Source organism: Anas platyrhynchos, chromosome 32 (assembly GCF_047663525.1).
Source record: "Anas platyrhynchos isolate ZD024472 breed Pekin duck chromosome 32, IASCAAS_PekinDuck_T2T, whole genome shotgun sequence".
Lineage (NCBI taxonomy): Eukaryota > Metazoa > Chordata > Aves > Anseriformes > Anatidae > Anas > Anas platyrhynchos.
In genome coordinates, this window is record NC_092619.1 from 3,082,417 (window position 1) to 3,362,771 (window position 280,355).

Genomic DNA, 280,355 nt, shown 5'->3' on the forward strand with positions numbered 1-280,355 from the left:
TCACTTGAAACATCACTCAAATGTCACCCTGGCACCTCCAATGTCACCCGGTGTCTGCATCTGAACAGCTCCCTTCTGCTCTCTGTCGCCATTCAATATGCTGGGAGCTGAGACAGGCAGCTGACATGCATCTGCCTGGTTTGTGCCCACCTGAACCAGGTCAAGAGGAATCCCAACTCGTGTGGGTTGTGTGTGGAATGGGAGAGGAAGCTGAGCCCCCTTGTAGCCTCTGGACAGCAAATAAAGAAGTAGATGCCTTGTTTTACTCAGCTGAAACACTTCCATCAACAGGGGGAAGGCAGGTCCCTCCCTGTCCTTGCCTGGGTGTTCTGCCTAAAACGAGGACATGGAAAAGTGATTCTTGGACCTCATAGTTTTTCTGTATGAAGAATAAAAGTGCTGGAAAAGTTTCCTTCCGAAGCAGCAGGAGGGAATATGAGTGATTACTTCTCTGTTTCAAAGTTGATTCCTCTGGAGGCCCGGGGACTTGTCAAGAGCTCCCTGTGCTGATGAGCTGGGCCGGGCTCCTGGGCCCAAGGGGAGCTCCTGGCAAGCGGGTAGCACTGCAGAAAGACAGCTCTGCCCAGGAGCAGCTCCTCTGCACAGCACAGCAGCAGGGCTGGGGGCACTGCCTGCAGGGGACAAGGGCAGTGAGAGAAGGGAGGGGGATGTTAAAGGCAGTGTGGAGGGGGGATGCTGAGAGCTCACTGTGGGAGAAATCTTCACAGCCATGAACAGGGTAAGTCTGTGGCTGCAGGGCAGCACAGCTGTTGTTCCTGGTGCCATCCCCAGATTTGCTGGCAAATCCCTCAACCTATGGGAGCTTTCAGGAGGACGCTTAATGTTTGGATAAGAGGAGAACGTCAGGCTCCGGAACAGTGATTAACTGAAATCCATAAACTGAAAGCCATAAATAACTGAAGGACAGGACATGATGTTTCTTTCTCACAGGGCTGGCTGCAGCCAGGTTGCAGTCTGGGGTGCCCGGGGCTGTGGTGCAGAGTAGGGTCCCTGCTGTGCCCCAGGGGCTGTGTGCTGGGGCAGGGCCTCTGCTGCCTGCCAGGCTCAGCACTCAGCCTGCCGGGGGAGCTGCCCAGGGTGCTTCAGGGAGAAGCTGTGGGTGGAAGAAATACCCCCTCCCCTGGCAGGGCAGGGCAGGGTCCTGCTGTTGCCCAGAGGCTGCTTCCAGGGGTAGGCAGCTCTCAGCTCTACAGCACCCCCAGGGCATCTCTGGGGGTGATTCTTGACAAGATGGACCAACTCGTGCACTACCTGCATGGAAGGCACTCTCTAGAGTCTCTGCTTTCATTTTCCTGCCCTAAAGAGCAGTCAGGAAAACACTAATGGAGTTGTCTGGTTGTGTCAGTCACTGAGGCTGTTAGATTATTCCACTGAAAGAGATCTGTAGGTCTGTGAGGAATCTCACAGTTTTCCTCCACACTCTATAACCTATATACTTCATTGTTTTCTGACAGATTTTTTGATGTTGTACTCAGCACCTAAAATACTGAGACACCTGTGGCCAGTGGGCACCTGAAATCCATCCCCACTGGTTTTCAGCAGACGCTGTAGGGCAGTACTGACTCTGGCTGAGCCCACACAGGATCTGTCTGGTTTCTCTACACACTTAGGAAGTAAAACTGAGTGCTAGAGGCAAGAGAACATCTTCCTCAAAGGGAAGTAGTAGTCTGTCTTGCTGAGGAGGTTTTGATGAAACATAATCTATAGCTATAGGTATTGCAGAGAGCAATTTCTCTAACTTGTTCTGTGTCTTTTCCACCAATGACAGCCATCCATGCTCTGAGGCAGCAAATGTCCAACAGCAGCTTCCCCACAGAGTTCCTCCTGTTGGCATTTGCAGACACACGCCAGCTGCAGCTCCTGCACTTCGCGCTCTTCCTGGGCATCTACCTGGCTGCCCTCCTGGGCAACGGCTTCATCCTCACCGCCGTAGTCTGCGACCACCACCTCCACACCCCCATGTACTTCTTCCTCCTCAACCTCGCCCTCATTGACCTGGGCACTATTACCACCACTGTTCCCAAAGCCATAGCCAACTCCCTATGGGATACCACAGCCATTTCCTACACAGGTTGTGCTGCTCAAGTTTTTTTCTTTTTCTTTTTTCTTTCAGCAGAGTTTTATCTTCTCACCATCATGGCCTATGACCGCTACATCGCCATCTGCAAACCTCTGCACTATGGGACAGTAATGGCCAGCAGAACTTGTGCCAACATTGCAGCAGCTGCCTGGGGCTGTACTTTTCTCTATGCAGTACTGCACACTGCCAATACCTTTTCCTTCCCCCTCTGCCAAGGCAATGCCCTGGACCAGTTCTTCTGTGAAATACCCCAGATCCTCAGGCTTTCCTGCTCAGAAGCCTACCTCAGAGAATTTGGGCCTATTGTAGTTAGTGCTGTTTTAGCATCTGGCTCTTTTATTTTCCTTGTGCTGTCCTATGTGCAGATCTTCAGGGTTGTGCTGGGGATCCCCTCGCAACAGGGCCAGCACAAAGCCTTTTCCACATGCCTCCCTCACCTGGCCGTGGTCTCCCTGTTCATCAGCAGTGGCACATTTGCCTACCTGAAGCCTCCCTCTATGTCCTCCTCCTCCCTGAATCTTTTGCTGGCAGTTCTGTACTCGGTGGTGCCTCCAGCAGTGAACCCCCTCATCTACAGCATGAGGAACCAGGAGCTGAAGGATGCAGTGTGGAAAGTGATGACTGGAGTTTTTCAGAAGCAATAAATGGCCTGTTTTCTTCTGCATATCACTCATAATGTAACTCATTATATTCCCAAATGTTTGTTTTCTGTGAGTGCGCTTTGCTGTTTGTTGTTGTTGTTGTTGTTGTTGTTGTTTTTTGCCTTGCTTATGATTGTGTCTGCAAAGGTACAAAGACATAGCATTTTTCCTCCCCTTCATTTCAGTATCTACCTGCCTTGGGTGACTCCAAGACTTAGTGGAAACAATGAGCCAGGCTCTCTGTGTATTTAAATAAAAGAAAGGACCCTGCAGTGACTTTCTTGCCTGAGATCCTTCCTCAGACACCTGTGGTGAAACTGCAGGGGCACTTGGCTGTGTGCAGAGGTGGAGGAGAGAAGAGTCCTGGCACAGCAGCATTGCCAGGGAGCCTGACGGTTTGGTCTGTCCTGAGGTGCTCTCTTTAATGTCCCACACTCTTCTTCAGAGCCCTTCTGTTGCTGTGAGTTCTGATTGCTCTTGTTGCTTGCAACCTGAGCAGCTGTGGGGAAGTCCTTTGTCCACAGGCCAGGGTCTCTAACACAGCAGGCTCCATACCAGCACCTCCAGCATGAAAGGGGATCTGGCACTGAGGGCAGTGCTTGAAGGCTCAGCTCTTCTCCCACATCTCATCTCATGGATATTGCAAAGGAACGGACTCAAAGGAGGCTCCTTGCTTTGCTTGTTTCTCTGTGGGCTCAGGGCAACGAGATCAGCTGATCACCAAGGATCAGCTTTTAGGCAGGAAGGGCTGATTTTGGAATTGCCAGCTGGTGTCTGGCACCCATAGAGATGGTGACTTCACTTGCCTGTATCCACAGCATGCAATAGGTGTGAAAGTGGGCAGGTGTCTTTCTGGAGGGAAGTGCAAGTCACCAGGAGAGCCCAGGGGATTGGCAGGGACGTGTGTGCCAGGGAGTCAGCAGGGCACGGAGCCCACAGAGCATGAACATGTCCAAGGTGGAGCCACCCAGAGGTAAGGTGCTAAATCTGGGCTGGAACAGGCAAAGGAGAGCTCTGCAACTGCAGGGAACACAGCAAGCACAGAGAAAGCAGTCTGCTGAATTAGTTGTTAAACCTCTGGTGAAATTTCAAAGACTAGATTGAATGAATCACCCCAAAATGTCTCTGCCATTGAAAATGAGTTGGACTCAATGAGCTTTGTGTGTCTCTTCTACAAGGGGAAGGCGAGGAGGTGAGGTAATTTGCAGATGTCAGCAGCAGGGACAGTGCCACTGCCCTCCACTTTTCCACTTGCTGCTTTGGGGCCATTCCAGCCTGGGCTGCTCTGCTGGGCTGGGCTGGGGAGAGGACAGGGAGGTGTGGAGAGCTGGGGAGGGTCTGGGCTGTGCTGGTCTCCTGGCAAAGACAAGGAGGAACAGCAGAGCAGGGGCTGGGCTGGGCCCTTGTTCTCTGGACACCCTGGCAGATGCTGCCCCAGGACAACGGTCCCAGAGCAGCCCCTCACAACCACCTTTCCCAGCACTGGGCTCTTGACCCAGCTCACACAGGTGGTTTGTTTCTACATGGAAGGACACCAAATGACTACATCAGGAATCCACGCTTGCCCTGTCTATATGAGACGGCCCATAGTATTGGTGCAGTGAGATGAACCTGAGTGAACACAAGTGCCAGAAACTATTCCCTAAGGCTGCTATCATGTGGACAGACAGAGTCTCAAGGTCCCTTCTCTTTAGAGGTATGGTCTCCTGGGAAACCAGCTAAATAAAGCAAAATTAGACATCATGACTTTCACACCAACTCCTTCTCTGTAGAGTTCTCACCATTTTCCTAAAATTCATTTCTTAATTCACTTTTCCACACAGAGATGGGCATTTCCTTCAGGATGTACTGGTGTTGCTGAATGCTACATGGCGAAACATGAGGGACTGTGCAGGGCATCCCCTGCACCCACTGCTCCTGGGGGGGGAGGATGTAGGCTGGGAAGAGACCTCCTGAGCACAACAGCTCCTTGTAGCCCTGTGGATGCTGGCTGTGAGGTCACTTCTGTCCCAGCCCCTGGCTGGCCAACAGCAGGGAGGCAGAGCCTCCGGGGTCATAAAGGCCATTAGAAAGCTGCCCCCGGCAGGATGACACATATGAGAGGCCAGGGGAAGGCCAGGAAAATAAAGTGGCAGATTGGTGGAGAGAAGACTGAAGTGGCTAAGAGAAAGGCAAGATTTGGAAGAGAGAAAAGGGTTTCAGGTAAGGGTGCTGATGCTGGAAAATATTCAAGTTTGGCAATATTTCTAACTTGCAACCTTAGGACATACATGTAGTCCTCCCCGAAATGCCATCCCTCACCCTGAACAAATCCACTGCTCTAATCCCCAACATCAAATCCTACCTTGAACTCAAACTCCAAACACATCTCCTGTTACCATTAGTCTTAACCTATTGATCACCCTAATCTCAGGGCTTTAATTTCTATTATTAAATTCACAGTTTTAATAGCAGCCCTCATCCCCAAACAAAGCAGATAATAAAACCGTAACCAAAAATCTAGCCCATACCTTAAACAGTGACTGGCTATCCAAAGCAGAACACCAAAGCCTCCGTCTAAGACTCTGCCAAATCCCTAAACCTGGAAAGCAAGATCTAATCCCTAGACCCTAACCTGAAGACCTAACTCCCAAATCCCTGCACTCTGATCATGTAATCAAATCAGGTTGGCCCCAAGAGGCTGATATAGATCTGGCCAGGTCATAGGGCTCAAGGAGATGGGTGGGGATGTTCTTCTGAGGTAGGTCACCTGTGCCTCAGGATCTCAAGAGGAGGCCCATGGCTGTGCAGGTGGGTGTTGGAGTATTGTGCCTAAGGGCCTGATAGGCCGCCTTCAGGCACATGGCTGGTGTATCATAGAATCATAGAATATCCCGAGTTGGAAGGGACCCATAAGGATCATCGAGCTCAACTACTGGCACCACACAAGTCTACCCAAAAATTCAGACCATATGACTGAGAGCACTGTCCAAACCCTTCTTAAACTTCAGCAGGCTTGGTGCCGTGACTATGTCCGTGGGGAGCCTGTTCCAGTGGGCGACCACTGAAAATAATAAAATAGTAAACAAAGAAAATAATTCGGCGCCTGCCCCTCCACTCTCCCTCGTAAGGAAGCTGTAGACCACGATGAGGTCTCCCCTCAGCCTCCTCTTTTCCAGGCTGAACAGGCCAAGTGACCTCAGCCGCTCCTCATACGTCTACCCCTTAGGCCCTTCATCATCTCTGTAGTCCTTCTCTGGACGCTCTCCAATAGTTCCACAAAGAAACCCATGTGAGCCTCACCCATAACCTAAATCTCCCCTCTTTTAGTTTAGAACCATTCCCCTTTCTCCTGTCATTAAGTGATTGAGAAAAAAAAAAAAAAAAAAAAAAAGGCCCTCCATCTTTTTAATAAGCTCTCTTTAAGTACTGAAAATTTGCAATGAGGTCACCCTGGAGCCTTCTCATCTCCAGGCTGAACATCCCCAGCTGTCCCCCAGGGGTCAGTACTGGGTCCAGTCTTGTTCAACTTATTCATCCTAGACAATGCAACAGAGTGCAACCTTAGCAAATGTGCTGAAGATACAAAACTGGGAGGAGGGGCTGATACTCCAGAAGTCTGTGACGCCATTTGGAGGGACCTCGGTAGACTGTGGAGCAAGGCAGTGAGGAACCTCATTAAGTTCAAGAAAGGCAAGTGCAAGGTCCTTCTCCTAGGAAGAATAACCCCATGCACCAGTAGAGGTTGGGCGGTGACCTGTTAGAAAGCAGCTCTGCAGAGAAGGACAAGGCAGTCCTGGTAGACAGCATGTTAGCCATGAGTCAGCAATGTTCCCTTGCACCAGCAATGTTCCCTTGGCCAAGAAGGCCAACAGTATCCTGGGGTGCATTTCCAAGAGTGTTGCCAGCAGGTCAAGAGAGGTGATCGTCCCCCTCTACTCAGCCCTGGTGAGGCCTCAACTGGAGTATTGTGTCCAGTTCTGGGCCTCCCAGTACATGGAACATGGAACTGTCCCAGTACAGGGACATGGAACTACTGAAGAGAGTCCAGAGGAGGGCTACAAAGACGATGAGGAAACTGCAGTACCTCTTATCCAAGGATAGGCTGAGAGAGCGGGGCTTGTTTAGCTTGGAGAGGAGAAGTCAGAGAGGGGATGTCCCTTAGAGGGGGATGAGAGAGTTATGTTATCGGGGAGTTTTATATATTTTTTTAGCTAAAGGTAAAGATCCCATGTCAGGGAAAAGGCAAAAAGGAAGGCAATATTTTTAGGAGGCATACCCCGACAAAATGCTAATACTTACATTTCCAGTCTCTGAAGTTCTCATGGATTCTATCTTATACAACGTCTGGCACCTCAGAGGTGCTGTACTTGAGAAGAAGTTAAGAGAAATCCCAACTTTTTGTATTGAAAGTTCTGGGCCCCATTTGAGCCTTAAGACAACAAACTCAGGATGAGATGTCTCAACTGAGTCCTTGTGATCTCTTGCCTCAGCTTGGGAAAATGGGATTCCTGCCAGTCACAGTCTGGGTGTTCTGCCTAAAAGTGGAAGAGGACAAGGTGATTCTTTGATGCAACTCCTCCTGATAGGAGAAATGACACTGCTGAAAGTAAGTGTCACTCCTCATCTGACGGAGGGATCATAGGGGATTGCGTCAGCCTGTTTCAAAGTTGGTTCCCTGAAGGCCCAGTGACAGACATCTCAAGGGACACAAGAGAGGGCAGGGACAGTGAGGCCTTGGGATGGAGCTCTGCAGCTGAGCTGGGCTGGGCTCCTGGACCCAAGGGGAGCTCCTGGCAAGCGGGTAGCGCTGCAGAGAGACAGCTCTGCCCAGGAGCAGCTCCTCTGCACAGCACAGCAGCAGGGCTGGGGGCACTGCCTGCAGGGGACAAGGGCAGCTGAGAAGGGAAGGAGATGTTAAAGGCAGTGTGGAGGGGGGATGCTGAGAGCTCACTGCGGGAGAAATCTTCACAGCCCTGAACAGGGTAAGTCTCTGTCTGCAGGGCAATGCAGATGCAAGTATCCTAGGGGTCTCTTCTACAGTTGTCAGTTCCATGGCTGGTAGTCCCGAGGGATCTGTGGCTCTAAACTACAGTAATATAGGTTTCCTGGTGTATATACTGGCTTCTCCAGTGCAGAGGATGGGGCTGTTTCCTGGATCAATGATTTCCTGCCTAAGCTGTCAGAGGGGCAGGACATGAGGTTTCCTTCTCACAGGGCTGGTGGCAGGCTGTGAAGCCAGGTTGCAGGCAGGGTACCCAGGGCTGTGGTGCCGAGCAGGGTCCATGCTGTGCCCCAGGGCAGTGTGCTGGGCCAGGGCCTCTGCTGCCTGCCAGGCTCAGCACTCAGCCTGCAGAGGAGCTGCCCAGGGAGCAGTGGGCTGAAGCTGTGGCTGGTAGGAGCAGGGCAGGGTCCTGCTGGTGTCCAGAGGCTGCTGCCTTGTTCAGACTGCTCACAGATCCACAGCACCCCAGGGGCAACCTTAGGCGAGAACAATAGGAAAGACCAGCACATGCACTAACGGAAGGGAAGGAAATCTCTGGTGTTTCTCATTTCTTTTACCTGCCCTGAAGGAGAGTCATGGGGCATGATAACGGAGTTGTCAGGCTGTGTCCTTCACTGAGGCTTTCAGAGCATGACACTGAAAGAGAACTGTAGGTCGATGAAGAGCCCCAGAATTTTCTGGGGCTCTTTCAGAATTCACTGGAACAGGCTGCCCAGGGAAGTGGTGGAGTCACCATCCCTGGAAGTCTTTAAAAGACGTTTAGATGTAGAGCTTAGGGATATGGTTTAGTGGGGACTGTTAGTGTTAGGTTAGAGGTTGGACTCGATGATCTTGAGGTCTCTTCCAACCTAGAAATTCTGTGATTCTGTGAATTTCTCTTCACACCCCTCTCCTTACAGAGAACACCAACACCACCTTTAGTGTTCCTCATGGGATTGTTGGATGTCCTGCATGGAACCTGAAAATAGGGGTGCCTCTGGCCACTGGATACCACAGATTCATCCCAGTGCTCTTCACCGGATCTAGTAGGGCAATAGTGACTTCTACTGAGCCCACAGAAGATCTTCCTGGACATTGAGTCACCTCAGAGAGAATAAAACAGAGCTCATAAGGAAGACACAGTATATCTTGTTGAGGAGGAATCTCTGAAACACAGTAGCAGTTTTGCTCAGACAAGTCTCACAGCTGTGACTCTATTTCTCCTCCATGGAAAGGAATCCATGACCGGAGGCAGCAAATGTCCAACAACAGCTTCCCCACTGAGTTCCTCCTCCTGCCATTCGCAGACACACGCGAGATGCAGCTCCTGCACTTCGGGCTTTTCCTGGGCATCTATCTGGCTGCCCTCCTGGGCAACGGCCTCATCCTCACAGCCATAGCCTGCGACCACCACCTCCACACCCCCATGTACATCTTCCTCCTCAACCTCTCCCTCCTTGACCTGGGCACTATTACCACCACTGTTCCCAAAGCCATGGCCAACTCCCTATGGAATACCACAGCCATTTCCTATGCAGGCTGTGCTACCCAGGTCTTTTTCTTTGTTGTCTTTGTCACAGCAGAATTTTACCTACTCACGATCACGGCCTATGACTGCTACATTGCCATTTGCAAACCCCTGCGCTATGGGACAATAATGACCAGCAGAACTTGTGTCAACATTGCAGCAGCTGCCTGGGGCTGTACTTTTGTCTATGCTGTGCTGCACACTGCCAATACCTTTTCCCTCCCCCTCTGCCAAGGCAATGCCCTGGACCAGTTCTTCTGTGAAATTCCCCAGATCCTCAAGCTCTCCTGCTCAGTTGCATACCTCAGACAAGTTGGGCTTCTTGTGATTAGTGTCTGTTTATTATTTGGTTGTTTTGTTTTCCTTGTGCTGTCCTATGTGCAGATCTTCAGAGTTGTGCTGAGGATCCCCTCCCATCAAGGACGGCACAAAGCCTTTTCCACATGCCTCCCTCACCTGGCTGTGGTCTCTCTGTTCATAAGCACTGCCACATTTGCCTACCTGAAACCCCCCTCCGTGTCCTCCTCCTCCCTGAATCTTTTGCTGGCAGTTCTGTACTCGGTGGTGCCTCCAGCAGTGAACCCCCTCATCTACAGCATGAGGAACCAGGAGCTGAAGGATGCAGTGTGGAAAGTGATGACTGGAGGTTTTTGAGAAGCAAATAACTGCATGTCCATTGCATATCACTCATAATGTAACTCATTAAAGGCCAAGGAAGATCTTTTTTTTTTTTTTTTTTTTTTTGTTTTGTTTTGTTTGTTTTTGTTTTGTTTTGTTTTGTTTTGCTTTATTTATGTAGTGATATATTTTAACAAAATAAAAAAATCCTTTTACTTCCCCTTCCAGTTCACTTCTGAATGTCTCATGTAACTCTGAGACTTAGTATAAAAGAGGTGTATTTAATGGGCAATTAAATATTTAATGTCTATTTAAATAAAAAGATGGTTCCTGCAATGTCGTGCTTGCCTGAGATGCTTCCTCAGAGAAAAGTGGTGGCACTTGGCTGTGTGCAGAGGTTGAGGGGAAAAGAGTCCTGGCACAGCAGCACTGCCAGGGAGCCCCAGGGCTTGGTCTGTCCAAATCAGCTCTCCATTTCACCTCCCACACTCTCCTATGGAGCCCTTGTGTTGCTGTAAGGACTGATTGCTCTTGTCGCTTGCTCACTGTGCTGCTGTGGGGCAGTCCTGTGTCCACTGGCAGGGACTGGCCAGGGGCTCTTCTCTAACACAGCTGGCTCCATACCAGCATCTCCAGTATAAAAGGGGATCTGCTCAGGGCAGTGCCTGAAAGCCCAGCTTTTCTCACAAAGATGCTGTCATGGATATTTCAAAGGAACGGACTTGAAAGAGGTTCCTGGCTTTGCTTGTTTCTCTGTGGACTCAGGCAGATAAGATAGGAGTCCCAGGATCATATTTTAGGCAGGGAGGGATGATTCCATTCCTGTCTGTTGGTGAAGTCTGTTGACTTCACCGGCCTGTATCCACAGCAAGAAAGGCTGTCTTCCTGGGAGAGTCAGGGAGGACCAGCAGAGCAGGGGCTGGGTTTGGACCTTGTTCTCTGGACACCCTGGCAGATGCTGCCTCAGGCCAATGGTCCAAGAGCAGCCCCTTGCAACCACTGTTCCCAGTGCTGGGCTCTCGCCCCCGCTCACACAGATGGTTTCTTCCTTTGGATATGGACACTAAATGACTACATCAGGAGTCCATGTTTCCCTTGTCCATATGAGACTGCATCCGGTGTGGGTGTGGTGAGATGAACCTGAATGAGCCCAAGTGCCATAAGCTGTTCCCTAAGGGAGCTAGCCATGAATTCCAGTGGGACAGAGAGAGTCTAAAGTTCACTTCCCATTGGAGGTACGGTACCCTAGAATACCGTCTGAATAAAGCAATCCTAGTCATCATAACTGTCGCATCAACTCCTTCTCTGCAGAATTTGCCTAAAATATATGTTTTCCCAAAGTACATATAAAGTTCTTGAATCACTTTTCCACACATGGGTGGGCATTTCCTTTAGGATGCCATGGAGTTGCTAAAGGCTGCATGAGGAAATGTGAGTCTGGACATGCAGAAGACCTTCTGAAGCATGAGCTGGTTGGAAGACAAAGTACCCGAGGGACTGTGAAGGGCATGCACCTGGTGCTCCTAGGTGGGCTGGAAAGAGGCTTCCTGAGCACAACAGCTCCTTGTAGCCCTGTGGATGCTGGCTGTGAGGTCACTTCTGTCCCAGCCCCTGGCTGGACAACAGCAGGGAGGCAGAGCCTCTGAGGTCACAAAGGCTTTCAGGAAGCTACCCCCAACAGGGTGACACATTTGGGGAGACCAGGGGAAAGCTGGGTGAATAAAGGTGGGAAATTTGGGAGAGAGAAGAGGGACTTGGCTAACAGAAAGAAAAGATCTGGAAGAGGTGAGAGGGGTTCAGGCAAGGCTGTGCTGCTGCAACACTTACTAGGAAAACATCCATGTCAAGCCCTGGCAATATTTCTAAGCAGTAACTGTAAGCCTTACCGCTACATCTAAATGCTATCCCTCTCTCTGCAAGGAATCCACTACTCTTACTCCTAACCCCAAATCTCACCTGGCATGGGTTAGCCAAGTCCCAAATCCCATAAGGCCTTACCGTACACTCTTAGCTCAATTCTTACCCTATTCCTCAGCCTTTAATCCCTAGCATTGAATTCCAGCCTTAACATGATTCCTCAACAGAGCCCTGAAGAAAAGCCCAACAAATCACATCGTCTTCACACTAGACACAGACTAGAAGCCAACGCAGTAAACACAGGCCTCCCTCTAATACTCTGCCCAACCACTAACCCTGGAAGGCAAAATCTAATCCCTAAACCCTAACCTGAACACCTAAGCCCCAAATCCTGCATTCCCGTGGTCTAGTCACCTAACTGAAGCAGTTTGGCCTCATGAAGCTGAGCAGGGCATGAAAGGTCCTACAGCAATCCCTTGGTCTTGGAGGAGGCAGGTGAGGTGACATGGATGTGGTCAGGTCACAGGACTCAAAGAGGAGATGGGTGGGGATGTTCTGCTGAGGTCAGCTGTGTCTCAGGGTCTCAGGAGGCAGCAGGAGGCCCATGACTGTGCAGGTGTGTGTTGGGGCACATTCTCAAAGCTTGTTTGACTATTACTTGAACTCCACAGGCTGGAAATACTGCAGTGAGCACTTTGGGGATCTTTCCAGCTCAGAGTAGGGTAAGCACATGCCCTGAGCCAAGCTGGAATACCTCTGAGGAGTCCCCTTGGTCCTGGAATCACCAGCGTGTGTGTCACCCAATGTGTCCTGTCAGGAAATGCATGGGTGTGCAGAGCTGGGCCATGATAGTGTGGTCCCTGTTGCTCTGGGATGTGTGTGTGTTTTGGGTTTGGTGAAAATACCTGGGCTGGTTTCTAACCTCCCACCTAAGCACAAGTGTGGAATAGCTCACCCCCTGCCAAAACCCTCCTTGTTTTATCTCATCCATGGAAGACAGAGACAAAAAAAATAAAAAGCTCTGAGCAGTTCTGTCAGGGTTTTCATCTGCTAGCAGCCCCAAAGCAGCAGCAGCAGTGCCTTGCCATTGTCAGCTCATGGGTCTGCTGCTGCTTGTGTGGGCTCTGTTTTTACTTTGCAGGTGGGAGGTTGTGCTGGGCCTACATGGAAAGGCTTTTATAGCGGAGGGGTTGCAAGGGTGGTCTCTGTAAGGTGTCCGTAAGTTGCCCCTTGTTAGGGAAGTGCCAGTTCCAGATGGATCCAAAATAGACATGCTGCTGGCCAATGCTCAGCCAATGAGTGATGCTGGTTGCACTTCTGTGAGAGCATTTTCAAGGAAGGGGAAAAAATGACATGAAGAAATAGCTGGGAGAGAAGAGTGAGAGAATGTGAGAGATACAACCCGGCAGACACCAAGGTCAGTAAAGAAAGAGGGTGAGGTGGTGCTCCAGGTGCTGGAGAAGAAGTTCCCCTGTGGTGCACCATGTTGGAGCAGATCTCCACACTGCAGCTGATGGAAGACCCCATGTGGGAGCAGGTGGATGTGGCCTGAAGGAGGCTGCAGCCCTTGGAGAGCCCCTGCAAGAGAAGACTCTGTGTCAGAACTGTGCAGAGGAGCCCAGCTCTAGACAGTCCCTCATGATAGGGACTTTCTTCTTAGGAGAAACTTATATCAGCCATTTGACAGATGCTGCACAGGCAAGGACACGACTCAGGATGGCATCTCCCTTCAAGAAGGTGTTACCTTTGGGATTCCCTCAAAGGATAGAATTCCTGTCTGTGTCAAAGTTGAGTCACTGCACTGTGAATGCTGACCGAGGTCCCGCCATGACAGATGCAACCTCATGCTTCCCTGCAGCCACCCCTCCAGTATTCCTGAACTACCATTGACAATGCAGACTCAAGCAGAGACACAAGGGAATGCAAGAATGCCAGTGCTGTACAAACTCAACAACAATGATACATGCTAGCAAGTAACTGGAACATGAGCTGAGAACCAGCTCATCACTAGCACCAAATTCATGCTTACATGGTTTGAAAGGACTGAGCACAGGGCATCCCAGAAAGCCTAATAGAAGGAGCTACATCTTCTCAGTGTGGACTCAGTAGCAGCAGCCCTGCAGAATGACAACCCATCCATCTGCTCATGGCTTGGACAGGTGTACAGTTTGCTGGCTGAAGAATTGTCTGGATGGCCATGCTGAAAGAGTCTGAGTGAAGAGAGATCGATCCAGTTGGTGGATGGTCATGGGTGGCATTCCCCAGGCCTCTGTACTGGGTCCAGCTTTGTTTACTATTTTGATGGATGATCTGACTGAGAGGATCAAGTACACCCTTAGTACATTTGCAGATGATAACAAGTTAGTTGGGACAGTTGGTCTTCTTGAGGAAGGAAAGCTTTTCAGAGGCATCTGGAAAGGCTAGATTGATGGACTGAGTGCAATCACATGACATTCAACAATGATTAAGTGCCGGCTCCTGCACTTGGACCATAACAATCCCATGCAGCATAGGCTTGGAGAAGAGTGTCTGGACAGATGCCAACAGAAAAGCACCTGGGGATGTTGGTCAACAGCCAGCTGAGCATGAGCACCCACCCCCTGTCATGGGCAGGGACTCTGACATCTTCCAATAGATCATCTGTGCTTATGAGGTCACTGTCAGCTGAAGATCGGATAGGCCATGAGCAGGCCCATGGCAGGTGATTGTTCCTGTGATAACAGTGGTGCCTGAGTAGCTGACAGGCTGAGAGCAATCACGGCCTGTGTTAGATGCTGTGAGGACCCTGGTGCCTGAGAAGCCAGTAGGCCAGGAATAAGCACATGGCTTGTGTGGGTCTGTGGGTAGGTCATCGGTGATCAAGTAACTGACAGGTCAGGGAGAGGCCCATGCATTGTACCTGTGAGGCAACTGGTGCCCGAGGAGCTGGCAGACCAAGAATTGTGTAGGTGTTTGTGAGGTCATTGCTGTCTGAATGCAGGCCAGGAACAGGGCCGTGACAAGTGAAGATGCTATGGCATCACCTGGAGCTGGGTTGAACTGAATTTTGAAATATCCTGCTCTGGAAATAACTGAAGAACAGTGAGACCAACTTCAGCCATCAGAATAAAATTAAATTATATGTATCTAAAAAACTATAAAAGATTTATATCACAAATATAAAAAATATATGTATATATTTATAAATATACATATATTGAACACTATATGTATGATATTTATAAAAACTCATAACATAATATTTAATACAATATAATATATATTATTTAAATAAAATAAAAAATAAAAACAAAAAATAATTATATATATTATATATTATATAATAAAATAATATATAATTTATATAATTATTTTAATTATATATAATTATATATTATATAATTATATATATAATATATATATATAATATAATATAACATATTATATTATATATTATATATTGCATTATACATCATACTACATGTAATAATAGTATATATGATATTATATTATAATATATAATAATGTGTGTATATAATATATAATGTAATGTAAAGTAATGTAATGTAATGTAATATAATATATCATATTATATATTATTATATATTTTATTACATTATATATATATATAATATAGTATATATATAATATATATATACTATATATATTATATTATAGCATATATATAATATAGTATATATATACTATATACTATATACTATACATATATATTATATATTATATATTATATTCTATATAATATAAATTATATAGTATATAATATATAATAACATAGCACAACATAACAATAAATATAATGTATAATACAATATGATATGATATGATATGATATTGATATAATATATTAGTAAAATATATATTTTTACATGTATTTATTATATATTTTTATTTATTTAAAATTATATATATATATATATATATATATACATATATATGAAACTGTACATCTGAAAGTATTGTCCTAACACTTCTTGGACTCTGCCAGGCTTGGAGCTGTGAGGAAGCTGGGAGGCACCGCAGGGCCATGCCTGGGCACGGGGCCAGGGGGAAACCACCGTCTTCCTGCCCGGGCACCATGTCACGTGGGCTGCGGTTTGTGCACCTGCAGGGGCAGGCAGGCTCCAGCTCCCGACCCGCCGCGGGGAATAACGGCCCCTGGGTGACACGCTGAGAGCCAGGGAGACGCCTGAGGCTCTGGGCTGCAGCTCTGCTGCCAGGGCAGGCCCTGGACCAGCTTTGGCTGCTGCCGGGACCCCACAGGAGGCTCCCTGGGGAGGGACGGGACAGCCAGCACCCCCATCATGGGGCTCTGGCCCTGCCCAAGGGCCTTTCCCAGCTGCTGCTGCCAGCACAGAGGGGGCTGTAGCAGGGGCAGGGGCTGGTCCCTTCCCAGCCTGACACAGCCCTGCTGCAGGACCAGTCCCCTGGATCCCATGGCGCAGGGACGGCCGGACAATCGCACCTTGGGCTCTTGGATGCTACAGCTTAGGAGATGCTCCGTGCTCCCACAGCAGGCTGCAAGGGATGTCAGAGCCAGCTGCCCCCACAGCCAGCCCTACCCCATGATGATGTCCCACCGCAGTGACGTGAGACCCGCAGTGAAGCCGTCCATCATATATGGTCATGAAGAGCGCTGGAGAAGTTCATTGGAGAGCTGGGCTGCGTCGGAGGGGAGATAAGTGCCGATAACGTCTAAAAAGGTGCCTGCTGCTTCGATTGGCTCCTCCTGCAGCTGGGACAGCATCTGCACAGATATATTGCCCTCCCATCATATCACTACCATTTCACCGTGGGTCCCCAGGAGCTCCAGCAGCAGGGCCGTGCTGTCAGGACAGGAGCCTCAGGATGGGGACAGAGGGACTCCTGTCCCCTTGGGTGCTGTGGCTGTTCCTCTGGGTGCAGCCATGCAGAGGTAAGTGCCAGCTTCTCTGTTCCACAGCCTTGGGACAGTGGGCAGCAGTGGGGCCATTGGGATCTCTCTGGGAGTGGGGTTGTTTTCAGGCACCACTGAAATGAGAGGCAGAAGGTGCTCAGTCTCTCAGCTCTGTTCTTTAATCTGTGCCTGTCTGGGTGGGAGGGGGTAATCCATTTTCATATCTCTTATGTTTTTGGCAGCCCAAGCCTGACTTCATTTCTAGACACCTTGTCCTTGGGTACCTTTCTGGGACCCCTTGTTCCCCAGCACTGTGCCTCTGGATCTAGAGGAGTCCCAGACAGTGAGAGTGGCCCTCAGTGATCTCCAGGGCACAGCCAATGTCTGGGGTGCCCCAGAGGGGTTGTGTGCTGTTCCCTGCCCCTGGGATCTGGGGAAGCACTGACTCCAGGAGGGCAGGTTGTGTCCCATTAACAGAAGGGGACTGGGGCATCTGCACTGAGAGGTGTTATTCTTGGTGGCCCTGGTCAAGCACAGGGGCCAGTCTGACAGCAGGGATGGGGAAGGGACGTGGGCTGTTGGTATCCTTGTGGTCAACCCAGACAGTGGGTTTGGGAGGTGCCTGTGGCAGACAATGGGCAATGGAAGCTGCTCAAGGGGCATGGGTCTGTTTGGGGCACACTGGGAAGGGGAGGAGTGGGAGCCCTGTGCAGGGCTGGGGGTTTTGTGGGGGTGGGCATGAGTGGGGGCAGGGGTCCGCTGGGGTGGGAGGAGGTGGTGAGGGCTGTGGGGCAGCAAATGGCCCAGGAGGGCTAGAGCTGGGTACCCGCAGCCCAGTGTAGCCCATGGGGAGAGGAGGAACCCCCCACTGCCCCTGAGACAGCCTATGGGGACAGGGATCCCACCCTGGGAACTGGGAGTCTGCCTGGGGAGGGGGTCCTCACGGACACACAATGTGGGGCTCAAAACTCTCCTGACCCTTCCTGTGTTGGTGTTTGAAGGGGCTGCGGAGGTGAGGCTGGCGGATGGCGGCAGTCGCTGTGCTGGGAGAGTGGAGGTGAAACATCAGGGCCAGTGGGGGACCGTGTGTGATATCTCCTGGGACATGTCCGATGCTGCAGTGGTTTGTAGGCAGCTGGGCTGTGGGGGTGCTCTCAAAGCTCCTGGATATGCACACTTTGGGCCGGGATCTGGGCCCATTTGGATGGATAATGTTCAGTGTAATGGCAAGGAGTCTGCCCTGTCTGACTGCACACACAAAGGCTGGGGTCAAGCAAACTGCTATCACATCTGGGATGCTGGAGTGACATGCTCAGGTAAGGACTGAACTTGTTCCCTACCTCTGGGATGAGGACACTCCTAAGGGACCTGGCTGTGACCTCAGGAAGCAACAAGTGGACACCAGAACATGGCTCTGTGTGTCAAGTTGCACTCTGAGCTGGGTCTGTCACTGATGGTGTCCCTTGTCCCTGGGGAAAGCCCAGTGGGAGCACACTGAGCCTGGCCCTGAAGCTGGAGCAGCCAAGCCTGGGGAGGTGCCTGGGTCTGGGAGAGGAAAGCCCCCACCCTTCCCCATTGTGTTGCCTGGTTCCCATCTTTCTACTCCATTCACCCAGGCCCTGTCTGGCAGGCTGGTCCCTATGCCAGGGGAATCTAGAGCAGCTCCCCCAGCCACCAGCAGCCTCAGGGAAGGGCGTGCAATGGCCCAGGACTTTTGGGTTGTACCCCCAGCAGCCAAGAGAACCTCGGCCAAAGCAGAGGGGCTGCTCAGAGGGCAGGAGCACTGGGCTTGTGCAGAGGAACATGGTGGAAAGTGGCACCTTGTTCCTGTCCTGGGGTCACCCCATGAGAGCCAGTCCCTGGAGACATGGCCCCTCCAGGCCTTGCTGACCCACTGCTCAGCCTCTCCTGCCTGCCCTGTGCTCCAGGGGCTGTGCCAGCACCTCCTGGCTCTCCTCTCTGCCTGCCCTCACACCGGGAGCTCGTGTCAGCCCAGGGTTGCTCTCTGCCTGCTCTCCTGACCCATGCATGGTAGGTGGCTGGGGACGTGCATGCCCAGCACCACACTGTCCCTGCCGGAGGACCCCCCTTTGCAGAGGATTCCCCGAAGTGCCCCATGTAACAGCAGCTCCCCAAGAGCCCCAGCATTCCCTGGAAACAGGGGGGCTTTTTGGCAGATCCAAGGATTTCTTCTAACTGGCCTGAGCCTTGTGGGGCAGAGCAGGCTTAAGTAGCCCCGAGTTCCTGGGCCTGTTTCCCCAGGCCCACGTGCTGCGGGTGCTGCAGTGCTGGGTCTGGGGCCGGGCAACCCAGGGACTCCGGGCAGCAGCAGTTTGTCTGAGCGGTGTCTGCTGCTGGGGGCTTGCAAAAGAGGACATGGGTGCTGGGCTGGTTTCTGAGGAGCAGTAGGGGTGCCCTGACATCTTTGTGCCACCAGCACCTTCTCAGAGCTGCTGGGCTGGCTGGGGGACTCTGCATGTGACTGCCTTAGGGATGAGGTGGGCATGGAAGTGCCAGAGGGCTCTGGGAACTCACAGGTCTCCTTGGTTGCTCCAGGATTTGTGCGGCTGGTCGGAGGGGACAGCCCCTGCTCAGGAAGTCTGGAGGTCTACGACAGGGACCAGTGGAAAGCTGTCTGTCACTCCCACTTTGGTGCCAAAGCTGCCGAGGTGGTGTGCAGGGATCTGCAGTGTGGCACAGCCCTGTCTGTCCATGGGGCAGCTCAGCTGGGAGAAGGGGCCGGTCCTGTCTGGGACAGAGAGCTGCAGTGTGTGGGGAATGAATCTGTCCTCTCCTTCTGCCCCACGGGGGCCCCCAAGGACAAGGCCTGCACCCACAGCAATGGCACTCATGTCACCTGCACACGTAAGGACTTGGGGTGGGATGGTGCCCACGGGGGCTATGGTGGGGGCAGGAGAGCAGGGTGGGCACTGGGCTGTGCTGGGTCAGGGACAGGTGGGGTGAGGTGGTGGTCTGCAGCCCTAAAATTAGAGTGCTGCAGGAGGAGAAAGGCACGCTGTCCCTTTGGCCTCTCCTGCAGCTCCTGTGGGAGCAAGAGCACAAATGTGGCCTCTCTCATCCTCCTTTGTCCCCAGAGTACACAGGGTTCAGGCTGGTGAATGGCAGCACAGCGTGTGAGGGCAGGGTGGAGGTCGAGGTGCTGGGGACATGGGGGACCCTCTGTGCCTCCCGCTGGGACCTCTCGGACGCCCAAGTTCTCTGTCGGCACCTCGGCTGTGGCTTTGCTGAGTCCATTCCTGGAGGAGGGCATTTTGGGAGAGGAACCGGCCCCGTCTGGAGAGACTCGTTCCACTGTGACGGGACTGAAGCCCACCTGGGGCAGTGCCCGGTGACTGCCCTGGGGGCCTCGCCGTGCTCCCAGGAGAACGCTGCTGCTGTCATTTGCTCAGGTGAGTGCTGGGCAGTGCTGCAAAGTCCATTTGCCCCTGGTGTGTGACACGGCCACCCACAGCTGGGGACCCCACGGCAGTGCCTTGCTGAATTTCTCCTCTCACCAGGCCCGGCTCGCCACATGTCTGTACGGCTGGTGGGTGGAGGTAGCCGGTGCGACGGGCGCGTGGAGGTCTTCCAGCACGGGACGTGGGGCAGAGTCCTGGATGAGCAGTGGGACATGCAGGAGGCCAGCGTGGTGTGCCGGCAGCTGCAGTGCGGAGAGGCAGAGGCAGCCTACACCCCCGTGAGGGCCGAGCGAGGACGAGGACCTGTGGGGCTGCGTGGGGTGTGGTGTGCAGGGCACGAGGCTGACCTGAGTCTCTGCAACACCTCCCTGCCTGAGAGCACACAGGCAGCAGGGATCATGGAGGACGTGGGGGTCGTGTGCCGGGGTGAGTGGTGCTGCACGTCCCCCAGGTGTGGGTCCCGGAGGGCAGCCAGCCCCTGAGCATCGGGGTTCTTCCCGCTGCAGGGAGCCGGCAGGTCCGGCTGGTGGACGGGGCCGGGCGCTGTGCCGGGAGAGTGGAGATCTACTACCAGGGGCGCTGGGGCACCGTCTGCGACGACGCCTGGGACCTGGCCGACGCCGTCGTCTTTTGCCGCCAGCTGGGCTGCGGAGGGGCCCTGGAGGCAGCCGGCTCTGCTCGGTTTGGGGAGGGCTCCGGGCAGATCTGGCTGGATGGCGTCAACTGCTCCGGGGCCGAAGCTGCTCTCTGGGACTGCCCTGCCGAGGCCTGGGGGCAGCACGACTGCAGGCACAAGGAGGACGCAGGAGTCATCTGCTCAGGTCTGTGCTGGGAGTGGGGCTGGGAGCTGGGGACAGTGAGGCTGGGGTGAGGGCAGAGCCAGGTAGGGCCAAGGCCCTCAGTGGCTGACATCCAAGGACGTCCCTGGGGCCTTTCCTCCTTCCAGAGTTCACGGCCCTGAGACTGGAGAACAGCGACGGCTGCTCTGGGCGCCTGCAGGTTTTCTACAACGGGACATGGGGCAGCGTTTGCTCCAACTCCATGACCACCGAGACGGTGTCACTGGTGTGCAAGGAGCTTGGTTGCGGGAATGAGGGGGAACAGGAAACAGATTCTAACTATGCCAAGCTGTCTGGCACTGCATGGCTGGATCGCGTGGAGTGTGGGAAGAGCAACAGCTCCTTCTGGCAGTGTCCCTCCGCTCCCTGGGATCCACAGTCATGTACTGACCGCCGAGATGAGGCCAATATCACCTGCAATGGTAAATCTGAGCCATCAAGGCACCAGGTCCTGTTCCCCACTGGGTATGGTGAAATGCAGAGAAGGAACCCAGAGGGGCTTTGACTTCCTGCATTAGACCCTGTTGCTGCTGGTGGCACAAAGGTGACTTCAGCTCTCAGAGCCGCCCATGTCCACCAGCAGCAGTCAACAGCCGGGCTCCCAGCAGCTCCCTGGGGGATGCAGAGGCAACTCCAGGCAAGGTCTGAGAGGAGACCATGCAGGGCTTTCAGGAGTCCCCCCTCCTGGGACAGCCTCCTGCTGCTCTGTGAACCAGGGACCCTGTGGGGCCGAGCACTTGGGTCCCCTCTGCAGTGCCGTGTGTGTCCCCTGAGTGAACAGGGTTCTGCTGCTGCCCTGACCCAGGCAGCATGGGGACGTGTGAGCAGAGGTCAGCTCTGCTCTCTTCTGCACGACCCCCAGAACAACCCTTTTCAGCCCAACTTCTCTTTCCTTTGGGACATGGACAGAAAGGCCGCAGGTGGCTGCATGCCCCAACTCCACCAGCTGCACAGGTAGGGAGCTGCCCCTGCACGTGCCCCCCTCACCTGGCAGGGCTGTCCCAGCTGTCCCGGTGCCATGGGACATTGCTGCCTCCCCAGACAGGGAGAAGATCCGCACCGTGGGAGGCAAGGACGGCTGCTCGGGCAGAGTGGAGATCTGGCACTGCAGCACCTGGGGGACGCTGTGTGACAATGCCTGGGACATGCGGGATGCCGAGGTGGCGTGCAGGCAGCTGGGCTGTGGCCCCGCGCTCTATGCCCTGGGCCAGGCTGCTGCTGGAGAGGGGACGGGCCCCATGTGGCTGATGGAGTGCAGGGGGACGGAGCTGTCTCTGCAGGACTGCTGGGCCCAGCCAGGGGACAGCGGTGCCTGCCAGCATAAGGCAGATGCGGCTGTGCATTGCTCAGGTGAGCAGTGGGGCTGGGAGACATGGCTGGGGGCTTGGCAAGGAGCTGGCTTGGGCATCTGCCCTGCTGGATCCAGGCATGGCCCCGCTGCTGGCCTGAGCAAGGGTGTCCCTGCAGAGTGGGAGGCTGGTGGTGGGTGGGGAGCAGCCTCTGTGGGGCTGGATGTGCCAGCACTTTCCCTGGGCTGCCTGCACTGTCCTGTGAGCAGCCCAGAGCAGTGGTGCTGGGCCCTGTCCCTGGCACCCTGCCCAGCCCCACAGGAGGGACAATTCAGGTGGCACATGCTGGGGTCATTTGCCAGGGAGGCTGCCTGGTGCCACAGCCCCAGCCTCTCAGCCCAGCTCTCCTTCTGCTCCCCTGCAGCTGCACCCAGGACAGCAACATTACCCCCACAAGCAGGTAAGCTGTCCTTCTCCTGGGGCTGGGTCTGAACATGGCCGAGCTGTGACCCACAGCCAGGGGAAGGGGCTCCTTGCTGGGCTGTGAAATTGAGGGAGTTGGGAGAAGTCTGTGATGAGGGGAGTTGGGGTTGGAGCAGGGTGGGAGCTGCCCCATCACCCAGCCCTGTCCCCCCCAGCCCCTCCTGCCTTGTGTGGTAAGCAGTGGCATGTCCTGCCCCCGACCTCTCCCTTGCTGCCCCTGCCATGTTCCTGCCCATGCAGATCCCCCACGGGGCTGTCCAACCACCAGCAGTGAGAGACTCCCGGTGCCTGTCGTCATCTGCATCATCCTGGGGGCCCTCCTCTGCCTGCTCCTGGCCCTCCTGGCTGGGCAAGTGCGAAGCGCCAGGGCTCGGCACAGAGGTGGGTCCTTCCCCAGTGGTCCTCCTGGCAGGGCTGAAGGTGTTGGTGTCCTGGGGCACAGAAACAGAGCCGTGTGCTGCCTCCTGCCCCATGTGCTGCCCCACTGACTGACAGACCATGGGGCACCAGCAGAAAGAGATGGAGAGAGCCCAGAGCCTGAGGCATCCGTTCTGGGGTGAGAAGAGAAATGTGAGAGCTGGGCTGGGTGAGAAGGGGAGGATGCACTGCTGGCAGTGCTCTGGGCAGCTGTGGCAGGAGGAGCATGGGGCAGTGGAGTCCATCACCGTTGTATCAGCCACCCCCCAACAGGGCACGGGCTGTGCTATTGCTCTGTGGGGCAGAGATGGAGCAGCTCCATGAGAAGGGGAAATGAGGGAATTGGTGCAGGGTCTGCACTGGGACATGACCCAGGGACCAAAGGGGCACAAGGGCTGTCTCCAGATACGAGGCTGATGCTGCCCCAAACCATCCCATGGGGATGCTGCCCTCCCTGGGGATGTGGCCTCAGTGCCAACACAACACAGTGGGGCTGTGCTGTGGGGACAGCCCTGTGCTGGCCTAGGGAATGGGGCTGGGGGAGCCCAGTGGGGTCCTGTCCCTCTCTGCCCATTCCCAGACCAGCCCTGCCTCTGTCCCCAGGCTCCGGGAGAGCTGGGGAGCCCTTCCCTGAGGCCGTGTACGAGGAGATCGCTTACAGCCTGGCGTGGGAGAAGCAGCCGAGGTTCAGTCTCTCAGGTGGGTGCAGGTAACCTGCGGGGGCACATCTGCTGTGTCCATTCTCCCTGTCTCAGACCAGGGCTGTGCCCTGCAGCTCCTGCCCATGGTCCCTGAAATGGTTGGACCATGGGGTCTGTGGGAGAGCATCCAGGTGTTGGCCCCCACAGAGGAGCTTCCTCCACACCAGCTCTGCCCATCCCAGAGGGGACAGCCCCTCTCTGCTTCTCCCTGAACCAAGGAATATGTGAAGGGCTTTCCCAGGGCAGCTGTTGGAGTCCCTCTGAGAATTGTCTCTTTGCAAGGAACTGGTCTCCTCCCCATGCACTCCCAGCTCTGTGGGTGCCCATCCCCAGCAGTGCTGACCACCAGTCAGGGCAGCAGGGCTCATCCCACAGCACCCACTGCAGCTCTCTGCAGGCTCCTTTTCAGAGGGGTCCGTGACCCAGCTTCAGCCCTACCCCAGGCACATGAGCAGGAGGATGGTCTGGGGCCACACCCAGGGATAAGAGGTCGGGGAGGGGGGAGAAGAAAGGTCTCCATTTCTCCTCCCTGCAGACAGACCAGACAGACAGCAGTGGCCACCGAGTCTTATCAACAGAGCTGGAAGCATGAATGCTCTGCTGTGACCCTGACACCAGCAGCATGTCAGCCCTGTGTCCCCACACACCCTCCCATCCTCTGCTCTGCAGGACATCTCTTCTCATTGCCACCACCTTCCCTCTCCTTTCAGATGTCCCTGTCCTGCCCGGAGGTTATCCAGCAGATGGCTATGATGATGCTGGGGAGGTTTCTGACCCTGGGGAGGATCCTGTCCCTGGGCAGAGGGACTGGGAAGTGCCCAGGACACCAGAGGAAGGAGATGGGCTGAGGCATGCAGCCACAGGTGAGAGGGCAATGCAACACTGCCACTTCCTAGATGCCAACCCCAGGCCTAGGAGAATCCATGCCATATTGAAAGCCTGACCTTCTCCACATGGAGAACCTGTCCTGGGGTATTTTGTGGGGGCTGGGAGAATGGGCCGAGTGTCTCAGGCTGGTGAGAATGAGGAAGGTGATATACAGCCCGAAGGGGCACCCCACAGGCCCAACCACAGCAGCCTGCCTTGATGCTTACAGGGGGAAGCCTGCACTCCTGGAGACGTGCTGGGGACCCTGGAGCTGATGGAGACACCTCGTCACCTTTCCTGGGGACCACAGGCTATGACGATGTTGAAGAGGTGTCTCTGGCATATCCCCATGAGGACACCCAGGATGTGACACCAGAGTCCCATGCACAAGAGTTCCAGAGCCCCAGGCCAGCAGAGCCCAGCCCTGCTGAGCAGCTGGGTGCAGCTGGGAGGGAGGAGAGCTCAGTGCCACTGGGAGAGCCGTGAGTGCCAGGGAATGGTCTCCCTTTTCCAGCAGTCAGCAGACGCACATGGGTATTTCCCCTCTTGCTATTCCCCTGTTTTTATGCTGTGTGTTGGTATTTCCTCATATTAAAACCCTCTGGGGGCTTTGCCCCAGGTCCAGTGCTTCCCTGCCCAGGTGTCATGGTGTCTCCCTGAGGCTGATGGAGGGGAGAAGAGCTCAAAAATCCAGCAGTTGGGAAGGGGCACATCTTAGAGCCAGCAGGATCGTGGTCTTGCTGTGGTGTTGACAGAGCCCCTGGTCCCTGGACACTATTCCTACTGACAGAAACATTTCTGTCCTGCCAGCCACAGGCAGTTTCCAGACAAAGTGGATCTTTGGGAAGTTCCATGAGACACTCACTGGCATTTCCCACCCTCTGCTGCCTTGGGCCCCCATGGAGGCCAAGGATGCCTGCCCAGCACCCATGGGCAGAGATACCTCAGCTGCAAGACTTGAACAGGGAGATGTCTTGGACCCTTGGGCAGGACTTGGCACCAGCTCCTGCTAGTGGGTCCCCACAGCCCTCAAGCTCTTCCCCAACAGGCTCTTCTGCTGCAGGCTGGGAAGTGCTTTTGGTAGTGGGATGGTGGGCTGGAACACTTATTGGAGCATCTATTTAATCCCTTTGGGTCATCTCTCCTGGCTGTGTATAGTCTCCTTTGGGTGAAGAACTGTCTGGAGGGCCATGGAAGCCCAGCGGGTTGTGGTTAATGGAGTTAAGTCCAGTTGGCGTCCCGTTACTAGTGGCATCACCCAGGGGTTGGTACTGGGGCCTATCTTGTTTAATACCATTATTAATGACCTAGATGAGGGGATTGAGTGTACCCTCAGTATGTTTGCAGACGATGGCCTGAGCAGCCATTCCTGCAGCCTCTGCCCATGCTGCCCACAGCCCCCCAGCTGGTGGTGCTGCTCTGTAGAGCAAGGGGGCTGTGGTGAGTGGAGCCGTGGGGGCACTCTGAAGGGCCGTGTTGGTCAGGCTGGGGAGGCAGAGCCAGCTGGTGGGGGGCACTGCCACTGACTGCCTCCCACACAAGTGGTTCCTTGGCCATGGATAGCCGGCACAGATAGGCGGCCTTCTTCAGAGTCAGAGACTCATGGAATACTCTGAGCTGGAAGGGACCCACAAGGGTGACCCACTTCCCATATCAGGTGATGCACAAGTGACCCACTTCCAACGTCAGGATATGTTTTGGGGTGATTCACTGTATTAAATCCATGAAATTTCACCAGAGGTGTAACAAATAACTCAACAGAGAGCTTTCCCCATGCCTGCTGTGTTCCCTGGAGTTGCAGAGCTCTCCTTTGCCTGTTCCCACCCAGATTCAGCACCTCAGGGTGGTTCCACCTGGGACGTGTCCATGCTCTATGGGCTTCATGTGCTACTGACTCCCTGGCACACACTGTTCCTGCCAAGCGCTTGGGCTCTCCTGACAGCTTCCCCTTTCCTCCAGAAAGACGCCTGCCTGCCATCTTCCCTCTTGCCTCTTGCGTACAGAGGCAGGTGAATTCACTGTCTCTGTAGTGCTGTCCAAGAACAAGGAACAATCACAGGTGCAGCCTGGCAATGCTGCACCCTGGCAGTGCTGATGTGGCAGGACCCTTCTCCCCTCCACCTCTGCAATTTGCCATGTGCCCCTGAAGCTCCACCACAGGTCTACAAGGAAGGGTATCAGTCTGTGAGTCAATGCATGGTCCTTTCTTTTATTAAAATACACAGAAAGCCTGACCCACCATTTATACAAAGCCTTGGAGTCACGTGAGACAGGTACATACTGTGTAGGAAGGTATGAACAATGATATTTCTTTGTGGGAAACACTATGAGAAGTAAAGCAAAGTAAAAAAGAAAAAAATAGAAACAAATAGAAAGATTTCTGGGTCTGTATACAGTTAACATTAAGAACACAGACAGTTTATTCCTTCCGGAAAACCTCCAGTCATCAGTTTCGAAACTGCATCCTTGAGTTCCTTGTTCCTCAAGCTGTAGATGAGGGGGTTCACTGCTGGAGGCACCACCTAGTACAGAACTGCCAGCAAAAGATTAAGGGAGGAAGAGGACATAGAGGGGGGCTTCAGGTAGGCAAAGAAGGCAGTGCTGAGAAACAGGGAGACCACAGCCAGGTGAGGGAGGCATGTGGAAAAGGCTTTGTTTCATCCTTTGTGTCATTCCCCTAGAAGGGGGCTTAGCTGCCTCCCCGTGCCTCACAGAATCCCACAGGAGTTGGGATTCCTCTTGCCTCGGTTCAGGTGGGTACAAACCAGGCAGCATGTAAGCTGCTTGTCTCAGCTTTCAGCACTTTGAATAGAGACAGAGGCCAAAAGGGAGCTGTTCAGAGGCAGACACCAGGTGATATTGGAGATGGCAGAGTGACATCTGAGTGACATTTGAAGTGCCTAATTCCTCTGGGCCATAAACAGAGATTTTATTATTGCATGTACAATATAATATAACTGTAGCCATTGCTCAATAGCAAAGAAATAAAAGAAATAAAAGGCATGCTGTGACCTGGTTGCCATCACTGGAACGTGGTGGGACCACTCCCATGACTGGAGTGCTGCAATGAATGGTTATGGGCTCTTCAGAAGAGACAGACAGAACAGAAGGGATGGTGGTGTGGCTCTCTATATTAGGGAGTGTTTTGAAGTTTCAGAACTCGAATGTGGGAATGATAATGTTAAGTACCTATGGGTTAGGGTCAGCGGGAAGGCCAACAAGGCAGGCATCCTGGTGGGGATATCTTATTGACTGCCAAACCCGGATGAGGAGACAGATGAGGTGTTCTACAAGCAGACTTCGAGCTGGTCAGGACACTGGTTGGCAGAGTGCCTTGGGAGGCAGTTCTGAAGGGCAGAGGAGTCCAGAAAGGCTGAGCACTCCTCCAGAAGGAAATCTTCAAGGCTCAGGAGCAGACTGTCCATCCCCATGTACCCAAAGATGAGCCAGCATGGAAGAAGACTGGCCTGGCTGAACAGAAAGTTGTGGCTAGAGCTTAGGAAGAAAAAGAGGGTTTAGGACCTTTGGAAAAGAGGGCAGGCCACTCAGGAGGACTATAAGGATGTCATGAGGCTGTGTAGGGACAAAATTAGAAAGGCCAAAGCTCATCAGGAGCTCAGTCTCACTACTGCTGTTAAAGATAACAGAAAAAGTTTTTATAATTACAGAAACACAGAAAGGAGGACTAAGGACAATATTCATCCTTTACTGGATACAGGAGGAAACTAAGTGACAAGAGATGAAGAAAAGGCTGAGGTGCTTAATACCTTCTTTGCCTCAGTCTTTAGCAACAAGACCAGTTGTTCTCTGGGTACCCATCCCCCTGATTGGTGGAAGGGATGGGGAGCTGAATGTGGCCCTCATAATCCATGAGGACATGGTTGGAGACCTGCTACAGCACTTAGATGTACACAAGTCAGTAGGGCTGGATGGGATCCACCTGAGGGATCCCATTCCTCATCCTTCTGTAGAGAGGTGGGCATTGGTCTATTCTCCCACGTGCCCTTTTATAGGACAAGGGGGAATAGGCTAATGTTGTGCCAGAGGAGGTTCAGGTTGGATATTGGGAAAAACTTCTTTACAAGGAAGGCAAGAGGAGCCTGGCCAGGAGAGATGTGAGATTTGGGGGAAGAAAGAGGAGCTTGGACAGCAGAAGCTAACTATTTTGAAGAGGTAAGAATATTCAGGTAATGTTAAACCCACCATAAAGCTGACTTACAGCAGTCATGTGATGCCCTTACCCTATTTTAACCTGATACATTAATACCTAAATCTAAATGCCACTCCACACCCTGACAGGAGTCCACTGCTCTAATTTTTGACCACAATATCCCTTGAAGCCAAAATTAGTCCATCACCCCTTTCCATTACCTTTCTTCTCTTGCTCAACCTCATCCCTGCCCTTAACACTAGCATTAAAATGCTCTATTCAACCCTAGTCTTCTTGCAGACCTAAACAAAACCCTCAAACAAACAGCTTGCCCATACCGTAACCACAGACCTGACACACAAAGCAGAACACCAAACCCTCCCACTAAACAGCTGCTTAATCTCTCACCCAGAAGGGTTCATCATAGTCCCCAATGCCATACATGAACAACTATTATCCAAAGCCTGTCTTCCTGTGCATTAACCTTCTCACCTTTAACCCTTATCCTAACCCTTAAGTTTAGGTTCTTGTTCCCTTTGGGCAGGGCAGGAACTGTGAGATTGCTGTGCAGTCACATGGCATTCAAAATGAATGTGAGGGCCATGGATTTGATCAGCTTCTAGGCCACAAGGAGAAGATGTGTGAGAATGCTCTGATGAGCTCAGCTCTCCCTCAGGATCTCCCGAACCAGCAGGAGGAATTGGCCTATGAAAGGGAATGTGAGGTCTCTTCTGTCTCTGCAGTTGATAGGGCAGGAGCAGGAAAGTGTCACAGAAAGGGACTGTGAGGTCACTTTTGTCTGAAGTAGCTGACAGGTCACACTTCTACCTGGGATCTGTACTTTTCAGCTGATAACTACCAGTGGTCCTGGTAGGCCAGCAGAAGGCACCTGGTTGGCATGCTGACTGTGGGATCCCCTCTGCCTACATACCCAGGAGGACCCAGACAGAAAGAAGGCCCACATATGGGTTGTCCTGTCGCTTCTGTTTGAATACACAACTGGACAGCAGGAGGCACAAGGCTTGAGTTTGTCTACACAAGAAGCTGCAAGGCCAGTAGCAGGCCCATGGTTTGGAAGATCATGGTGAGGTGACTTGGGTCTGGTTGGCTGACAGGCTGCAAGAAGGCCAATGGGTTGGGATGCCTACTTTAGGAGTGGTTTCCACCCATGTGGAACTTTCTTTGGTGGTAGGAAAGAGCAGGAGAGAAAAACCTGCCAGAAATTGCACCTTGGAAGGTTGGCATTGGCCATGAAGAGGAAGAAATGTCCCTCAAAGAGTTGTGCTGTGGTGCTAGAGGTCACCCAAAGAGTGTCTTTGATCAGACCATGGCTTTGTGTTTGAAGGAACAGCTGGTGAGGGTTGACGAGACATCAGTGAAACCAGAGAAATGCCAGGATGTGAGCAAGGTGGTGAACAGAGATGGGTGTCTGCAGCCTTCAGGGAAATAGGACAAAGTGTGGGGCAGCACAGGGAAGTCTGGAGGTGACAAGGAGGTGGGTGCTGGCAAGAAGAGAAGGCCCCAGCAGCCCTGACATTTTTGTCCCCTTGAACAGAGCTTATGAGGAGATGAGATACAGTCATTGCAAGGGGGGACATTGCTTTCTTGAGACCCTGTGCAGAGGCAGGGTGGTGTAATACCATTGTTCTTCTTGAGGCATCACACTGCCCACCATATCCCACAGACTGCCAGCAAGAGCCCAGAGACAGACATGGGAGTGCAGGACATTCCCTTCCAGTGGCTGGAGTCAGGACCTGGCCCTTTTACTTCAGCACAATAAACCCAGACTTTTCTCAGCACAGTGCTTTGCCTATCTGTAATTATGGCCTCCAATTCTCTGCCCTAACAAGTCCCTGAGGAGAATCTCTTGGTAACGGCCCTCAGTGGGGCCCATTAATACTCCAAGTCACTTCAACCTTTCCTTCTGACTTTACTTTCTCAAGCAATTGCATCATTCTCCTCTCAGTATCTGACATTCACAGACTGAGCACCAAAATCCACCATGGAACTCATTACAATGCAGAAACTTCTAAGCAAACATATGTCTTCCATAGTTTAATTCATGTCTTCAAGACTAGGACAACTAATTGGAGAGCTTTCATGCTGTAGTTAAAGAGGAAGATTTCAAAAAGCACCTAATAAACATCTCTTCTAATTTTAAAGGATGAATTTTGTTGCATTTCAGTTTTGAGCATCTTTCTTCAATTGATATTAATCCTGGGCTTCTCCTGTGAAAAAAGGAGGAAAAGCAGACACTTGAGTTTTGACAGTGCATAGACAACCTTGCTCCTCACCACCCCAACCCTGACACTTCTCTCGTTGGCCACCTGGTGCTTGCATCACTTTCCCTTACACCACACTTCTGCACTGAAGTCTGCAGCTGGATGTTACAGCCCCCTTGCACCAGCCCCCACCTGCTTTCCTTAGTGACCTGGCTGCACACAGGCACAGAAGGGTTTTTCCTTATTTTAAAACAATCAACAAGAAAGCATGCAGCAATTTTCCAAACAGCAAAGCAAGCTCCTCATCTTGTATGTCTCCAGTCAGGCTTACCTCACTGGTTTTAATATTAAGTAAATTTAGTGTTTTATACTGATTAATAGGAAAGTATAGGTATTAAGATTACTATTATTCCATATGATTTTAATTCAATGATAAATGATGAGGAGCTTGCTACAGAAACAATTAGGCAGACTGCTAATCGATGGGCAAGCTTGAACTCAATGAATCTCAAAGCAGAAACTGGGTCAGTGAGAACACTCTGAACGATCAAAGAGTAATGGGAGGGCAAAGCAGGAGAACCGTGGGAAGTGCATAGGTCCAAACAGGCAGGTGGAAAGGGGACATTCAATATGGATGGTTTATTCAAGATGGGTGGAAGTGCCTGGAAGATGAGGGAGTACACCATGATGGAGAAAGCAATGAAATCCATGTGCTCGTGACCATCAGTATTTCTTCTCCTGTGATGAATAGAGATCCTGAAAATTTACCTGAAGAAGGATGTAGATCACTGCTGAAGGAAGTGTCTTTTTGTGCCATCACCAATGCAGATTACAAAAATACTTCCTCACATCATGGTAATATGTCCCACCCCATCTTTACCATCCTGTGGGTCAAGGTAGAGGGAGCTGTCAGCCAAGGGACACATTTGGGTGACAAAGAGGGGCCCAGCAGAGACAAGGAGTCAAGGCAGTGGGGTGTGGGAGGCCAGGAGAAACAGCCCAAGGGGTGCTGCTGCTTGTGAGGACACATTTGTGCCAGCAGCCTGAGTGGGCAGCAGCTCTGTGGAGGCGAGGGTAGGCCAAGGGAGCACATGCCAAGAGCCCTCCTGCCAGCAGAGACAAGGCCGGGGCAGAGGCCAAGTGGAGAGGCAGGCCCAGGGCAGGGGGCTGCAAGGGCCATGCTGAGTTCCCCGCCCCTGCAGCAGCCTCCCTGGCCCTCAGCAGATGTGCTGGCCAGCACACAATGGGAGGTCCTGTTGTGCATCAGACAGCAGCAAGGAGGGCGCTTGAGAGGGCTGGGGTGACGTGGTTGTCACTGTCCCATGAAAGGGCTGTCTGGGGTTCCCCTCTGCTGCAGCCACCACATGGAGCATGGCAGGAGGAGGGCACGTAGGGCTTATGACCACAGTGCAGAGCCTGAGCCTGGACTCTCCATGACTGCCTTACAGGTTCTGTCAGGCTGCGGGAAGGGGACGAATGCCCTGGGCCCTCTTCCTGCTCTTCCCAGGCCAGCAAGAGCCCAGAGCGGCCTCCTCACCCCTGCCCCTGCAGCTCTGGGCTCCCTTTGCGCAGCCCTGGCTCTGCAGCACCAAGCCCTGCTGATAGCCCACCCCTAAATGCTGCCACCACACCCTGATGCTGCTGTTGCCCTGTACCAGGAACTGCCCAGCCCAGCCCCTGCCCACCTCTCCCCACTTCGATGCCCTCTCCCCAGTCCAGCCCATCCCAGCCCAACAGCCCAACAGCCCAGTCTGGGCTGGCCCCAGGGCAGTGCCCACCACAGGCTGCTGCAGGGCTCTGGGCATGGCCACCACAGCTGCAGCCTCTCGCAAGGCACCACAGCTGCTGGGACAAAGGTGGCTCTGGGCCTCCCCAGCAACCCCGGGGCTGGGGGCAGCCATGGCTCGGGAAATGGAGGTCCGTGAAGCTGTAGGAGTCCTGGTCTCTTGCCAGGGAGATCCCCAGCACAGAGTGCCTGTGTCCCACAGGTCCAGTCGCACTCCCCAGGCCAGCACAAGAGGCCTGCCCCAGGCACAAGGTAGCTCCAGATTCCCCTCCAGGATGACATTTGCCATTTGTCCCAGCACCTTTGGGACACTCCCAGGCCAGTAAAAGGACAGCTACTATTTGCTGGCACCACAGCTGCTGGGACAAATGCAACTCTGGGCTTCCTCAGCAGCCCCCACGCTGGGGCCAGCCATGGCTCAGGAAATGGACGTACATTAGGCTGCATTCTTCTTCACCAATGTTATAAGTTGCCCCCTTAATTAATTTTCAGAGAGCATTGTATTAAGCATAGAAAGGAATTTATTGAGTAAGCCAACAGCAAGCAAAACAGTGCTGGGCAGCAGGGGAGTCTCTGCTCCACCAACGGCTCGTACCTCACCCCCGCCAGGGTACCATTTTAAATCTTAGTAATTCCGGGATTACGCAGCACATCCTGGTATGTTCTGTGACTGTGCACACTGTTGTTAGGGGGTCATCTCTGTCTCTCTGGTGGTCGTGAAGATGAAGGCCGTAGTCTTCCTCGGCGTTGTGGTTCAACTTCTTTTTTTTTTTTTTATTTGGTCATGTTGGCCCAGCATGAGACAGGAAGGCAGGATGTTGATACATGAGTTTAACAACTTATCAGGAGGTGGTTACATGAGCTTTGCAACAGTGTCTTTGAACAAAAGAGGCAACTGAGATGCAGAAGGAGAGAAGGGGAGGGGGTTCTCTTTTTTTGTTACATTAAGCAAAAGAATTTTCATAGTGTCAAGCCAAGCATTATACTGCTCCTTACTTCAGCAGGGAGCTTTCGCAACTCCCACTCCTCAAACCGAACTCCTTGTTTTTTATAATACAAAAGACAATGAACAAACATTTATGGTTTGTTCAAAAACTCTCTTCCTCTCTGCTCAAGTGTATCTAGCGACTCACAGAGGCTGTCCGTGTCCCGTCGTCCTCATGGAGCGCTCTCTCCCATCCTAGCCTCATCGTGTCACCTTCCTGCTTACTGTGGACACTGGTAGGTATGGGTTGGGGCAATCTTACCTGTCCTGGAGAGCATTGGCAGCTCTTATTCCAGCTGACTTCTCAATGGGAGAGCAGCCAGGATTGTGCTGTGTTCTGGTCCAATCGCCGTGTGATTCTGGCTGAAAGAGAAGAAGCAACAAACGGAGCAGCATCCCTCTGTCAACATGGGCAGCCCCTGCCTCTGTGCCCGAGGGTCTCCAGCGACTCACTGAGGCTGTCCTTGTCCCATCGTCCTCATGGAGCGGTCACTGCCCTCCTGGCCCAAGCGTGTCACCATCCTGCTTGCTGTTAGAGGCTGGTGGGTGTGAGTTGGAGCGATCTTACTTGTCCTGGAGAGCGTTGGCAGCTCTTCCTTACAGCTGACTTCTCAAGGGAGAGTGGCAAGGATGTGCCATTCTCTGGTTCCATCGCTTTGCGTTTCTGGCTAAAAGACAGTCACCACAATACAGAGTAGCATCCCTCTGTGAACACGAGCATCCCCTGCCTCTGTGCCTGAGGGTCTCTAGCGACACACCAAAGCTCTCCCTTCCCATTGTCCACATGGAGCGGTCACTGCCCTCCTGGTCTAAGCGTGACACCATGGTGGGGAATGGCTTGGGGCTGTCTTAACTGCTGTAGAGTGTTGGCATATTTTCTGGCTAAGTTCACTAAGCGAGAGAGGCTATCAGTGTGCCATGGTCCGGTCTCATCACTAGGGATGTTTCTGTCTGAAAGAGGAAAAGCACCAAACGGAGCAGCATCCCCCTCTAACCATGGGCAGCGCTTGCCTGAGTGCCCAAGGGTCTCCAGCGACTCACCGAGGCCATCCCTGTCCCCTCATCCTCATGCAGTGGTCACTCGTGTCCTGACCTGATCATGTCACCATCCTGCTTGCAGTTAGAGAGGAAAAAGAAGCTGACTCTCTCTGGTTGAGGTTGTGTCTAGAGCAGACACTTGAGCGGGAGGAGCCTGCGGCCGAGCAGCCTCCCCATCAGCACAGGCAGCCGTTACAGGCCTGCCCAACCGCCCAATGTTCATTCATGTGTTCATTCACGTGTCAAACACGAACATCTAGATTCCAAGATCTGTGTCCACGCTGATGGCTTCACACGGCACTCTCAGACTGCTCCATGAATCCTTAGAGCTCTTTGAAGTATGAGGCCCTCACCCTCAGACTTTGAAGTATATTACAATCTGGATAAACACATATTGCCTAAATCAATCTCCCTGCACTGTGTAGTTTTACTGTAATATAATATGGTGGATTTTTTTCATTATTATTTTTCTTAATGGAAGGCTTAGAAGCAGGTGTTTTACTGACAGGAAGAATGAAAAGACGTCCCAGTTTTTCATTCCCTCTACAGCAGGTCAATCAGCTGGCAGAATCATAAGAGCTCATGCAGCTCACAGAACTGCAGTGAAATATGTCTCCGGTTAGCTAGACAAGAGAAGGTTGGTATGCAGATGTAGACATGGGTTATAGGTAAATACATGTATATCAAAAGAAGTGGGAAGCAATAGCTGTAAAATAAGGCAACTGGAGAGGAACAGCTGACAATAGGACATAGTGAAAGTGAGAAAGGAGGAAAGGAAGAGAGAAGCTATAAATCTGAGTTACGGAAGAATCACCTTTTCTTCAGGCTTTATTCAACTAAGAAACACATATTTTTGAACTGCGCTTTTCTCAGATTAGGAAAAGTGGTAAATCTATCATTTAATCAGCCATTTGGATAGTTAAGGTGCTGCCCTGTGTTTAGGCAGAAGCAGCTGGAGTGAAGATTAGACTGGTTCAAAACAGAACAGGGTGTAATTATTTCAGCCCTCTGAGCCCAGATTTGTACTTTCCATGGACAGCTGCAAGATAGCTAGAGAGCAGCTCTCTGCCATTTTCAGGTAGATAAGTGATTGTTTTCCATTTCCAAAATTAGATTTATTTTTGATTAATAAGCATCCAAACTCTTCTGTATCACCCTATCTCTGTCAGAAAAGGAGAACAATGAAGAAAAAAAAAAGGGGGGGGAACGACGACATAAGCAACCCAAACAACTAAATCAATATTCCAATTCTCAACCAGACAAAAGTTCAAAATACTGAAAGGGTGTCAGAAAGCTTCCAGGAATTTTAGCCCACACTGAAGGTATTGGCACCCAGAGAGGACTGACAGCATGAGTGTCTGCTTGACAAAGAAAGAACTAATCACGTGGGTCTACCATTTAAGTAACTTTCAAAGGAATAAAGGAGGCAAAGGATTGATCTTATAGGCTAACTACTGGTATACTGGTTCAAAATCCTCTGTGAAGAGAAGTTTGAGGTCTCTTCCCTAAAGAGAAAGGTTAAAAACCTTTCAAAATCAAAAGAGATTGACTTTGAAGAAACACTTTCAGAATGAGATGAGAAGAGCAATTTAAAGAGTCTTAATTTTCTTTTATTGCTCAGAAACCAGAGTTCATACAGACAAAAAAGATAAGGACTTTAACGCTTAGAGAAAGGGGCACTGAATTTGTAAATTAAGTCAATGTGGAAACCCTTTCTTTCTACACATTCAAAAAAAAAAAAAAAGTGATCATAAAGGACAAAGAACAGGATGAATGTGTTTTACAAATGCTAGAAACATACATGTATGTAACAAGATTTCTGTGTTAGAAACATGTGTTGAGGGAAAATTATGATTACATTGGAATGACAGAGACTTGGTTAAATCAAGCTATCAACTGGGAGATAAAATTACCAAGGTATAAAGTTTGCGGGTGGGTGAGGTAAAACAAAAGTAATGAGGGAGGGAGTAATTTACGTACAGGGCAAATACTGAATAAACAGAAATAAATGACACTAGGATTTTGGCTGACACAACAGGGACTATTGGAAGTAAACTGAAGAATGAGATATGGAAAAAGTTAGTCCTTGGACCTTGCCAGAGACTTTCAGGAGAGGATGAGAAAGCATATCAGGAAATGTTTTTACAGATGAAGGAAGTCTGTATCGAATCCAGCGTAATGATCCAGTGGAGGAGTTCAATTACCTAGACATTTCCTAGGAAAATGTTAGTGGGAAAAACTATTAAGCAAGCATGATTATAAGAGTAATACTGGATTGCTTCCTTACGGAATATGCTCAAAAGCCACTCAGGCCACAGGAAAAGGGTAATGTGGATATAGTGACTAGAAATAAACTAGACACAACAAATACAGTGAAAGCTGGGAGGAGTATTACAATAAATATGTAGTGCAGTGCATGTGGTTGCAATGCCATTAAGACTGGGGGGGTAAGTTGCACTTGCATGTTAAATAAAATCAGACCCTCACTGAACATTAAATAAATTAAAGGTAGCCCAAAAGAATCAAGCTTCACCAAAGGAAATGCAGGGAAAAATCCGAGATATATTTAAGAACATATTTTCAAAATACAAGACATTCATCAGGGATGAAGCCAGAAAAAAAAAAAAAAACAAAAAACTGCAGTTGTATCAGGGAAGTGTAGTGCTTTATCTAGTCCCATTCATTGAACAATAGGAAAAGAAAGATCTTGTGGCCAGTAACACACGTTTGAAACAGCATAAATTCCCCATGACCTGTGAGCCCATCTGTTTTGCTACTGGTGCTGGAAGAAAAATGTGAGTAGATGAGAAGGGACTGCAGATGAAAAGTAGAAACTAGGTGTGAAAAGAGAAATGATACATGTTTAAATAGATTCTCTGACATTTCCCTGTTTCCAGTGAATGAGGTTCACAAATGACCTTGCTGCCACGCACAAAGCCTAATAGCAAACCTCCACAGCACATTACAGGCAGACACTCATGCCAATGTGAGGAACCTAGATTCAAGACCATATTTTGGCTAACAGAGATTGGACTCAGTTCTCTGAGGAAGCTATTTCTTAAAAAAAAAATAATAATAAAAATAAAAAAAGTTCATTTTATAAAAAGTAATTGCATTTATTATTTGGAAGTTTAGACACACAAAAATATTCACACATGCAGTAGTTAAGTCAGGTTAAACATGTATTAAGTAGCAATCTTAGTCATCATTCTGGCAACTAAGACTGTGTATCTCAAAACTCTTCATCATATATTGAGTTAATTTACTCTTATTAACCTCCTTGTATGGGTCAGTTTTAGCTGCTCTCCAGTTTTCTACAATTGACAGTTGACAATTTGTACAATTGGCCATTGCATGGACTTTTAATAATAACAACAAATTATGTGTGAGTTTTATTGATCTAAAAGTCAGTTTCCACACAGTTTTATCCCTGCATCTTCCTTTGGATCTGTAGATTTTGCATGTCCAACTTTTTAAGTCAAAGTTTGATATAAAATTTTGGTTCTCTAAGTAGCTTCTCAAGGTCTCAAGCTCATCACCAAGTTGATGATTAAATAGAAAAAGCAGTTTGTAATCCTTTCCCTGAAAGGAACAATATTTTAGGGGAAAAATAACAAGGAGTAGATACATGCATAAACATCACGGGTCACAGTGTGGCCACATGGATTGCTATGTGACCTGAAGTGTGGGTATGTGTGCTCTGCCTTGCTTTTCTCCTTACACAGTGTGGTGGTTTTACTCAGCTGGGCAGCTGAGCTCCACCACTGCCGCTCTCTCACTCCCCCTCCTCAAAGAGGAACAGGGAGAAAATACAATCAAAAGGGCTCAAGGGTTGAGATAAGGACAGGGAGAACGCACAGTAATTATTGTGCCTGGCAAAACAAACTCAGCAGTAAGATTTATTGCCTATTACTAACCAGCTAGAAAAGCGAGAAACAAAGGAAAGAAACCAAAAGCACCTATCCCCCCATCCACCCTCTTCCACCTCCTCCCCCCGAGTAGCGCAGGGGAGTCGGGGAATGGGGGTTATGGTCAGTCTATAGTGCTTCTCCACCGCTCCTTTTCAATCACTCTTGTCCCCTGTGCTGTGGGGTTCCTCCCACAGGATGCAGGCCTTGCTGAACTGACCTGGCGTGGGCTTCCCACAGGCAGCAGCTCTTCAAGAACTGCTCCTACATGGCTTCATACCATGGGGCCCATCCCTCAGGAGCAAACTGCTCCAACCTGGGTCCCCCACGGGCAGCAGCTCCTACCAGGTCACCTGCTCCTGCGTGGGCTCCTCCACGGGCTGCAGGGAGACAGCCTGCTTCACCATGGGCCTCACCACAGGCCGCAGGGGACTTCTGCTCCAGCACATGGAGCACCTCTCCCCCTCCTTCCTCACTGACCTTGGCACCTGCAAGGCTGTTCCTCACTCCTCTCACTCTCCCAGCTGCTGTGTGGCACGGCATTTTTTTTTTTCCCTGTCTTAAATCTGCTCTCACAGAGGTGCAAAGCAACATTTCTTATTGTCTCAGCTCTGGCCAGCAGTTGGGCCCTTGCTAAACATGGGGCAGCTTCTAGATCCTTCTCACAGAAGCCACACCTGTGGCCCCCTGCTACCAAAACCTTGCCACATAAACCCACTACAGTCTACCCTCCAGCCCTTCTTGTAGATGGGCATCACATATGCCAGCAGCCAGTCATCTGGGACCTCCCTGGATAGCCAGGACTGTTGATAAATGATGCAGAGTGGCTTTGTTAGCTCTTCTGCCCATCGGATATTAGGTTGGATATTAGGAAGAACTTCTTTCTTGAAAAGGTTGTTAGGCATTGGAATGGGCTGACCAAGGAAGTAGTGGAGTCACTAACCCTGGAGGTCTTTAAAAGACATTTCAATGTAGAGCTTAGTGATATGGTTTAGTGGAAGACTTGTTAGCGTTAGGTCATGGGTTGGAGTAGGTGATCTTAGAGGTTTCTTCCAACCTAAATGATTCTGTGATTTTCTGATGCTGTGAATCCCAACTCCTGCGGGCTTGAATGAGGTATGGGAGACAGCTGAGCCCCCTCCTAGCTTCTGGATTGCAAAGAATGAGATGCCTTGCTTGATTCAGCTGAAACTCTTCCCTCAGGAGGGGGAATAAAGATCCCTTTCTGTCCTTGGAAAGGTGTCCTGCCTAAAACCAGGGCACAGAAAGGTGATTCCTGGACCTCATACCTTTTCTGTATGAGGAATGACAGTGCTGGAAAAGAGTTTCTTTAACATGTAGAGGGAAGGAGCATCAGGGATTGCTTCAGTCAGTTTCAAAGTTGATTTCCCTGGAGGCCCAGGGACATGTCAAGAGCTCTCTGTGCTGCTGAACTGGGCCGGGCTCCTGGATCCAAGGGGAGCTCCTGGCAAGCGGGCAGCACTGCAGAGAGACAGCTCTGCCCAGGAGCAGCTCCTCTGCACAGCACAGCAGGGCTGGGGGCACTGCCTGCAGGGGACAAGGGCAGCTGAGAAAAGGGAGGGAGATGTTAAAGGCAGTGTGGAGGGGGGATGCTGAGAGCTCACTGTGGGAGAAATCTTCACAGTTCTAAAATGGTAAGTGTCTGTGAGAGGGCAAGGCAGATGCAGTATCCTAGAGGGTTCTTCTACAGCTGCCACTTCCTATGGCTGGTAGGACATGGCACAGGGGCTGTGCTGGTTTCTCTAGTGTGAAGGAAAGGAATGTTCCGTGGATCAGTGGTTACCTGCCAAAGCTGTCAGAGGGACAGGACATGAGGGTTCCTTCTCACAGGGCTGGCTGCAGGCTGTGCAGCCAGGGTGCAGGCAGGGGTGGCCAGGGCTGTGGTGCAGAGCAGGGTCCTTTCTGTGCCCCAGGGGCTGTGTGCCGGGGCAAGGCCTCTGCTGTCTGCCAGGCTCAGCATTCAGCCTACCTGATAAGCTGCCCAAGACACTGCAGGGAGAAGCTGTGGGTGTAATGAACCCCCTCGCAGGGCACAGCAGAATCCTGCTAGTGCCCAGGGGCTGCCTGGAGCAGACGGCTTGGAGCTCAACAGCAACCCCAGACCATGTCAGAGGGGACTCTTCAGACAGAAAGTCAAGGCTAAGGCTGCCTGCTGTGGTCTGGGCTTTCCAGGACCTGTGCTTTCACTGTTCTTTAGTTCATCAGGATGGGAATGGAAACAGAGCTGTACTGAGTAGAGATGATTTTGAGTTTCTGTCACTTCAAAATTTATGAGGAACCTCAGAAAGTGCCTTCAGCACCTGCAAGCCTTCAGAAGGCAGCAGCATCACCTTCCCAGTTTCATCAAGGCTTGTGTGACCTCCTGTTCAGCACCTGCCCACACTGAAAGGGTGCAGAGCAGAGCTGAGCACACAGCAAATGAGAAGGGGTCTGTGAGCACTGGCAGGGCATAGACGTGACAGAGAATCAGTTCGTTGTAGGATTGGCTGCAGGCAGCAGAGATGGGCAGAGGGAAAAGGAACTGCAACAGGAAACTCCAGGCACCTCCTGCCATCCCCTGCAGGGGAATTGGGCCTTTGGGTAAATTAGCTCTTTGGGGCAGCAGGGTGGGGGTCAGCTGAGGAGCAGACTGAGCATCCTGTGAAGGACCCCCAGGCAGGAAATTGCGTTCCTCACAGTGCACTCAAACAGCACAGGGCAGAGCGCCAGCCAGGGAGATGGAAGTATGGGGAGAATGGAAGAGAGTGTGCAATGGGTCAGTGAGAAACAGAGTGGATTGTGCTCAGAGACCCTGTCCTGTCTCTGTGTTTTCCTCCATGGACAGCCAACCATGCGCTGAGGCAGCAAATGTCCAACAGCAGCTTCCCCACAGAGTTCCTCCTCCTGACATTCACAGACACACGCGAGCTGCAGCTCCTGCACTTCGGGCTCTTCCTGGGCATCTACCTGGCTGCCCTCCTGGGCAACGGCCTCATCCTCACCGCCATAGCCTGCGACCACCGCCTCCACACCCCCATGTACTTCTTCCTCCTCAACCTCGCCCTCCTTGACCTGGGCTCCATCTCCACCACTGTTCCCAAAGCCATGGCCAATTCCCTCTGGAACACCACAGCCATCTCCTACTTGGAATGTGTTGCTCAGGTTTTTTTCTTTTTCATCTCAGCAGAGTTTTTTCTTCTAATCATCATGTCCTATGACCGCTATATTGCCATCTGCCAGCCCCTGCACTACGGGACAATAATAGACAGAAGAACTTGTGTCAACATGGCAGCAACTACCTGGGGCAGTACTTTTCTCTATGCTCTGCTGCATACTGCCAATACATTTTCACTACCATTCTGCCACGGCAATGCCCTGGACCAGTTCTTCTGTGAAATTCCCCAGATCCTCAAGCTCTCCTGCTCAGATGCCTACCTCAGAGAAGTTGGGCTTCTTGTGGTTAGTGTCTCTTTAGCCTTTGGGTGTTTTGTTTTCCTTGTGCTGTCCTACATGCAAATCTTCAGGGCTGTGCTGAGGATCTCCTGTGTGCGTGGACAGCACAAAGCCTTTTCCATGTGCCTCCCTCACCTGGCCGTGGTCTCCTTGTTTCTTACTACTTCCACATTCACCTACCTGAAGCCCCCCTCCACATCCTCCTCATCCCTGAATCTTTTGCTGGGAGTTCTGTACTCAGTGGTGCCTCCAGCAATGAACCCCCTCATCTACAGCATGAGGAACCAGGAGCTGAAGAACGCAGTGTGGAAAGTGATGACTGGAGGTTTATGAGAAGCAACTGCATGTCCATTGCATATCACTCATAATGTAACTCATTAAAGGTCAAGGCATATCTTGTGTGTTTTTTTTTTTTTTTTTTGCTTTACTTATGTAGTGATATATTTAAAAAAAATCCTTTTTCTTCCCCTTCCATTTTGCTACTTAATGTCTCATGTGACTCTGAGAGTTGGTATAAAAGAGGTGTATTTAATGGGCAATTAAGTATTTAATGTGTATTTAAATAAAAAGATGGTTCTTGCAGTGACTTGCATGCCTGAGATGCTTCCTCAGAGAAATGGTGTGGAGCTGCAGGGAGACTTGTCTGTGTTCAGAGGTGGAAGGGGAGAAGACTCCTGGCACAGCAGCACTGCCAGGGAGCCCCAGGGCTTGGTCTGTCCAAATCAGCTCTCCATTTCACCTCCCACACTCTCCTAAGGAGCTCTTGTGTTGCTGTGAGGACTGATTGCACTTGTTACTTGCTCATCATGCTCCTGTGTGCACAGGAAGGGACAGGCCAGGGGCACTTCTCTAACACAGCTGGCTCCATACCAGCATCTCCAGCATAAAAGGGGATCTGATCAGGGCAATGTCTGAAGGCTCAGCTCCTCTCCCAAAGATGCTCTCATGGATATTTCAAAGCAACAGACATGAAAGAGGCTCCTGGCTTTGCTTGTTTCTCTGTGGGCTCAGGCAGATAAGATAGGAGTCCCAGGATCATATTTTAGGCAGGGAGGGATGATTCCATTCCTGCCTGTTGGTGCTCAGAACCCATGAGATTTTGACTTCACCGGCCTGTATCCACAACATGAAAGGCTGCCTTCCTGGGAGAGTCAGGGAGGAGCAGCAGAGCAGGGGCTGGGCTTGGACCTTGTTCTCTGGACACCCTGGCAGATGCTGCCTCAGGCCAATGGTCCAAGAGCAGCCCCTTGCAACCACCGTTCCCAACACTGGGCTCTCGCCCCCGCTCACACAGATGGTTTCTTCCTCTGGATATGGACACTAAATGACTACATCAGGAGTCCATGTTTCCCTTGTCCATATGAGACTGCAACCAGTGTGGGTGTGGTGAGATGAACCTGAATGAGCCCAAGTGCCATAAGCTGTTCCCTAAGGGAGCCATGAATTCCAGTGGGACAGAGAGAGTCTAAAGTTCACTTCCCATTGCAGGTAAGGTCCCCTAGAATACCATCTGAATAAAGCAATCCTAGTCATTGTAACTGTCACACCAACTCCTTCTCTGCAGAATTTGCCAAAAATATATGTTTTCCCAAAGTATATATAAAGTTCTTGAATCACTTTTCCACACATGGGTGGGCATTTCCTTTAGGACGCAATGGAGTTGCTAAAGGCTGCATGAGGAAACGTGATCCTGGACATGTAGAAGACCTTCTAAAGCATGAGCTGGTTGGCAGGCAGAGTACCTGAGGGACTGTGAAGGGCATGCACCTGGTGCTCCTGGGTGGGCTGGAAAGAGGCTTCCTGAGCACAACACCTCCTTGTGACCCTGTGGATGCTGGCTGTGAGGTCACTTCTGTCCCAGCCCCTGGCTGGACAACAGCAGGGAGGCAGAGCCTCTGAGGTCATAAAGGCTTTCAGGAAGCTGCCCCCAACAGGGTGACATATTTCATAGAATCATAGAATCATAGAATATCCTGAGTTGGAAGGGACCCTTAAGGATCATCAAGTCCAACTCTTGACACCACACAGGTCTACCCAAAAGTTCAGACCATGTGACTAAGTGCACAGTCCAATCTCTTCTTAAATTCAGACAGGCTCGGTGCAGTGACCACTTCCCTGGGGAGCCTGTTCCAGTGTGCAACCACTCTCTCTGTGAAGAACCCCCTCCTGATGTCAAGCCTAAATTTCCCCTGCCTCAGCTTAACCCCGTTCCCGCGGGTCCTGTCGCTGGTGTTAATGGAGAAAAGGTCTCCTGCCTCTCGACACCCCCTTACGAGGAAGTTGTAGACTGCGATGAGGTCTCCCCTCAGCCTCCTCTTCTCCAGGCTGAACAGGCCCAGTGCCCTCAGCTGTTCCTCGTACTTCTTCCCCTCCAGGCCTTTCACCATCTTCATAGCCCTCCTCTGGACACTCTCCAACAGTTTCATGTCCTTTTTATACTGTGGTGCCCAGAACTGCACACAGTACTCGAGGTGAGGCTGCACCAGCGCAGAGTAGAGCGGGACAATCACCTCCCTCGACCTACTAGCGATGCCGTGCTTGATGCACCCCAGGACACAGTTGGCCCTCCTGGCTGCCAGGGCACACTGCTGGCTCATATTCAACTTGCTGTCTACCACGACCCCCAGATCCCTCTCTTCTAGGCTGCTCTACAGCGTCTCATCGCCCAGTCTGTACGTGCAGCCAGGGTTTCCCCGTCCCAGGTGTAGGACCCGGCACTTGCTCTTATTGAACTTCATGCGGTTGGTGATCGCCCAGCTCTCCAACCTATCCAGATCCCTCTGCAAGGCCTTTCCACCCTCATTCGAGTCCACAACTCCTCCAAGTTTGGTGTCATCGGCAAACTTGCTCAAAATACCTTCTATTCCTACATCCAGATCGTTTATAAAAATATTGAAAAGTACTGGCCCTGAAATGGAGCCTTGAGGGACCCCAGTGGTGACCGCCCACCAGCCTGATGTAGCCCCATTTACTATAACCCTTTGGGCCCTGCCCGTTAGCCAATTGCTCACCCATCGTATGATGTTTTTATTTATCTGTATGGTGGACATTTTGTCCAGTAGGATCCTATGGGAAACCGTGTCAAAAGCCTTGCTGAAGTCCAAAAAAATCACATCAGCTGGTTTCCCTTGGTCCACCATGCGGGTGATCTTATCATAAAAGGAAATCAGGTTAGTTAGGCAGGACCTACCCTTCACAAACCCATGCTGGCTGGGGCCAATGACTGCTTTGTCCCCCAGGTGCTCCTCAATAAGTTCGAGAACCATCTTCTCCATGATTTTACCAGGCACTGACGTGAGACTGACAGGCCTGTAATTGCTAGGGTCTTCTTTCTGACCCTTCCTGAAAATCGGCACAACATTTGCCAGCTTCCAGTCTACCGGGACCTCTCCAGACTCCCAGGATCGTTGAAAAATAATTGAGAGAGGTTCCGCGATGACGTCCGCCAGCTCTTTCAGCACCTGGGGATGAATCCCATCCGGACCCATGGACTTGTAGGGATCCAGGTGGAGTAGCAAATCCCGCACACGTTCAGGGTCGGTTGGGAGTTTGTCATCCCCACCGTCCCGGTCCTCCAGCTCAGGGCACCTGTCATGGTTTAACCCGGCCGGCAGCTAAACACCACGCAGCCGTTCGCTCAACCTCCCCCCTCCCTCTCTGGGACGGGGGAGAGAAATGGAGAGTGAAGCCCGTGAGTTGAGATAAAGACAGTTTAATAAGACAGGAAAATAATAATAACAAAATAATAATAACAATAATAATAATAATGATACAATGGTGATAATACGAAAGTAATAGTATGTACAAACAAGTGATGCACAATGCAATTGCTCACCACCCGCTGACCGATGCCCAGCCTAACCCCGAGCAGTCCGGCCCCCTCCCCCCAGCTAGCCACCCCTATATATTGTTTAGCATGACGTCAGATGGTATGGAATACCCCTTTGGCTAGTTTGGGTCACCTGTCCTGGGTCTGTCCCCTCCCAGCTCTTACTGCACCCCCAGCCTGCCCATTGGCAGGACAGAGCAAAAGGCTGAGATGTCCTTGGCTTAGTATAAGCACTGCTCTGCAACAATTAAAGCATCGGGGTGTTATCAGCACTCTTCTCATCCTAAGCCAAAACACAGCATTCCACCAGCTACTAGGAAAAAAAATTAATTCTGTGCTAACTGAAAGCAGGACAGCACCCTGGGTCCCGAAGCCCATCATCGGCATTGAAGACAGAGGCGAAGAAGGCGTTAAGCGTCTCTGCTTTGCCTATGTCATTGTCTGTGAGGAGACCTTCCCTATCAAGGAGCGGCCCTATGTATTCTTTAGTTCTCCTTTTTCCATTCACATATCTAAAAAACCCCTTTTTATTTTCTCTCACAGACACAGCCAGCTTCAACTCTAGGTGTGCTTTGGCCACACAAATTTTCTCCCTACAAACATGAACAGCATCTCTGTATTCTTTCCATGACACCTGGCCCTCCTTCCAGTAGCGAAACACTCTCTGTTTCCGCCTAATCTCCATTAGAATGTTCCTGGTCAGCCACGCCGGCCTCCTGCCCCGCCTGCCTGACTTGCGATATTTAAGAATTGCCTGATCTTGTGCTTCTAGGAGGCTTCACTTAGCTCCCCAACCTGGTACGCCCCTCAGACTATTATCCTCTCCTGATAGTCCAGGCGGGCAGTGATGACATTGATGACAGAAGCCTGAAGGCTATCAAAAGAGACTTTAGGGGGCTGGGACGGTTAGTGGACGGAGCAGGAGTGCAGGTAGTATTTTCGTCCATCCCTACGTTGATAGGGAGGGGTACGGAGAGGACAAGGAAAGCCCACTTGTTAAACACGTGGCTCCGGGGCTGGTGCCAACGCAGAAATCTTGGGTTTTTCGACCATGGGGCAGTTTACTCGGCACCTGGCCTGATGGCTGTAGACGGGTCCCTATCCTTTAGGGGAAAAAGGATCCTGGGCCAGGAGCTGGCGGGGCTCATTGATAGGGCTTTAAACTAGGTAAGAAGGGGGATGGGGGTGAAGCAAGGACTGTTGGGGCTGTGCCAGGGGGAGCAATGGCAAGGCCGGAGGATAAGGCAATGGCCCAGCTGAAGTGCATCTACACCAATGCACGCAGCATGGGTAACAAACAGGAGGAGCTGGAAGCCATCGTGCAGCGGGCAGGCTACGACTTGGTTGCCATCATGGAAACGTGGTGGGACCAGTCCCACGACTGGAGTGCTGCGATGCCTGGCTATAGGCTCTTCAGAAGGGACAGGCAGCACAGAAGGGGTGGCGGTGTGGCTCTCTATATTAGAGAGTCTTTCGATGTTGTAGAACTCGAGGCTAGGAATGACAAGATCGAGTCCCTTTGGGTTAGGATCGGCAGGGACAACAAGGCTAGTGTCCTGGTCGGGGTCTGCTATAGACCGCCGAACCAGGATGAGGAGACGGATGAGGAGTTCTACAGGCAGCTGACAGAAGTTGCGAAATCGTCGGCGCTTGTACTCGTGGGGGACTTCAACTTCCCTGACATATCCTGGAAGCACAACACAGCCCAGAGGAAGCAGTCTAGGAGGTTTCTGGAGAGCGTGGAAGATAGCTTCCTGACGCAGCTGGTTAGTGAACCTACCAGGGGTGGTGCCCTGCTAGACCTTCTCTTCACAAACAGAGAAGGACTGGTGGAGGATGTGATTGTCGGGAACAGTCTTGGGCAAAGTGACCACGAAATGGTGGAGTTCACTATTCTTGGCGGGGCCAGGAAGGGAACCAGTAAAACCACTGTATTGGACTTCCGGAGGGCTGACTTTGGGCTGCTCAGGACACTGGTTGGTGGAGTCCCATGGGAGGCGGTTCTGAAGGGCAGAGGGGTCCAGAAAGGCTGGGCGCTCTTTAAGAGGCAAATCCTAATGGCGCAGGAGCGGTCTATTCCCATGCGCCCAAAGATGAGCCAGCGGGGAAGAAGACCAGCCTGGCTCAACAGAGAATTGTGGCTTGAGCTAAGGAGAAAAAAGAGGGTTTATAATCTTTGGAAAATTGGGCAGGCCACTAAGGAGGACTATAAGGATGTAGCGAGGCTGTGCAGGGACAAGATTAGGAAGGCCAAAGCTCATCTGGAGCTCAATCTGGCTACTGCTGTTAAAGATAACAAAAAACGCTTTTATAAATACATCAACAGCAAAAGGAGGAGTAGGGAGAATCTCCATCCTTTACTGGATGCGGGGGGAAACTTAGTTACAAGAGATGAGGAAAAGGTGGAGGTGCTTAATGCCTTCTTTGCCTCAGTCTTTAGCGGCAAAACCGGTTGCTCTCTGGATACCCAGTACCCAGAACTGGTGGAAGGGGACGGGGAGCAGGATGTGGCCCTCACCATCCACGAAGAACTGGTTGGTGACCTGCTACGGCACTTGGATGTGCACAAATCGATGGGGCCGGATGGGATCCACCCAAGGGTACTGAGAGAACTGGCAGAGGAGCTGGCCAAGCCCCTATCCATCATTTATCAGCAGTCCTGGCTATCGGGGGAGGTCCCAGCTGACTGGCGACTAGCAAATGTGACGCCCATCTTCAAGAAGGGCCGGAGGGCAGACCCGGGGAACTACAGGCCGGTCAGTTTGACCTCAGTACCAGGGAAGCTCATGGAGCAGATCCTCTTGGGAGTCATCATGCGGCACTTGAAGGGCAAGCAGGCGATCAGGCCCAGCCAGCATGGGTTTATGGAAGGCAGGTCCTGCTTGACGAACCTGATCTCCTTCTACGACAAAGTGACGCGCTGGGTGGATGAGGGAAAGGCTGTGGATGTGGTCTACCTTGACTTCAGCAAGGCTTTTGACACCGTCTCCCACAGCATTCTCCTCAAGAAACTGGCTGCTCTTGGCTTGGACTGGCGCACACTTCGTTGGATTAGAAACTGGCTGGATAGCCGGGCCCAAAGAGTTGTGGTAAATGGAGCCAAGTCCAGTTGGAGGCCAGTCACTAGTGGCGTCCCCCAGGGCTCGGTGCTGGGGCCGGTCCTCTTTAACATCTTCATCAATGATCTGGATGACGGCATTGAGTGCACCCTCAGTAAGTTCGCAGATGACACCAAGCTAGGTGCGTGTGTCGATCTGCTCGAGGGTAGGAAGGCTCTGCAGGAGGATCTGGATAGGCTGCACCGATGGGCTGAGGTCAACTGTATGAAGTTCAACAAGGCCAAGTGCCAGGTCCTGCACCTGGGGCGCAATAACCCCAAGCAGAGCTACAGGCTGGGAGAGGAATGGTTGGAGAGCTGCCAGGCAGAGAAGGACCTGGGAGTGATGGTGGACAGTCGGCTGAATATGAGCCAGCATTGTGCTCAGGTGGCCAAGAAGGCCAACGGCATCCTGGCTTGTATCAGAAACACTGTGACCAGCAGGGCTAGGGAGGTGATCGTCCCCCTGTACTCGGCTCTGGTGAGGCCGCACCTCGAGTACTGTGTTCAGTTTTGGGCCCCTCGCTACAAGAAGGACATCGAGGTGCTTGAGCGGGTCCAAAGAAGGGCGACGAAGCTGGTGAGGGGCCTGGAGAGCAAGTCCTATGAGGAGCGGCTGAAGGAGCTGGGCTTGTTCAGCCTAGAGAAGAGGAGGCTCAGGGGTGACCTTATTGCTATGTATAAGTACATTAAAGGAGGCTGTAGAGAGGTGGGGGTTGGCCTGTTCTCCCATGTGCCTGGTGACAGGACGAGGGGGAATGGGCTAAAGTTACGCCAGGGGAGTTTTAGGTTAGATGTTAGGAAGAATTTCTTTACTGAAAGGGTTGTGAGGCACTGGAACGGGCTGCCCAGGGAGGTGGTGGAGTCACCATCCCTGGAGGTCTTCAAAAGACGTTTAGATGTAGAGCTTAGGGATATGGTTTAGTGGGGACTGTTAGTGTTAGGTTAGAGGTTGGACTCGATGATCTTGAGGTCTCTTCCAACCTAGAAATTCTGTGATTCTGTGAGGCATCGCTTAAAGAATGACCAGCACTGGTGGACATCAAGGCCTTCAAGAGCAGTTTCCCAGGGGACCTTGCTGACTAGTTCCCTGAGCAGCCTGAAGTCCGCTTTCCCCATATCTAGGGATGAGGTTTTGGTGGCACTTTTCCTTCTGTCACCGTAAATTTTGAACTCAACCACTTCATGGTCGCTATGACCAAGGAGGCCACCAATCACCACATCTCCCACCAGACCCTCTCTGTTTTCTATCAACAGGTTTAGGAGGGCACCTTTCCTAGTTGGCTCCGTTAGCACCTGCACCAAGAAGTTATCATCTAGGTGCTTCATGGACCTCCTGGACTTGCTTGTGTCAGCCGTGTGGCACTCCCACTTAACGTCTGGCAAGTTGAAGTCCCCCATAAGGACAAGGGGAGTTAATCTCGAGGCCTTTCTTAGTTCTGTAAAGAATAATTTATCGGCGCTATCGTCCCGGCCAGGCGGTCTGTAATAGACTCCCACAATGACATCCCCTTTATTCGTTCGTCCCTTGATCCTTACCCAGAGGCTCTCTGAATAGTGGAAAAGTACTGCTGTAGAGCAAATGGTATAAGAAGGGAGTCTGTCCTCAATAAGAGAGTTGAAGTCATGTTATCAATAGGAGAGCTGCAGTTATGTCATCAATAAAGGAGTAACAGTTACTGGTCCTTAAAGAACCCTGGTGTCCATGTGGTCATTATGCCAAAGTCCCCATGCTCCCCATAAGTACATACCCAAGATGATGGTGCTGCTGTGCAGAGCAAATGGGCTGTGGTGCTGTGGGTGAATCTGCATGGCTGTCCTAGTCAGGGTGGGAAGCAGAGAGCCAGGATCACTGGACTGTACCAGGCAGAGGTACTTCACGAAGGGGAAAATGAATCAGAGATGCAGGTTCCCTGTGAATACCTGGCTTTAGGTCTTTCCCTGTGGCTGAGCACACCGTGGGAAATCTCTCACATTCATGGAGGCTGCAGTCACTGCCCACACCATGCTCTACTGTCCCTGGACATAACCTGGTCTCTTAAGGCAGCTCCAGATTCCCCTCCTGAAGTCATCACCTACAGGTCAGATATGGGAACAGCCCTGGCTACATATTTTGCTGTCTCTGCTGTGAGCAGACACCCATGGGTGAGTTTTAAATCTAGCCCTGGGTCTCTGACAGGTCACAATGTGACAATGATAATTCCCTCCTGAACAGAAGCAGGAACAGACCCTTCTGGGGAGCAATGCTTTGGGCCTTTTCTTGGCACTTGTTTGGGAAGGAAAGCCCAGCCTTCAGAATGTGAACTCGGGTAATTCCATTTTCTTAGAGATGCTATGAGAGAGTTTTCATTGACTCACTCACAGTGTTAAATACACATTTATGCAGCCTCCATATGTCACAGAACTGGTTCATTCATTTATAGAAGTGGGGGGAATAAAAACATTTATGTAGGGATGCAAAGGGCAAAAACAGACTGTGGTGGTTCCACTCGAGTGGGCAGCTGAGCTCCACCACAACTGTTCCCTCACTCCCCCTCCTCAAAGAGGAATGTGGAGAAAATATGATGAAAAGGGCTCAGAGGTTGAGATAGGGACAAGGAGATCATGCACTAATGATTGTGATGGGCAAAACAGACTTGACATAGGGAGACAGTAAGATTTATTGTTTATTACTAACAAGCTAGAGAAGTGAGAAACAAAGGAAAGAAACCAAAAGCACCTTCCCCTCCCTCATCCACCCTCTTCCACCTCCTCCCCCTGAGTGGGGCAGGGGAAGGGGAAAGGGGATTATGGTCAGTCTACAGTGCTTCTTCTCTGCTGCTCCTTCTCGGTCACTCTCGTCCCCTGTGCTGTGGAGTCTCTCCCATGGCATGCAGTCCTTGATGAACTGATCTGGCATGGGCTTCCCACAGGCAGAAGCTCTTCAAGAACTGCTCCAGATATGGGTCCGTACCACAGGGTCCATCACTCGGGAGAAAACTGCTCCAACCTGGGTCCCCCACCGGCAGCAGCTCCTGCCAGATCACCTGCTCCTGCATGGGCTCCTCTCCATGGGCTACAGGTCCAGCCTGGAATCTGCTCCGGCAGGGGTCTTCTACAGGCCACAGCCTCCATTGGTGCAGGTCCACCTGCTCCACTGTGGTCTCCTCCATGGGCTGCAGCGTGGAACCCTGCTCTACCGTGGTACTCCATGGGCTGCAGGGGGACACCCTGCTTCACCATGGGCCTCACCACAGACCGCAGGGGACTTCTGCTCCAGTGCCTGAAGTACCTCTCCCCCTCCTTCTTCATTGACCTTGGTGCCTAAGGCTGTTCCTAACACCTCTCACTCTCCCAGCTGCTGTGTATCGCAGCATTTTTTTTTCCTTGTCTTAAATCTGCTCTCACAGAGGTGCAAAACAACATCACTTATTGGCTCGGCTCTGGTCAGCAGTGGGGCCCATACCAAACATTGGGCAACTTCTAGATCCTTCTCACAGAAGCCACAACTGTGATGTACTGCTACCAAAACCTTCCACGTAAACCCACTACACAGACATAATGAGAAAAAGAAAAAAAGTATAAAATAATAAGAAGAATGACCAAAACAAAAGCCTGGAAGAGGATGTATTGAGATTCATCAATGGAGAGTGAAGGGATCTTTATGAGGACTGTACAACCTCCCCAAAATCAGTTTACTAACTGCATCCTTGAGATCCTTGTTCCTCATGCTGTAGATGAGGGGGTTCACTGCTGGAGGCACCACCGAGTACAGAACTGCCAGCAAAAGATCAAGGAAAGGGGAAGAGATGGAGGAAGGCTTCAGGTAGGCAAATGTGGCAGTGCTTATGAACAGTGAGACCACGGCCAGGTGAGGGAGGCAAGTGGAAAAGGCTTTGTGCCGGCCCTGCTCTGAGGACATCCTCAGCACTGCCCTGAAGATCTGCACAGGACAGCACAAGGAAAACAAAACAGCCAGATGCTAAAACAGCACTAACCACAAGAAGCCCAAATTCCTGGAGGTAGGCATCAGTGCAGGAGAGCTTGAGGATCTGGGGAATTTCACAGAAGAACTTGGTCCAGGGCATTGCCTTGGCAGAGGGAAAGGGAAAAGGTATTGGCTGTGTGCAGCACAGAATAGAGAAAAGTACAGCCCCAGGCAGCTGCTGCCATGTTGACACAAGTTCTGCTGGCCATTATTGTCCCGTAGTGCAGGGGTTTGCAGATGGCAATGTAGCGGTCATAGGCCATGATGGTGAGGAGAGAAAACTCTGCTGTGAGAAAGAGAGCAAACATAAAGACCTGGGTGGCACAACCTGCATAGGAAATGGCCCTGGTGTCCCACAGGGAGTTGGCCATGGCTTTGGGAACAGTGGTGGTAATAGTGCCCAGGTCAAGGAGGGCGAGGTTGAGGAGGAAGAAGTACATGGGGGTGTGGAGTCGGTGGTCACAGGCTATGGCTGTGAGCATGAGGCCGTTGCCCAGGAGGGCAGCCAGGTAGATGCCCAGGAAGAGCCCGAAGTGCAGGAGCTGCAGCTCACGTGTGTCTGCGAAAGGCAGGAGGAGGAACTCTGTGGGGAAGCTGCTGTTGGACATTTGCTGCCTCTGGGAACAAAGCCTGTCCAGGGTGGAGAAATATGGGGTAGATTTCTCTGAGCAACTCTACTCCCTATAAACCCACCACCACACCCGTGCCCTTTCAGGAAAACCTTTGTGCAGCTCCCTTTTCCTTGAGCTCTGGGTTGTACAAAGCTGAGGCTGACAGCACAGCAAGGACTCTGCTCTGGATTCCAGAAGAGCAAGTCCTGCCCTACAGCAGCTGGTAAATAGCAACGCATGGGGGTCCCCAATTAACCCACTTGTTGTAATAAAGTTTGTTTCAACACTGTTGCTCGTGGTTAACCTGACTGCAGAGCAGAACTGTGAGAATTTTGTTTTGTTGAACCTATTCCAGGGGCCCCACCACACACGACGAGTTCTTTTATGGAAAAATAAATCAATTAAGAAATAAATCCGCTGTGATCAAAGTGAAATCTTGTGGGTCCTGGGAGGCGAAGGGACTGTCTCTTAGTGCTGAGGGTGGACGGCCAACCTGTCCATCAGTCCCAGCCTCAGGTGCCCTGTGCTGGCAGCTCGGTGAGGATGGGAGGATGATCACACCCTGAGAAGAACCTGGTCACTGCTGAGAGCAGAGGAATTGAGTCTGAAAATGTGAATTGACAACTCCCCGTCCCGTGTTGGTGTACCTGAGGAGGACCTCAGCTCTCCCCTCCCAGCCAGGGACACAGAGGACTCATTGCAGATGCCCACGGACACCATCCAGCAGCATTTCCACCACCTTAGTACTGAGCTGCCTTCTTCATCGGGTTCCTAGAGAGCAAAGCTGCCTTGGGAGAGCTGTGCCCTTTGTGGATGGCAGCCTGCAGCCCAGCAGGACAACCCAGGGAAAGAGAGAGATGTCCTGAGGATGGGGTGTCCTGCAGGGAGGGGCAGCTCATTGCCAGCCCCACGCACTGCAGGGCTCACTCAAAACACAAAACACCAAAAGCACAAAACACCAAAAGCACCAAAACTCAAAGCACAGAACAATTCACTTCAAGAATCCCTTTCGGTCACCTACCTCTTGAAGATTCCCTTCTGGCATGTCTTGGGGGTGCTGTGGAGCTGTGAGCAGCCTGCCCCGGCGCACGGCCCCTGGGGCACAGCAGAGACCCTGCTCTGCACCACAGCCCTGGCCACCCCTGCCTGCACCCTGCCTGCACAGCCTGCAGCCGGCCCCATATAAACGAAACCCCATGTCCTGTCCTTCTGTCAGCTTAGGCAGGTAATCCCTGCTCTGGAGCTTGTTCTTCTCCTCTTATTCAAAGAAACTCCAAGTCCTCCTGAAAGCTCCCACAGATGTGGGATTTTCCAGCAAATATGGAGATGGCACCAGGAACAACAGCTTTGTTGCCCTGCAACCAGAGACTTACCCTGTTCAGGGCTCTGAAGATTTCTCCCGCAGTGAGCTCTCAGCATCCCCCCTCCACACTGCCTTTAAAATCTCCCTCCTTTCTCTCAGCTGCCCTTGTCCCCTGCAGGCAGTGCCCCCAGCCCTGCTGCTGTGCTGTGCAGAGGAGCTGCTCCTGTGCAGAGCTGTCTCTCTGCAGTGCTGCCCGCTTGCCAGGAGCTCCCTTTGGGCCCAGGAGCCTGGCCCAGCAAAGCAGCACAGGGAGCTCTTGACAAGTCCCTGGGCCTCCAGGGGAATCAACTTTGAATCAAACCGATGCAATCACTTTTCTTCCTTCTCTCCACTAGGAAGAGACATCTATTTCCAGTGCTATTTTTCTCCTAAATCAAAGTATGTGTTCATTGTGGGAATCACCTTTTGTTGTCCTGTTATTAGTTAGGACAACAAATTTTATTCCATCTCTTTTGAGAACCTGTAAATATTCAGGAGAAGCAATCTTCTTCACAGCAAATGAAATCCTTCTGTCTACACAGACTACACAACCCAGCAAGCTCATAGAATCATAGAATATTTGGGGTTGGAAAGAACCTTAAGGTCTAGTTCCAGTCCCCATGAAATGGGCAGAGTCACCTCCCACTAGAACATTTTGCTCAATGTCTCATCCAACCTGACCTTGGACACTACCGCAGATGAGGCACCCACCACTTCTCTGGGCAACCTGTTCCAGTGTCTCTCCACCTGCCTTTGAAGAATTTCTCCTTTAGGTCTGACCTAAATCTACTCTCTTCTAGCTTAAAAGCACTGCCCCTTGTCCAATCACTACACTCCCTGGTAGAGTCTCTCCACATCTTGCTCCTATTTTTCTCTCCCCGTTCTATTAAGAATGGGGAGGGAGAGAGCCTCCTGGGACACAACACATCTGAGGACAAAACCTGACCTAGAAGTGTTAAAGTATGCAGTGAGGGAGCCAGACCTGGTCAGTCACACTGACTGGTGAGAACATGGGAGAGAGAAAATATATCTTCCAGAAAGGTTATCTGACCAGAAACCTTGTCAGTTGGGAAACCAAGGGAAAAGAGGGAATACTGGTAAAAGAGGATGTCCTATGAGGAGAGGCTGAGGAAACTTGGGTTGTCTAGCCTGGAGAAAAGAAAGCTGAAGGGCAACCTCATTGCTCTCAGCAACTTCCTGAGAAGGGCAAGTGGAGAGGCAGGTGATGATCTTTTCTCCCTGCAAACTGGTCAGAGAATGTGTAGGAATGGCACATAGATGCACTGGGGGATCTTCTCTTCTCTTCTCTTCTCTTCTCTTCTCTTCTCTTCTCTTCTCTTCTCTTCTCTTCTCTTCTCTTCTCTTCTCTTCTCTTCTCTTCTCTTCTCTTCTCTTCTCTTCTCTTCTCTTCTCTTCTCTTCTCTTCTCTTCTCTTCTCTTCTCTTCTCTTCTCTTCTCTTCTCTTCTCTTCTCTTCTCTTCTCTTCTCTTCTCTTCTCTTCTCTTCTCTTCTCTTCTCTTCTCTTCTCTTCTCTTCTCTTCTCTTCTCTTCTCTTCTCTTCTCTTCTCTTCTCTTCTCTTCTCTTCTCTTCTCTTCTCTTCTCTTCTCTTCTCTTCTCTTCTCTTCTCTTCTCTTCTCTTCTCTTCTCTTCTCTTCTCTTCTCTTCTCGTGGAGTCTTGTCTTCTCAACACTAAGCAATCCCAGCTCTCTCAGCCACTCTTCTCAGGAGATGTATTTGGTGTGCATGGTATGCTTTTGGTAGTGGGGTTGTGGGCTGCACAGGGTGCTGGAGGGTGAGGAATATCAATTTGATCACTTTGGGTCAGCTTTTCTGGCTGTGTCTCATCACAATGTCTTGCACGCTCTCAACCCACGTGTCGTGGGGGGCAGTATGAGAAATGGAAACCTGTGTTGCTGTGCTTACATGGCTCAGCACTAAGTGAATGTCTAATACCTAATATAAAACTACTCTCTTTTCATTTTATAACCATTACCCCTTGTCCTGTCAGTACATTCCCTGATAAAATGTCCCTCCCCAGCTTTCCTGTAGACCCCTTTAGGTACTGGAAGGTTGCTGTAAGGTCTCTCCAGAGCCTTCTCTTTTCCATCTTGACAAACCCCAGTTCTCCCAGCCTCTCTTCATAACAGACCAGCTCCAACCCTTTGAATGATTTTGTGGCCCTCTTCTGGGGCTAAGTACTAAGTACTAAGTACTAAGCTGGTATGTCTTGTATGCTGAGCTGAAATAAAAAAGAAATAAAAAGATTGGCACATATTGAGCTATTGAAGAAACACTAAAAAAGTCTGTATTTTTCTTTTATTCATGGTGTGAGTAATATTGGGTAATATTGTATCTTCCTTCTCAACTAATAGTAACACTTGATGAAACATGGTTTTCCTACAAATGGCTGAACTTTTGTTCATCACTGGCAAATAGTGAATAATGAGTCCTTTTAATTTAATTTAATTTTGTTATTTTATTTTATTTTATTTTATTTTATTTTATTTTATTTTATTTTATTTTATTTTATTTTATTTTATTTTATTTTATTTTATTTTATTTTTATTATATTTTAATTTTATTTTACTTTGCATATGTGCAGAGCTCTTGGTTTATTTATTAAGCTGTCTTTATCTCAGCACACAAGGTTTCTCACTTTCAGACCCCCTGGCTGGGAGGACCGAGCTAGCTGCTGTGTGGTGCTTAGCTATTTCCAGGTTAATCCACAACAAAACCTTACAGAGTAAGTAAGAGTACTTACAGAGTAAGTAAGGAGTCAGAGTAGATCTATATCCACTGCTCTGCCCTCATCTGCCAGGCCAGTCATTTCGTCATGGACATTTCATGCCCAAATTGATTAAATGTGGCTTCCCCTACCTGAAGATGTCCCAACGGCTCCAGATCATTTTCTTGTCCTTCCAGAGCCTGGAAATGGGTTCCAGGATGGGCTCCACTATCTTCACAGTGATGGAGTGGGGTCACAGAATCACAGAATTTCTAGGTTGGAAGAGACCTCAAGATCATCGAGTCCAACCTCTGACCTAACGCTAACAGTCCCCACTAAACCATATCCCTAAGCTCTACATCTAAACGTCTTTTAAAGACTTCCAGGAATGGTGACTCCACCACCTCCCTGGGCAGCCTGTTCCAGTGCGTAACAACCCTTTCAGTAAAGAAGTTCTTCCTAACATCTAACCTAAAACTCCCCTGGTGCAACTTAAGCCCATTCCCCCTCGTCCTGTCACCAGGCACGTGGGAGAACAGGCCAACCCCCACCTCTCTACAGCCTCCTTTAAGGTATCTGTAGAGAGCAATAAGGTCACCCCTGAGCCTCCTCTTCTCTAGGCTGAACAAGCCCAGCTCCTTCAGCCGCTCCTCGTAGGACTTGTTCTCCAGGCCCCTCACCAGCTTCGTCACCCTTCTCTGGACCCGCTCAAGCACCTCGATGTCCTTCTTGTAGCGAGGGGCCCAAAACTGAACACAGTACTCGAGGTGCAGCCTCACCAGAGCCGAGTACAGGGGGACGATCACCTCCGTAGCTCTGCTGGTCACACTGTTTCTTATGCAAGCCAGGATGCCATTGGCCTTCTTGGCCACCTGAGCACACTGCTGGCTCATATTCAGCCAACTATCCACCATCACTCCCAGGTCCTTCTCTGCCTGTCAGCTCTCCAACCACTCATCTCCCAGCCTGTAGCTCTGCTTGGGGTTATTGCGCCCCAGGTGCAGGACCCGGCACTTGGCCTTGTTGAACCTCAAGCAGTTGACCTCAGCCCATCGGTGCAGCCTATCCAGATCCTCCTGCAGAGCCTTCCTACCCTCGAGCAGATCGACACACGCACCTAGCTTGGTGTCATCTGCAAACTTACTGAGGGTGCACTCAATGCCCTCGTCCAGATCATTGATGAAGATATTAAAGAGGACCGGCCCCAGCACCGAGACCTGGGGGCCGCCACTAGTGACTGGCCTCCAACTGGACTTGACTCCATTTACCACGACTCTTTGGGCCCAGCTATACAGCCAGTTTCTAACCCAACGAATCGTGCGCCAGTCCAAGCCAAGAGCAGCCAGTCTCTTGAGGAGAATGCTGTAAGAGATGGTGTCAAAAGCCTTGCTGAAGTCAAGGTAGACCACATCCACAGCCTTTCCCTCATCCAATAAGCACGTCACTTTGTCATAGAAGGAGATCAGGTTTGTCAAGCAGGATCTGCCTTTCATAAACCCATGCTGACTGGGCCTGATCGCCTGCTTGCCCTGCAAGTGCTGCGTGATGACTCACAAGAGAATCTGCTCCATGAGCTTCCCTGGCACTGAGGTCAAACTGACAGGCCTGTAGTTTCCCGGGTCAGTCCTCTGGCCCTTCTTGTAGATGGGCGTCACGTTTGCTAGCCGCCAGTCAACTGGGACCTCCCCCGATAGCCAGGACTGCTGATAAATGATGGAGCTTGATAAATGATAAATGATGGAGCTTGATAAATGATAAATGATGGAGCTTGGCCAGCTCCTCTGCCAATTCTCTCAGTACACTTGGGTGGATCCCACCCGGCCCCATTGACTTGTGCACATCCAAGTGCCATAGCAGGTCACCAACCAGTTCTTCGTGGATGGTGAGGGCCACATCCTGCTCCCCATCCCCTTCCACCAGATCAGGGTACTGAGTATCCAGAGAACAACCAGTATTGCCGCTAAAGACTGAGGCAAAGAAGGCATTAAGCACCTCCACCTTTTCCTCACTTTTGTAACTAAGTTTCCCCCCGCATCCAGTAAAGGATGGAGATTCTCCCTACTCCTCCTTTTGCTGTTGATGTATTTATAAAAGCGTTTTTTGTTATCTTTAACAGCAGTAGCCAGATTGAGCTCCAGATGAGCTTTGGCCTTCCTAATTTTGTCCCTGCACAGCCTCGATACATCCTTATAGTCCTCCTTAGTGGCCTGCCCAATTTTCCAAAGATTATAAACCCTCTTTTTCCTCCTAAGCTCAAGCCACAGTTCTCTCACAGTTGAGCCAGGCTGGTCTTCTTCCCCGCCAGCTCATCTTTGGGCACGTGGGGACAGACCGTTCCTGCGCCATTAAGATTTCTCTCTTGAAGAGCGCCCAGCCTTCCTGGACCCCTCTGCCCTTCAGAACCGCCTCCCAAGGGACTCCACCAACTAGTGTCCTGAGCAGCCCAAAGTCAGCCCTCTGGAAGTCCAATACAGTGGTTTTACTCGTCCCCTTCCTGGCCTCGCCAAGAATAGAGAACTCCACCATTTCGTGGTCACTTTGCCCAAGACTGTTCCCGACAATCACATCCTCCACCAGTCCTTCTCTGTCTGTGAAGAGAAGGTCTAGTGGGGCACCACCCCTGGTAGGTTCACTAACCAGCTGCGTCAGGAAGCTATCTTCCACTCTCTCCAGAAACCTCCTAGACTGCTTTCTCTGGGCTGTGTTGTGCTTCCAGGATATGTCAGGGAAGTTGAAGTCCCCCACGAGTACAAGCGCTGAAGATTTCGCAACTTCTGTCACCTGCCTGTAGAACTCCTCCTCCGTCTCCTCATCCTGGTTTGGCGGTCTATAGCAGACCCCGACCAGGACACTAGCCTTGTTGTCCCTGCAGATCCTAACCCAAAGGGACTCGACCTTGTCATTCCTAGCCTCGAGTTCTACAACATCAAAAGACTCTCTAATATAGAGAGCCACACCGCCACCCCTTCTGTGCTGCGTGTCCCTTCTGAAGAGCTTATGGACAGGCATCGCAGCACTCCAGTCATGAGACTGGTCTCACCATGTCTCCGTGATGGCAACCACATCGTAGTCTGCCCGCTGCACAATGGCTTCCAGCTCCTCCTGTTTGTTACCCATGCTGCGTGCATTGGTGTAGATGCACTTCAGCTGGGCCATTACCTTATCCTCCGGCCTTGCCATCGTTCCCCCTGGCACAGCCCCAACAATCCTTGCTTTAGCCTCATCCCCCTTCTTACCTAGTTTAAAGCCCTATCAATGAGCCCCGCCAGCTCCTGGCCCAGGATCCTTTTTCCCCTAAAGGATAGGGACCCGTCTACGGCCATCAGGCCGGGTGCTTTGTAAAGTGTCCCATGGTCGAAAAACCCAAGATTTCTGCGTTGGCACCAGCCCCAGAGCCACGTGTTTAACAAGTGGGCTTTCCGTGTCCACTCTGTACCCCTCCCTGCCACCGTAGGGATGGATGAAAACACCACCATGAAGTCCCCATTAGGGACTTTCTTCTGAGGAGAAACTTATATCAGCCATTTGACAGATGCTGCACAGGCAAGGACACGACTCAGGATGGCATCACCCTTTAAGAAGGAATTACCTTTGGGATTCCCTCAAAGGATAGAATTCTATCCCACCTTGACCGAGGTCCCACCATGACAGATGCAACTTCATGCTTCCCTGCAGCCACCCCTCCAGTATTCCTGAACTACCATCGACAATACAGACTCAAGCAAACAGAGACAAAAGGGAATGCAAGAATGCCAGTGCTGTACAAACTCAACAACAATGATACATGCTAGCAAGTAACTGGAACACGAGCTGAGCACCAGCTCATCACAAGCACCAAATTCATGCTTAGTTGGTTTGAAAGGACTGAGCACAGGGCATCCCAAAAAGCCTAATAGAAGGAGGTACATCTTCTCAGTGTGGACTCAGTAGCAGCAGCCCTGCAGAAAGACAACCCATCCGTCTGCTCATGGCTTGGACAGGTGTACAGTTTGATGGCTGAAGAACTGTCTGGATGGCCATGCTCAAAGAGTCTGAGTGAAGAGAGATCAATCCAGTTGGTGGATGGTCATGGGTGGCATTCCCCAGGCCTCTGTACTGGGTCCAGCTTTGTTTACTATTTTGATGGATGATCTGACAGAGAGGATCAAGTACACCCTTAGTACATTTGCAGATGATAACAAGTTAGTTGGGACAGTTGACAGGTAGGAAAGCTTTTCAGAGGCATCTGGAAAGGCTACGTTGATGGACTGAGTCCAATCACATGACATTCAACAGTGCTTCTGGACTTGGGTCATAACAAGCCCATGCAGTAGCATAGGCTTGGGGAAGAGTGGCTGGAAAGCTGTCCAGAAGAAAAGCCCCTGAGGATGTTGGTCAACAGCCAGCTGAGCATGAGCAGCCACCCCCTGTCATGGGCAGGGACTCTGACATCTTCCAATAGATCATCTGTGCTTACGAGGTCACTGTCAGCTGAAGATCTGATAGGCCACGAGCAGGCCCATGGCAGGTGAATATTCCTGTGATGCCAGTGGTGCCTGAGTAGCTGACAGGCCGACGGCAAACATGGCCTGTGCTAGATGCTGGGAGGACCCTGGTGCCTGAGGCACGTGGCTTATGTAGGTCTGAGGGGAGGTCATTGGTGATCAAGTAGCTAATAGGTCAGGGCAAGGCCCATGCATTGTACCTGTGAGACCACTCGTGATTGAGGAGCTGGCAGCCCAAGAATTGTGTAGGTGTTTGTGAGGTCATTGCTGTCTGAATACAGGCCAGGAACAGGCCCATGGCAAGTGAAGATGTTATGGCATCACATGGAGCTGGGTTGAACTGAATTTTGAAATGTCCTGCTCTGGAAATAATTGAAGATCAGTGAGACCAACTTCAGCCATGAGAATAAAATTAAATTATATGTATCTAAAAAACTATAAAAGATTTAAAACAAAAATATAAAAAATATATGTTTTTATTTATAAATATACATATATTAAACACTATATGTATGATATTTTTAAAAACTCATAAAGTAATATTTAATACAATATAATATATATTATTTAAATAAAATAAAAATAAAAATAAAAACAAAAACAAAAAATAATTATATATTATATATTATATATTATATATTATATATTATAACATATTACATTATATAATTATATAATATAAAATATATTATATTGTATATTTTATATTATATATTGTATTATATATCATACTATATATATAATACTCCATATAATATTATAATAATATAATATAATATTATAATAATATAATATAATATAATATAATATAATATAATATTATATTATATTATATTATATTATATTATATTATATTATATTATATTATATTATATTATATATATATACATATATATATAATATATATAATATAATATATATATATAATATATAATATTATTATATATAATATAATATAATATAATATAATATAATATGATATGATATGATATTATATTATATAATACGATATAATATTATATTATATTATATTATATTATATTATATTATATTATATATATTTTATTATTAAAATATATACTATATAATATATAGTATATAATATAAAGTATATAGTATATAGTATATAGTACATAATATATAATAACATAGCACAACATAACAATAAATATAATGTATGATAATACAATATGATATGATATGATATGATATAATATATTAGTAAAATATATATTTTTATATGTATTTATTATATATATTTTATATATATATTTTTTAAATATATATATATTTATTATATATATATTTATTAATATATATTATATTAATATATTGATATATATATATTAAATATATTTATTTACTTAAAATTATATGTATATATATACACATATATATATACATATATATGAAACTGTACATATGAGAGCATTGTCCAACACTTCCTGAACCCTTCCATGCCTGGAGCTGTGGGGAGGCTGGGAGGCACCGCAGGGCCATGCCTGGGCACGGGGCCAGGAGGAAACCACCATCTTCCTGCCCGGGCACCATGTCACGTGGGCTGCGGTTTGTGCACCTGCAGTGGCAGGCAGGCTCCAGCTCCCGACCCGCCGCGGGGAATAACGGCCCCTGGGTGACACGCTGAGAGCCAGGGAGACGCCTGAGGCTCTGGGCTGCAGCTCTGCTGCCAGGGCAGGCCCTGGACCAGGTCTGGCTGCTGCCGGGACCCCACAGGAGGCTCCCTGGGGAGGGACGGGACAGCCAGCACCCCCATCATGGGGCTCTGGCCCTGCCCAAGGGCCTTTCCCAGCTGCTGCTGCCAGCACAGAGGGGGCTGTAGCAGGGGCAGGGGCTGGTCCCTTCCCAGCCTGACACAGCCCTGCTGCAGGACCAGTCCCCTGGATCCCATGGCGCAGGGACGGCCGGACAATCACACCTTGGACTCTTGGATGCTACAGCTCAGGAGATGCTCCATGCTCCCACAGCAGGCTGCAAGGGGTGTCAGAGCCATCTGCCCCCACACCCAGCCCTACCCCACGATGATGTCCCACCGCAGTGACGTGAGACCCGCAGCGGAGCCGTCCCTCATATATGGTCATGAAGAGCGCTGGAGAAGTTCATTGGAGAGCTGGGCTGCGTCGGAGGGGAGATAAGTGCCGATAACGTCTAAAAAGGTGCCTGCTGCTTCGATTGGCTCCTCCTGCAGCTGGGACAGCATCTGCACAGATATATTGCCCTCCCATCATTGCCATTGCCCCGTGGGTCCCCACGAGCTCCAGCAGCAGGTCCGTGCTGTCAGGACAGGAGCCTCAGGATGAGGACAGAGGGACTCCTGTCCCCTTGGGTGCTGTGGCTGTTCCTCTGGGTGCAGCCATGCAGAGGTAAGTGCCAGCTTCTCTGTTCCACAGCCTTGGGACTGTGGGCAGCGGTGGGGTCATTGGGATCTCTCTGGGAGTGGGGTTGTTTTCAGGCACCACTGAAATGAGAGGTAGAAGGTGCTCAGTCTCTCAGCTCTGTTCTTTAATCTGTGCATGTCTGGGTGGGAGGGGGTAATCCATTTTCATATCTCCCATGTTTTTGGCAGCCCAAGCCTGACTTCATTTCTAGACACCTTGTCCTTGGGTACCTTTCTGGGACCCCTTGTTCCCCAGCACTGTGCCTCTGGATCTAGAGGAGTTCCAGACAGTGAGGGTGGTTCTCAGTGATCTCCAGGGCACAGCCAATATCTGGGGTGCCCCAGAGGGGTTGTGTGCTGTTCCCTGCCCCTGGGATCTGGGGAAGCACTGACTCCAGGAGGGCAGGTTTTGTCCCATTAACAGAAGGGGACTGGGGCATCTGCACCGTGAGGTGTTCTTCTTGGGGGCCCTGGTCAAGCACAGGGGCCAGTCTGACAGCAGGGATTGGGAAGGAATGTGGGCTGTTGGTATCCTTGTGGTCAACCCAGACAGTGGGTTTGGGAGTTGCCTGTGGCAGACAATGGGCAATGGAAGCTGCTCAAGGGGCATGGGTCTGCTTGGGGGACAATGGGAAAGGGAGGAGCGGGAGCCCTGTGCAGGGCTGGGGGCTGTGTGGGGGTGGGCATGGGTGGGGGCAGGGGTCCGCTGGGGTGGGAGGAGGTGGTGAGGGCTGTGGGGCAGCAAATGGCCCAGGAGGGCTAGAGCTGGGTACCCGCAGCCCAGTGTAGCCCATGGGGAGAGGAGGAACCCCCCACTGCCCCTGAGACAGCCTATGGGGACAGGGATCCCACCCTGGGAACTGGGAGTCTGCCTGGGGAGGGGGTCCTCACGGACACGCAATGTGGGGCTCAAAGCTCTCCTGACCCTTCCTGTGTTGGTGTTTGAAGGGGCTGCAGAGGTGAGGCTGGCGGATGGCGGCAGTCGCTGTGCTGGGAGAGTGGAGGTGAAACATCAGGGCCAGTGGGGGACCGTGTGCCATTACGACTGGGACATGACTGATGCTGCAGTGGTTTGTAGACAGCTGGGCTGTGGGGTTGCTCTCAAAGCTCATCGGAGTGCACACTTTGGGCCAGGATCTGGACGCATTTGGATGGATGATGTTAATTGTCATGGCACCGAGTCTGCCCTGTCTGAGTGCACACACACAGAAAGGGCTGAAACATACTGCGATCACAGCTTGGATTCTGGAGTGACATGCTCAGGTAAGGACTGAACTTCTTCCCTACTTCTGGGATGGGAACACTTCTAAGGGACCTGGCTGTGACCTCAGGAAGACAGAAGTGGACACCAGAACATGGCTCCACCCTTCCCCACTGTGCTGGCTGGATCCCACCTTTCTCCTCCATTCACCCAGGCCCTGTCTGGCAGGCTGGTCCCTATGCCAGGAGAATCTAGAGCAGCTCCCCCAGCCACCAGCAGCCTCAGGGAAGGGCGTGCAATGGCCCAGGACTTTTGGGTTGTACCCCCAGCAGACAAGAGAACCTCAGCCAAAGCAGAGGGGCTGCTCAGAGGGAAGGAGCACTGGGCTTGTGCAGAGGAACATGGTGGAAAGTGGCACCTTGTTCCTGTCCCGGGGTCACCCTATGAGAGCCAGCCCCCAGGAACATGGCCCCTCCAGGCAATGCTGACCCACTGCTCAGCCTCTCCTGCCTGCCCTGTGCTCCAGGGGCTGTGCCAGCACCTCCTGGCTCTCCTCTCTGCCTGCCCTCACACTGGGAGCTCGTGTCAAACCAGGGCTGCTCTCTGCCTGCTTTCCTGACCCATGCATGGTAGGTGGCTGGGGACGTGCATGCCCAGCACCACACAGTCCCTGCCGGAGGACCCCCCTTTGCGGAGGATCCCCCGATGTGCCCCATGTAACAGCAGCTCCCCAAGAGCCCCAGCATTCCCTGGGAACAGGGGGGCTTTTTAGCAGATTCAAGGATTTCTTCTAACTGGCCTGAGCCTTGTGGGGCAGAGCAGGCTGAAGTAGACCCCAGTTCCTGGGCCTGTTTCCCCAGGCCCACGTGCTGCGGGTGCTGCAGTGCTGGGTCTGGGGCCGGGCAGCCCAGGGGCTCCGGGCAGCAGCAGTTTGAGCGGTGTCTGCAGCTGGGGGCTTGGAAAAGAGGACATGGGTGCTGGGCTGGTTTCTGAGGAGCAGCAGGGGGGCCCTGACCTCTATGTGCCACCAGCACCTTCTCAGAGCTGCTGGGCTGGCTGGGGGACTCTGCATGTGGCTGCCTTAGGGATGAGGTGGGCATGGAAGTGCCAGAGGGCTCTGGGAACTCACAGGTCTCCTTGGTTGCTCCAGGATTTGTCCGGCTGGTCGGAGGGGACAGCCCCTGCTCAGGAAGTGTGGAGGTCTACGACAGGGACCAGTGGAAAGCTGTCTGTCACTCCCACTTTGGTGCCAAAGCTGCCGAGGTGGTGTGCAGGGAGCTGCAGTGTGGCACAGCCCTGTCTGTCCATGGGGCAGCTCAGCTGGGAGAAGGGGCCGGTCCTGTCTGGGACAGAGAGCTGCAGTGTGTGGGGAATGAATCCACCATCCTCTTCTGCCCCTGGGGGACCTCCAAGGACAAGGCCTGCACCCACAGCAATGGCACTCATGTCACCTGCACACGTAAGGACTTGGGGTGGGCTGATGGACACTGGGGTTATGGTGGGGGCATGAGAGCAGGGTGTGCACTGGGCTGTTCTGGGTGGGGACAGCTGGGGTGAGGTGGTGGTCTGCGGCCCTAAAATTAGAGTGCTGCAGGAGGAGAAAGGCACGCTGTCCCTTTGGCCTCTCCTGCAGCTCCTGTGGGAGCAAGAACACAAATGTGGCCTCTCTCACCCTCCTTTGTCTTTGAGTACACAGGATTCAGGCTGGTGAACGGCAGCACAGCGTGTGAGGGCAGGGTGGAGGTCGAGGTGCTGGGGACGTGGGGGACCCTCTGTGACTCCCACTGGGACATCTCGGACGCCCACGTTCTCTGTCGGCACCTCGGCTGTGGCTTTGCTGAGTCCATTCCTGGAGGAGGGCATTTTGGGAGAGGAACCGGCCCCGTCTGGAGAGACTCGTTCCACTGTGACGGGACTGAAGCCCACCTGGGGCAGTGCCCGGTGACTGCCCTGGGGGCCTCGCCGTGCTCCCAGGAGAACGCTGCTGCTGTCATTTGCTCAGGTGAGTGCTGGGCAGTGCTGCAAAGTCCATTTGCCCCTGGTGTGTGACACAGTCACCCACAGCTTTGCACCCCACGGCAGTGCCTGGCTGAATTTCTGCTCTCACCAGGCCTAACTCACCCCATGCCCCTGCGGTTGGTGGGCGGAGGGAGCCGGTGCGACGGGCGCGTGGAGGTCTTCCAGCACGGGACATGGGGCAGAGTCCTGGATGAGCAGTGGGACATGCAGGAGGCCAGCGTGGTGTGCCGGCAGATGCAGTGCGGAGAGGCAGAAGCAGCCTACACCCCCGTGAGGGCCGAGCAAGGACGAGGACCTGTGGGGCTGCGTGGGGTGCGGTGTGCAGGGCACGAGGCTGACCTGAGCTACTGCAACACCTCCCTGCCCAAGAGCACACAGGCAGCAGGGATCATGGAGGACGTGGGGGTCGTGTGCCGGGGTGAGTGGTGCTGCACGTCCCCCAGGTGTGGGTCCCGGAGGGCAGCCCGCCCCTGACAGCCGGGGTTCTCCCCGCTGCAGGGAGCCGGCGGGTCCGGCTGGTGGACGGGGCCGGGCGCTGTGCCGGGAGAGTGGAGATCTACTACCAGGGGCGCTGGGGCACTGTCTGCGACGATGCCTGGGACCTGGCCGACGCCGCCGTCGTTTGCCGCCAGCTGGGCTGCGGAGGGGCCCTGGAGGCAGCAGGCTCTGCTCGGTTTGGGGAGGGCTCTGGGCAGACCTGGCTGGATGGCATCAACTGCTCTGGGGCCGAAGCTGCTCTCTGGGACTGCCCTGCCGAGGCCTGGGGGCAGCACGACTGCAGGCACAAGGAGGACGCGGGAGTCATCTGCTCAGGTCTGTGCTGGGAGTGGGGAGGGGAGCTGGGGCCAGTGAGGCCGGGACGTGGGCAGAGCCAGGTTGGGCCAAGGCCATCAGTGGCTGACATCCAAGGATGTCCCTGGGGCCTTTCCTCCTTCCAGAGTTCACGGCCCTGAGGCTGGAGAACAGCGACGGCTGCTCCGGGCGCCTGCAGGTTTTCTACAACGGGACGTGGGGCAGCGTTTGCTCCAACTCCATGACCACCGAGACGGTGTCACTGGTGTGCAAGGAGCTGGGCTGCGGGAATGAAGGAGATCTGGAAACAGATTCTAACTATGCCAAGCTGTCTGGCACTGCATGGCTGGATTACGTGGAGTGTGGGAAGAGCAACAGCTCCTTCTGGCAGTGTCCCTCTGCTCCCTGGGATGCGCAGTCGTGTGATGACAGCCGAGAAGAGACCCACATCACCTGCAATGGTAAATCTGAGCCATCAAGGCACCAGGTCCTGTTCCCCACTGGGTATGGTGAAATGCAGAGAAGGAACCCAGAGGGGCTTTGACTTCCTGCATTAGACCCTGTTGCTGCTGGTGGTACAAAGGTGTCTTCAGCTCTTGGAGCCACCCATGTCCACCAGCAGCAGTCAACAGCCGGGCTGCCAGCAGCCCCTGGGGGATGCAGAGGCAACTCCAGGCAAGGTCTGAGAGGAGACCATGCAGGGCTTTCAGGAGTCCCCCCTCCTGGGACAGCCTCCTGCTGCTCTGTGAACCAGGGACCCTGTGGGGCTGAGCACTTGGGTCCCCCCTGCAGTGCCGTGTGTGTCCCCTGAGTGAACAGGCTTCTGCTGCTGCCCTGACCCAGGCAGCATGGGGACATGTGAGCAGAGGTCAGCTCTGCTCTCTTCTGCACGACCCCCAGAACAACCCTTTTCAGCCCAACTTCTCTTTCCTTTGGGACATGGACAGAAAGGCCGCAGGTGGCTGCATGCCCCAACTCCACCAGCTGCACAGGTAGGGAGCTGCCCCTGCATGTGGCCCCCTCACCTGGCAGGGCTGTCCCAGCTGTCCCAGTGCCACGGGAGGTCTCTGCCTCCCCAGACAGGGAGAAGATCCGTGCTGTGGGAGGCAAGGACGGCTGCTCGGGCAGAGTGGAGATCTGGCACCGTGGCACCTGGGGGACGCTGTGTGACAATGCCTGGGACATGCGGGATGCCGAGGTGGCGTGCAGGCAGCTGGGCTGTGGCTCTGCGGTCTATGCCCTGGGCCAGGCTGAAGCTGGAGAGGGGACGGGCCCCATGTGGCTGATGGAGTGCAGGGGGACGGAGCTGTCTCTGCAGGACTGCTGGGCCCAGCCAGGGGACAGCGCTGCCTGCCAGCATAAGGCAGATGCGGCTGTGCATTGCTCAGGTGAGCAGTGGGGCTGGGAGACATGGCTGGGGGCTTGGCAAGGAGCTGGCTTGGGCATTTGCCCTGATGGATCCTGCTGCTTTCCTGAGCAAGGGTGTTCCTGCAGAGAGGGAGGCTGGTGGTGGGTGGGGAGCAACCTCTGTGGGGCTGGATGTGCCAGCACATCCCCTGGGCTGCCTGCACTGTCCTGTGAGCAGCCCAGAGCAGTGGTGCTGGGCCCTGTCCCTTCCACCCTGCCCAGCCCCGCAGGAGGGACAATTCAGGTGGCACATGCTGGGGCCATCTGCCAGGGAGGCTGCCTGGTGCCACAGCCCCAGCCTCTCAGCCCAGCTCTCCTTCTGCTCCCCTGCAGCTGCACCCAGGACAGCAACATCTCCCCCACAAGCAGGTAAGCTGTCCTTCCCCTGGGCTGGGTCTGAACATGGCCACGCTGTGACCCACAGCCAGGGGAAGGGGCTCCCTGTTGGGCTGTGAGACTCACAGAAAACCAAAGCAGCTGGGAGAAATCTGTGATGGACCCAGCAGGGTGGGAGCTGCCCCATCACACAGCCCTGTCCCCCACAGCCCCTGCTGCCTTGTGTGGTCAGGAGTGACATGTCCTGACCCAAACTCTCCCTTGTCTGATGCTGCCCCTGCCATGTTCCTGCCCATGCAGATCCCCCACAGGGCCGTCCGACCACCAGCAGAGAGGGACTCTCGGTGCCTGTCATCATCTGCATCATCCTGGGGGCCCTCCTCTGCCTGCTCCTGGCCCTCCTGGCTGGGCAGGTGCGAAGTGCCAGGGCTCGGCGCAGAGGTGGGTCCTTCCCCAGTGGTCCTGGGGGGGAGATGCCTCCTGGCAGGGCTGGGGGTGTTGGTGTCCTGGGGCACAGAAACAGAGCCATGTGCTGCCTCCTGCCCCATGTGCTGCCCCACTGACTGACAGACCATGGGGCACCAACATCAAGGGGTGGAGAGAGCCCAGAGCCTGAGGCATCAGTTCTGGGGTGAGGAGAGAAATGTGAGAGCTAGGCTGGGTGAGACGGGGAGGATGCACTGCTGGCAGTGCTCTGGGCAGCTGTGGCAGGAGGAGCATGGGGCAGCGGAGTCCATCACTGTGGTGTCAGCCACCTCCCAGCAGGGCACAGGCTGTGCTATTGATGTGTGGGGCAGAGATGGAGCAGCTCCATGGGGAGGGGAAATGATGGAATTGGTGCAGGGTCTGCACTGGGACATGACCTGGGGACCAAAGGGGCACAAGGGCTGTCTCCAAATGTGAGGCTGATGCTGCCCCAGACCATCTCCGTGGGGATGCTGCCCTCCCTGGGGATGTGGTTGCAGTGCCAACACAACACAGTGGGGCTGTGTTGTGGGGACAGCCCTGTGCTGGCCTAGGGAATGGGGCTGAGGGAGCCCAGTGGGGTCCTGTCCCTCTCTGCCCATTCCCAGACCAGCCCTGCCTCTGTCCCCAGGCTCCGGGAGAGCTGGGGAGCCCTTCCCTGAGGCCGTGTATGAGGAGATCGCTTACAGCCTGGCGTGGGAGAAGCAGCCGAGGTTCAGTCTCTCAGGTGGGTGCAGGTAACCTGCGGGGGCACATCTGCTGTGTCCATTCTCCCTGTCTCAGACCAGGGCTGTGTCCTGCAGCTCCTGCCCATGGTCCCTGAAATGGTTGGACCATGGGGTCTGTGGGAGAGCATCCAGGTGTTGGCCCCCACAGAGGAGCTTCCTCCACACCAGCTCTGCCCATCCCAGAGGGGATAGCCCCTCTCTGCTTCTCCCTGAACCAAGGACTACGTGAAGGGCTTTCCCAGGGCGTCTGTTGGAGTTCCTCTGAGAATTGTCTCTTTCCAAGGAACTGGTCTCCTCCCCATGCACCCCCAGCTCTGTGGGTGCCCATCCCCAGCAGTGCTGACCACCAGTCAGGGCAGCAGGGCTCATCCCACAGCACCCACTGCAGCTCTCTGCAGGTTCCTTTTCAGAGGGGTCCCTGACCCAGCTGCAGCCCTACCCCAGGCACATGAGGAGGAGGATGGTCTGGGGCCACACCCAAGGATAAGAGGTCGGGGGGGGAGGGGGTAGAAGAAAGGTCTCCATGTCTCCTCCCTGCAGACAGACCAGACAGACAGCAGTGCCACCGAGTGTTATCATCAGAGCTGGAAGCATGAAGGCTCTGCTGTGACCCTGACACCAGCAGCATGTCAGCCCTGTGTCCCCACACACCCTCCCATCCTCTGCTCTGCAGAACATCTCTTCTCATTGCCACCACCTTCCCTCTCCTTTCAGATGTCCCTGTCCTGCCCGGAGGTTACCCAGCAGATGGCTATGATGATGCTGGGGAGGTTTCTGACCCTGGGGAGGATCCTGTCCCTGGGCAGGGGGACTGGGAAGTGCCCAGAACACCAGAGAAAGGAGATGGGCGCAGGGATGGAGCCACAGGTGAGAGGGCAATGCAGCACTGCCACTTCCTAGGTGCCAACCCCAGGCCTAGGAGAATCCATGCCATATTGAAAGCCTGACAATCCATGGAGAACCTGTCCTGGGATATTTAGTGGGGGCTGGGAGAATAGGCCGAATGTCTCAGGCTGGTGAGGATGAGGAAGGTGATAAACAGCCCCGAGGGGCACCCCACAGGCCCAACCACAGCAGCCTGCCTTGATGCTTACAGGTGGAAGCCTGCACTCCCGGAGAAGTGCTGGGGTCTCTGGAGCTGATGGAGACACCTCGTCACCTTTCCTGCGGACCACAGGCTATGACGATGTTGAAGAGGTGTCTCTGGTATATCTCCATGAGGACACCCAGGATGTGATACCAGAGTCCCATGCACAAGAGTTCCAGAGCCCCAGGCCAGCAGAGCCCAGCCCTCCTGAGCAGCTGGGTGCAGCCGGGAGGGAGGAGAGCTCAGTGCCATTGGGAGAGCAGTGAGTGCCAGGGAATGGTCTCCCTTTTCCAGCAGTCAGCAGACACACATGGGTATTTCCCCTCTTGGTATTCCCGTTTTAATGCTGTGTGTTGGTATTTCCTCATATTAAAACCCTCTTCCAGTCTTCCCTGCCCAGGTGTCAGGGTGTCTCCCTGAGTCGGATGGAGGGGAGAAGACCTCAAAGATGCAGCAGTTGGGAAGGGGCACATCTTAGAGCCAGCAGGATCGGGGTCTGGCTTTGGGGCTGACAGAGCCCCTGGTCCCTGGACACTATTCCTACTGACAGAGACATTTCCGTCCTGCCAGCCACAGGCAGTTTCCAGAAAAAGTGGATCTCTGGGAAGCCCCATGAGACACTCCCTTGCAGTGCCCACCTTCTGCTGCCTTGGGCCCCCACGGAGCCTAAGGATGCCTGCCCAGCACCCATGGACAGAGATACCTAAGTTGCAAGAGGTGAACGGGGTGATGTCTTGGACCCTTGGGCAGGACTTGGCACCAGCTCCTGTTGGTGGGTCCCCACAGCCCTCCAGCTCTTCCCCAGCAGGCTCCTCTGCTGCAGGCTGGGAGGTGCTTTTGTTAGTGGGATGGTGGGCTGGAACACCTATTGGAGCATCTATTTAATCCTGTTGGGTCAGCTGTCCTGGCTGTTTATAGTCTTCTCTGGGTGAAGAACTGGCTGGAGGGCCATGCCCAGCGGGTTGTGGTTAATGGAGTTCAGTCCAGTTGGCGTCCCGTTACAAGTGGTGTCCCCCAGTGGTTGGTACTGGAGCCTAGCTTGTATAATACCTTTATTGATGACCTAGATGAGGGGTTGAATGTACCCTCAGTAAGTTTGCAGACGATACCAAGTTGGGAGGTAATGTTGATCTGCCTGAGGCTAAGGTGGTCCTTCAGAGGGATTGGGATAGGCTGGGCTGAGGCTAATGGGATGGGGTTTAACAAGGCTAAGCACCAGATCCTGCACTTTGGCCACAACAACCCCATACAATGCTATAGGCTTGGGACAGAGTGGCTAGAAGGCTGTGAAGAGGAAAGGGACGTGGGAGTGATGATCGATGTTTGGCTGAACATGAGCCGGCAGCGTGCCCAGGTGGGAAGAAGGCCAATGGCATCCTGGCCTGTGTTAGAAATAGTGTAGCCAGCGGGAGCAGCGAGGTGATCATCCCCCTGTACTCAGCTCTGGTGAAGCCACACCTGGAGTACTGTGTTCAGTTTTGGGCCCCTCACTACAAGACAGACATCGATGTGCTGGAGCATGTCCAGATAAGGTCAACAAAACTGGTGAGGGGTCTGGAGCATAAGTCCTATGACGAGAAGCTGAGGGAGATGGGGTCATTTAGTCTGCAGAAGAGGAGGCTTAGGGGAAACCTCATTGCAATCTACAACTTTCTGAAGTGAGGCTGTGATGAGGAGGGGTTCGTCCTCTTCTCTCAGATAACTGAGGCCAACTGGATCACTTTTCCATTTCCTCATTTTGGGCAGAAGACCCACCCAAATATCTCCTTCCCCCTGCTTAGGGAAGGGTTTCAGCTGAGTCAAACCAGGCATCTCATACTTTGTTTGCAGTTCAGAGGCTAGAAAGGGGCTTAGCTGCCTGTCCCATGCCTCACAGAAGCCCACAGGAGCTGGGATTCTTTTTGCCTCAGTTCAGGTGGGCACAAACCAGGCAGCATGTAAGCTGCTTGTCTCATTGCAATTGGATTACTTTGAATGTAGACAGAGGCAGGAGGGAGCAGTTCAGAGGCAGACACAAAGTGATATTGGAGTTGGCAGAGTGACATCTGAGTGACATTTGAAGTGCCAGTTTAGGTTGGATATTAGGAATCATAGAATCATAGAATATCCTGAGTTGGAAGGGACCCTTAAGGATCATCAAGTCCAACTCTTGACACCGCACAGGTCTACCCAAAAGTTCAGACCATGTGACTAAGTGCACAGTCCAATCTCTTCTTAAATTCAGTCAGGCTCGGTGCAGTGACCACTTCCCTGGGGAGCCTGTTCCAGTGTGCAACCACTCTCTTTGTGAAGAACACCCTCCTGATGTCAAGCCTAAACTTCCCCTGCCTCAGCTTAACCCCATTCCCGCGGGTCCTGTCGCTGGTGTTAATGGAGAAAAGGTCTCCTGCCTCTCGACACCCCCTTACGAGGAAGTTGTAGACTGCGATGAGGTCTCCCCTCAGCCTCCTCTTCTCCAGGCTGAACAGGCCCAGTGCCCTCAGCCGTTCCTTGTACGTCTTCCCCTCCAGGCCTTTCACCATCTTCGTAGCCCTCCTCTGGACACTCTCCAACAGTTTCATGTCCTTTTTATACTGTGGTGCCCAGAACTGCACACAGTACTCGAGGTGAGGCCGCACCAGCGCAGAGTAGAGCGGGACAATCACCTCCCTCGACCTACCAGCGATGCCGTGCTTGATGCACCCCAGGACACAGTTGGCCCTCCTGGCTGCCAGGGCACACTGCTGGCTCATATTCAACTTGCTGTCTACCACGACCCTCAGATCCCTCTCTTCTAGGCTGCTCTCCAGCGTCTCATCGAACTTTACCAAAAGGGTTGTTAGGCATTGGGATGGGCTGCCCAGGGAAGTGGTTGAGTCACCATTCCTGGAGGTCTTTTAAGGTCGTTCAGAGGTAGAGCTTAGTGATATGGTTTAGTGGAGGACTTGTTAGTGTTAGGTCAGAGGTAGGACTCGTTGATCTTGGAGGTCTCTTCCAACCTAAATGATTCTGTGATTCTGTGATCATCTGGTCCAACCATCATCTGGTCCCGAACCTGGGTCAGGGCAATCCCAAGCACAAAGACAGGCTGGGAGGAGAATGGGTGAGGTGATTCTCCCCCTCTACTCTGCTCTCCCAAGACCCCACCTGGAGTTCTGCGTTCATCTCTGGGTCTCCCAGTATAAGACTGACATGAAGCTATTAGAGCGAGTCCATACGAGGACCACAAAGATGATCAAGGGGCTAGAGCACCTCTCTTATTAAAACAGGCTGAGGAATTGGGGTTGTTCAGCCTGGAGAAGAGAAGGTTCTGAGGAGACCATCCACTACATAAAGTGGGCCAACAGAAAAGATGGGGAGAGATTTGTTCTCAGAGTGTGAAGTTTTAGGACAAGGGGAATGCTTTTAAACTGAAAGAGGGTAGATTTAGATTACATGTTCATATGAAGTTCTTGACTTGGATGTGAGGCACTGGAACTGGTGTTGTGGGTCCAGAGATCACCCACAGGGATTTTGGATCAGGCCATACCCTTGTGTTTGAAGGAACAACTGGCAAGAGTGGAGAGGCATCAGTGAAATCATGGGAATAGCAGAGTGAGAGCAAGGTGGGGAAGAGAAGTGGCTGTCTGCAGCTTTCAGAGAGGAGTAGGACAGCATAGGAAAGCCTGCAGAGGAGAAGGCAGACGGCTCTGACAAGAATGAAAGGCTTCAGCAGCACTGACATTTTTTTTCCCGCAGCCATGGCTTATGAGGAGACAAGTTATTCTCATGGCATTGGGACCATGTATTCTCCATTCAACTGTGTGCAAATGCTGGGAAGTGTCATACTATTGTCCTTCACATGATATTATGAGAATCACCCCCTACCCCACAGACTCTAGAAAGAGCCCTGAGTGAGATATGGGGGTGCAGGATTTCTCCTCCAGTCTGAGGTAAGGCCTTGGCCTTTCTGCTGTTGTGTGACCAAAACAAACCAAGACTTTTCTCAGCACAGTGCTTTGCCAATCTGTAATCATGGCCTCCAATTATCTGCCCTAACAAGTCCCTGAGGAGAATCTCTTGGTAATGGCCCTCAGTGGGGCCCATTAATACTCCAAATCACTTCAACTTTTCCTTCTGACTTTACTTGCTCAAGCAATTGCATCATTCTCCTCTCATTACCTCAGGTTCACAGACTGAGCACCAAAATCCACCAAGGAACTCATTACAATCCAGAAATACCTAAGGAACCATATGTCTTCCATAATTTTATTCAAGTCTTCAAGACTTGGACAGCTAATTGGAGAGCTTTCATCGTGTAGTTAAGGAGGAAGATTTCAAAAAGCACCTAAATCGGGCGCCACTACCATTTCAAAGCCGCTTGCCGAGGTGATTGGCTCCGAGGCAGAAATGTTCTGCAGCTGAACGTGGGATCAGACAGGCAGGGCTAATTATTCCGGCATCGAGCCCACTTGAGGGAACTGTCAGGACCCGGCAGCCCTCACGAGGGAGGTGAAAGAGGCGAGAACAAGGCATATGCGGAGCCAGCAGCGCCCCCTCCCTAGATGTTCAGAAGCTGCCCTTAGGGAGCGCGAGTGACCAGGGTGTGGCATGTCAGAAGGGAGTGGCGTGGCAGTCAGTGCGCCAGTTCGTGTGGCAGGCAGGGTGAGCAGGGAGGGCAGAGTGTTCCCCCCCACCCATAGGAGCACCTCCTCTAACGTCAGTCTAAAGGCAGTCTACCGCTAGCTAGGCTGCAATAGTCTCCACCAGGCACCGTGATCTCTCTAGGAAGTCTGTACACATCCAGACTGACTACCCGCTCAAAAATGCAGCAGTTCAGGTCTCTGGATGCAGGGAGTGTCTAAGCCTTTTGCTACCATCTGACCTGATCTGCCTGGTGGCAGAACTCAAGGAGGAGGTGGAGAGGTTGAGGGATATCAGGGAGTGTGGGCAGGAGATAGACTTGTGGAGCAACGCTCTGCAGGGCCTGAAGAACAGGTAGTGGGGTTAGACACTCCAAATGGAGGTGGACCCCCTGCCCTGTTGCTGTTGGGCAGAGGGAGGAGTTGAGGAGGAATGGAAACAGGTCCCTGCTCGACATCACAGGTGATGCCCCCCACTATGGGCCCCACCTTCCCAGGTGCCCTTACGCAACAGGTTTGAGGCCTGGGAGCCTGAGAGACCAGTAGGTGAGGAAGAGGTAGAAAGTCTACCCATGAGGATGCCTAAGGCGAGGAGGTCGACTCCACGCCTCAGGACTGCCTCCACCAAGGAAGACAGAAGGGTGATTGTTGTGGGCGACTTCCTTCTCAGGGGAACAGAGGACCCTATTTGTCAGCCTGACCCTACCTGTAGGGAAGTCTGCTGCCTCCCTGGGGCCAGGGTCAGGGACATTGCCAGAAAACTTCCCAACCTGGTTCGCCCCTCTGACTATTATCTTCTTTTGATAGTCCAGGCTGGTAGTGATGACATTGAAGAAAGAAGCCTGAAGACCATCAAACGGGACTTTAGGGGGCTGAGACGATTAGTGGATGGAGCGGGTGTACAGGTGGTGTTTTCATCTATCCCTACAGTGGCAGGGAGGGGTACAGAGAGGACAGGGAAAGCCCACCTGATAAACACGTGGCTCAGAGGCTGGTGCCAACACTGAAATTTTGGTGTTTTTTTGAACATGGGGCGCTTTACTTGGCACCCAGCCTGATGGCTGCAGACAGGTCCCTATCTTTTAGGGGAAAATGGATCCTGGGCCAGGAGCTGGCGGGGCTCATTGAGAGGGCTTTAAACTAGGTAAGAAGGGGGATGGGGCTGAAACAAGGCTTGTTGGAGCTGTGCCAGGGGAAACAATGGCAAGGCTGGGAGAGAAGGCAATGGCCCAACTGAAGTGCATTTACACTAATGCATGCAGCATGGGTAACAAACAGAAGGAGCTGGAAGCCATCGTGCGGCAGGCAGGCTATGACTTGGTTGCCATCGTGGAAATGTGATGGAACCACTCTCATGACTGGAGTGCTGCAATGTCTGGCTATAGGCTCTTCAGAAGGGAGAGGCAGCATGGAAGGGGTGGTGGTATGGCTCTCTATATCAGAGAGAGTTTTGATGTTGTGAAACTTGAGGCTGGGAATGATAAGGTTGAGTCCCTATGGGTTAGGATCAGTGGGAAGGCCAACAAGGGAAGCATCCTGGTCGGGGTCTGTTATAGACCGCCAAACCAGGATGAGGAGACTGATGAAGAGTCTACAGGCAGCTGGCAGAAGTTGCGAAATAGACAGTGCTTGTTCTTGTGGGGGACTTCAACTTCCCAGATATATCCTGGAAGTGCAATACAGCCCAGAGAAAGCAGTCTAGGAGGTTTCTGGAGAGCATGGAAGATAGCTTCCTGACGCAGCTGGTTAGGGAGCCTACCAGGGGTGGTGCCCCGCTAGACTTTCTGTTCACAAACAGAGAAGAACTGGTGGGAGATGTGGTGTTTGGAAACTGTCTTGGGCAGAGTGACCATGAGATGGTAGAGTTCTTCATTCTCAAAAGAGCCAGGAAGGGGACCAGTAAAACTGCTGTATTGGACTTCCAGAGGGCTGACCTTGAGCTGTTCAGGACACTGGTTGTCAGAGTCCCTTGGGAGGTGGTTCTGAAGGGCAGAGGAATCCAGGAAGGCTGGGCGCTCTTCAAGAATGAAATCTTAATGGCACAGGAGCGGTCTGTCCCCGTGTGCCCAAAGACGAGCCAGCATGGAAGAAGACCAGCCTGGCTGAACAGAGAGTTGTGGCTTGATTTTAGGAGAAAAAAAGAAGGTTTATAATCTTGGGGATTATATAAAGGGAATGGGGAGCAGAATGTGGTCCTCACTATCCATGAGAAAGTGGTTGGTGACCTGCTATGGTAATTGGTCGATGGGGCCAGATGGGATTCACCTGGGGATACTTAGAGAACTGGCAGAGGAGCTGGCCAAGCCACTTTCCGTCATTTATCAACAGTCCTGGCTATCAGGGGAGGTCCCAGTCGACTGGCGACTAGCGAATGTGACACCCATCTACAAGAAGGGCTGGAGGGTCGACCTGGGGAACTATAGGCCCGTCAGTTTGACACTTTTGTTGCTCTCTCTCATACTGAGGCTCAAGAGACTTGACAATCCACAGCCAAGGCTGATACTGCATGGGCCTTTCAGGTACTTGGGCAGAGGGCATCACACAAGCACCATGCCAGACAGGTGCCTTCTGATGGCCTGTGAGAGACGCCGGCAGATGTGAGCCTAAAAGCCCACCTGCCAGCCAGGAGGCAAGAGTTGACCTGACAGCTACTTCAGAAAGATGGGACCTCCCAGTCCCTTGCCCAGCCATTCTCCTGCTGCTGGCCTCTCAGATCCAGAGGCAGAAGTGACCTGACAGTCCCCACCAAAACCAATTGCTTCCTGCTGGATTCAGAGTTTCTAAGGCACAATTGACACCCTCTAAGAACATCCACTCTCTTTGAGGCCCAGCACCTAGCAAGATAAAAGCAAGGTCATTGTCATCCTCCAAGGCCATACATATCCAGATGGCCTTTCAGCTTCTCTGATGGACAGGAGACAACTATGTGAAAGCTCTGTTAGGTACTAGGGCAGGACTGACCTTGAAATAAGTATTTATGCTATCTGCATGTCAGTGGCTCCTCAGTTTCTCATGACAGCTAAAACGACACCCTCATAGACCAGCCATGTGCCTGAAGGTGGCACATCAGGCCCTCAGGCAGAAGTGCCCTGACAGCCACCTGCACAGCCATGGGCCTCCTGCTGCCTCCTGAGATCCTGAGGCACAGCTGACCTCAGCAGAGCATCCCCACCTATCTACTCCATGCGTTTTATGACCTTACCAAGATCCATGTCACCTCACCTGCCTCCTCCAAGGTCTTTCTCTTAGCCAGGCATCTCTTCTCTGCCCCAGTTCTACCCCCCTTATTCTTCTCCCAACTTTCCCCTGACTTCCCCAAATGTGTCACCCTGTTGGGGGCAGCTTTCTGAGGGCCTTTATGACCTCAGAGGCTCTGCCTCCCTGCTGTGGGCCGGCCAGGTTCTGGGACAGAATTGACCTCACAACCAGCATCCACAGTGTTACAAGGAGCTGTTGTGCTTGGGAGGCCTCTTCCCAGCCCACCCAGGAGCACCGGGTGCAGGGGATACCCTGCACAATCTCTCAGGTACTGTGCAGGCCAACCAGCTCATGCTTCAGAAGGCCTGCCACACATCTAGACTCACATTTCCTCATGCAGCCTTTAGAGAACAAGGGCCCAGCCCAGCCCCTGCTCTGCAGCTCCTCCCTGTCTCTCCCAGGAGGTCAGCCCAGCCCAGACCTTCCCTAGCTCTCCACAGCTCCCTCTCCTCTCCCCAGGCTAACCCAGCCCAGCCCAGAAGAGCAGCCCAGGCTGGGCTGGCCCCAAGGCAGCAAATGCAGAAGCGGAGGGCAGTGTCAGTGTCTCCGCTGCTGCCATCTGCAGGAGATCCCATACCCTTCCAAGGTGAAACCGTTTAAAAAATATAATAGAGAAAATTTACCTGAAATCTAAAGCAGGAAACCTTCACTCTGAGATTAGTGAGGCACTGGAAAAGGTTCTTCGGAGAAGTAATACCCCGCTCAATAATAGCGTTCAAGGCCAGGAGGATGGGACCCGTAGCAACCTGGTCTTGTGGAAGGTACCTCTGACCATGGCAGCAGGGCTGGAACAAGATGATGTTTAAGGTCCCCTCCAAATCATGCCATTCTATACTTCTATGACACTGAAGACCCCAAACTGGTTGTGTAGCTTGTGTAGAGAGAAGGATTTCAATTTCTGTGAAAATTTCCCCCCCCCCCCCCCGAATAACAAGTGCTTGGAAGGGATGAGATGCTGCCTGCCTGTCACTTTGTGGGTATCCAGTCTCAAAATAGGACAAGAAAAGATAATTCTCAAGTCAAACTCTTCTTTTGAATTAGGAAAATGAGGGCACTGGAAGTGTCCATCCTCAGGTGACAGAAGGAAAAGCAGTGATTACATCAGTATGATTCAAAGTCAATTCCCCTGGTGAGGGTATGATTCAAAGGTGATTCCCCTGGTGGCCCAGGGACTTGTCAAGAGCTCCCTGTGCTGCTGAGCTGAGCTGGGCTCCTGGGTCCAAGGGGAGCTCCTGGCAAGCGGGCAGCACTGCAGAGAGACAGCTCTGCCCAGGAGCAGCTCCTCTGCACAGCACAGCAGCAGGGCTGGGGGCACTGCCTGCAGGGGACAAGGGCAGTGAGAGAAGGGAGGGAGATGTTAAAGGCAGTGTGGAGGGGGGATGCTGAGAGCTCACTGCAGGAGAAATCTTCACAGTCCTGAACAGGGTAAGTCTCTGGCTGCAGGGCAACACAGCTGTTGTTCCTGGTGCCATCTCCAGATTTGCTGGCAATCCGGTAGCTTATGGGAGTTTTCCGAAGGACTCTCAGAGTTTGGGTAAGAGGAGAACAACTAGCTCTGGAACAGTGATTATCTGCCATAAATAACTGAAGGACAGGACATGATGGTTCTTTCTCACAGGGCTGGCCGCAGGTGCAGCCAGGGTGCAGGCAGGGGTGTCCAGGGCTGTGGTGCAGAGCAGGGTCCCTGCTGTGCCCCAGGGGCTGTGTGCTGGGGCAGGGCCTCTGCTGCCTGCCAGGCTCAGCACTCAGCCTGCCTGGGGAGCTGCCCAGGGTGTTGCAGGGAGAAGTGGTGGGTGGAAGGACCCCCTGGCAGGGCAGGGCAGGGTCCTGTGGGTGCCCAGAGGCTGATGCCTGGGGCAGGCAGCTCACAGCTGCTCAGCACCCACAGGGTATCTCTGGTGATGGTTTTAAACAACGTAGACCGATTCCTGTACTAACTGCAGGGAAAGTACTCTTGAGAGTCTGTGCTTTCACTTTCCTGCTCTGAAGAGCAGTCAGGGAAATGATAGTGGAGTTGTCAGGTTGTGTCAATGAGGCTGTTAGAGCATTACATTCAAAGAGATCTTTAGGTCTATGTGGAACCTCACAATTTTCCTCCACACTGTTTAACCTACATACTGCATTGTTTCCCAATGTATTGTTGGATGTCCTGCTCAGCACCTAAAATACAGAGACACCTCTGGCCAGTGGGCACCTGAGATCCATCTCCACTGGTTTTCAGCAGATGCTGTAGGGCAGTACTGAGTCTGGATGAGCCTACAGAAAATCTATCTGGTCTCTCTGCACTCTTAGGAAGTAAAACTGAGATCCTGAGGCAGGAGCACATCTTCTTCAAAGGGAAGTAATAGTTTCTCTTCCTGGGGAGGCTTCGGTAAAACAATATATATGTTATACAATATATTATTCCTATATTCTTACACAATATAAGAATATATAAGTTTGGGTTTTCCTCAGAGAAATCTCTCTAACTTGTTCCTTGTCTTTTCCACCATTGACAGCCATCTATGCTCTGAGGCAGCAAATATCCAACAGCACCTTCCCCAATGAGTTCCTCCTCCTGCCATTTGCAGACACACGCCAGCTGCAGCTCCTGCACTTCGGGCTCTTCCTGGGCATCTACCTGGCTGCCCTCCTGGGCAACGGCCTCATCCTCACAGCCGTAGCCTGCGACCACCGCCTCCACACCCCCATATACATCTTCCTCTTCAACCTCGCCTTCCTAGACCTGGGCACTATTACCACCACTGTCCCCAAAGCCATGGCCAATTCCCTGTGGGACACCAGGGCCTGCCCCTACTCAGGATGTGCTGCTCATTTTTTTTTTTTCTTTTTATTTTTCATCTCAGCAGAGTTTTATATTCTCACCATTATGGCCTATGACCGCTACGTTGCCATCTGCAAACCCCTGCACTACAGGACAATAATGACCAGCAGAACTTGTGTCAAAATGGCAGCAGCTGCCTGGGGTAGTGGGTTTCTCTATGCTGTGCTGCACACTGCCAATAGCTTTTCCCTCCCCCTCTGCCAAGGCAGTGCCCTTGACCAGTTCTTCTGTGAAATTTCCCAGATCCTCAAGCTCTCCTGCTCAGATGTCTACGTCAGAGAAGTTGGGCTTCTTATGTTTAGTGTCACTGTAGCATCTGGGTATTTTGTTTTCCTTCTGATGTCCTATGTGCAGATCTTCAGGGTCATGCTGAAGATCGCAACACATCAGGGCATGTACAAAGCCTTTTCCACTTGTCTCCCTCACCTGGCCGTGGTCTCTTTGTTTCTCAGCACTGCCTTTTTTGCCTACCTGAAGCCCCCCTCCTGGTTCTCCGCATCCCTGAACCTTTTGCTGGCTGTTCTATACTCAGTAATGCCCCCAGCCATGAACCCCCTCATCTACAGCATGAGGAACAAGGAGCTCGAGGATGCAATTTGGAAACTATTTTGGGGGATGTTTTTCAGTACTAATAAAGACCCCTTCCATCGCCACTAATGAATCCCAGTGCTTCCCATTCTAGGCTTGTGTCTTTGTTGTTCTCATTATATTTTCCCATTGTCAATTTGACTGCTTGTGCTTCTTGTGTTCCTACATAAATATTTGGATTCCCCCTCTGCTATGAATGAATAAACCTGTTCTGTCCCATATGGAAGCTACATAAATGTGCATCTAACACTGAGTGAGTGAAACCAGGACAGTGAGTCTGTAAAAACGCTCTCATAGCATCTCTGTAATAACATAGAATCACCCCAGTACAATGCCTCAAGCTTGGGCTTTCCTTTCCAAACCAGTGTCAAGAATAGGCTCAAAGAATTATTTGCTCCCCACAAGGGTCTGTTCCTACTTAGGTTCAGGAGAGAATGTCGCATTGTTGCATTCTGACTCAGGGGTCAAGGGGCTGGACTGTGGAATTAGTGTGTGTGACAATCCAGTGTTCTGAGGCCTTGCTGGTGTTTATAATCCCTGCTCCTCAAGGTTATCTGATGAGTGATCTACCTGTAAAGCTATCACTGCTCAGAGAAGATGATGGTAGTGAACACCTCCAGAGGTCCCTTCTGACTCAGGGAAGAAAGGGCTAGACTGTGGAGTTAGAGTGCATGACAATGCTGTGTTTTGAGGCCTCACTGCTGATTGTAATCCCTGCTCCTCAAGGTTACACAGTGAGTGGTGTCATTCTCAAAATGAGTCCCTGCCCTTGGGAACCTGGAGTACAGCTGGTGCAATGATACTACAGAAAAGTTCTCAGAGACATTGCAAGACATTCCAGAATGACTGAATCACAAATTGGTTGGAGTTGGAAAAAGTCTTTCCCCATATTATTTGTTCCCTTTAAGTACTGGAAAGCAAGAAAAAGATTCCCCCCAGAGTCTGCTCTTCTCTAGGCTCAACAAACCCAGCTGGCTCAGCCTGCCTTCACAGGAGAGGTGTTCCACTCCACCGATTATTGCTGTGGCTCTGCTCTGGTCCCACTCACTAAGTCCTATGTCCAAAATCTTATGTGTCTGTTGAGCTGGTGGGGTCTCACATGAGCAGAGAAGAGAGGGAGAATCACCTCCCTCAACCTGCTGGTCACCCTGCTTTAGATGCAGCCCAGGATACTGTAGGCTTTTGGGGTTGCAGGTGGACATTCCTGACTCATGTTGAGCTTCTCTTCAACCAGAACCCTCAGGTCCTTCTCATCAGGGCTACTCCTCATCAGGGCAGTAGCTTTCTCAAAGCCATGGTGCACACTGCCAGTACATTTTCCATTCCCCTTTGCCAAGGCAATGCCCTGGACCAGTTTTTCTGTGAAATTCCCCAGATCCTCAAGCTCTCCTGCTCAGATGTCTACCTCAAGGAAGTTGGGCTTGTTCTGATTAGCCTCTCTTTAGCTTCAGGGTGTTTTATTTTTATTCTTTTCTCCTACGTGCAGATCATCAGATCAGTGCTGAGGATACCATCCAAGCAGGGACAGCACAAAGCTTTTTCCACTTGCTTCCCTCATCTGGCTGTGGTCTCCCTCTTTTCCAGAACTGCCGTATTTGCCTACCTGAAGCCCCCTTCCATCTCCTCCCCATCCCTGAACCCAGTGGTGACAGTTCTGTACTCAGTGGTGCCTCCAGCAGTGAACTCCATCATCTACAGCATGAGGAACGAGGAGCTCGAGGATGCACTGAAGAAGCTGAGTCAATCAGTAGTCCTTCAGCAGCAATAAGCTGCCCATGTCTCTTCACAAGGGATTTCCAATTTGTCTCAGGAAACTGCTGGTCTTTGTGCTTTTTCTCTGTGATAATCTTGTTTTTCTTCCTTCACTCCACTTATGCAGAGTGGCCTAAACCCACTTGTTTTTACCCAGAGACCCTTGTATCTGTATCTATTGTTAAAGTATAGCTGGCTACCCCTGTCACGTCTCTTTAATAAAAGGGTATTTCCTCAGTGCTGGTGCCTGGACCAGCTGGTTTTCAGTGCTGGTGCTGGTTCTTCTTCCAATGTTGTGGTCAGGAACAGGCTGAAGGAATTGTTTTATTATCAGGTGGAGGTCATTGCTCTATGAAATTGCTATCCATGGCTGTATGTCCAGGTGTTGGACGATGAGGAGTAGTGTCCTTCAGGGTCTGTCTTGGGACCAGCACTGTTTCATATTATTATCAGAAGATGTAGACAGTGGGATCAAGTGCATCCTCAGCAACTTTGCCAATGACACCAAGCTGAGTGGTGCTGTTGATACAACAAAAGGAAGGGATGATATCTGTTTGGACCTGAGCAAGCTTGAGAAGTGGGCCCATGTGAATCTAAACAGGTTCAACAAGTCCAAGTGCAAGGCGCTACACCTGGGCCAGGTCAATCCCAGACATGAGGACAGACTGGGAGAAGAAGTCCTTGAGAGCAGCCCTGCTGAGAAGGACTTGTGGGTTCTATTGGACAAAAAGTTTGACATGAGCCAGCAGTGCGTACTTGCAGCCCAGAAGCCAACTGCACCCCAGGCTCCATTAACAGAGGAGTGTCCAGCAGGATGAGGGAGGTGATTGTGCCCCTCTCCTCTGCCCTTGTGAGGCCTCATTTGGAGTGTAGGGTCCCCAACACGAAAAGGAAGTTGATCTGTTAGAGTGGGTCCTGAGGAGGTCCACATAGCTGATCAGAGGACTGGAGCACATCTCCTGTGAAGAAAGGCTGAGAGAGCTGGGGCTTTTCAGCCTGAAGAAAAGAAGGGTCCTGGGAGACCTCAATGCAGCTTTTCAGTGTTTAAAGGAATCTTATAAATAAGATAGAGTAACTTTTTCTTGGGCCAATAATGACAGGACAATGGAGAATGGCTTTAAACCAGGCCCCTCACTCTGCAGAGCATCACCACCAGCTCTGGGCACCATAGGGACCACAGGAAGGGGACAGGAGTGGTAGGTCATGTCCTGCCAGAGGAAAACTCAGATATTGTCTGAGTTGTGTGGCCATGCTGGGTGAGGACTCACAGCAGGGCATTTGTGGTGAAGAGCCAGAGGTCGTGGACAGGAGTAACATGCAAGTGCAGGAGGCAGGTGGTCACTCTGGGCCATTGGTGGAATGATTAGCATGGGAAGGTGGCCCAGGACATTCGTCATCCCCAGCCTTAGCGATGGCTGTTGCTAGTACTGGCTGCTCACTCCGATTTATGGCTGGGGTTTGCTGCCAGGCCACCTCCATCCTTACCTTCAGCTCCCTGCCTGTGTGGGGGAATGGCCAACCCTGTCCAACCTCTTCCCTGGACCAGACACCTTCAGACACCAGAGCAGGGATGTCTGTGAAACCCCGCATGGGACATGGTCAGGTAGAGGCAGGCATCAGGCGCAGGGGGAAGGGGAGAGCTACAGATAAAGGGAAGCAAGGGTTGCAATGGGAATCGTGCTTGGGGACCATTACCCACCCTGACCACAGCCTTCCCTGTACTGTTCCTGAACAGTGGGACCATGGGACCATGTGTGAGACAGAAGGGACAGGCTGGTGCAGGGATAGAGCCCAAGTTAGGGAGAAGCGTCTATCTGCTCAGAGTGACCTGGACAGGATGAATCATAGGGCAGAGGCCAATGGGATGAGGTTCAACTTGGCTAAGTTCATCCTCATGCAATGCTACAGGCTTGTGGCAGAGTGTCTGGAAAGCTGTGCAGAGGAAAAAGTTCTGGGGGTGTTTGTTGATGCTCACCTGACCATGAACCAGCAGTCTGCCCAGGTGGCCAAGAAGGCCAATGGCATCCTGCCTTGTGTCAGGAATAGTGCAGCCAGCAGGACCAGGGAGGTGATCATCCCCCTGTACTCTGCTCCGCTGAGGCTGCACCTTGAGTACTGTGTTCCGTTTTGGGCCCCTCACTACAAGAAGGACATCGAGGCCCTGCAACATATCCAGAGAAGGGCTACAAAGCTGGTGAAGGGTCTGGAACAAATTCTAATGAGGAGCAGCTGAGGGAACTGGGGTTGTTTAGTCTGCAGAAGAGGAGGCTCAGGGGAGACCTAATTGCTCTCTCCAGCTACCAAAAGAAAGTTATGGGGAGTTGGGGGTCAGCCTCTTCTCGCAGATAAGTACTGATAGGATTAGAGGGAAAGGCCTCAGGTAGCTCCAGGGAGGTTTAGTTTGGAAATTAGAAGACACTTTTTCTCAGAAAGAGTAGTCAGGCATTGGAATGTGTTGCCTAGGGAAGCGGTGGTGTCACTGTCCCTGGGGGATTTTTAAGGAGAGGTTGGACCTGGCACTTAGGGACATGATTTAGTGGGTGACATTGGTAGTAGGGGCATGGTTGGACCAGATGACCTTGGAGGTCTCTCCCACCCTAATGATTCTATGATTCTATTTTGCCCAGTTGCTGTATGAGTTTCAGGGAGTTAGAAACTTGCCCCATCTCCCAGAACTCTCATGAACTCCTTTACAGTATTTATCTTTCTATGGTCTGTTTTTCTAAGACTTTTCTTGTGCAGATAGCCCAAACGGAAAGTAGATCCCCTTAGATGCAGCATGGTCATGGAAGCATTTCTTCTGCACTATGGACCTGTGTCTTGGTTGTGGAGAAACTTTCGCAAGAGGTCCACCAACTCAAAGAGCATATACCTTCCTCCCTCTATGTGTATAACCAGTACCTCAGCTGTTAGGAGTAAACATGCCTCTGCTCAAGAAAGGGGATATGGTGGGTCCACACAACATACCACTCTGTAGTTTTACCCACAATTGCTGCTCCAATTTCCATGAATACTCTGATCAGGACTAGAGGTGCTCTGCCTCCAGTCAGGTGGAGGGACAACTGAGGTTATTGGACAGTGTGGGTTCGATGGCCTGACACATCAGATCCACAGAAGTATGAGGCTCTAGTGAACACCAGTGCAAGGTGTACTGCAATGTCATCCAGCTATAAATGGCCAGAACTCATTTTTATCTCTGGAGTGACAGGGGAATCCTGACAGTTAACTGTATTGGAGGCTGAAGTGCAGCCTCTTTAAGACAGTGAGATTAAACAGCTGTTTGCCTTGCCCGGTCTCTTGGAGGACCCTTCTGTTGTGGGGTTGCTGAGGGTCAAAGAGCAGCAGATGCTGATCACTACCCCAGTGGTGCATAGCGAGCGATATTGCACTAACTAAGACTCCCTGATTCACATTCATGAGCTGATTTATTGACTGGAGAGACAAGAAGTGATCAGCAAGACTTGCTCACACTTTATTAGTCACATATGGCTAGTGTGAATTCTTGACGAAAAGTGAAGACTAACAGTGGACTATCATGGCCTGAATGAAATCATGCCACTACTGAGTGCTGCAGCGTTGGATGTGGTAGAACTCCAAGATGAACTAGAATCAAAGCCAGACAAGAGTTATGCCACGACTGATATCATGAATGTGTTTTTCTCAATCCCTTTAGCAGCAGAGTGCAGTCCACAATGACACAAGACACGGGTGAATGCAGGCAGGCACACTCAGCATTCACACAACCACAAACAGCAGCAGCATTATCCTGATTGCCTCTCTGGCTGAGCAAGATGGAGGCCCATTATTTGGAAACACAAAGTTCTTGTGTGCACAAATGCATATTCATGTGCATGTGTGCAAGGTAGAACCCTCCAGCAGCTGGAATCAGATACTCAGCCTGTCCAGGACAAGTTCCTGGCTCCCAGCCTGCCCAGCTGAAGACGGTTGGACATATGAGCCCCTGTGGGTGCAGCGCCACTCGAGCTGCTGGCACACACCACCCCAATCTCACACACACTCACAAAGACACAGGCACACACACATTAAGTCCACACACTCCTATCTCTCCTGTTGCTGACTACAATGACACATGGGCCCTCTGATGCCCTGGTTCTAGTCCAGCTGCTGCACTTACCCCTATGTACAACCACCAGGTGACCTACAGCCCTTGGCAGCAATCCCATTAGTCCAAATGCTGATGTGGAGAGCTGCTGCCAGTGACACATCTGGATGGGTTTCTGCCTGGACACTGGGGTGACAGCCCTCCCAAGGCAGTCCTGGAAGGAGCTGGGACAAGATCTTGGTTCCACAGGAGCCAGTGACTTGGATTCCCACCTGCCATTGTGCTTTGTGCTCCTCTGGGCTCATGGAGATGGGCTTTTGTTGAGCTGAGGACTCTCCTGTGATGGGCCTGGAAGCAGCCAGGGCAGGGCATGAACTGAATTATTCATCCTGACATCATTTCCTTGGGCCTTTATTTTGTTTGCAGATGTGCTTCTTATCACACAGCCTAACACAATCCAGCAAGAACATAATCCTCTGGAGGCATCTGCATGTGGAGGTCACATATGTATGATTGTGGTATTACATAAGATATGACAGCAGAGAACTCAAATTGCTCTTCAGAAATACATCACGATTAGGGAAAAAGCTGTGCTGTTGCACGGGCCATAGCTTCCTTCAGGGCCAGCATCACGGCCTTGTTTCTAAGACTGTAGATGAATGGGTTTAAGAATGGGTACAGGACAGTGTTGAGCAAAGCTACAATGCTGTTGGTCTCCAAAGAAACATATCCTGACGAGGGTGCGTAAAGAGCAATGCAGCTTCCGTAGACAACGGCCAAGGTGGTGAGGTGGGAAGAGCATGTAGCAAAAGCTTTTCTCCTTGCAGAGGCTGCTGGCATTTGTAGGATACAGAAGAAGATGCTTGTGTAAGATGCCAGAGTTAGACACAAGGAAGACAGCACAATAAACAATAAGAAAACTGCATCTGTTTTCCAAAGCAGGGTGACATCAGAGCAGGACAGTTGGAATAAGGGGGTGTTGTCACAAAAAAAATGCTGGATCTTGTTCAAACCACAGAAAGTGAGCTGGGAGAGCAGCACCAGGCGGTAACTCAAGAACATGAAGCCCATGACCCAAACAGCAGCAACCAGCTGGATGCAGAGCTGATGCTTCATGATGGCAGCATAGCGCAAAGGCTGGCAGAGGGCAACGTAACGGTCAAAGGACATGACAACAAGGAGAGAAAACTCTACAGCACCCAGGGCAAAATAGAAGGAGGACTGGGCAAAGCAGCCGCCTACTGAGATTGTTCTCCTGCCAGAGCTCAGAATCACCAACAGTTTGGTGCTTGTGGAAGACGTAAACCAGATTTCCAGGAATGCCATATTGCTAATGAAAAAGTACATGGGGGTTTGCAGGCGGTTATCCACACACACCAGGAAAATGATGGCTGCATTCCCCATCACCGTTGTCAGGTACATGAGTAGAAGGACCAGGCAGAGAAATAGCCGTAGCCTTTGATCAAGCCCTGAGAAGCCCATGAGGATGAATTCAGAAATGACAGTTCCATTGCCTGTTCCCATACCCAAGCCCCATTCATCCTGCTGAGGCAGGAACATGGCAAAAACAAGTCCAATAATTTCATGGTCTGGACAGAAGGCTATCTCCTTCCTTCTCTCTTGCCTTGCTTGCAGACTTCCTATACAACACACACACACAGATTCTTTTGCACATTCCTCACACCCTGACTTTTCTGTTTCACATATCATGCTGAATCCTCAGAGAATTTCTTGTCTTCTTTCCACCTTTGTCCATCAGCTACAAATGATTCTCGCTACAAAAACACAGGGCTAAGAACGGATTGTTACTCTGTTATACTCTATTCCTGTGAAATTCCACTCAGAAGAATTGCAAGCATCCATCATACCAGTGTTTCCAAAGGGAATTTCATGTCCTGCATAAATGCTTTCTATTGTGTAAAAGCTAAATCATCAGTTCAAATATGTACATTGGAATTTATTATCTCTCCTCTTCAGTATCCACCCTTTTTGGACTAGCAACCACTGGGGATCCCTTGCTTGATTTCAAATTAAGCAAATTTCAAGTACCTCTTTTGTAATGCCCTGCTTTCTTCTACATCATCTTCCTTTGTTTCTTTAGGAAAGATGGAATACAAGTAGCAAGTGTAGCTTGCTTTTTTCAGTACTCTAAATTGAAGTCAAAATTCATTATGGTCCCACCAGGTCAGTGGAAACAGATCTGTCACAGAGTCACATCCGACCTCATTCTGTGTGGAAATGCAGTTGTTTCCAACCATTTGCTATTCTCTCGTACAATCAAATGGCCTCACTTAACTGCCTTACTTTTCTGAGAGGTGGAACAAATTTTGTCATCTTTGAAAGCTTAAGGACAGTCCTTGAAGTAGAAAGAGGAAGCACCTAGAAAAAACAAAGTGCCAAGTATTACCATGCAGGTGTATATTTCAGTTGTCTAAAAGTTATATCATTCAGGTTGAGCAATTTAACTTACTCCTATCCTGTCAATGCTGAGAGAGAAGAGCATCTGAAAGAGATTTCTCACCTTTATCTTGCATTACAGTTCTAGGCTGTGATGACCCAGCCACGAGCATTTTCTCTTGTCTGCATTGAATGTTGGGGGAGCCTCGGGAGAACAAGTTCTCACAGGCACCAGGAGTGAAGTAGGTGAAACTCATTACAGAAGTCTCAGGTGTCTGATGATTTCGGTAAATTATTCTCTTCTGTAAATCAAACTACTCTTCTAAGAGAAAATAAATAAATAAATAAATAAATAAAGAGAGAGAGAGAGAGAGAGAGGGAGAGAGAGAGAAACTTGTTTAATAAAACAGACATTTTCTCCTTCACCTTTCCCTATGTTTTTAGACAGAAAGGATCAGAGAAATGACTGCAAAAAGAGAACACCTCAAAATGCAAGGGTGGAAGAGCAGAAGACAGGTTGGAGGCAGAAAAGTAGTTTCTCAGTGGGCTGTATTGTCCCCTCAGGACCTGTCCCAGGGTAGAATGGGTACACTTAGGCAGTAAAATGGGAAGCTCAGAAGTGGGGAGTACAACCATGTTTATGTGGACATTTCAGCCTGGGATTTGGGCTGGTCTTAGACTCCAAATGCCCTGCTGAGGCACTGTGCACTGTGCACTGGCTTCCTCTGGAAAACTTGTTCAGATTAATCCATTGGCTGTAATTGTTTTAGCTGAAGATTGGCCCAGTCACCAACAGCAATATGTTGTGGTTTAGACCTGACAGGCAGCTAAGCACTAAGGGGATCTGGTCAAGGACCTTTTCCCCTACAACGAGGGTAAATAATCATGGGAGGCAGTGATGGGAAACAAGTCTGGTCAGTCACATTAATCATAAGATCACAAAAATATAGAAAGATTTGGTTTCAAAACTACCTAAAACATCACCTAGTTCCAACTGCCCTGCCATAGGCAGGGACACCTTGCACCAGACCAGGTTGCTCAAACCCCATTAAACCTGGCCTTCATGAATTCCAGGAATGGGGCACACACAGATCTTCTGGTCAACCAGTTACAGTACCTCACCGCCCTCAGAGAAATCAATTTCTTCTGAATATCCAGTCTAAAACTACCCTCTCTTAGTTTAAAAGCTACCTCTGTCTTGAATGGAAATGCAGGACAGGGAGACCCACTGGGCACAGTTGTTTGTGCTGCTGCTGCTAAGGACAAGAGATATGCATCCCAGTCTGCCTCAGGAGCCTCACACTGGTGCACAGGCTTCACATCCAAGCCTGATACATGAACTCCTCATTCAGGTGGAGCTAGTCAAGGAAGAGGAACACTTTTTTGTAAGCACCCAGGAAAGAAGTGCACAGCATCTGTCCCAGTCCATGTATTTTCTACCTCCTGCAGCTACTGAAATGGGGGACAGTCACCTTAAAAGCCTATGTCATGCTTTTCCGATCCATGCAGAATTTTCAGATAACCAAAGGTATCAGAACTGACCCCAGAAACCAATGTTTGGGTTATCCCATCTATTTTTATTCACAAGCTCTCATCTGCATGGTATCTTTCCTTCAGCTGGACCCCTTCCTTCACATCTAATTCCTTTGCTCCCAGTGGGCTGCATCATCTCAGTACTTTGGCAACTTGGTTGTCCATGTTGCACCTGGGATATTGCTCATGGTGGGGGTTAAGAGAATTTCTTTTCCTCTTCAGGTCTCACACCTGGCTTTCTCATCTGGAAGAAACCTCAGCTGATGAGCTACAGACTTCAGAAAAATTTTGTCTCTGCGAAACTCCAGAGAAATATCCTCATCAATTAAAGTGTTCATCGAGCAAGGATCTGTGTGGGTTGTGTTTGTTGAAAGTTGAGAAGCAGACAGTCCTGGAATTGTGATCACTATTGGGCTAAAGCAGCCCTGTGTTTCAATTCTCCTCTGTGCTGAGGAAGGATGCTGCCAGCTGACACCGAGCAAACCAGAACCTTGGTAAGGAAGCCTCTGAGACATGGGTAGAGAAAGGAGTAAAAGTTTTATTTATTCACCCCTGAATTTTGATTGAAGGCACTTAATTTGATTAAGGTACTCATTAAAGGTGATGTTTATATTTTTTGTGAAGGTATTGTTTGATATGTTACAAGAAAGATGCACGATATTGTTCAATATACAAGAAAAACATGTTAATATATATATGCTAATATATATAGGGTAAACATGGTAATATATATATTATGATTACTTCTTGATCTTATAGGACGTTCTAAGGAAAGTAGGAGGGATTTGGGACAAGGGAACTACAAGGGGCAACTGCAGACTTGAGTGGAGAAGTCTGATGTCAGGAGTGATGCAAGTCCTAGGGGATCAATGAGAGAAATGGTGTGATCTGGGGAGGTGAGGAGAAAGGTTGTCTCTACAGGCTCAAACTTCTCCTACCTGTCCAGACCTCCTTAAGAGACTTCTAGGCCTTTCTGTGTCTTAATAAGCCCCAAAGTGTAGTTGATGCTAAGTCTATCAACTTCAGCTCCTGAGAGCAGACTGATGAAATCTCTCAGAAAGCCAAAGTCAGAAGCCAAACCCTAGAGTTCTTGAAAGCATTGATTGGTTGCAATGAGGGCCATTTCTGAAAAAGCCCCATGGACACCTTAGAGCACTGTGGTGGCAATTGGAGGCCATGATCAGAGGTAGGACAAGGCCCTGTGCAGGTGGCTCTGAGGCTGAGAAAATGCTGGCATCCTTCACACAGGCATCCACACCCATCAGCTTTCATGGGGCCTGTCAGATGACCAGACACAAGGAACCTCACCATGATCTTCCAGGCTATGTGACCTTCCTGATGGACTTTCAGCTCCTCAGATAGACACAACCAAGCCACACGACTGTCTTTCTCCAGTCATGTACTCAGGCACAAGACATTTGACAACCCACTGCCAAGGCTGCTTCTGAATGGGCCTTTCAGGTACTTGGGCAGAGGGCATCACACAAGCACCAGGTGCCTTCTGCTGGCCTGTGAGAGATGCTGGGAGATGTGAGCCTGAAAGTCCATCTGGCAGCCCAGAGGTGAGGGTTGACCTGGCAGCTACTTCAGAAACATAGGACCTCCCAGTCCCTTGCCCAGCCATGCTCCTGATGCTGCCCTCCCAACTCCAGAGGCAGAAGCGAGCTCACAGTCCCCACCAAAACCAATTGCTTCCTGCTGGAGTCAGAGTTTCTAAGGCACAATTGACACCCTATAAGAACATCCAAACCCAGCAGCCTCCTTGACACCTGGCACCTAGCAAGATAAAGGCAAGGTCGTTTTCATCTTCCAAGGCCATGCACCTCCTGATGGCCTTTCAGCTTCTCTGATGGACAGAAGACCCCTGTGTGAAAGCTCTGTTAGGTACTAGGTCAGGACTGACCTTGAAATAAATATTTACACTAGCTTCATGTCAGCATCTCCTCAGTTACTTATGACAGCTAAAATGATAAAAGTATACACCAGCCATGTTGCTGAAGGTTGCACATGATATCCTCAGTCAGAAGTGCCCTGACATCCACCTGCACAGCCATGGGCCTCCTGCTGCCACTAGAGATCCCTAGGCACAGCTGACATGAGCAGTTCATCCCCACCAGTCTCTGGTTAGGGTTTTATTATGTGCTTTGTTATGGGACAAGGGTTGGTGTTAAGGCTGGCAATTTAATGCTAGCGATTAAGGGCTAGGGATGAGTGCGATCAATTGGATAAGACTAATGGTAACAGGTGATGTGTTTGGGGGTTTAAGATAAAGGTAGGATTTGAAGTTGGGGATTAGAGCAGTGGATTCTTTCCGTGGTGAAGCATAATAATTAGGGTAGCACTAGTTTTTAATGTTCCTGGTTAGAAATATTGCCAGGGCTTGACATGAAAGTTTTCCTAGTAAGTGTTGCTGCAGCATGAGCCTTACCTGAACCCCTCTCACCTCTTCAAAATCCTTCCTTTCTATTAGCCAAGCCAATCTTCTCTCCCCCAAATCTCCTAGCTTTATTCTCCCAGATTTCCCCTGACCTCCCCAAATGTGTCACCCTTTTGGGGGCAGCTTTCTGATGGCCTTTTATGATCTCAGAGGCTCTTCCTTCCTGCTGTTGGCCAGCCAGGTTCTGGGACAGAAGTGACCTCACAGCTAGCATCCACAGGGCTACAAGGAGCTGTTGTACTCAGGAAGCCTCTTCCCAGCCCACCCAGGAACACTCAGTGCAGGGGATGCCCTGCACAATCCCTCAGGTACTCTGCCTGCCAACCAGCTCATGCCTCAGAAGGCCTCCCACATGTCCAGACTCACATTTCCCGATACTGCCTTTAGCAAGTCCAGGACATACTGAAAGAAATGACCACCTCTTTGTGGAAAAGTGAATTAAGAACTGTATATATATGTATATATATAGGATAAAGTCGAGAACTCTTCAGTGAAGGAGTTGGTGTGAAAGTCATAGAATCATCGAATCATAGAATGGCCATGTGTTGAAAAGGACCTTAAAGATCATCTAGGTCCAGCACTGCTTCTCTGGGCAGGGTTGGCAACCACCAGAGCAGGCTGCCCAGAGCCGCATCCAGCCTGGCCTTGAATGCCTCCAGGGATGGGGCATCCACAACCTTCCTGGGCAACCTGTTCCAGTGCCTCACCACCCTCTGAGTGAAAAACTTTCTCTTACTTTCTAACCTAAATCACCTCTGCCTTAGTTTAAGTCCTTCCCCCTTGTCCTATCACTATCAACACATGTAAACAGGCATTTCCCCTCCTGTTTATATGCACCCTTTATGTACTGGAAGGCTGCAATGAGGTCTCCCCAGAGCTTTCTCTTCTCCAAGCTAAACAAGCCCAGTTTCCTCAACTTTCTGCATAGGAGAGGTACTCCAGCACTCTGATCATCTTTGTGGCCCTCCTCTGGACGCCTTCCAAGAGCTCCACATCCTCCTTGTGCTGGGGGTCCCAGGCCTGCACACAGGATTCCAGGTGGGGTCTGACAAGAGCAGATTAGAGGGGGACAATCACCTCCCTCTCCCTGCTGGACTCCCCTTTTTTAATGCAGCCCAGGACATAGTTGGCCTTCCGGGCTGCAAGCACGCACTTCTGGCTCATGTCCATCGTCTCATCCATCAGGACCTTCAAGTCTTTCTATGCAGGTCTGCTCTCAACTTCTTCTTCTCCGAGTTGATATGAATACCTGGGATTGCCCCAGCCCAAGTGCAACACCTTGCACTTGGCCTTGTTGAACCTCATTAGGTTCTCATGGGTCCACTTCTCCAGCCTGTCCAGGTCCCTCTTGGATGGCATCCCTTCCTTCCACTGTTTCAACTGCACCACTCAGCTTGGTGTCATCTGCAAACTTGCTGAGGGTGCACTCGATTCCGTCATCTATGTCATTGATAATGACATTGAAAAACACCGGGCCGAAGGCTGGCCCCTGAGGGACACCACTTATGACTGCATGTCATGATGACTAGCATTGCTTTATTCAGCTGGTTTTCCAGAGGACCATACTTCCAATGGGAAGTGATCTTGAGACTCTGTCTGTCCCACTGGATATGATGGCACCCTTAAGAAACAGCTGATGGCACTTGGGCTCATTCAGGTTCATCTCACCACACCCACACCATGTGTACTCTCATATGGACAAGGCAAACATGGACTCGTGATGTAGTCATTTGGAGTCCATAGCTGGAGGAAGAAACCATCTGTGTGAGCTGGGGCGAGAGCCCAGTGCTGGGAAAGGTGGTTGTGAGGGGCTGCTCTGGGACCATTGTCCTGGGGCAGGATCTCCCAGGGTGTCCAGGGTGTTTCCCAAGGGCCCAGCCCAACCCACTGCTCTGCTGGTCCTCCCTGTCTCTGCCAGGAGGACAACACAGCCCAGACCCTCCCCAGTGCTCCAAAATTCCCTGGCCTCTTCACAGCCTAGCTTAGCCCAGCAGAACAGCCCAGGCTGGGCTGGCCCCACAGCAGCAAATGAAGTAGGGGAGGTCAGTGGTTGTGTCTCTGATGCTGCAATTAACTCTCCCTCCTTTCCCTCCTTCCTCCAACCCTTTTCTCTCCCCCAGGCATCCTGCAACCCCCAGGCCAGTCCCACTCCCCAGCCCCACACCCAAACTCTGCCGACCCTGGGGCTCCTCAGACAGCACCACTGCACAAACACAGCACCCTGCTCTTCTCCCAGGACACCCCATGTCCCCCTGTCCAATGTACCCACAGCCCCCCAGCTGGTGGTGCTGCTTTGCAGAGTGAGGGGGCTGTGGTGCACAGGGCCGTGGGGGCACTCTGCAGGGCTGTGCTGGTCAGGCTGGGAAGGCAGAGCCAGCTGGTGGGGAGCACTGCCACTGACTGCCACCCACACAAGTGGTTCTTTGGCCATGGAGGATGCACACAGAGAGCCAGCCTCCTTCAGAGTTAGAGACTCATGGAATACATGTAGCCCGAGCTGAGAGGGGCTCACAAGGATCATCAAGTCCAACTCATTTCCAATGTCAGGAGAGATTTTGCAGTGATTCACGTGATCCAGTCTATGAAATTTCACCAGAGATATAACAACCAATTCAGCAGACTGCTTTCCCTGTGCCTGCTATGTTTCCTGGAGTTGCAGAGCTCTCCTTCACCTGCTCGCACCCAGATTTAGCACATTGTCTCTGGGTCACTTGGCCTTGGACATGATCATACTCTGTGGGCTCCATGGCCTGCTGACTCCCTGGCACATATTGTCCCTGCCAGTCCACTGGATTCTCCTGGCAGCTCCTGCATCCCTCCAGAAAGATGCCTGCCTGCCTTCAGCCCTATCGCATGCTCTGGATCCATTCTAGTAAAGCCACCATCTCTGTGGGTGCCAGGCACCAGAAGGCAATTCCAGAATCAGCCCTTCTCGCCTAAAAGCTCATCCCGGGTGATCAGCTGATCTCATGCCCCGAGCACATAGAGAAACAAGCAAAGCAAGGAGCCTCCTTTGAGTCCATTCCTTTGAAATATCCATGAGAGCAGCTTTGGGTGAAGAGCTGAGCCTTCAGGCACTGCCCCAAGCAGATCCCCATTTATGCTGGAGGTGCTGGTACAGAGCCAGCTATGTTAGAGAAGTGCCCCTGGCCTGTCCCTGCCTGTGGACACAGGACTGCCCCACAGCAGCACAGTGAGCAAGCAACAAGAGCAATCAATCCTCACAGCAACACAAGGGCTCTGAAGGAGAGCATGGGAGGTGAAAAGGAGAGCAGCTTCCACCAAACCAATCCCTGGGATTTCCTGGCAGCGCTGCTGTGCCAGGACTCTTCTTCCCTCCACCTCTGCGCACAGCCAAGTGCCACTGCAGCTCCACCACAGGTCTCTGAGGAAGGATCCATTTATTTAAATATATCTCAAACACACTTTAAATACACCTTGTTTCCACCAGTTCTCAGAGTCACTCAAGACAGGTGGATGTTTACATGGAAGAAAATGAACAAATCATTTCATATTGGACAATATTACCACAAGATATGAAAAGCAAAATAAGGAAAAAACAATACATCTCACTGGAATGAGTTTTAATTTGAGTGATATGAGAAGGATGATAGACAGCTTGTCGCTTCTGAAAAACAGTCATGAGGTTCCACACTGCATCCTTAAGCTCCTGGTTCCTCATGCTGTAGATGAGGGGGTTGACTGCTGGAGGTACCACCAAGTACAAAACAGCAAGAAAAAGATTCAGGGACTGGGAAGAGGACATGGAGGGGGACTTCAGGTAGGCAAAAAAGGCAGTGCTGAGAAACATGGAGACCACGGCCAGGTGAGGGAGGCATGTGGAAAAGGCTTTGTGCTGGCCCTGCTCTGAGGCAATCCTCAGGACAGCCCTGAAGATCTGCACATAGGACAGCACAAGGAAAACAAAACACCCAAATGCTAAAACAGCACTAACCACAAGAAGCCCACCCTCTCTGAGGTAAGCATCTGAACAGGAGAGCTTGAGGATCTGGGGTATTTCACAGAAGAACTGGTCCAGGGCATTGCCTTGGCAGAGGGGAAGGGAAAAGGCATTGGCAGTGTGCAGTACAGCATAGAGAAAAGTACTGCCCCAGGCAGCTGCTGCTATGTTGACACAAGCTCTGCTGTCCATTATTGTCCCGTAGTGCAGGGGTTTGCAGATGGCAACGTAGCGGTCATAGGCCATGATGGTGAGAAGATAAAATTCTGCTGAGATGAAAAAACCTAACAGAAAGGCTTGGGGAGCACAACATGCATAGGAAATGGTTGTTTGGTCCCACAGGGAATTGGCCATGGCTTTGGGGACAGTGGTGGAGATGGAACACAGGTCAAGGAGGGCAAGGTTGAAGAGGAAGAAGTACATGGGGGTGTGGAGGCGGTGGTTGCAGGCAATGGCTGTGAGGGTGAGGCCGTTGCCCAGGAGGGCAGCCAGGTAGATGCCCAGGAAGAGCCCGAAGTGCAGGAGCTGCAGCTCGCGTTTGTCTGCTAATGGCAGGAGGAGAAACTCAGTGGGGATGCTGCTGTTGGACATTTGATGCCACGGGGACCTGCCCATGGAGGAAAAGAGTGACAAGTTAGGGAAACCCCTCTGCTTCTCTCACAGAAATCACCATTCACTTAGCTTGCATTTCAGCTATGGAAGTGACACTGCAGGGCATGTACTCTTAGCCTCCTCATTGTGTATCACAGTGCAAGACACAGGTTTCTCTCCTCTCCTGGAGGTCCAGCTGAGGAGGAGGTGGCCCAGGAGGTGACCTGCCCAGGTCTGTGCTGCCTGAAGCTGTCCCTGCTGGCAGCTGCTTCCCTGTCCCCACGGCTCCTCCCTGCCATTGCTCATAGACTCCATCCCATCCACTGTGTGCTCAGCTCTGCGCTGCAGACATCCCCTGTCCCAGGATAATTTTCAGGGACAATTCTTCATGTTCAGTGGCTAATGAGCAGCTCTGACCTAATAGGATGTAAATAGAACTGGTGAGTCAGGGCATTCATAATAATGTAGAAATAAATTTGCATCTCCTACTGCCACCCAGCAAAGCAAAAGTAGAAATTTCAAAGGAAAGAATGCTTCTCCTCAAGAATCTCTTGCTCTAACTTCTTTTTGAGGAGTCCTCTCTGATGTGTTTTTGGTGTCCCGTGGAGCTCTGAGCCCCATGCCCCAGGAAGCAGCCTACCGCAAGCAGCAAGACCCTGCCATGTCCTGCCCTTGTTGGGGGGCTCCTTCCACCCAGAGCTTCTCCCCACAGCACCCTGGGCAGCTTCCCGGGCAGTCTGAGTGCTGAGCCTGGCAGGCGGCAGAGGCCCTGCCCAGGCACACAGCCCCTGGGGCACAGCAGGGACCCTGCTCTGCACCACAGCCCTGGCCACCCCTGACTGCAACCTGTCTGCACAGTCTGTAGCCAGCCCTGCCAGAATGAAGTCTCATGTCCTGTTCCTCTGTTATTTATGGCAGATAATCCATGCTCTAGAGCTTCTCATTCTCCTCTTCTCCAAAGAAACTCTGACAGTCCTCCTGAAAGCTGCCACAGGCTGTGGGATTTGCCAGCAAATCTGGAGATGGCACCAGGAACAACAGCTGTGCTGCCCAGCAGCCAGACACTTACCCTGTTCAGGGCTGTGAAGATTTCTCCTGCAGTGAGCTCTCAGCATCCACCCCCCCACACTGCCTTTAACATCTCCCTCTCTTTTCTCAGCCGCTCTTGTCCCCTGCAGGCAGTGCCCCCAGCCCTTCTGCGCTGTGCAGAGGAGCTGCTCCTGGGCAGAGCTGTCTCTCTGCAGTGCTGCCCGCTTGCCAGGAGCTCCCCTTGGGCCCAGGAGCCCATCCCAGCTCAGCAGCACAGGGAGTTCTTGACAAGTCCCTGGGCCTCCAGAGGAATCAACTTTGAAACACACTGAAGTAAACATTCATGCTGATTCCCTCCATTGGATAGGGGACAATGTCCTTTTTCATTTCAGAAGAGGTATGATGTGCAAGAATCACTTTTTCCATATCCTGGTTTTAGTCAGAACACCCAGCCTTCCCTCTCCTGAGGGAAGAATTTCAGCTGGGTCAGTCAAGGCATCTCCTTCTTTATTTGCAGTCCAGATGCTAGAAGGGGGCTTAGTTGACTCTCCCATGCCTCACACAAGCCCACAGGATTTGGGATTCCTCTTGCCTTGTTTTAAATATGCACAAATCAGGAATCTGCATGTTACCTGCTTGTCTCAGCTCCCAGCACATTGAATGAAGACAGAGGCCAGGAGGAAGCTGTTCAGATGCAGACACCAGGTGAAAATGGAGGTGCCAGAGAGACATTAGAGTAATATTTGTAGTGCCAAATCCCTCTGAGCCATAAACAGAGATTTTATTGATGTATGTTCAGTATAATATAGTTGTAGCCATTTCTCAAGAGCAAAGAAATAAAAAGTAAGCTATGACTTGGTTGCAATAACTGAAACATGGTGGGACTACGCTGATCACTGGACTGCTACAATGAATGGCTATAAGCTCTTCAGAAGGGACAGGCAGCACAGAAGGAGTGGTGGTGTGGTTTTTTATATTAGAGAATGTTTTGATGTTGTGGAACTCGAGTCTGGGAATGATAATGTTGAGTACATATGGGTTAGGGTCAGCGGGAAGGCCAACAAGGCAGGCATCATGCTGGGGGTCTCTTATAGATCACCAAACCAGGATGAGGAGATGGATGAGGTGTTCTACAAGCAGCTGGCAGAAGTTGCGCAATCACCAGCACTTGTTCTGATGGGGGACTTCAACTTCGCAGACATATCCTGGAAATGCAATGCAGCTCAGAGGAAGCAGTCTAGGAGGTTCCTGGATAGTGTCGAGGATAGCTTCCTGACCCATTTGGTTAGTGAGCCTACCAGGGGAGGTGCCTTGCTAGACCTGGTGTTCAAGAACAGAGAAGGACTAGTGGGAGATGTGGTGGTCAGGAGCTGGCTTGAACAGAGTGACCACGAAAAGGTAGAGTTCTCTATTCTTGGTGAAGTCAGGAGGGGGATCAGTAAAACTGCTGTCTTGGACTTCCGGAGGGCAGACCTTGAGCTCTTCAGGACACTGGTTGGCAGAGTCCTTTGGGAGACAGTCCTGAAGAGCAGAGGAGTCCAGGAAGGCTGAGCACTCTTCAAGAAGGAAATCTTAATGGCTCAGGAGCAGACTGTCCCCACATGCCCAAAGATGAGCCAGCATGGAAGAAGACTGGCCTGGCTGAACAGAAAGTTATGGCTAGAGCTTAGGAAGAAAAAGAGGGTTTAGGATATTTGAAAAATTGGCAGGCTTCTCAGGAGGGCTATAAAGATGTCATGAGGCTGTGCAGAGACAAAATTAGAAAGGCCAAAGCTCATCTGGAGCTCACTCTGGCTACTGCTGTTAAAGATAACAGAAAATGTTTTTATAAATACAGAAACACAAAAAGGAGGACTAAGGAGGATCTCCATCCTTTACCGGATACGGGAGGAAACTTAGGACAAGAGATGAGGAAAAGACTGAGGTGCTGTCGTGGTTTAGCCCGGCCAGCAGCTAAACACCACGCAGCCGTTTGCTCACCCTCCCCCCTCCCTCTCTGGGACGGGGGAGAGAAATGGAAAGTGAAGCCCGTAAGTTGAGATAAAGACAGTTTAATAAGACAGGAAAACAATAATAACAAAATAATAATAACAATAATAATAATAATAATACAATGGTGATAATAGGAAAGTAATAATATGTACAAACAAGTGATGCACAATGCAATTGCTCACCACTCGCTGACCAATGCCCAGCCTAACCCTGAGCAGTCCGGCACTCTCCCCCCAGCTAGCCACCCCTATATATTGTTTAGCATGACGTCAGATGGTATGGAATACCCCTTTGGCTAGTTTGGCTCACCTGTCCTGGGTCTGTCCCCTCCCAGCTCTTACTGCACCCCCAGGCTGTCCGTTGGCAGGACAGAGCAAAAGGCTGAGATGTCCTTGGCTTAGTATAAGCACTGCTCTGCAACAATTAAAGCATCGGGGTGTTATCAGCACTCTTCTCATCCTAAGCCAAGACACAGCATTCCACCAGCTACTAGGAAGAAAATTAATTCTGTTCTAACTGAAACCAGGACAGGGCTTTATGATTTTTAGAATTAGGTTTGTAAGGTTTTTAGGGATAGGGCTTTAGGGCTTTTAGGGTTAGGATTGTAAGGGATTTTTAGGGTTAGGGTTTTAGGGTTTTTAGGGTTAGGGCTTGAGGGTTTTTAGAATTAGGGTTGTAAGGGTTTTTAGGGTTAGGATTGTAAGGGATTTTTAGGGTTAGGGCTTTAGGGATTTTAGGTTTAGGGCTTTAGGGTTTTTAGAATTAGGGTTGTAAGTGTCTTTTGGGTTAGGGTTTTAGGGATTTTAGGGTTAGGGCTTTAGGGATTTTAGGGTTAGGGCTTTACGGTTTTTGGGGTTAGGGCTTGAGGGTTTTTAGGGTTAGGATTGTAAGGGATTTTTAGGGTTAGGATTGTAAGGGATTTTAGTGTTAGGGCTTTAGGGATTTTAGGGTTAGGGCTTTTAGGGTTATGGTTTTTAGGGTTTTTAGGGTTAGGGTTTTAAGGGTTTTTAGGGTTAGGGTTTTCAGGTTTTTTAGGGTTAGGGCTTGAGGGTTTTTAGAATTAGGGTTGTAAGGGTTTTTAGTGTTAGGGTCTTAGGGTTTTTAGGGTTAGGATTTTAGGGTTTTTAGGGTTAGGGCTTGAGGGTTTTTAGAATTAGGGTTGTAAGGGTTTTTAGTGTTAGGGTCTTAGGGTTTTTAGGGTTAGGATTTTAATGGATTTTTAGGGTTAGGGTTTAAGGGTTTTTAGGGTTAGGGCTTGAGGGTTTTTAGTTTTAGGGCTTTAGGTTTTTTAGGGTTAGGGTTGTAAGGGTTTTTAGGGTTAAGGTTGTAAGCGTTTTTAGGATTAGGGTCTTAGGGTTTTTAGGGTTTGTATTGGAAGGGATTTTTAGGGTTAGGTTTTTAAGGTTTTTAGGGTTAGGGCTTGAGGGTTTTTAGAATTAGGGTTGTAAGTGTTTTTAGGGTTATGATTGTAAGGGATTTTAGGGTTAGGGTTTCAGGGATTTTCGGTTTATGGTTGTAAGGGTTTTTAGGGGGCAGAGCCAAGTAGCCTGCTTCTCTTGCTGAGCCTACGCCCAACACAGCATCCAGCAGGATGGGGTTGTGCCTGTGTGATCCCATTCCCTCCCGCTCCTGCCCTTCCTGGACCATTTCCTCCTGGGTACCAGCTCATGAAGGCATTTTCAGTGGGTCAAAGCATGTCACCTCCTCACAGGAGCTTTTCTCCTGGGCCATGCTAAAGCACCTTTGAGTCGCAGACCTCTCATCAGCACTGACTTCTTGCTGGAGCTGCTGGAAATTGTCTAAGAAGCAAGGAAAGCTCAGACGGGTTTTGTTTCCCTCTGGAGGAGGGGAACAAATTTTTTCCTGCTGGAGGTTATGGGGCTGTGGCTCTGTGCTGGGGTGCCAAGGACCTGCTGAGCCTGCTTGCTGTCACTTTGTTTTACCTTCTTTGAGCCCATTGGAAATCTTGCCACCACCCCGAGGAACAACACGGTTGTGTGAAGCAAGCTTGCTTCCTTCTTAAGAAGAACTTTCTCTGCCTCATGTCATCCTCCACGCAAGCAGATAATTCCTCCCGGTCTCCTGTCCAGCATATCCCAGTTCCTGACCGCCTGCAGCCCCTTCTCCAGGGACATCCGTGTGATCTGTGGCTGTTGTAGGAGTTCAGGGCAACCGCAGGGAATTTCAAGTGGTTCAGACCATGTCCTTAGATCCCAGCTAAGGGATCATTCCCATCTCCAGTGGCTCTGGGCACCCACAGATAAGAGCTGAATCCATCCCAAAATTCCCTATAAAATCACCCAATAATCTCATCCTCAAATGGAGAACACAAGGTTAACAGCAGGCCCTGTTAGGGTGCAATTTCTTGAGAGTATTCTTGACTCCATCAAATGGAAAAAAGTCTTAAACTTCAGACACAGCACTGAAGACATCCCCTTTTATTACAGAGAAGTAAAAAAAGAATACAGCTCTGACATAAATACATTTAAAGGTGGCTTCTGGGACAGAGGGACTGGGCTTGTGCCTCTGGAAGAGTGAGACAAATCCAGACATTCATGTCCAAACGGGGTAGTCAGAGAAAAATGTCCAAAGAACAAGAAAACAAAAAAACAAACTGCAACAACAGCAAAAAAGTGAATAAATATGGGTGGCTTAGTCCTGCTGAAGTACTGCCAACAGAATCATTTTTTTCAGGGAATCCTTCAGCTCCTGGTTCCTCATGCTGTAGATGAGGGGATTCAGCGTTGGAGGCACCACCGAGTACAGGACTGCCACCACCAGATCCAGGGATGAGGAGGAGATGGAGGGGGGCCTCAGGTAGGCAACTGTGCCAGTGCTGATGAACAGGGAGACCACGGCCAGGTGAGGGAGGCACGTGGAAAAGGCTTTGTGCCGGCCCTGCTCAGAGGGCATCCTCAGCACAGCCCTGAAGATCTGCACGTAGGACAGGACAATGAAGACAAAACACCCAAAAGCTAAACAAAGACTAACTGCAATGACGCAAAGTTCCCTGAGGTAGGCATCCGAGCAGGAGAGCTTGAGGATCTGGGGGACTTCACAGAAGAACTGGTCCAGGGCGTTGCCTTGGCACAGTGGTATGGAAAATGTATTGGCCGTGTGCAGCACGGAATAGAAAAAACTTCCACCCCAGGCAGCTGCTGCTGTTTTCATACAAGCTCTGCTGCTCATAAAGGTCCCGTAGTGCAGGGGTTTGCAGATGGCAACGTAGCGGTCATAGGCCATGACGGTGAGAAGGGAATATTCTGCTCCAAGCAAGAAGAAGAGAAAAAAGACTTGGGCAACGCATCCTGAGTAGGAGATGGTCCTGGTGTCCCACAAAGCAATAACCATGGCTTTGGGGACAATGGTTGAGATGGAGCCCAGGTCGAGGAGGGCGAGGTTGAGGAGGAAGAAGTACATGGGGGTGTGGAGGTGGTGGTCGCAGGCTACAGCGCTGAGGATGAGGCCGTTGCCCAGAAGGGCAGCCAGGTAGATGCCCAGGAAGAGCCCGAAGTGCAGGAGCTGCAGCTCGCGTGTGTCTGCTAATGGCAGGAGGAGGAACTCATTGGGGAAGCTGCTGTTGGACATTTGCTGCCTCTGGGAACAAAGCCTGTCCAGGGTGGAGAAATATGGGGTAGATTTCTCCGAGCAACTCTACTCCCTACAAACACACCACCACACCCGTGCCCTTTCAGGAAAACCTTTGTGCAGCTCCCTTTTCCTTGAGCTCTAGGTTGTACAAAGCTGAGGCTGACAGCACAGCAAGGACTCTGCTCTGGACTCCAGAAGAGCAAGTCCTGCCCTACAGCAGCTGGTAAATAGCAACGCAGGGGGATCCCCATTTAACCCACTTGTTGTAATAAAGGTTGTTTCAACACTGTTGCTCCTGGTTAACCTGACTGCAGAGCAGAGCTGTGAGAATTTTGTTTTGTTGAACCTATTCCAGGGGCCCCACCACACACGATGAGCTCTTTTATGGAAAAATAAATCAATTAAGAAATAAATCCGCTGTGATCAAAGTGAAATCTTGTGGGTCCTGGGAGGCGAAGGGACTGTCTCTTAGTGCTGAGGGTGGACGGCCAGCCTGTCCATCAGTCCCAGCCTCAGGTGCCCTGTGCTGGCAGCTCGGTGAGGATGGGAGGATGATCACACCCTGAGAAGAACCTGGGCACTGCTGAGAGCAGAGGAATCGAGTCTGAAAATATGAATCGACAACTCCCCGTCCCGTGTTGGTGTACCTGAGGAGGACCTCAGCTCTCCCCTCCCAGCCAGAGACACAGAGGACTCATTGCAGATGCCCACGGACACCATCCAGCAGCATTTCCACCACCTTAGCACTGAGCTGCCTTCTTCATCGGGTTCCTAGAGAGCAAAGCTGCCTTGGGAGAGCTGTGCCCTTTGTGGATGGCAGCCTGCAGCCCAGCAGGACAACCCAGGGAAAGAGAGAGATGTCCTGAGGATGGGGTGTCCTGCAGGGAGGGTCAGCTCATTGCCAGCCCCATGCACTGCAGGGCTCACTCAAAACACAAAACACCAAAAGCACAAAACACCAAAAGCACCAAAACTCAAAGCACAGAACAATTCACCTCAAGAATCCCTTTCAGTCACCTACCTCTTGAAGATTCCCTTCTGACATGTCTTGGGGGTGCTGTGGAGCTGTGAGCAGCCTGCCCCGGCGCACAGCCCCTGGGGCACAGCAGGGACCCAGGCAGGTGCTCTGCACCACAGCCCTGGCCACCCCTGCCTGCACCCTGCCTGCACAGCCTGCAGCCAGCCCCATATGAATGAACCCTCACGTCCTGTACTTCTGTCAGCTTCGGCAGGTAATCTCTGCTCTGGAGCTTGTTCTCCTTTAATTCAAAGAAATTCTGAGTCCTCCTGAAAGCTCCCATAGGCTGTGGGATTTACCAGCAAATCTGGAGATGGCACCAGGAATAACAGCTGCATTGCCCTGTAGCCACAGACTTACCCTGTTCAGGCCTGTGAAGATTTTGTTTCCACAGTGAGCTCTCAGCATCTCCCCTCCACACTGCCTTTAACATCTCCCTCCCTTCTCTCACTGCCCTTGTCCCCTGCAGGCAGTGCCCCCAGCCCTGCTGTGCTGTGCAGAGGAGCTGCTCCTGGGCAGAGCTGTCTCTCTGCAGTGCTGCCCGCTTGCCAGGAGCTCCCCTTGGGCCCAGGAGCCCGGCCCAGCTCAGCAGCACAAGGAGCTCTTGACAAGTCCTTGGACCTCCAGGGAAATCAACTTTGAATTGAACTGATGCAATCACTGTTCTTCCTTCTCTCCACTAGGAAGAGACACCTAATTCCAGTGCTGTCTTTTCCCCTAAGTATGTGTTCATTGTGGGAATCACCTTTTGTTGTCCTGTTATTAGTTAGGACAACAAATTTTATTCCATCTCTTTTGAGAACCTGTAAATATTCAGGAGAAGCAATCTTCTTCACAGCAAATGGTATCCTTCTGTCTACACAGACTACACAACCCAGCAAGCTCATAGAATCATAGAATATTTGGGGTTGGAAAGAACCTTAAGGTCTAGTTTTAGTCCCCATGAAATGGGCAGAGTCTCGTCCCACTAGACCAGTTTGCTCAATGTCCCATCCAACCTGACCTTGGACACTACCGCAGATGAGGCACCCACCACTTCTCTGGGCAACCTGTTCCAGTGTCTCTCCACCTGCCTTTGAAGAATTTCTCCTTTAGGTCTGACCTAAATCTACTCTCTTCTAGCTTAAAAGCACTGCCCCTTGTCCAATCACTACACTCCCTGGTAGAGTCTCTCCACATCTTGCTTCTATTTTTCTCTCCCTGTTCTGTTAAGAATGGGGAGGGAGAGGGCCTCCCGGAACACAACTCATCTGAGGACAAAACCTGACCTAGAAGTGTTAAAGTACGCAGTGAGGAAGCCAGACCTGGTCAGTCACACTGACTGGTGAGAACATGGGAGAGAGAAAATATTTCTTCCAGCAAGGTTATCTGACCAAAAACCATGCCAGTTGGGAAACCAAGGGAAAAGAGGGAATACTGGTAAAAGGGGATGTCCTATGAGGAGAGGCTGAGGAAACCTGGGTTGTCTAGCCTGGAGAAAAGAAAGCTGAAGGGCAACCTCATTGCTCTCAGCAACTTCCTGAGAAGGGCAAGTGGAGAGGCAGGTGATGATCTTTTCTCCCTGCAGATTGGTCAGAGAATGTGTAGGAATGGCACATAGATGCACTGGGGGATGTTCTCTTCTCTTCTCTTCTCTTCTCTTCTCTTCTCTTCTCTTCTCTCTCTTCTCTTCTCTTCTCTTCTCTTCTCTCTCTTCTCTTCTCTTCTCTTCTCTCTCTTCTCTTCTCTTCTCTTCTCTTCTCTTCTCTTCTCTTCTCTTCTTCTTCTCTTCTCTTCTCTTCTCTTCTCTTCTCTTCTCTCTCTTCTCTCCTTCTCTTCTCTTCTCTTCTCTCTCTTCTCTCTTCTCTTCTCTTCTCTTCTCTTCTCTTCTCTTCTCTTCTCTTCTCTTCTCTTCTCTTCTCTTCTCTTCTCTTCTCTTCTCTTCTCTTCTCTTCTCTCTTCTCTTCTCTTCTCTTCTCTTCTCTTCTCTTCTCTTCTCTTCTCTTCTCTTCTCTTCTCTTCTCTTCTCTTCTCTTCTCTTCTCTTCTCTCTTCTTCTCTTCTCTTCTCTTCTCTTCTCTTCTCTTCTCTTCTCTTCTCTTCTCTTCTCTTCTCTTCTCTTCTCTTCTCTTCTCTTCTCTTCTCTTCTCTTCTCTTCTCTTCTCTTCTCTTCTCTTCTCTTCTCTTCTCTTCTCTTCTCTTCTCTCTTCTCTTCTCTTCTCTTCTCTTCTCTTCTCTTCTCTTCTCTTCTCTTCTCTTCTCTTCTCTTCTCTTCTCGTGGAGTCTTGTCTTCTCAACACTAAGCAATCCCAACTCTCTCAGCCACTCTTCACAGGAGATGTATTTGGTGTGCATGGTATGCTTTTGGTAGTGGGGTGGTGGGCTGCACAGGGTGCTGGAGGGTGAGGAATATCAATTTGATCACTTTGGGTCAGCTTTTCTGGCTGTGTCTCATCACAATGTCTTGCACGCTCTCAACCCACATGTCGTGGGGGGCAGTATGAGAAATGGAAACCTGTGATGCTGTGCTTACATGGCTCAGCACTAAGTGAATGTCTAATACCTAATATAAAACTACTCTCTTTTCATTTTATAGCCATTACCCCTTGTTCTGTCACTACATTCCCTGATAAAATGTCCCTCCCCAGCTTTCCTGTAGGCCCCCTTTAGGTACTGGAAGGTTGCTGTAAGGTCTCTCCAGAGCCTTCTCTTTTCCATCTTGACAAACCCCAGTTCTCCCAGCCTCTCTTCATAACAGACCAGCTCCAGCCCTCTGAATGATTTTGTGTCCCTGTTCTGGGCCTACTCTACTAAGCTGGTATGTCTTTTATGCTGAGCTGAGACAGAAATAAAAAGATTGGCATGTATTGAGCTATTGAAAAAGCACTACACAATTCTGTATTTTTCTTTTATTCATGTGTGAGGAATATTGGGTAATATTGTATCTTCCTTCGCAACTAATAGTAACACTTGATGAAACATGGTTTTCCTACAAATGGCTGAACTTTTGTTCATCACTGGCAAATAGTGAATAATGAGTCCTTTTAATTTAATTTTATTTTATTTTATTTTATTTTATTTTATTTTATTTTATTTTATTTTATTTTATTTTATTTTATTTTATTTTATTTTATTTTATTTTATTTTATTTTTATTTTACTTTGCATATATGCAGAGCTCTTGGTTTATTTATTTAGCTGTCTTTATCTCAGCACACAAGGTTTCTCACTTTCAGACCCCCTGGCTGGGAGGACCCAGCTAGCTGCTGTGTGGTGCTTAGCTATTTCCAGGTTAATCCACAACAAAACCTTACAGAGTAAGTAAGGAGTCAGAGTAGATCTATATCCACTGCTCTGCCCTCATCTGCCAGGCCAGTCATTTCGTCATGGACATTTCATGCCCAAATTGATTAAATGTGGCTTCCCCTACCTGAAGATGTCCCAACGGCTCCAGATGATTTTCTTGTCCTTCCAGAGCCTGGAAATGGGTTCCAGGATGGGCTCCACCATCTTCACAGTGATGGAGTGGGGTCACAGAATCACAGAATTTCTAGGTTGGAAGAGACCTCAAGATCATCGAGTCCAACCTCTGACCTAACACTAACAGTCCCCACTAAACCATATCCCTAAGCTCTACATCTAAATGTCTTTTAAAGACTTCCAGGGATGGTGACTCCACCACCACCCTGGGCAGCCTGTTCCAGTGTCTAACAACCCTTTCGGTAAAGAAGTTCTTCCTAACATCTAACCTAAAACTCCCCTGGCGCAACTTAAGCCCATTCCCCCTTGTCCTGTCACCAGGCATGTGGGAGAACAGGCCAACCCCCACCTCACTACAGCCTCCTTTAAGGTATCTGTAGAGAGCAATAAGGTCACCCCTGAGCCTCCTTTTCTCCAGGCTGAACAAGCCCAGCTCCCTCAGCTGCTCCTCGTAGGACTTGTTCTCCAGGCCCCTCACCAGCTTCGTCACCCTTCTCTGGACCCACTCAAGCACCTCGATGTCCTTCTTGTAGCGAGGGGCCCAAAACTGAACACAGTACTCGAGGTGTGGCCTCACCAGAGCCGAGTACAGGGGGACGATCACCTCCCTAGCCCTGCTGGTCACACTGTTTCTCATGCAAGCCAGGATGCCGTTGGCCTTCTTGGCCACCTGAGCACACTGCTGGCTCATATTCAGCCGACTATCAACCATCACTCCTAGGTCCTTCTCTGCCTGGCAGCTCTCCAACCACTCATCTCCCAGCCTGTAGCTCTGCTTGGGGTTATTGCGCCCCAGGTGCAGGACCCGGCACTTAGCCTTGTTGAACTTCATGCAGTTGACCTCAGCCCATCGGTGCAGCCTATCCAGATCCTCCTGCAGAGCTTTTCTACCCTCAAGCAGATCGACACACACACCTAGCTTGGTGTCATCTGCAAACTTACTGAGGGTGCACTCAATGCCCTCATCCAGATCATTGATGAAGATGTTAAAGAGGACCGGCCCCAGCACCGAGACCTGGGGGACGCCACTAGTGACTGGCCTCCAACTGGACTTGACTCCATTTACCACGACTCTTTGGGCCCAGCTATACAGCCAGTTTCTAACCCAACGAAGTGTGCGCCAGTCCAAGCCAAGAGCAGCCAGTTTCTTGAGGAGAATGCTGTAAGAGATGGTGTCAAAAGCCTTGCTGAAGTCAAGGTAGACCACATCCACAGCCTTTCCCTCATCCAATAAGCACGTCACTTTGTCATAGAAGGAGATCAGGTTCGTCAAGCAGGACCTGCCTTTCATAAACCCATGCTGACTGGGCCTGATCACCTGCTTGCCCTGCAAGTGCTGCGTGATGACTCATCAAGAGAATCTGCTTCATGAGCTTCCCTGGTACTGAGGTCAAACTGAGAGTCCTGTAGTTTCCCGGGTCAGTCCTCTGGCCCTTCTTGTAGATGGGCGTCACGTTTGCTAGCCGCCAGTCAACTGGGACCTCCCCCGATAGCCAGGACTGCTGATAAATGATGGAGCTTGATAAATGATAAATGATGGAGCTTGGCCAGCTCCTCTGCCAGTTCTTTCAGTACCCTTGGGTGGATCCCATCCGGCCCCATCGACTTGTGCACATCCAAGTGCTGTAGCAGGTCACCAACCAGTTCTTCGTGGATGGTGAGGGCCACATCCTGCTCCCCATCCCCTTCCACCAGCTCAGGGTACTGGCTATCCAGAGAACAACCAGTATTGCCGCTAAAGACTGAGGCAAAGAAGGCATTGAGCACCTCCACCTTTTCCTCATCTCTTGTAACTAAGTTTCCCCCCGCATCCAGTAAAGGATGGAGATTCTCCTTAGTCCTCCTTTTTGTGTTGATGTATTTATAGAAACATTTTTTGTTATCTTTAACGGCAGTAGCCAGATTGAGGTCCAGATGAGCTTTGGCCTTCCTAATTTTGTCCCTGCACTGCCTCGCAACATCCTTATAGTCCTCCTTAGTGGCCTGTCCACTTTTCCAAAGATTATAAACCCTCTTTTTCCTCCTAAGCTCAAGCCACAGTTCTCTCACAGTTGAGCCAGGCTGGTCTTCTTCCCCGCTGGCTCATCTTTGGGCACGTGGGGACAGACTGCTCCTGCGCCATTAGGATTTGCCTCCTGAAGAGCGCCCAGCCTTCCTGGACCCCTCTGCCCTTCAGAACCGCCTCCCAAGGGACTCCACCAACTAGTGTCCTGAGCAGCCCAAAGTCAGCCCTCTGGAAGTCCAATACAGTGGTTTTACTCGTCCCCTTCCAGGCCTCGCCAAGAATAGAGAACTCCACCATTTCGTGGTCACTCTGCCCAAGACAGCTCCTGACAATCACATCCTCCACCAGTCCTTCTCTGTTTGTGAAGAGAAGGTCTAGCAGGGCACCACCCCTGGTAGGCTCACTAACCAGCTGCGTCAGGAAGCTATCTTCCACTTTCTCCAGAAACCTCCTAGACTGCTTTCTCTGGGCTGTGTTGTGCTTCCAGAATATGTCAGGGAAGTTGAAGTCCCCCACGAGTACAAGCGCTGAAGATTTCGCAACTTCTGTCAGCTGCCTGTAGAACTCCTCCTCCGTCTCCTCATCCTGGTTCGGCGGTCTATAGCAGACCCCGACCAGGACACTAGCCTTGTTGTCCCTGCCGATCCTAACCCAAAGGGACTCGATCTTGTCATTCCTAGCCTCGAGTTCTACAACATCGAAAGACTCTCTAATATAGAGAGCCACACCACCACCCCTTCTGTGCTGCCTGTCCTTTCTGAAGAGCTTATAGCCAGGCATAGCAGCACTCCAGTCATGAGACTGGTCCCACCACGTTTCCGTGATGGCAACCGAGTCGTAGCCTGCCCGCTGCACAATGGCTTCCAGCTCCTCCTGTTTGTTACCCATGCTGCGTGCATTGGTGTAGATGCACTTCAGCTGGGCCTTTACCTTATTCCCCGGCCTTGCCATTGTTACCCCTGGCACAGCCCCAACAATCCTTGCTTCAGCCCCATCCCCTTTCTTACCTAGTTTAAAGCCCTATCAATGAGCCCCGCCAGCTCCTGGCCCAGGATCCATTTTCCCCTAAAGGATAGGGACCCGTCTACGGCCATCAGGCCGGGTGCTTTGTAAAGTGTCCCATGGTCAAAAAACCCAAGATTTCTGCGTTGGCACCAGCCCCGGAGCCACGTGTTTAACAAGTGGGCTTTCCGTGTCCACTCTGTACCCCTCCCTGCCACCGTAGGGATGAATGAAAACACCACCATGAAGTCCCCATTAGGGACTTTCTTCTGAGGAGAAACTTAGATCAGCCATTTGACAGATGCTGCACAGGCAAGGACACGACTCAGGATGGCATCACCCTTTAAGAAGGAATTACCTTTGGGATTCCCTCAAAGGATAGAATTCTATCCCACCTTGACCGAGGTCCCACCATGACAGATGCAACTTCATGCTTCCCTGCAGCCACCCCTCCAGTATTCCTGAACTACCATCGACAATGCAGACTCAAGCAAACAGAGACAAAAGGGAATGCAAGAATGCCAGTGCTGTACAAACTCAACAACGATACATGCTAGCAAGTAACTGGAACACGAGCTGAGCACCAGCTCATCACAAGCACCAGCTTCATGCTTAGTTGGTTTGAAAGGACTGAGCACAGGGCATCCCAAAAAGCCTAATAGAAGGAGGTACATCTTCTCAGTGTGGACTCAGTAGCAGCAGACCTGCAGAATGACAACCCATCCGTCTGCTCATGGCTTGGGCAGGTGTACAGTTTGCTGGCTGAAGAACTGTCTGGATGGCCATGCTCAAAGAGTCTGAGTGAAGAGAGATCAATCCAGTTGGTGGATGGTCGTGGGTGGCATTCCCCAGACCTCTGTACTGGGTCCAGCTTTGTTTACTATTTTGATGGATGATCTGACTGAGAGGATCAAGTACACCCTTAGTACATTTGCAGATGATAACAAGTTAGTTGGGACAGTTGATCTTCTTGAGGAAGGAAAGCTTTTCAGAGGCATCTGGAAAGGCTACGTTGATGGACTGAGTCCAATCACATGACATTCAACAGTGCTTCTGGACTTGGGTCATAACAAGCCCATGCAGTAGCATAGGCTTGGGGAAGAGTGGCTGGAAAGCTGTCCAGAAGAAAAGCCCCTGAGGATGTTGGTCAACAGCCAGCTGAGCATGAGCAGCCACCCCCTGTCATGGGCAGGGACTCTGACATCTTCCAATAGATCATCTGTGCTTACGAGGTCACTGTCAGCTGAAGATCTGATAGACCACGAGCAGGCCCATGGCAGGTGATTGTTCCTGCAATGCCAGTGGTGCCTGAGTAGCTGACAGGCCGACGGCAAACATGGCCTGTGCTCGATGCTGGGAGGACCCTGGTGCCTGAGGCACGTGGCTTATGTAGGTCTGTGGGGAGGTCATTGGTGATCAAGTAGCTGATAGGTCAGGGCAAGGCCCATGCATTGTACCTGTGAGACCACTGGTGCTTGAGGAGCTGGCAGACCAAGAATTGTGTAGGTGTTTGTGAGGTCATTGCTGTCTGAATGCACGCCAGGAACAGGCCCATGGCAAGTGAAGATGCTATGGCATCACCTGGAGCTGGGTTGAACCGAATTTTGAAATGTCCTGCTCTGGAAATAATTGAAGATCAGTGAGACCAACTTCAGCCATGAGAATAAAAATAAATTATATGTATCTAAAAAACTATAAAAGATTTAAAACAAAAATATAAAAAAATATGTTTATATTTCTAAATATACATATATTAAACACTATATGTATGATATTTTTAAAAACTCATAACGTAATATTTAATACAATATAATATATATTATTTAAATAAAATAAAAATAAAAATAAAAACAAAAACAAAAAATAATTATATATTATATATTATATATTTATTATATATTATATATTATATATTATATATTATATATTATATATTATATATTATATAATATATTACATTATATAATTATATAATATACAATATATATTTTATATTTTATATTATATATTGTATTATATATCATACTATATATATAATACTCCATTATATTATATTATATTATATTATATTATATTATATTATATTATATTATATTATATTATATTATATATATAATATAATATATATAATATAATATAATATAATATAATATAATATAATATAATATAATATAATATAATATAATATATATTATATTATATTATATTATATTATATTATATATTATATATTTTATTAGTAAAATATATACTATATAATATAAAGTATATAGTATATAGTACATAATATATAATAACATAGCACAACATAACAATAAATATAATGTATGATAATACAATATGATATGATATGATATGATATAATATATTAGTAAAATATATATTTTTATTTGTATTTATTATATATATTTTATATATATATATTAAATATATATATATTTATTATATATATTTTTTAATATATTATATTAATATATTGATATATATATATTAAATATATTTATTTACTTAAAATTATATGTATATATATACACATATATATATACATATATATGAAACTGTACATATGAGAGCAGTGTCCAACACTTCCTGAACCCTGCCAAGCTTGGAGCTGTGGGGAGGCTGGGAGGCACCGCAGGGCCATGCCTGGGCACGGGGCCAGGAGGAAACCACCGTCTTCCTGCCCGGGCGCCATGTCACGTGGGCTGCGGTTTGTGCACCTGCAGTGGCAGGCAGGCTCCAGCTCCCGACCCGCCGCGGGGAATAACGGCCCCTGGGTGACACGCTGAGAGCCAGGGAGACGCCTGAGGCTCTGGGCTGCAGCTCTGCTGCCAGGGCAGGCCCTGGACCAGCTCTGGCTGCTGCCGGGACCCCACAGGAGGCTCCCTGGGGAGGGACGGGACAGCCAGCACCCCCATTATGGGGCTCTGGCCCTGCCCAAGGGCCTTTCCCAGCTGCTGCTGCTAGCACAGCAGGGGTTGTAGCAGGGGCAGGGGCTGGTCCCTTCCCAGCCTGACACAGCCCTGCTGCAGGACCAGTCCCCTGGATCCCATGGCGCAAGGACAGCCGGACAATCGCACCTTGGGCTCTTGGATGCTACAGCTCAGGAGATGCTCCGTGCTCCCACAGCAGGCTGCAAGGGGTGTCAGAGCCATCTGCCCCCACACCCAGCCCTACCCCACGATGATGTCCCACCGCAGTGACGTGAGACCCGCAGTGAAGCCGTCCCTCATATATGGTCATGAAGAGCGCTGGAGAAGTTCATTGGAGAGCTGGGCTGCGTCGGAGGGGAGATAAGTGCCGATAACGTCTAAAAAGGTGCCTGCTGCTTCGATTGGCTCCTCCTGCAGCTGGGACTGCATCTGCACAGATATATTGCCCTCCCATCATCTCCATTGCCCTTTGGGTCCCCAGGAGCTCCAGCAGCAGGGCCGTGCTGTCAGGACAGGAGCCTCAGGATGGGGACAGAGGGACTCCTGTCCCCTTGGGTGCTGTGGCTGTTCCTCTGGGTGCAGCCATGCAGAGGTAAGTGCCAGCTTCTCTGTTCCGTAGCCTGGGGCCAGTGGGCAGCAGTGGGTTCATTGGGATCTCTCTGGGAGTGAGGTTGCTTTGCAGGTACCACTGAAGTGAGGGGTAGAATATTCTGAGGCCCTCAGCCTGTTCCTGTCTGGATGGGAGAGTGTAATCCATTTCCACAGCTCCCATGTTTTTGGCAGCCCATGTCCAGTTGCATTTCTAGACACCTTGTCCTCAGGTACACTTTTGGGACCCCTTGTTCCCCAGCACCAAACCTCTGGAGCTGGAGGAAGCCCAGGTGCTGACAGCCAATGCCTGGGGTGTCCTGGAGATGTTGCGTGCTGCTCCCTGGCCCTGGGTTCTGGGTAGACCCTGATCCTAGGAGGGGAGGTTGTACCCCCAGACAAAAGGTGACTGGGGCTTCTGCACCAAAGGTGGCAGAGAGGTATCCTTCCTGGGAGGCCTGGCCAAGGTTAGAGGCTGGGCTGACAGCAGGAATGAGGAGAGGACTCAGGCTGGGGGGTACCTTGAGATTGACTCAGTGCCCCCTGTACAGACAGGGAGCCCTAGGTGTTTTGGTGCATTTTGGAGGAGCCTGGGGCAGTTGGGCCAGGGGAAAGTATTGGTCAAGGAACATGGGGCTGTTCAAGGGGTGCTGGACTGGGGAGGAACAGGAGCCTTGTGCAGGGCTGGAGGAGGTATGCAAGTGGGCATGGGCAGGGGCAGGGAGCCACTGGGGTGGGAGAAGATGCTGAGGGCTGTGGGGTAGCAGATGGCTGAGGAGGACTGGAGCTGGGCACTCCCAGCCCAGCGCAGCGAATGGGGACATCCCACTGCCCCAGGGACAGCCCATGGGAGCAGGGCTCCCACCCTGGGGTCTGTGACTGTGCCTGATCCAAGGACAATCTGAGACGCTCACTGTGGGGATCAAAGCTCTCCTGACCGTTCCCCTGTTGATGTTTGAAGGGGCTGCGGAGGTGAGGCTGGCGGATGGCGGCAGTCGCTGTGCTGGAAGAGTGGAGGTGAAACAACAGGGCCAGTGGGGGACCGTGTGCCATTACGGCTGGGACATGACTGATGCTGCAGTGGTTTGTAGACAGCTGGGCTGTGGGGGTGCTCTCGAAGCTCCTGGATATGCACACTTTGGACCAGGATCTGGGCCCATTTGGATGAATTTTGTTGGCTGTCGTGGCACCGAGTCTGCCCTGTCTGACTGCACACACGTAGGATGGAGTCAAAGACACTGCCCTCACAGCTTGGATGCTGGAGTGACATGCTCAGGTAAGGACTGAACTTGTTCCCTACTTCTGGGATGAGGACACTTCTAAGGGACCTGGCTGTGAGCTCAGGAAGCAACAAGTGGACACCAGAACATGGCTCTGTGTGTCAAGTTGCACTCTGAGCTGGGTCTGTCACTGCTGGTGTCCCTTGTCCCTGGGGAAAGCCCAGTGGGAGCACACTGAGCCTGGCCCTGAAGCTGGAGCAGCCAAGCCTGGGGAGGTGCCTGGGGCTGGGAGAGGAAAGCCCTCACCCTTCCCACTGTGCTGCCTGGTTCCCATCTTTCTCCTCCATTCACCCAGGCCCTGTCTGGCAGGCTGGTCCCTATGCCAGGGGAATCTAGAGCAGCTCCCCCAGCCACCAGCAGCCTCAGGGAAGGGCGTGCAATGGCTCAGGACTTTTGGGTTGTACCCCCAGCAGACAAGAGAACCTTGGCCAAAGCAGAGGGGCTGCTCAGAGGGCAGGAGCACTGGGCTTGGGCAAAGGAACAAGGTGGCAAATGGCACCTAGTTTCTTTCCCAGAGTCAACCTATGAGAGCCAGGTCCTGAGACACGGCCCGTCCAGGGCATGCTGACCCACTTCTGAGCCTCTCCTTCGTGCTCTGTGCCCCAGGGGCTGTGCCACTACCTCCTGGCTCTCCTCAGTGCCTGCCCTTACACCGAGAGCTCGTGTCAACCCAGAGCTGCCCTCTGCCTGATCTCCTGCCCTCTGCTTGGCTGGTGGACAGGGAGGTGCATCTCAGCACCACACACTGTCCCTACCGAAGGACCCCTCTTTGTCTATTCCCTTGATGTGCCCCCTCTAACAGAAGCTCTTCAAGAACTCCATCATTCGCTGGGAATAGGGGTGCTTTTTGGCAGACCCAAGGATTTCTTCTAACTGTCCTGAGCCCCGTGGGGCAGAGCCAGCTACAGCAGCCCCTGGCGCCTGGGCCCATTTCCCTGGGCCCACGTGCTGTGGATGCTGCAGTGCTGGGTCTGGGGCCAGGCAGGCCAGGGACTCTGGGCAGCAGCAATTTGTCTGAGCAGTGCCTGCAGCTGGGGGCTGGGAGAGAGGGCAGCCCATGGGTGCTGGGCTGGATTCTGAGGAGCAGCAGGGGGACCCTGACCTCTTTGTGCCATCAGCACACCCTGAGAGCTGCTGGGCTGGCCATGGGACTCTGCATGTGGTCACCTTAGGGATGAGGTGGGAGGTGGGCACAGAAGTGCCAGAGGGCTCTGGAAATTCACAGGTCTCCTTGATTGCTCCAGGATTTGTGCGGCTGGTCGGAGGGGACAGCCCCTGCTCAGGAAGTGTGGAGGTCTACGACAGGGACCAGTGGAAAGCTGTCTGTCACTCCCACTTTGGTGCCAAAGCTGCCGAGGTGGTGTGCAGGGAGCTGCAGTGTGGCACAGCCCTGTCTGTCCATGGGGCAGCTCAGCTGGGAGAAGGGGCCGGTCCTGTCTGGGACAGAGAGCTGCAGTGTGTGGGGAATGAATCCACCATCCTCTTCTGCCCCTGGGGGACCTCCAAGGACAAAGCCTGCACCCACAGCAATGGCACTCATGTCACCTGCACACGTAAGGACTTGGGGTGGTATGGTGCCCACGGGGGCTGTGTTGGGGGCAGGAGAGCAGGGTGGGCACTGGGCTGTGCTGGGTCGGGGACAGGTGGGGTGAGGTGGTGGTCTGCAGCCGTAAAATTAGAGTGCTGCAGGAGGAGAAAGGCACGCTGTCCCTTTGGCCTCTCCTGCAGCTCCTGTGGGAGCAAGAGCACAAATGTGGCCTCTCTCACCCTCCTTTGTCCTTGAGTACACAGGGTTCAGGCTGGTGAACGGCAGCACAGCGTGTGAGGGCAGGGTGGAGGTCACGGTGCTGGGGACGTGGGGGACCCTCTGTGCCTCCCGCTGGGACCTCTCGGACGCCCACGTTCTGTGTCGGCACCTCGGCTGTGGTTTTGCTGAGTCCATTCCTGGAGGAGGGCATTTTGGGAGAGGAACCGGCCCCGTCTGGAGAGACTCGTTCCACTGTGACGGGACTGAAGCCCACCTGGGGCAGTGCCCGGTGACTGCCCTGGGGGCCTCGCCGTGCTCCCAGGAGAACGCTGCTGCTGTCATTTGCTCAGGTGAGTGCTGGGCAGTGCTGCAAAGTCCATTTGCCCCTGGTGTGTGACACGGCCACACAAATTTGGGGAGCTCATGGCAGAGCCTGGCTGAATGTCTGCTCTCACCAGGCCTAACTCACCCCATGCCCCTGCGGTTGGTGGGTGGAGGGAGCCGGTGCGACGGGCGCGTGGAGGTCTTCCAGCATGGGACGTGGGGCAGAGTCCTGGATGAGCAGTGGGACATGCAGGAGGCCAGCGTGGTGTGCCGGCAGCTGCAGTGCGGAGAGGCAGAGGCAGCCTACACCCCCGTGAGGGCCGAGCGAGGACGAGGCCCTGTGGGGCTGCGTGGGGTGCGGTGTGCAGGGCACGAGGCTGACCTGAGCCTCTGCAACACCTCCCTGCCCGAGAGCACACCGGCAGCAGGGATCATGGAGGACGTGGGGGTCGTGTGCCAGGGTGAGTGGTGCTGCACGTCCCCCAGTTGAAGGTCCAGGAAGGCAGCCAGCCCCTGACGGCCAGGGTTCTCCCTGCTGCAGGGAGCCGGCGGGTGCGGCTGGTGGACGGGGCCGGGCGCTGTGCCGGGAGAGTGGAGATCTACTACCAGGGGCGCTGGGGCACCATCTGCGACAACGCCTGGGACCTGGCCGACGCCGCCGTTGTTTGCCGCCAGCTGGGCTGCGGAGGGGCCCTGGAGGCAGCCGGCTCTGCTCGGTTTGGGGAGGGCTCCGGGCAGATCTGGCTGGATGGCGTCAACTGCTCTGGGGCCGAAGCTGCTCTCTGGGACTGTCCTGCCGAGGCCTGGGGGCAGCACGACTGCGGGCACAAGGAGGACGCTGGAGTCATCTGCTCAGGTCTGTGCTGGGATTGGGGCTGGGAGCTGGGGCCTCAGAGACTAGGGTGAGGGCAGAGCTGGGCAAGGCCGATGCCATCCCTGGCTGCCTTGGGTCCCCTGCCCAAGCCCATCCTGGGGAAACCCTCACACAGACCCTTGGGAGCCCATCCACCCTGACAGTGAGTGGGGAGGGCAAAGGAGTATGTCAGAGACCTCTCTGCCCCCAGATGCAAAAGAGATTTGATGGCTGTGCCTCCGAATTCCTGAGCACCTGGGGTGCAGAGGAGCCTGTGTTCCACCAGCCCCTGACCAGCCTGTTCTGTCTGGGGCCTTTCCTCCTTTCAGAGTTCACGGCCCTGAGGCTGGAGAACAGCGACGGTTGCTCCGGGCGCCTGCAGGTTTTCTACAACGGGACGTGGGGCAGCGTTTGCTCCAACTCCATGACCACCGAGACGGTGTCACTGGTGTGCAAGGAGCTGGGCTGCGGGAATGAAGGGGAACTGGAAACAGATTCTAACTATGCCAAGCTGTCTGGCATCACGTGGCTGGATCACGTGGAGTGTGGGAAGAGCAACAGCTCCTTCTGGCAGTGTCCCTCTGCTCCCTGGAATCCGCAGTCGTGTGATGACAGCCGAGAAGAGACCCACATCACCTGCAATGGTAAATCTGAGCCATCAAGGCACCAGCTCCTGTTCCCCACTGGGTATGGTGAAATGCAGAGAAGGAACCCAGAGGGGCTTTGACTTCCTGCATTAGACCTTGTAGCTGCTGGAGGAACAAAGGTGACTTCAGCTTTCAAAGCTACCCATGCCCACCATCAGTACCTGGTGAGGCTGCCATCAGTCACTGGGGGAGGCAGAGGCATCTCCAGGCGGGGTCTCAGAGAAGACCAGTCAGGAGGAGGGGGCTACACGCTGGACTGTGAGACTCCCAGGAATATGTGGGAGCTGGTGGAAGTCTGTGATGTACCCAGCAGGGTGGAATCTGCCCCATCACCCAGCCCGGTTGTCCCCAGCCTCCGCTGCCTTGTGTGGTCAGGAGTGGCATGTCCTGCCCCCGACCTCTGTCTGATGCTGCCCCTGCCATGTTCCTGCCCATGCAGATCCCCCACGGGGCCGTCCAACCACCAGCAGTGAGAGACTCTCGGTGCCTGTCATCCTCTGCATAATCCTGGGGGTCCTCGTCTGCCTGCTCCTGGCCCTCCTGGCTGGGCAGGTGCAAAGCGCCAGGGCTCGGCGCAGAGGTGGGTTCTTCCCCCGTGGTCCTGGGGGGGAGATGCCTTCTGGCAGGGCTGGGGCAGTTAGTGTCCTGGGGAACAGAAACAGAGCCATGTGCTGCCTCCTGCCCCATGTGCTGCCCCACTGACTGACATACCATGGGGCACCAACATCAAGGGGTAGAGAGAGTCCAGACCCTGAGGCATCAGTTCTGGGGTGAGAAGAGAAATGTGAGAGCTGGGCTGGGTGAGAAGGGGAGGATGTACTGCTGGCAGTGATCTGGGCAGCACTGGCAGGAGGAGCATGGGGCAGCGGAGTCCATCACTGTGGTGTCAGCCACCCCCCAGCAGGGCACAGGCTGTGCTATTGATGTATGAAGAGATGGAGCAGCTCCATGGGGAAGGGAAATGAGGGAACTGGTGCAGGGTCTGCACTGGGACGTGACCCAGGGAACAAAGGGGCACAAGAGCTGTCTCCAAAGGGATGGTGCAAGGCTGACTGTGCCCCAGACCATCTCCATGGGGATGCTGCCCTCCCTGGGGATGTGGCTGCAGTGCCAACGCAACACAGTGGGGCTGTGCTGTGGGGACAGCCCTGTGCTGGCCCCGATAATGGGGCTGGGGGAGCCCAGTGGGGTCCTGCCCCCTCTGCCTATTCTCAGACCAGCCCTGCCTCTGTCCCCAGGCTCCGGGAGAGCTGGGGAGCCCTTCCCTGAGGCCGTGTACGAGGAGATCGCTTACAGCCTGGCGTGGGAGAAGCAGGCGAGGTTCAGTCTCTCAGGTGGGTGCAGGTAACCTGCGGGGGCACATCTGCTGTGTCCATTCTCCCTGTCTCAGACCAGGGCTGTGCCCTGCAGCTCCTGCCCATGGTCCCTGAGATGGTTGGACCATGGGGTCTGTGGGAGAGCATCCAGGTGTTGGCCCCCACAGAGGAGCTTCCTCCACACCAGCTCTGCCCATCCCAGAGGGGACAGCCCCTCTCTGCTTGTCCCTGCACCTTATTGAGAGCCAAGGGTTAAGCAAAGGGCTGTCCCAGGGCAACTCTGGGAACCCCTCTGGGAAGTGCCTTGTCCCAAGGGAACTGGTCTCCTCCCCATGCACCCCCAGCTCTGTGGGTGCCCATCCCCAGCAGTGCTGACCACCAGTCAGGGCAGCAGGGCTCATCCCACAGCACCCACTGCAGCTCTCTGCAGCCTCCTTCTCAGAGGGGTCCCTGACCCAGCTGCAGCCCTACCCCAGGCACATAAGGAGGAGGATGATCTGGGGCCACACCCAGGGATAAGAGGTGGGGGGGGGGGGGACGGGCTCCATGTCTCCTCCCTGCAGACAGACCAGACAGACAGCAGTGCCACCGAGTGTTATCATCAGAGCTGGAAGCATGAAGGCTCTGCTGTGACCCTGACACCAGCAGCATGTCAGCCCTGTGTCCCCACACACCCTCCCATCCTCTGCTCTGCAAGACATCTCTTCTCATTGCCACCACCTTTCCTCTCCTTTCAGATGTCCCTGTCCTGCCCGGAGGTTACCCAGCAGATGGCTATGATGATGCTGGGGAGGTTTCTGACCCTGGGGAGGATTCTGTCCCTGGGCAGGGGGACTGGGAAGTGCCCAGGACACCAGAGGAAGGAGATGGGCGCAGGGATGCAGCCACAGGTGAGAGGGCAATGCAGCACTGCCACTTCCTAGGTGCCAACCCCAGGCCTGGGAGGATCCATGCCATATTGAAAGCCTGACCACCTCCATATGGAGAAACTGTCCTGGGATATTTTGTGGGGTCTGGGAGAATGGGCCGAGTGTCTCAGGCTGGTGAGGATGAGGAAGGTGATAAACAGCCCCGAGGGGCACCCCACAGGCCCAACCACAGCAACCTGCCTTGCTGCTTACAGGGGGAAGCCTGCACTCCCGGAGAAGTGCTGTGGTCCGTGGAGCTGAGGGAGACACCTCGTCACTTTTCCTGGGGACCACGGGCTATGACGATGTTGAAGAGGTGTCTCTGGCATATCCCCATGAGGACACCCAGGATGTGACACCAGAGCCCCCTGCACAAGAGTTCCAGAGCCCCAGGCCAGCAGAGCCCAGCTCTGCTGAGCAGCTGGGTGCAGCCGGGAGGGAGGAGAGCTCAGTGCCACTGGGAGAGCCGTGAGTGCCAGGGAATGGTCTCCCTTTTCCAGCAGTCAGCAGACACACATGGGTATTTCCCCTCTTGATATTCCCCTGTTTTTATGCTGTGTGTTGGTATTTCCTCATATTAAAACCCTCTTCCAGTCTTCCCTGCCCAGGTGTCAGGGTGTCTCCCTGAGTCGGATGGAGGGGAGAAGAGCTCAAAGATGCAGCAGTTGGGAAGGAGCTCATCTTAGAGCCAGCATAATCGGGGTCTGGCTTTGGGGCTGACAGAGCCCCTGGTCCCTGGACACTATTCCTACTGACAAAGACATTTCCGTCCTTCCAGCCACAGGCAGTTTCCAGACAAAGTGGTTCTCTGGGAAGCCCCATGAGACACTCCCTTGCAGTGCCCACCTTCTGCTGCCTTGGGCCCCCACGGAGCCTAAGGATGCCTGCCCAGCACCCATGGACAGAGATACCTAAGTTGCAAGAGGTGAACGGGGAGATGTCTTGGACCCTTGGGCAGGACTTGGCACCAGCTCCTGTTGGTGGGTCCCCACAGCCCTCCAGGTCTTTCCCAGCAGGCTCCTCTGCTGCAGGCTGGGAGGTGCCTTTGGTAGTGGGATGGTGGGCTGGAACACCTATTGGAGCATCTATTTAATCCCGTTGGGTCATCTGTCCTGGCTGTTTATAGTCTTCTCTGGGTCAAGAACTGGCTGGAGGGCCATGCCCAGCGGGTTGTGGTTAATGGAGTTCAGTCCAGTTGGCGTCCCGTTACAAGTGGTGTCCCCCAGTGGTTGGTACTGGAGCCTAGCTTGTATAATACCTTTATTGATGACCTAGATGAGGGGTTGAATGTACCCTCAGTAAGTTTGCAGATGACACCAAGTTGGGAGGTAATGTTGATCTGCCTGAGGCTAAGGTGGTCCTTCAGAGGAATTGGGATAGGCTGGGCTGAAGCTAATGGGATGGGGTTTAACAAGGCTAAGCACCAGATCCTGCACTTTGGCCACAACAACCCCATGCAATGCTATAGGCCTGGGACAGAGTGGCTGTGAAGAGGAAAGGGGCGTGGGAGTGATGATCGATGTTTGGCTGAACATGAGCCGGCAGCGTGCCCAGGTGGAAAGAAGGCCAATGGTATCCTGGCCTGTGTTAGAAATAGTGTAGCCAGTGGGAGCAGCGAGGTGATCATCCCCCTGTACTCAGCTCTGATGAAGCCACACCTGGAGTACTGTGTTCAGTTTTGGGCCCATCACTACGAGAAGGACACTGAGGCCCTGGAGCATGTCCAGATAAGGTCAACAAAATTGGTGAGGGGTCTGGAGCACAGGTCCTCTGAAGAGTGGCTGAATGAGCTGGGATTGTTTAGTCTGCAGAAGAGGAGGCTCAGGGGAAACCTCATTGCAGTCTACAACTTCCTGAAGGAAGGCTGTGATGAGGAGGGGGTCAGCCTCTTCTCTCTGATAACTAATGATAGCACTCGAGGAAATGGCCACAAGTTGCGCCTGGGGAGATTTGGTTTAGATATCAGGAAAAACTTTTTCTCTCAAAGAGTGGTCAGGCACTGGAACGGCCTCCCCAGGGAGGTGGTGGAGTCACCATCCTTGGCAGTGTCCAAGAAGCACCTGTCTCAGGTGCTTTGAGATATGATTTAGTAGCTTAGGGGTAGTATTGGTGATAGGAGGATAATTGGACTAGATGACCTTGTAGGTTCTTTCCAACCCTGTGTTTTTATGACTCTATGATTCTGTGACTAATGGTAACAAGTAATGTGCTTGGGGTCTGACTTTGAATTAGGAAATGAGGTTGGGGATTAGAGCAATGGATGCCTTAAAGGGAGAGAGAAAGCATTAAGGACAGCACTAGATTTTCGGGTTACTAGTTAGAAATATTACCAGGACACAACATGAAGATGTTCCCTGTGAGTGTTGCAGAAGCATCAGACTTACCTGAATCCCTCTTAAATCTTTAAAATCTTTCCTTTCTGTTAGCGAAACCCCTCTTCTCTCTCCCAAATCCCCCACCGTTATTCTCCCAGCTTTCCCCTGGCCTCACCAAATGTGTCACCCTGTTGGGGACAGCTTTCTGAGGGCCTTTGTGACCTCAGAGGCTCTGCCTCCCTGCTGTTGTCCAGCCAGGTGCTGTGACACAAGTGACCTCACAGCCAGTGTTCACAGGGCTACAAGGAGCTGTTGTGCTCAGCAGGTCTCATCCCAGCCCACCGAGAAGCACTGGGTGCAGGGGGTGCCCTGCACAGTCCCTCAGGTACTCTGCCTGCCAACCAGTTCCTGCTTTGGGAGGTCTCCCACATATCCAAACTCATGTTTCCCCATGTAGGTTTCAGCAACTCCAGGGCATCCTGAAGGAAATGGCCACCTCTGTGTGGAAAACTGATTCAAGAACTGAATGCATATTTTAGAAAAATGTTGAGAACTCTTCAGAGAAGGAGTTGGTGTGAAAGTCATGATGACTAGCATTGGTCATATCCATATCTAGTGAACAAGGACTCAGCCTAGACTGCTCTGTGGTTCCCTTCTCTCTGCCAGGAGGCCAGCCCAGCCCAGACCCTCCCCAGCTCTCCACACCCCCATCTCCTCTCCCCCACCCAGCCCAGCAGGGAAACCCAGGCTGGGCTGGCAACAAAGCTGCTAATGAAGCAGGGGAGGTCACTGGAAGTGTCTCTGCTGCTGCCATCTGCAGGAGATAAACACCACCAATCCACCTTCCCAGACACCCTAGAGCCTCCCAGACCAGCCCTGCTCCCCAGCACATCACAGCACCACACTGCTGGCCCTGGGGCTCCTCAAGCAACACCACTGCACACACACTCAGTGCCCTGCTCTGCTCCCGGGACACACCATGTCCTGCACAGCCTTCCCCCAGCCCAGCACGTCCGGGCTGGTCTGAGCAGCCATTCCTGCAGCCCCTGCCCATGCTGCCCACAGCCCCCCAACTGGCGGTGCTGCTCTGCAGAACGAGGGGGCTGTGGTGCATGGGGCCATGGGGGCACTCAGCAGGGCCGTGCTGGTCAGGCTGGTGTGAGATATGTTCATCTGATTCGTGTCAGTATGGAACAATGCTAGGGCCACATGGTATGATGAATGTGACCTTCTTTCTTACATACACTTGTATAACCACATAGGTTATACCACAAATGTATGAGCCCTTTATTACACTGGGAAGGCAGAGCCAGATGGTGTCGGGGGCACTGCCACTGAGTGCCTCCCACGCAAGTGGTTCTTTGGCCATGGAGGGTGCGCACAGATAGCTGGCCTTCTTCAGAGTCAGAGACTCTTTGAATACGGCTGTGCTGCCCTGCAGTCAGAGACTTACCCTGTTCAGGCCTGTGAAGATTTCTCCCACTGTGATCTCTCAGCATCCCCCCTCCACACTGCCTTTAACATCTCCCTCCCTTCTCTCAGCCACCCTTGTCCCCTGCAGGCAGTGTCCCCAGCCCTGCTGCGCTGTGCAGAGGAGCTGCTCCTGGGCAGAGCTGTCTCTCTGCAGTGCTGCCCGCTTACCAGAAGCTCCCCTTGGGCCCAGGAGTCCAGCCTAGGTCAGCAGCACAGGGAGCTCTTGACAAATTCCTGGGACTCTAGAGGAAACAACGTTGAAACAGAATGAAGTTATCACAGATGATCCTTCCATCCACTGGGGAAGGAAACTCATTTCCAGCACTATCATTCCTCATATCAAAAGAAGTATGAGGTTCAAGAATCACCTTTCTGTGTTCTGGTTTTAGGCAGGACACCCATACAGGGATAGGGAGGGATCTGCCTTCATTTGCTGAGGGAAGGGTTTCAGCTGAATCAACCAAGGCATCTCGTTCTTTGCAGTCCAATGGTTAGAAGGAGGCTTTGCTCTCTCACATGCGCAATAAGCCCACAGGAGCTGGGATTTCTTTTGCCTAGGTTCAGGTGGGCACACTCCAGTCTTGTGCAAGTGAGCTAGTCTCAGCTCCCAGCACACTGAATAGAGACAGAGGCCAGGAGGGAGCTGTTCATATGCAAACACCAGGTGACATTGGAGGTGCCAGAGGTGGGCCAAGATATATGCAAGTATCTTCATGCTCTGATTAATTCCAGGAATCAGTTGGGCATCTGGGGACATCATTCTTAAGTGCAGGGAAATTTACTTGGTCAAATGAAAATGAAACCAGATACCTAAATTAAAGATCATTGATTCTTTTCACTGTTCATTAATATATTCTGAGCAGCCTACAATGGCTTTCATCTGATTTGGTCATTTATGGGTGTCATTTACGATAGGCAGAGCTAAGTGTCTCTCTTCTCCAGTACATGTTCTTACGACATCTGAAGTTTTATCCCTGAGAGGGACAACTGTCTTAGAGTCATAGAATCATTAAAGTTGGAATAGACCTCCAAGATCATCTGGTCCAACCACCCCCCTACCACCAATATTACCCACTAAATCATCTCCCTAAGCACCACATCCAAACTTTCCATAAAGACCCACATGGACAGTCACTCCATCATCTCACTGCGCAACCCGTTCCAATGCCTGAACAGTCCTTTTGAGAACAAACATCTCCTAATTTCCAAACTAAACCTCCCCTTAATCAACTTGAAGCCATTCTCTCTAGTCCTGTCACTACTTATCTGTGAGAAGGGGCCAACCCTTAGATCCCCACACCTTCTTTTCAGGTAGTTGGAGAGAGCAATACTGTCTCCCCTGAGCCTCCTCTTCTCCAGACTAAACAACCCCAGTTCCCTCAGCTGCTCCTCATCGGAATTGTGTTCCAGACCCTTCACTGGCTTTGTAGCCCTTCTCTGGACATGCTCTAGGGGCTCAACATCTTTCTTGTACTAAGGGACCCAAAGCTGAACACAGTACTCGAGGTGCAGCCTCATCAGAGCAGAGTACAGGGGGATGATCACCTGCCTGGTCCTGCTAGAAAGGCTATTCCTGACACAAGCCAGGATGCTACTGGCCTTCTTGGCCACCTGGGCAAACTGCCGGCTCATGTTCAGGTGAGCATCAAACAGTGCTCTCAGATCCTTTTCCTCTGCACAACTTTTGAGACACTCTGCCCCAAGCCTGTAGTGTTACATGGGGTTAATGTGGCCAAAGTGCAGGACCCAACACTTATCCCACTTGCCTCTGCCCATTGACCCATCCTGTCCAGGTCCTTCTGAAGGGCCTACCTACCCTCCAGAAGATCAACACTACCCTCTAACTTGGTGTCTTCTCTAAACTCACTGGGGATGCACTCAATTCCCTCATCCAAATCATCAATAAAAACATTAAAGAGGATGGGCCCCAACACCAACTCCTGGGGAACACCACTGATGACCAGCTGGATTTCACTCCGATCACCATCAATCTCTGGGCACGGCCATCCAGCCAGTTTTTAACCCAGCAAAGCATGTACCTGTCCAAGCCATGGGCTGCCAGCTTCTCCAGGAGAATGATGTGGGAGACTGTGTCAAAGGTCTTGCTGAAATCTAGGCAGGCTATGCCAACAGCCTTTCCCTCATCCACTAGGCAGATCACCCGTTCATAGAAGGAGATGAGGTTGGTCAGGCAGGACTTGTCTTTCATGAGCCCCTACTTACTGGGCCTGATCTACAGGTTGTTCCACATATGTTGCATGATTGCATTCAAGATAACCTGATCCATCACCTTTCCTGGCACCAAGGTCAGGCTGACAGTTTAAGCACTTTGGTTCAGCTCTACTTTTTGTGTCCCATTGCAATATCTGTATACCCCCAATCTATACATCATGTGCAGCAGTATAAGAACCCATTGATACTGTGCAGACACAGTTCAGTAGTAACTGAAACACTGGTCTGTTTTCAACACCTTTTTGTTCTAAAATTCAAAATGCAGATCCATAAGATCTGCTCTGAAATAGAACCACAGGGGTTCAAAGAGCTTCAAAGGTTTTGTGTTGGGAAGGATCTTTATAAATCAACCCTCCTGCTCTGGCCAGGTACACATTCCAAGAGACCTGGTCTTAAACACTTTTAAGGGCACCATCCCACAATTTCTCTGGAAAACATGCTCCAGTGCCTCACTAATCTCAGAGTAAAGAATTTCTTCCTAATATGTAGTCTAAATCTACCCTCTTTTAGTTTAAGGCCATTACCCCTTGTCCTATCACTCTATCCCTGATAAAGTGTCTTTCTCCAGCTTTTCTGTTCATCCTCTTTAGCTACTGGAAAGTTGCTGTAAGGTCTCCCCAGAGCCTTCTCTTCTCACTTGCCAAGTAGTCCCAGCCTCTCCTTGCAGGAGACGTGGTCCAGCTCTTTGATCATTTTTGTGGCTCTCCTCTGGTCTTGCTCCAACAGGTCCATGTCCTTCCAAAATAGGGGGCCTCAGAACTGAGCACGGTATTTTAAGAGGGGTCTCACAAGAGTGGAAGAGAGGGCAAGAATCACCTCCCCTAACCTCCTAGTTACAGTTCTGATGCTACCTGTGATTTTGCTTTCTGGGCTGCAAGTGCACATTGACTGCTCATGTTGAGTTTTTCAAGCACCAACAGCCCCAGGACCCACTCCACAGGGATGTTCTCACTTCATTCTCCACCCAGCCTCAAGCCTGTCAAGACCTCTCTGGAAGGCGTCCCTTCCCTTCAGTGTGTCAACCTCACCACACTGCTTGCTGTCATCAACTTGCTTGACATCAACTTGTCAAAATGTCAAGTGGACAATCCCATTGTCCATGTCACCAAGAATGATGTTAAACTCTTCCAGTCCCAATAACGGTCCCTGAAGAACACTACTCATTGCTGGTCTCCACTTGAACACTGAGCTGTTGACCACAGTAATTTGACTGTGACCATCCAGACAATTCTTTATATCCACTGAGTGGTCCACCCATCAAATCCATGCCTCTCTAATTTAGAGAATGGATGTTACGTGGGATGTGTTGAATACTTTGCACAATTCCAGGGAGATGACATCAGTTTCTCTTCCTGTATCCAAAAACACTGCAACCCAGTGGGTCAGAAGACCATCAGATATGTCAGGCATGAGCTGCCCTTAGTGAAGCCATGTTGGCTCTTACCAATCACCTCTTTGTTTGTTATGTCCCTTAGCAGAGTTTCCAGGTGGATCCATTCCATGATCTTGCTGGGCACAGAGGTGGGACTGACTGGACTGTAGTTCCCTAGGTGTGTATACATATGTATTTTTCCCTTTTTAATAGTGGCAGTTCCATTTTCCCTTTCCCATTCAATGGAACTTTGCCAGACTGCCACCGCTTTTCACATGTGATGAGTAGTGGCTTTACAAGTTCATTTGCCAGTTCCCTCAGGACTCTGGGATTCATCTCACCTGGTTCCATAGACTTGTGTTCCTTCAGATGCCTTAGATGGTCTTGCACCTAATCTTCCACAGTAGACATTTCAACAATCTCCCAGTCCCTGCATTTGTCATGTGGGACTTGGGCAGTGTGGCTAGAGCTCTTGCCAATGAAGACTGAGGCAAAGAAATCGAGTACCTCAGCCTTCTGTATATCCTGGGTAACCATGTCTCCTGTTTCCTTCAGGAGAGAGTCCATGTTTTCTGCTGTCTTCCTTTTATCACTGTTGTACTTAGAGAAGCCCTTCTTGTTGCCCTTGACCTTCCTGTCCAGATTGAAGCTTACCATGGCCTTAGCTTTGCTGACTTGATCCCTGGCTGCTCCGATAGTGTCTGTGTATTCCTCCCAGGTTACCTGTCCTTGCTTCCATCTTTTGTAGGCTTCCTTTTTTTTTTTGTTTTTATCATAGAATATCCTGAGTTGGAAGGGACCCTTAAGGATCATCCAGTCCAACTCTTGACACCGCACAGGTCTACCCAAAAGTTCAGACCATGTGACTAAGTGCACAGTCCAATTTCTTCTTAAATTCAGACAGGCTCAGTGCAGCGACCACTTCCCTGGGGAGCCTGTTCCAGTGTGCAACCACCCTCTCTGTGAAGAACCCCCTTGGCCAGCATCTCCTTATTCAGCCATGTGGCCTCCTGGCCTTTTTGCCTGACTTCCTTTGTGCTGGGATGCATCGCTCCTGAGCTTGGAGGAGGTGATCCTTGAAGATTAACCAGCTTTCCTGGACACCTCTTCCCTTCAGGTCCTTCTCCCATGGTACTCTACAAAGCAGATCCCCGAAGAGGACAAAATCTGTTCTCCTGATATCCAGGGTGATGAGCTTACTGTGTGTCCTCCTTGCTGCCCTAAACATCCTGAATGCCACCAGTTCATGGTCACTGCAGCCAAGGCTGCCTTTAAACTTCACATTCCCCACAAGCCAATCCTTGTTGCTAACAATGAGATTCAGCATTACACTGGCTAGTTCACAGTAAGTGAACTCCATCCAAATGAACTCCAAATGCATGGGGTCCAGCCAGACAAAGTATACTGGGTAAAAGCTTTGTAGTGGGAAAGAAGGGCTGAGGTGGAAAGCCTGATCCTTCAGGGATGAAGGGTCTGGATGAACGCAGTGGATGTCCCTGTCTCAATCCAAGAAGATGTAAGGCAAGGAGAGAAGAAGACTTGAGATACATCCAGAGGAGCACAGCTGGAGCTGGGACATAGAAAGCCTCAGCTTTTCTGAGACAGAGAGGCCTTGCCTTGTTGGAGGTTGAAGGGAGCAGAGAACCTCTGCAAGCCTTGCTTGCAGCTCTGGGCAGAGAGTTCCTGTCCTTCATGTGTGGCTTTGGGCACTTCCTCGGTCAGTGGTATGTGGGGTATGCAGTGTCAAGTAAAAGACAGTGGTGTGACACCTCCTGGCCTCACTCAGAAGGTGCAAAGAGGGGACAAGCCACAATTGCTAAGAGGACAACATGTTTCCTCCTAGGCCCAGGTGGCAGAGAGACCTGCCATGGCCAAGGGGAAAAGACTTTTTTTTTTTTCTTGGCTAATGTTTGCCTTGCCAGTGCCCTTGTCCATCTCCGTATCTGGCTGTCCTATGCTGTCCCACACCACTTCATGTTGGTGCATTATTAATTCATTCTGTACTTCTAAAATGACACACTCATACACACCAGCTGTGTGCCTGAAGGCGGCCTGTCAGCTCTTCAGTCAGAAGTGCTCTGAAACCCACCTGCACAGCCATGGGCCTCCTGCTGCCTTCTGAGAGCCTGAGGCACAGCTGACCTCAGCAAAACATCCCCACCCATCTCCTCCTTGAGCCCGATGACCTGACCAGATCCAGGTCACCTCCCTTGCCTCTTCCAAGACCAAGTGACTGCTGCAGGACCTCTCAAACCCATCTTAGCCTCATGGGGTCAAGCCCCTTCAGTTTTGTGATAAGCATGCAGGAATGACGGATTTGAGGTTTAGGAGTTCTTTTTGCTTTTCATGTTTAGAGATAGGACAGAGTCTTAGAGGGAGGTTTTCGTGTTCTGCTTTGGGGAGCCAGCCAGAGTTTAGTGTAAGGGCTAGATTTTTGGTTAGGCTTTTGTTTGTTTATTTGTTTTTATGGTGTTTTACTGGGTGAGGGCTGGTGTTAAGGCTGGCAATCTAATGCTAATGATTAAAGGCTAGGCATTAGTGAGTGCTAAGACTAATGTTAACAGGTAACATACCTGGGGTTTGACTTCAAGGTAGGATTTGAGGATGGGGATTAGAGCACTGAGTTCCTTCCAGAGCAGGATTTAGTGTAGCTGTAGGTTTTAAGGCTACTGGCCTCCTAATCCTTCCTTTCTCTTAGCCAACCCCCTCTTCTACCCCCAAAATCCCCCACTGTTATTCTCCCAGCTTTCCCCTGGCCTCACCAAATGTGTCACCCTGTTGGGGGCAGCTTTCTGAGGGCCTTTATGACCTCAGAGGCTCGGCCTCCCTGCTGTTGTCCAGCCAGGTGCTGGGACACAAGTGACCTCACAGCCAGCATCCAAAGGGACAAAAGGAGCTGTTGTACTCAGGAAGCCTCTTCCCAGGTCCCCCAGGAGCAGTGGGTGCAGGGGATGCCCTGCACAATCTCTCGGGTATTCTTCCTGCCAATTAGCTCATACTGCAGAAGGCCTCCCACATGTCCAGAGTAATTTTTCCTCATGTAGCCTTTATCAACTCCAGGGCATCCTGAAGAAAATCTGTAGAAAAGTGATCCAAGAACTGCTTTCTCAATTTCTTTTGCACAGCTAAAATGACACATGTTCACACCAGCCATCAGCCTGAAGGTGGCACATCAGGTCCTCAGGCAGAAGCGCCCCGACACCCACCTGCACACCCATGGGCCTCCTGCTGCCTCCTGATGTCCTGTGGCACAGCTGACCTCAGCAGAGCATCCCCACTGTCATGGTTTAACCCGGCCGGCAGCTAAACACCACGCAGCCGTTTGCTCACCCTCCCCCCTCCCTCTCTGGGACGGGGGAGAGAAATGGAAAGTGAAGCCCGTGAGTTGAGATAAAGACAGTTTAATAAGACAGGAAAATAACAATAACAATAACAAAAATAATAGTAACGATAATAATAATAATAATACAATGGTGATAATAGGAAAGTAATAATAATATGTACAAACAAGTGATGCACAATGCAATTGCTCACCACTCGCTGACCGATGCCCAGCCTAACGCCAAGCAGTCCGGCACTCTCCCCCCGGCTAGCCACCCCTATATATTGTTTAGCATGACGTCAGATGGTATGGAATACCCCTTTGGCTAGTTTGGGTCACCTGTCCTGGGTCTGTCCCCTCCCAGCTCTTACTGCACCCCCAGCCTGCCCGTTGGCAGGACAGAGCAAAAGGCTGAGATGCCCTTGGCTTAGTATAAGCACTGCTCTGCAACAATTAAAGCATCGGGGTGTTATCAGCACTCTTCTCATCCTAAGCCAAAACACAGCATTCCATCAGCTACTAGGAAGAAAATTAATTCTAACTGAAACCAGGACACCCACCCATCTCTTCACTGATTCCTGTGACCTGACCAGACCCATGTCACCTTCCCTGCCTCCTCCAAGACCAAGTGATTTCTGCAGAACCTCTCAAGCCTTGCCCAGCCTCATGGGGCCAAATCCCTTCATTTACATCATAAGAGTGCAGGAATGAGGGATTTGAGGTTTGGTTGTTCAGTTTAGAGTTTAGGGATTGTATTTTACCTTCCAAGTTTAGGAACTGGGCAAGGTCTTAAAGGGAGGCTTGTGAGTTCTGCTTTGGGTAGACAGTCAGTGTTTAGGGTATAAGCTAGATTTTTGGTTAGGGTTTTATTATGTACCTTGTTACGGGATGATATCTGGAAATATAATTCAAGGAATTAAGAACTAGGGATTAGCAAGAGCAATATGTTAAGACTAAAGGTAAAAAGTAATTTGTTTGGGGTTTGACTTCAAGGTAGGAAATGAGGTTGGGGTTTAGAGCAGTGGATTCCTTTCAGGGTGAGGGATAGCATTTAGTACTAGGTTAGCACTAGGTTTTCAGGTTGCTGGTTAGAAATTTTGCCAAGGCCTAACACGAATGCTTTCCCAGTGAGTGTTGCAGAAGCATCAGCCTTACCTGAACCCCTATCACCTCTTTGAAATCTTTCCTTTCTCTTAGCCAAGTCCCTCTTCTCTCACCAAGGTCTTGCATCTTTACTCTCCCGGATTTCCCTTGGCCTCCCATACATGTCACCATCTTGGAGGCAGCTTTCTGAAGGTCTTTGTGACCTCAGAGGCTCTGCCTCCTTGCTGTTGGCCAGCCGGGTGCTGGGACAGACGTGACCTCACAGCCAGCATCCACAGGGCTACAAGGAGCTGTTGTGCTCAGGAGGCCTCTCCCCAGGTCCCCCAGGAGCAGTGGGTGCAGGGGATGCCCTGCACAATCCTTTGGGTACTCTGCCTGCCAACCAGTTCCTGCTTCAGAAGACCTCGCACAAATCCAGACTCACATTTCCCCATGTAGCCTTTGCAAGTCCAGAGCATGCTGAAGGAAATGGCCACCTCTCTGTAGGAAAGTGATTCAAGAACTGACTATATATTTTAGAAAAATGTTGAGAACTCTTCCGAGGAGTTGGTGTGAAAGTCATGATGACTAGCATTGGTCATATCCATATGCAGTGAACAAAGGCCCAGCCCAGACTGCTCTGTGGTTCCCCCTTGTCACTCCCAGGAGGCCAGCCCAGCCCACTCCCTCCCCAGCTCTCCACACCTGCCTCTCCTCTCCCCAACCCAGCCTAGCAGAGAAGTCCAGGCTGGGCTGGCCCCAAAGCTGCAAATTAAACAGGGGAGGTCACAGGCAGTGTGTCTGCTGCTGCAATCTGCAGGAGATAAACCCTACCGATCCACCTTCCCAGACAGCCTGCAGCCCCTCCCTCCCCCGGCCAGTGCCACTCCACAGCACAGCACCATACTGCTGGCCCTGGGGTTCCTCAGGCAGCACCACTGTAAACACACAGCACCCTACTCTGTTCCCAGGACACCCCATGTCCCACACAGACTTGCCCCAGCCCAGCATGACTGGGCTGGCCTGAGCAGCCATTCCTGCAGCCCCTGCCCATGCTGCCCACAGCCCCCCAGCTGGTGGTGCTGCCCTGCAGAGCGAAGGGGACTGTGATGCATGGGGCTGTGAGGCACTCTGCAGGGCTGTGCTGGTCAGGCTGTGAAGGCAGAGCCAGCTGGTGGGGGGCACTGCCACTGACTGCCTCCCACACAAGTGGTTCTTTGACCATGGAGGGTGCACACAGATAGCCTACCTTCTTCAGAGTCAAAGACTCATTGAATAAATTCATTGAAGTGACCCACAAGCATTATCAAGTCCAACTGATTTCCAATGTGAGGAGAAGTTTTGGGTTGATTCACATGATCCAAACTATTTCACTGGTTGAATAATTAATAATTTTCCCAGTCCCTTTCCCATTGCCTTGTGTTGCAGAGCTCTCCTTTGTCTGTGGAACACAAATAATGATCATATTTCTCTCTGGACATCTGTATCATTTTATCATCATTAGTAGACATCTTCAGTAAAACAAAGTAAGAGTAAAAATAAAAGGAAAACAAAATGAAAACTGTATCTCGGTCTGTAATGAGTTGCATTATCAGTGATATGCAGAGGACAGTAACTATATTGTTTCTGAAAAACACCCAGACATCACTTTCCACACAGCATCCTTCAGCACCTGATTCCTCATGCTGTAGATGAGGGGGTTCACTGCTGGAGTCAACACTGAGTACAGAACAGCCAGTAAAATATTCAGGGATGAGGAGGACATGGATGGGGGTCTCAAGTAGGCAAATGTGCCAGTGCTGATATACAGGGAAACTATGGCAAGGTGAGGAAGGCAAGTGGAAAAGGCTTTGTGCCGTCCAGGTTCAGAAGATATCCTCAGCACAGCCCTGAAGATCTGCACGTAGGAGTAAAGAATGAAGAGAAAACACACTAAAAGTGAACATGCAGTGAAAACAATAAGCCCAACTTCTCTGAGGTAGGCATCTGAGCAGGAGAGCTTGAGGATCTGGGGAATTTCACAGAAGAACTGGTCCACAGCATTGCCTTGGCAGAATGGTAGTGAAAATGTATTGGCAGTGTGCAGCACAGCATTGAGAAACCCACTACCCCAGGCAGCTGCTGCCATGTAAACACAGGTTTTACCACATATGATGGTCCTGTAGTGCAGGGGTTTGCAGATGGCAACATAGCGGTCATAGGCCATGATGGTGAGAAGATAAAACTCTGCTGGAATAAAGACAGCAAACATAAAGACCTGGGCAGCACATCCCGGTAAGGAGATGGTCCTGGTGTCCCAGAGGGAGTTGGCCATGGATTTGGGGGCAGTGGTAGAGATGCAGCCCAGGTCAAGGAGGGCAAGGTTGAAGAGGAAGAAGTACATGGGGGTGTGGAGGCGGTGGTCGCAGGCTACGGCTGTGAGGATGAGGCCGTTGCCCAGGAGGGCAGCCAGGTAGATGCCCAGGAAGAGCCCGAAGTGCAGGAGCTGCAGCTCACGCGTGTCTGCAAATGGCAGGAGGAGGAACTCTGTGGGAAAGCTGCTGTTGGACATTTGTTGCATCTGGGCATGGTTGCCTGTCCATGGAAGAATAGACAGTGACATGTTAGAGAGAGTTTTCTGAGCAAAAACTAAACCTTATTTCATAGAAAACATCCTCACCAAGACTGCATTCTCACTGCATCTTCATCTGAAGAAGACTTGCTCCTGCCTGGAGCTCTGCATCTCTCTGTCTAAAGGTGCCACAGAGACCATGCAGATCCTCTTTAGACTCAGCAAGAGTTAGTACTGCTGAACAATCTATAGTAAAGAGCACCAGGAATGGATCTCAGGCATCCGCTGGCCAGAGGCATCTCCCTCTTTACAAGTGCTGCGAAGGAGTTCCAACAATCCCACAAAAAACAAGGAAGGTTGTGTTGGTGCTCTCTGTAAGCTAAAGAGTGTGGAGTGAAATTGTGAGGTTCCTCAGACCTAGAGGTCCCTTTCAGTATAATGCTCTATTAGTTTCAATCCCTTGTATAATCCTGACAACAGCATTATTATCCCCCTGACTGCCCTCCAAAGCAGGAAGTTGAAAGCAGAGACCTCAGAGAGTGCCTTTCCTTCAGGTATGGCAGGTGTTGTTCTTCCCTTTCAAGAATCTCCCCTGAAGATGTCCTGTGGGTGCTGTGGAGCTCTGAGCAGGCTGCCCCAGGAAGCAGCCTCTTAGCACCTGCAGGAACCACCTGCCCTGTCCTGCCCTGCTAGGGGGGTTTCCTTCCACCAAAATCTTGTCCCCGCAGTGCCTCAGGCAGCTCCCGGGGCAGGCTGAGTGCTGAGCCTGGCAGGCGGCAGAAGCCCTGCCCCAGCACACAGCCCCTGGGGCACAGCAGGGACTCTGCTCTGCACCACAGCCCTGGACACCCCTGCCTGCACCCCAGTTGCACAGCCTGCAGCCAGCCTTGTGGGAAGGAACCCTCATGTCCTGTCCCTCTGACAGCTTTGGCAGGTAATCCCTGCTCTAGAGCTTTTCACTCTTCTCTTATACAAAGAAACTGCAAGTGTTCTTGTGAAAAATCCCATAGGCTGTGGGATGTGCCAGCAAATCTGGAGATGGCACCAGGAACAACAGCTGTGCTGCCTTGCAGCCAGAGACTTACCCTGTTCAGGGCTGTGAAGATTTCAACAGTGAGCTCTCAGCATCCCTCCTCCACACTGCCTTTAACATCTCCCTCCCTTCTCTCAGCCACCCTTGTCCCCTGCAGGCAGTGCCCCCAGCTTTGTTGATCTGTGCAGAGGAGCTGCTCCTGAGCAGAGTTGTCTCTCTTCAGTGCTGCCCACTTGCCAGGGGCTCCCCTTGGGCCCAGGAGCCTGGCCCAGCTCATCAGCACAGGGAGCTCTTGACAAGTCCCTGGGCCTCCAGGGGAAAAAACTTTGAATCAGACTGATGCAATCCCTGATGTTTCCTCCCTTAGTTGAGGAATGACACTTAGTGTCAGCAGTGTCATTTTTCCTATCATGAGAATTTTCATCAAAGAATCAGCTTGTCCTCTTTCACTTTTAGGCAGGACACCCAGCCTATGGCTGGCATGAATCACATTTTCCCAAGCTCAGGGAAGTGATCACAGGGAGCCAATTGATGCATCTCATTCTGAGTTCGATGTCCTAGGCCTGTAATGGAGCCCAGAACCTCCCACACCAGTCACAAATCCACACAATTTCTCTAAACTCTGTTCATATATGTAAAAAATACTCTAGATTAAGCTCCCATGGTAATTACAGGAGATAGAGAAGAGTGGTGAGTAGTTCAAATCATAGAATCATAGAATATCTCAAGTTGGAAGGGACCCACAAGGATCACATCCAACTCCTGGCACCACACGGGTCTACCTAAAATTTTAGACCATGTGACTGAGTGCACAGTCCAAATGCTTTTTAAACTCTGACAGGCTTGGTGCACTGACGACTTCCCTGGGGAACTAGTGAGGTGTCCAACCACTGTTCTGTACTTGTATGCTGCTCACCTGGGATCCTCACTAAAAGTCTTTTATTCTTCTTCCTCACACCCCTTGGGATGTGGGACCCCACAATTTCAGGATAGTGACTGCCAGGGCTGACACGGATCATCACGTCCCTGACCAGCTCTTTCTGGCATGCAGGTATCAGATCCAGGTTTGTGTTTACTCTGTTGGCCCACCTGGCAGCTGGACCTAGAAGCTATTTCAAGACGCTCTAGAAAGTACCTGTACTGTTTCCACAGAGCTCTGTTCCCCTTCTGGAAAATGGCAGGAATGATAAGAAGCCCTCAGGGAGACCCACACTCATACATCCAGAGACTTCTCTGGGGTGCTTAACAATGACTATGTCCGCTTGGTCGCCCTGGCTGCAGGTTCTTTTTCTCCCACCATGCTATCCCTTCTCTGCCCCCTTCTCTGATTGGCACCCACAAGGGCTCACGGAACTTTTCACAATGCCACATAAAGGAGCTCCATATATCCAAGCAGGAAATCTAACTCTGGATCATTCCAGCCTGTCTGTCCTGAAGTCTGTATCCACCCACTGAAGGATCCCATAGCTGCATGTCCTGTCCCACCATGCTTTGGCAGTGACTCCATGGATGTCAGAAATCACAGGCTGCAGCTTGTTCTGATCTATGCTCCTGGCTGAGGGTGTCGGTACATCTTTGGGCTGTCACATCTCAGCTGTTGGACGGTGCCAAACTCTGCCTGCTGTGTGCAATGACAAGGAGAAACAGAGCTGGGATGAGCAGCTCTAGCAAGAAATGGGTTTGCTTTTGGCCTATCTCTGCATCCCCTGTGGGCCATTGGTGGAGGTTATGCAGCTCTCCAAGAATCTCAAGGTACTGCTGAGAGGCAGACTCTGAAAATGGTTGGTCTGTTCCTTGACAGATACATAAAGGGATAAGTAAAGGATGGAGGAGAGAGAAAGGAGTTTGAGAGCACAGGCACATGAGTGGAGTGTCCTACGTCTACTAAATTAACAGGTTCCAACAATTCCCTTGTAGGTAGAGGGGCCTTACTGAGACATCTTGATAGATTGGAATGGTGGTCAGTCACCTACCATTTAAAATTTAACAAGAACTAATGCCAGATGCTGCACATCAGACAGTGTATTCCTGGACATACATATAGATTGGGGGATGAGTGGATGGAACATAACCCTGCAGAAAGAGATCTGGGGGTTGTGGTTCATGGTAAGCTCAGGATGAGTTAACAATGTTCCCTGCAGTGACCATGGTCGAGTTGATCCTGCAGGAGGGCAGCATAGCCGACAAATAGCAAGCTCACAACTCTGGTCTTTGGGAGAGCAGTCTTTGGCCTCTTCAATATCTGATCGGAAGAACACTGTGAGATAAGATCCTGGAGAAAAGAGAAGTCCAACAAAGATTGTTAATATTCCAGGATAACCTCCTACAAAATCAATAACAGTACATCCCAGGAAAGATGAAATCAGGCAAAAATGGCAAGAGGCCTGCATGGATGAACCAGGAGATCCAGGCCAAACTTCAACCCAGAAAAGAAGCATAGCGACACTGGAACAGATAACATGAGAGGAATAAAGAGGCCTTGTGTGGGCATGTAGGGATGAATATCAGAAAGCTAAAACCTGACTCTAATGGAATTTGTCCACGGATGTCTGCGGCAGTAAGAAGGGATTCTGGAAGTACATAAGTGACAAAAGAAAGGTTCTGGAATATGTGGATCCACTGCTGAATGAGGCCCAGGATCTGTTGACGCAGGACAGGGAAAAGACAAGAGGTGCTGAGTTCCTTCTTCACCTCAATCAGTACAGGCAAGGCTGCCCTTTGAGAATCCCAGGTCACAAAGAAAGGGGAAAGTCAGGGGCAAGGAAGATGTACACTTGGTGGGAGTGGGTCAGGTCAGGGCATACTAGACCAAATGGGATACACAAGTCTATGGGAACTGATGGGATTCACCCATGAGAGCAGAGGGAGCTTGCAAGGTCACTCTCTTGGTCACCTGGAATCAGTCCTGCTGGCCAGGAGAAGCACCCCAAGACTGGAGGAAGGCATATGTACTTCCTAGCTGCAAGAAGGGCAAGGATGAGAGCCCAGGGAAGTACAGGGTGTTCAGGCTCCACTCCATCCCTGTGAAGACGATGGAGCAGTTCATCCTGGAACCCATTTTCAGGCTCAGGAAAGGCAAGAAAATCATCTGGAGCAGCTGGGACATCTTCATATAGGGGAGGCCACGCTTGACCAATTTGGACATGAAATGTCCATGCTGAAATCACTGACCTGGCAGAAGAAGGCCGAGCAGTGGTTATAGATCTGGATGTAGGAATAGAAGGTATTTTGAGCAAGTTTGCCGATGACACCAAACTTGGAGGAGTTGTGGACTCGAATGAGGGTGGAAAGGCCTTGCAGAGGGATCTGGATAGGTTGGAGAGCTGGGCGATCGCCAACCGCATGAAGTTCAATAAGAGCAAGTGCCGGGTCCTGCACCTGGGACGGGGAAACCCTGGCTGCACGTACAGACTGGGCGATGAGACGCCGGAGAGCAGCCTAGAAGAGAGGGATCTGGGGGTCGTGGTAGACAGCAAGTTGAATATGAGCCAGCAGTGTGCCCTGGCAGCCAGGAGGGCCAACCGTGTCCTGGGGTGCATCAAGCACGGCATCGCTAGTAGGTCGAGGGAGGTGATTGTCCCGCTCTACTCTGCGCTGGTGCGGCCTCACCTCGAGTACTGTGTGCAGTTCTGGGCACCACAGTATAAAAAGGACATGAAACTGTTGGAGAGTGTCCAGAGGAGGGCTACGAAGATGGTGAAAGGCCTGGAGGGGAAGACGTACGAGGAACGGCTGAGGGCACTGGGCCTGTTCAGCCTGGAGAAGAGGAGGCTGAGGGGAGACCTCATCGCAGTCTACAACTTCCTCGTAAGGGGGTGTCGAGAGGCAGGAGACCTTTTCTCCATTAACACTAGCGACAGGACCCGCGGGAACGGGGTTAAGCTGAGGCAGGGGAAGTTTAGGCTTGACATCAGGAGGAAGTTCTTCACAGAGAGAGTGGTTGCACACTGGAACAGGCTCCCCAGGGAAGTGGTCACTGCACCGAGCCTGACTGAATTTAAGAAGAGATTGGACTGTGCGCTTAGTCACATGGTCTGAACTTTTGGGTAGACCTGTGCGGTGTCAAGAGTTGGACTTGATGATCCTTAAGGGTCCCTTCCAACTCAGGATATTCTATGATTCTATGATTCTATGAGATCTCCTCTGACTTCAGTAAGGTTTTGTAGTGGACTAACCTGGAAGTAGCTAAGCACCACACAGCAGCTAGTTTGGTCCCCCTACCCGGTGGGTCTAAAAGTGAGAAAGCTTGTGGGCTGAGATAAAGAGAGTTTAATAAGCAAAGCAAGAGCTCTGAACACATGCAAAGTAAAATGAAAATAAAATAATGAAATGAAATGAAATGGAATGGAATGAAATGAAATGGAATGGAATGGAATGGAATGGAATGGAATGGAATGGAATGGAATGGAATGGAATGGAATGGAATAAAATAAAATAAAATAAAATAAAATAAAATAAAATAAAATAAAATAAAATAAAATAAAATAAAATAAAATAAAATAAAAAGAACTTGTTATTCTCTACTTGTCATTGAGAGCAGAAGTTCAGCCATTTGCAGGAAAACCATGTTTCATCAAGTGTAACCAGTAGTTGCAAAGGAGGATGTAATATTTCTCAATATTCCTCACACCATGAATAAAAGAAAAATACAGACATCTTAAGTGTTTCTTTAATAGCTCAATAAATGCCAATCTTTTTATTTCTGCCTCAGCTCAGCATAAAAGACACATCAACTTAGTATAGAATCATAGAATCATAGAATATCCTGAGTTGGAAGGGACCCTTAAGGATCATCAAGTCCAACTCTTGACACCGCACAGGTATACCCAAGTTCAGACCATGTGACTAAGTGCACAGTCCAATCTCTTCTTAAATTCAGTCAGGCTCGGTGCAGTGACCACTTCCCTGGGGAGCCTGTTCCAGTGTGCAACCACTCTCTCTGTGAAGAACCCCCTCCTGATGTCAAGCCTAAACTTCCCCTGCCTCAGCTTAACCCCGTTCCCGCGGGTCCTGTCGCTAGTGTTAATGGAGAAAAGGTCTCCTGCCTCTCGACACCCCCTTACGAGGAAGTTGTAGACTGCGATGAGGTCTCCCCTCAGCCTCCTCTTCTCCAGGCTGAACAGGCCCAGTGCCCTCAGCCGTTCCTCGTACGTCTTCCCCTCCAGGCCTTTCACCATCTTCGTAGCCCTCCTCTGGACACTCTCCAACAGTTTCATGTCCTTTTTATACTGTGGTGCCCAGAACTGCACACAGTACTCGAGGTGAGGCCGCACCAGCGCAGAGTAGAGCGGGACAATCACCTCCCTCGACCTACTAGCGATGCCGTGCTTGATGCACCCCAGGACACGGTTGGCCCTCCTGGCTGCCAGGGCACACTGCTGGCTCATATTCAACTTGCTGTCTACCACGACCCCCAGATCCCTCTCTTCTAGGCTGCTCTCCGGCGTCTCATCGCCCAGTCTGTACGTGCAGCCAGGGTTTCCCCGTCCCAGGTGCAGGACCCGGCACTTGCTCTTATTGAACTTCATGCGGTTGGCGATCACCCAGCTCTCCAACCTATCCAGATCCCTCTGCAAGGCCTTTCCACCCTCATTCGAGTCCACAACTCCTCCAAGTTTGGTGTCATCGGCAAACTTGCTCAAAATACCTTCTATTCCTACATCCAGATCGTTTATAAAAATATTGAAAAGTACCGGCCCTAAAATGGAGCCTTGAGGGACCCCACTAGTGACCGCCCGCCAGCCTGACGCAGCGCCATTCACCATAACCCTTTGGGCCCTGCCCGTTAGCCAATTGCTCACCCATCGTATGATGTTTTTATTTAGCTGTATGGTGGACATTTTGTCCAGTAGGATCCTATGGGAAACCGTGTCAAAAGCCTTGCTGAAGTCCAAAAAAATCACATCAGCTGGTTTCCCTTGGTCCACCATACGGGTGATCTTATCATAAAAGGAAATCAGGTTAGATAGGCAGGACCTACCCTTCACAAACCCATGCTGGCTGGGACCAATGACTGCATTGTCCCCCAGGTGCACCTCAATACGTTCGAGAACCATCTTCTCCATGATTTTACCAGGCACTGACGTGAGACTGACAGGCCTGTAATTGCTAGGGTCTTCTTTCTGACCCTTCTTGAAAATCGGCACAACATTTGCCAGCTTCCAGTCTACCGGGACCTCTCCAGACTCCCAGGATCGTTGAAAAATAATTGAGAGAGGTTCCGCGATGACGTCTGCCAGCTCCTTCAGCACCCGGGGATGAATCCCATCCGGACCCATGGACTTGTAGGGATCCAGGTGGAGTAGCAGATCCCGCACACGTTCAGGGTCGGTTGGGAGTTTGTCATCCCCACCGTCCCGGTCCTCCAGCTCAGGGCACCCTGGGTCCCGAAGCCCATCATCGGCATTGAAGACAGAGGCAAAGAAGACGTTAAGCGTCTCTGCTTTGCCTATGTCATCGTCTGTGAGGAGACCTTCCCTATCAAGGAGTGGCCCTATGTATTCTTTAGTTCTCCTTTTTCCATTCACATATCTAAAAAACCCCTTTTTATTTTCTCTCACAGACACAGCCAGCTTCAACTCTAGGTGTGCTTTAGCCACATGAATTTTCTTCCTACAAACACGAACAGCATCCCTGTATTCTTTCCACGTCACCTGGCCCTCCTTCCAGTAGCAAAACACTCTCTGTTTCCGCCTAATCTCCATCAGAATGTTCCTGGTCAGCCACGCTGGCCTCCTGCCGCGCCTGCCTGACTTGCGATATTTAGGAATTGCCTGATCTTGTGCTTCTAGGAGGCATCGCTTAAAGAGTGACCAGCACTGGTGGACATCAAGGCCTTCAAGAGCAGCTTCCCAGGGGACCTTGCTGACTAGTTCCCCGAGCAGCCTGAAGTCCGCCTTCCCCATATCTAGGGATGAGGTTTTGGTGGCACTTTTCCTTCTGTCACCGTAAATTTTGAACTCAACCACTTCATGGTCGCTATGACCGAGGCGGCCACCAATCACCACATCTCCCACCAGACTCTCTCTGTTTTCTAGCAACAGGTCAAGGAGGGCACCTTTCCTAGTTGGCTCCGTTAGTACCTGCACCAAGAAGTTATCATCTAGGTGCTTCATGAACCTCCTGGACTTGCTCATGCAAGTAGAGCAGGTCCAGAGAAGGGCCACAAAAACTTTCAGAGGGCTGGAGCAGGTCTGTTATGAAGAGAGGCTGGGAGAATTGGGGTTTGTCAAGATGGAAAGGAGAAGGCTCCAGGGAGACCTTACAGCAACCTTCCAGGAGGTAAAGTGCCTATAGGAAAGCTTGGGAGGGACATTTCATCAGGGAATGTAGTGACAGGACAAGGGGTAATGGCTATAAAACTACAACAGGGAAATTTTAGATTAGATATTAGACATTCACTTACTGATGAGCCACGTAAGCACAGCATCAAGGGTTTCTGTTTCTCATACTGCCCCCCATGACACATAGGTTGAGAGTGAGCAAGATATTGTGATGGGACTCAGCCAGAAAAGCTAGGCCAAAGTGATCAAATTGCTGTACCTTGCCATTCAGCACCCCCTGCAGCCCACCACCCCACGACCAAAAGCACACTACGGACAACAAATACACCTTCTGCAAGGGAGAGGAGAGGAGAGGAGAGGAGAGGAGAGGAGAGGAGAGGAGAGGAGAGGAGAGGAGAGGAGAGGAGAGGAGAGGAGAGGAGAGGAGAGGAGAGGAGAGGAGAGGAGAGGAGAGGAGAGGAGAGGAGAGGAGAGGAGAGGAGAGGAGAGGAGAGGAGAGGAGAAGAGAAGAGAAGAGAAGAGGAGAGGAGAGAAGAAGAGAAGAGAAGAGAAGAGAAGAGAAGAGAAGAGAAGAGAAGAGAAGAGAAGAGAAGAGAAGAGAAGAGAAGAGAAGAGAAGAGAAGAGAAGAGAAGAGAAGAGAAGAGAAGAGAAGAGAAGAGAAGAGAAGAGAAGAGAAGAGAAGAGAAGAGAAGAGAAGAGAAGAGAAGAGAAGAGAAGAGAAGAGAAGAGAAGAGAAGAGAAGAGAAGAGAAGAGAAGAGAAGAGAAGAGAAGAGAAGAGAAGAGAAGAGAAGAGAAGAGAAGAGAAGAGAAGAGAAGAGAAGAGAAGAGAAGAGAAGAGAAGAGAAGAGAAGAGAAGAGAAGAGAAGAGACCTTCAAAGATCGACTAGTCCAACTGCCTGATCTCTACAGGGCTAAACAAACGTTACAGCATGTTAATGAGGGCAACGTCCAAATGCTTCTTGGATACGGATAATCCTGGAACAAAAATTGGGTCTCAAAGAAGCCTGTTTCAGTGTTTGACCACCCTCAGAGTCAGAGCCATAGCCTGCAACAACCACCTCCACACCCCCATGTACTTCTTCCTCCTCAACCTTGCCCTCCTCAACCTGGGCACTATTACCACCACTGTTCCCAAAGCCATGGCCAATTTCCTGTGGAACACCAGGGCCATTTCCTCCTATGGATGTGCTGCTCAGATTTTATTCTTTTTCATTTCAGCAGAGTTTTACCTTCTCACCATCATGGCTTTTGAAAGCTACATTGCCATCTGCAAACTCCTGCACTATGGGACAACAATGGACAGCAGAACGTGTGTCAACATGGCAGCAGCTGCCTGGGGCAGTGGCTTTCTCTATGCTGTGCTGCACACTGCCAAGACCTTTTCCCTCCCCCTCTGCCAAGGCAATGTCCTGGACCAGTTCTTTTGTGAAGTTCCCCAGATCCTCAAGCTGTCCTGCTCAGATGTCTACCTCAGGGAAGTTGGGCTTGTTCTGATTAGTCTCTCTTTAGCTTCAGCGGGTTTTATTTTTATTCTTTTCTCCTACGTGCAGATCATCAGAACAGTGCTGAGAATGCCATCAAAGCAGGGACAGCACAAAGCCTTTTCCACATGCTTCCCTCACCTGGCTGTGGTCTCCATCTTTTCCAGCACTGCCATATTTGCCTACCTGAAACCCCCCTCCATCTCCTCTCCATCCCTGAACCTGGTGGTGACAGTGCTGTACTCAGTGGTGCCTCCAGCAGTGAACCCCGTCATCTACAGCATGAGGAACCAGGAGCTCAAGGATGCACTGAAGAAGCTGAGTCAATCAGTAGTCCTTCAGCAGCAATAAGCTGCCCATGTCTCTTCACAAGGGATTTCCATTTCATCTCAGGAAACTGCTGGTCTTTGTGCTTTTTCTCTGTGATAACCTTGTGTGTCTGCCTTCACTCCACTTCTTCACAGTGGCCTAAACCCACTTTTTTTTACCCAGAGGCCCTTGTATTTGTATCTATTGTTAAGGTACAGCTGGCTTCCCCTGTCACATCTCTTTAATAAAAGGGTATTTCCTCAGTGCTGGTACCTGGACGTTGGGTTCTTCTTCCAATGTTGTAGTCAGGAACAGGATGAAGAAATTGTTTTATTATCAGGTGGAGGTCATTGCTCTATGAAATTGCTGTCAATTGCTCTATGTCCAGGTGGAGGCCAGTGAGGAGTAGTGTCCTTCAGGATCTGTCTTGGGACCAGCACTGTTTGATATTATTATCAGTGACGTAGACAGTGGGATCAAGTGCACCCTCAGCAACTTTGCCAATGACACCAAGCTGAGTGGTGCTGTTGATACAACAAAAGGAAGGGATGATATCTGTTTGGACCTGAGCAAGCTTGAGAAGTGGGCCCATGTGAATCTAAAGAGGTTCAACAAGTCCAAGTGCAAGGCATTGCACCTGGGCCAGGGCAATCCCAGACATGAGGACAGACTGGGAGAAGAACTCCTTGAGAGCAGCCCTGCTGAGAAGGATTTGTGGGTTCTGGTGGACAAAAAGTTTGACATGAGCCAGCAGTGCATACTTGCAGCCCAGAAGCCAACTGCACCCCAGGCTCCATCAACAGAGGAGTGTCCAGCAGGATGAGGGAGGTGATTGTGCCCCTCTGCTCTGCCCTTGTGAGGCCTCATTTGGAGTGTAGGGTCCCCAACATGAAAAGGAAGTTGATCTGTGGTTCCAGAGGAGGTCCACATAGCTGATCAGAGGACTGGAGCACATCTCCTGTGAAGAAAGGCTGAGAGAGCTGGAGCTGTTCAGCCTGAAGAAAAGAAGGGTCCTGGGAGACCTCAATGCAGCTTTTCAGTGCTTAAAGGAGTCTTATAAATAAGATAAAGAGTAACATTTTGCTTGGGCCAGTAATGACAGGACAAGAGAGAATGGCTTTAAACCAGGCCCCTCACTCTGCAGAGCATCACCACCAGCTTTGGGCACCTCAGGGACCACAGGAAGGGGACAGGAGTGGCAGGTCCTGTCCTACCAGAGGAAAACTCAGATATTGTCTGAGTTGTGTGGCCATGCTGGGTGAGGACTCACAGCAGGGCATTTGTGGTGCAGAGCCAGAGCTCGTGGACAGGAGTAACATGCAAGTGCAGGAGGCAGGTGGTCACTCTGGGCCATTGGTGGAATGATTAGCATGGGAAGGTGGCCCAGGACATTCGTCATCCCCAGCCTTAGCGATGGTTGTTGCTAGTACTGGCTGCTCACTCCGATTTATGGCTGGGGTTTGCCGCCAGGCCACCCCCATCCTCACCTTCAGCTCCCTGCCTGTGTGGGGGAATGGCCAACCCTGTCCAACCTCTTCCCTGGACCAGACACTTTCAGATCCCAGAGCAGGGATGTCTGTGAAACTCCCCATGGGACATGGTCAGGGCAAGGCAGGCATCAGGCGCAGGGGGAAGGGGAGAGCTATAGAGAAAGAGAAGCAAGGGCTGCAGCGAGGATCATGCTTGGGGACCATTGCCCACCCTGACCACACCCTTCCCTGTGCTGTGCCTGAACAGTGGGGCCATGGGACCATGTGTGGGACAGAAGGGACAGGCTGGTGCAGGGATAGAGCCCAGACAGGGGCCATGAAACCTCTGCCAGGAGGTGACAGCAAAGAAGGAATTAACAAGGAATTAATGGACGATTCCTTTGTTATGCAGGTATGATCAGGGGAAAGGCAGTGCTCACCGGGAACTTGTAGCTGCAAGGAAAGTCAAGAGTAAAAATCCAAGCTTCAGTGACTGCATTAGAGCTCAAGGCTGGACAAGACAAAAGCAGGGCTGCTGTTGAAAGGGGAGAGTGACTGCATAAGAGCAGACATTGGTGGGGCTGGAGGCATTCAGTGCCTTCTTTGACTTAGTCTTCTTTAGGGCGGTGGAGCAGAGTCTGGCTGGAGGCCTGTGACTAGCGGTGTTCCCCAGGGGTCGGTGCTGGGTCCGGTCTTGTTCAACATCTTCATCGATGACCTTGATGAGTGAATAGTGTCTGCCCTCAGCAAGTACGCTGATGACACAAAGCTGGGAGGAGTGGCTGACACGCCAGAAGGCTGTGCTGCCATTCAGCAAGACCTGGACCGGCTGGAGAGATGGGCAGGAAGAAACCAAATGAGATTTAATAAGAGCAAGTGTAGAGCCCTGCACCTGGGAAGGAACAACCCGAAGTATCAGTACAGGCTGGGGGACAACCTGCTGGAGAGGAGCTCTGAGGAGAAGGACCTGGGGTTCCTGGTGGACGACAGGTTGACCATGAGCCAGCACTGTGCCCTTGTGGCCAAGAGGGCTAATGGGATCCTGGCGTGCATTAAAAGGAGTGTGGCCAGCATGTCAAGGGAGGTGATCCTCCCCCTCTACTCTGCTCTGGTCAGGCCTCAGCTGGAGTACTGTGTCCAGTTCTGGGCTCCCCGCTACAAGAAAGACAGAGATCTCCTGGAAAGAGTCCAGCGGAGGGCCACAAAGATGATACAGGGCCTGGAGCATCTTCCTTATGAGGAAAGGCTGAGAGACCTGGGTCTCTTCAGCTTGGAGAAGAGAAGACTGAGAGGGGATCTCCTCAGTGTATATAAATATCTGAGGGGTGGTGGACAGAAGGATGTAGCCAACCTCTTCTCAGTGGTTTGTGGGGATAGGACGAGGGGCAATGGCTGCAAGTTAGAGCACAGGAAGTTCCGCACTGACATGCAAAAGAACTTCTTCACAGTGAGGGTGGTGGAGCATTGGAACAGGCTGCCTAGGGAGGTTGTGGAGTCTCCTTCTCTGGAGATATTCAAGGCCTGTCTGGGCGCCTACCTGGGCAGCCTGCTCTGACGAACATATTTGGCAGGGGGGTTGGACCTGATGATCTTTCAAGGTCCTTTCCAACCCTTACAGTTCTGTGATTGTGTGTGATTCCTTTCCAACCCCAAACATTCTGTGATTCTATGAGCCTGCTGGGTTGTGTAGTCTGTGTACACAGAGGGATTTCATTTGTTGTGAAAAATATTGCTTCTCCTGAATATTTACACATTCTTGAAAGAAATGGAATGCAATTTGTGGGTGTCCTAACTATTAACAGAACAGGAAAAGATGATTTCCATAAGGAACTCCTATTTCATTTAGGAGAAAAGATAGCACTGGAAATAGGTGTCTGCCTCTAGCTGACACAATGAAGAACAGTGATTGCATCAGTTTGATTCACAGCTGATTCCCCAGGAGGCCCAGGGACTTGTCAAGAGCTCCCTGTGCTGCTGAACTGGGCTCCTGGGCTCCTGGGCCCAAGGGGAGCTCCTGGCAAGCGGGCAGCACTGCAGAGAGACAGCTCTGCCCAGGAGCAGCTCCTCTGCACAGTGCAGCAGCAGGGCTGGGGGCACTGCCTGCAGGGGACAAGAGTGGCTGAGAGAAGGGAGGGAGATGTTAAAGGCAGTGTGGAGGGGGGATGCTGAGAGCTCACTGCGGGAGAAATCTTCACAACACTTAACAGAGTAAGTATCTGGTTGCAGGGCCATGCAGCTCTTGTTCCTGTTGCCATCTTCAGATTTGCTGGAAAATCCCACAGCCTATGGGATCTTTATGGAGGACTCAAGACTCAGGAGGAGTTTTTTGGATAAGAAGAGAACAACAAGGTCCATAGCAAGGATTACCTTCCAAAGCTGTCAGAGGGTCAGGACATGAGGGCTCCTTCTCACAGGGCCTGCTGCTGGCTGTGAAGTTGGGGTGCAGGCAGAGGTGCCCAGGGCTGTGGTGCAGAGTAGGGTCCCTGCTGTGCCCCAGGGGCTGTGTGCCAGGGCACAGCCTCTGCCACCTGCCAGGCTCAGCACTCAGCCTACCCAGAGAGAGCCCAGTTCTTGTTTAGTCCTGTTAGAACAGAGCTGCTTTATATCCATTGAACATGGGGAGATGTCCCTAGGCAGTTGTCTGGGAAAAGAGGTGTCTGCAGAGCAGAGCACACAGGTGATGAGGATCTGTGAGCAATGGCAGGGAGAAGATGTGGGAACAGGGAAGCAGCTGCCAGCAGGGACAACTCCAGGCAGCAGAGACCTGGGCAGGGAGGGAGAGGGAGCTGCTACCTGAAACACCAAGGGAGGTGGTTTTCAGGCACTCCCTGCCAGGCCTGCAGTGCAGGCACCTTCTCTGCAGCAACCCCCTGCTCTCCTCTGCCACACAGCACAGCCTCTGCCCTCAGGGGCTTTAGGGCATGAGCCACCTCCTCCTCAGCTGGACCTCCTGGAGAAGAGAGAAGCCTGTGTCCTGCAAGGTGATACATCACGATGAGGCTAAGAGTACCTGCCCTGCAGTGTCACTCTCCTAGTTGGCATGAAAACTTGGTAAGCTGAAGGCTTTCTTGCATGTCCATCTGCCTTTCGCTATGTCATTGGGTTGGAGCATTGTGGTATTCTCTCTTATTTCTCCATATGTTTGTGGGTCTCCTACTTCTTTGTCTAGGGATCAGATGGGTGTAAACTTCTGTTCTGAACTGGACTGCTGGTGACCAAGGTGCCCAAACTCCATTTTACACTGTCAGGCACACTGTCATTCAGGTGAGAGGGCTGTTAAATGAGGTGCCTCATTCTTCATTCAGCACATGGAATAGTAATTTCTGTGCAGGAGGAGTGGGTTTTCCTCAGAGAAGTCTACCTTACTTGTCACTTTTATCTTCTCCTAGTGCAGACATGCATGCCCTGAGGCAGCAAATGTCCAACAGCAGCTTCCCCACAGAGTTCTTCCTTATGGCATTTGCAGACACGCGTGAGCTGCAGCTCCTGCACTTCGGGCTCTTCCTGGGCATCTACCTGGCTGCCCTCCTGGGCAACGGCCTCATCCTCACAGCCATAGCCTGCAACCACCGCCTCCACACCCCCATGTACTTCTTCCTCCTCAACCTTGCCCTCCTCGACCTGGGCTGCATCTCCACCACTGTCCCTAAAGCCATGGCCAATTCCCTCTGGGACACCAGGGCCATTTCCTGCACAGGTTGTGCTACCCAAACCTTTCTGTTAGTCTTTTTTATCTCAGCAGAATTTTATCTTCTCACCATCATGGCCTATGACCGCTACATTGCCATCTGCAAACCCCTGCACTACAGGACAATAATGGACAGCAGAACTTGTGTCAACATGGCAGCAGCTGCCTGGGGCAGTGGTTTTCTCAACACTGTCCTTCACACTGCCAATACATTTTCCCTCCCCCTCTGCCAAGGCAATGTCCTGGACCAGTTCTTCTGTGAAATTCCCCAGATCCTCAAGCTCTCCTGCTCAGATGCCTACCTCAGAGAAGTTGGGCTTGTTGTGGTTAGTGCTGTTTTTGCATTTGGTTGTTTTGTTTTCCTTGTGCTGACCTATGTGCAGATCTTCAGGGCTGTGCTGAGGATTGCCCCAGAGCATGACCAGCACAAAGCCTTTTCCACTTGCCTCCCTCACCTGGCTGTGGTCTCACTGTTTCTCAGCACTGTCTTTTTTGCCTACCTGAAGCCCCCTTCCATGTTCTCCTCCTCCCTGAATCTTTTGCTGGCAGTTTTGTACTCGGTGGTGCCTCCAGCAGTGAACCCCCTCATCTACAGCATGAGGAACCAGGAGCTCAAGGATGCAGTGTGGAACCTCATGACTGTTTTTCAGAAGTGATAAATTGTCTATCTTCCTTCTCATATCACTCATAATATAACTCATTACAGGTGAGATGTATTTTTTTTTTTTTCTCATTTTGCTTTTCATTTCTTGTGGTAATATTGTCCAAAAAGAAATTATTTTTTCATCTTCTTCCATGTAAACACCCATCAGTCTTGAATGACTCTGAGACGTGGTAGAAACAAGGTGTATTTAAAGTGTGTTTGAGATATATTTAAATAAAAGGAAGGACCTGCAGTGACTTGCTTGTCTGAGATCCTTCCTCAGACAAGCCTCCACACCTGTGGTGGAGCTGCAGGGGCACTTGTCTGTCTGCAGAGAGTCCTGGCACAGGAGCACTGCCACGGATCCCCGGGCTTGGTCTTTCCTGTCCACAGGCAGGGTCAGGCCAGGGGCATGTCTCTAACCCAGCTGGCTCTGTACCAGCATCTCCAGAATAAAAGGGCATCTGCTTGGGGCAGTGCCTGAAGGCTCAGCTCTTCTCCCAAAGCTGCTGTCATGGATATTGCAAAGGAACGGAATTGAAGGAGGCTCCTTGCTTTATTTGATTCCTTGTGGGCTTATGAGGATGAGATCAGCTGATCACCCAGGGTCAGCTTTTAGGCAGGGAGGACTGATTCTGGTGTTGCCTGCATGGATATGGTGACTCTACCAGCCTGTGTCCACAGCATGCAGTAGGTGTGAAGGCCAGCAGGCATCTTTCTAGAGGGAAGTGGAAGCTGCCAGAAGAGCCCAGGGGATCATCAGGGACAGTGTGTGTCAAGGAATCAGCAAGGCATGGAGCCCACAGAGCATGAGCGTTTCCAAGGTAGAGCTACCCAGAGATATTATGCAAGATCTGGGATGGAACAGGCAAAGGAGAGCTCTGCAACTCCAGGGATCACAGCAGTGTTGCCTTCAGGGGGCAGTGGCGACCTGGTTCAGGAACGGCACGGCGACCAACCCCAGGCCGCTCGGTCCATCGGCTCACAGACACCAATGTGGTGGATGGCAAATGGCGTTTATTGTCGAGTCACATGGGCTTATATACCCGAGGCCCATAGCGTCACTTCCGCTTGCTTACATCACAGGCCACACGCTACTGTCCATCAAGGGAGGGGCTCCACCTTTCCGTACAGCACGACATCTTCCGGCCGCCAGACCCTAACTACCCACACAGCAGACATAGGGAAAGAAGTCTGGTGTGTTATTTGTTACACCTCTGGTGAAATTTCATAGACTGGATCTAGTAAACCACACAAAAACATCCCTTCACATTGGAAATGATTTGGACTTGGTGATCCTTGTGGGTCCCTTCCACAAGGGGAAGGTGAGGAGGTGAGGTAATTTGCAGATGGCAGCAGCAGGAGCACTGCCACAGACCTCCACTTCTCCATTTGATGCTTTGGGGTCTGATGTGTCTGAAGCTGATGAGTTTGGTTGTGTGGGAGACCTTCTGATGCCTAAGCTAGTTGGCAGGCAGAGTACTTGAGGTGCACTGGAATACCCGCTGGTGCTCCTGGGTGGGCTGGGAAGAGACCTCCTGAGCACAACAGCTCCTTGTAGCCCTGTGGATGCTGGCTGTGAGGTCACTTCTGTCCCAGCACCTGGCTGGCCAACAGCAGGGAGGCAGAGCCTCTGAGGTCATAAAGGCCCTCAGAAAGCTGCCCCCAACAGGGTGACACATTTGGGGAAGTGAGGGGAAAGCTGGGTGAATAAAGGGGGGAGATCTGGATGGAGAGAAGAGGGGCTTGGCTAAGAGAAAGGAAAGATCTTGAAGAGGTAACAGGGGTTCAGGTACGGCTGATGCTTCTGCAACACTCACTGGGAAAATATTCATGTTGTGTCCTGGTAATATAATAAGTCACAATATAAAGTCGTAATATAAAACGACTAGTAACCCAAAAATCTAGTGTTACCCTAAATGCTCTCTCTCACCCTGAAAGGCATTCACTGCTCTAATACCCAAACTCAATTCCTGCCTTGAAGTCAAACTCCAGACACATTACCTGTGCAAGAGCACAGATTTTCCCCTAATTGTGAAGCATTTCTGAAGAACAATTTGAGTTCTCTGCTGTCATATCTTACGTAATACCACCACCATTTGTACGTGAGCTCCACAAGTAGATGTCTCCAGAGGTTTATGCTACTGCTGGATTGTGTTAGGCTGTGTGATAACAAGCACATCTGCACACAAAATGAAGGCCCAGGCAAGCGATGGCCCATCACAGGAGAGTCCTCAGCTCAACAAGAGTCCATTTCCATGAGCCCAGAAGAGTTCAAAGCACAATGGCAGGTAGGAACCAGGTCACTGTCTCCTGAGCAACCAAGATCTTGTCCCAGCTCCTTCCAGGGATACTGTGGAAGGGCTGTCAGCCCAGTGTCCAGGCAGGAAACCCTTCAAGATGAATCAATGGCAGCAGCTCTCCACATCACCATTTGGACTAAGGGGATTACTGCCAAGGGCTGTAGGTCTCCTGTTATAAATTCACTCAGTCCCAAATTAGGATTATAATCCTAAGTGATTATAGTACTATGTGCAGTTCTAAGCACCACAGTACAAAAAGGACATGAAACTATTGGTGGATGGATCCTTGTGTGTCCCTTCCAACTTGGGATATTCTATGATTTTCTGATTCCAGGCCATCAAATCCATACAGGCCAATAAACATGGTTGTTCCTTCCCTCCATCTGGCTGGAAGCAGGGCCCTCTAGCCCTATTCATAGTAGTTGTCAGTGTGTCTCAGGGACTGTAGTGGAAACAGGAGCAGCTGTTTTCTTAGAAGGTCCCCCTTTGGCCATTGTTTTTCCTTACAACTCACATACTCATGCCTCTAGGGTCAAGGCAGATTTCCCATCCCATTTTCTCATGTCCTCTCCATGGTCATGCAGGTAAAACCATGGGGTGGCACGTGGTGTGTACCCACCATATCCCCTTTCCTGAGAAGAGCAGAGGCTGATGACAAGCTTGACAAAAGCCGACAGTGTGCGCTTCCACGCCAGAAGGCCATCCGCATCCTGGGCTGCATCAAAAGAGGACTGGCCATCAGGTCGAGGGAGGTGATTGTCCCCCTCTACTCTGTTCTTTTGAGGCTCCACTTGGAACAATGTGTCTAGGTCTGGGGCCCCCAGCAGAAGAAGAAGGTTGAGGTGTTAGCAGGTCCAGAGGAGGGTCATGAAGTTGATCTGAGGGCTGTAACATCTCTTTTATGAAGAAAGGTTGAGAGATCTGCTGCTGTTCTGCCTACAGAAGAGAAGGCTGTGGGGGGACCTCATTGTTGCCTTTCAGTACTTAAAGAGGCCTCATACAAAAATGGAGAGAGTCTTTGCTCAATCAGGTAATGACAGGATGAGGGGGGAATGGTTTCAAACTAAAAGAGGGGAGGTTTAGATTAGAGGTTAGGATGAAATTCTTCACTCAGAGGGTGGTGAGGCACTAGAATAGGTTGCCCAGAGAGGTTGTGGATGCCCCATCCCTGGAGGTGTTCAAGACCAGGCTGGCTGAGGCACTGGATAACCTGATATAGTGAGAGACATCCCTGCCCATGGCAGGGGGCTTAGAACTGGATGATCTTTAAGGTCTCTTCCTCACCAAGACATTCTTTGACTCTATCTTTCTATGATCCAAATACCTCTTGAACACTGACAGTCATGGGACATCAACAAGGTCTCTAGAAAGCCCATTCCAGTGTTTGACCACCCTCACAGTACAGAATATTTTCCTAATGCCCAGTCTGAACAGCCCCTGGTGCAGCTTTGTGCCTTTCCCACATGTCCTGCCATTGGTTTCCAGGGAGAAGAGACCGGCACCCCCCTCTCCACTTCCCCTCCTGAGAAAGTAATTGACAGCAATGAGGCTGCCCTTCAGCCTTCTTTTCTCCAGACTACCCAACAGTCCACAGGCTGTCTTCATAGGACAGGCCTTTTACCAGCATTCCCCCTTTTCTCTTGGTTCCCCATCTAAAACTGTCCTTAATCAGATAACCTCGCTGGAATAAACATTTTCTCTCTGTCCCGTGCTCTCACCAGTCAGTGTGACTGACCGGGTCTGCTTCCCTTCACTGCCTCCTTTATCACTTGTTGGTCAGGTTTGTGTCCCTGGATTCATTGTGGTTTATCCCCAGGATATAGCCAAGCACCACACACACAGCCAGTCTCTCCTTCCCCCTCCTCAAGAGAACAGGGGGAGATAAACAGGCTATGGGGAGAGACTCTTTATCAGGGAGTGTAGCAGTAAGATAAGGGGCAAAAGTTAAAAATAATAAAAAGAAGCAAGTCACTGGAACAGGTTGCTCAGAGAACTGGTGGATGCCTCATCTTCCCTTAGCGGTGTTCAACGTCAGGGTGGATGGGCCCTTGAGCAAAGAGGTCTAGTGGCAAGAACACTTGCCTGTTGCAGGGGAATTGGAACTAGATGGTCTTGAAGGTTCCCCCAGACCCAAAGAGTTCATGATATGGTGATCCTGCAGGCCAGCAATCGGTTGTGTAGCTTATGTAGACAGAGGGATTTCAGTTTCTATGAAAAAAAATCATCTCCCTGAGTATCAACAAGTCCTTGGAAGAAATGGGACGCAGCCTGCCTCTCACTTTGTGGGTGTCTGGTCTCACAATGGAAGAAGAAAATATAATTCTTATGCCAAACTCTTATTTTCAATTAGGGGAAAAATCAACACTGGAAGTAATTGTCTATCCCCAGCTCAAAGAAGAAAATCAGTGATTGCTTCGGCCTGTTTCAAGGGGGAGCTCACCAAGGGGGAAAAGCTCCCTCTGCAGCTAAGTTGGGCCGGGCTCCTGGGCCCAAGGGGAGCTCCTGGCAAGCGGGCAGCACTGCAGAGAGACAGCTCTGCCCAGGAGCAGCTCCTCTGCACAGCACAGCAGGGCTGGGGACGCTGCCTGCAGGGGACAAGGGCGGCTGAGAGAAGGGAGGGAGATGTTAAAGGCAGTGTGGAGGGGGGATGCTGAGAGCTCACTGCAGGAGAAATCTTCACAGCCCTGAACAGGGTAAGTCTGTGGCTGCAGGGCAACACAGCTGTTGTTCCTGGTGCCATCTCCATATTTGCTGGCAAATCCCACAGCCTGTGGGAGTTTTCAGAAAGACTCAAGACTCAGGAGGTGTTTTTTTTTTGTTTGTTTGTTTGCTTGTTTGTTTGATAAGAGGAAAACAACAAACTCCAGAGCAGAGATTACCTGCCAAAGCTGTCAGAGGGTCAGGACATGAGGATGTCCTCATGTCTCACAGTGCTGGGTGCAGGCTGTGCAGTCAGGGTTGTCCAGGGCTGTGGTGCAGAGCAGGGTCCCTGCTGTGCCCCAGGGGCTGTGTGCTGGGGCAGGACCCCTGCTGCCTGCCAGGCTCAGCACTCAGCCTGCCCCGGGAGCTGCCCAGACTGTGCATCGGTCAGTTGGTGGTGTGCAGTTCCTCTGTCTATAATTTCTCTGTGTGTTCTTTTACTCTCATTTTTTTTTCCTTTTACTTTCCTCTTAAACTGTCCTGATCTTGACCCTCATTGTTTATTTGTTTGTTTATTTGTTTGTTTTTTTGTTTGTTTCTGATTCTTTCCCCCATCCCACTGTGGGGAACTGAGCAAACAGCTGCATGGTGCTGTGCTGCCTGCAGGGCTAAACCACAACAGTGCAGGGCAGAGCTGAGCACACAGCACAGGGCATGGGGTCTGTGAGCCATGGCAGGGCACAGACATGGGGACAGAGAAGCAGCTCCCAGCAGGGACAGCTGCAAGCACAGAGACAGGGGTAGGCACTAAGAAGAAATATTTAACCAGAAACCTGTGCCAGGGCAATACAGGCACCTCCTGCCATGTTGTACAGTGCAGATCCCTTCCCCTAGGCAACCCCCCCACTTCTCCTCCCCAGTCCAGCTAGGAAAGGGGAAGCCTTGCCCGAGTGCCCAGGTTTCCCTCTCCTTACCTCTCTCCCCTACAACATCATTGTATTTCTTCTCGTTTCTCCACCTGTCTGTGTTGCTCTTGGCATTGACGTCTGACCCTCTGGGGATGGCAGTTTCAGCTGCAGAGTCAGGCACTAACCTTGTGGCTCCCATCCCATGGATGTGTCCATTGGGCTGTGGAGTCCCAGCATTCCTCTAACCTGTGGGACTTTGGCAATGCAGATAGTGCATTGAAAAGATCTGACTCTCCCTTCACCAGATATAGCCTCATTAGGACACTTGACTGAGTCATGGAGATGTCCTCCCAAGCAGTGAGCTGCCCTCCAATCTGCAATCCCTCCCATAGCAGCTCTGCTTTATCTGATAGAGAAGTGCAGAAAAGTTATGGGCAGGGAAAAGCTGTTGGGGTGGTGAAAGGAACTCCTTGGCTAGCAGATGGGTGCTGAGAGTACCTGGAGGCAGGGTGAGGCACTCAGTCATTTGCAAAGGATCTGCCTGTGCTCTCAGAGGTATCTGATTTCTTCTCAGGGGGACACAGGACTATAATACCCCTCGTTCTACACCCAACTGTCTTCGAATTGGGGGTGTAGATGCTGAAAACTTTTCTGTTTTCAGAGGGATTTCATCTGGAAGATTCTGAATATCAGATCTGGCCTCTGCATCCCCCCTGCTCCCAGGTACCACAGAATTAGAGCATGACCAACATCTGGGGAGTCTATGGGAAGAGGCCCTGCTCCTTGTGGCACACTCATCATAAAACAGAACTCCAGGGAGGGAACTGCATCAAGGTCCTGCCAAAAAGGACTAATGACCAGAGTGTAGTGAGGGGGAGTCTATGAGGAATGGTTTTGACTTTTTCTGCAGAGAAGTCTGTTCTAAATTTTTGCTTTCTTTTTCTCCTGTGACAGTCATCAGGGCCCACAGGCAGCAAATGTCCAACAGCAGCTTCCCCACAGAGTTCCTCCTCCTGCCATTCGCAGACACACGCGAGCTGCAACTCCTGAACTTGGCGCTCTTCCTGGGCATCTACCTGGCTGCCCTCCTGGGCAACGGCCTCATCCTCACTGCTGTAACCTGCGACCACCGCCTCCACACCCCCATGTACTTCTTCCTCCTCAACCTTGCCCTCGTCGACCTGGGCACTATTACCACCACTGTCCCCAAAGCCATGGCCAATTCCCTGTGGAACACCAGGACCATCTCCTACTCTGGATGTGCTGCACAGGTCATTATCTTTTTTTTTTTCATGGGAGGAGAGTACTTACTTCTTATTCTCATGGCCTATGACCGCTACGTTGCCATCTGTAATCCCCTGCGCTATGGGACACTCGTAACTGGAAGAACTTGTGTCAACATGGCAGCAGCTGCCTGGGGCAGTGGCTTTCTCAATGCCATGGTACATGCTGCCAATACCTTTTCCCTTCCCCTCTGCCAAGGCAATGCCCTGGACCAGTTCTTCTGTGAAGTTCCCCAGATCCTCAAGCTCTCTTGCTCAAATGCCTACCTCAGGGAAGTTGGGCTTCTAGTGGTTACAGCATGTGTTTTCTTTACATGTTTTGTTTTCCTTGTGCTGTCCTATGTGCAGATCTTCAGGGCTGTGCTGAGGATGACCTCTGAGCAGGTACAGGACAAAGCCTTTTCCACATGCCTCCCTCACCTGGCCGTGGTCTCACTGTTTATCAGCACTGCCTTTTTAGCTTACCTGAAGCCCCCCTCTATATCCTTCTCCTCCCTGAATCTTTTGCTGGCAGTTTTGTATTCAGTGGTGCCTTCAGCAGTGAACCCCCTCATCTACAGCATGAGGAACAAGGAACTCAAGGATGCAGTTAGGAAACTGATTTGGGGGAGGTTTTGCAGCACTAATAAAGATACCTTCACTCTCCAATAATGAATGCCAGTACATCTCCTTCCAAGATTGTCTTTTCGTTGTTCTCATTATTATTATTTTTTCCTTATTGTCATTATGACTGTTGGTGTTCCTTACATTCTTACATAAATATTTGGATTCCCCTCTCTGCTATCAATGAATGAACCTGATCCATCCCATATGGAGGCTATATAAATGTGCATCTAACACTGTGAGTCAATGAAGACTCTCTCATAAGGTGTCTGTAATAAAATTGAATTACCCCAGTACAATGCCCGAAGCCTGGGCTTTCCTTCCCAAACCAGTGCCAAGAATATGCCCAAAGAATGGCTCCCCACAAGAGTCTGTTCAAGCTTCAGTTCAGGAAGGCATGGCTCGTTGTCACATTGTGACCTGTCAGAGACCGAGGGCTGGATTTAAGACTCACCTATGGGTGTCTGCTTACAGTGGAGGCAGCGAATGGTCACTGCATAACATAGCCAGGGCAGTTTCCAAATGTGAGGCATGGGAGAGAGCAGAGATCCCTTCTAGCCTCTGGACAGCAAACAAAGGAGGTGCCTTGGTTGGCTCAGTTGAAAACTTTCCCCCAGCAGAGAGAAGGAAGATCCATCCCTGTCTTGCAGGAGTGTCCTGCCTAAAAACAGGACATGGAAAGGTGATCCTTGGACCTCATCCATTTTCTGAATGAGGAAGGACCGTGCTGGAAATGAGATTCCTTCAATAGCTGAGGGAAGGAACATCAGTGATTACTTCAGCGTGTTTCAAAGTTGGTTCCCCTGGAGGCCCAGGGACATCTCAAGGGACATAAGAGAGGGGAAAGAAAGAGAGGTGTTGGGCTGGAGCTGTGCTGCTGAGCTGGGCTGGGCTCCTGGGCCCAACGGGAGCTCCTGGCAAGCGGGCAGCACTGCAGAGAGACAGCTCTGCCCAGGAGCAGCTCCTCTGCACAGCACAGCAGGGCTGGGGGCACTGCCTGCAGGGGACAAGGGACAAGGGTGGCTGAGAGAAGGGAGGGAGATGTTAAAGGCAGTGTGGAGGGGGGATGCTGAGAGATCACAGTGGGAGAAATCTTCACAGCCCTGAACAGGGTAAGTCTATGGCTGCAGGGCAACACAGCTGTTGTTCCTGGTACCATCTGCAGATTTGCTGACGAATCCCACACCCTATGGGATCTTTCAGGAGAACTCTCAGAGTTTCTTTGGATAACAGAAAAATGACAAGCTCCAGAGCAGGGATTACCTACCAAAGCTATCAGTGGGACAGGACATGAGGGTTCCTTCTCACAGGGCCAGCTGCAGGCTGTGTAAGCAGGGTGCAGGTAGGGGTGGCCAGGGCTGTGGTGCAGAGCAGGGTCCCTGCTGTGCCCCAGGGGCTGTGTGCTGGGGCAGGGCCTCTGCTGCCTGGGAGGCTCTGCACTCAGCCTGCCTGGGGAGCTGCCCAGGGTGCTGTGGGGAAAAGCTGTGGCTGGAAGGACCAGAAGCCCAGGGCCAGGCAGGGTCCTGATGCCAGCAGGGAGCTGCTACATGGGCCAGGCTCCTCATATCTCCCCAGCACCCCCAGGGAAATTCTGGGGGAGATTCTTGAAAGGGAAGAACAACACCTGACATAACTGACAGGATGGCACTCTCTGAGGTCTCATTTTTCAACTTCCTCCTTTGGACGGCAGTCAGGGAGATGATAATGGTATTGTTAGGATTGTAGAAGGGACCTAAACTCATAGAGCATTACAGTTAAAAGAGATTTGTAGGTCTTTGAGGAAACTCATATATTCACTCCACGCCATTTAACCTGTTGGCAGGTTTAACCTGTAGGTAGCAACAACACAACCTTCTTTGATTCTTGTGGGATTGTTGGATGTACTTCTCAGCACTTGTAAATAGGGAGACGCCTCTGGCCACTGGATGCCTGAGATCCATTCCTGGTGCTCTTTACCAGCAGCACTGATTACTGCTGAGAATAGAGAGAATATTCATGGTCTCTGTGGCATCCTTAGGCAGAGAGATGCAGAGCTCCAGGCAGGAGCAAGTCTTCTTGAGATGAAGATGCAGTGAGGATACAGCCTTGGTGAGGATGTTTTCTATGAAATAAGGTTTAGTTTTTGCTCAGAAAAGTCTCTCTAACATGTCACTGTCTATTCCTCCATGGACAGGCAACCATGCCCTGAGTCAGCAAATGTCCAACAGCAGCTTCCCCACAGAGTTCCTCCTCCTGCCATTTGCAGACACACGCGGGCTGCAGCTCCTGCACTTCGGGCTCTTCCTGGGCATCTACCTGGCTGCCCTCCTGGGCAACGGCCTCATCCTCACAGCCATAGCCTGTGACCACCGCCTCCACACCCCCATGTACTTCTTCCTCCTCAACCTCGCCCTCATTGACCTGGGCATTATTACCACCACTGTTCCCAAAGCCATGGCCAACTCCCTGTGGGACACCAGGGCCATTTCCTCCTATGGATGTGCTGCTCAGATTTTATTCTTTTTCTTTTTCATTTCAGCAGAGTTTTTTCTTCTAATCATCATGGCCTATGACCGCTACGTTGCCATCTGCAAACCCCTGCACTACGGGACAATAATGGACAGCAGAACTTGTGTCAAGATGGCAGCAGCTGCCTGGGGCAGTGGCTTTCTCAATGCTGTGCTGCACACTGCCAATACCTTTTCCCTTCCCCTCTGCCAAGGCAATGTCCTGGACCAGTTCTTCTGTGAAATTCCCCAGATCCTCAAGCTGTCCTGCTCAGATGCCTACCTCAGATAAGTTGGGCTTCTTGTGGTTAGTGCCTGCTTAGCATTTGGATGTTTTGTTTTCCTTGTGCTGTCCTATGTGCAGATCTTCAGGGCAGTACTGAGGATCCCCTCACAGCAGGGACAGCACAAAGCCTTTTCCACATGCCTCCCTCACCTGCCTGTTGTCTCCCTGTTCATCAGCACTGGATTATTTGCCTATCTGAAGCCCCCCTCTGTAGCCTCCTCCTCCCTGAATCTTTTGCTGGCAGTTGTGTATTCAGTGGTGCCTCCAGCAGTGAACCCCCTCATCTACAGCATGAGGAACAAAGAGCTCAAGGATGCAATGTGCAAATTGGTAACTGGATATTTTCAGAACCAATAAATTGCCATTCTTCCTCTGCATATCATTTATAATGTAGCTCATTAGAGGCCCAGAAGCTGGAAATTTGTGTGTGGTTGTGTTGCATTATCTTATCTTTGATTTATGTGTGATAGTATTTCACACAAAGGTATCATTATTCATCCCCTTCCATTTCGGTATCTACCTGTCCGTGTGACTCTGAGACATGGAGTAAATGAGAAGCCAGGCTCTCTGTGTATTTCAATAAAAGAAAGAACCCTGCTGTGATTTGCTTGCCTGAGATCCTTCCTCAGAGACCTGTGGTCGAGCTGCAGGGGCACATGGATTTGTGCAAAGGTGGAGGGAAAAAGAGTCCTGGTACAGCAGCAACACTGCCAAATTTATTTTATTTATTTCATTTTATTATTATTATTTTTTTTCCCAAGCTGCTCTCTTTCACCTCCCACATTCCTGTTCTGAGCCCTTGTGTTACTCTGAGGACTGATTCTTCTTGTTGCTCAGGAGAGGCAGGAGAGCATGGAACATACAGAACATGAGTCTGTCCAACATGGAGGCACCCAGGTGCTAAAGCATTCAAGGTGCTAAATCAGGGCAAGGACAGCTCTGCAACTCCAGGAAACACAGCAGGCATAGGGAAAACAATCTCCTGGATTTGTTGTTATACCTCTGGTGAAATTTCATAGACTGAATACAGTGAAAAACAGCTCCCAACATTGGAAATGAGTTGGACTTGATGATCCTTGTGGGTTCCTCCTTGTCAGGCTATTCCATGAGTCTCTGACTCTGAAGAAGGCTGGCTATCTGTGTGCATCCTCCATGGCCAAGGAACCACTTGTGTGGGAGGCAGTCAGTGGCAGTGCCCCCCACCAGCTGGCTCTGCCTTCCCAGCCTGACCAGCACAGCCCTGCAGAGTGCCCCCATGGCCCCACACACCAAAGCCACATCGCTCTGCAGAGCAACACTGCCAGCTGGGGGGCTGTGGACAGCATGGGCAAGGGCTGCAGGAATGGCTGCTCAGGCCAGCCCAGATGTGCTGGGCTGGGGCAAGTCTGTGTGGGACATGGGGTGTCTCAGGAGCAGAGCAGGGCACTCTGTGTGTGCAGTGGTGGTGCCTGAGGAGCCCCAGGGGCAGTAGTGTGGTGCTGTGCTGTGCTGGGGAGTGGGGCTGGACTGGGGGGCTGCAGATTGTCTGAGAAGGTGGAGCGGTGGGGTTTACATCCTGCAGATGTCAGCAGCAGGGACACTGCTACTGACCTCCCCTTCTCCATTTCCTGTTTGTGTGCCATCCCAGCATGGGCTGTTCTGCTGGGCTGGGCTGGGCTGGGCTGGGGAGAGGACAGGGAGGTGTGGAGAGCTGGGCTGGCCTCCTGAGAGAGATAGGGAGGACCAGCACAGAAGGGGCTGGTTTGGGTCCTTCTTGTCTGGACACTCAGGGCATTTGTCCTAGAGCCAGATCCTTGCAATGACCATTCCCAGCACTGGGCTCTCAGCCCCGATCAAACAGGTGGTTTGTTTCTTCAGGAATGGACACCAAAGGATGACATCAGAAGGATGTGATTCTCTTCTCCATATGAGATTCCCCATAGTACTGCTGTGGTAAATGATCCTGAGAGAGGATGTGCTATACACTATGGGAAAACACCTGAATAAAGGAAGGATAGATGTCAGGACTATCACACAAACTATACCACTCTTCTCTTCAGTTTTCTCAACATTTTCCTAAAATATACATTCAGGTCTTGATTCACTTGTCCACATAGAGGTGGACATTCCCTTCAGGATGCCCTGAGGTTTCTGAAGAATTGTCAGGAACTGGGAGGCCTTCTGAAGTAGGAACTGGTTGACAGGCAGAGAACCTGAGGGATCGTGCAGGGCATCCCCTGCACCCAGTGCTCCTGGGTGGGCTGGGAAGAGGCCTCCTTAGCACAACAGCTCCTTGTAGCCCTGTGGATGCTGGCTGTGAGGTCACGTCTGTCCCAGCCCCTCGCTGGCCAACAGCAGGGAGGCAGAGCCTCTGAGCTCATAAAGGCCTTCAGAAAGCTGCCCCCAACAGGGTGACACATTTGGGGAAGCAAGGGAAAGTTGGGAGAATAAAGGTGGGAGATTTGGGGGAGAGAAGAAGGTCTTGATAACAGAAAGGAAAGGTTCAGAAGAGGTGAGAGAGGTTCAGGTAAGGATGCTGCTGCTGCAACACTCACTGGGAAAACATTTATGTTAGACCACTGGTAATATTTCTGACCAGGAACCTTAGATCCTGGTGCTATCCTAAATGGCCCCTCTCACCCAGAAAGGAACCCACTGCTCTAATCCCCAGCCTCCTATACTACCTGGAAGTCAAACCCCAGACCTGTTACTATTAGTCTTAACCTATTCCTTTTGCTAATCCCTAGTCCTTAATCCCTGACAATAATTTGTTAGCTCAAAGCAGAACACGAAAGCCTCCCTCTAAGACCCTGCTCAATCCCTAACCCTGGAGGCCAGATCTAATCCCTAAACCCTAACCTGAACACCTGATCCTCAAATCACTTCTTCTTGGTTACTAATGCCAACTGTCCTGCTGTACAGGTCAAACCCACGGTGCTGAGAAACAGATAGGAGCCCTGAGAGCATAGTAATGAAAAAGATAGAAGGGGATTAAAAACTATAAAGACACCTTGTCTTCAAGCATCAAAGCTCTTCCAAAAGCTTGAGATATTCAATGAGGTGGTCAAAACCTCAAATTAAGATGGAAAACTGAAGGGAAAGAGAGACAGTTCACACTTAATTAAGACCTGACTATAACTTTCAGAGCTCGTAAGAAAAGTGACCCCATCTCTCCTGCATTAGTATTGTAAACATCTCCTGAAGTTTAACAAGAGCAAGTGCTGAGTCCTGCACCTGGGATGGGGCAACCCTAGCTATGCATACAGACTACGGGATGAGAAGCTGAAGAGTAGTCTCGCAAAGAGGGATTGTAGAATCTGAGAATCATAGAATATCCCGAGTTGGAAGGGATCCATAAGGATCATTGAGTCTAACTCCTGGCACAACACAGGTCTACCCAAAATTTTAGACCATGTGACCAAATGCACAGTCCAATCACTTCTTAAATTCAGACAGGCTCGTTGCAGTGACTACTTCGCTGGGGAGCCTGTTCCAGTGTGCAACCACCCTCTCTGTGAAGAACCTCTTCCTGATGTCTAGCTTAAACCTCCCCTGCCTCAGCTTAACACCATTCCCGTGGGTCCTATCACTGGTGATTAAGGAGAATAGGTCAGCACCTGCCCCTCCACTCCCCCTTGTGAGGAAGTTGTTGACTGTGATGAGGTCTCCCCTCAGCCTCCTCTTCTCCAGGCTGAACAGGCCCAGTGCCCTCAGCTGCTCCTCATATGTCTTCCCCTCTAGGACCTTCACCATCTTCATTGCCCTCTTCTGGACACTCTCTAATAGTTTTACGTCCTTTTTTTTACTGTGGTTCCCAGAACTGCACACAGTACTTGAGGTGAGGCCGGACTAGCACAGAGTAGAGCAGAACAATCTATTCCCTCCACTGACTAGCGATGTCATGCTTGATTCACCCCCGGATACGGTTGGCCCTTATGGCTGCCAGGGCACACTGCTGGTTCATATTCAGCTTGCTATCAACCACAACCCCCAGATCCCTCTGTGGGGCTGCTCTCCAGCTTCTCGCCCCCCAGTCTATATGTAGAGCCAGGGTTGCCCCATCCCAGATGCAGGACCTGGTACTTGCTGTTGTTACACTTCATGCGGTTGGTGATTGCCCAGCTCTCCAATCTGTCCAGATCTCTCTGCAAGGACTTTCCACCCTCAACTGACTCCACAACTCCTCCAAGTTTGGTGTCGTCAGCAAATTTGCTCAAAACACCTAGTCCTACCTCCAAATCGTTTATAAAGACATTGAAGAGGACTGACCCTAAAATGGAGCCTTGAGGGACCCCACTAGTGACCATCCACCAGCTTGAAGCAGACCCATTTACCACAACCCTTTGAGTCCTACCCGTCAACTGGATATTCACCCAATGTATGTGTTGAGGGATTTTTGAAACAGCAAAAATCCCATGGCTTGCTGCAGCTGAGCAAACAAAGCTACCAGGACGACTATGAGAAGTTCCCACATCGCCCAGTTGAAGAATTTAGAAAAGTATTATTGCCAGAAGCTGGCTTCAAGGACGGGATCTACGTGACTGCTATTCACAAGGGGGTTGTTTTCATGCAGTTGTTTTTCTGAGTGCTTTTGACCAATAATCTTGTGTGAGACACTATCCATCCCTGTTAAGTTTACTATAAAAGTCAGGCTATTCGGGTAATAAAGGGCTGCATGATCTGACCATACTAGTGTCTGTCGTGTTTTCAGCCGTTCTTCCTGCAACATGTATGATATTTTTGTCCAGCTATATGCTGGACATTTTGTCCAGTAGTATCCTCTGTGAAACTGTGTCAAAAGCTTTACTGAAATCCAAAAAGATCACATCAGCTGATTTCCCTTGATCAACTAAATGGGTGATCTCATCGTAAGAGGAAATCAAATTTGTAAAGAGGACCTACCTGTCATGAACCCATGTTGACTGGGACCAATGACTGCATTGTCCCCCAAGTGCGCTTCAGTATCTACAAGGACAATCTCCATAATTTTACCAGGCACTGATGTGAAACTGACAGGCCCGTAGTTAACGGTGTCTTCTTTCTTGTTCTTCTTGAAACTGGCACAACATTTGCCAACTGGGACCTCTCCCTATTCCCAAGACTGTTGAAAATTAATTGAGAGAGGTCCTGTGATAATGTCAGCCACCTCTCTGAGCACTATCCGGACGCATGGACTTGTATGGATCCATGTGATGCAGCAAATCACACACACATTCAAGGTCAGTTGGGAGTTTATCATTCCTCCTGTTATGGTCCTCACAGCACCCAGGGGTCCTGGAACCCACCCTCGGCATTAAAGACGGAGGAAAAGTAGGCATTAAACATCTCTGCTTTGCCTATGTCCTTGTCTGTGAGGTGACCTTCCCCATCAAGTAATGGATATATGTTTTCTCCGGTCCTCCTTTTTCTATTCACATATTTAAAAGAAAACTTTTTATTGTCACCCACAGATGTGGCCAGCTTCAACTCTTTGAAGCTCCAGGCTTTGGCTGAATGCATTTTCTCCCTACAAACATGAACAGTGTCTTTGTTCCACATTGCCTGACCATGCTTCCAGCACCCATACCATTTATTTTTATGCCTAAGCTCCACAGGAAGATCCCTGGTCAGCCAAGCTGGCCTTGTGCCCCACCTCCTTGACTTCTGATATCCTATGTCCAGTTCTGGGTTCTGCGGTACAAAAAAGACAGGGATCTCCTGGAAAGAATCCAGCAGAGGGCCACGACAATGATACGGGGCCTGGAGCATCTTCCTTATGAAGAAAGGGAGAAAACAAAGCATGTTGAAGTCCTTTATAAGGACAAGGGCAGTCAATTTCAATGTATTTCTTAGTTCCTTAAAGAATAATTAATCAGTGTTGTCATCCTGGCTGGGTTGTCTTTCATAGACTCCCACAACGACATCCCCTTTATTTGTTTTTCCCTTAATCCTAACCCAGAGGATCTCAACATTGCCACCACCAACTGCAAGCTCCATGTAGTCCAGCCTTTCCTTTACATACAGCACCACCCCACCGCCTGGCCTGTCCTGCCTGTCCCTACTGAGGAGTCTGTAACCATCTGTTGCAACACACCATTCACAGGACTCATCCCACCAGGTTTCGCTTATGCTGATGATATCATTGCTCTGGGACTGGGCCAAGAATTCTAACTCATCCAGTTTATTCCTCATACTGTGTGCATTTGTGTAGAAGCACTACAAATGCACCTCATTGCACGCAGCACTTAGTGGAGAAGCCTGAAAGACCTCACTAGCACACAGTCCCTCTAACTCTGGCACTCCATCCCTTAGCTTATCACTGACATGCCTGGTTTTATCCCTTTCCCCTTTTGACTCTAGTTTAAAGCCCTGTCTATCAGCCCTAATAATTCCTGGGCAAAAATCTTTTTCCCCCTCTGAGAAAGGTGCATCCTGTCTCATGCCAGGAGGCTTGGTGTCTCATAGACCTTCCCGTGATGAACAAACCCAAAGTTCTGCTGGTGGCACCAGTCCCGGAGCCATGTATTGATGAGCCGAGTCTGCCTGTCAACATATTTTCCTCCTATTGGAAGGAAGAGGCAAATATGACCTGTGCCTCATATCCTTTAACCAGTCTCTCTAAAGCCCTAAAGTCCCTTTGGATAGATCTCATACTTCTCCTTGCTACATCGTCATTACCAGCCTGAAAAAAAGCAGTAGTGGGTAGTAGTCAGACAGCTGTACCAGGTGAGTGACTTTCCTGGCAATACCTTTTACCTCAGCCACGGGCAGGCAGCAGACTTCCCTGTGGGTTGGGTCTAGATGGCATATCAGTCCCTCTGTCCCTTTCAGAAGGGAGTCCCCATGATTATAACCCTTCTTTCTTGAAAGAAGATGTAGTCCTGCAAGGGGTAGGTTGCCTTCCCTTAGGCACCCCTTCCAACTGGGATGGGCTTTTGTCTACATCATTGTTTTGACTGCCATGTTCTAGAGCTTCATAGCTGTTACAGATGGGTAGTCAGGAAGGTGATGTGGGCAGGGAGAGGGCTCACCTACCACCCCGAGCAGGAACCTGTTTCCATTCCCTCCCTTGGCCTAGGTTCCCTCCTCCTGCTTTGCAAGATGGGGGAACTTTTGTCTTTTGTGTAGTGGCTGCCTGGTGGGATAGAGGAACCTTTGTTACTTGTGTTGTGGCTGGCTCATGAGTCTGCCTCAGGGAGGGTAGAGTATGCTTTCACCAGTCAGCTTCCCTCTCCATGTGCCTGATGCTCCTCAATCTGCTCACCTCCTCCCAAAGCTTCGCCACTGGGCTGAGCAATTCTTCAGCCTGTGCACACCTCCCACAGGCATACCCACCACTGCTGCTGTAAGACACCAACAGAAAATTGGTGACAGAAAATCTCCTCTTCTGATAGTCCAGGCAGGCAGTGACGACATTGAAGACAGAAGCCTGAAGGCAATCAGAAGAGACTTTAGGGGGCTGGGACGGTTAGTGGACGGAGCGGGAGTGCAGGTAGTGTTTTCGTCCATCCCTACGGTGACAGGGAGGGGTACGGAGAGGACCAGGAAAGCCCACCTGTTAAACACGTGGCTCCGGGGCTGGTACCAATGCAGAGATCTTGGGTTTTTCGACCATGGGGCAGTTTATTCAGCACCTGGTCTGATGGCCGTAGACGGGTCCCTATCCTTTAGGGGAAAAAGGATCCTTGGCCAGGAGCTGGCAGGGCTCATTGAGAGGGCTTTAAACTAGGTAAGAAGGGGGATGGGGGTGAAGCAAGGATTGTTGGAGCTGTGCCAGGGGGAACAATGGCAAGGCCGGGGAATAAGGTAATGGCCCAGCTGAAGTGCATCTACACCAATGCACACAGCATGGGTAACAAACAGGAGGAGCTGGAAGCCATCGTGCAGCGGGCAGGCTACGACTTGGTTGCCATCACGGAAACGTGGTGGGACCAGTCTCATGACTGGAGTGCTGCGATGCCTGGCTATAAGCTCTTCAGAAGGGACAGGCAGCACAGAAGGGGTGGCGGTGTGGCTCTCTATATTAGAGAGTCTTTCGATGTTGTAGAACTCGAGGCTAGGAATGACAAGATCGAGTCCCTTTGGGTTAGGATTGGCAGGGGCAACAAGGCTAGTGTCCTGGTTGGGGTCTGCTATAGACCGCCGAACCAGGATGAGGAGACGGATGAGGAGTTCTACAGGCAGCTGACAGAAGTTGCGAAATCTTCAGCGCTTGTACTCGTGGGGGACTTCAACTTCCCTGACATATCCTGGAAGCACAACACAGCCCAGACAAAGCAGTCTAGGAGGTTTCTGGAGAGAGTGGAAGATAGCTTCCTGACGCAGCTGATTAGTGAACCTACCAGTGGTGGTGCCCCGCTAGACCTTCTCTTCACAAACAGAGAAGGACTGGTGGAGGATGTGATTGTCGGGAACTGTCTTGGGCAGAGTGACCACGAAATGGTGGAGTTCACTATTCTTGGCGAGGCCAGGAAGGGAACCAGTAAAACCACTGTATTGGACTTTCGGAGAGCTGACTTTGGGCTGCTCAAGACACTAGTTGGTGGAATCCCTTGGGAGGCGGTTCTGAAGGGCAGAGGGGTCCAGGAAGGCTGGGCGCTCTTCAAGAGGCAAATCCTAATGGCGCAGGAGCGGTCTGTTCCCACGTGCCCAAAGATGAGCCAGCGGGGAAGAAGACCAGCCTGGCTGAACAGAGAACTGTGGCTTGAGCTTAGGAGAAAAAGGAGGGTTTATAATCTTTGGAAAAGTGGGCAGGCCACTAGGGAGGACTATAAGGATGTAGCGAGGCTGTGCAGGGATGAAATTTGGAAGGCCAAAGCTCATCTGGAGCTCAATCTGGCTACTGCCGTTAAAGATAACAAAAAACGCTTTTATAAATACATCAACACAAAAAGGAGGACAAAGGAGAATCTCCATCCTTTACTGGATGCAGGGGGAAAACTTACTTACAAGAGATGAGGAAAAGGCGGAGGTGCTCAATGCCTTCTTTGCCTCAGTCTTTAGCGGCAATACCGGTTGTTCTCTGGATACCCGGTACCCTGAGCTGGTGGAAGGGGATGGGGAGCAGGATGTGGCCCTCACCATCCACGAAGAACTGGTTGGTGACCTGCTACAGCACTTGGATGTGCACAAGTCGATGGGGCCGGATGGGATCCACCCAAGGGTACTGAAAGAACTGGCAGAGGAGCTGGCCAAGCCACTATCCATTATTTATCAGCAGTCCTGGCTATCGGGGGAGGTCCCAGCTGACTGGCAGCTAGCAAATGTGACGCCCATGTACAAGAAGGGCCGGAGGGCTCACCCGGGGAACTACAGGCCTGTCAGTTTGACCTCAGTACCAGGGAAGCTCATGGAGCAGATCCTCTTGGGAGTCATCATGCGGCACTTGCAGGGCAAGCAGGCGATCAGGCCCAGTCAGCATGGGTTTATGGAAGGCAGGTCCTGCTTGACAAACCTGATCTCCTTCTATGACAAAGTGACGCGCTGGGTGGATGAGGGAAAGGCTGTGGATGTGGTCTACCTTGACTTCAGCAAGGCTTTTGACACCGTCTCCCACAGCATTCTCCTCAAGAAACTGGCTGCTCTTGGCTTGGACTGGCGCACGCTTCGTTGGATTAGAAACTGGCTGGATAGCCGGGCCCAAAGAGTTGTGGTAAATGGAGTCAAGTCCAGTTGGAGGCCAGTCACTAGTGGCGTCCCCCAGGTCTCGGTGCTGGGGCTGGTCCTCTTTAATATCTTCATCAATGATCTGGACGAGGGCATTGAGTGCACCCTCAGTAAGTTTGCAGATGACACAAAGCTATGCGCGTGTGTCGATCTGCTTGAGTGTAGGAAGGCTCTGCAGGAGGATCTGGATAGGCTGCACCGATGGGTTGAGGTCAACTGCATGAAGTTCAACAAGGCCAAGTGCTGGGTCCTGCACCTGGGGCGCAATAACCCCAAGCAGAGCTACAGGCTGGGAGATGAGTGGTTGGAGAGCTGCCAGGCAGAGAAGGACCTGGGAGTGATGGTTGATAGTCAACTGAATATGAGCCAGCAGTGTGCTCAGGTGGCCAAGAAGGCCAACGGCATCCTGGCTTGTATCAGAAACAGCGTGACCAGCAGGGCTAGGGAGGTGATCGTCCCCCTGTACTCGGCTCTGGTGAGGCCACACCTCGAGTACTGTGTTCAGTTTTGGGCCCCTCGCTACAAGAAGGACATGGAGGTTCTTGAGCGGGTCCAAAGAATGGCGACGAAGCTGGTGAGGGGCCTGGAGAACAAGTCCTACGAGGAGCGGCTGAAGGAGCTGGGCTTGTTCAGCCTGGAGAAAAGGAGGCTCAGGGGCGACCTTATCGCTCTCTACAGATACCTTAAAGGAGGCTGTAGAGAGGTGGGGGTTGGCCTGTTCTCCCACGTGCCTGGTGACAGGACGAGGGGGAATGGGCTAAAGTTACGCCAGGGGAGTTTTAGGTTAGATGTTAGGAAGAGCTTCTTTACTGAAAGGGTTGTGAGGCATTGGAACAGGCTGCCCAGGGAGGTGGTGGAGTCACCATCCCTGGAAGTCTTTAAAAGACGTTTAGATGTAGAGCTTAGAGATATGGTTTAGTGGGGACTGTTCGTGTTAGGTTAGAGGTTGGACTCGATGATCTTGAGGTCTCTTCCAACCTAGAAATTCTGTGATTCTGTGATTCTGTGAAAATTCAGGCACACCCTGCAGCCAAAGACCTGTATGGTTGCATGTTTCCCCAAGACCTCTATCCAGGTAGCCACATCGGTAATTGTGGCTGGAGACGCTGCCAGAGATGCAGAGGCCATGACTTTCTGCTGGGTGGATACCATGGCTGGGCTCTTCACGAGCAGTTCACAACCACCATTGGGAAAGAGCAGTGAGGACGCCCTCCCTGCTCGCCCTGCCTGTTTGAACTGACCTGCAAACTGCCATGCCACACTGTTTGCCTTTCCTACTCGGCACACTCCTGGTCACTCGTGCTTCCTAGGGGCTGCCTTTGCTTTGACTGGGGGTGGGGGAGGGGTGTTTGCTGTGGGCTCTGCCAATGCCTCATCAGCCTCCTTCATGAGGGATGCTGGGTCCTGGTGGCTCCCAAGTGGCCTCAATGCAGGAAAGAGCCTTGCCTGCCTCGATACCCTCTCCACTACACAACACATCTGCCCTGGAGCTGAGCTCCTCGTTTGTGATCACAAGTTTGTGATTTCTTTATTCTGGAATGCCTGATAGAGTTTCTGAGAAGTTTTCAGTAGTATCCTTGTACCAGCTGTACTCCAGGTTCCCTTTGGGAACCTTATTTTGAGAATTGCCCTACTCAGCGGGTAACCTTGAGGAGCAGGGATTACAAACACCAGAGAGGCCTCAAAACACAGGACTGTCATACACTCTGACTGCACAGTCCAGCCCTTTCTCCCCTGAGTCAGAAGGGACCTCTGGAGGTGTCCACTACCATTATCTTCTCTGAGCACCGATAGCTTTACAGGTAGATTGTGTCAGTCAATGTTTTCTGCAGCTGGGTTTTGAAAATCTCTGAGCCCATGACTCACTATTTTGGTGGCCATTCCCTCAGTATAGACACTGATACCAACAGAAGGATGGAGCTGGTCAAATTTCAAAGATCAGCTCCCCTTGGGCAGTGGGGAATGGCCGTCCCTGTGCTCTCCACAAGTGGTCCCCAAGCTGGCAGTGTTGCTGTGCAGAGGAAATGGGCTGTGGTGCTGTGGGATAAATCTGCATGGCCATGCTGGTCAGGGTGGGAAGCAGACTCATCCAGGTCCGGATCACTGGGCTGGACCAGGCAGAAGTACTTCACGAAGGGGGAAATGAATCTATGCTGGGTCTGGCTGGGATGGAGTTAACTTTCCCTGCAGCAGCCCATATAGAGCACTAGATAGAATGGCACTGATATCATACCAGTGCTTTTTCAACTGCTGAGCAATACTGAACAACATTAAGACTCCCTCCAACTCCCCCAAAAGCCAGCAGTCTGGGGGTGGGCAAAAAGTGGGGAGGGGACATCACCAGGGCAACTGACTTAAAATGACCAAAGGGATATTCCATACCATATGATGTCACAGTCAGCAATAAGGTAGAAAAAGGAAGAAGAGGGGAGGGGTGGGCTGTTGTTGCCAAAATGTCTGTCCTCCCAAATAATGGCTATGTGTGTTGAGGCCCTGCTTCAAGGACGTGGTCAAGCATCACTTGTTGATGGGAAGTAGAGAGTAATTTATTTCCTCTCGTTCTATGCTTCCACACGGCCTTTGCTTGTTTGCTTGTTGTTGGTGGTTTGTTTTATTTTTCCCTCTTCCTTTTCCCGTCAATTAAATTACGCTTATCTCAACCCATGTTTTCTTTCTTTCTTTTTCTTTTTTCTTTTCTTTTCTTTTCTTTTCTTTTCTTTTCTTTTCTTTTCTTTTCTTTTCTTTTCTTTTCTTTTCTTTTCTTTTCTTTTCTTTTCTTTTCTTTTCTTTTCTTTTCTTTTTTCTTTTCTTTTCTTTTCTTTTCTTTTCTTTTCTTTTCTTTTCTTTTCTTTTCTTTTCTTTTCTTTTCTTTTCTTTTCTTTTCTTTTCTTTTCTTCTCTTCTCTTCTCTTCTCTTCTCTTCTCTTCTCTTCTCTTCTCTTCTCTTCTCTTCTCTTCTCTTCTCTTCTCTTCTCTTCTCTTCTCTTCTCTTCTCTTCTCTTCTCTTCTCTTCTCTTCTCTTCTTTTTCCTTTCCTTTCCTTTCCTTTCCTTTCCTTTCCTTTCCTTTCCTTTCCTTTCCTTTCCTTTCCTTTCCTTTCCTTTCCTTTCCTTTCCTTTCCTTTCCTTTCCTTTCCTTTCCTTTCCTTTCCTTTCCTTTCCTTTCCTTTCCTTTCCTTTCCTTTCCTTTCCGTCTTATTTTCTTTTTCCTTTTTCCTTTTTTCTTTTTTTTTTTTTTTTCCCAGCATACTTTCTTCTTCCACTCCCCTTCTGAGGAGGGTGAGTGAGAGAGAGGTTGTGGCGGAGTTCAACTGCATAGCTAGGTAAAAACAACAAAGAATCATACCCCAGTGGTGTGATATCCCATGATATCCTGTCCTATCTTGTTTATTACAAAGGTGCTATGAGAGTCTTCACTGACTTACTGTTACATGAATATGTATAAAACATCCATATAAAAAAGTGTAGTTTCACTCATTAATTGCAGTGGGAGGAATCCCAACACTTATGTGGAAATGCAAGAAGCCAAAGATGTCACAATGGAAATAAGGAGAGAAAAAAAAATAATGATAAAAACAAACAAGTAAACAAACAAGCAAAAAAACAGGCTGGAATGGGATACACAATTTTCATTTATGGAGAGGGAAAGAAACTTTCTGAGTACTGAAAAGCATCCCCCAAATTAGTTTCCTAACAGCATCCTTGAGCTCCTTGTTCCTCATGCTGTAGATGAGGGGGTTCACTGCTGGAGGCACCACTGAGTACAGAACTGCCAGAAAAAGATTCAGGGAGGAGGAAGAGATGGAGAGGGGCTTCAAATAGGCAAACATGATGTTGCTGATGAACAGGGAGACCACGGCCAGGTGAGGGAGGCATGTGGAAAAGTCTTTGTGCCGGCCCTGCTCAGAGGGCATCCTCAGCACTGCCCTGAAGATCTGCACATAGGACAGCACAAGGAAAAAGGAAACACGCAACACCTGAACAAAAGCAAAAGATAATGAACGCAACTTCTCTGAGGTAGTCATCAGAGCAGGAGAGCTTGAGGATCTGGGGAATTTCACAAAAGAACTGGTCTAGGGCATTCCCTTTGCAGAGGGGAAGGGAAAAGGTATTGGCAGTGTGCAGCACAGCATAGAGAAAAGTGCTGCCCCAGGTAGCTGCTGCCATGTTGACAAAAGTTCTGCTGTCCATTATTGTCCCATAGTGCAGAGGTTTACAGATTGCAACGTAGCGGTCATAGGCCATGATGGTGAGAATATAAAACTCTGCTGTGATAAATGCGACAAACATAAAGAGCTGGGTAGCACAACCTGCATAGGAAATGGTCCTGGTGTCCCAGAGGGAATTGGCCATGGCTTTGGGAACAGTGGTGGTAATAGTGCCCAGGTCGAGGAGGGCGAGGTTGAGGAGGAAAAAGTACATGGGGTGTGGAGGTGGTGGTCGCAGGCTATGGCTGTGAGGATGAGGCTGTTGCCCAGGAGGGCAGCCAGGTAGATGCCCAGGAAGAGCCCAAAGTGCAGAAGCTGCAGCTCGCGTGTGTCTGCGAATGGCAGGAGGAGGAACTCTGTGGGGAAGCTGCTGTTGGACATTTGCTGCCTCAGGGTATGGTTGGCTGTCCATGGAAGAAAAGAGAGAGACAAGTTCGACTTCTCTGAGCATAAGTTATATTTCAAAGAAAGCTCCTCAGGAAGACACAGTGTCACTTCCTTGTGAGGAGGATGTGCTCCTTCCTGGAACTCTGGGTTTTGCTGTCGAAGAGTACAATAGGGACCAGGCAAATCCTTGTTGGACTTAGGAGCAGTCAGTACTGCTTCATAGTGTCTCGTAAAGGGCACCAGAAATGGATTTCAGGTGCCCATTTTGCTGACGTAGCCTGTGCAATCTCTACAGGTGTTAGGGGAAATCAGGAGGTTCTTCACAGACATACAAATCTATTTCACTGTAATGTTCTAGGATCTTCAGTCCCTTCTGAAAACCTGGTAAGTCCCTTATAATCTCCATAATTGTCCCTCATGGCAGGAAAGTGAAAGCAGAGTTCTTAGAGTGCCTTCCCTTCAGGTATTCCCTGCCTTGGTCTTCCCTATCAATAACCAACCCCAGAGATGTCCTGGGGGTTCTCTTGAGCTGTGAGCAGCCGGCTCCAGTGTTATGGTTTAACCCAGGTGGCAGGTAAGCATCACCGTTCGCTCATCCTCCCCCCTCCCACTCTGGGATGGGGGAGAGAAACAGGAAAATGAAGCCTGTGAGTTGAGATAAAGACAGTTTATTAAGACAGAAAATAATTAATAATAATAATAATAACAATAATAGTGTGAATAATAATAATGTGTATGAAACAAGTGATGCACAATGCAATTGCTCACCACCCGTTGACCGATGCCCAGCCTGTCCCCGAGCAGCCGGCCCTCCCACCCCCGCTAGCCACCCCTATATATTGTTCAGCATGATGTCAGATGGTATGGAATACCACTTTGACTAGTCTGGGTCAGCTGTCCTGGTCTGTCCCCTCCCAGCTCCTGATGCATGCCCAGCCTGCCTGCTGGAAGGACAGAGTGAGAAGCTGAAAAGTCCTTGGCTTAGTGTAAGCACTGCTCTGCAACAATTAAAACATCAGCATGTTATCACCACTCTTCTCATCCTAAGCTGAAACATAACACCCTACCAGCTACTAGGAGGAAAATTAACTCTACCCTAATTGAAACCAGGACACCCAGGAAGCAGACTCCCACCAGCAGGACCCTTTCCTGCCCTGCTGGGGGGACCCCTTCCACCCACAGCTTCTCCCCGCAGTACACCAGTCAGCACCCTGTAGGCTGAGTGCTGAGCCTGGTAAGCGGCAGAGGCCCTGCCCCAGCACACAGCCCCTGGGGCACAGCAGGGACCCTACTCTGCACCACAGCCCTGGGCACCACCACTGCACAGCCTGCACCCAGCCCTGTGAGAAGGAACCCTCATTTTCTGTCCCTCTGACAGCTTATGTAGGTAATCATTGATCCAGGGAACATCCCTGTCCTCCACAGTAGAGAAGCCAGCACAGCCCCTGTGACATGTCCTATCAGCCATGGGAAGTGGCAGCTATAGAAGAACCCTCTAGGGTTCTGCATCTGCCTGCTCTCTCACAGACACTTACCATGTTAGAGCTCCATGTTAGAGCTGTGAAGATTTCTCCCTTTGGGAGCTCTCAGCATCCCCCCTTCACACTGCCTTTAACATCTCCCTCCCTTCTCTCAGCCGCCCTTGTCCCCTGCAGACAGTGCCCCCAGCCCTACTGTGCTGTGCAGAGGAGCTGCTCCTGGGCAGAGCTGTCTCTCTGCAGTGCTGCGTGCTTGCCAGCAGCTCCCATTGGGCCCTGGAGCCCGGCCTAGCTCATCAGCACAGGGAGCTCTTGACACGAGGGAACTCCAGGGGAACTAATTTTGAATCAGGCTGAAGCAATCCCTGATATTCCCTCTCTCAGCTGGGGAGAGACATTCCCCATGTGGAATGACACAGCAGTGTCATTTCTCCTACTGGGAGAAGATTCATCAAAGAATTGCCTTGTCCTCTTCCACTTTTAGGCAGGAGAGACCAATTGAAACTCCCTGATATTCAGCAAGGACAGATCCCAAGTTGTGCCTCTGAAGTGGACAACTGCCGTACCACGACACAGGTTAGGGACAGTAGAGCTTTATATAATAGAATCTAAATGGATAGCAACAAATTCAATCAAATGGAAGAGAATAGTTCAGTTGGAAGGGACCTTCAAAAGTCATCCTGTTCAGCTGCCAGACCTCCTGAGGGCTAACCAAAAGTTAGAGACTATATATGAGGGCAACGTCCAACTGCCTGTTGAACGCTGACAGGCCTGGGGCATCAACCATGTCTCTGGGAAGCCTCCTCCAGTAGTTGACCACCCTCACAGTACCGAAATCTTTCCCAATGTTCACTCTGACCATCCCCTATGTGCCATTCCCACACATCCTGTCAGTTTCCAGGGAGAAAAAAAGATCGTCACCTCCCTCTCCACTTCTTCTCTGGAAGTTGTCAGGAGCAATGAGGTCACCCTCAGCCTTCTTTTCTTCAGACTAGACAACCCAAGAGTCCACAGGCTGTCCTCACAGGACATGCCTTCCAGCCCACCTTTGCTGTCCTCCTCTGGATGCTTTCAAATTTACATCTTTCTTCTATTGTGGAGCCCAGAACTGTATGCATGATTCAAGGGGAGGCTGCACCAATGCTCAATATAGCAGAAGACTTACCTCTTTTGACCATGTGGGAATTCTGCGCTTAATGCATCCTAAGATGCAGTTTGCCTTCTTGGCTGCCAGGGCACCCTGCTGGCTGATGTTGAGCCTGCTGTCAAGCAGCACCCCCAGAGCCCTTTCTGCTGAACTTCTCTCTAGCCACTAGTCTCCCAGTCTGTGCTGGACCTGTGTCCAGCATTAGTTTATCCCAGGTGCAGTGCCTGGCATTGTCTAGGTGATCCTGCTAGGCAGAGGGATTGGACTGGATTATCTTTAGGGGTCCCTTCCAACCTAAACTACTCTGTGATTCACGTCATTGCTGATCACCTAATGCTCCAATCTACCTAGACCTCTCTTCAAGGCTTCTCATCCATCCAGGAAGTCAGTAGCATGTCTCAGTTCAGTTCATCTGAAAACTTGCTGAGGATGCATTTAATTCCTGCACTCAGATCAGGGCTAAAAATGTTACAGATGGATAGTAACTCTGCAGAAACCTCCCAGGTGGGCTTTAGTTTACATTGGACAAAACAGGAGCCACTTTCAAAGCAGTCCAATGATATTCCAGGCTGTATGAGCAGCGGAAGTGATGATCTCCCTCTGCAGAGGACGCTTTCTGCCTGAGGCACACAGAATCACAGAATCACAGAATTTCTAGGTCGAAAGAGATCTCAGGATCATCGAGTCCAACCTCTGACCTAACGCTAACAGTCCACACTAAACCATATCCCTAAGCTCTACATCTAAACGTCTTTTAAAGACTTCCACGGATGGTGACTCCACCACTTCCCTGGGCAGCCTGTTCCAGTGCCTAACAACCCTTTCGGTAAAGAAGTTCTTCCTAACATCTAACCTAAAACTCCCCTGGCGTAACTTAAGCCCATTCCCCCTCGTCCTGTCACCAGGCATGTGGGAGAACAGGCCAACCCCCACCTCACTACAGCCTCCTTTAAGGTATCTGTAGAGAGCGATAAGGTCGCCCCTGAGCCTCCTTTTCTCCAGGCTGAACAAGCCCAGCTCCTTCAGCTGCTCCTCATAGGACTTGTTCTTCAGGCCCCTCACCAGCTTTGTCGCCCTTCTCTGGACCCGCTCAAGAACCTCCATGTCCTTCTTGTAGCGAGGGGCACAAAACTGAACACAGTACTCGAGGTGCGGCCTCACCAGAGCCGAGTACAGGGGGACGATCACCTCCCTAGCCCTGCTGGTCACAGTGTTTCTTATACAAGCCAGGATGCCATTGGCCTTCTTGGCCACCTGAGCACACTGCTGGCTCATATTCAGCCGACTGTCCACCATCACTCCCAGGTCCTTCTCTGCCTGGCAGCTCTCCAACCACTCCTGTCCCAGCCTGTAGCTCTGCTTGGGGTTATTGCGCCCCAGGTGCAGGACCTGGCACTTGGCCTTGTTAAACTTCATGCAGTTGACCTCAGCCCATCGGTGCAGCCTATCCAGATCCTCCTGTAGAGCTTTCCTACCCTCAAGCAGATCGACACACGCACCTAGCTTGGTGTCATCTGCAAACTCACTGAGGGTGCACTCAATGCCCTCATCCAGATCATTGATGAAGATATTAAAGAGGACCGGCCCCAGTACCGAGCCCTGGGGAACGCCACTAGTGACTGGCCTCCAACTGGACTTGACTCCATTTACCACGACTCTTTGGGCCCAGCTATCCAGCCAGTTTCTAAACCAACGAAGCGTGCGCCAGTCCAAGCCAAGAGCAGCCAGTTTCTTGAGGAGAATGCTGTGGGAGACGGTGTCAAAAGCCTTGCTGAAGTCAAGGTAGACCACATCCACAGCCTTTCCCTCATCCACCCAGCACGTTACTTTGTCATAGAAGGAGATCAGGTTCATCAAGCAGGATCTGCCTTTCATAAACCCATGCTGAATGGGCCTGATCGCCTGCTTGTCTTGCAAGTGTTGTGTGATGACTCTCAAGAGAATCTGCTCCATGAGCTTCCCTGGCACTGAGGTCAAACTGACAGGCCTGTAGTTCCCCGGGTCTGCCCTCCGGCCCTTCTTGTAGATGGCCGTCACATTTGCTAGCCGCCAGTCAACTGGGACCTCCCTCGATAGCCAGGACTGTTGATAAATGATGGATAGGGGCTTGGCCAGCTCCTCTGCCAGTTCTCTCAGTACCCTTGGGTGGATCCCATCCGGCCCCATCGATTTGTGCACATCCAAGTGCCGTAGCAGGTCACCAACCAGTTCTTCGTGGATAGTGAGGGCCACATCCTGCTCCCCGTCCCCTTCCACCAGTTCTGGGTACTGGGTATCCAGAGAACAACCGGTATTGCCGCTAAAGACTGAGGCGAAGAAGGCATTAAGCACCTCCGCCTTTTCCTCATCTCTTGTAACTAAGTTTCCCCCTGCATCCAGTAAAGGATGGAGATTCTCCTTAGTCCTCCTTTTTGTGTTGCTGTATTTATAAAAACAGTTGCAGCTCACAGATATGGTGGCACAAGCAGTGATCCACTTCGAGAAGCACCAGGCCTCTGTGTAGGATCTGGGGTCTGGTTTTTGAAAAGCTATGGTGTTATGCTATTGGATACCCCATAAAATTTGTCTGTGTCATAAACAGGAATGATAGGAGGAAACTGATAGTAGCTGTAGCCATTGCTTCAGAGCACAGAAGGAAAGGCAGGATCCATCCAAACTCCCAAGACTTTATTGCTCCCAGATCCATTTAGATATGGAATGTAGGTGTGAAGTATGCCAATACAAACATGTCATTGGAACAGTTTCTCCATTCAAAGTGTTGGGAGGAAATGCATTTTTTGAAATGTCTGGGTAAATTTATATTCACATAAAGGGAAAGTGTCATCATTTGCTACTACGTCTCCACAGTCTATGAAAGAAGTCATGAGAATGGTTTTGTAGACAACCTTCAAAATTGTGAAGACGAAGACTTCTTACACACCAATCACAACAATGTCCTTTCTTATTCCATATTATTCCATATGGTTCACCTTTTGCCTAACATCATGCAGGGGTTGATTCAGTTATCTAAACAGAGAGGGCCACGGCTTCCCAGATGTGCTGTTACTGAACAGCCAACTTTTTGGCATACATTTGGCATACTTGATTCAGTTGCCAAACTTGAATGAATTTGCCGTACTTGATTCAGTGAGAGACTCTGCCCTCTTGGGGCAGCTGAAGCCCTCCAATGGGGCTGGGGAGTGTGATCTTGCACCTACAGGAACCTTTCTGAAGGATGAAGGTAGTGCAGAAGCAGGTTAGTCCAAGGCATCTGAGTTGAAACATCTGATTTCTCTCCTTTGACTAGAAAGAGAAGTCTGGGCAACATGATGAAAGTTGTTTCATGTTAGAAAAGATCACGATCATCCCTTCTGGTATCAGGAGGTATTTTGAAGGTCTTGGGATCTGCTTTGGAATGAGAAAGATAAATAAATATAATTTCCATAGGTTGAAAGCTTTCCACTTTGAAGTGGACATCAGTGAAGGCAGAATTACTGTCATGCTCTGCAGAGGAATGTCATGTCTTTTATATTGAATTATGCCTAACTGTGTTTTTGGCTGTTGGTGTGTGTGTTTTGGCTGGAATAGAGTTAATTTACTTCACAGAGGTTCTTATGATGCTATGATTTGGATTTGTGGTGGAAATAGACGTGATAACACACCAATGTTTAGGTTATTACTGAGCAGTGCTTACACTTCGTTATGGGGTTTTCTGCTTGTTGAGCTTCCTTGAGGTGTGGCTGGACCTGGCAGGCAGATAAGCACCACAGCTGTTCATTTACCTCCCCACCTCCTGTGAGGAGGATGGAGGAGAGAACTGCGTATATATATATATTTATATATAAAACATATATATATAAGGACTAGTGAGTTGAGATAAGGAAAATAAAGAAAGGACGTGGGAAAGAAAATAAATGATGCAGTTGGTATAGACAGGAGGATTTCACTTGCTGTGAAAATGATTTCACTTGTTGTGAAAATGTTTCATTCCCCTTGCATATTGACCAATGCCTGGAAGAGGTGGGATGCACCTGCCTGGCAATTTGTGGGGGATACCACGAATCAAAATCAAAAAGATGATTCCCATAATAAACTCCTCCTTTGAACTAGAAGAAAAGATAAAACTGTAAGTAGGTGCCTCTCTAGCTGACAGAAGGACCATCAGTGATTGCATCAGTCAGTTTCAGAGTCGCTTCCCCTGGAGGCCCAGGGGAAAATATCCCTGTGCTGATGAGCTGGGCTGGGCTCCTGGACCCAAGGGGAGCTCCTGGCAAGCGGGCAGCACTGCAGAGAGACAGCTCTGCCCAGGAGCAGCTCCTCTGCACAGCGCAGCAGGGCTGGGGGCACTGCCTGCAGGGGACAAGGGTGGCTGAGAGAAGGGAGGGAGATGTTAAAGGCAGTGTGGAGAGGGGATGCTGAGAGCCCACTGCAGGAGAAATCTTCACAACCCTGAACAGGGTAAGTCTGTGGCTGCAGGGCAACAGAGCTGTTGTTCCTGGTGCCATCTCCAGATTTGCTGGCAAATCCCACAGCCTATGGGAGCTTTCAGGAGAACTCTCAGAGTTTCTTTGGATAAGAGGAGAATGACAAGTTCCAGGTCAGGGACTACCTGCCAAAGCTGTCAGAGGGACAGGGCATGAGGGTTTCTTCTTCAGGGTTCAGCTGCTGGCTGCACAGGCAGGGTGCAGGCAGGGGTGGCCATGGCTGTGGTGCAGAGCAGGGTCCATGCTGTGCCCCAGGGGCTGTGTGCTGGGGCAGGGCCTCTGCCACCTGCCAGGCTCAACACTCAGCCTGCCCGGGGAACTTCCCAGGACACTGCGGAGAGAAGCTGTGAGTGGAAGGAGCTCTCACAGCAGGGAAGGGCAGGTCAGGGTCCTGCTGGTGCTCAGAAGCTGCCTGGGCAGGCTGGTTACAGCTCCACAACATCCCCAGGGAATCTTTCAGGGAGATTCTTGAAAGGGAAAAGAAATGCCTGCACTAGAAGTAGGGAAGACGTTCTCCTGGGTCTCTACTTTCAATTTCCTGCACTGGAGGGCTCTTAGGACAGGTCAGAGCTGCTGTACATCTGCTGAACATGAAGAGATGTCTCTGGACAGTTCTCTGGGACAGGAGGTGTGTGCAGAACAAAGCTGAGCACACATCAGGTGGGATAGGGTCTGTGAGCAATGGCAGGGAGGAGATGTGGGGACAGGGAAGGAACTGCCAGCAGGGACAGCTCCAGGCAGCAGAGACCTGGGCAGGGAGCGAGAGGGAGCTGCTGCCTGAAACACCAAGGGAAGTGGGGATTCAGGCACTCCCTGCCAGGCCTGCAGTGCAGGCACCTTCTCTGCATCAACTCCCTGCTCTCCTCTTACATCCAGCACAACACCTGCCCTCAGGGGTTTTAGGGCTTGAGCCACCTCTTCCTCAGCTGGACCTCCAGAACAGGAGAGAAGCCTGTGTCCTGTATGGTGATACACCATAATGAGGCTAAGAGTACCTGCCGTGCAGTGTCACTTCCATAGCTGAAATGCAAGCTGAGAGAATGGGATTAATGTGAGGAAAGAAATGGGTTTTGTTCAGTGAAGTCTGCCTAACTTTTCATTGTCTTTTTGTCCATGCAGAGGTCTCAGTGGCAACATATGTCAAACAGCAGCTTTCCCACAGAATTCCTCCTCGTGGCATTAGGAGGCACGTGGGAGCTGCAGCTCCTGCACTTTGGGCTCTTCCTGGGCATCTACCTGGCTGCCCTCCTGGGCAACGGCCTCATCCTCACAGCCATAGCCTGCGACCACCGCCTCCACACCCCCATGTACTTCTTCCTCCTCAACCTCGCCCTCCTCGATCTGGGCACTATTACCACCACTGTTCCCAAAGCCATGGTTATTGCTTTGCGGGACATCAGAGCCATTTCCTTCTTTGGTTGTGCTACCCAAGCATTTCTGTTAGTCTTTTTCATCTCAGCAGAGTTTTCTCTTCTCACCATCATGGCCTATGACCGCTACATTGCCATCTGCATACCCCTGCACTACGGGACAATAATGGACAGCAGAACTTGTGTCAACATGGCAGCAGCTGCCTGGGGCATTACTTTTGTCTATGCTGTGTTGCACTCTGCCAATACATTTTCCCTCCCACTCTGCCAAGGCAATGTCTTGGACCAGTTCTTCTGTGAAATTCCCCAGATCCTCAAGCTCTCCTGCTCACATGCCTACCTCAGAGAAGCTGGGCTTCTTATGTTTAGTGCTGTTTTAGCATTTGGATGTTTTGTTTTCCTTGTGCTGTCCTATGCGCAGATCTTCAGGGCTGTGCTGAGGATTCCCTCAAAGCAGGGAAGGCACAAAGCCTTTTCCACTTGCCTCCCTCACCTGGCTGTTGTCTTCCTGTTTATCAGCACTACCTTTTTTGCCTACCTGAAGCCCCCTTTCATGTCCTCCTCCTCCCTGAATCTTTTACTAGCAGTTCTGTATTCGGTGGTGCCTCCAGCAGTGAACCCCCTCATCTACAGCATGAGGAATCAGGAGCTGAAGGATTCATTGGGGAAACTGGTGACTGGATGCTTCTCAGAACGAATAAACTGTTTGTTGTCTTCTGCATATTACTCATAATTCAACTCATTAGAGGTGCAGCTGCAGTATATTTATTTATTTATTTATATTTGCTTGTGTGCGTGTATTTCTTCTTTATTTTCTTCAATTCCAATAGTGTTTTCTGCAAAGAATGTTTATTCTTCTTCCCCTGCTATTTAAACATCTACCTGTCTTTTGTGACTGAAAGGCTTAGTGTAAACAAGGAAGCAGGCTCTCTTCATCTTTAAATATAAGAAAGAACTCTGAAGTGACTTGCTTGCCTGAGATCCTTCCTCAGAGATCTATGATGGAGCTGCAGGGGCTCTTGGCTCTGTGCAGAGGTGGAGGAGAGAAGAGTCCTGGCACAGCAACACTGCCAGGGAGCCCGAGGGCTTGCTCTGTCCTGAGCTGCTTTCCTTTTCACTTCCCGTGTTGTTCTTCAGAGCCCTTGTGTTGCTGTGAGGACTGATTGCTCTTGTTGCTTGCTCACTGTGCTGCTGTGGGGCAAGGCTGTGTGGGACATAGGGTGTCCTGGGAGCAGATCAGGGTGCTGTGTGTGTGCAGTTGTGTTGCCTGAGGAGCCCCAGGGCCAGCAGTGTGGTGCTGTGCTGTGTCTCGGAGAGGTACTGGCCTGGGGGGACCACAGGCTGCCTGGGGGTGGACAATGTCCTGCAGATTGCAGCAGCAGGGACACTGCCCCTGACATCCACTTCTCAATTTGCTGCTTTGGGGCCAGCACAGTCTGGACTGTTCTGCTGGGCTGAGCTGGGCTGGACAGAGGAGATGGAGGTGTGGAGAGCCGGGGAGGGGCTGAGCTGGGCTGGCCTCCTGGGACAGACAGCGGGGAACCACAGAGCAGTCTGGGCTGGGTCCTTGTTCACTGGATATGGATATGACCAATGCTAGTCATCATGACTTTCACAGCAACTCCTTCTCTGCAGAGTTCTCAACATTTTCCTAAAATATATATTCAGTTCTTGAATCACTTTTCCACAAAGAGGTGGTCATTTCCTTCAAGATGCCCTGGAGAAACTAAAGGCTGCATGAGGAAACGTGAGTCTGGACATGTGGGAGGCCTTCTGCAACATGAGCTGCTTCACCCACAGAGTACCTGAGGGATTGTGCAGGGCATCCCCTTAACCCGCTGCTCCTGGGTGTGCTGGGAAGAGGCCTCCTGAAAACAACAGCTCCTTGTAACCCTATGGATGCTGGCTGTGAGGTCACTTGTATCCCAGCCCCTGGCTGGCCAAGAGCAGGGAGGCAGAGCCTCTGAGGTCAAAAAGGCCATCAGAAAGCTGTCCCAACAGGTTGACACATTTGGGGAGGCCAGGGGAAGAACTGAGAGAATAAAAGTGTGAGATTTGGGGGAGAGAAGAGGGGTTTGTCTAACAGAAAGGAAATATTTTGAAGAGTTAGGAGGGGTTCACGTAAGGCTGCTGTTGCTTCAACACTGTCGTGGTTTAACCCGGCCGGCAGCTAAACACCACGCAGCCGTTCGCTCACCCTCCCCCCTCCCTCTCTGGGATGGGGGAGAGAAATGGAAAGTGAAGCCCGTGAGTTGAGATAAAGACAGTTTAATAAGACAGGAAAATAATAATAACAAAATAATAATAAAATAATAACAATAATAATACAATGGTGATAATAGGAAAGTAATAATAGTATGTACAAACAAGTGATGCACAATGCAATTGCTCACCACTCGCTGACCGATGCCCAGCCTAACCCCGAGCAGTCCGGCCCCCTCCCCCCAGCTAGCCACCCCTATATATTTTTTAGCATGACGTCAGATGGTATGGAATACCCCTTTGGCTAGTTTGGGTCACCTGTCCTGGGTCTGTCCCCTCCCAGCTCTTACTGCACCCCCAGCCTGCCCGTTGGCAGGACAGAGCAAAAGGCTGAGATGTCCTTGGCTTAGTATAAGCACTGCTCTGCAACAATTAAAGCATCGGGGTGTTATCAGCACTCTTCTCATCCTAAGCCAAAACACAGCATTCCACCAGCTACTAGGAAGAAAATTAATTCTGTGCTAACTGAAACCAGGACAAACACTCACTGGGAAAATATTCATGTTAGGCCAGTGGCGATATTTCTAACCAGGAACCTGATGTTACCCTAAACGCTATCCCTCAGGCTTGAAGAAATCCATTGCACTAATCCCTAAATTCAAATCCTACCGTGAAGTCGTATCTCAGACACTGCAGCACTCAGCAGTGGCATGACTTCATTCCAGCCACGATAGTCCACTGGCCATATGAGACTAATAAAGGGTGAGTGAGTCTTGCTGTTCACCCCTGGGCTCTACACTTGATGAACCATCATGTGGATGGGAATCGGGGAGTCTCAGTTAGCATGATACTGCCTCAGAGGCACCGCTGGGGTAACCATCAGCACCTGCTGTTCTTCAACCCTCAACAAACCCACAATAGAAGGGTCCCATGAGAGACCAGGTCAAGGCAGACAGCTGTATAATGTCCTCCGTTGCCAAGGCAGACATGCCAAAAGCCCACCGGAACCCTTCTGGATCTTGGAAGTACCCTCTCCTGAAGTAGTCTATGCCGAGCACGTACAGAGCCTCCAGGCCAGTCCCAGCTGGGTGCTTTTTGCTACTCCTTCCCAGTTAGACTCACTTCAGCCTCCAATACCATTACCAGTTGGGATCTCCCTGTCACTGCAGAAATACAAATGGGATTTGCCCCTTTATAGTTTGATGGCATTACAGTACACTTAGCATCAGTGTCCACTTGAGCCTTATACTCTTGTGTGTCTGACATTTTTGGATTTCAGTAAAGCTTTTGACACAGTTTCCCGTAGCATCCTACTGGACAGAATGTCCAGCATACAGCTAAATAAAGCCATCATACAATGGGATAGCAATTGGCTGATGGGTAGGGCTCAAAGGGTTGTGGTAAATGGGGGCCACATCAGGTTGGTGGACAGTCACTAGTGGGAACCCCAAGGCTCCATTTTAGGGCCAGTCCTCTTCAAAGTTTTTATAAGTGATTTAGATGCAGGACTAGAAGTTGTTTTGAGGAAATTTGCTGATGACACCAAACTGGGAGGAGTTGTTGACTCTGATGAGGGTGGAAATACCTTGCAGAGAGATCTGGACAGACTAGAGAGCTGGGCAATCACCAACCGCATGAAGTTTAACAAGAGCAAGTGCCAGGTCCTGAACCTGGGATGGGACAACCCTGGCTATATTTACAGACTGGGGGAGAAGATGCTGGAGAGCAGCCCCACAGAGAAGGATCTGGAAGTTGTGGTTGACAGCAAGCTGAATATGAGCCAGCAGTGTGCCCTGGCCGCCAGGAGGGCCAACTTTATCCTGAGGTGCATCAAGCACAGCATTGCTAGGGCTATGAAGATGTTGAAGGACATAGAGGGGAAGACGTATGAGGAGTGGCTGAGGTTACTTGGCCTGTTCAGCCTGGAATAGAGGAGGCTGAGGGGAGACCTCATCGTGGTCTACAATTTCCTTATGAGGGGGAGTGGAGGGACAGGTGTTAATCTATTCTCTTTGGTGACCAGTGATAGGACCCATGGGAATGGAGTCAAGCTGACGCAGGGGATGTTTAAGCTAGACATCAGGAAGAGGTTCTTCACTGAGGGTGTTGTCACACACACTGCAACAGGCTCCCCAGAGAAGTAGTCACAGCACCAAACCTGTCAGAGTTTAAGAAGTGTTTGGACTGTGCACTTAGTCACATGGTCTGAATTTTTGAGTGGACCTGTCTGGTACCAGGAGTTGGACTCAATGATCCTTGTGTGTCCCTTCCAACTCAGAATATTCTATGATTCTATGCTTCTATGATTCCAGGCCATCAAATCCACACAAGCCAATAAACATGATTATCCCTTCCCTCCATCTGGTTGGAAGCAGGGCCCCTCTAGCCCTATTCTTAGTAGTTGTCAGTGTGTCTCAGGGACTGTCTGATGGAAACAGGAGCAGTAATTTTCTGCTATATGGATGCCCCCCCCCCTTTGGCCATTGTTTTTGTTGCAACTCGCATACCTGTGCCTCTAGGGTCAAGGTAGATTTCCCATCCCATTTTTTCATGTCCTCTCCATGGTCATGCAGGTAAAACCATGGGGTGGCACGTGGTGTGTTCTCACCATATCCCCTTCCTTGAGCAGAGCAGAGGCTGATGACAAGCTTGATAAGCACTGACAGTGTGTGCTTGCAAGCCAGAAGGCCAGCAGCAACCTGGACTGCATCAAAAGAGGACTGGCCATCAGGTCGAGGGTGGTGGTTGTCCCCCTCTACTCTGCTCTTGTGAGGCCCCACTTGGAATACTGTGTCCAGGTCTGGGGACCCCAGCCCGAGAAGGATGTTGAGCTGTTAGCAGGTCCAGAGGAGGGCCATGAAGTTGATCAGAGGGCTGCAGCATCTCTTTTATGAAGAAAGACTGAGAGATCTGAGGCTGTTCTGCCTACAAAAGAAAAGGTTGTGGGGGGACCCCATTGATGCCTTTCAGTATTTAAGGGGCGTTATAAAAAAGACGGAGAGAGACTCTGCTCAATCAGATAATGACAGGATGAGGGCGGAAAGGTTTCAAACTTAAAGAGGTGATTTACATCACAGGTTAGGAGGAAATTCTTCACTCAGAGGATGGTGAGACAGTGAAGAGGTTGCCCAGACAGGTTGTGGATGCTCAGCCTTGGAGGTGTTCAAGACCAGGCTGGCTGAGGCACTGGGTAACCTATCTAGTGAGTGACATCCCTGCCCATGGCAGGGGGCTTAGAACTGGATGATCTTTAAGGTCTCTTCCTCACCAAGACGTTCATTGATCCTGTGTTTCTATGATCCAAGTGCCTGTTGAACACTGACAGTCATGGGACATCAACCAGGTCTCTAGAAAGCCCATTCCAGTGTTTGACCACCCTCACAGTAGAGAATATTTTCCTAATGCCCAGTCTGAACAGCCCCTGGTGCTGTTTTGTGCCTTTCCCACATGTCCTGCCATTGGTTCCCAGAGAGAAGAGACCGGCACCCCCCTCTCCACTTCCTCTCCTAAGGAAGTAATTGACAGCAATGTGGTCGCCCTTCAGTGTTCTTTTCTCCAGACTACCCAACAGTCTACAGGCTGTCTTCACAGGACAGGCCTTTTACCAGCATTCCCCGTTTTCTCTTGGTTCCCCATCTAAAAATGTCCCTAATCAGATAACCTCACTGGAATTAACATTTTCTCTCTGTCCCATGCTCTCACCAGTCAGTGTGACTGACCAGGTCTGCTTCCTTTCACTGCCTCCTTTATTCACACAAATGGTGGTGAGTCACTGGAACAGGTTGCTGGTCTTGAAGGTCCCTTCATACCCAAAGAGTTCTATGATATGGTGATCCTGCAGGCCAGCAATTGGTTATGTAGCTTATGTAGACAGAGGGATTTCTGTGAAAATGTTTCCTCCCTCTGAATAATAATAAGTGCTTAGAAGAGATGGAATGCAGCCTGCCTGTCACCTTGTGGCTCTCCGGTCTCATAATGGAACAAGAAAAGATGAATCTCGTGTCAAACATTTATGTTGAAATAGGGGAAAAGACACTGCTGGCAGTAAGTGTCCTGTCTATTCCACTGGAGGCTCAGGGACTTGTCAAGAGCTCCCTGTGCTGCTGAGCTGGGCTCCTGGGCTCCTGGGCCCAAGGAGAGCTCCTGGCAAGCGAGTAGCACTCAGAGAGACAGCTCTGCCCAGGAGCAGCTCCTCTGCGCAGCGCAGCAGGGCTGGGGGCGCTGCCTGCAGGAGACAAGGGCAGCTGAGAGAAGGGAGGCAGATGTTAAAGGCAGTGTGGAGGGGGGATGCTGAGAGCTCACAGCAGGAGAAATCTTCAGAGCCTTGAACAGGGTAAGTCTGTGGCTGCAGGGCAGCACAGCTGTTGTTCCTGGTGCCATCTCCAGATTTGCTGGCAAATTCTGCAGCCTATGGGAACTCTCAGGAGGACTCTCAGAGTTTCTTTGGATTAGAGGAGAACGACAAGTTCCAGAGCAGGGATTACTTGTCCATACAGTCAGAGGGACAGGACATGAGTGCTCCTTCTTGTGGGACCAGATGCAGAGGTGCGGGCAGGGGTGTCCAGGGCTGTGGTGCAGAGCAGGGTCCCTGTTGTGCCCCAGGGGCTGTGTGCCGGGGCAGGGCCTCTGCTCCGGCCAGGCTCAGCCTGCCTGGGGAGCTGTACAGGGTGCTGTGGGAATAAACTGTGGGTGGAAGGAGTCCCTCTGTCAGGGCAGGGCATGGTCCTGCTGGTGCCCAGATGCTGCTGCCTGGGGCAGGCTGCTTCCAGCTCCAGAGCTCTCCCAGGGCATCTCAGAGTGGACTCCACAAGACAAAGGTCAGAGCAAGGGATTCTTGAAGGGAAGCATTCTGTGCTTTGAGATTTGTCCTCTTGCTTTGCTGGGTGGCAGATGATGATGGCAATTTATTTCTCCATCTTGACGACAACACTGAGTCCCCAGTTCTTTTAACTTCTATTAGCTTAGAGCTGCTCCTGCCTCTGAACTTGGGGAGTTGTCCGCGAAAGGTGTCCTGGGGCAGGATGTGTCTGCCGGGCAGAGCCGAACACACAATGGGTGGGATGGGGTTTGTGAGCAATGGCAGGGAGGAGATGTGGAGACAGGAAGCATCTGCCAGCAGAGATAGCTCAAGGCATGAGAGACTTGGGCAGAGAGGGAGAAGGAGCTACTGCCTGAAACACCAAGGGAAGTAGGATTCAGGCACTCACTGCCAGGCCTGAAGTGCTGGAACCTTATGTGCAGCAAGCTCCTGCTCTCCTCTGCCAGCCAGTCATAGTGCCTGGGGTTTTAGGGCATGAACCACCATCTCCTCAGCTGGACCTCCAGAAGAGGAGAGGAGACTGTGTCTTGCACTGTGATACTCTTACAGCTCAGGGAATGGTGACTTATGTTAGTGAAGGAGTTGGGGTTTGCTCTGAGATGCCTGCCTAACTTGACTGCATTTTCCTCCATGGACAGGCAAAGATGCCCTGAGGCAGCAAATGTCCAACAGCAGCTTCCCCACTGAGTTCCTCCTGTTGGCATTTGCAGACACTCGCGAGCTGCAGCTCCTGCACTTTGGGCTCTTCCTGGGCATCTACCTGGCTGCCCTCCTGGGCAACGGCCTCATCCTCACAGCCATAGCCTGCAACCACCGCCTCCACACCCCCATGTACTTCTTCCTCCTCAACCTCGCCCTTATCGACATGGGCTCCATCTCCACCACTGTTCCCAAAGCAATGGTCAACTCCCTCTGGGACAGAACGACCATTTCATATGCAGGTTGTGCTACCCAGGTATTTATGTTTGTTGTCTTTGTCACAGCAGAGTTTTATCTTCTCACCATCATGGCCTATGACCGCTACATTGCCATCTGCAAACCCCTGCACTACGGGACAATAATGGACAGCAGAACTTGTGTCAACATGGCAGTGGCTACCTGGGGCAGTACTTTTCTCTATGCAGTGCTGCACACTGCCAATACCTTTTCCCTCCCCCTCTGCCAAGGCAATGCCTTAGACCAGTTCTTCTGTGAAATTCCCCAGATCCTCAAGCTCTCCTGCACTGATGTCTACCTCAGGGAAGCTGGGCTTGTTGTGGTTAGTGTCTGCTTAGCCTTTGGGTGTTTTGTCTTCCTTGTGCTTTCTTACGTGCAGATCTTCAGAGCTGTGCTGAGGATCCCTTCAGAGCAGGGACAGCACAAAGCCTTTTCCACGTGCCTCCCTCACCTGGCTGTTGTCTCCGTCTTCATCAGCAATATTGTGTTTGCCTATCTGAAGCCCCCTTTCAAGTCCTCCTCCTCCCTGAATCTTTTGCTGGCGGTTCTGTACTCGGTGGTGCCTCCAGCGGTGAACCCCCTCATCTACAGCATGAGGAACAAAGAGCTCATGGATGCTGTTAAGAAACTGACTTGGGGGATGTTTTTTAGTACTCATAAAGTTTCCTTCACTCTACAGAAATGAAAATTGTTCATCCCATTCCATCATGTTCTTTTTTGTTCCTTGTTTTTATCATTATTTATAAAATTGCTTTTTCCTTATTGTCATATTGACTGCTTTTGCTTCTTGTATTCCCACATAAATATTTGGATTCCTCCCACTGCAATGAATGAGTGAAACCGCTCTGTGTCATATGGATGCTTTCTGCATGTACTTGTAATTGTGAGTCAGTGAATTATCTCATAAAAACTTTGTAATAAACAGGATAACCCATGTGGACTGCCTGAAGGCTGGAATTTCCTACTCAAGCTTGTGCCAAAAAATAGCTCTCCACTAGGGTCTGTTCCTTGTTAGGTTTAGGAGGGAATGGCTTATTGTTACACTGTGACCTGTCAGAGCCCAAGGGCTAGATTTAAAACTCGCCCATAGGTGTCTGCTCACAGCAGAGGCAGCAAATGGTCACTGCATTACATAGCCAGGGCTGTTCCCACATCTGACCTGTAGATGATGTCCTTCAGGAGGGGAATTGGGAGCTGCCTGCAGAGCCCAGGGTACCTCCAAGAACAGCGGAGCATGGCATGAGCACTGACTGCAGCCCCTCTGAAAGTGAGAGATCTCCCACCATGGGCTCAGCCACAGGGAAAGAACTAAAGCCAGGTATTCATAGGGAACCTGCAACTCTACAGTCTCAGAGAAGAGAGTGGACCTGAAGCAGGCAGAGGGAAGGGAAGCTGGTCAATGATTCATTTCCCCCTTCGCAGAGTACCTCTGTCTGGTCCAGCCCAGTGATCTGGACCTGTCTGGGTCTGCTTCCCAACCTGACCAGCGCGGCCATGCAGATTCACCCCACAGCACCACAGCCCATTTACTCTGCACAGCAGCACTACCAGCTTGAGGATCACATGTGGGGAGCACAATGACAGCCATTCCCCACTGCCCAAGGGGAGCTGATCTTTGAAATTCGACCAGCTCCACCCTTCTGCTGGCCTCACTGTCTGTACTAGGGGAACAGACACCAAGACAGTGGATCAACACTGGGTCATAGGCCCAGAGATTTTCAATACCGATCTGCAGAAAACACTAACTAACCTGATCTACCAGTAGAGCTATCACTGCTCAGAGAAGATGATGATGGTAGTGAACACCTCCAGAGGTCCCTTCTGACTCAGGGAAGAAAGGGCTGGACTGTACAGTCAGAGTGCATGACAATCCTGTCTTTTGAGGTCTTTGAGGCTGGTGTTTGTAAATCCTTCCTCCTCAAGGTTACACAGTGAGCGGGGTAATTCTCAAAATGAGGATCCGACCCATGGGAGCTTGTAGTACAACAGGTGTAATGTTTAGCCTGGAGAAGAGGTGGCTCAGGGGTGACCTTATCTCTCTCTATAGGCACCTTAAAGGAGGCTGTAGCAAGGTGGGAATTGGTCTGTTCTCCAACATGCCTGGTGATAGCACAAGGGGGAATGAGCAAAAGTTGCACCAGGGGAGATTTAGGTTGGATATTAGGAAGAACCTCTTTACCAAAAGGGTTGTTAGACATTGGAATGGGCTGCCCAGGGAAGTGGTTGAGTCACCATTCCTGGAGGTCTTTAAAAGACGTTTGGATGTAGAGGATATGGTTTAGTGCAGGACTTGTTAGTGTTAGGTCAGAGGTTGGACTAGGTGAAGTTGGAGGTCTCTTCCAACCTAAATGATTCTGTGATTCTCTGATTCTTGTGTGTTGAGATAAAGACAGTTTAATAAGAGAGAAAAGGAAGAGGAAAAATAATGATAATATTATCATTTATGATTAATAATAATAAATATTTGTATTACTATTATTGAATGTACAAAGCAAGAGATGCTCTAGGCAATTACTCAGCACACCCTGACTGATGCCCAGCCCATCCCCAGGCGGCTGTCTCTTGATCCTGACCAGTCTGCATCAGGATCTCCTCTGCAGGTCTCTTGACCTTGTCTCTTGACTAGGTCTCTAGACCTTTGGCAGGGCTGATTGATAGGGCTTTAAACAGGGGAAGGGGATAAAAGCAGGCATGTCGGTGATGAACTACGGGATGGTGCACTAGAATCAGAGGGACTGTGTGCCGGTGAGGTCCTTTGGTTGGCTCCCCAAGGTGCTGTGTGTAGGGAGGTGCATTTGAAGTGCTTCTACATGAATGCACACAGTATAAGGAATAAAATGGACGAGCTAGAAGTCTGGGCTAGAAATGGACGAGCTAGAAGACTGGTCTAGAAGCCCAGTCCCACAGCTACGACATCATCAGCATAAGCAAAACCTGGTGGGATGAGTCCTGTGGCTGGTGTGCTGCAATAGATGTTTACAGGCTCTTCAGGAGGGACAGGCAGGTGGCGGGGTGGCGATGTATGTGAAGCATGGGCTGGACTGCATGGAACTTCAAGTTGGGGATGGCAAAGTTGAGAGCCTCTGGGTAAGGATTAAGGGATGAACAAATAAAGGGGATGTCATTATGGGAATCTATTACAGACCACCCGGCCAGGACGACAACACTGAAGAATTATTCTTTGCAGAACTAAGACATGCCCCGAGATTAATTCCCCTTGTCCTTATGAGAGATTTCAACTTGCCAGATGTCAACTGGGATCACCACATGGCTGACACGAGCAAGTCCAGGAGGTTCATAAAGCACGTAGATGATAACTTCTTGATGCAGGTGCTAAGGGAGCCAACTAGGAAAGGTGCCCTCCTTGATCTATTGCTGGAAAACAGAGAGGGTCTGGTGGGAGATGTGGTAATTAGCGGCCATCTCAGTCATTGTGACCATGAAGTGGTTGAGTTTAGAATTTATGGTGACAGGAGGAAAAGTGCCACCAAAACTTCAGCCCTGGATATGGGGAAAGCAGACTTCAGGCTGCTCAGAGGACTAGTCAGCAAGGTCCCCTGGGAAGCTGCTTTTGAAGGCATTGGCGTCCATCAGTGTTGGTCAATCTTTAAGCACTGCCTCCTAAAAGCACAAGATCAGGCAATTCCAAAATATCAGAAGTCAGGCAGGTGGGGCAGAAGGCCGACCTGGTTGAACAGGGATCTGTTACTGGAGCTTAGATGGAAAAAGAAAGTGTATGACTGCTGGAAGGAGGGTCAGGTGACAAGGAAGGAATACAGGGATGCTGTTCGTGTTTGTAGGGAGAAAATTCGTGGGGCCAAAGCCCAACCAGAGTTGAAGCTGGCCATGTCTGTGAGACACAATAAAAATGTTTTGGTTTTTTTTTTTTTAGATATGTTAACAGAAAAAGGAGAACCAAAGAGAACATAGGTCCACTACTTGACGTGGAAGGTCTCCTCACAGACAAGGACAAAGGCAAAGCAGAGATGTTTAATGCCTTCTTTGCCTCTGTCTTCAATGCTGATGATGGGCTTCCAAACCCCAGGTGCCCTGAACTGGAGGACCATGGAGGCGGGAATGACAAACTCCCAACCGACCCTGAATGTGTGCAGGATTTGCTGCTCCACCTCCATCCATACAAGTCCATGGGTCTGGATGGCATCCATCCCAGGGTTCTTAAAGAGCTGGCTGATGTCATAGTGGGACCTCTCTCAATTATTTTTCAACGATGTTGGAAATCTGGAGAGGTCCCAGTAGAGTGGAAGCTGGAAAATGTGCCAATTTTCAAGAAGGGTAAGTAAGAAGACCCTAGCAATTACTGGCCAGTCAATCTCACATCAGTGCCTGGTAAAATTATGGAGAAGATGATTCTTGAAGTTATTGAGGTGCACCAGGGGGACAATGCAGTCATTGGTCCCAGCCAACATGGGTTCATGAGGGGGAGGTCCTGCCTAACAAATCTGAATTCCTTTTATGATAAGGTCACCCATCTTGTTGACCAAGGGAAACCAGCTGATGTGATTTTTTTGGACTTCAGCAAGGCTTTTGACACAGTTTCCCATAGGATCCTACTGGACAAAATGTCCAGCACACAACTTAACAAAAATCATACGATGGGTGAGCAATTGGCTAACGGGCAGGGCTCAAAGTGTTGTGGTAAATGGGGCCACATCTGGCTGGCAGATGGTCACTAGTGGGGTCCCTCAAGGCTCCATTTTAGGGCCAGTCCTCTTCAATGTCTTTATAAATGAGTTAGATGTAGGACTAGAAGGTGTTTTGAGCAAATTTGCTGATGACACCAAACTTGGAGCAGTTGTGGAGTCAGCTGAAGGTGGAAAGGCCTTGCAGAGAGATCTGGACAGATTGGAGAGCTGGGCGATCACCAACCACATGAAGTTTAACAAAGGCAAGTGTCGGGTCCTGCACCTGGGACGGGGCAACCCTGGCTATACGTACAGACTGGGCGATGAGACACTGGAGAGCAGCCCCGCAGAGAGGGACCTGGGAGTGTGGTTGACAGCAAGTTGAATATGAGCCAGCAGTGTGCCCTGGCAGCCAGAAGGGCCAACGGTATCCGGGGGTGCATCAAGTACAGCATCGCTAGTAGGTCAAGGGAGGTGATTGTCCCTCTCTACTCTGCGTTGGTCTGGCCTCACCTCAAGTACTGTGTGCAGTTCTGGGCACCACAGTACAGGAAGGAAATTAAACTGTTAGAGAGTGTCCAGAGGAGGGCAAAGAAGATGGTGACAGGCCTAGATGGGAAGACTTATGAAGAGCGGCAGAGGTCATTGGGCCTGTTCAGCCTGGAGAAGAGGAGGCTGAGAGGGGACCTCATTGGGGTCTACAACTTCCTCATGAGGGGGAGTGGAGAGGCAGGCGACTTATTCTCTGTAAACACCAGTGATAGGACCCGCAAGAATGGTGTTAAACTGAGGCAGGGGAAGTTTAGGCTGGACATCAGGAAGAGGTTCTTCACCAAGAGGGTGGTTGCACACTGGAACAGGCTCTTCAGGGACATAGTCACTGCACCAAGCCTCTATGAATTTAAAAAGCAATTGAACTGTGCACTTAGTCACACGGTCTAAACTTTTGGGCAGACCCATGCAGTGCCAGGAGTTGGATTTGATAATCCTTATGGATCCCTACCAACTCGGGATATTCTATAATTCTATGATTCTATGACCTTACCTTTTTACAACAAAATCGTCTTTCAGAAGGATTTGAATTATTTTCTTCCCCTTCTCAAATACTTCTGCTGTGTTAGCCCACTCAATGATGCCATCAATACGTTGGAGGTGTCGCACCACTGTCCTGCTATTGGCAATGCACATCCCCATCTCCAGGAAGATCCCTGAGCAATATATAATGTAAAGGGAAAGGATCTCCCTTCCCAGAGGCCAGGGATCAAGGCTCAGCCTTTGTGCTTGGTGAAACATATCCAGTTTTTCCAAAGATCAGTGTCAATTTCACATTGCCTTTGCCTCCTTGGCCTCACTGCCTCCACTGTTTAGCTCTAATGAGCTCCAAGGGAGGCTATGTCAGTTCTGGCCCTTGGAAGGAAACTCCAGGAAACTTACATCTGACTTGGACTTCTTGAAAGAGTTGTTCAATTTGCTGTCAGTGCCTGAGGTTCGTGGGCTCATCACCAAAGCCACCAGAGGGGTGATTCCAATGCCTTGGGCTGGGCCTCTGCTGCTGAGCTGGGCCAGGCACCTGGGACAGAGAGAGCTCCTGGCAAGAGGCCCCTGATGCAGAGAAACAGCTGTGCCTAGAAGCAGCTCCTCTGCACAACACAGCAGGGCTGGGGGCCCTGACTGCAGGTGGCATGGGAAGACGACAGAAGGAGAGAGGGCTTGGAGGCAGTTAAGAGTGGGAGGATGCTGAGAGCTGACTGCAGGAGAAATCTGCACAGCCCTTGACAAGGTAAGTCTCTGGCTGCAGGGTGTAGTGGGTTTACGTGGCAAGGTTTTGGTAGCAGGGGGCCATAGGGGTGGTTTCTGTGAGAAAGATCTAGAAGCCGCCCCATGTTTGGGAAGGGCCCCGTTGTTTTCCAGATCTGAGCCAATAAGCGATGTTGTTTTGCGCCTCTGTGAGAGCATATTTAAGACAGGGAAAAAAACGCTGCGCCACACAGCAGCCGGGAGAGTCAAGGGAGTGAGAAACAGCCTTGCAGGTGCCAAGGTCAGTGTAGAAGGAGGGGGAGAGGTGCTCCAGGCGCCGGAGCAGAAGTCCCCTGCGGCCTGTGGTGAGGACCATGGGGAAGCAGGATGTCCCCCTGCAGCCCATGGAGTACCACGGTGGAGCAGGGTTTCACGCTGCAGCCCGTGGAGGAGACCACGGTGGAGCAGGTGGCCCTGCACCGACGGAGGCTGCCGCCTGTGGAAGACCCCTGCCGGAGCAGATTCCGGGCTGGACCTGTAGCCCGTGGAGAGGAGACCACGCAGGAGCAGGTGATCTGGCAGGAGCTGCTGCCCGTAGGGGAGCCAGGTTGGAGCAGTTTTCTCCTGAGGGATGGACCCCGTGGTACGGACCCATATCTGGAGCAGTTCTGGAAGAGCTGCTGCCTGTGGGAAGCCCACGCCAGATCAGTTCATCAAGGACTGTATCCCGTGGGTGGGACCCCACAGCACAGGGGATGAGAGTGACCGAGAAGGAGCGGCAGAGAAGAAGTGCTGTAGACTGACCATAACCCCCATTCCCCCGTTCCCCTGCGCCGCTCGGGGGGAGGAGGTGGAAGAGGGTGGATGGGGGGGAGGTGCTTTTGGTTTCTTTCCTTTGTTTCTCACTTCTCTAGCTTGTTAGTAATGAGCAATAAATCTTACTATCTGTCTTCTTATGCTGAGTCTGGTTTGCCCGTTACACTAATTATTGCGTGATTTTCTCGTCCTTATCTCAATCCTTGAGCCCCTTTCACATATTTTCTCCCCATTCCTCTTTGAGGAGGGGGAGTGAGAGAGCGTGGTGGAGCTCGGCTGCCCACTCGAGCGGAACCATGACACAGGGTCATGCAGCTACAGGTCCTGGAAGGGTCTCCTGCTGGGTCTTGTTTCTGGGAGGGCAGTGGGCAATGCAGTAGGCTTTGAGATTCCTGCTGGGTTGCACTGCGAGATGAGGAAGTCTGGCAGAAGCCCCTTGGAGTGCCCTAAACCAGGTGCCCCCAGTCATCCCAGAACACCCTGCCCTGGCTGGCCATGCCGGGCTCTCTGTCAGCTGCCCCGTAGCTCCTGCAGCCATGGAGGTGCCCCTTGGCAGGGCCCTGTTGGTGGCAGGGTGCTGCAGGGCAGCACTGAGCACATCCATGTGGGATGGGGTCTGTGAGCATGGGCAGGGGGAAAGAAGAGGTGGGAACAGAGCAGCAGCTCCTGGCAGGGACAGCTGCAGGCAGCAGAGAGAGGGGCAGGTGACCAGAAGGAGCTGTTGCCAGAAATGCCATGGCAGGGGGGATTCGGGCACCTCATGGCCATGCCCTGCAGTGCAGACGCCTTCCCCTGGAGCAGCCCCTCCCTGGCCTCCTCTCCCCCTGTAGCCCATGGGCTGTGGGGCAGGCATGGCCAGCACAGCAGGCAGAGCCCAGATGAGGAGAAACTCCCAAGCTCCTTCTGGCTCAGTACCAAGGTGCCCCAAGGAGAAGACACCTCCATGCTAAGGTCATGTCTGTGCTGCTGGATGGCTGTCTGTGGGCACCTGGAGTGAGGCCTCTGCACCCCTAGCTAGGAGGGAAGGGCTGAGTTTGTGGTCTGGCACCCAGAGACAAGGTGAGGATTCTGCCAAGCTCCATTTGGACTGGGACTTCTCTGCTCTCAGCTGCCTCCAGTTTCTTCTCAGGGAAACACCTGAGCATGATGGTAGTCCTAATCATTACAGGGGTAACTACTAGAAAATAAAGCAAAGAAAATCCTACTTTGCTTTGCACTGTGGTCGGAGATGTTTGCAAGAGTACTGCAGAGCTCAATGATCTGAGAGGTGGACTGAACCTGTTTCCCCTATGTCCCTTTTTCCCTCGTGCTGCACAGTAGGAAGGACTCCTCTAGAGCCCAAAGCAGCCCCTGCTCCCAGTGCCTCCCTCAGCCAACACTAGCTGCAGCTCAAGCAAGAGAGCTGCAGAACAGTTCTCGTGCTAAGAGAGAGGCTCAGTTTGGGGGTGCTATAAGACTTGCATTAAGTTTTCCTCAGAGAATTCTGTTCTAACTTTGTTTTGCCTTCTCCTCTTCAACAGACAGCCTTGTCAAAGTCAGAGAATGACCAACAGCAGCTCTGTGAGTGAGTTCCTCCTCCTGCCATTCGCAGACACACGCCAGCTGCAGCTCCTGCACTTCAGGCTCTTCCTGGGCATCTACCTGGCTGCCCTCCTGGGCAACGGTCTCATCCTCACTGCTGTAGCCTGCAACTACCATCTCCACACACCCATGTACTTCTTCCTCCTAAACCTTGCCCTCCTCGATCTGGGCTCCATCTCTACTAGTGTCCCCAAAGCCATGGCCAATTCCCTGTGGGACATCAGGACCATTTCCTATGAAGGATGTGCTGCACAAGTCCTCTTTTTCTTATTCTTTTTTGGTGCAGAATTTTATCTTCTCACCATCATGTCCTATGACCGCTATGTTGCCATCTGCAAACCCCTGCACTACGGGAGCCTCCTGGGCAGCAGAGCTTGTGCCCAGATGGCAACAGCTGCCTGGGGCAGTGGCTTTCTCAATGCTGTGCTGCACACGGCCAATACATTTTCCCTGCCCCTCTGCCAAGGTAATGCCCTGGACCAGTTCTTCTGTGAAATCCCCCAGATCCTCAAGCTCTTCTGCTCAGATGCCTACCTCAGGGAAGTTCACAGAATCACAGAATCACAGAATTTCTAGGTTGGAAGAGACCTCAAGATCATCGAGTCCAACCTCTAACCTAACACTAACAGTCCCGAAGTTTGGACACTTCTGTTTAGTATTTCCTTAGCATTAGTTTGTTTTGTCTTCATTGTGCTGTACTATGTGCAGATCTTCAAGGCTGTGCTGAGGATGCCCTCTGAGCAAGGCCGGCACAAAGCCTTTTCCACGTGCCTCCCTCACCTGGCTGTGGTCTCCCTGTTTCTCAGTACCATCATGTTTGCCTACCTGAAACCCCTCTCACTCTCCTCCCCAACTCTAAATCTCATGGTGTCGCTTCTGTACTCGGTGGTGCCTCCAGCAGTGAACCCCCTCATCTACAGCATGAGGAATAAGGTGCTCAAGGATGCAGTCTGGAAATTCTTGGAATACATCCTTCTTCAAATCAATAATGTGCCTTAAAGTTCCTACTTTATTTCAGAAACTGAGGAAAACCTTTTGTTTTCTTTAATACTCCTTTGTTTTCTCTTATTGCAGTTTTCTTCCATTTCTTGCTTTGATCTACAGAAGCTTATTCTTAGCCTCCTACCTGTTATTTTGTTCTTTACTTTGAGACAATCATCATATGGAGCTATGATTGGGCCTCTTCTATAGAAACAGATAAAAAAGAAGCCACGAGAACTTCATTGGTCTCAGCTCCTGTTTGCTTCCACCTGCTCTGGAGCTGGGGGAGCAACCATAGCATGCAGGAGGGGCTCAGGGCCCAGAACCCAGCTGCCACATGGAGGAGTGTTGTGGTTTAACACAGTCAACAAATAAACACCACATAACCTTTTGCTCACCCTTTCTCCTCCCTCTCCGTGAAGGAGGGGAGAAACGGGAAAGTGAAGCCTGTGGGTTGAGATAAAGACAGGTTATTAAGACAGGAAAATAATAATAATAATAATAATAATAATAATAATAATAATAATAATAATAATAATAACAACAACAACAATAATAATAATAATAGTAGTGCTACTACTAGTAATGTGTACGAAACAAGTGATGCAAAATGCAATTGCTCACCACCTGCCGATTGATGCCCAGCCTAACTCTGAGCAACCTGCCCCCCACCCCCGCTAGCTACCCTTATATATTGTTTAGTATGACGTCAGATGGGATGGAATACCCCTTTGGCCAGTTTGGGTCAGCTGTCCGGGGTCTGTCATCCAACCTAAACCTCCCCTTTCGTCCATTCCCCTTCATCCTATCACCAGGCATGTCAGAGAATAGACAGATCCCCACCTTGCTACAGCCTTCTGTAGAGTACCTAACGAAAGTGATAAGGTCGCCCCTGAGCCTTCTCCGCTCCAGGCTAAACAACACCAGCTCCCTCAGCCATTCCTTGTAAGACTTGTTCTCCAGACCCCTCACCAGCTTCATTTCCCTTCTCTGGACTCGCTTGAGCACCTCAATGTCCTTCCTGTAGTGAGGGGCCCAAAACTGAACACAGTACTCAAGGTGTGGCCTCACTAGAGCTGAGTACAATCACTTCCCTAGTCCTGCTGGCCACACTGTTTCTGATACAAGCCAGGATGCCGTTGGCCTTCTTGGCCACCTGAGCACACTGCCGGCTCATATTCAGCCAACTATCAACCAATACTCCCAGGTCCTTCTCCGCCAGGCAGCTTTCCAACCACTCATCTCCCAGCCTGTAGCTCTGCTTGGGGTTATTGCTCCCCAGGTGCAGGACCCGGCACTTGGTCTTGTTGAACTTCATGAAGTTGACCTCAGCCCATCGGTGCAGCCTATCCAGATCCTCCTGCAGAGCCTTCCTACCCTCGAGCAGATCGACACACACCCCTAACGTGGTGTCATCTGAAAACTTACTGAGGGTACACTCGATCCCCTCATCCAGATCATTGATAAAAATGGCCCTAATACTGGGCCCTGGGGGCGCCATTAGAGACCAGCCACCGACTGGATTTAACTCCATTTACCATAACTCTTTGGGCCTGGCTGAGAACTTTTAACCCAACGAAGCATATGACAGCCAACGCCATAAGCAGCCAGTTTCTTGAGGAGAATGCTGTGGGAAACGGTGTCAAAAGCCTTACTGAAGTCAAGGTAGACAACAGCCACAGCCTTTCCCTCATCCACTAAGCACAAGACTTTGTCATAGAAGGAGATCAGGTTCATTAAGCAAGACCTGCCTTTCATAAATCCATGCTGACTGGGCCTAATCACCTTGTTGCTATGTAAGTTCCACATGATGACACTCAAGAAAATGTGTTCCATGAGCTTCTCTGGTACTGAAGTCAAACTAACAGGCCTATAGTTTCCCGATTTTACTCTCTGGCCCTTCTTGTAGATGGGCGTCACATTTGCTAGCATCTGGAACCTCCCCTGATAGCCAGGACTGCTGATAAATGATGGAGAGTGGCTTAGTCTGCTCTTCTGCCAGTTGGATATTAGGTTGGATATTAGGAAAAAGTTCTTTACTGAGAGGGTTGTTAGGCATTGGAATGGGCTGGCTGGGAAAGTAGTGGAGTCACCATCCCTGGAGGTATTTAAAAAACGTTTCAATTTAGAGCTTAGTAAAATGGTTTAGTGGAAGACTTGTTAGTGTTAGGTCAGAGGTTGGACTTGGTGATCTTGGAGGTGTCTTCCAACCTAGATGCTTCTGTGATTCTGTGAATCCCAACTCCTGTGGGCTTGTGTGAGGCATGGGAAACAGCTGAGCCCCCTCCTAGCTTCTGGACTGCAAAGAATGAGATGCCTTGCTTGACTCAGCTGAAACTCTTCCCTCAGGAGGGGAGATGGAGATCCCTCTCTGTCCTTGGATGGCTGTCCTGCCTAAAACCAGGGCACAGAAAGGTGATTCCTGGGCCACATACTTTTCCTGTATGAGGAATGACAGTGCTGGAAAAGAGTTTCTTTAACTTGTAGAGGGAAGGAGCAACAGGGATTGCTTCAGTCTGTTTCAAAGTTGATTCCCCTGGAGGGCCAGGGACTTGTCAAGATCTCCCTGTGCTGCTGAGCTGGGCCGAGCTCCTGGGCCCAAGGGGAGCTCCTGGCAAGCGGGCAGCACTGCAGAGAGACAGCTCTGCCCAGGAGCAGCTCCTCTGCACAGCACAGCAGGGCTCGGGGCACTGCCTGCAGGGGACAAAGGCAGCTGAGAGAAGGGAGGGAGATGTTAAAGGCAGTGTGGAGGGGGGATGCTGAGAGCTCACTGCGAAAGAAATCTTCAGAGCCTTGAACAGGGTAAGTCTGTGGCTGCAGGGCAATGCAGCTGTTGTTCCTGGTGCCACCTCCAGATTTGCTGTCAATTCCCACAGCCTATGGGAGCTGTCAGGAGGACTCTCAGAGTTTCTTTGAATAGGAAAAGAATGAGAAGCTCCAGAGCAGGGATTACTTTTCAAAGCTGTCAGAAGGTCAGCAGATGATGGTTTCTTCTTTTGGGGCCGGCTACAGGCTGCGCAGCCGGGGTGCAGGCAGGGGTGGCCAGGGCTGTGGTGCAGAGCAGGATCCCTGCTGTGCCCCAGGGGCTGTGTGCTGGTGCAGGGCCTCTGCCACCTGCCATGCTCAGCACTCAGCCTTCCCAGGGAACTGTCCAGGACACTGCGAGGAGAACCTGTCGCTTTAAGTAGCCCCCCAAGCATGGCAGAGCAGGGTCCTGCTGGTGCCCAGAGGCTGCTCGCTGGAGCAGGCTGCTCACAGTTCCACAGCACCCCTAGGGGCATCTCTGGGGGACATTCTTGACAGGGAAAATGAACATCTGCAGTATCTGAAGGGAAGGCACTCTCTGGGTTCTCTGGTCTTGCTTTCCTACTTTGAAGGGCAACCAGAGGGATGATAATGGAGTTGTCAGGTTTGTATCAGAGACTGAAGCGCAGAGACCATTACACTGATCTGTAGGTCTTTGAGGAAACCCACAATTTCACTCCATACCCTTTAGCCTATGGGCAGCACCAACACCACCTTCACTGTTTCTAGAAAGACTATTGGATGTCCTGTTCAGCACCTGCAAACAGGGAAATGTCTCTGGCCAGTGGGCACTGGAGATCCGTCTCTGGTACACTTTACTAGATACTGTAAAGCAGTATGGATTCCTCCTGAAAACACATAATTATGCCTCATCATCAAGGCATGCTTGGACAGAAAAAATACAGAGCTCACAGGAAAGAGGCAGTGAGTCTTTTTGAGGAGGTTTCAGTGATACATGGTGGAATTTTTCTTCAGAGAAGTCTCGCTAACATGTCACTCTCTATTCCTCCATGGACAGGCAACCAGGCTCTGAGGAAGCAAATGTCCAACAGCAGCTTCCCCACAGAGTTTCTCCTCCTGCCATTCGCAGACACATGCCAGCTGCAGCTCCTGCTCTTCGGGCTCTTCCTGGGCATCTACCTGGCTGCCCTCCTTGGCAACGGCCTCATCCTCACAGCCATAGCCTGCGACCACCGCCTCCACACCCCCATGTACTTCTTCCTCCTCAACCTCGCCCTCATCGACCTGGGCACTATTACCACCACTGTTCCCAAAGCCATGGCCAACTCCCTCTGGGACACCAGGACCATTTCCTATACAGGTTGTGCCACCCAGGTCTTTACGTTTGCTCTCTTTCTCACAGCGGAAATTTACCTACTCACTATCATGGCCTATGACCGCTATGTTGCCATCTGCAAACCCCTACACTACAGGACAATAATGACCAGCAGAACTTGTGTCAACATGGCAGCAGCTGTCTGGGTCAGTACTTTTCTCTATGCTGTGCTGCACACTGCCAATACCTTTACACTTCCCCTCTGCCAAGGCAATGCCCTGGACCAGTTCTTCTGTGAGATTCCCCAGATCCTCAAGCTCTCCTGCTCACATGCCTACCTCAGAGAAGTTGGGCTTCTTATGCTGAGTGTATTAATAGCATTTGGTTGTTTTGTTTTCCTTGTGCTGTCCTATGTGCAGATCTTCAGGGCTGTGCTGAGGATCCCCTCAGAGCAGGGCCAGCACAAAGCCTTTTCCACATGCCTCCCTCACCTGGCCGTGGTCTCCCTATTCATCAGCACTGCCTTTTTTGCCTACTTGAAGCCCCCTTTCACGTCCTCCTCCTCTCTTAATCTTCTGCTGGCAGTTCTGTACTCGGTGGTGCCTCCAGCAGTGAACCCCCTCATCTACAGCATGAGGAACAAGGAGCTGAAGGAAGCAGTATGGAAAGTGATGACTGGATGTTTTTCAGAAGCTATATACTACCTATCTTCCGCAGATCACTCATAACATAACACATTTCTGTCCCGGATGTTATTTTTTCTCTATTTATTTATTTATATATTATTTTTTCTTTTTTTTTTTTTTTTTTTTCTTTACATTCCTTGTGATAAAGTTATTAACAAAGAAATATGATTGTTCGTCACCTTCCATTTCAGTGTCTACCTGTTTCATGTGACTCAGAGACTTGGTGTAAAGAAGGATCCAGTCTTTCTGAATCTTTTAATAAAAGGAACGTCCCTACAGTGACTTGTTCTCCTGAGATCCTTCTTTTGAGACCACTGTGGAGCTGCAGGGGCACTTGGCTGTGTGCAGAAGTGGTGGGAAAAAGAGTCCTGGCACAGCAGCAATGCCTGGGAGCCAAACAGCTTGGCCTTTCCTGAGCTGTTCTTCTTCACTTCCCTTCTAAACCCTTGTGTTGCTGTGAGGACTGATTGCTCTCACCGTGCTGCTGTGGGGTAGTCCAATGTCTACAGGCAGGGACAGGCCAGGGGCACTTCTCTAGCACAACTGGCTCTGCACCAGCCTCTCCAGCATAAAAGGGGATCTGCTGAGGGCAGTGCCTTAAGGCTCAGCTCTTCTCCCAAAGGTGCAGTCACGGATATTACTAAGGAATAGACTTGAGCGATTCTCCTTACTTCGTTTCTCTGTGGGCACATGAGGGTGAGATCAGAGTCCCAGGATGAGCATTAAGGTAGTGATGGATGATTCTGCTCTTGCTTGTTGGTTTCCAGCACCCATAGAGATTGCTGGGCTGGGAGGAGGACAGGGAGATTTGGAGAGCTGGGGAGGGGATAGGCTGGGCTGGCCTCTGGGCAGAGACAGAGAGGACCAGCAGAACAGGGGACATCCTGGAAGATGCTGCCCCAAGGCACTGGTCCCAGAGCAGTTCCTCACAACCACCTTTCCCAGCTCTAGGTTCTAGCCAGAGTAGAGTGAGACAACCACTTCCCTTGACTGTCTGGCAATGTTGTTCTTGGTGCACCCAAGGATACAGTTGGCCCTCCTGGCAGCCAAGGGACACTGCTGGCTCTTGGTCAGATTTCTGTTGATCAATATCCCCAGATCCCTTTCTGTGGAGCTGCTTTCCAGCATCTTGTCCCCAAGTTGGTATGTATAACCAGAGTTGCCCCTTTCCAGGTGCAGAATCCAACACTTGCTCTTGTTAAACTTCATGTGGTTGGTGATTGCACAGCTCTCTAAATTGTCCAGATCTTTCTGCAAGGCCTCACCACCCTCAACAGAGTCAACAGCTCCACCCAATTTGGTGTCATCCCTGAACATGCTCAAAAAACTTCAAGTCCTTCATCCAAATCATTTATTAAAAAAATGAAGACGACTGGTCCTAAAATGAAGTCCTTTGGAACCCCACTAGTGACTGGCCACCAGCCTGATATAACCTCATTTACAAGAGTCTTCTGGGCCTGACCCATTGGCCAACTGTTCGCCCATCTTATTACGCTTTTCACTAACTGTATTCTGGTCATTTTGGCCTGAAGGTTACTGTGAGAGACAGTACTGAAATTTGTACTGAAATCCAGGAAGATTACATTGACTGGATTCCTTTAGTCAATTAGCTTGGTGACCTTGTGGAAAAGGAAATTAAGTTTATTAGTTATGACCTTCCCCTAGTGAACCCATATTGGCTCTGACCAAAACTTCATTGTCCTTTATGTGTTTTTCAATAGCTCCCAGAACAATCTTCTCCACAATTTTACCAGGCACTGAAGTGAGAACCTGAGGGATTGTGCAGGGCATCACCTGCACCCACTGCTCCTGGGTGGGCTGGCCTCCTGAGCGCAACAGCTCCTTGTAGCCCTGTGGATGCTGGCTGTGAGGTCACTTCTGTCCCAGCACCTGTCTGGCCAACAGCGGGGAGGCAGAGCCTCTGAGGTCATAAAGGCCATCAGAAAGCTGCCCCCAACAGGGTGACCCATTTGGGGAAGTCAGAGGAAAGATGGGGGAATAAAGGCGGGAGTTTTTGGTCAGAGAAGAGAGGCTTGGCTAAGAGAAAGGAAAGATTTGGAAGAGGTGAGAGGGCTTCAGGTAAGGCTGACGCTCCTAAAGCACTCTGGGAAAACATTCATGTTAGGCCATGTACATATTCCTAATCAGCAAATGTTGCTCTAACCAGACGAAGTTGAAAAGCCCCTATCCATTATGTTTTAAAAGTTGTGATGGTCTAGTGAATTTCCCACTGATTGGGAAATAGAGATTAGGATGTCATGTGGGACAATGTCTAAGACCTTACAATAGTCCAAGTAGATGATATTGGTCAGTCTTCCCTTGTCTAGTGATTCAGTCATTCCTTCATAGAAGGCAAACAGATTGGTCAGGAATGCTTTACCCGTGTTGAAACCATGCTAGCTGTCCCAGCTCACCTCCTTGTCCTGCATGTGCCTTAACATTGCCTCCAGGAGGAGGCAAAAAGAAAGAAACAAACAAACAAAATGAGCTTCCCAAAGGGATCACTTAACAAATCTCACATCCCATATGCTGTAGGAGTTTCCCTTTCCTAACAGAGAACTTGTGAAACCAGACAATAGAGCTTTATTGATTTCTCCCCCTCTCTTTTTCTTCTCGATGATGTGGAATTAAACCTGCCTAACTAACCTGATTTCCTTTTATGATAAGATCACCCGTATGGTGGACCAAGGGAAACCAGCTGATGTGATTTTTTGGACTTCAGCAAGGCTTTTGACACGGTTTCCCATAGGATCCTACTGGACAAAATGTCCACCATACAGCTAAATAAAAACATCATACACATGGGTGAGCAATTGGTTAACGGGCAGGGCCCAAAGGGTTATGGTGAATAGGGCTGCGTCAGGCTGGCGGGTGGTCACCAGTGGGGTCCCTCAAGGCTCCATTTTAGGGCCGGTACTTTTCAATATTTTTATAAACGATCTGGATGTAGGAATAGAAGGTATTTTGAGCAAGTTTGCTGATGACACCAAACTTGGAGGAGTTGTGGACTCTGTTGAGGGTGGAAAGGCCTTGCAGAGGGATCTGGATAGGTTGGAGAGCTGGGCGATCACCAACCACATGAAGTTCAATAAGAGCAAGTGCCGGGTCCTGCACCTGGGACGGGGAAACCCTGGCTGCACGTACAGACTGGGCGATGAGACGCTGGAGAGCAGCCTAGAAGAGAGGGATCTGGGGGTCGTGGTAGACAACAAGTTGAATATGAGCCAGCAGTGTGCCCTGGCAGCCAGGAGGGCCAACCGTGTCCTGGGGTGCATCAAGCACGGCATCGCTAGTAGGTCGAGGGAGGTGATTGTCCCGCTCTACTCTGCGCTGGTGCGGCCTCACCTTGAGTACTGTGTGCAGTTCTGGGCACCACAGTATAAAAAGGACATGAAACTGTTGGAGAGTGTCCAGAGGAGGGCTACGAAGATGGTGAAAGGCCTGGAGGGGAAGACGTATGAGGAACGGCTGAGGGCACTGGGCCTGTTCAGCCTGGAGAAGAGGAGGCTGAGGGGAGACCTCATCGCAGTCTACAACTTCCTCGTAAGGGGGTGTCGAGAGGCAGGAGACCTTTTCTCCATTAACACTAGCGACAGGACCCGCGGGAACGGGGTTAAGCTGAGGCAGGGGAAATTTAGGCTTGACATCAGGAGGGGGTTCTTCACAGAGAGGGTGGTTGCACACTGGAACAGGCTCCCCAGGGAAGTGGTCACTGCACCGAGCCTGACTGAATTTAAGAAGAGATTGGACTGTGCGCTTAGTCACATGGTCTGAACTTTTGGGTAGACCTGTGCGCTGTCAAGAGTTGGACTTGATGATCCTTAAGGGTCCCTTCCAACTCAGGATATTCTATGATTCTATGAAACCTCTTGAATTTCCTTCCTGATATTGATACCTAAAGTACACCAAGGAATTCATTCACTACTTGCAATTGGCAGGCAGATTTTCAGCCATTTCCAAGAAAGCAGCATCCATCACATGTAATGACTTCTCAGGAAAACAAACACCATTACTCTGAACATGCCCCCTCCTCCTTCTCTCCCCACTGCTCTAATTACTGAGCATGACATCCTACGGCACAGTATATCCCTGTGGTCAGTTCAGGTCAGCTGTCCTCACTGGGTCCTCTCCCAACTCCATGTGCACCCTCAGCCTCCTCCCTGGCAGGGCAGCACGTGACAGGTTCCCCTTGAAATCTCTCATGGGGAAAGGGTGGATCACACTGGAGACCAAGAACAGTGTGGCAAGGAATCTGAGTTTGACCACGAGTCAAGTGCTTCCTCTTAAAGATAGAGTGACTGGAGAACAGGGTGCTGGAGTAGCTTTTCCCCAGCTGAGCTATGGTTCAGAATTACCTCCTGTCACATCAGTCCTCCATTAAGCAACAGTTAAGACAGCTGAATGAGAACAGGCACTCCCTGATCACATCTCAGACCCTGTAGCCCAGGCTCTGAGGAGTACCAGAAGTGTACATTCAGGGAGGTACCAGAAGAGCAGTCATAGTGGAAAATTCCAAAATTGCCTTCTCAGAACCATGGCCAGGATGGAAAAATACTAATGAACAATCAGTTGTGATAGTATTATAATACTACAATACTAATGAACAGCAATGGTGATGGCCCATGCTCCCGCAGGAGGGGGCAGCTTGTGACTTTTGCACATGGAAGGCTACTCCTTTTTAGTGCAGCTCTCCACTCCACGGACCCCAGAGCATCAGACTGCTTTGAGGCTTCATTCTGTGGGCCCAGCTGAGCCATAGGTCTTTGGAAAAGACAGCATAAGACACCCCTTTGCCAACTGCCCCCTGGCATGCAGCGGCCAAGATGGCATCAGGCTCATCTTCTTGGCCACTCCCCACTGTCCCCATTGCACCAACACCCTCTGAATTGCTCCAGAACCTGTGGGGAAGTGGTGGCAAGGCCTCCTTCTTCCTGGTGGTGTCTTTGGCTCTTCTTTGGCAAGAGATACTGGAGAGCAGCCCCATGCAAAGGCACCTGGGGCTTTTGCTCCACCACAAGTTGAACCAGAGTCAACTGTTCTGAACCCTGCCATCAGAGTGTTTCCAAAGAATATATCAATATGTAATATAATAGAATATATCAAAGAATACCATACATTAATATGGTGATAGGCACATATATGTGTATATATACATACATCTATAAATATCTGTTGTTTTTTATGATGTTCTCTGCCCTTGTTCTCTGGACATCCTGGCAGATGCTGCCCCAAGGGCGGTGGTCCCAGAGCAGCCCCTCACAACCACCATTCCCAGCACTGGGCAGTGCAGTTGACATGCAGGAGGAAAAGGATATTATCTGGAGGGATCGTGACAGGCTTGAGAGATAGGCCCGTGCAAGCCTTGTAAAGTTCAACAAGGCTAAGTGCAAGGTCCTGCACCTGGCTCAGGGCAATCCCAAACATTAGTGCTGAGTAGGTGATGAGTGGATTGAGAGCAGCGCTATGGAGAAGGGCTTGGGAGTACTAGTAGATGAAAAGCTTGACATGAGCCAGCAACATGCACTTACAGCCTGGAAAACCAACCATATCCTGGGCTGCATCAAAAGCAGCGTAACCAGCAGGTTGAGGGACGTGAATCTCTCCCTCTACTCTACTCTCAAGAGACCCCACCTGGAGTACTGCATCCATCTGTGTGGCCCGGGCACAACACACTCATTAGTCTTAGGACCTAGGACTTCAACTGGGTCCAGAGGACATCCACAGAAATGATCAGAGGGCTGGAACAATGCTCCCATGAAAAGAGGCTGAGAGAGTTGGGCTTGTCTGACCTAGAGTAGAGAGTCATAGGATCACAGAATCGGCAAGGTTGGAAAAGACCTCCAAGATCATCTGGTCCAACTGCCTCCCTACCACCAATATTACCCACTAAGCCATGTCCCTAAGTAGCTCATCCAACATTTTCTAACACCTCCCCTCCCTCTGGGATAGTGACCCCTGTCCCCCTCCCTCCGGGACAGTGACTCTACCACCTCCCTGGGCAATCAGTTCCAATGCCTAACCACTCTGTCTGAGAAGAAATTTCTCCTAATTTCCGTCTTGAACCTCTCCTGGAGCAACTTGAGGCCATTCCCTCTCATCCTATTGCAGGCTATCTGCAAGAAGAGACTGACCCCCAACTCCCCACACCTTACTTTCAGGTAGTGGTTGAGAGCAGTAAGGTCTCCCCTGAGCCTCCTCTTCTCCAGACTAAACAACCCCACTTCCCTCAGCTGCTCCTCAAGGCACTTATGGTCCAGGCCCTTCACCAGCTTTGTAGTCCAAAATTCTACAGGAAACCGTACTCTGGTTTTCGAACAAGGGGGCTTACAATAAACATGGAGAGAGACTGTTTCCAGCTCCAACTAATTTGTGATTCAGTCATTCTGGAATGTCTGACAGTGTTTCTGAGAACTTTTCTGTAGTATCCTTGTACCAACTGTACTTCAGGTTCCCATTGGGAAGAATCTCATTTTGAGAATTATCCCACTCACCAGGCACCCTTGATGAGCAGGAATTACAAACACCATCCTCAGAGGCCTCAAAACACAGGACTGTCACACACTCTAACTCCATAGTCCAGCCCCTTTTTCCTTGAGTCAGAATGAAGCTCTGGATGTGTCCACTACCATCATCTTCTCTGAGCAGTGATAGCTCTATAGGTAGATCAGGTTGGTCAGTGCTTTCTGCAGATGGGTACCGAGAAAATCTCTGGGCCCATGACCCAGTGCTGATCCACTGTCTTGGTGTCTGTTCCCCTAGTATAGCTACTGATGGCAGCAGAAGAATGGAGCTGGTCAGATTTCAAAGATCAGCTCCCCCTGGGCACAGGGGAATGGCTGTCCCCTGTGGTAGTGTGGCCATGGGGGTCGACAAGCCCCATGGTTGATGATAACATTGGACTGAGACAATGAGGAATGTAAAGTGTTTAGAAGGAACAAAGAAGTGTCATTCAGGAGACACCTTGCTGTCTCAGACTGCTTGTTCTCCAGCTGTTAAGACATGGAAGTTGCTGGGTGTTTGCTGTTGCCAGGCAAAGTTGTTGACCGATGAATAGTGGAAAAGTACTGCTGTAGAGCAAATGGTATAAGAAGGGAGTCTGTCCTCAATAAGAGAGTTGAAGTCATGTTATCAATAGGAGAGCTGAAGTTATGTCTTCAATAAAGGAGTAGCAGTTACTGGTCCTTAAAGAACCCTGGTGTCCGTGTGGTCATTAAGCCAAAGTCCCCATGCTCCCCATATGTACATACCCAAGCTGACGGTGCTGCTGTGCAGAGCAAATGGGCTGTGGTGCTGTGGGGTGAATCTGCATGGCTGTCCTAGTCAGGGTGGGAAGCAGACAGCCAGGATCACTGGGCTGGACCAGGCAGAGGTACTTCACGAAGGAGAAAATGAATCAGTCCCCAGCTCCCTTCCCTCTGCCTGCAGGGTGCCACTCTTTTCTCTGAGACTGCAGTCACAGGTTCCCTGTGAATACCTGGCTTTAGTTTTTTCTCTGTGGCTGAGCACACAGTGGGAAATCTCTCACATTCATGGAGGCTGCAGTCACTGCCCACACCATGCTCTGCTGTCCCTGGAGGTAACCTGGTCTCTTAAGGCAGCTCCAGATTCCCCTCCTGAAGGACAGGTCAGATGTGGGAACAGCCCTGGCTACGTAATGCAGTGACCATTTGCTGTCTCTGCTGTGAGCAGACACCCATGGGTGAGTTTTAAATCTAGCCCTGGGTCTCTGACAGGTCACAATGTGACAATGATAATTCCCTCCTGAACAGAAGCAGGAACAGACCCTTCTGGGGAGCAATGCTTTGGGCCTTTTCTTGGCACTTGTTTGGGAAGGAAAGCCCAGCCTTCAGAATGTGAACTCGGGTAATTCCATTTTCTTAGAGATGCTATGAGAGTTTTCACTGACTCACTCACAGTGTTAAATGCACATTTATGCAGCCTCCATATGGCACAGAACTGGTTCATTCATTTATAGAAGTAGGGGGAATAAAAATATTTATGTAGGAATGCAAAGGGCAAAAACAGCTGAGCTCCACCACAACTGTTCCCTCACTCCCCCTCCTCAAAGAGGATTGTGGAGAAAATACGACAAAATGGGTTCAAAGGTTCAGATAAGGACAAGGAGATCATGCACTAATGATTGTGATGGGCAAAACAGTCTTGACATAGGGAGACAGTAAGATTTATTGTTTATTACTAACAAGCTAGAGAAGTGAGAAACAAAGGAAAGAAATCCAAAGCACCTTCCCCTCCCTCATCCACCCTCTTCCACCTCCTCCCCCCGAATGGGGCAGGAGAATTGGGGAATGGGGGTTATGGTCAGTCTACAGCGCTTCTTCTCTGCTGCTTCTTCTTGGTCACTCTCGTCCCCTGTGCTGTGGGGTCTCTCCCATGAGATGCAGGCCTTGGTGAACTAACCTGGCGTGGGCTTCCCACAGGCAGCAGCTCTTCCAGAACTGCTCCAGATATGGGTCCGTACCACAGGGTCTATCCCTCAGGAGAAAACTGCTCCAACCTGGGTCCCCCACCGACAGCAGCTCCTGCCAGATGACCTGCTCCTGCATGGGCTCCTCTCCACGGGCTACAGGTCTGGCCCAGAATCTGCTCCAGCAGGGGTCTTCTACAGGCAGCAGCCTCCATCGGTGCAGGGCCACCTGCTCCACCGTGGTCTCCTCCATGGGCTGCAGCATGGAACCCTGCTCCACCGTGGTACTCCATGGGCTGCAGAGGGACAGCCTGCTTCACCATGGGCCTCACCACAGGCCGCAGGGGACTTCTGCTCCAGCACCTGGAGCACCTCTCCTCCTCCTTTTTCACTGACCTTGGTGCCTGCAAGGCTGTTCCTAACTCCTCTCACTCTCCCAGCTGCTGTGTATCGCAGTGTTTTTTATCCATGTCTTAGATCTGCTCTCACAGAGGTGCAAAACAACATCACTTATTGGCTTAGCTCTGGTCAGCAGTGGGGCCCATACCAAACATTGGGCAACTTGTAGATCCTTCTCACAAAAGCCACCCCTGTGGCCTACTGCTACCAAAGCCTTGTCACATAAACCCACTACACAGACATAAAGAATAAAGAAAAAAGTATATAATAATAAGAAGAATGACCAAAACACAAGCCTGGATGGGGATGTACTGAGATTCATCACTGAAGAGTGAAGGGATCTTTATGAGTACTGTACAACCTCCCCAAAATCAGTTTACTAACTGCATCCTTGAGATCCTTGTTCCTCATGCTGTAGATGAGGGGGTTCACTGCTGGAGGCACCACCGAGTACAGAACTGCCAGCAAAAGATCAAGGAAAGGGGAAGAGATAGAGGAAGGCTTCAGGTAGGCAAATGTGGCAGTGCTTCTGAACAGTGAGACCACGGCCAGGTGAGGGAGGCACGTGGAAAAGGCTTTGTGCCGGCCCTGCTGTGAGGGCATACTCAGCACAGCCCTGAAGATCTGCGCATAGGACAGCACAATGAAAACAAAACAACCAGATGCTAAACAGGCACTAATCACAAGAAGTCCAACCTCTCTGAGGTAGGCATCTGAGCAACAGAGCTTGAGGATCTGGGGAATTTCACAGAAGAACTGGTCCAGGACATTGCCTTGGCAGAGGGGAAGGGAAAATGTATTGGCAGTGTGCAGCACAGCATAGACAAAAGTAATGCCCCAGGCAGCTGCTGCAATGATGACACAAGTTCTGCTGTCCATTATTGTCCCATAGTGCAGAGGTTTGCAGATGGCGATGTAGCGGTCATAGGCCATGATGGTGAGAAGAGAAAACTCTGCTGGGAGAAAGAGAGCAAACATAAAGACCTGGGTAGCACAGCCTGCATAGGAAATGGTTGTGGTGTCCCACAGGGAGTTGGCCATGGCTTTGGGAACAGTGGTGGAGATGGAGCCTAGATCAAGGAGGGCAAGGTTGAGGAGGAAGAAGTACATGGGGGTGTGGAGGCGGTGGTTGCAGGCCACGGCTGTGAGGATGAGGCCGTTGCCCAGGAGGGCAGCCAGGTAGATGCCCAAGAAGAGCCCGAAGTGCAGGAGCTGCAGCTGGCGTGTGTCTGCAAATGGCAGGAGGAGGAACTCTGTGGGGAAGCTGCTGTTGGACATTTTCTGCCTCTGGGCATGGTTGCCTGTCCATGGAGGAAAAAACAGAGAAAAGTTAGGCTAACTTCCCTGAGCAACCCGCCTGCTTCTCTAAAAGAAATCACTGTCCCCAGAGCAGAATGAGGAATATGTGAGCTCATTCTCCCACCCTCCCAACTCAATGACACCATACCTATCATTTGAAGATGAAGCTTGAGCAGTTTGTTCCCAAGAAGACACCCTCAGGGCAAGGCCTTGCCAGTCCGTATCAGAACAGAAGCTTACACCCACCTGCACCCCAGACAAAGACAGTGGGAGAACCACACACAGGTTTAGAAATAAGAAAGAACATTGCAGTGGTCCAACCTGCTGACAGACAGAAAGGGAGATGGGCATGTAGGGAAGCCTTTAGCTTACCAAGCTTGCATGCACCTAGAGAAGTGACACTGCAGCGCAAGTACTCTTATAATACTGATAACTGCATATCACCTTGCAGGACACAGGCTGCTCTCCTCTTCTGGAAGTCCATCTGAGGAGGAGGTGGCTCATGCCCTAAAGCCCCAGAGGGCAGACGCTGTGCTGGGTGTCAGAGGGGAGCAGGGGGCTGCTGCAGAGAAAGTGCCCACACTGCAGGCCTGACAGGGAGTGCCTGAATACCCTCTCCCTTGGAGTTTCAGGCAGTTCCCTCTCTCCTCCCTGCCCCTGCCTCAATCTGTCCCTGCTGGGATCTTCTTCCCTGTCCCCATATCTCCTCTGTGCCATTGCTCACAGACCCATCCCATCCACAGTGTACTCACATCTGCCTTGTAGACGCCTCCTGTCCCAGGGTAATTTTCAGGGATATCTCCATGTTTTCAAAGGCTATGGAGCAACTCAGACCTAAAAGACCTTACAATAACTTACAATAACTGGGGTCTCAGTGCCTTCATCCAAAGGGAGGAATAAATTCCATCTCTAACTGCCACCCACAAAGCAGGAGGAGAAATCTCAAAGCACAGAATATTTGTCTTCAAGAAACTCTTCCTCTGAACTTTCCTTTGAGGAATCTACTCTGAGGTGTTCTGGGGGTGCTGTGTAGCTGTGAGAAGCCTTCCCCAGGCAGCAGCCTCTGGGCGACAGTAGCTTCAGTGTACCAACAGGACCCTGCCCTTTCCTGCCCTGCCAGGGGGGCTCCTTCCACCCACAGCTTCTCCCCGCAGCGCCCTGGGCAGCTCCCCAGGCAGGCTGAGTGCTGAGCCTGGCAGGCAGCAGAGGACCTGCCCCGGCACACAGCCCCTGGGGCACAGCAGGGACCCTGCTCTGCACCACAGCCCTGGACACCCCTGCCTGCACCCTGCCTGCACAGCCTGCAGCTGGCCCTTCAAGAAGGAACCCTTGTGTCCTGTCCCTCTTCTGTTTATGGAAGAGAATCCATGCTCTGGATCTTGTTGTTCTCCTCTTATCCAAAGAAACATTGAGTGTTCTCCTGAAAGCTCCTGTCGACTGTGGGATATTCCATCAAATCTGGAGATGGCACCAGGAACATGAGCTGCATTGCCCTGCAGCCAGAGACTTACCCTGTTCAGGGCTAAGATTTCTCCCACAGTGAGCTCTTAACATCCCTCCTCCACACTGCCTTTAACATCTCCCTCCCTTCTCTCAGTTGCCCTTGTCCCCTGCAGGCAGTGCCCCCAGCCCTGCTGCACTGTGCAGAGGAGCTGCTCCTGGGCAGAGCTGTCTCTCTGCAGTGCTGCCTGCTTGCCAGGAGCTCCCCTTGTGCCCAGGAGCCCGGCCCAGCTCAGCAGCACAGGGAGCTCTTGCCAAGTCCCTGGGCCTCCAGGGGAATCAAGTTTGAAAATGACTGAAGCAATTACTGGTGTCTCTTCTTGCAGCTGGGGATGGCCACTTATTTGCAGTGCTCTCTTTTTCTGTAATTCAAAAGAAGAGTTTGTCTTGAGAATTATCTTTTCTTGTTCCATTATGAGACTGCATACCCACAAGATTACACTTGTAATACATGGGAAGGAAACGTTTTCACAGGAATTGAAATCCTTCTGTCTACACAAGCTACACAACCAATTTGGGGCCTGCAGTATCAGAGAACTATAGAATGGTATGAGTTGGAGGGGATCTTAAAGACCATCTTGTTCCAGCCACACTGCCATGGTCAGAGGCACCTTCCACAAGACCTGGTTGCTCAAGGTCCCATTCACCCTGGCCTTGAAAACTACTAGGGAGTGGGGTACTACTTCTCCGAATAACCTTTTCCCGTTCCTCACTACTTCATAGGAAAGGTTTCCTGTAAATTTTCTCTATCTTATTATAAAGAACTTGCACGTTGGAAGGGTAAGGGATGTCCTGCAGATGGCAGCAGCAGAGACACAGCCACTGCCCTCCACTCTGCATTTGCTGCCTTGGAGCCAGCCTAGACTTGTCTCCTCTACTGGCTGGTTTGAGTTAGACTGGAGAGAGGAGAGGGAGCTGTGGAGAGCTAGGGAGGGTCTGGGCTGGGATGGTCTGGTCTCCTGGCAGAGACAGGTAGCAGAAGCAGAGCAGGGGCTGGGCTGGGCCCTTGTTCTCTAAGGGCTGCATGAGGAAATGTGAGTCTAGATGTGTGGCAGGCCTTCTGAAGCATGAGCTGGTTGGCAGGCAAAGTACCTGAGGGATTGTGCAGGGAAACCCCTGCACACACTGCTCTTGGGGGGGTGGGCTGGGAAGAGGCCTCCTGAGCACAACAGCTCCTTGTAGCACTGTGGATTCTGGCTGTGAGGTCATCTCTGTCCCAGCACCTGGCTGGCCAACAGCAGGGAGGCAGAACCTCTGAGGTCATAAAGGCCCTCAGAAAGCTGCCCCCAACACGGTGAAGTATTTTGTTAGGACAGGGGAAAGCTGGGAGAATTAAGGTGGGAAATCTGGTGGAGATGAGAGGGGCTAACAAAAAGGAAAGATCTGGAAGAGGTGAGAGGAAAGATCTGGAAGAGGTGAGAGGGGTTCAGGTAAGGCTGTGAGCTGCAATACTTACTAGGAAAACATCCAGGTCAAGACCTGGCAATATTTCTAAGCAGTAACCGTAAGCCCTACCCCCACATTTAAATGCTATCCCTCTCTCTGCAAGGAATCCACTACTCTTACCCCTAACCTCAAACCTCACCTGGCATGGGTTAGCCAAGTCCCAAATCCATAAGGCCTTACCATACACTCTTAGCTCAATTCTCACCCTATTCCTCAGCCTTTTATACTTAGCACTGAATTCCATGACATGATTCCTCAAAAGAGCCCTGAAGAAAATCCCAACAAATAACATAGTCTCTACACTACACACAGACTGGAACCCAAAGCAGTAAACACAGGCCTCTCTCTAATACTCTGCCCAACCACTAACCCTGGAAGGCAAGATCTAACTCCTAAACCCTAACCTGAAGACCTAATCCCCAAATCCTGCATTCTTTTGGTTTAGTCACTTAACTGAAGCAGTTTGACCTTATGAAGCTGAGCAGGGCATCAGAGGTCCTACAGCAATCACTTGGTCTTGGAGGAGGCAGGTGAGGTGACATGGATGTGGTCAGCTCACAGGACTCAAGGAGGAAATGGGTGGGGATGTTCTGCTGAGATCATCTGTGATTCAGGGTCTGAGGAGGTAGCAGGAAGCCCATGGCTGTGCAGGTGGGTGTCGGGGCACATCCTCAAAGTTTGTTTGACTATTACTTGAATTCTAAAGGCTGGAAATACTGCACTGAGCACTTTGGGGATCTTTCCAGCCCAGAGCAGGGTTAGCACATGCCCTGAGCCAAGCTCCAGTATCTCTGCAGAGACCCCTTGGTCCTGGAATGTCCAAGGTGTGTGTCACCCAATGTGTCCTGTAGGGAAATGCACAGGTGTGCAGAGGTGGCCTGTGGTAGTGCAGTCCCTGTTGCTCTGGGATGTGTGTGGGTGTGTTGGGTTTGGTACAAACACCTGGGCTGGTTTCTAACCTCCCACCTAAGCACAAGTGAGGAATAGCTTAACCGCTGCCAAAACCCTCCTTGTTTTATCTCATCCATGGAGGGCAGAGCCAAAAAAACTCAGAGCAGTTCTCCCAGGGTTTGCCTTTGCTAGAAGGCCTTGATGTGCCTTGCCATTGCCGGCTCATGGGTCTGCTGCTGCTTGTCTGGGCTCTGTTTTTACTTTGCGGGTGGGAGGTTGTATTGGACTTACATGGAAAGGGTTTTGCAGCAGGGGGCAGGTGCAGGGCTGGTGTCTGTGAGGAGAGTCCAGAAGCTGCCCCTTCTTAGAGAAGAGCCACTTCCAGCTGGCTCCAAAAGGGACATGCTGCTGACCAAACTCAGCCAATGATTAATGCTGTTTGTACATCTGTGAGAGCTTTTTAAAGAAAGGGGTTGAAAATGACATGAGGGAATAGCTGGGAGAGAAGATTGAGAAACTGAGAGAGAAAACAACCCTGCAGACACCAAGGTCAGTGAAGAAAGAGGGTGAGGTGGTGCTCCAGGTGCTGGAGAAGTTCTCCATGAGACCTGTGGTTGTCCTGGTTTCAGTTAGAACAGAATTAATTTTCTTCCTAGTAGCTGGTGGAATGCTGTGTTTTGGCTTAGGATGAGAAGAGTGCTGATAACACCCCAATGCTTTAATTGTTGCAGAGCAGTGCTTATACTAAGCCAAGGACATCTCAGCCTTTTGCTCTGTCCTGCCAACGGGCAGGCTGGGGGTGCAGTAAGAGCTGGGAGGGGACAGACCCAGGACAGGTGACCCAAACTAGCCAAAGGGGTATTCCATACCATCTGACGTCATGCTAAACAATATATAGGGGTGGCTAGCCGGGGGGAGGGGGCCGGACTGCTCGGGGTTAGGCTGGGCATCGGTCAGCGGGTGGTGAGCAATTGCATTGTGCATCACTTGTTTGTACATACTATTATTACTTTCCTATTATCACTATTGTATCATTATTATTATTATTGTTATTATTATTTTTGTTATTATTATTTTCCTGTCTTATTAAACTGTCTTTATCTCAACTCACGGGCTTCACTTTCCATTTCTCTCCCCCGTCCCAGAGAGGGAGGGGGGAGGGTGAGCGAACGGCTGCGTGGTGTTTAGCTACCGGCCGGGTTAAACCACGACAGTGGTGCACCATGTTGGAGCAGATTTCCACACTGCAGCTGATGGAAGACCCCATGTGGGAGCAGGTGGATGTGGCCTGAAGGAGGCTGCAGCCCTTGGAGAGCCCCTGCAAGAGAAGACTCTGTGTCAGAACTGTGGAGAGGAGCCCGGCTCTAGACAGCCCCTCAGGATAGGGACTTTCTTCTGAGGAGAAACTTAGATCAGCCATTTGACAGATGCTGCACAGGCAAGGACACGACTCAGGATGGCATCACCGTTCAAGAAGGAATTACCTTTGGGATTCCCTCAAAGGATAGAATTCCTGTCTGTGTCACAGCTTGAGTCACTGCACTGTGAATGCTGACCGAGGTCCCACCATGACAGATGCAACCTCATGCTTCCCCGCAGCCACCCCTCCAGTATTCCTGAACTACCATTGACAATGCAGACTCAAGCAAACAGAGACAAAAGGGAATGCAAGAATGCCAGTGCTGTACAAACTCAACAACAATGATACATGCTAGCAAGTAACTGCAACACGAGCTGAGAACCAGCTCATCACAAGCACCAGCTTCATGCTTAGTTGGTTTGAAAGGACTGAGCACAGGGCATCCCAAAAAGCCTAGTAGAAGGAGCTACATCTTCTCAGTGTGGACTCAGTAGCAGCAGCCCTGCAGAATGACAACCCATCCGTCTGCTCATGGCTTGGACAAGAGTACAGTTTGCTGGCTGAAGAACTGTCTGAATGGCCATGCTGAAAGAGTCTGAGTGAAGAGAGATCAATCCAGTTGGTGGATGGTCGTGGGTGGCATTCCCCAGGCCTCTGTACTGGGTCCAGCTTTGTTTACTATTTTGATGGATGATCTGACAGAGAGGATCAAGTACACCCTTAGTACATTTGCAGATGATAACAAGTTAGTTGGGACAGTTGGTCTTCTTGAGGAAGGAAAGCTTTTCAGAGGCATCTGGAAAGGCTAGGTTGATGGACTGAGTGCAATCACATGACATTCAACAATGATTAAGTGCCAGCTCCTGCACTTGCATCATATCAATCCCATGCAGTAGCATAGGCTTGGGGAAGAGTGGCTGGAAAGCTGTCCAGAAGAAAAGCACCTGGGGATGTTGGTCAACAGCCAGCTGAACACGAGCAGCCACCACCCATCATGGACAGGGACACTGACATCTTCCAATAGATCATCTGTGCTTATGAGGTCACTGTCAGCTGAAGATCTGATAGGCCACGAGCAGGCCCATGGCAGGTGATTGTTCCTGCGATGCCAGTGGTGCCTGAGTAGCTGACAGGCCGAGAGCACACATGGCCTGTGCTAGATGCTGGGAGGACCCTGGTGCCTGAGAAGCCAGGAGGCCAGGAATAAGCACATGGCTTGTGTGGGTCTGTGGGGAGGTCATTGGTGATCAAGTAGCTGATAGGTCAGGGCAAGGCCCATGCATTGTACTTGTGAGGTCACTGGTGCCCGATGAGCTGGCAGACCAAGAATTGTGTAGGTGTTTGTGAGGTCATTGCTGTCTGACTACAGGCCAGGAACAGGCCCATGGCAAGTGAAGATGCTATGGCATCACGTGGAGCTGGGTTGAACTGAATTTTGAAATATCCTGCTCTGGAAATAATTTAAGATCTGCTCCATGAGCTTCCCTGGTACTGAGGTCAAACTGAAAGGCCTGTAGTTCCCCGGGTCTGCCCTCCGGCCCTTCTTGTAGATGGGTGTCACATTTGCTAGCCGCCAGTCAAATGGGACCTCCTCCGATAGCCAGGACTGCTGATAAATGATGGATAGGGGCTTGGCCAGCTCCTCTGCCAGTTCTCTCAGTACCCTTTGGTGGATCATATCCGGCCCCATCAATTTGTGCACATCCAAGTGCCGTAGCAGGTCACCAACCAGTTCTTCGTGGATAGTGAGGGCCACATCCTGCTCCCCACCCCCTTCCACCAGCTCAGGGTACTGGGTATCCAGAGAACAACCGGTATTGCTGCTAAAGACTGAGGCAAAGAAGGCATTGAGCACCTCCGCCTTTTCCTCATCTTTTGTAACTAAGTTTCCCCCCGCATCCAGTAAAGGATGGAGATTCTCCTTAGTCCTCCTTTTTGTGTTGATGTATTTATAAAAACATTTTTTATTATCTTTAACGGCAGTAGCCAGATTGAGCTCCAGATGAGCTTTGGCCTTTCTAATTTTGTCCCTGCACAGCCTCACAACATCCTTATAGTCCTCCCTAGTGGCCTGTCCACTTTTCCAAAGATTATAAACCCTCTTTTTTCTCCTAAGCTCAAGCCACAGTTCTCTGTTCAGCCAGGCTGCTCTTCCCCGCCGGCTCATCTTTGGGCATGTGGGGACAGACTGCTCCTGCGCCATTAAGATTTCCCTCTTGAAGAGCGCCCAGCCTTCCTGGACTCCTCTGCCCTTCAGAACTGCCTCCCAAGGGACTCCAACAACTAGTGTCCTGAGAAGCCCAAAGTCAGCCCTCCGAAAGTCCAATACAGCGGTTGAAAGTCCAATACAGCGGTTTTTATATAAAAAATATTAAAATAAGATTTATGTATATATTTAGAAATAAACATATATTAAACATTATATGTATATGTATTAAAATTCATAACATAATATTTAATAAAATATAATATATATTATTTAAATAAAATGAAAATAAAAACAAAAAATATATTATATATTATTCTATATTTTATTCTATATTATATTCTATATATTATATATAGTTATATAATATATATGTATTATATATTATATAATATTGTATTATATATTATATATTATATATTATTATATTATATATTATATTATATATAATACTATATATAATACTATATATAATATTATATTATAATACATAAAAATATATTAAATATGAAATGATATGATATGATATGATATATTAATAAAATATATATATTTATATGTATTTATAATATGTATTTATTTATTTAAAATTATATATATATATATGTATATATGAAATTATACTTCTGAGAGCATTGTCCCAACACTTCTTGGACTCTGCCAGGCTTGGAACTGGGAGGAGGCTGGGAGGCACCGCAGGGCCATGCCTGGGCACGGGGCCAGGAGGAAACCACCGTCTTCCTGCCCGGGCGCCATGTCACGTGGGCTGCGGTTTGTGCACCTGCAGTGGCAGGCAGGCTCCAGCTCCTGACCCGCCGCGGGGAATAACGGCCCCTGGGTGACACGCTGAGAGCCAGGGAGACGCCTGAGGCTCTGGGCTGCAGCTCTGCTGCCAGGGCAGGCCCTGGACCAGCTCTGGCTGCTGCCGGGACCCCACAGGAGGCTCCCTGGGGAGGGACGGGACAGCCAGCACCCCCATCATGGGGCTCTGGCCCTGCCCAAGGGCCTTTCCCAGCTGCTGCTGCCAGCACAGCAGGGGCTGTAGCAGGGGCAGGGGCTGGTCCCTTCCCAGCCTGACACAGCCCTGCTGCAGGACCAGTCCCATGGATCCCATGGCTCAGGGACGGCCGGACAATCGCATCTTGGGCTCCTGGATGCTACAGCTTAGGAGATGCTCCGTGCTCCCACAACAGGCTGCAAGGGGTGTCAGAGCCATCTGCCCCCACACCCAGCCCTACCCCACGATGATGTCCCACCGCAGTGACGTGAGAGCCACAGCAGCGGAGCCGTCCCTCATATATGGTCATGAAGAGCGCTGGAGAAGTTCATTGGAGAGCTGGGCTGCGTCGGAGGGGAGATAAGTGCCGATAACGTCTAAAAAGGTGCCTGCTGCTTCGATTGGCTCCTCCTGCAGCTGGGACTGCATCTGCACAGATATATTGCCCTCCCATCATCTCCATTTCACTTTGGGTCCCCAGGAGCTCCAGCAGCAGGGCCGTGCTGTCAGGACAGGAGCCTCAGGATGAGGACAGAGGGACTCCTGTCCCCTTGGGTGCTGTGTCTGCTCCTCTGGGTGCAGCCTTGCAGAGGTAAGTGCCAGCTTCTCTGTTCCACAGCCTTGGGACTGTGGGCAGCAGTGGGGTCATTGGGACCTCTCTGGGAGTGGGGTTGTTTTCAGGCACCACTCATATGAGAGGCAGAAGGTGCTCAGTCTCTCAGCTCTGTTCTTTAATCTGTGCCTATCTGGGTGGGAGGGGGTAATCCATTTTCATATCTCCCATGTTTTTGGCAGCCCAAGCCTGACTTCATTTCTAGACACCTTGTCCTTGGGTACCTTTCTGGGACCCCTTGTTCCCCAGCACTGTGCCTCTGGATCTAGAGGAGTTCCAGACAGTGAGAGTGGCCCTCAGTGAGATCCAGGGCACAGCCAATGTCTGGGGTGCCCCAGGGGGGTTGTTTGCTGTTCCCTGCACCTGGGATCTGGGGAAGCACTGACTCCAGGAGGGCAGGTTGTGTCCCATTAACAGAAGGGGACTGGGGCATCTGCACTGAGAGGTGTTCTTCTTGGGGGCCCTGGTCAAGCACAGGGGCCAGTCTGACAGCAGGGATGGGGAAGGGACGTGGGCTGTTGGTATCCTTGTGGTCAACCCAGACAGTGGGTTTGGGAGGTGCCTGTGGCAGACAATGGGCAATGGAAGCTGCTCAAGGGGCATGGGTCTGTTTGGGGGACAATGGGAAGGGGAAGATTGGGAGCCCTGTGCAGGGCTGGGGGTTTTGTGGGGGTGGGCATGAGTGGGGGCAGGGGTCAGCTGGGGTGGGAGGAGGTGGTGAGGGCTGTGGGGCAGCAAATGGCCCAGGAGGGCTAGAGCTGGGTACCCGCAGCCCAGTGTAGCCCATGGGGAGAGGAGGAACCCCCCGCTGCCCCTGGGACAGCCTATGGGGACAGGGATCCCACCCTGGGAACTGGGAGTCTGCCTGGGGAGGGGGTCCTCACGGACACGCAATGTGGGGCTCAAAACTCTCCTGACCCTTCCTGTGTTGCTGTTTGAAGGGGCTGCGGAGGTGAGGCTGGCGGATGGCGGCAGTCGCTGTGCTGGGAGAGTGGAGGTGAAACACCAGGACCAGTGGGGGACCGTGTGTGATATCTCCTGGGACATGTCCGATGCTGCAGTTGTTTGTAGACAGCTGGGCTGTGGGGGTGCTCTCGAAGCTCCTGGATATGCACACTTTGGACCAGGATCTGGGCCCATTTGGATGAATTATGTTGACTGTCATGGAACCGAGTCTGCCCTGTCTGACTGCACACACAACGGATGGGGTCAAGGAAACTGCCTTCACAGCTGGGATGCTGGAGTGACATGCTCAGGTAAGGACTGAACTTGTTCCCTACTTCTGGGATGAGGACGCTTCTAAGGGACCTGGCTGTGACCTCAGGAAGCAACAAGTGGACACCAGAACATGGCTCTGTGTGTCAAGTTGCACTCTGAGCTGGGTCTGTCACTGCTGGTGTCCCTTGTCCCTGGGGAAAGCCCAGTGGGAGCACACCCAGCCTGGCCTTGAAGCTGGAGCAGCCAAGCCTGGGGAGGTGCCTGGGGCTGGGAGAGCAAAGCCCTCACCCTTCCCCACTGTGCTGCCTGGTTCCCATCTTTCTCTTCTATTCACCCAGGCCGTGTCTGGCAGGCTGGTCCCTATGCCAGGGGAATCTAGAGCAGCTCCCCCAGCCACCAGCAGCCTCAGGGAAGGGCGTGCAATGGCCCAGGACTTTTTGTTGTACACCCAGCAGCCAAGAGAACCTTGGCCAAAGCAGAGGGGCTGCTCAGAGGGCAGGAGCACTGGGCTTGGGCAGAAGAGCAGGGTGGCAAGTGGCACCTTGTTCCTGTCCCAGGGTCACCCTATGAGAGCCAGCTCCCAGGGATACGGCCCCTCCAGGCAGTGCTGACCCACTGCCCAGCCTCTCCTGCCTGCCCTGTGCCCCAGAGGGGGCTGTGCCAGCACCTCCTGGCTCTCCTTGGTGCCTCCCCTCACACTGGGAGCTCGTGTCAACCCAGGGCTGCTCTCTGCCTGCTTTCCTGACCCATGCATGGTAGGTGGCTGGGGATGTGCATGCCCAGCACCACACTGTCCCTGCTGGAGGACCCCACTTTGCGGAGGATCCCCCGAAGTGCCTCATGTAACAGCAGCTCCCCAAGAGCCCCACCATTCGCTGGAAACAGGGGGGCTTTTTGGCAGATCCAAGGATTTCTTGTAACTGGCCTGAGCCTTGTGGGGCAGAGCAGGCTGAAGTAGCCCTTAGTTCCTGGGGCTGTTTCCCCAGCCCCACGTGCTGCGGGTGCTGCAGTGCTGGGTCTGGGGCCAGGCAGCCCAGGGGCTCCGGGCAGCAGCAGTTTGAGCAGTGTCTGCAGCTGGGGGTTTGCAAAAGAGGACATGGGTGCTGGGCTGGTTTCTGAGGAGCAGCAGGGGGGCCCTGACCTCTCTGTGCCACCAGCACCTTCTGAGAGCTGCTGGGCTGGCCGTGGGGCTCTGCATGTGGCCACCTCAGGGATGAGGTGGGAGATGGGCACGGAAGTGTCAGAGGGCTCTGGGAACTCACAGGTCTCCTTGGTTGCTCCAGGATTTGTGCGGCTGGTCGGAGGGGACAGCCCCTGCTCAGGAAGTGTGGAGATCTACGACAGGGACCAGTGGAAAGCTGTCTGTCACTCCCACTTTAGTGCCAAAGCTGCCGAGGTGGTGTGCAGGGAGCTGCAGTGTGGCACAGCCCTGTCTGTCCATGGGGCAGCTCAGCTGGGAGAAGGGGCCGGTCCTGTCTGGGACAGAGAGCTGCAGTGTGTGGGGAATGAATCCGTCCTCTCCTTCTGCCCCACGGAGGCCCCCAAGGACAAAGCCTGCACCCACAGCAATGGCACTCATGTCACCTGCACACGTAACGACTCGCAGTGGGATGATGGACACTGGGGTTGTGGTGGGGGCAGGAGAGCAGGGTGGCACTGGGTTGTGCTGGGTGGGGGACAGGTGGGGTGAGGTGGTGGTCTGCGGCCCTAAAATGAGAGTGCTGCAGGAGCAGAAAGGCATGCTGTCCCTTTGGCCTCTCCTGCAGCTCCTGTGGGAGCAAGAGCACAAATGTGGCCTCTCTCACCCTCCTTTGTCCCCAGAGTACACAGGGTTCAGGCTGGTGAATGGCAGCACAGCGTGTGAGGGCAGGGTGGAGGTCGAGGTGCTGGGAACATGGGGGACCCTCTGTGCCTCCCGCTGGGACCTCTCGGACGCCCACGTTCTGTGTCGGCACCTCGGCTGTGGCTTTGCTGAGTCCATTCCTGGAGGAGGGCATTTTGGGAGAGGAACCGGCCCCATCTGGAGAGACTCGTTCCACTGTGACGGGACTGAAGCCCACCTGGGGCAGTGCCCGGTGACTGCCCTGGGGGCCTCGCCATGCTCCCAGGAGAACGCTGCTGCTGTCAATTGCTCAGGTGAGTGCTAGGCAGTGCTGCAAAGTCCATTTGCCCCTGGTGTGTGACACGGCCACACAAATTTGGGGAGCTCATGGCAGAACCTGGCTGAATGTCTGCTCTCACCAGGCCTAACTCACCCCATGCCCCTGCGGTTGGTGGGTGGAGGGAGCTGGTGCGACGGGCGTGTGGAGGTGTTCCAGCACGGGACGTGGGGCAGAGTCCTGGATGAGCAGTGGGACATGCAGGAGGCCAGCGTGGTGTGCCGGCAGCTGCAGTGCGGAGAGGCAGAGGCGGCCTACACCCCCGTGAGGGCCGAGCGAGGACGAGGACCTGTGGGGCTGCGTGGGGTGCGGTGTGCAGGGCATGAGGCTGACATGAGCCTCTGCAACACCTCCCTGCCTCAGAGCATGCCAACAGAAGGGATCGTGGAGGACGTGGGGGTCGTATGCCGGGGTGAGTGGTGCTGCACGTCCCCCAGTTGAAGGTCCAGGAGGGCAGCCAACCCCTGATGGCCGGGGTTCTCCCCACTGCAGGGAGCCGGCGGGTCCGGCTTGTGGACGGGGCCGGGCGCTGTGCCGGGAGAGTGGAGATCTACTACCAGGGGCGCTGGGGCACCGTCTGTGACGACGCCTGGGACCTGGCCGACGCCGCCGTCGTTTGCCGCCAGCTGGGCTGCGGAGGGGCCCTGGAGGCAGCTGGCTCTGCTCGGTTTGGGGAGGGCTCCGGGCAGATCTGGCTGGATGGCATCAACTGCTCTGGGGCCGAAGCTGCTCTCTGGGACTGCCCTGCCGAGGCCTGGGGGCAGCACGACTGCAGGCACAAGGAGGACGCAGGAGTCATCTGTTCAGGTCTGTGTTTGGAGTGTGTTTCTGGGAACTGGGGCCAGTAAGGCCAGGGTGAGGGTAGAGCCAGGTAGGGCCAAGGCCATCAGTGGCTGCCATCCAAGGATGTCCCTGTGGCCTTTCCTCCTTCCAGAGTTCATGGCCCTGAGGCTGGAGAACAGCGACGGCTGCTCCGGGCGCCTGCAGGTTTTCTACAACGGGACGTGGGGCAGCGTTTGCTCCAACTCCATGACCACCGAGACGGTGTCACTGGTGTGCAAAGAGCTGGGCTGCGGGAATGAAGGGGAACTGGAAACAGATTCTAACTATGCCGAGCTGTCTGGCACCGCATGGCTGGATCGCGTAGAGTGTGGGAAGAGCAGCAGCTCCTTCTGGCAGTGTCCCTCTGCTTCCTGGGATCCACAGTCATGTACTGACAGCCGAGATGAGGCCAATATCACCTGCAATGGTAAATCTGAGCCATCAAGCTACCAGGTCCTGTTCCCCAGTGGGTATGGTGAAATGTAGAGAAGGAACCCAGAGGGGCTTTGACTTCCTGCATTAGACCCTGTTGCTACTGGTGCACAAAGGTGACTTCAGCTCTCAGAGCCACCCATGTCCACCAGCAGCAGTCAACAGCCGGGCTGCCAGCAGCTCCCTGGGGGATGCAGAGGCAACTCCAGGCAAGGTCTCAGAGGAGACCATGCAGGGCTTTCAGGAGTCCTCCCTCCTGGGACAGCCTCCTGCTGCTCTGTGAATCAGGGACCCTGTGGGGCCGAGCACTTGGGTCCCCCCTGCAGTGCCGTGTATGTCCCCTGAGTGAACAGGGTTCTGCTGCTGCCCTGACCCAGGGAGCATGGGGACGTGTGAGCAGAGGTCAGCTCTGCTCTCTTCTGCATGTCCCCAGAGCATCCCTTTTCAGCCCAACTTCTCTTTCCTTTGGGACATGGACAGAAAGGCCACAGGTGGCTGCATGCCCCAACTCCACCAGCTGCACAGGTAGGGAGCTGCCCCTGCGCGTGCCCCCCTCACCTGCCAGGGCTGTCCCAGCTCTCCTGGTGCCATGGGACATCGCTGCCTCCCCAGACAGGGAGAAGATCCGCACCATGGGAGGCAAGGACGACTGCTCGGGCAGAGTGGAGATCTGGCACCGTGGCACCTGGGGGACGCTGTGTGACAATGCCTGGGACATGCGGGACGCCGAGGTGGCATGCAGGCAGCTGGGCTGTGGCCCCGCGGTCTATGTCCTGGGCCAGGCTGCTGCTGGAGAGGGGACGGGCCCCATGTGGCTGATGGAGTGCAGGGGGACGGAGCTGTCTCTGCAGGACTGTTGGGCCCAGCCAGGGGACAGCGGTGCCTGCCAGCATAAGGCAGATGCGGCTGTGCATTGCTCAGGTGAGCAGTGGGGCTGGGAGACATGGCTGTGGGCTTGGCAAGGAGCTGGCTAGGGCATCTGCCCTGCTGGATCCTGGCATGGCCCCAGTGCTGGCCCGAGCAAGTGTGTCTCTGCAGAGTGGGAGGCTGGTGGTGGGTGGGGAGCAGCCTCTGTGGGGCTGGATGTGCCAGCACATCTCCTGGGCTGCCTGCACTGTCCTGTGAGCAGCCCAGAGCAGTGGTGCTGGGCCCTGTCGTTGCCACCCTGCTCAGCCCCACAGGAGGGACAATTCAGGTGGCACATGTTGGGGCCATCTGCCAGGGAGGCTGCCTGGTGCCACAGCCCCAGCCTCTCAGCCCAGCTCTCCTTCTGCTCCCCTGCAGCTGCACCCAGGACAGCAACACCCCCCCCACAAGCAGGTAAGCTGTCCTTCCCCTGGGCTGAGTCTGCCCACGGACAGGCTGTGACCCACATCCAGGGGAAGGGGCTCCCTGTTGGGCTGTGAGACTCCCAGGAAATTGAGAGAGCTGGGGGAAGTCTGTGATGTACCCAGCAGGGTGGGAGCTGCCCCATCACCCAGCCTCGTCCCCCCCAGCCCCTGCTGCCTTGTGTGGTCAGGAGTGGTATGTCCTGCCTCCAACCTCTCCCTTGCTGCCCCTGCCGTGTTCCTGCCCATGCAGATTCCCCACGGGGCCGTCCGACCACCAGCAGCGAGGGACTCTCGGTGCCTGTCGTCATCTGCATCATCCTGGGGGCCCTCCTCTGCCTGCTCCTGGCCCTCCTGGCTGGGCAGGTGCGAAGTGCCAGGGCTCGGCGCAGAGGTGGGTCCTTCCCCAGTGGTCCTGGGGGGGAGATGCCTCCTGGCAGGGCTGGGGGTGCTGGGGGTGTTGGTGTCCTGGGGCACAGAAACAGAGCCGTGTGCTGCCTCCTGCCCCATGTGCTGCCCCACTGACTGACAGACCATGGGGCACCAACATCAAGGGGTGGAGAGAGCCCAGAGCCTCAGGCACCAGTTCTGGGGTGAGAACAGAAATGTGAGAGCTGGGCTGGGTGAGAAGGGGAGGATGCACTGCTGGCAGTGCTCTGGGTAGCACTGGCTGGAGGAGCATGGGGCAGTAGAGTCCATCACTGTGGTGTCAGCCACCTCCCAGCAGGGCACAGGCTGTGCTATTGCTGTGTGGGGCAGAGATGGAGCAGCTCCATGGAAAGCAGAAATGTGGGAATTGGTGCAGGGTCTGCACTGGAACATGACTTGGGGACCAAAGGGGCATAAAGGCTGTCTCCAAATGCGAGGCTGACTGTCCCAGACCATCTCCCTGGGGATGCTGCCCTCCACGGGTTTTAGCCTCAGTGCCAACACAACACAGTGGGGCTGTGCTGTGGGGACAGCCCTGTGCTGGCCTAGGGAATGCGGTGAGGGAGCCCAGTGGGGTCCTGTCCCTCTCTGCCCATGCCCAGACCAGTTCTGTCTCTGTCCCCAGGCTCTGGGAGAGCTGGGGAACCCTTCCCTGAGGCCGTGTACGAGGAGATCGCTTACAGCCTGGCGTGGGAGAAGCAGGCGAGGTTCAGTCTCTCAGGTGGGTGCATGTCCCCGAAGGGGCACATCTGCAGGGCATTTTCTCCCTGCCCCAAACCAGGGTTGTGCCCTGCAGCTCCTGCCCATGGTCCCTGAAATGGTTGGACCATGGCGTCTGTGGGAGAGCATCCAGGTGTTGGCCCCCACAGAGGAGCTTCCTCCACACCAGCTCTGACCATCCCAGAGGGGACAGCCCCTCTCTGCTTGTCCCTGCACCTTATTGAGAGCCAAGGGCTAAGCAAAGGGCTGTGCCAGGCCAGCTCTGGGAACCTCTCTGGGAAGTGCCTTGTCCCAAGGGAACTGGTCTCCTCCCCATGCACCCCCAGCTCTGTGGGTGCCCATCCCCAGCAGTGCTGACCACCAGTCAGGGCAGCAGGGCTCATCCCACAGCACCCACTGCAGCTCTCTGCAGCCTCCTTTTCAGAGGGGTCCCTGACCCAGCTGCAGCCCTACCCCAGGCACATGAGCAGGAGGATGATCTGGGGCCAGACCCAGGGATAAGAGGTGGGGGGGGGGGGAGGAAGGGCTCCCTTTCTCCTCCCTGCAGACAGACCAGACGGACAGCAGTGCCACTGAGTGTTATCAACAGAGCTGGAAACATGAAGGCTCTGCTGTGACCCTGACACCAGCAGCATGTCAGCCCTGTGTCCCCACACACCCTCCATCCTCTGCTCTGCAGAACATCTCTTCTCATTGCCACCACCTTCCCTCTCCTTTCAGATGTCCCTGTCCTGCCCGGAGGTTACCCAGCAGATGGCTATGATGATGCTGGGGAGGTTTCTGACCCTGGCGAGGATCCTGTCCCTGGGCAGGGGGACTGGGAAGTGCCCAGGACACCAGAGGAAGGAGATGGGCTGAGGCATGCAGCCACAGGTGAGAGGGCAATGCAGCACTGCCACTTCCTAGGTGCCAGCCCCGGGCCTAGGAGAATCCATGCCATATTGAAAGCCTGACCATCCATGGAGAAACTGTCCTGAGAGATTTTGTGGGGGCTGGGAGAATGAGATGAATGTCTCAGGCTGGTGAGGACGAGGAAGGTGATAAACAGCCCCAAGGGGCACCCCACAAGCCCAACCACAGCAACCTGCCTTGACTCTTACAGTGGGAAGCCTGCACTCCCGGAGAAGTGCTGGGGTCCCTGGAGCTGAGGGAGACACCTCGTCACCTTTCCTGGGGACCACAGGCTATGACGATGTTGAAGAGGTGTCTCAGGCATATCCCCATGAGGACACCCAGGATGTGACACCAGAGCCCCGTGCACAAGAGTTCCAGAGCCCCAGGCCAGCAGAGCCCAGCCCTGCTGAGCAGCTGGGTGCAGCCGGGAGGGAGGAGAGCTCAGTGCCACGGGGAGAGCCGTGAGCATCAGGGAATGGTGTCCCTTTTCCAGCAGTCAGCAGACACACATGGGTATTTCCCCTCTTGGTATTCCCCTGTTTTTATGCTGTGTGTTGGTATTTGTTCATATTAAAACCCTCTGGGGGCTTTGTCCCAGATCCTGTGCTTCCCTGACCATGTATCCGGACGTCTTCCTGAGGCTGATCAAGGGGTGCAGAGCTGAGAAACACAGCAGTTTGGGAGGGTCTCATCTTAGAGCCAGGAGAATCACTGTCTGGCTGTGGGGTTGACAGAGCCCCTGGTCCCTTGACACTATTCCTACTGACAGAGACATTTCTGTCCTGCCAGCCACAGGCAGTTGTTGCGTTAAGGGGTGTAGCTGATTAACCATTACAGGCCCGGTCGGATTCAGGGTACTGAACCAGTCGGACATTCACCAACAACGCGTTTATTGTCTGGGGGTCCAGTCAGACATTCACCAAAAACGCATTAACTGTCTGGGGGTCTGGTTATATTCAGAACACTGAACTATCATGGATAACCACCCTCACCCTAGTTGCATTAATGAGAGCTATCACAATGCAATCAAGTATGGTTTATTACAGCAACAGATTATCAGGTTCCTTTGGATTGCCAGCGATAGTGACTGTCTGCAAAAGCAAGCTAGTATGCATTAAATACACAGGTGTTACAGGTGTTACAGGTGCGCAGCCTAGAAATAAACGCGTTAAAAGGATCAAAGACTCTATAGAGATTTATAAGCAAGTATTCAGATCTCACCCAAAGGCGTCCCAATGGGGGGGGAAGAGAGGCTCAGCCCGTCGACTGATCCCAGGAGTCAGGAGGTCCTAAGGATGTTGTATGTCCTCGGGATGGTATCTCCCCTGACGATGGTATCTTCCCTGACATCCCCTCTCTCTTGGGCCAATTTATATTATTTTCTATCTTTTAGGTGGAGCTTGAGTGGCTCTAGTCAAGCATATCTTAGTTATGATTGGTGTAAAGTTTTCCCGTCTCCGTTTAAAGTAATAGGCTCCAAGAAATTCAGAGCGCATGCTCAGTGAGGGGTGGTCGCACCTTGGAGGCGGGTAGCTTTTGGGATGGAGGTGTGTTTTGGTATTATAATGATATTATAATGAGCAAAAAGTACACTAGGGTACAGCATTTGTCAAAACATGACAGGTCTTTGGCTTAGGGTGGCAAAAAGTGCAGCTTTGTGCACAAGAACAATCGAGGCCCCACCTGATTACAGAGCCTAGCCGTGGTGTCTCCACTCCACTCCACGCTCCGTGGTGTTCCTTAGAGCTAGCACACCAAGTTTCCCCAGCGCGATAGCATCTAAGGTTGGGAGCCTAGGGAATGCTCAGATAATGCAGTTATGCCCTACCCTGAAAGCCTCTTCAATGCTGTACCTTTTCCTTAAAAGTGTGAATGTTAGTTTTATTTTCCTAGTTACTTCAGGCATTTACACCACAGCGAGGAGCTGAAACGTCCTTGGCTTGGGGTACGCACTGCTCTGCAACAATTAAAACATCGGCGTGTTATCACCACTCTTCTCATCCTAATTTTAAACACAGCACCCTGCCGGCTACTAGGAGGAAAATTAACTCTATCCCAGTCAAAACCAGGACAGAGTGTTACGCTCAGCGGTGCAGAACCTAACTGGTGGCCTGTAGTGTTCCCCAGGGGCCAGTACTGGGTCCAGTGTTAATTTATTCATCAGAGACCTGGGTGATGGAACGGAGGGCACCCTCAGCAAATTTTTTGATGACATAAATTGGGAGGAGTGGCTGATACCCCTGCTCCTGGAGAAGAATAACCCCAAGCACCAGTACAGACCACTGAAACTGGTCTAAAGCCACCCACAGAGGTTTCGGACTCTCTTTCCTTGAAGATACTCAAAGGATGTGTAGATGCAGTCCTGGAAATCCTGCTCCTGCTAATGATGCTTGAAGGGCTTGGACTGGACGGACTCTCCCAGTCCTAATTACTGGGTGATTCTGTAACGACCAGCAGCTTTACTGGGAATTTTTCTGCGGGACACCATGCTGGTTTGGGTCCTGGACACACGGAGCAGAGCCTCTTGTTGTAAGGGTTGTAAGGGTTTTTAGGGTTAGGGTTGTAAGGGATTTTAGGTTTGTAAGGATTTTTAGGGTAAGGGCTTTAGGGTTTTTAGGGTTAGGATTGTAAGGATTTGTAGGGTTAGGGCTTTAGGGTGTTTAGAATTAGGGTTGTAAGGGTTTTTAGGGTTAGGATTGTAAGGGATTTTAGGTTTAGGGCTTTAGGGATTTTACGGTTAGGGTTGGAAGGGTTTTTAGGGTTAGGATTGTAACGGTTTTTAGGGTTAGGGCTTGAGGGTTTTTAGGGTTAGGGTTGTAAGGGACTTCAGGGTTAGGGTCTTAGGGTTTTTAGGGTTAGGACTGTAAGGGATTTTAAAGTTAGGGCTTTAGGGATTTTAGGTTTAGGGCTTTAGGGATTTTAGAGTTAGGGTTGTAAGGGTTTTTAGGGTTAGGGTTTTAGGGTTTTTACGGTTAGGGCTTGAGGGTTTTTAGACTTAGGGTTGTAAGAGTTTTTAGGGTTAGGGTTGGAAGTGTTTTTAGAATTAGGGTTGTAAGGGTTTTTAGGGTTAGGGTTGGAAGTGTTTTTAGAATTAGGGTTGTAAGGGTTTTTAGGGTTAGGGTTGGAAGTGTTTTTAGAATTAGGGTTGTAAGGGTTTTTAGGGATAGGATTGTAATGGGTTATTACGGTTAGGGCTTGAGCGTTTTTAGGGTTAGGGTCTTAGGGTTTTTAACGTTAGGGCTTGCGGGTTTTTAGAATTAGGGTTGTAAGTGTTTTTAGGGTTAGGATTGTAAAGGGATTTTAGCGTTAGGGCTTTAGGGATTTTAGGTTTAGGGCTTTAGGGTTTTTAGGGTTAGTGTTGTAAGGGTTTTTAGGGTTAGGGCTTAAGGGTTTTTAGACTTAGGGTTGTAAGGGTTTTAGGGTTTGGGTTTAAGGGATTTTAAGGTTAGGGCTTTAGGGTTTTTAGGGTTATGGTTGTAAGGGTTTTTAGGGTTAGGGTTGTAAGGGTTTTTAAGGTTAGGGCTTTAGGGATTTTACGGTTAGGGCTAGAGGGTTTTTAGGGTTAGGATTGTAAGGGATTTATAGGGTTAGGGTTTTAGACTTTTTAGGGTTAGGATTTTAGGATTTTTAGCATTAGGGTTGTAAGTATTTTTAGGGTTAGGGTTGTAAGGGTTTTTAGGGTTAGGATTGTAAGCGATTTTAGGGTTAGGGCTTTAGGGTTTTTAGTGTTAGGGTTGGAAGTGTTTTTAGAATTAGGGATGTAAAGGTTTTTAGGGTTAGGGCTTTACGTTTTTTAGGGTTAGGATTGTAAGGGATTTTAGGGTTAGGGCTTTAGGGTTTTTAGCATTAGGGCTTGAGGATTTTTAGAATTAGGATTGTAAGGGTTTTTAGGGTTAGGGTCTTAGTGTTTTTAGGGTTAGGATTGTTAGGGATTTTTAGTGTTAGGGTTTTTGGGTTTTCAGGGTTAGGGCTTGAGGGTTTTTAGAATTAGGGTTGTAAAGGATTTTAGGGTTAGGGTTTTAGGGTTTTTAGGGTTAGGGCTTTAGGGTATTTAAGGTTAGGATTGTAAGGGATTTTAGGGTTAGGGTTTTAGGGGTTTTATGTTTAGGGTTGTAAGGGTTTTTGGTGTTAGGGTTATAAGGGTTTTTAGGTTTAGGGCTTGAGGGTTTTTAGGGTAGGGCTTTAGGGTTTTTAGGGTTAGGTCTTTAGGGTTCTTAGGTTTAGGGTTGTAAGGGTTTTTAGGGGTAGTATTGTAAGGGTTTTTCGGGTTAGGGGTTGAGGGTTTTTAGGGTTAGGGTTGGAAGGGTTGGGGGAACTTGGGGGGAGTTTGGGGGAACTTGCGGCAGCTTGGGGGAACTGTTGAGAGACAGATCCCCCAAGCTGCCGTGGGGCGTTGAAGCCTCTATTGTAAGGGGGGGGGGGTCCCCAATAAATCAAGGATCCCCCTGTTCTGCTTGTCCTTTGCTACGTCCACGAGTGTGTGTGTGAATTTTGGGGAGGACATTTGGGGGGGTAAGGCACATTCAGGAAGCGCGTGGGGGGGGGGTCTCCAATGTCCCCAAGGGCTCCTCGCCACTGTGGCAGAGCCTGGCTGCAAAATGGGGGGAAAATCAAGGATTTTGAGCAAAGGGTGGGATGAAAGGGGAGCATCCAGGAACCTGTAGGCTCTCCCAGACCCTCTTAATATTTCCAGGCCCCCCCAGAACGACCCATTTGACCTCTGGGAACCCGCCCATTATCCTCAGCCTCCCCAAGAATCTTCCAGAATACCCTTCAGTACCCCTATTTGCCCCCCAGACCCCCATATTCTTCTCAGACTCCCTCAATAACCCCAGAGCTCCCCCAGGAGCCTCCCAGGGCCTCCCCAGAGCCCTCCATTTCCCCCAATCCCCCATTTCCCCCCCTCAGACTTCCCCCTGCAATATCCCCAGACCCCCTTACCCCACCCCAGGCATCCCCCAAGACCCCATCAGGACCTCATTTCCCACCCCAGTATCCCTGGGGCCCTCCATTTCCCCCCAAAGCTCCCCCCACCATCCTCCAAAGCCCCCAATTTTCCCCCAGAACCCCCACTTTTCCACACCAGAATGCCCATTTCCCCTCTCAGACCGCTCCCAATATCCCCAGACCCCCCTGGGACCACCCCAAGATCCATCCCCCAGTTTCCTCTCATTACCCCAGAACCCACCCAGGGAACCCCAAAGCTTCCCATTACTTTTCTAGGACCACCATTTCCCCCCCAAGTATCCCCAGAGCCCCCAGTTCCCACCCAGAACCCCAATTTCCCCACTCAGACCCCACTAATATCTCCAGGGAGATGTAGTTATATATATATATAATAATAATAACCGGGGATTATTTGGTTTTATCCCCTTCCCACAAACCCACCATGTGCCTACAGTGGTGGAAACAACCACCGGGTGGCTGGAAACATGTCCCGTGCCCCATTTCACAAGGAATTCTATCCTGGGCCTCATAAAGTAGGTCTTATGGTGTCAAGGCACCCCGGAAAGAATTGAGTCAGATGATGGGGCTCATTTCCAAAACAACCTTATAGACACTGGGGTCAAAGAGCATGGTTTTGAGTCGAAATCGAGGGATACAATGGGTTGTAAAAGACTACACTGAAGGTGCTGGGACATCCCCAAAATTGGGATACACATCTGGTAAAGGTCACCTGGTTTATCAACAAGAGGGGATCATCCAACTGAGCTGGACCTGCCCAATCAAACGCGTTACATACTGTAGAAGGGGATAAAGTTTTTGTAGTGCACGTAAAAAACATGCTGGGGAAAGGAGTCTGGGATGTGCCTGCCTCAGGCAAACGAAAACCCGTTTGTGGGATAGTTTTTGCTCAAGAACTTGGGTTTCCTTGGTGGGTGATGCAGAGGAATGGCGCGGTTTGATGGGTACCTCAAGGGGATTTAATGTTGGGCGGGGATAGCCCATGAGTTAATTGGCTGATGTTAATTACTGTATAATACCGAATGTCATCACCGCTATGATTGCTTTATGTCATATCAGTGGCATGACGGTAAGAGTAACCCAGGTTAATTAAAAAGTGATGCTGAACAGAACCGGACACGTTCAGCGGTGATGGAACCAGGGCTGGTTTCAGCATGAAATGATCCAGAACCATCTACGGGATATCTACGGTCCAGAATCATCCACGGGACAACCCACAGATTAAGAGAATGATATGTGTGTATATCAAAGGATGAGTAACTTATGAGGAAGAGGACGAGTAACTGTATTGGGAAGAGTACGACCTGAGCATGACATAGATGTTATGGAAGAAGCGGTGGATAATTTCCTGGTTTTGGCTGGGATAGAGTTATTTTCCTTCCTAGTAGCTGGTGGGGTGCTGTGCTTTGGATCTGGGGACAGAGCCAGGAGAGCTGACCCCAACTGTCCAAAGGGATGTTCCATACCACGTCGCATCACAATCAGCTCCCCAGCACAACTCTGTGCAGCTGAATCACAGAATCATACAATCATTGAGGTTGGAAAAGACCTCTAAGATCTCCTGGTCCAACCCTTAACCTACCACTAAACTCTACATCTACGTGTTTCTTGAAGACCTCCAGGGATGGCGACTCAACCGATTCCCTGGGCAGCCCATTCCAATGCTGCACCACCCTTTTGGTGAAGAAATTTCCCCTAATAACCAATCTAAACCTCCCCTGGCGCAGCTTGAGGCCATTTCCTCTTGTCTTATCTCTTGGTGCTTGGGAGAAGAACCCAATCCCACCTCCCTGAAACCTCATTTAAGAAGTTCTTGAGCCTTCTTTTCCCCAACCTAAACAACTCCAGCTCTCAGCCTCCTCATCAGCCCTGTTCCCCAGACCCTTCACCAGCTTCGTTGCCTTTCTTTGGACGGGCTCCAGCCCCTCGATGTCCTTCTTGGAGTGAGACAAGGGCAGCGGTTGAAGGAATCTCTCTGCGGCCGCTTGTATTGAAGGAGTTGTGCTGCTGCCACCCCGTGTTGAAGGAACCACATTGCTGCCACCTGGAGTTGAAGGAATTACGCTGCTGCCACCTTGTGTTGAAGGACTGACGCTTCTGCCACCTCCAGTTTTTGGTTTTTTTTTTTTGGAATTTCCTTTTCAGTAGATCGGATGGACTCTCCTTCGTCTTTATTTATCAGTAATTCATACAATGGACAGCCCGAGCTGGGCGCCTCCTGGGAAGTGCCGCTGTTACGTTTGGTTCCTCCTTTTTATGATTTATTTTTATTTTTATTCTGTATATTTTATCATTTGTATGATAACTCCACCCTGACATAGCTCCAATCCATACCAGCCCTTTTAACCAATCCAGTATTCTGAGTCTGGAGTCTTTCTCCGTGATTTTTCCGTTCAAATTCTTGGGTGGCACCTTCCTGGAGCAGGCCGACCTTCTCCAGGTGTTGATATCCAGATGTCATCCCATCGGTCTCCTGAGATTCTCTTGACTTATCTGGTCAAGAGAATCCCTGCACCACTGGCAGGACAGAGCGAGGAGCTGAAACGTCCTTGGCTTGGTGTAATCACTGCTCTGCAACAATTAAAACATCGGCGTGTTATCACCACTCTTCTCATCCTAATTTTAAACACAGCACCCTGCCGGCTACTAGGAGGAAAATTAACTCTATCCCAGTCAAAACCAGGACAGAGTGTTATGCTCAGCGGTGCACAACCTAACTGGTGGCCTGTAGTATTCCCCAGGGGCCAGTACTGGGTCCAGTGTTAATTTATTCATCAGAGACCTGGGTGATGGAACGGATGGCACCCTCAGCAAGTTTTTTGATGACATAAATTGGGAGGAGTGGCTGATACCCCTGCCCCTGGAGAAGAATAACCCCAAGCACCAGTACAGACCACTGAAACTGGTCTGAAGTCACCCACGGAGGTTTCGGACTCTCTTTCCTTGGAGATACTCAAAGGATGTGTAGATGCAGTCCTGGAAATCCTGCTCCTGATAATGATGCTTGAAGGGCTTGGACTGGACTCTCCCAGTCCGAATTACTGGGTGATTCTGTAATGACCAGCAGCTTTACTGGGAATTTTTCTGCGGGACACCATGCTGGTTTGGGTCCTGGACACACGGAGCAGAGCCTCTTGTTGTAAGGGTTTTAAGGGTTTTTAGGGTTAGGGTTGTAAGGGATTTTAGGGTTAGGGCTTTGGTGATTTTAGGGTTAGGGTTGTAAGGGTTTTTAGGGTGAGGGCTTTAGGGTTTTTAGGGTTAGGGCTTGAGGGTTTTTAGAATTAGGGTTGTAAGGGTTGTTAGGGTTAGGGTTTTAGGGATTTTAGGGTTAGGATTGTAAGGGTTTTTAGGGTTAGGGCTTGAGGGTTTTTAGAATAAGGGTTGTAAGTGTTTTTAGGGTTGGGATTGTAAGGGCTTTTTAGGGTTAGGGCTTTAGGGTTTTTATGAGTAGGGCTTTAGGGTTTTTAGGGTTAGGGTTCTAAGGGATTTTAGGGTTAGGGCTTTAGGGTTTTTAGAATTAGGGTTTTTAGGGTTTTTAGGGTTAGGATTGTAAGGGATTTTAGGGTGAGGGCTTTAGGGTTTTTAGGGTTAGGGTTGTAAGGGTCTTTAGGGTTAGGTTTGGAAGGGTGTTTAGAATTAGGGTTGTAAGGGTTTTTAGGGTTAGGTTTGGAAGGGTTTTTAGAATTAGGGTTGTAAGGGTTTTTAGGGTGAGGGCTTTAGGGTTTTTAGAATTAGGGTTGTAAGGGTTTTTTGGGTTAGGATTGTAAGGGATTTGAGGGTTAGGACTTGAGGGATTTTTAAGGTTAGGGTCTTAGGGTATTTAGGGTTAGGATTGTAAGGGATTTTAGGGTTAGGGCTTTAGGGTTTTTAGGGTTAGGGTTGGAAGGGTTTTTAGGGTTAGGATTGTAAGTGATTTTAGGGTTAGGGCTTTAGTGTTTTTAGAATTAGGGTTTTAAGGGTTTTTAGGGTTAGGGCTTGAGGGTTTTTATGGTTAGGGTCTTAAGGGTTTTTAGGGTTAGGGTCTTAGGGTTTTTATGGTTAGGATTGTAAGGGATTTTAGGGTTAGGGCTTTAGGGATTTTAGGTTTAGGGCTTTAGGGATTTTAGTGTTAGGGCTTTAGGGATTTTAGGTTTAGGGCTTAAGGGTTTTTAGGGTTATGGATTTAGGGATTTTAGGGTTAGGGCTTGAGGGTTTTTAGGGTTAGGGTTGTAAGGGATTTTAGGGTTAGGGCTTTAGGGTTTTTAGGTTTAGGGCTTGAGGGTTTTTAGGGTTAGGGTTGTAAGGGATTTTAGGGTTAGGGCTTTAGGGTTTTTAGGTTTAGGGCTTTAGGGTTTTTAGGGTTAGGGTTGTAAGGGTTTTTCAGGTTAGGGTTGTAAGGGATTTTATGGTTAGGATTGTAAGGGTTTTTAGGGTTAGGGCTTTAGGGTTTTTAGAATTAGGGTTGTTAGGGTTTTTAGGGTTAGGATTGTAAGGGATTTTAGGGTGAGGGCTTTAGGGTTTTTAGGGTTAGGGTTGTAAGGGTCTTTAGGGTTAGGGATTGAGGGTTTTTAGAATTAGGGTTGTAAGGGTTTTTAGGGTTAGGTTTGGAAGGGTTTTTAGAATTAGGGTTGTAAGGGTATTTAGGGTTAGGTTTGGAAGGGTTTTTAGGGTTAGGGTTGTAAGATTTTTTAGGGTTAGGGCTTTAGGGTTTTTAGGGTTAGGGCTTTAGGGTTTTTAGAATTAGGGTTGTAAGGGTTTTTTGGGTTAGGATTGTAAGGGATTTGAGGGTTAGGACTTGAAGGATTTTTAAGGTTAGGGTCTTAGGGTATTTAGGGTTAGGATTGTAAGGGATTTTAGGGTTAGGGCTTTAGGGTTTTTACGGTTAGGACTTTAGGGATTTTAGGGTTAGGATTGTAAGGGATTTTAGGGTTAGGGCTTTAGGGTTTTTAGGGTTAGGTTTGGAAGGGTATTTAGGGTTAGGGTTGGAAGGCTTTTTAGGGTTAGGGCTTTAGTGTTTTTAGAATTAGGGTTTTAAGGGTTTTTAGGGTTAGGGCTTGAGGGTTTTTATGGTTAGGGTTTTAAGGGTTTTTAGGGTTAGGGTCTTAGGGTTTTTATGGTTAGGATTTTAAGGGATTTTAGGGTTAGGGCTTTAGGCTTTTTAGGGTTAGGGCTTGAGGGTTTTTAGAATTAGGGTTGTAAGGGTTTTTAGAATTAGGGTTGTAAGGGATTTTAGGGTTATGGCTTTAGGGATTTTAGGGTTAGGGCTTAAGGGTTTTTAGGGTTAGGGTTGTAAGGGTTTTTAGGGTTAGGGTTTTAGGGTTTTTAGGGTTAGGATTGTAAGGGATTTTAGGGTTAGGGCTTTAGGGATTTTAGGTTTAGGGCTTTAGGGGTTTTAGGGTTAGGGTTGTAAGGGTCTTTAGGGTTAGGGCTTGACGTTTTTTAGAATTAGGGTTGTAAGGGTTTTTAGGATTAGGGTCTTAGGGTTAGGATTGGAAGGGATTTTTATCGTTAGGGTTTTAGGGTTTTTAGGGTTAGGGCTTTAGGGTTTTTAGACTTAGGGTTGTAAGGGTTTTTAAGGATTAGGATTGTAAGGGATTTTAGGGTTAGGTCTTTAGGGATTTTAGGTTTAGAGGTAGAGGGTTTTTAGGGTTAGGGTAGTAAGGGTTTTTAGGGTTAGGATCGTAAGGGTTTTTAGGGTTAGGCTTTAGGGCTTTTAGGGTTAGGGTTGTAAGTGTTTTTAGGGTTAGGCTTTTAGGGTTTTTAAGGTTAGGATTGTAAGGGATTTTAGGGTTAGGGCTTTAGCATTTTTAGGGTTAAGGTCTTAGGGTTTTTAGGGTTAGGGTTTTAGGGTTTTTAGAGTTAGGGTTGTGAGAGTTTTTAGGGTTTGGGCTTTGGGGATTTTAAGGTTAGGTTTTTAGGGTTTTTAGCATTACGGTTGTAAGGGTTTTTAGGGTTATGATTGTAAGGGATTATAGGGTTAGGATTGTAAGGGGTTTTAGGGTTAGGTTTTTAGTTTTTTTAGGGATAGGGGTGTAAGGGTTTTTAGGGTTAGGGTTGGAAGGGTTTTTAGAATTAGGGTTTTAAGGGTTTTTAGGGTTAGGGCTTGAGGGTTTTTAGAATTAGGGATGTAAGTGTTTTTAGGGTTAGGGTTTTAGCGTTTTTAGGGTTAGGATTGTAAGGGATTTTAGGGTTAGGGTTTTAGGGTTTTTAGCGTTAGGGCTTGAGGATTTTTAGGGTTAGTGCTTGAGAGTTTTTAGAATTAGGGTTGTAAGGGTTTTTATGGTTAGGATTGTAAGGGATTTTTAGGGTTAGGGTTTTAGGGTTTTCAGTGTTAGTTCTTGAGGGTTTTTAGAATTAGGATTGTAAGCGATTTTATGGCTAGGGCTTCTGGGTTTTTAGGGTTAGGGCTTTAGGATTTTTAGGGTTAGGGTTTTAAGGGTTTTTAGGGTTAGGATTTTAATGGATTTTAGGGTTAGGGCTTGAGGTTTTTTAGGGTTAGGGTTGTAAGGGTTTTTAGGGTTAGGGCTTGAGAGTTTTTAGGGTTAGGATTGTAAGGGTTTTTAGGTTTAGGGCTTGAGGGTTTTTAGGCTTAGGGTTGTAAGGGTTTTTAGGGTTAGGATTGTAAGGGGTTTTAGGGTTAGGGTTTTAGGTTTTTTAGGGATAGGGGTGTAAGGGTTTTTAGGGTTAGGGTTGGAAGGGTTTTTAGAATTAGGGTTTTAAGGGTTTTTAGGGTTAGGGCTTGAGGGTTTTTAGAATTAGGGATGTAAGTGTGTTTAGGGTTAGGGTTTTAGCGTTTTTAGGGTTAGGATTGTAAGGGATTTTTAGGGTTAGGGTTTTAGGGTTTTCAGTGTTAGTTCTTGAGGGTTTTTAGAATTAGGATTGTAAGCGATTTTATGGCTAGGGCTTCAGGGTTTTTAGGGTTAGGGTCTTAGGGTTTTTATGGTTAGGATTGTAAGGGATTTTAGGGTTAGGATTTTAATGGATTTTAGGGTTAGGACTTTCGGGTTTTTAGGGTTAGGGTTGTAAGGGTTTTTAGGTTTAGGGCTTGAGAGTTTTTAGGGTTAGGTTTGTAAGGTTTTTTAGGTTTAGGGCTTGAGGGTTTTTAGGGTTAGGTTTCTAAGTATTTTTAGGGTTAGGGTTGTAAGGGATTTTAGGGTTAGGGCTTTAGGGTTTTTAGGGTTTTGTCTTTAGGGATCTTAGGGTTGTAAGTGTTTTTAGGGTTAGTGTTGTAAGCGTTTTTCGGGTTAGGGCTTAAGGGTTTTAAGGTTTAGGTTTGGAAGGGTTTTTAGGGTTAGGGCTTTAGGGTTTTTAGGGTTAGGGCTTGAGGGTTTTTAGAATTAGGGTTGTAAGGGTTTTTAGTGTTTGGGTCTTAGGCTGTTTAGGGTTAGGATTGTAAGGGATTTTTAGGGTTAGGATTGCAAGGGATTTTAGGGTTAGTCCTTGAGGGTTTTTAGGTTTAGGGTTCTAAGTATTTTTAGGGTTTGGATTGTAAGGGATTTTAGGGTTAGGTTTTTTGAGTTTTTAGGGTTAGGGTTGGAGGGTTTTATAGGGTTAGGGCTTGAGGGTTTTTAAAATTAGTGTTGTAAGGGTTTTTAGGGTTAGGTTTGTAAGGGATTTTAAGGTTACGGCTTTGGGGCTTTTAGGGTTAGGTCTTGAGTGTTTTTAGAATTAAGGTTTTAACGGTTTTTAGGGTTAGGATTGTAAGGGTTTTTAGGGTTAGGGTTTTAGAATTTTTAGGGTTATGGTTGGAAGGGGTTATAGGTTTAGGATTCTAAGTGTTTTTTTCGTTAGGGCTTTAGGGTTTTTAGGGTTAGGGTTGTAAGGGTTTTTAGGTTTAGGGTTGTAAGGTTTTTTAGGGTTAGTGTTGTAAGTTTTTTTCGGTTTAGGGCTTGAGGGTTTTTATGTTAGGGTTGGAAGGGTTTTTAGGGTTAGGATTGCAAGGGTTTTTAGGTTTATGGTTTTAGGGTTTTTAAGGGTAGGTTTGGAAGGGTTTTTAGAATTAGGGTTGTAAGGGTTTTTAGGGGTAGGTTTGGAAGGTTTTTTAGAATTAGGGTTGTAAGGGTTTTTTGGGTTAGGATTGTAAGGGATTTGAGGGTTAGGACTTGAGGGATTTTTAAGGTTAGGGTCTTAGGGTGTTTAGGGTTAGGATTGTAAGGGATTTTAGGGTTAGGGCTTTAGGGTTTTTAGGGTTAGGGTTGGAAGGGTTTTTAGGGTTAGGGTTAGAAGGGTATTTATGGTTAGGGTTTTAAGGGTTTTTAGGGTTAGGTTCTTAGGGTTTTTATGGTTAGGATTGTAAGGGATTTTAGGGTTAGGGCTTTAGGGATTTTAGGTTTAGGGCTTTAGGGATTTTAGTGTTAGGGCTTTAGGGATTTTAGGTTTAGGGCTTAAGGGTTTTTAGGGTTAGGGCATGAGGGTTTTTAGAATTAGGTTTGTAAGGGTATTTAGGGTTAGGGTTGTAAGGGTTTTTAGGGTTATGGCTTTAGGGATTTTAGGGTTAGGGCTTGAGGGTTTTTAGGGTTAGGGTTGTAAGGGTTTTTAGGTTTAGGGTTGTAAAGGATTTTAGGGTTATAGTTTTAGGGTTTTTAGGGTTATGGCTTGAGGGTTTTTAGAATAAGGATTGTAAGGGTTTTTTGGGTTAGGATTGTAAGGGATTTTAGGGTTAGGGTTTTAGGGTTTTTAGGGTTAGGGCTTTAGGGTTTTTAGACTTAGGGTTTTAAGGGTTTTTAAGGATTAGGATTGTAAGGGATTTTAGGGTTAGGTCTTTAGGGATTTTAGGTTTAGGGGTAGAGGGTTTTTAGGGTTAGGGTAGTAAGGGTTTTTAGGGTTAGGATTGTAAGGATTTTTAGGGTTAGGCTTTAGGGCTTTTAGGGTTAGGGTTGTAAGTGTTTTTAGGGTTAGGGTTTTAGGGTTTTTAAGTTTAGGATTGTAAGGGATTTTAGGGTTAGGGCTTTAGGATTTTTAGGGTTAAGGTCTTAGGGTTTTTAGGGTTAGGGTTTTAGGGTTTTTAGAGTTAGGGTTGTAAGGGTTTTTAGGGTTTGGGCTTTGGGGATTTTAGGGTTAGGTTTTTAGGGTTTTTAGCATTACGGTTGTAAGGGTTTTTAGGGTTAGGATTGTAAGGGATTTTAGGGTTAGGATTGTAAGGGGTTTTAGGGATAGGGTTTTAGTTTTTTTAGGGATAGGGGTGTAAGGGTTTTTAGGGTTAGGGTTGGAAGGGTTTTTAGAATTAGGTTTTTAAGGGTTTTTAGGGTTTGGGTTCTAAGGATTTTTAGGTTTAGGTTTGTAACTGATTTTAGCGTTAGGGCTTTAGGCTTTTTAGGGTTAGGGCTTGAGGTTTTTTAGGGTTAGTGCTTGAGAGTTTTTAGAATTAGGGTTGTAAGGGTTTTTATGGTTAGGATTGTAAGGGATTTTTAGGGTTAGGGTTTTAGGGTTTTTAGGGTTTGTATTGTAAGGGATTTTAGGGTTAGGGCTTTAGGGATTTTAGGGTTAGTGCTTGAGGGTTTTTAGGGTTATGGTTGTAATGGTTTTTAGGGTTATGGTTTAGGGTTTTTAGGGTTAGTATTTTAAGGGATTTTAGGGTTAGGGCTTTAGAGTTTTTATGTTTAGGGCTTTAGGTATTTTAGGGTTAGGGTTGGAAGGGTTTTTAGGGTTACAGTTTTAGGGATTTATTGTTAGGGCTTTAGGGATTTTAGGGTTTGTGCTTGAGCTTTTTTAGGCTTAGGCTTGTAAGGGTTTTTAGGGTTAGGGTTTTAAGGTTTTTAGAATTAGAGTTGTAAGGGTTTGTAAGGTTTAGGATTGTAAGGGATTTTAGCGTTAGTGCTTTAGGGATTTTAGGTTTAGGGCTTTAGTGTTTTTAGGTTTAGGGCTTCAGGGTTTTTAGGGTTACGGCTTGAGAGGTTTTAGGGTTAGGGTTGTAAGGGTTTTTAGGGTTAGGGTTGTAAGGGATTTCAGGGTTAGGGCTTTAGGGATTTTAGGTTTAGGGCTTTAGGGTTTTTAGGGTTATTGTTGTAAGGGTTTTTAGGGTTAGGGCTTGAGGGTTTTTAGAATTAGGGTTGTAAGGGTTTTTAGGGTTAGGGTTGTAAGGGTTTTTAGGGTTAGGGTTGTAAGGGTTTTTAGGGTTAGGGCTTTAGGTTTTTTAGGGTTAGGGTTTTTAGTATTAGGGTTGTAAGGTTTTTTAGGGTTAGGATTGTAAGTGATTTTTGCGTTACGAGTTTAGGGATTTTATGTTTAGGGCTTTAGTGTTTTTAGGGTTAGTGTTGTAAGGGTTTTTAGGGTTAGGGTTTTAAGGGTTTTTAGGGTTAGGTTTGTAAGGGATTTTAGGGTTAGGGCTTTAGGGTTTTTAGGGAACATGTCTTGTGCCCCATTTCACCAGGAATTCTATACTGGGCCTCATAAAGTAGGTCTTATGGTGTCAAAGCACCCCGGAAAGAATTGAGTCAGATGATGGGGCTCATTTCCAAAACAACCTTATAGACACTGGGGTCAAAGAGCATGGTTTTGAGTCGAAATCGAGGGATACAATGGGTTGTAAAAGACTACACTGAAGGTGCTGGGACATCCCCAAAATTGGGATACACATCTGGTAAAGGTCACCTGGTTTATCAACAAGAGGGGATCATCCAACGGAGCTGGACCTGCCCAATCAAACGCGTTACATACTGTAGAAGGGGATAAAGTTTTTGTAGTGCACGTAAAAAGCATGCTGGGGAAAGGAGTCTGGGATGTGCCTGCCTCAGGCAAACGAAAACCCGTTTGTGGGATAGTTTTTGCTCAAGAACTTGGGTTTCCTTGGTGGGTGATGCAGAGGAATGGCGCGGTTTGATGGGTACCTCAAGGGGATTTAATGTTGGGCGGGGATAGCCCATGAGTTAATTGGCTGATGTTAATTACTGTATAATATCCAATGTCATCACCGCTATGATTGCTTTATGTCACATCAGTGGCACGACGGTAAGAGTAACCCAGGTTAATTAAAAAGTGATGCTGAACAGAACCGGACACGTTCAGCGGTGATGGAACCAGGGCTGGTTTCAGCATGAAATGATCCAGAACCATCTACGGGATATCTACGGTCCAGAATCATCCACGGGACACCCCACAGATTAAGAGAATGATATGTGTGTATATCAAAGGATGAGTAACTTATGAGGAAGAGGACGAGTAACTGTATTGGGAAGAGTACGACCTGAGCATGACATAGATGTTATGGAAGAAGCGGTGGATAATTTCCTGGTTTTGGCTGGGATAGAGTTATTTTCCTTCCTAGTAGCTGGTGGGGTGCTGTGCTTTGGATCTGGGGACAGAGCCAGGAGAGCTGACCCCAACTGTCCAAAGGGATGTTCCATACCACGTCGCATCACGATCAGCTCCCCAGCACAGCTCTGTGCAGCTGAATCAAAGAATCATACAATCATTGAGGTTGGAAAAGACCTCTAAGATCTCCTGGTCCAACCCTTAACCTACCACTAAACTCTACATCTACGCGTTTCTTGAAGACCTCCAGGGATGGTGACTCAACCGATTCCCTGGGCAGCCCATTCCAATGCTGCACCACCCTTTTGGTGAAGAAATTTCCCCTAATAACCAATCTAAACCTCCCCTGGCGCAGCTTGAGGCCATTTCCTCTTGTCTTATCTCTTGGTGCTTGGGAGAAGAACCCAATCCCACCTCCCTGAAACCTCATTTAAGAAGTTCTTGAGCCTTCTTTTCCCCAACCTAAACAACTCCAGCTCTCAGCCTCCTCATCAGCCCTGTTCCCCAGACCCTTCACCAGCTTCGTTGCCTTTCTTTGGACGGGCTCCAGCCCCTCGATGTCCTTCTTGGATTGAGACAAGGGCAGCGGTTGAAGGAATCTCTCTGCGGCCGCTTGTATTGAAGGAGTTGTGCTGCTGCCACCTCGTGTTGAAGGAACCACATTGCTGCCACCTGGAGTTGAAGGAATTACGCTGCTGCCACCTTGTGTTGAAGGACTTACGCTTCTGCCACCTCCAGTATTTTTTTTTTTTTGAATTTCCTTTTCAGTAGATCGGATGGACTCTCCTTCGTCTTTATTTATCAGGAATTCATACAATGGACAGCTCGAGCTGGGTGCCTCCTGCGAGGTACCGCTGTTACATCTGGTTCCTTCTTTTTATGATTTATTTTTATTTTTATTCTGTATGTTTTATCATTTGTATGATAACTCCACCCTGACATAGCTCCAATCCATACCGGCCCTTTTAACCAATCCAGTATTCTGAGTCTGGAGTCCTTCTCCGTGATTTTTCCGTTCAAATTCTTGGGTGGCACCATCCTGGAGTAGGCCGACCTTCTCCAGGTGTTGATATCCAGATGTCATCCCATCGGTCTCCTGAGATTCTCTTGACTTATCTGGTCAAGAGAATCCCTGCACCACTGGCAGGACAGAGCGAGGAGCTGAAACGTCCTTGGCTTGGTGTAAGCACTGCCCTGCAACAATTAAAACATCGGCGTGTTATCACCACTCTTCTCATCCTAATTTAAAACATAGCACCCCTGATGGCTACTAGGAGGAAAATTAACTCTATCCCAGTCAAAACCAGGACAGAGTGTTATGCTCAGCGGTGCAGAACCTAACTGGTGGCCTGTAGTGTTCCCCAGGGGCCAGTACTGGGTCCAGTGTTAATTTATTCATCAGAGACCTGGGTGATGGAACGGAGGGCACCCTCAGCAAATTTTTTGATGACATAAATTGGGAGGAGTGGCTGATACCCCTGCCCCTGGAGAGGAATAACCCCAAGCACCAGTACAGACCACTGAAACTGGTCTGAAGTCACCCACGGAGGTTTTAGACTCTCTTTCCTTGGAGATACTCAAAGGATGTGTAGATGCAGTCCTGGAAATCCTGCTCCTGCTAATGATGCTTGAAGGGCTTGGACTGGACTCTCCCAGTCCGAATTACTGGGTGATTCTGTAACGACCAACAGCTTTACTGGGAATTTTTCTGCGGGACACCATGCTGGTTTGGGTCCTGGACACACGGAGCAGAGCCTCTTGTTGTAAGGGTTGTAAGGGTTTTTAGGGTTAGGACTTGAGGGTTTTTAGGGTTAGGGTTGTAAGGGTTTTCAGGATTAGTATTGTAAGGGATTTTAGCATTAGGGCTTTAGGGATTTTAAGTTTAGGGCTTTAGGGTTTTTAGGGTTAGTGTTGTAAGGGTTTCTAGGGCTAGGGCTTGAGGGTTTTTAGGGTTAGCGTTGTAAGGGTTTTTATGGTTAGGGCTTTAGGGATTTTAGGGTTAGGGCTTGAGGTTTTTTAGGCTTAGGGCTTGAGGGTTTTTAGAATTAGGGTTGTAAGGGTTTTTAGGGTTAGGATTGTAAGGGATTTTAGCGTTAGGGTTTTAGGGATTTTAGGGTAAGGGCTTTAGTGTTTTTAGGGTTAGGGCTTTAGGTTTCTTAGGGTAGGGTTGTAAGGGTTTGTAGGGTTAGGGATTAAGGGCTTTTAGGGTTAGAGTTGTAAGGATTTTTAGGGTTAGTATTGTAATGGTTTTTAGGGTTAGGGCTTTAGGGGTTTTAGGGTTATGGTTGTAAGGGTTTTTAGGGTTAGGGTTTTAGGGTTTTTGGGGTTAGGACTTGAGGGTTTTTAGACTTAGGGTTGTAAGGGTTTTTAAGGGTTTGGATTGCAAGGGATTTTAGGGTTAGGTCTTTAGGGATTTTAGGTTTAGGGCTTTAGGGTTTTTAGGGTTAGGGCTTGCTGGTTTTTAGGATTAGGGTTGTAAGGGTTTTTTGGGTTAGGGTCTTAGGGTTGTTAGGGTTAGGATTGTTAGGGATTTTTAGGTTTAGGGTTTTAGGGTTTTTAGGGTTAGGGCTTGAGGGTTTTTAGAATTAGGTTTTAAAGGGTTTTTAGCGTTAGGGTTTTAAGTGTTTTTAGGGTTAGTATTGTAAGGGTTTTTAAGTTTAGGGCTTTAGGGGTTTTAGGGTTACGGTTGTAAGGGTTTTTGGGGTTAGGTTTGTAAGGGTTTTTAGGGTTACGGCTTTAGGTTTTTTAAGGTTAGGGCTGTAAGTGTTTTTAGGATTAGGGTCTTAGGGTTTTTAGGGTTAGGATTGTAAGGGATTTTAGGGTTAGGGTTTTAGGGATTTTTTGTTTAGGGCTTTAGGGTTCTTAGGGTTTAGGTTGTAAGGGTTTTTAGGGTTAGGGCTTGAGGGTTTTTAGAGTTAGGACTGTAACGGTTTTTAGGATTAGGGTCTTAGCATTTTTAGGGTTAGGATTGTAAGGGATTTTAATGGTTAAGGTTTTAGGGTTTTTAGGGTTAGGACTTGAGGGTTTTTATACTTGGGGTTTTAAGGGTTTTTAAGGGTTAGGATTGTAAGGGATTTTAGGGATAGGTCTTTAGGGTTTTTAGGGATATGGTTTTAGTGTCTTTCGGGTTAGGGTTTTAAGGGTTTTTAGGGTTAGGGTCGTAAGGGTTTTTAGGTTAGTGCTAGAGGGTTTTCAGGGTTATGGTTGTAAGGGTTTTTAGGGTTATATTTTAGGATTTTTAGAATTAGTATTGTAAAGGAATTTAGGGTTAGGGCTTTAGGGATTTTAGGGTTAGTGCTTGAGGGTTTTTAGGGTTATGGTTGTAAGGGTTTTTAGGGTTATGTTTTAGGGTTTTTAGGATTAGTATTGTAAAGGAATTTAGGGTTAGGGCTTTAGGTATTTTAGGGTTAGGGTTGTAAGGATTTTTAGGATTACAATTTTAGTGATTTATTGTTAGGTCTTTAGGGTTAGTGCTTGAGGGTTTTTAGGCTTAGGCTTGTAAGGGTTTTTAGGGTTAGGGTTTTACGGTTTTTAGGGATAGGATATTAAGGGATTTTTAGGTTTAGTGTTTTAGGTTTTTTAGGGTTACGGCTTGACGGTTTTTAGAATTAGGGTTGTAAGTGTTTGTAAGGTTTAGGATTGTAAGGGTTTTAGGGTTAGGGTTGTAAGGGTTTTTAGGGTTAGGGTTTTTAGAATTAGGTTTGTAAGGGGTTTTAGGGTTAGGATTGTAAGGGATTTTAGCGTTAGTGCTTTAGGGATTTTAGGTTTAGGGCTTTAGGTATTTTAGGGTTAGTGTTGTAAGGGTTTTTAGGGCTACGGCTTGAGTGGTTTTAGGGTTAGGGTTGAAGGGTTTTTAGGGTTAGAGTTGTAAGGATTTTTAAGGTTAGTCTTGTAAGGGTTTTTAGTGTTAGGGCTTTAGGGCTTTTAGGGTTAGGGCTTGAGGGTGTTTAGGGTTAGGGATTGAGGGTTTTTAAGGTTAGGGTTGTACGGGTTTTTACGGTTAGGTCTTGAGGGTTTTTAGAATTAGGATTGTAAGGTTTTTAGCATTAGGGTTGTAAGGGTTTTTAGGGTTAGGGTTGGAAGTGTTTTTAGAATTTGTGTTGTAAGTGTTTTTATGGTTAGGGCTTTAGGGTTTTGAGGGTTAGGGTTTTTAGTATTACAGTTGTAAGGGTTTTTCGGGTTAGGATTGTAAGGGATTTTAGCGTTAGGGCTTTAGGGATTTTAGGTTTAGGGCTTTAGGGTTTTTAGGGTTAGTGTTGTAAAGGTTTTTAGGGTTATGGTTGTAAGGGTTTTAGGGTTAGGGTTGTAAGGGTTTTTAGGGTTAGGGTTGTAAGGGATTTTAGGGTTAGGGCTTTAGAGTTTCTTTGTTTAGGGCTTTAGGTATTTTAGGGTTAGGGTTGTAAGGTTTTTTAGGGTTAGGGTCTTAGGGTTTTTAGGGTTAGGATTGTAAGGGATTTTAGGGTTAGGGCTTTAGGGATTTTACGGTTAGGGCTTTAGGAATTTTAGGTTTAGGGCTTGAGGGTTTTTAGGGTTAGAGCATGAGGGTTTTTAGAATTAGGGTTGTAAGGGTTTTTAGGGTTAGGGTTGTAAGGGATTTTAGGGTTTTGGCTTTCGGGATTTTAGGGTTAGGATTTTAGGATTTTTAGCATTAGGGTTGTAAGTATTTTTAGGGTTAGGGTTGTAAGGGTTTTTAGGGTTAGGATTGTAAGCGATTTTAGGGTTAGGGCTTTAGGGTTTTTAGTGTTAGGGTTGGAAGTGTTTTTAGAATTAGGGATGTAAAGGTTTTTAGGGTTAGGGCTTTACGTTTTTTAGGGTTAGGATTGTAAGGGATTTTAGGGTTAGGGCTTTAGGGTTTTTAGCATTAGGGCTTGAGGATTTTTAGAATTAGGATTGTAAGGGTTTTTAGGGTTAGGGTCTTAGTGTTTTTAGGGTTAGGATTGTAAGGGATTTTTAGTGTTAGGGTTTTTGGGTTTTCAGGGTTAGGGCTTGAGGGTTTTTAGAATTAGGGTTGTAAAGGATTTTAGGGTTAGGGTTTTAGGGTTTTTAGGGTTAGGGCTTTAGGGTATTTAAGGTTAGGATTGTAAGGGATTTTAGGGTTAGGGTTTTAGGGGTTTTATGTTTAGGGTTGTAAGGGTTTTTGGTGTTAGGGTTATAAGGGTTTTTAGGTTTAGGGCTTGAGGGTTTTTAGGGTAGGGCTTTAGGGTTTTTAGGGTTAGGTCTTTAGGGTTCTTAGGGTTAGGGTTGTAAGGGTTTTTAGGGGTAGTATTGTAAGGGTTTTTCGGGTTAGGGGTTGAGGGTTTTTAGGGTTAGGGTTGGAAGGGTTGGGGGAACTTGGGGGGAGTTTGGGGGAACTTGCGGCAGCTTGGGGGAACTGTTGAGAGACAGATCCCCCAAGCTGCCGTGGGGCGTTGAAGCCTCTATTGTAAGGGGGGGGGGGTCCCCAATAAATCAAGGATCCCCCTGTTCTGCTTGTCCTTTGCTACGTCCACGAGTGTGTGTGTGAATTTTGGGGAGGACATTTGGGGTGGTAAGGCACATTCAGGAAGCGCGTGGGGGGGGGGTCTCCAATGTCCCCAAGGGCTCCTCGCCACTGTGGCAGAGCCTGGCTGCAAAATGGGGGGAAAATCAAGGATTTTGAGCAAAGGGTGGGATGAAAGGGGAGCATCCAGGAACCTGTAGGCTCTCCCAGACCCTCTTAATATTTCCAGGCCCCCCCAGAACGACCCATTTGACCTCTGGGAACCCGCCCATTATCCTCAGCCTCCCCAAGAATCTTCCAGAATACCCTTCAGTACCCCTATTTGCCCCCCAGACCCCCATATTCTTCTCAGACTCCCTCAATAACCCCAGAGCTCCCCCAGGAGCCTCCCAGGGCCTCCCCAGAGCCCTCCATTTCCCCCAATCCCCCATTTCCCCCCCTCAGACTTCCCCCTGCAATATCCCCAGACCCCCTTACCCCACCCCAGGCATCCCCCAAGACCCCATCAGGACCTCATTTCCCACCCCAGTATCCCTGGGGCCCTCCATTTCCCCCCAAAGCTCCCCCCACCATCCTCCAAAGCCCCCAATTTTCCCCCAGAACCCCCACTTTTCCACACCAGAATGCCCATTTCCCCTCTCAGACCGCTCCCAATATCCCCAGACCCCCCTGGGACCACCCCAAGATCCATCCCCCAGTTTCCTCTCATTACCCCAGAACCCACCCAGGGAACCCCAAAGCTTCCCATTACTTTTCTAGGACCACCATTTCCCCCCCAAGTATCCCCAGAGCCCCCAGTTCCCACCCAGAACCCCAATTTCCCCACTCAGACCCCACTAATATCTCCAGGGAGATGTAGTTATATATATATATAATAATAATAACCGGGGATTATTTGGTTTTATCCCCTTCCCACAAACCCACCATGTGCCTACAGTGGTGGAAACAACCACCGGGTGGCTGGAAACATGTCCCGTGCCCCATTTCACAAGGAATTCTATCCTGGGCCTCATAAAGTAGGTCTTATGGTGTCAAGGCACCCCGGAAAGAATTGAGTCAGATGATGGGGCTCATTTCCAAAACAACCTTATAGACACTGGGGTCAAAGAGCATGGTTTTGAGTCGAAATCGAGGGATACAATGGGTTGTAAAAGACTACACTGAAGGTGCTGGGACATCCCCAAAATTGGGATACACATCTGGTAAAGGTCACCTGGTTTATCAACAAGAGGGGATCATCCAACGGAGCTGGACCTGCCCAATCAAACGCGTTACATACTGTAGAAGGGGATAAAGTTTTTGTAGTGCACGTAAAAAGCATGCTGGGGAAAGGAGTCTGGGATGTGCCTGCCTCAGGCAAACGAAAACCCGTTTGTGGGATAGTTTTTGCTCAAGAACTTGGGTTTCCTTGGTGGGTGATGCAGAGGAATGGCGCGGTTTGATGGGTACCTCAAGGGGATTTAATGTTGGGCGGGGATAGCCCATGAGTTAATTGGCTGATGTTAATTACTGTATAATATCCAATGTCATCACCGCTATGATTGCTTTATGTCACATCAGTGGCACGACGGTAAGAGTAACCCAGGTTAATTAAAAAGTGATGCTGAACAGAACCGGACACGTTCAGCGGTGATGGAACCAGGGCTGGTTTCAGCATGAAATGATCCAGAACCATCTACGGGATATCTACGGTCCAGAATCATCCACGGGACACCCCACAGATTAAGAGAATGATATGTGTGTATATCAAAGGATGAGTAACTTATGAGGAAGAGGACGAGTAACTGTATTGAGAAGTGTAAGACCTGAGCATGACATAGATGTTATGGAAGAAGCGGTGGATAATTTCCTGGTTTTGGCTGGGACAGAGTTATTTTCCTTCCTAGTAGCTGGTGTGGTGCTGTGGTTTGGATCTGGGGACAGAGCCAGGAGAGCTGACCCCAACTGTCCAAAGGGATGTTCCATACCACATCGCATCACGATCAGCTCCCCAGCACAGCTCTGTGCAGCTGAATCACAGAATCACACAATCAGTGAGGTTGGAAAAGACCTCTAAGATCTCCTGGTCCAACCCTTAACCTACCACTAAACTCTACATCTACGCGTTTCTTGAAGACCTCCAGGGATGGTGACTCAACCGATTCCCTGGGCAGCCCATTCCAATGCTGCACCACCCTTTTGGTGAAGAAATTTCCCCTAATAACCAATCTAAACCTCCCCTGGTGCAACTTGAGGCCATTTCCTCTTGTCTTATCACTTGGTGCTTGGGAGAAGAACCCAATCCCCACCTCCCTGAAACCTCATTTAAGAAGTTCTTGAGCCTTCTTTTCCCCAACCTAAACAACTCCAGCTCTCAGCCTCCTCATCAGCCCTGTTCCCCAGACCCTTCACCAGCTTCGTTGCCTTTCTTTGGACGGGCTCCAGCCCCTCGATGTCCTTCTTGGATTGAGACAAGGGCAGCGGTTGAAGGAATCTCGCTGCGGCCGCTTGTATTGAAGGAGTTGTGCTGCTGCCACCCCGTGTTGAAGGAACCACATTGCTGCCACCTGGAGTTGAAGGAATTACGCTGCTGCCACCTTGTGTTGAAGGACTGACGCTTCTGCCACCTCCAGTTTTTGGTTTTTTTTTTTTGGAATTTCCTTTTCAGTAGATCGGATGGACTCTCCTTCGTCTTTATTTATCAGTAATTCATACAACGGACAGCCCGAGCTGGGTTCCTCCTGGGAGGTACCGCTGTTACATCTGGTTCCTTCTTTTTATTATTTATTTTTATTTTTATTCTGTATATTTTATCATTTGTATGATAACTCCACCCTGACATAGCTCCAATCCATACCGGCCCTTTTAACCCATCCAGTATTCTGAGTCTGGAGTCTTTCTCCGTGATTTTTCCGTTCAAATTCTTGGGTGGCACCTTCCTGGAGTAGGCCGACCTTCTCCAGGTGTTGATATCCAGATGTCATCCCATCGGTCTCCTGAGATTCTCTTGAATTATCTGGTCAAGAGAATCCCTGCACCACTGGCAGGACAGAGCGAGGAGCTGAAACGTCCTTGGCTTGGTGTAAGCACTGCCCTGCAACAATTAAAACATCGGCGTGTTATCACCACTCTTCTCATCCTAATTTAAAACATAGCACCCCTGATGGCTACTAGGAGGAAAATTAACTCTATCCCAGTCAAAACCAGGACAGAGTGTTATGCTCAGCGGTGCAGAACCTAACTGGTGGCCTGTAGTGTTCCCCAGGGGCCAGTACTGGGTCCAGTGTTAATTTATTCATCAGAGACCTGGGTGATGGAACGGAGGGCACCCTCAGCAAATTTTTTGATGACATAAATTGGGAGGAGTGGCTGATACCCCTGCCCCTGGAGAGGAATAACCCCAAGCACCAGTACAAACCACTGAAACTGGTCTGAAGTCACCCACGGAGGTTTTAGACTCTCTTTCCTTGGAGATACTCAAAGGATGTGTAGATGCAGTCCTGGAAATCCTGCTCCTGCTAATGATGCTTGAAGGGCTTGGACTGGACGGACTCTCCCAGTCCTAATTACTGGGTGATTCTGTAACGACCAGCAGCTTTACTGGGAATTTTTCTGCGGGACACCATGCTGGTTTGGGTCCTGGACACACGGAGCAGAGCCTCTTGTTGTAAGGGTTGTAAGGGTTTTTAGGGTTAGGACTTGAGGGTTTTTAGGGTTAGGGTTGTAAGGGTTTTTAGGGTTTGGGTTTTAGGGTTTTTAGGGTTAGGATTGCAAGGGATTTTAGGGTTAGGGCTTTAGGGATTTTTGGTTTAGGGCTTTGGTGATTTTAGGGTTAGGGTTGTAAGGGTTTTTAGGGTTAGGGTTTTAGGTATTTTAGGGTTAAGGCTTTAGGGATTTTAGGGTTAGGACTTGAGGTTTTTTAGGGTTAGGGCTTGAGGGTTTTTAGAATTAGGGTTGTAAGGTTTTTTAGGGTTAGGGTTGTAAGGGTTTTTAGACTTAGGGTTGTAAGGGATTTCTAGGTTTAGGGTTTTAGGGGTTTTACGGTTAGGGCTTGAGGGTTTTTAGACTTAGGGTTGTAAGGATTTTTAGGGTTAGGATTGTAAGGGATTTTAGCGTTAGGGCTTTAGGGTTTTTAGGGCTAGGGTTGTATGGGTCTTTAGGGTTAGTGCTTGAGGGTTTTTAGCGTTAGGATTGTAAGGGTTTTTAGGGTTAGGGTTGGAATTGTTTTTAGAATTAGGGTTGTAAAGGTTTTTAGGGTTAGGGCTTGAGGGTTTTTAGGATTAGGGTCTTAGGGTTAATATTGTAAGGGATTTTTAGGGTTAGGGTTTTAGAGTTTTTAGGGTTAGGGCTTTAGGGTTCTTAGGGTTAGGGTTGTAAGGGATTTTAGGGTTAGGATTGTAAGGGATTTTAGGGTTAGGGCTTTAGTGTTTTTAGGGTTAAGGTCTTACGGTTTTTAGGGTTAGGGTTTTAGGGTTTTTAGGGTTAGGGTTGTAGCGTTTTTAGGCTTAGAGCTTGAGAGTTTTTAGAATTAGGGTTGTAAGGGTTTTTAGGGTTAGGGTTGTAAGGGTTTTTAGTGTTAGGGCTTTAGGGTTTTTAGGGTTATGGCTTTAGGGCTTTTAGAATTAGGGTTGTAAGGGTTTTTAGGGTTATGGCTTTAGGGATTTTAGGGTTAGGGCTTGAGGGTTTTTAGGCTTAGGGTTGTAAGGGTTTTTAGGGTTAGGATTGTAAGGGATTTTTAGGTTTAGGGTTTTAGGGATTTTAGGTTTAGGGCTTTAGGGATTTTTGGGTTAGTGTTGTAAGGGTTTTTATGGTTAGGGCTTGAGGGTTTTTAGGGTTAGGGTTGTAAGAGATTTTAGGGTTAGGGATTTAGGGTTTTTAGGGTTAAGAGTTGAGGGTTTTTAGACTTAGGGTTGTAAGGGTTTTTAAGGGTTAGGATTGTAAGGGATTTTAGGGTTAGGTCTTTAGGGATTTTAGGTTTAGGGCTTTAGGGATTTTAGGGTTAGGGCTTTAGGGATTTTTAGGTTTAAGGTTGTAAGTTTTTTTAGGGTTAGAGTTTTAGGGATTTTAGTGTTAGGGCTTTAGGGATTTTAGGGTTAGGGCTTGAGGGTTTTTAGGGTTAGGGGTTGAGGGTTTTTAGAATTAGGGTTTTAAGGTTTTTTAGGGTTAGGGTTGTAAGGGTTTTTAGGGTTAGTGTTGTAAGGTTTTTTAGGGTTAGGGCTTTAGCGTTTTTAGGTTTAGGGTTCTTAGGTTTAGGATTGTAAGGGTTTTTAGGGTTACGGTTTTAGGGTTGTTAGGGTTAGAATTGTAAGGATTTTTACGGTTAGTATTGTAAGGGTTTTTAGGGTTAGGGTTGTACGAGTTTTTAGTGTTAGGTCTTGAGGGTTTTTAGAATTAGGGTTGTAAGTGTTTTTAGGGTTAGGGTCTTAGGGTTTTTAGGGTTAGGATTGTAAGGGATTTTTAGGGTTAGGGTTTTAGGGTTTTCCGGGTTAGGGCTTTAAATTTTTTAGAATTAGGATTGTAAAGGGTTTTAGGGTTAGGGCTTGAGGGTTTTTAGAATTAGGATTGTAACGAATTTTAGGGTTAGGGCTTTAGGGTTTATAGGGTTAGGGCTTTAGGGTTTTTATGGTTAGGGTTGTAAGGGTTTTTAGGGTTAGGGTTGTAAGGGTTTTTAGGGTTAGGGCTTTAGGGTTTTTATGGTTAGGGTTGTAAGGGTTTTTAGTGTTAGGGTTGTAAGGGTTTTTAGGGTTAGGGTTGTAAGGGTTTTTAGGGTTAGGGTTGTAAGGGTTTTTAAGGTTAGGGGTAGAGGGTTTTTTTGGGTTAGGGCTAGAGGTTTTTTAGGGTTAGGGTCTTAGGGTTTTTAGGGTTAGGATTGTAAGGGATTTTAGGGTTAGGGCTTTAGGGATTTTAGGTTTAGGGCTTTAGGGATTTTAGTGTTAGGGTTGTAAGGGTTTTTTGGGTTAGAGTTTTAGGGATTTTAGGGTTAGGGCTATAGGGTTTTTAGTGTTAGGGCTTGAGGTTTTTTAGGGTTAGGGCTTGAGGTTTTTTAGAATTAGGGTTGTAAGTTTTTTTAGGGTTAGGGTTGGAAGTGTTTTTAGAATTAGGGTTGTAAGGGTTTTAGGGTTAGGGCTTTAAGGTTTTTATGGTTAGGGCTTGAGGGTTTTTAGGGTATTAGGGTTGTAAGTGTTTTTAGAGTTAGGATTGTAAGGGTTTTTAGGGTTAGGTCTTGAGGGTTTTTAGGGTTAGGACTTGAGGGTTTTTAGACTTAGGGTTGTAATGTTTTTTAAGGGTTAATATATTAAGGAAATTTAGGGTTAGGTTTTTAGGGATTTTAGGTTTAGGGCTTTTACCTTCTTAGGGTTAGGATTGTAAGGGATTTTTTGGTCTAGGGTTTTAGGGTTTTTAGGGGTAGGGGTTGAGAATTTTTAGAATTAGGGTTGTAAGGGTTTTTAGGTTTAGGATTGTAAGGGTTTTTAGGGTTAGGGCTTGAGGGTTTTTAGGGTTAAGGTCATAGGGTTTTTAGCGTTAGGGTTTGAGGGTTTTTAGAATTAGGGTTGTAAGTGTTTTTAGGGTTAGGGTTGTAAGGGATTTTAGTGTTAGGGCTTTAGGTATTTTAGGATTAGGGCTTTAGGATTTTTAGGGTTTGTGTTGTAAGGGTGTTTAGGGATAGGGCTTGAGGGGTTTTAGGGTTAGGGTTGCAAGGATTTTTAGGGTTAGGGTTTTAAGAGATTTTGGGGTTAGTGTCTTAGGGTTTTTAGGGTTAGGATTGTAAGGGATTTTAGGGTTAGGGCTTTAGGGTTTTTAGTTTTAGGGCTTGAGGTTTTTTAGGGTTACGGCTTGAGGTTTTTTAGAATTAGGGTTGTAAGGGTTTTTAGGGTTAGGGTTGTAAGGGTTTTTAGGGTTAGGGTTGTAAGGGATTTTAGGTTTATGGCTTTAGGGATTTTAGGGTTAGGGCTTGAGGGTTTTTAGCGTTAGGGTTGCAAAGGTTTTTAGAGTTAGGATTGTAACGGATTTTTAGGTTTAGGATTTTAGGGTCTTTAGGGTTAGGGCTTGAGGATTTTTAGAATTAGGTTTGTAAGGGTTTTTAGGGTCAGGGCTTGAGGGATTTTAGAATTAGAGTTGTAAGTGTTTTTAGGGTTAGGGTTGGAAGTGGTTTTAGAATTAGGGTTTAAGGGTTTTTAAGGTTAGGGCTTTAGGGTTTTTAGGGTAAGGGCTTGAGGGTTTTTAGAATTAAGGTTGTAAGGGTTTTTAGGTTTAGGATTGTAAGGGTTTTTAGGGTTAGGGCTTGAGGGTTTTTATGGTTAAGGTCTTAGGGTTTTTAGCGTTAGGGCTTGAGGGTTTTTAGAATTAGGGTTGTAAGTGTTTTTAGGGTTAGGATTGTAAGGGATTTTATTGTTAGGGCTTTAGGTATTTTAGGTTTAGGGCTTTAGGATTTTTAGTGTTAGGGTTGCAAGGGTTTTTAGGGATAGGGATTGAGGTGATTTAGGGTTAGGTTTGTAAGGATTTTTAGGGTTAGGTTTTTAAAAGATTTTGGGGTTAGGTTTGTAAGTATTTTTAGGTTAGGGTTGTATGGTTTTTATGGTTAGAATTGTAAGGATTTTTAGGGTTAGTATTGTAAGTGTTTTCAGGGTTAGGGCTTTAGGGGTTTTAGGGTTACGGTTGTAAGAGTTTTTAGGTTTAGGGTCGTAAGGGTTTTTAGTGTTAGGGCTTGAGACTTTTTAGAATTAGTGTTGTAAGTGTTTTTAGGGTTAGGGTCTTACGGCTTTTAGGGTTAGGATTATAAGTGATTTTTAGGGTTAGGATTTTAGGGTTTTTAGGGTTAGGGCTTTAAGTTTTTTAGAATTAGGATTGTAAAGGGTTTTTAGGGTTAGGGCTTTAGGGTTTTTAGTGTTAGGGTTTTAAGTGTTTTTAGGGTTAGCATTGTGATGGATTTTAGAGTTAGGATTGTAAGGGTTTTTATGGTTAGGGCTTTAGGGGTTTTAGGGATAGGGTTGTAAGGGTTTTTAGGGTTAGGGTTGTAAGGGGTTTTAGGGTTAGGGTCTTAGGATTTTTAGGGTTAGGATTGTAAGGTGTTTTTAGGGTTAGGGCTTTAGGGTTTTTAGGGTTAGGGCTTTAGGGTTTTTAGAATTATGGTTTTAAGTGTTTTTAGGGTTAGGGTTTTAAGGGTTTTTAGGGTTAGGATTTTAAGGGATTTTAGGGTTAGGGCTTTAGGGATTTTAGGGTTAGGGCTTGAGGGTTTTTAGAATTAGGGTTGTAAGGCTTTTTTAGGGTTAGGGTTTTAAGGGTTTTTAGGGTTAGTGTTGTAAGGGTTTTTAGGGTTAGTGCTTGAGGGTTTTTAGGTTTAGGTTTGTAACGGATTTTAGGATTAGGGCTTTAGGGTTTTTAGGGTTAGAGCTTTAGGGTTCTTAGGGTTGTAAGTGTTTTTAGGGTTAGAGTTGTAAGGATTTTTAGCGTTAGGGCTTGAGGGTTTTTAGAAATAGATTTGTAAGGGCTTTTAGGGTTAGGATTGTAAGGGCTTTTATGGTTAGAGCTTTAGGGATTTTAGGGTTAGGGTTGTAAGGTTTTTTAGGGTTACGGTTTTTAGTGTTTGGATTTTAAGGGATTATAGGGTTAGGGCTTTAGTATTTTTAGGGTTAGGATTGTAAGGGATTTTAGTGTTAGGGCTTTACAGTTTTTAGCGTTAGGTTTGGAAGTGTTTATAGGGTTAGTATTCTAAGGGTTTTTATGGTTCGGGCTTTAGGGTTTTTAATTTAGGGTTCTAAGTATTTTAGGGTTAGGGTTGTAAGGGACTTTAGAGTTAGGGCTCTAGGGTTTTTAGGGTTAGGGCTTGAGTGTTTTTAGAATTAGGGTTGTAAGGGTTTTTAGGGGGCAGAGCCAAGTAGCCTGATTCTCTTGCTGAGTCTACGCCCAGCACAGCATCCAGCAGGATGGGGTTGTGCCTGTGTGATCCCATTCCCTCCCGCTCCTGCCCTTCCTGGACCATTTCCTCCCGGGTACCACCTCATGAAGGCATTTTCAGTGGGTCAAAGCATGTCACCTCCTCACAGGAGCTTTTCTCCTGGACCATGCTAAAGCACCTTTGATTCGCAGACCTCTCATCAGCACTGACTTCTTGCTGGAGCTGCTGGAAATTGTCTAAGAAGCAAGGAAAGCTCAGACGGGTTTTGTTTCCTTCTGGAGGAGGGGAACAAATTTTTTCCTGATGGAGGTTATGGGGCTGTGGCTCTGTGCTGGGGTGCCAAGGACCTGCTGAGCCTGCTTGCTGTCACTTTGTTTTACCTTTTTTGAGCCCGTTGGAAAACTTGCCACCACCCCGAGGAACAGCACGGTTGTGTGAAGCAAGCTTGCTTCCTTCTTAAGAAGAGTTTTCGCTGCCTCATGTTATTCTCCACACAAGTGGAGAATTCGTCCCATGCCCCTGGTCTTCTGTCCAGCATATCCCAGTTCCTGACTGCCTGCAGCCCCTTCTCCAGGGACATCCGTGTGATCTGTGGCTGCTGTAGGAGTTCAGGGCAACCACAGGGAATTTCAAGTGGCTCAGACCATGTCCTTAGATCCCAGCTATGGTTCTTCATTGAAGGGGACATGAGTCGTTCCTCAGGCTCCCTTCCCTGCAACCTCTGTGTCTCTGCTGCCTCTCATGGGACTACAGAGCCCTAATTAGCCCAGGTAGTTTTCCACTTAGCCCTTTGGGTGACGTTCTGAAGCTGCATTTGCTGCCCACCCCTAGAAACGGGCTGTCTGTGAATAACCCTGTGCTCTCCTGGGCAGGAGGCAGTGGGACATCAGCATCTGACACGAGCTCTGTCACATGCTGGACAGTCCCGAGCAGATATATCCTGACCATTCCCATCTCCAGTGGCTCTGGGCACCCACAGATAAGAGCTGAATCCATCCCAAAATTCCCTATAAAATCACCCAATAATCTCATCCTCAAATGGAGAACACAAGGTTAACAGCAGGCCCTGTTAGGGTGCAATTTCTTGGGAGTATTCTGGACTCCATCAAATGGAAAAAAGTCTTAAAATTCAGACAGAGCACTGAAGACATCCCCTTTTATTACAGAGAAGTAAAAAAGGAATACAGCTCTGACATAAATACATTTAAAGGTGGCTTCTGGGACAGAGGGACTGGGCTTGTGCCTCTGGAGGAGTGAGACAAATCCAGACATTCATGTCCAAACAGGGTAGTCAGAGAAAAGCACAAGAAAACAAACAAACAAAAAAAAACACAAACAAACAACGAACTGCAACAACAGCAAAAAAGTGAATAAATATGGGTGGCTTAGTCCTGCTGAAGTACTGCCAACAGAATCATTTTTTTCAGGGAATCCTTCAGCTCCTGGTTCCTCATGCTGTAGATGAGGGGATTCAGCGTTGGAGGCACCACCGAGTACAGGACTGCCACCACCAGATCCAGGGATGAGGAGGAGATGGAGGGGGGCCTCAGGTAAGCAACTGTGCCAGTGCTGATGAACAGGGAGACCACGGCCAGGTGAGGGAGGCACGTGGAAAAGGCTTTGTGCCGTCCCTGCTCAGAGGGCATCCTCAGCACGGCCCTGAAGATCTGCACGTAGGACAGGACAATGAAGACAAAACACCCAAAAGCTAAACAAAGACTAACTGCAATGACGCAAAGTTCCCTGAGGTAGGCATCCGAGCAGGAGAGCCTGAGGATCTGGGGGACTTCACAGAAGAACTGGTCCAGGGCGTTGCCTTGGCACAGTGGTATGGAAAATGTATTGGCCGTGTGCAGAACAGAATAGAAAAAACTTCTGCCCCAGGCAGCTGCTGCTGTTTTCATACAAGCTCTGCTGCTCATAAAGGTCCCGTAGTGCAGGGGTTTGCAGATGGCAACGTAGCGGTCATAGGCCATGACGGTGAGAAGGGAATATTCTGCTCCAAGCAAGAAGAAGAGAAAAAAGACTTGGGCAACGCATCCTGAGTAGGAGATGGTCCTGGTGTCCCACAGAGCAATAACCATGGCTTTGGGGACAATGGTTGAGATGGAGCCCAGGTCGAGGAGGGCGAGGTTGAGGAGGAAGAAGTACATGGGGGTGTGGAGGTGGTGGTCGCAGGCTACAGCTGTGAGGATGAGGCCGTTGCCCAGGAGGGCAGCCAGATAGATGCCCAGGAAGAGCGCGAAGTGCAGGAGCTGCAGCTCCTGTGTGTCTGCAAATGGCAGGAGGAGGAACTCTGTGGGGAAGCTGCTGTTGGACATTTGCTGCCTCTGGGAACAAAGCCTGTCCAGGGTGGAGAAATACGGGGTAGATTTCTCCGAGCAACTCTACTCCCTACAAACCCACCACCGCACCCGTGCCCTTTCAGGAAAACCTTTGTGCAGCTCCCTTTTCCTTGAGCTCTGGGTTGTACAAAGCTGAGGCTGACAGCACAGCAAGGACTCTGCTCTGGACTCCAGAAGAGCAAGTCCTGCCCTACAGCAGCTGGTAAATAGCAACGCAGGGGGGTCCCCAATTAACCCACTTGTTGTAATAAAGGTTGTTTCAACACCGTTGCTCGTGGTTAACCTGACTGCAGAGCAGAGCTGTGAGAATTTTGTTTTGTTGAACCTATTCCAGGTGCCCCACCACACACGACGAGTTCTTTTATGGAAAAATAAATCAATTAAGAATTAAATCCGCTGTGATCAAAGTGAAATCTTGTGGGTCCTGGGAGGCGAAGGGACTGTCTCTTAGTGCTGAGGGTGGACGGCCAGCCTGTCCATCATTCCCAGCCTCAGGCGCCCTGTGCTGGCAGCTCGGTGAGGATGGGAGGATGATCACACCCTGAGAAGAACCTGGGCACTGCTGAGAGCAGAGGAATCAAGTCTGAAAATGTGAATCGACAACTCCCCGCCCCGTGTTGGTGTACCTGAGGAGGACCTCAGCTCTCCCCTCCCAGCCAGGGACACAGAGGACTCATTGCAGATGCCCACGGACACCATCCAGCAGCATTTCCACCACCTTAGCACTGAGCTGCCTTCTTCATCGGGTTCCTAGAGAGCAAAGCTGCCTTGGGAGAGCTGTGCCCTTTGTGGATGGCAGCCTGCAGCCCAGCAGGACAACCCAGGGAAAGAGAGAGATGTCCTGAGGATGGGGTGTCCTGCAGGGAGGGTCAGCTCATTGCCAGCCCCACGCACTGCAGGGCTCACTCAAAACACAAAACACCAAAAGCACAAAACACCAAAAGCACCAAAACTCAAAGCACAGAACAATTCACCTCAAGAATCCCTTTCAGTCACCTACCTCTTGAAGATTCCCTTCTGACATGTCTTGGGGGTGCTGTGGAGCTGTGAGCAGCCTGCCCCGGCGCACAGCCCCTGGGGCACAGCAGGGACCCAGGCAGGTGCTCTGCACCACAGCCCTGGCCACCCCTGCCTGCACCCTGCCTGCACAGCCTGTAGCCAGCCCAATATGAATGAACCCTCATGTCCTGTCCTTCTGTCAGCTTAGGCAGGTAATCTCTACTCTGGAGGTTGTTCTCCTCTTATTCAAAGAAACTCTGAGTCGTCCTGAAAGCTCCCATAGACTGTGGGATTTACCAGCAAATCTGGAGATGGCACCAGGAACAACAGCTGTGCTGCCCTGCAGCCACAGACTTACCCTGTTCAGGGCTCTGAAGATTTCTCCCACTGTGAGCTCTCAGCATCCCCCCTCCACTCTGCCTTTAACATCTCCCTCCCTTCTCTCGGCCACCCTTGTCCCCTGCAGGCAGTGCCTCCAGCCCTGCTGTGCTGTGCAGAGGAGCTGCTCCTGGGCAGAGCTGTCTCTCTGCAGTGCTGCCCGCTTGCCAGCAGCTCCCCTTGAGCCCAGGAGCCCGGCTCAGCTCAGCAGCACTGGGAGCTCTTGACAAGTCCCTGGGCCTCCAGGGAAATCAACTTTGAATCGAACTGATGCAATCACTGTTCTTCCTTCTCTCCACTGGGAAGAGACACTTAATTCCAGTGCTATCTTTTCTCCTAAATCAAAATATATGTTCATTATGGGAATCATCTTTTCCTGTCCTGTTATTAGTTAGGACACCCACAAATTGCATTCCATCTCTTTCGAGAACCTGTAAATATTCAGGAGAAGCAATCTTTTTCACAGCAAATGAAATCCTTCTGTCTACACAGACTACACAACCCAGCAAGCTCATAGAATCATAGAATATTTGGGGTTGGAAAGAACCTTAAGGTCTAGTTCCAGTCCCCATGAAATGGGCAGAGTCACCTCCCACTAGAACATTTTGCTCAATGTCTCATCCAACCTGACCTTGGACACTACCGCAGATGAGGCACCCACCACTTCTCTGGGCAACCTGTTCCAGTGTCTCTCCACCTGCCTTTGAAGAATTTCTCCTTTAGGTCTGACCTAAATCTACTCTCTTCTAGCTTAAAAGCACTGCCCCTTGTCCGATCACTACACTCCCTGGTAGAGTCTCTCCACATCTTGTTCCTATTTTTCTCTCCCTGTTCTGTTAAGAATGGGGAGAGAGTGGGCCTCCTGGGACACAACACATCTGAGGACAAAACCTGACCTAGAAGTGTTAAAGTAGGCAGTGAGGGAGCCAGACCTGCAGTCACACTGACTGGTGAGAACATGGGAGAGAGAAAATATATCTTCCAGCAAGGTTATCTGACCAAGAACCTTGTCAGTTGGGAAACCAAGGGAAAAGAGGGAAGACTGGTAAAAGGGGATGTCCTATGAGGAGAGGCTGAGGAAACCTGGGTTGTCTAGTCTGGAGAAAAGGCTGAGGGGAGACCTCATTGCTCTCAGTGACTTCATCTTCTCTTCTCTTCTCTTCTCTTCTCTTCTCTTCTCTTCTCTTCTCTTCTCTTCTCTTCTCTTCTCTTCTCTTCTCTTCTCTTCTCTTCTCTTCTCTTCTCTTCTCTTCTCTTCTCTTCTCTTCTCTTCTCTTCTCTTCTCTTCTCTTCTCTTCTCTTCTCTTCTCTTCTCTTCTCTTCTCTTCTCTTCTCTTCTTCTCTTCTCTTCTCTTCTCTTCTCCTTGTGGAGTCTTGTCTTCTCAACACTAAGCAATCCCAACTCTCTCAGCCACTCTTCTCAGGAGATGTATTTGGTGTGCATGGTATGCTTTTGGTAGTGGGGTGGTGGGCTGCACAGGGTGCTGGAGGGTGAGGAATATCAATTTGATCACTTTGGGTCAGCTTTTCTGGCTGTGTCTCATCACAACGTCTTGCACGCTCTCAACCCACATGTCGTGGGGGGCAGTATGAGAAATGGAAACCTGTGATGCTGTGCTTACATGGCTCAGCACTAAGTGAATGTCTAATATCTAATATAAAACTACTCTCTTTTCATTTTATAACCATTACCCCTTGTCCTGTCACTACATTCCCTGATAAAATGTCCCTCCCCAGCTTTCCTGTAGGCCCCCTTTAGGTACTGGAAGGTTGCTGTAAGGTCTCCCCAGAGCCTTCTCTTTTCCATCTTGACAAACCCCAGTTCTCCCAGCCTCTCTTCATAACAGACCAGCTCCAGCCCTCTGAATGATTTTGTGGCCCTGTTCTGGGCCTGCTCTACTAAGCTGGTATGTCTTGTATGCTGAGCTGAAATAAAAAAGAAATAAAAAGATTGGCACATATTGAGCTATTGAAGAAACACTAAAAAAGTCTGTATTTTTCTTTTATTCATGGTGTGAGGAATATTGGGTAATATTGTATCTTCCTTCGCAACTAATAGTAACACTTGATGAAACATGGTTTTCCTACAAATGGCTGAACTTTTGTTCATCACTGGCAAATAGTGAATAATGAGTCCTTTTAATTTAATTTTATTTTATTTTACTTTATTTTATTTTATTTTATTTTATTTTATTTTATTTTATTTTATTTTATTTTATTTTATTTTTATTTTTTTTTATTTTATTTTACTTTGCATATGTGCAGAGCTCTTGGTTTATTTATTAAGCTGTCTTTATCTCAGCACACAAGGTTTCTCACTTTTAGACCCCCTGGCTGGGAGGACCAAAATTGCTGCTGTGTGGTGCTTAGCTACTTCCAGGTTAATCCACAACAAAACCTTACAGAGTAAGTAAGAGTACTTACAGAGTAAGTAAGGAGTCAGAGTAGATCTATATCCACTGCTCTGCCCTCATCTGCCAGGCCAGTCATTTCGTCATGGACATTTCATGCCCAAACTGATTAAATGTGGCTTCCCCTACCTGAAGATGTCCCAATGGCTCAAGATGATTTTCTTGTCCTTCCAGAGCCTGGAAATGGGTTCCAGGATGGGCTCCACCATCTTCACAGTGATGGAGTGGGGTCACAGAATCACAGAATTTCTAGGTTGGAAGAGACCTCAAGATCATCGAGTCCAACCTCTGACCTAACACTAACAGTCCCCACTAAACCATATCCCTAAGCTCTACATCTAAGCGTCTTTTAAAGACTTCCAGGGATGGTGACTCCACCACTTCCCTGGGCAGCCTGTTCCAGTGTCTAACAACCCTTTCGGTAAAGAAATTCTTCCTAACATCTAACCTAAAACTCCCCTGGCGCAACTTAAGCCCATTCCCCCTCATCCTGTCACCAGTCATGTGGGAGAACAGGCCAACCCCCACCTCTCTACAGCCTCCTTTAAGGTATCTGTAGAGAGCGATAAGGTCACCCCTGAGCCTCCTCTTCTCCAGGCTGAACAAGCCCAGCTCCCTCCGCCGCTCCTCGTAGGACTTGTTCTCCAGGCCCCTCAGCAGCTTCGTCACCCTTCTCTGGACCCACTCAAGCACCTCCATGTCCTTCTTGTAGCGAGGGGCCCAAAACTGAACACAGTACTCGAGGTGCGGCCTCACCAGAGCCGAGTACAGGGGGACGATCACCTCCCTAGCCCTGCTGGTCACGCTGTTTCTGATACAAGCCAGGATGCCGTTGGCCTTCTTGGCCACCTGAGCACACTGCTGGCTCATATTCAGCCGACTGTCCACCATCACTCCCAGGTCCTTCTCTGCCTGGCAGCTCTCCAACCACTCATCTCCCAGCCTGTAGCTCTGCTTGGGGTTATTGCATCCCAGGTGGAGGACCCGGCACTTGGCCTTGTTAAACTTCATGCAGTTGACCTCAGCCCATTGGTGCAGCTTATCCAGATCCTCCTGCAGAGCTTTTCTACCCTCAAGCAGATCGACACACACACCTAGCTTGATGTCATCTGCAAACTTACTGAGGGTGCACTCAATGCCCTCGTCCAGATCATTGATGAAGATATTAAAGAGGACCGGCCCCAGCAGCGAGCCCTGGGGGACGCCACTAATGACTGGCCTCCAACTGGACTTGACTCCATTTACCATGACTCTTTGGGCCCGGCCATCCAGCCAGTTTCTAACCCAACGAAGCATGCGCCAGTCCAAGTCAAGAGCAGTCAGTTTCTGAGGAGAATGCTGTGGGAGACGGTGTCAAATGCCTTGCTGAAGTCAAGGTAGACCACATCCACAGCCTTTCCCTCGTCCACCCAGCGCGTCACTTTGTCATAGAAGGAGATCAGGTTCGTCAAGCAGGATCTGCCTTCCATAAACCCATGCTGACTGGGCCTGATCGCCTGCTTGCCCTGCAAGTGCCGCATGATGACTCTCAAGAGGATCTGCTCCATGAGCTTCCCTGGTACTGAGGTCAAACTGACAGGCCTGTAGTTCCCCGGGTCTGCCCTCCGGCCCTTCTTGTAGGGCCTCCTGGCCCCCGATAGCCAGGACTGCTGATAAATGATGGATAGGGGCTTGGCCAGCTCCTCTGCCAGTTCTCTTAGTACCCTTGGGTGGATCCCATCCGGCCCCATCGACTTGTGCACATCCAAGTGCCGTAGCAGGTCACCAACCAGTTCTTCATGGATGGTGAGGGCCACATCCTGCTCCCCATCCCCTTCCACCAGCTCAGGGTACCGGGTATCCAGAGAACAACTGGTATTGCCGCTAAGACTGAGGCAAAGAAGACATTGAGCACCTCCGCCTTTTCCTCATTTCTTGTAACTAAGTTTCCCCCCGCATCCAGTAAAGGATAGAGATTCTCCTTAGTCCTCCTTTTTGTGTTGATGTATTTATAAAAACTTTTTTTGTTATCTTTAACGTCAGTAGCCAGATTGAGCTCCAGATGAGCTTTGGCCTTCCTAATTTTGTCCCTGCACAGCCTCACTACATCCTTATAGTCCTCCCTAGTGGTCTGCCCTCTTTTCCAAAGATTATAAACCCTCTTTTTTCTCCTAAGCTCAAGCCACAATTCTCTGTTGAGCCAGGCTGGTCTTCTTCCCCACCAGCTCGTCTTTGGGCACATGGGGATAGACTGCTCCTGCCCCATTAAGATTTCCCTCTTGAAGAGCGCCCAGCCTTCCTGGATCCCTCTGCCCTTCAGAACCGCCTCCCAAGGAACTCCACCAACTAGTGTCCTGAGCAGCTTAAAGTCAGCCCTCTGGAAGTCCAATACATTGGTTTTACTGGTCCCCTTCCTGGCCTCGCCAAGAATAGTGAACTCCACCATTTCGTGGTCACTTTGCCCAAGACAGCTCCCAACAATCACATCCTCCACCAGTCCTTCTCTGTTTGTGAAGAGAAGGTCTAGCAGGGCACCACCCCTGGTAGGCTCACTAACCAGCTGCGTCAGGAAGCTATCTTCCACTTTCTCCAGAAACCTCCTAGACTGCTTTCTCTGGGCTGTGTTGTGCTTCCAGGATATGTCAGGGAAGTTGAAGTCCCCCACGAGTACAAGCGCTGAAGATTTCGCAACTTCTGTCAGCTGCCTGTAGAACTCCTCATCCGTCTCCTCATCCTGGTTCGGCGGTCTATAGCAGACCCCGACCAGGATGCTAGCCTTGTTGTCCCTGCCGATCCTAACCCAAAGGGACTCGACCTTGTCATTCCTAGCCTCGAGTTCTACAACATCGAAAGACTCTCTAATATAGAGAGCCACACCAACACCCCTTCTGTGCTGCCTGTCCCTTCTGAAGAGCTTATAGCCAGGCATAGCAGCACTCCAGTCATGAGACTGGTCCCACCACGTTTCCGTGATGGCAACCACATTGTAGCCTGCCCGCTGCACGATGGCTTCCAGCTCCTCCTGTTTGTTACCCATGCTGCGTGCATTGGTGTAGATGCACTTCAGCTGGGCCATTACCTTATTCCCCGGCCTTGCCATTGTTCCCCCTGGCACAGCCCCAACAATCCTTGCTTCAGCCCCATCCCCCTTCTTACCTAGTTTAAAGCCCTATCAATGAGCCCCGCCAGCTCCTGGCCCAGGATCCTTTTTCCCCTAAAGGATAGGGACCCGTCTACGGCCATCAGGCCGGGTGCTTTGTAAAGTGCCCCATGGTCGAAAAACCCAAGATTTCTGCGTTGGCACCAGCCCCGGAGCCACGTGTTTAACAAGTGGGCTTTCCGTGTCCACTCTGTACCCCTCCCTGCCACCGTAGGGATGAATGAAAACACCACCATGAAGTCCCCATTAGGGACTTTCTTCTGAGGAGAAACTTATATCAGCCATTTGACAGATGCTGCACAGGCAAGGACACGACTCAGGATGGCATCACCCTTTAAGAAGGAATTACCTTTGGGATTCCCTCAAAGGATAGAATTCTATCCCACCTTGACCGAGGTCCCACGATGACAGATGCAACCTCATGCTTCCCTGCAGCCACCCCTCCAGTATTCCTGAACTACCATCGACAATGCAGACTCAAGCAAACAGAGACAAAAGGGAATGCAAGAATGCCAGTGTTGTACAAACTCAACAACAATGATACATGCTAGCAAGTAACTGGAACACGAGCTGAGCACCAGCTCATCACAAGCACCAAATTCATGCTTAGTTGGTTTGAAAGGACTGAGCACAGGGCATCCCAAAAAGCCTAATAGAAGGAGGTACATCTTCTCAGTGTGGACTCAGCAGCATGAGCCGTGCAGAATGAAAACCCATCCATCTGCTCATGGCTTGGGCAGGTGTACAGTTTGCTGGCTGAAGAACTGTCTGGATGGCCATGCTCAAAGAGTCTGAGTGAGGAGAGATCAATCCAGTTGGTGGATCGTCGTGGGTGGCATTCCCCAGACCTCTGTACTGGGTCCAGCTTTGTTTACTATTTTGATGGATGATCTGACTGAGAGGATCAAGTACACCCTTAGTACATTTGCAGATGATAACAAGTTAGTTGGGACAGTTGACAGGTAGGAAAGCTTTTCAGAGGCATCTGGAAAGGCTAGGTTGATGGACTGAGTCCAATCACATGACATTCAACAGTGCTTCTGGACTTGGGTCATAACAATCCCATGCAGTAGCATAGGCTTGGGGAAGAGTGGCTGGAAAGCTGTCCAGAAGAAAAGCCCCTGAGGATGTTGGTCAACAGCCAGCTGAGCATGAGCACCCACCCCCTGTCATGGGCAGGGACTCTGATATCTTCCAATAGATCATCTGTGCTTACGAGGTCACTGTCAGCTGAAGATCTGATAGACCACGAGCAGGCCCATGGCAGGTGATTGTTCCTGCAATGCCAGTGGTGCCTGAGTAGCTGACAGGCCGACGGCAAACATGGCCTGTGCTAGATACTGGGAGGACCCTGGTGCCTGAGGCACGTGGCTTATGTAGGTCTGAGGGGAGGTCATTGGTGATCAAGTAGCTGATAGGTCAGGGCAAGGCCCATGCATTGTACCTGTGAGACCACTGGTGCTTGAGGAGCTGTCAGACCAAGAATTGTGTAGGTGTTTGTGAGGTCATTGCTGTCTGAATGCAGGCCAGGAACAGGCCCATGGCAAGTGAAGATGCTATGGCATCACCTGGAGCTGGGTTGAACCGAATTTTGAAATGTCCTGCTCTGGAAATAATTGAAGATCAGTGAGACCAACTTCAGCCATGAGAATAAAATTAAATTATATGTATCTAAAAAACTATAAAAGATTTAAAACAAAAATATAAAAAAAATATATTTATAAATATACATATATTAAACACTATATGTATGATATTTTTAAAAACTCATAACGTAATATTTAATACAATATAATATATATTATTTAAATAAAATAAAAATAAAAATAAAAACAAAACAAAAAAATAATTATATATTATATATTATATATTATATATTATATATTATATATTATATATTATATATTATATATTATATATTATATATTATATATTATATATATATTACAATAATATATAACATATTACATTATATAATTATATAATATACAATATATAAAATTTTATATTTTATATTATATATTGTATTATGTATCATACTATATATATAATACTCCATATATTATAATAATATAATATAATATAATATAATATAATATAATATAATATAATATAATATAATATAATATTATATTATATTATATTATATTATATTATA

General features: G+C 50.2%; 18 protein-coding genes and 2 pseudogenes across 18 annotated transcripts; 13 read left to right on the forward strand and 7 right to left on the reverse strand.

Annotated features, from left to right (window-relative positions):
* Positions 1-8,963: 8,963 nt before the first annotated feature.
* Positions 8,964-9,887, forward strand: LOC140000464 (olfactory receptor 14I1-like). The gene has a single exon (XM_072030352.1). The coding sequence runs from the start codon at positions 8,964-8,966 to the stop codon at positions 9,885-9,887; it is 924 nt and encodes a 307-aa protein (XP_071886453.1).
* A 9,198-nt stretch (positions 9,888-19,085) lies between these two features.
* On the forward strand, positions 19,086-69,145 carry LOC119715446 (antigen WC1.1-like). Its single transcript, XM_072030353.1, has 13 exons — positions 19,086-19,446; positions 19,677-19,991; positions 20,100-20,426; positions 20,507-20,821; positions 20,947-21,287; positions 21,760-21,793; positions 21,881-22,189; positions 22,553-22,588; positions 22,852-22,992; positions 23,632-23,727; positions 24,440-24,592; positions 68,308-68,472; positions 68,748-69,145. Exons 1-13 carry the CDS (start codon positions 19,086-19,088, stop codon positions 69,143-69,145), a joined length of 2,991 nt encoding a protein of 996 aa, XP_071886454.1.
* A 14,207-nt stretch (positions 69,146-83,352) lies between these two features.
* On the forward strand, positions 83,353-83,964 carry LOC140000465 (olfactory receptor 14C36-like). The gene has a single exon (XM_072030354.1). It carries the CDS (start codon positions 83,353-83,355, stop codon positions 83,962-83,964), a length of 612 nt encoding a protein of 203 aa, XP_071886455.1.
* Positions 83,965-89,320: 5,356 nt separating this feature from the next.
* LOC113842079 (olfactory receptor 6E1-like) lies at positions 89,321-92,076 on the reverse strand. Its single transcript, XM_072030388.1, has one exon. It carries the CDS (start codon positions 91,418-91,420, stop codon positions 90,287-90,289), a length of 1,134 nt encoding a protein of 377 aa, XP_071886489.1. The 5' UTR covers positions 91,421-92,076; the 3' UTR covers positions 89,321-90,286.
* Positions 92,055-100,284, reverse strand: LOC140000466 (olfactory receptor 14J1-like). Its single transcript, XM_072030355.1, has 2 exons — positions 99,651-100,284; positions 92,055-92,089 (listed from the first exon to the last, which is right to left on the reverse strand). Exons 1-2 carry the CDS (start codon positions 100,282-100,284, stop codon positions 92,055-92,057), a joined length of 669 nt encoding a protein of 222 aa, XP_071886456.1.
* Positions 100,285-106,302: 6,018 nt separating this feature from the next.
* Positions 106,303-106,893, reverse strand: LOC140000467 (olfactory receptor 14J1-like). The gene has a single exon (XM_072030356.1). The coding sequence runs from the start codon at positions 106,891-106,893 to the stop codon at positions 106,303-106,305; it is 591 nt and encodes a 196-aa protein (XP_071886457.1).
* Positions 106,892-231,642, forward strand: LOC113842075 (scavenger receptor cysteine-rich domain-containing group B protein-like). The gene is made up of 3 exons (XM_072030357.1): positions 106,892-106,897; positions 122,081-122,450; positions 231,317-231,642. Exons 1-3 carry the CDS (start codon positions 106,892-106,894, stop codon positions 231,640-231,642), a joined length of 702 nt encoding a protein of 233 aa, XP_071886458.1.
* On the reverse strand, positions 138,731-143,757 carry LOC140000409 (olfactory receptor 14A16-like). The gene is made up of 3 exons (XM_072030295.1): positions 143,652-143,757; positions 142,900-142,971; positions 138,731-139,689 (listed from the first exon to the last, which is right to left on the reverse strand). Exons 1-3 carry the CDS (start codon positions 143,755-143,757, stop codon positions 138,731-138,733), a joined length of 1,137 nt encoding a protein of 378 aa, XP_071886396.1.
* Positions 149,226-149,816, forward strand: LOC140000410 (olfactory receptor 14C36-like). Its single transcript, XM_072030296.1, has one exon. It carries the CDS (start codon positions 149,226-149,228, stop codon positions 149,814-149,816), a length of 591 nt encoding a protein of 196 aa, XP_071886397.1.
* LOC140000411 (olfactory receptor 14C36-like) lies at positions 155,006-155,587 on the forward strand. The gene has a single exon (XM_072030297.1). It carries the CDS (start codon positions 155,006-155,008, stop codon positions 155,585-155,587), a length of 582 nt encoding a protein of 193 aa, XP_071886398.1.
* On the forward strand, positions 162,748-163,359 carry LOC140000412 (olfactory receptor 14J1-like). The gene has a single exon (XM_072030298.1). The coding sequence runs from the start codon at positions 162,748-162,750 to the stop codon at positions 163,357-163,359; it is 612 nt and encodes a 203-aa protein (XP_071886399.1).
* Positions 165,853-166,440, forward strand: LOC140000413 (olfactory receptor 14A16-like; annotated as a pseudogene).
* Positions 168,164-179,949, reverse strand: LOC140000414 (olfactory receptor 14C36-like; annotated as a pseudogene).
* On the forward strand, positions 188,870-189,490 carry LOC140000415 (olfactory receptor 14A16-like). Its single transcript, XM_072030299.1, has one exon. It carries the CDS (start codon positions 188,870-188,872, stop codon positions 189,488-189,490), a length of 621 nt encoding a protein of 206 aa, XP_071886400.1.
* Positions 196,644-197,399, forward strand: LOC140000416 (olfactory receptor 14C36-like). The gene has a single exon (XM_072030300.1). It carries the CDS (start codon positions 196,644-196,646, stop codon positions 197,397-197,399), a length of 756 nt encoding a protein of 251 aa, XP_071886401.1.
* LOC140000417 (olfactory receptor 14A16-like) lies at positions 205,453-206,490 on the forward strand. Its single transcript, XM_072030301.1, has 3 exons — positions 205,453-205,474; positions 205,778-206,050; positions 206,144-206,490. Exons 1-3 carry the CDS (start codon positions 205,453-205,455, stop codon positions 206,488-206,490), a joined length of 642 nt encoding a protein of 213 aa, XP_071886402.1.
* Positions 210,664-212,849, forward strand: LOC140000418 (olfactory receptor 14A16-like). The gene is made up of 2 exons (XM_072030302.1): positions 210,664-211,212; positions 212,772-212,849. Exons 1-2 carry the CDS (start codon positions 210,664-210,666, stop codon positions 212,847-212,849), a joined length of 627 nt encoding a protein of 208 aa, XP_071886403.1.
* On the reverse strand, positions 220,385-220,996 carry LOC140000419 (olfactory receptor 14C36-like). The gene has a single exon (XM_072030303.1). It carries the CDS (start codon positions 220,994-220,996, stop codon positions 220,385-220,387), a length of 612 nt encoding a protein of 203 aa, XP_071886404.1.
* Positions 231,643-232,818: 1,176 nt separating the features above from the next.
* On the forward strand, positions 232,819-240,674 carry LOC140000468 (scavenger receptor cysteine-rich type 1 protein M130-like). The gene is made up of 12 exons (XM_072030358.1): positions 232,819-233,185; positions 233,415-233,729; positions 233,838-234,164; positions 234,245-234,559; positions 234,687-235,027; positions 235,498-235,531; positions 235,619-235,927; positions 236,291-236,326; positions 236,588-236,728; positions 237,389-237,484; positions 238,204-238,356; positions 240,544-240,674. Exons 1-12 carry the CDS (start codon positions 232,819-232,821, stop codon positions 240,672-240,674), a joined length of 2,565 nt encoding a protein of 854 aa, XP_071886459.1.
* A 29,449-nt stretch (positions 240,675-270,123) lies between these two features.
* LOC140000512 (olfactory receptor 14J1-like) lies at positions 270,124-270,901 on the reverse strand. Its single transcript, XM_072030411.1, has one exon. The coding sequence runs from the start codon at positions 270,899-270,901 to the stop codon at positions 270,311-270,313; it is 591 nt and encodes a 196-aa protein (XP_071886512.1). The 3' UTR covers positions 270,124-270,310.
* Positions 270,902-280,355: the final 9,454 nt, after the last annotated feature.

Excerpts from the sequence above, each read along its gene's own strand:
- LOC140000410 (XM_072030296.1), top strand. The coding sequence starts at position 149,226 with ATGGCTTTTGAAAGCTACATTGCCATCTGCAAACTCCTGCACTATGGG.
- LOC140000466 (XM_072030355.1), bottom strand. The coding sequence starts at position 100,284 with ATGGCCTATGACCGCTACGTTGCCATCTGCAAACCCCTGCACTACGGG. Across the intron at positions 92,090-99,650 it reads TCAAATTAAAACTCATTCCA|GTGCTTCCTCTTTCTACTTC; the intron begins GTGAGATGTATT and ends TGTTTTTTCTAG.
- LOC140000419 (XM_072030303.1), bottom strand. The coding sequence starts at position 220,996 with ATGGCCTATGACCGCTACATCGCCATCTGCAAACCTCTGCACTATGGG.
- LOC113842079 (XM_072030388.1), bottom strand. The coding sequence starts at position 91,420 with ATGATATGTGAAACAGAAAAGTCAGGGTGTGAGGAATGTGCAAAAGAA.
- LOC140000468 (XM_072030358.1), top strand. The coding sequence starts at position 232,819 with ATGGGCACGGAAGTGTCAGAGGGCTCTGGGAACTCACAGGTCTCCTTG. Across the intron at positions 233,730-233,837 it reads TGCTGCTGTCAATTGCTCAG|GCCTAACTCACCCCATGCCC; the intron begins GTGAGTGCTAGG and ends TGCTCTCACCAG. Across the intron at positions 236,327-236,587 it reads AACACCCCCCCCACAAGCAG|ATTCCCCACGGGGCCGTCCG; the intron begins GTAAGCTGTCCT and ends CTGCCCATGCAG.
- LOC140000512 (XM_072030411.1), bottom strand. The coding sequence starts at position 270,901 with ATGGCCTATGACCGCTACGTTGCCATCTGCAAACCCCTGCACTACGGG.
- LOC140000465 (XM_072030354.1), top strand. The coding sequence starts at position 83,353 with ATGGCCTATGACCGCTACGTTGCCATCTGCAAACCCCTGCACTACAGG.
- LOC140000417 (XM_072030301.1), top strand. The coding sequence starts at position 205,453 with ATGACCAACAGCAGCTCTGTGA. Across the intron at positions 205,475-205,777 it reads GACCAACAGCAGCTCTGTGA|AATTTTATCTTCTCACCATC; the intron begins GTGAGTTCCTCC and ends TTTTTGGTGCAG. Across the intron at positions 206,051-206,143 it reads GGAAGTTCACAGAATCACAG|TTAGTATTTCCTTAGCATTA; the intron begins AATCACAGAATT and ends GGACACTTCTGT.
- LOC140000416 (XM_072030300.1), top strand. The coding sequence starts at position 196,644 with ATGGGCTCCATCTCCACCACTGTTCCCAAAGCAATGGTCAACTCCCTC.
- LOC140000415 (XM_072030299.1), top strand. The coding sequence starts at position 188,870 with ATGGCCTATGACCGCTACATTGCCATCTGCATACCCCTGCACTACGGG.
- LOC140000411 (XM_072030297.1), top strand. The coding sequence starts at position 155,006 with ATGGCCTATGACCGCTACATTGCCATCTGCAAACCCCTGCACTACAGG.
- LOC140000418 (XM_072030302.1), top strand. The coding sequence starts at position 210,664 with ATGGCCTATGACCGCTATGTTGCCATCTGCAAACCCCTACACTACAGG. Across the intron at positions 211,213-212,771 it reads ACAAGGAGCTGAAGGAAGCA|GTTACTGTGAGAGACAGTAC; the intron begins GTATGGAAAGTG and ends TTTGGCCTGAAG.
- LOC140000412 (XM_072030298.1), top strand. The coding sequence starts at position 162,748 with ATGGCCTATGACCGCTACGTTGCCATCTGTAATCCCCTGCGCTATGGG.
- LOC140000464 (XM_072030352.1), top strand. The coding sequence starts at position 8,964 with ATGTCCAACAACAGCTTCCCCACTGAGTTCCTCCTCCTGCCATTCGCA.
- LOC140000467 (XM_072030356.1), bottom strand. The coding sequence starts at position 106,893 with ATGGCCTATGACCGCTACGTTGCCATCTGCAAACCCCTGCACTACGGG.
- LOC113842075 (XM_072030357.1), top strand. Across the intron at positions 122,451-231,316 it reads CGCTGGAGTCATCTGCTCAG|GGGCTGCGGAGGTGAGGCTG; the intron begins GTCTGTGCTGGG and ends TGCTGTTTGAAG.
- LOC140000409 (XM_072030295.1), bottom strand. The coding sequence starts at position 143,757 with ATGGGTTCCAGGATGAACTGCTCCATCGTCTTCACAGGGATGGAGTGG. Across the intron at positions 142,972-143,651 it reads GCCCTTCTTGCAGCTAGGAA|GATCTTATCTCACAGTGTTC; the intron begins GTACATATGCCT and ends TCTTTTCTCCAG. Across the intron at positions 139,690-142,899 it reads CTCTCCCAAAGACCAGAGTT|GCAACCATGCCCAGATGCAA; the intron begins GTGAGCTTGCTA and ends TTCCATGGACAG.
- LOC119715446 (XM_072030353.1), top strand. The coding sequence starts at position 19,086 with ATGGAAGTGCCAGAGGGCTCTGGGAACTCACAGGTCTCCTTGGTTGCT. Across the intron at positions 22,190-22,552 it reads TGCGGCTGTGCATTGCTCAG|CTGCACCCAGGACAGCAACA; the intron begins GTGAGCAGTGGG and ends GCTCCCCTGCAG. Across the intron at positions 24,593-68,307 it reads GCTGAGGCATGCAGCCACAG|GGAGCCGGCGGGTCCGGCTG; the intron begins GTGAGAGGGCAA and ends TCCCCGCTGCAG.